Source organism: Natator depressus, chromosome 25 (genome assembly GCF_965152275.1).
Source record: "Natator depressus isolate rNatDep1 chromosome 25, rNatDep2.hap1, whole genome shotgun sequence".
Taxonomy (NCBI): domain Eukaryota; kingdom Metazoa; phylum Chordata; order Testudines; family Cheloniidae; genus Natator; species Natator depressus.
Genome location: NC_134258.1, coordinates 2285981 through 2566984, shown reverse-complemented (window position 1 = coordinate 2566984; position 281004 = coordinate 2285981). Strand labels below are relative to the sequence as shown.

General features: G+C 48.1%; 3 protein-coding genes and 1 long non-coding RNA gene across 8 annotated transcripts; 1 reads left to right on the top strand and 3 right to left on the bottom strand.

The window, feature by feature from the left end:
• The first annotated feature begins 36513 nt into the window (after window positions 1-36513).
• On the top strand, window positions 36514-47543 carry LOC141977949 (uncharacterized). 2 transcript variants are annotated; one of them, XR_012636310.1, is made up of 2 exons: window positions 36514-36670; window positions 44733-47543. It is a non-coding gene; the product is annotated as an uncharacterized LOC141977949 (long non-coding RNA). The 2 variants fall into 2 exon arrangements; XR_012636309.1 differs by lacking the exon at window positions 36514-36670 and adding an exon at window positions 37929-38728.
• Window positions 47544-66770: 19227 nt separating this feature from the next.
• On the bottom strand, window positions 66771-154548 carry MARCHF2 (membrane associated ring-CH-type finger 2). Of its 3 annotated transcripts, none has more exons than XM_074939781.1 (5): window positions 154384-154540; window positions 125857-126086; window positions 112169-112364; window positions 81404-81613; window positions 66771-71090 (listed from the first exon to the last, which is right to left on the bottom strand). In XM_074939781.1, exons 2-5 carry the CDS (start codon window positions 126030-126032, stop codon window positions 70932-70934), a joined length of 741 nt encoding a protein of 246 aa, XP_074795882.1. In that variant the 5' UTR covers window positions 126033-126086; window positions 154384-154540; the 3' UTR covers window positions 66771-70931. The 3 variants fall into 3 exon arrangements, with proteins under 3 accessions (XP_074795882.1, XP_074795883.1, XP_074795884.1); XM_074939782.1 differs by having other exon boundaries at window positions 154359-154534; XM_074939783.1 differs by lacking the exons at window positions 66771-71090; window positions 81404-81613 and adding exons at window positions 95334-95947; window positions 96444-96671 and having other exon boundaries at window positions 154384-154548.
• Window positions 154549-167981: 13433 nt separating this feature from the next.
• On the bottom strand, window positions 167982-199645 carry RAB11B (RAB11B, member RAS oncogene family). Its single transcript, XM_074939621.1, has 5 exons — window positions 199489-199645; window positions 176441-176636; window positions 175143-175336; window positions 173248-173328; window positions 167982-169702 (listed from the first exon to the last, which is right to left on the bottom strand). Exons 1-5 carry the CDS (start codon window positions 199526-199528, stop codon window positions 169557-169559), a joined length of 657 nt encoding a protein of 218 aa, XP_074795722.1. The 5' UTR covers window positions 199529-199645; the 3' UTR covers window positions 167982-169556.
• A 24302-nt stretch (window positions 199646-223947) lies between these two features.
• ANGPTL4 (angiopoietin like 4) lies at window positions 223948-238138 on the bottom strand. Of its 2 annotated transcripts, XR_012636283.1 has the most exons (8): window positions 237636-238138; window positions 237066-237176; window positions 236335-236467; window positions 230305-230418; window positions 230114-230209; window positions 228686-228961; window positions 225747-226653; window positions 223949-224683 (listed from the first exon to the last, which is right to left on the bottom strand). XR_012636283.1 is itself a non-coding variant. In XM_074939451.1 (7 exons), exons 1-7 carry the CDS (start codon window positions 238122-238124, stop codon window positions 226469-226471), a joined length of 1404 nt encoding a protein of 467 aa, XP_074795552.1. In that variant the 5' UTR covers window positions 238125-238138; the 3' UTR covers window positions 223948-226468. The 2 variants fall into 2 exon arrangements, 1 of the variants encoding a protein (XP_074795552.1); XM_074939451.1 differs by having other exon boundaries at window positions 223948-226653.
• Between the last annotated feature and the right edge of the window lie 42866 nt (window positions 238139-281004).

Here is a 281004-nt window from a genome sequence, read left to right as displayed (position 1 = left end):
CCAATACAGCTAAAAAATAGCTTCCAACTACTTTGGGCATAAATATTCAGCATGACCAGGAAATTCTGAAAGCCATTTGTTTAAACAACAGCAGCCAGAGTCCAACCACACTGTGTTTTTACAAGAATGCAAATTTAATTTGACAATTTATGTAGTTTAAAAATGACTGATTCTCAGATAACCTGCAACACAGACAATCCATTTCACAAAAGGCCAAAAGTTAAAGTCACAAGGTTAGAAGTCGGCAGTGACCTAATGCTCCCAGTAGCACTATTGGTCCATTGGAAAGATATTGCTTTGCACTCTAAACTACTTATCAAATCAGCTGCAACTGATACATAAAAATCTACACAAACTCCTCCAAACAAGCTTTTTTCCTTGGTCATTGGCTCAACACAGTCAGAAGCTGATTTAACATTTGTCCCTGTAATCAGCCTAATGGCCTTTAAAGGAAGTTCTGACCTTTGAACCACAAAATTTACTGAAGTCTTCTCTAGTGGCTATTTCATATCTTACAGAGAACCTTAAAGTTTGTACCAATTTTGCTCCGAGCTCTCAGTGTTCAAGTTTTATACATTCACATTTAAAAAGTCATCTGTATCAAAAATTATACTTAAAAAAATCCTATTTGAGCCTCCTTCTAGGAGCAGCCAAATTTCAGAATAGGGACACCATGTGACAAGTGACATGCTAGCCCAACATCCAAGATAGCAAGTCCAGATTACAGAAGAAATCTGAGAGGTGCATTCTGCACTTAGTAAGTCATGTGGTATGGTCCAGGTGACATTCTTAAAGGAGAAACTATGGTTGATATGAGATAGCATAAAAAAATCCAGTTCCTAGAACCTGAAAGGTAAAGAAAAAGGCCCCCTTGGACCCATTCTAGATGCAAAACTAAGCAATATTTTTATTAGCATGAAGTCTGTTTATTAGAAGAGCAGACAGGCATCAGGGATAAAAGAATTACTGGCTAGCAGGCAAGTACCACTTGCAAAGTACACAAGGAGAGTGAGAAGTCAGTCACAGAAGTATTTTTACCACATATCGGCACACCATTTCCTGCTCCAAGAACTATTTCCTTTTCCCTTGTTGGAAGTGGGTGAAGAGAAAAAGGAAAAGCAAAAAAAAATACCATTATAAGGGAAGGAAGGGTCACAATGCTCTCCTGTGCCAGTAGCCAGAAAGTCAGACTGCACTAGGCCACCAACACAGAATGGTACGTGAACCCTGATGTGGAACCCCGCCCTTTCAGCTACTGTACAGAGGCAATGCTATCTGATCAGTGTTTTTCTGCCTGAATGGTAGACTAATATGGAACCTGGCAGAAGTTTGTTTTTTTTAAAAGGTTCTAACAAAGATTAAAATAAAGTTGTTCACATAGGAAAGAACCACTGCATACACAACCACCAAGTTAAGAAATATCATACAGGTACCAGATAAGGATCTGCGAGGGTTACTAAAGCTTAAGGCCTAGCACCAGGGGATAACCACCTACACTTTCAAAAAGGATGAGCTCACTGATCTAACAATCAACATAATATTTCTACTACCCCTCTGTTTGGTACTTGTAAGACTTTACTTGGAGTAAGAGAATCTCTTTTGAATACCATATTTTGAAGAGAAGCTGGGAAGCTCAATGAAAGGAACTAAAGTGTTATGAAAATGCAAAATATCAAAAGTTGGAAGAAAGACTAATTATTACAGCAACTGAAAATACATGCCCCAGGAATTCTGCATTGCAACAAGTTTAGTGAGTATGTGGGTATTTGCTATAGTCATTTTTGGCAGAATTTAATTTTTTATTTGAAGTTAGTTTCCAAACTGCAAAGTTCTTCCATGTAGGAAATTACAAGTTTAGCCTACAGAGAGACTAGCTCAGAGGCATGAACTGATAATCATCTTGGATTCATCTGAAAGGACACGTGATATGAAGTTTAAAAATATTAAAGATGCAAGTTAGGGCACTCTATCCAAGTTTGTTTGTTATGAATTTTCTACATAAAAGTTTGGAAAGGAAGGGAGAAAACCTTATCAAAAATGAAGTAACAGGAGAACTAATAGGTCTGTTCCATCTCCCTGCCAATAAAGGATTATTACCTATTGTACATTTGTGTTTTGTTTGGAAAGAAGTAGTCTGGGGGAGAAGGAAGAGGATGCATAGTCATTTTTATTTTAAAGTCAATAGAAGATTTTATTAAACAAGTGTGTTCATTCATTTGAATTTTGCCGTAGAAGACAGTCATGCCAATTTAAGTTTCCACAAAATTTGGCCCTTCCTACAAGATGATGGCTCAGAAATAACCATTAAGCACAAAGCCTGCTCTGAGCAAAATGGGTGCAGTTCTCTCTTTAAAAAAAAAGGACATTTCAGCTTCCTTTTCCTTTTCAAAAAAATCTGTCCACTATTCTATATAAATCCAAACTGAGAAAATTTAAAGATTTCCTATTATATTTGACTCATAATGAGTCCCATTATAAAAACAACCCTCATCTCACTATGGTTTGATTTAAAATATTTCATTGAAGCTCTTTTTAAACAGATGCCATAAATGGACATTAATTAAGACTTCCAAGATATACATGCACACTACAAAACAGTGATTAATTGGAAATCATAATGCAAACTACATATGGACTTAAAGCAGGGCTAAAAATCATATTATAACTTTATTTACTTACTGATTGAATGCTGTCTCCAGGCTTGGCAATGAATTTTTTTTCTTTGATTTCTGAAGTTTAAAATGGTCACTTTTGTAGAGAAAGCCTTTAAGAAGTGTTGTTTTAAGACACATTTGACTTTTGCAGGGTCTTCCTAACAAGTTTTGCTAGATCTCACCCATTAATTTTTAGACTATTCCAGACATATGCAATATAGTAAGAGCTGAAATAAGGTGTTATTTCTGGAACTGATTACCAAATTTCATGGTCTGAAGCAGGTAGACAAGAGAAGTTAGAATTATATATTCCAGAGGCACTGCTTTTATAAAAGGTTCATATCTAATCCACCCAAGCCCTAACGGTTGTTTAAGCAAACCTGAAAACAAGAACCTTGGTTATACTTGGTTCATTTTTCAGCCATGAAGGTTATAAAGGTTTAGGAAACTTGACATGAAAGCCTAGATCATGGAGCATTCTTTTGATGACAAATATCCTTACCAGAAAATTTGTCAACTATAATCACGACGTTAAGACCAACAATTAAATCAGAGCCCCATTTAATAAACTTCCAAGTAACCAATACCATAGCTTTTGCTACCATCCAGAAGCAAATCAGTTTGACCATATCGGAGATTGTTTACAGAGTTCCAACAGAGAAGTCCAAGTATTGCTCAAGCAGTTGCTAGATGATGCTCAAAGCTTTTCATGCTCCCCCAGTTTCATACAAAAAGCTTTGAGCATCAGATGAAGGAAAGGTGAAATTGTTACCATAAAAAGGATTCACTGATTGAGAATCAGTATTGCCAAAAACATTCAGTAATAAAAATTAGACACTGAAAGCAGCACCCCCAACACATTCATGATGGAAGTACACTAAAACTGGTACTGTGTTGAATTAAACTGTTTCCTTAACTTGTGATTTCCTTGATTTTTAGGGTTTGTGATGAAACACTTATGCAAACTTATGTCTCAAGTTATGAGGGCATTTTATGTCTTTTGAACTGCTTTAAATTCCTGGAGCTAGCTATCCCAAAATTGTATATATTTAATAGTGTAATGAGACTTACTATGGCTACAGGTGTGCTACATGAACCTTTACTGCATGGCAAGCTGGACTATACATCTACAGCGCTCCAGGTTCCACAAATTTACTATCTATGTTGACCCTGCCATTGCACACTACAAGTCCCCTAGCGTACAATGACCACAGTATGTTAAAGGGGTATACAGTATGATGTTACAGCCAAGATGCTGGTTTCCAAGGTTAACTGATGAAAATACATTTTAGAATACTGATTTATTTCAACAAAAGAAGGATTGATAGGAGTTAAAAACAGACTAGAGTTTAAAATTAATAAGTTGTTTTAAATAAAGGAGAGAACAAGACATGGGCCTACCAACCAGACTGGTCTGTTTGCGGTAGGCACTCTATGGCGGAGCTTCCAATAGTGATTAGGGCTTGTGTGTGCTACTGTAATATAAATGTTTAACAGGAAAGGTGAAACCCAGAGTACACAAAATTGAGACCAGTGTACGCAATTCAAGTAGTTAAAAAACCAGACCAAAAGAACACCCACAAAAAAAAAAAACACACACCACCCACAAACCTGGGGCATGAGCTACATCAGTACATACTGAGTCAGCAAAAGAAAAGCCAACAAGAATATCTGAAGAGTTGATGGGGTGAGTAGGGAGACAAATGTTTAAACAATGACGTTTCAGTGTACGTTCACTCTTGGAAATTTATGCATGTTTGCTCATCTACATAGATCTATTGAATATATCTTATCAAGAAACAGTTTTACATATTGCTTCTCTTCCTACCCCAAATACAAATCCAGCGTGTTATTTCTTGCAATTAGGAAAAAGGATGCAGTGAGGGTTACTGCAGATGTAGTCAATGATTCATAACCATTATCCTTTGCAGTCATAAATATGACTTGAGGGTACTTCCAATTACAGCTCTTGCCAGTTTGCTTCTTCAACAGCTAGTTATTTTCTCTTAAGTTCTTATTAACATATTGTGGCTCCATCTCGCAATTGAGGGTACTAGCCAACTACTTCCTCCCAGGGTTAGAAAACTATTAGAAAATTTAGTATTTTAGTAGAATCAGATCAAATACTTCATGTAAAAGTGAGTTAAATATGTTGCATGTCATCACAACCCAGATGAGAAAGTTAGTAACCTGAACTGCTAACAGCTCTGAGCCACTAACTGCTCTGAAATATCAGATGAAAAGGGAAACTACATTAGCTTTTCTCTCCCACTTTTTAATTTGTTTGGTGGACAGGATAGAGAGCTATTTGGCATTCAACCTTTTTCACTTTTAGACTTCACATACATACTAAACTGGCATTTCACTAAAAGCTATACGTAGCCTCACTCATCTGCAGAACCTTTTTACCAATGTACGACACTGACATCGATTTAGTTCAGCACGGTTTGTTAACCAATACAAGGGAGTTTCAAACAAGAACATCTGTGAGCTTTATTAAAAATGGTGATACTGCACACCTGTAATTCTAAGTTTCACCAACAAACAATACACAAATGACTGAACCAAGGCATCACTCTTCAGAGCAATATGCCACCTTTTAAAGATTTCAGATGTACACATCTGAAAACCAATTTGGAGAGATGAGCAGACCTCAAAGCTCGTGTCTCCTAAACCATACTTACTGGCACAAAACAGCTGATTGAGGTGAATTGCTTCTACGTTCAGCAACCTGCTATGCCATTGTTGTGAATAGCTTTAAAATCTTCTACACGATTGCTGAGTGATGGAGCAGTAAAAACGTCACCTACATTTTATCCTTTATGTTCAAAGCTGTTTCACATGCTCCCAAAACATTACATTTGGGCCTGTAATTCTTACACATACAACCCAAGAGTTCTAACAGAATTTTCAAAGCCACATTCCTGGTTCTTGGAACTACTACGCCTTGTATCAAGAAATACCAATTCAGCAAGTTCAAGCACAGCACAAGAACACCAATTTGGGTAAAATCAATGACTAGTTAGAATGGATCCCAACTACACAGCAAATCTAAACTGTTAAATATGTTTGAGCAGTCCCAAAAACCAAGAACAATGCATCTGGATATTTAACATGACAAGCCCTGCAGACAGAATGAAGAGGTTTCACTGATCCCCTAGGAGCATTTGCAGGAATGAGTAGCTGAACAGCAAGGCAGGAAACAATCTCACATCGGACTTTTCCATCCACGTGAACTGGAGAAAAACCACAAGACACTTGGAACGGAATTCAACGTAGTACTTAAAGACATCTACACATAGAGATACTCCTGTTACTCAATGTTTCTTGCACATCCAAGAAAAATTATAATAGAGTTCTAAAACATAGGATCATTCATAATTAATGCAACAATGCTACAGGTGGGCAAAGGCAACTGAAAGGAGAGATAACTAAGATTACAGATAGTTCAGTTGTTAAAGTCAGGTACCACTATTTTATTGTTTCAAGTCAAGACATTTAATTATGAATGTTCCCCATGGCCTACAGTCCATAAGATTTAGTTATATGCATTCAATTCCAGTTTTCCTCCAAAGAAAAAACATTTAAGAACCTTTTGGAAAATTGTGTTCTCTTTCATTTAGGCCACAGCCTGTGAGCACATTACCTAACATTCCTTACCTAGTTTATGCCACATATGTCTTGCAAATTAGTGACCAATCAATTTATGGATCATTCTCTTGCTATGTATTTAAGAAGTGACCTACAAGAGAGAATGACCTGTATGCTTTTACGCATCTTTAAAAAACTGGAGACCTCTAAATCATAAGTAGGGAGCCCCTACTGTACTACATTAGAAATTCAGATCTTGACTCCTCTGCTTTTCCAGGAAGACTGGAAACGAGTAAGTCCAATATCAATAAAAGCAAACAAGTAAAACTTGTTTGAGTGGAAGCATTTTAGAATATTGGCCGAAGTTCCAAGTAATTCTGATTTTTTTTCCACCTTTGAGGAGGTAAGAATGCTGAATCAATGAGAGAATTCCGAAATACACAAATCAGTCCATTCAATATGAAAAAAGCTTTTGGGAGGGGGTGAAAAAGGGGAAGAGTGACATGAACATTTTTTCAAGGCCTCCTTTTAAATGTAACGCAGCAAATGCTGAGGCACAAACAAATTCTTCTTCCTTTGCAGGTCACCCTTAAATACATTTAAGTTCTCCTGAATATTGTACAACAATACGGATATTATCTAAAACACAAGTCAGACTATTAAATTTCGATTCTAGGATACAGCTACATATACTAAATCAGCAGTAGATGGACAACCTACTTTACCCAAAAACATTACATGCTTCAGAGCACGTTATAGTACCTCAAAAACAAGTCCTGATGTAGGAAGTCTGACGTTTTCCATGAGACAATGGCACCTTTCACGCTTTGATGAAGCACTATTAACCACACGCCAACATGCCTACACAGGAACTATCCCGTGTGGAAAGCTGCCTAAGAATAGATATCATGCAACACCAAAAAGGCTTTAATCTAGACCCCTTACAAAACTCATGTCACTAATTCTATCCAGAACAACATCAACTAATAAATTAAAATTTTCGGAACAAAGTCAGCCATGGTTAAGATGACAGGCACCACTCTGCCACCCAAAGCATCCATTACCTTTCTCTTTGACCAGGTCTTTGAGAGATTGCCACTTCACATCAAATGGAATATTTGTAATAAAAGCTCGATATCGTTTAGCAGGGTTGGCATATGGTTCAAAACGATTTCCCCCTCTTTTGACACTTTTCTCTTTTCTTTTTTCATTCTGGCTTGGTCGTTCACCTTCACTGCAAGAAAAATACAAGTATTCAAACATCATATTAGCAATTACAGCATTAGATGAAGTCAGTACATCATACCTTTAAATACATAAGGAAACAGTTCATGCACATACACCACTATGTTGCTTGAGACTATAGCAATTAGTAACTAATATTAACTTCAGTTCATAAGTTTTGGTTTGATGATAAAGTATGACTTGCAGGTTGTCTCATTAACATTAATTACTGAACAGCTGCAGCAGCTCAGATCAGTAGGTCCCAGAAATTGTGAACTGTCTACCTCCTGGCCACACATACCTAACCTAATGGCTTTCTTTTCCCAAGTTCGGGCATAATTAAAGGTGACCCACCCCCCACAAAAAACAAAAACAAAAACAAAAAACACACACACACACACACCCACCCCCACCTGGATTTGCAACCCTTTTATGATGTATTTAGTACAGCTGGGGAGAAATTCTGCCAAAAAAGCTTTTATCAGGACTCCTAAACTACTTGGCAAATTCAGACAGAACTCAAATAGTTTCAGCCAAAAATACTTCATATAGAAACATTTTGACTTTCTTTCAAATCAGCATTTCGTTTTCAAATTTGGTCAATTTTTAAAAACAAAAAGGTGAAAAAACCACCAGAAAATGGCCAAGTTGAAACGAGATTATTTTTGTAACTTCAAAATGAATTTGTGTTTTCTTTGATGAGATTTAAAACAAAAAACAAAAACAAAGCCAAACCACTGTTTTGCTTTGAATCAAACTGGATTTAAAAAAAAAAAAGTTTTGATTCAGCTGCCGAACTGAAAAGTCATTCGTTCAGCTCTAGTTTATAGTGAGCCTGAAAGGAAAAAGAACAGGAGGACTTGTGGCACCTTAGAGACTAACCAATTTATTTGAGCATAAGCTTTTGTGAGATACAGCTCACTTCATCGGATACATTCCTATGAGTTTTTTCATGAAGTTGATAGATTTCCACTCCATACGGCTAAATTCAGTGCCTTACATAATGCATCCGATGAAGTGAGCTGTAGCTCACGAAAGCTTATGCTCAAATAAATTGGTTAGTCTAAGGTGCCACAAGTCCTCTTGTTCTTTTTGTGAATACAGACTAACACGGCTGCTACTCTGAAACCTGAAAGGAAAGTTTCTTAACAGCAGTATTTTAAAAAAAACTGAAAGTTTAATTTTTATCTGTCCTGGAAGAGTTCATGGGCATCTGGAGAGTCAGGTATGAAGAAAGTGATTTTTATTCACTCTTTAAAGCTATTTTTAACATTACTCCTGAGGGAATTCTGCACCACTGCATGTGCCCAGAATTCGTGTCCCCAGCAGATTTCTTTGCTTCCCCTCAGAAAAATGACTTTCTGACAGGGAAGAAAAGGAAAGTTGCAAGAGCAGTCATGCACCAATTCCTAGCAGCGCAGGTACATAATTTCAGGCAGCCAGTGGAGAGGTAAATCATGGTGGGGCTGGAGACACCCCAGCAGCGGCTCCTATCCTGAGCTGGGATCAGCTGCTAGTCGCGGCTGGGCTTGAGGCAGGAGAGGACGGAACTTCCTCTTTCCCTGCAAGGAGTTACTGTGGCTATGTCAGATCCACCCCCAGAAACCACCAGCTGCAAGAAGCTCAGCATCCTCCCCTGGCTTCCTGCCCACATCGCTCCTCAGCTGAGGGTGGGGGGGGAGCAGCACAGACCCAGGCGCAGCACAGCCTGACCCCGGAGCAGCTGGGGCAGTGCGGAGCAGCCCGGACCCAAGCACGGCCGCCCTCCTGCTGGGGGGGAGGCACACCAATGCTGCAGCCCCTGCCCCCCCACAATGGGGGGCGAAGGGGAGACACACCTCTCCCCCCCAGCCCAGGTGCTGCTGCAGAGAATCCTCTCTCCTCACCATAGCCCCAGAGCACCCTCCTGCACCCCAAACCCCTCATCCCCAGCCTCACCCCAGAGCCCACACCCCCAGCCAGAGACCTCACCCCCTGTATCCCAACCCTACCCCAGTTTCAAGCCCCCTCCCACAAACATTTCTCGGCCCCACCTCCACCACATCATTTTGTTATGTGCACCAATATGAAGGTGATGTGTCTCATCACCTCCATATTGATGCACATAACAAAATTCATTCTGCACATGGGTGGGAAAAATTAGAGGGAACACTGCTCCAGACCTCCACCCCCGCAGCCAGACCACCCCCTACTGGAACACACCGCACTCAAACCTGCTACCCTGATGCCTTACCCCCTGCACCACCCTGAGCCTCACATCCAAACCCTCATACCACTGACCACCAACAAGCTGCACCCAACCCCACTCTCAGCATCAGGACCCCCTTTCTCCCCCCCCCCCAGACCCCTCCACCGAGCCCCAACCACCTTCACCTTAGTAGCTTGTTAACTTTTGCACTCCCATTCCCAGGACTACCGCAGAGCAAAGGTTGTGTACTGTAACTCTTCATTTCCTGGTTTTCAGAGGTTTAAGTTTAGCTGCTCTCCTCATTCTACAAGAGCAGGAGGCACCACTGGCCAATCTTAACTGTACTTAAGTTTGGAGGCACTTAAAAAAAAAAAAAACCAGGGAATTAATAAAAGGATTTCTCAGTACACCCCATCCCTACAACATATCATTGCCCTGCTCTCCCCCTCCACTGCCTCTGGCTCCTTGAAACTGATTAACATTCAGCCAGTGCATTTTGTGGCCGTGGTAGTCTCTTTACTGTCTGTGCATCATCTCCTTATCCATTTTTCTGCATGTCCAGCATGTGCTGGTTCCGCCTCTTCCCCAAGCAGTCATTGTCATGAGAACCACAGGTTGAAGAGCAGGACAGAGGATGCAGGACAGTGTAAGGAATAGCATGGAGTTGATGAAGACTTTTTTGAAGGGAGGAAAATAAGTATAATCTGCCTCCAATACCCCCTCCTTTCCACTCCACTTCCCCACACTGCTCCAAAAACCCACTATCAGGAACACCTTGGCCAAGTGACCCTACAACTTGCTTTTCTTTGATTACTTATTTCCATTGCACAGGATGATTATGTTACCCTGATTGCTTACTAGAGTCTTTAGAGAGACAAGGTGGGCGAGGTAATATCTTTTATTGGACCAACTTGTTGGAGAGAGACAAGATTTCAAGCTTACGCAGGGACCTGTAGAAGAGCTCTGTCTAAGCTGGAAAACTTGTCTCTCCCACCAGCAGAGATTACTCCAATAACCTCCGTTATCTGATATTATCTTACCCACCTTGTCTCTCTAATATCCTGCAATCAACATGGTTACAACAACACTGCGTACTAGAGTCTTTAGTCCAATTAATGCGAATTTCCTTGACAATACTACTAAAGTAAAATTGGAGTCTGCATGAAGATTTTAGAGCACTTACACTGGTCCACCTCGAAACAGAAAGTAACACTTAAAACTTAACTACAGCAGAGAAGCAGCTCTGCTCTAATAGATATTACAAAGTAAGCCTGAAGCTGGCATTTTTCTGGTAAACTACGTGAGCATTTAGGCTTAAAATTCACCCTCCATGCTATATTAACATAAGGCCAATTGCCACTGATCACCAAGTGTTAGTTCAAAAAGCCATTTAAGAAAGCCATAGGACTGCAAGTGAAAAGGACATCAATTTAAGAAGTCACTCCAGTGTGAAAATGTGTAGTAATTCTGGATGCAAGTAGGAGGATGAGATATTTTTCCAGTCTATTTTGTGCATTTGACAGCAGCGTTCAAAGAGAAAATGGAAAGAAAGAAAACAAGTTGTGAACAACAGAAAGTGCTAAAAAGCTTCAAACGTGTATCCTCCATAAATTTGAAATTCTAAAATTGAGTAATCTGTCCCTTTAAGCACCCAGAATTGAGGTTTGTACAGGTAATCCTAGCTTTTTCTCCCACAGATGTGAACTTAATGAAGTCTCCAATATATACTATTCTTTCCATAGGACCCTCATTTCATTCGGTGCACAGGTTGGATGTTGTGCAGTGAAATAAACAAGCAATGTCCACAATGAGCAGACCCCTCATTTTCACTACACTCTAGTACTATGCTCTCCAATCCAGTTCTGCTCAGTTTCACTGGTGTATATTAGAAGTAAAATAATTTCGATACATTTCCTCCATTTACAGTTTTAACTGCAAGTGAGGCATAGATCCACAGGACTCCTTTCAATTCCTGCACACCGTCTAGCCTCCGTACCTAATCAGGCAGGAGTACTGTAGAAATGAGGGCTGGAAGAGATTTATTAAACAAAGTGAGTTATGGAAGAAATCTCATTTTCTCTTTAGTGTTGTGCTGGACTAAAAAGCATAGTTTGAGATAGTGTAAAGTATTCTAGAGAAACACAAACAACTTTAGGAGGAGGTGCAGCCTCAGTAAGGATTGCAATTTAGCTTCAAAGTAGTATTCTCCTTTAAAACTTTGGCTAGGGCTCAAAACTTTCTTTTGGACACCACATTCCTACTTTGTATGAAAAGCTTTGAGTGTTCTCCACAAGCTGGAACATCAGTCAGAGTTTTTAAAAACCATGAGTGCTCAATTTTAGATGGCATAGCTATTGCTTCATCAGCTCCTCAGCCACTCCAAATACTAGACCAGGCACCTTTCATTTCCCCCCCATTTCACGCAAGTCCAGTTTATAAATATAAAAACTCAAGTGCTTCAGTTTTACAGCTGCAAGGCTTCATTTGCTAAGACAAATCCCAGTACCTGTGACTGCAAACATTCCTCTTCCCCTCACAGTAAGGGTACGTCTACAGTCTGAGGTATAAACTGCAACTTGATGTATCTGTTAGCCGATGAAGCTAGCTCACTAAAAATATAGGAGCAGCGGCTAGTCCTGCCCACCACGATGGCTACACTGATATTTTTAGTGTGACAGCTTGATCAGAATTAACATATAAATTCCACCTTGAGGAGACATTCCTCTCTCAAGCTCAAAGCTGTAGCCATACCCATAGGCCTTGCCTACACTACAGAGTTTTGATGACAAAACAAAAAAAAAAGAGTCAGCTTTTGTTGACAAAAACAGTGGAGGTGTACACACTACAATGCTCCTTCCATTGACAAAACTCTCCTGCTTTGTGACAAAATAAAACCACCTAGACAAGAGGCATAGAGCTTTTTGCAGCAAAAGTTATATTGACAAAGTGTCAGTGTAGACACCATGCTTGGTTAATGTCACTGTAAATGGTCTCCAGGAGGTCTCCCACAATGCTCATCCTGGCCTCTCTGGTCAACAGTTCAAACTCCACTGCCCTGCACCAAGGTACACAGGCTTCTGCCTCTCCCCCTTTAAAGGCCCAGGAATTTTTGAAATTCCATGTCTGTTTGTTCGACATGGACAGCTCACATCACATCTTCCCAAATGACCATGGCAGCTCCACATAGCAAATACTCTCACACTTGGAACACACTTGTGTTATTGGATCTGCTGTCACAGTGGAGGGAGGAAGCTATGTGGTCCCAGCTACACTCCACCTGTAGGAACTTCAACACGTACAGGCAGATTTCTCGTGGCATGTTGGATACAGGCTACAAATGGGACATACATCAGTGCCGTCTGAAGATAAAGGAGCTGAGGCAAGCATACTAGAAGGCAAGGGAGTCAAACAGTCATTCTGGTGCTGTGCCAAAGACCTGCCACTTCTTTAAGGAGCTGAATGCCATTCTCAGTGGCAACCCCACCTCCACCGTTAAGAGGACCATGGATATTTCAGCAGGGCTGGAGACAGCGAACAGCAGACTCAGTCCCAAGGACAGAGAGGTCGAGTTGAAGGATGATGTGGAGCACGACAGGGTCATCCGGTGGCGCAGCAAGTCAGGACCTCTTATCAACTCTGGAGGGGTCTAGCCAATCCCAGCAGTCAGTCTCTCTCGTGTGCATGATGCATGAGAGAAGAGCCCTGGTAAGTGATCTTTTTAAATTGATTCCGCTTGGTTACATGACATAGAGCTGTCCTTTGCTTTGTATATTCTAGAAGTGGGTGAAGGGATAGAAACGTACAAGACTAGCTGTGTTTGCATGTGCTTCACATTCCCCTGTACAACTAAACAGTGTGTTAATGCACACTGAGATTTCACAGGAATCCTCCAGAGAGATCTCTAGAAAAACTTTCCTGGAGGTACCCATCAATCCTCTGCCAAAGACTCCTTGGCAGAGCTGCTCTGTTCCTGTTGTAGGAAACTTTCCCATGCCAAATCAGCAGTCATTTGTACAGGTACCAAAGTAGAACACAGGTGAGCAGCACAGGGACCTGGTCTGAAGCCACACACATGCAGGAGATGCATCCTTACTTACCCTCAGGAGTGACATATTCGTTTCAATGACCCCTGCCTGTGGCAAATCATGGCAAAATTTACAATATTGTCCCTAGTTGCCTGCAGTGATCTTTAAAAAAAAAGCTCAAAATCCTTTGCCTCCTCTTCAGCGCCTGCTTCCCTCCCACGCCCAAATTCACCACGTTTAGGGTGTTCACCAAGCTGTGTGCTTGCCAAAGGACAGAGAGAAACTGATTATGTTAAAAAAAAGGGGGTGCATTTTACTATAACAATTCAACGTGGTCCGTATACTAACAATCATGATTCAGTTTATTGTTTCTTGTGCTTCTGCAGATGTGGCCTTCAGGGCCTCCCCTACACACCAGTGGAGTGCCTCTGCCAGATAAGGAGGCAGCCAAGGAGGACATGTTTCAAGAGGTGCTCTAATCCTAAGAAGCCGAAAAACAAGAACACAGGGCATGGAGAGAGACTTTAAAAGAAAATTATAAAATAGACAGGCAGAACAGAAAGAAGAGCCAGGAGCAAATTTTAATAGGCCATGAGCGGATGATAAAAGTGATGGAAGAGCAAAAGGAGATGCTGAAGTCCCTAATCATGCTGCAGGCTGAATTCATGTGTGCTCAGCCCCCCTGCAGCCAATACAGAACTGCTTTCCATGCCCTCCCCAAATTCCTCCTACACATTCCTTGCAACTTCCTGGGCTCTCTCAGTACCCCGTTCATTCCACCCCTTCAGACATCTTCCAAAATGATAGCTGGACTTACACACAGCTATAAGAGCCTACACTGCCCTTTGCTGTTATCTCTCTTCCCCAAAGTCATGTGTGTGAGTGTGAGAGAGATGTTACTGACAGAATCTGTAACCGTATAGATCGCTGTTGGAACCACTGGTATATATTTGCAACAAATATTGTACAAAGGCTGTCATGTGAGGTGTCTATCGGAAGGTTATGATTGGCTGGTTATAATTATGCTATCTGTATCATTTTTGTAGTTGAAGTTATGAATACTGGTTCTATACTGTCTGTATTTCAAACTTATGCTATGCTTCTGGGTGACACCCCAGACAAGTTGGTGTCAGCTCTGCCAAGCCTGCTTGATGGCCCACTAAGGACCATCAGCTATACAATTGACCCATTGAGGGAACTGACCATTGAAGGAAGGCAGACACACCTTGTGACTCAGCAAGGCATGTAGGGACCTGCCTATGGACAAAACTCTAAGGTTTTTCTATGTCATGTGCTGGATAGCATGTCCTTGGGACAAAGTAAGCAAAGACCACATGGCAAGAGACTATAAAAGGCCAATGCCTCATCGCCATCTTGTCTTCAATCCTGCTTCTTACCTCTGGAGGGACTTTGCTGCAAATGGAAGCTCTAAACAAAGGACTGATGACCCATCCCAGCTGTGGATGTACTCCAGAGACTTGATTTGAACCTGCAGTTTATTCCATCACTGCTACAAGCCTGAACTAAGAACTTTGCCATTACTGTATGTAATGGATTCCATTTAACCAATTCTTGCTCTCGTCTATATCTTTTTCCTTTTATGAATAAACCTTTCGATTCTAAAGGATTGGCAACAGCATGATTTGTGGGCAAGACCTAATTTGTTTATTGACCTGTGTCTGGGGTTTGGTCCTTTTGGATCAAGATAACCTTTTTTATTTTACTGGGGTATTGGTTTTCATAACCATTCATCCCCATAATGAGTAGCACTGGTGGCGATATTGGGAAACTGGAGTGCAAGGGAATTGCTTGTGTGACTCGTGGTTAGCTAGTGGGGTAAAACCAAAGTCTTCTCTGTTTGGCTGGTTTGGTTTGCCTCAGAGGTGGAAAAACCCTAGCCTTGGGCTGTAACTGCCCTGCTTTAAGCAATTTGTCCTGAATTGGCACTCTCAGTTGAGTCCCACCAGAACAAGCATCGTTACAGTGTGTTTATTTTTATTAAATAAAAATATACTCTGACAGATAACCAATCTTTGTCTCCTACACACAGTGGTTGGTGCTGAAATTAATATACAGTGGCATTTGATCATTTACTAAGTACAAATCACAGTCAGGAATCATCAACATTTTCATGCAAGGTGGCACGTTAAAAGCATTGCAGAGTGCTGTACAGAAAGACATCACTGGAGCTCATTGTCAAAAAGGTGCCTCAAAGCCTCCCTGATTCAAATAGCCCCCAGCTGTCACTCTCTAATAGCCCTGGTATCTGGCTACTCAAAATCAGCTGCCAGGCAAGCTGCCTCTGCGCACCACTCCAGAGCAAACTTAAGAACATAAGAATGGCCCTACTGGGTCAGATCAAAGGTCCATCTAGCCCAGTATCCTGTCTTCCGACAGTGGCCGGTGCCAGGTGCCCCAGAGGGAAAGAACAGAACAGGTAATCAAGTGATCCATCTCCTGTCACTCATTCCCAGCCTCTGGCAAACAGAGCCTAACGTCACTATCCTTGCCCATCCTGGCTAATAGCCATTGATGGACCTATCCTCCATGAATTTATCTAGTTCTTTTTTGAACCCTGTTATGGTCTTGGCCTTCACAACATCCTCTGGCAAGGAGTTCCACAGGTTGACTGTGAGTTGTATGAAGAAATACTTTAATTTAATTTGTTTAAAACCTGCTGCCTATTAATTTCATTTGGTGACCCCTAGTTCTTATGAGTGTTATGAGTAGTAGTAAACACTTCCTTATCTACGTTCTCTACACCAGTCATGATTTTATAGACCTCTATCATATCTCCCCTTAGCCGTCTTTTCCAAGCTGAAAAGTCCCAGTCTTATTAATCTCTCCTCATACGGAAGCCGTTCCATACCCCTCATCATTTTTGTTGCCCTTTTCTGAACCTTTTCCAATTCCTATCTTTTTTGAGATGGGGCAACCACATCTGCACACAGTATTCAAGATGTGGGCGTACCATGGATTTATATAGAGGCAACATGATATTTTTTGTCCTATTATCTATCCCTTTCTTAATTATTCCCAGCATTCTATTCACTTTTTTGATTGCCGCTGCACATTGAATGGATGTTTTCGGAGAATTATCCACAATGACTCCAAGATCTCTTTCTTGAGTGCTAACAGCTAATTTAGACCCCATCATTTTATATGTATAGTTGGGATTATGCCTTCCAGTGTGTATTACTTTGCATTTATCAACATTGAATTTCATCTGCCATTTTGTTGCCCAGTCACCCAGTTTTGAGAGATCCTTTTGTAGCTCTTTGCAGTCTGCCTGGGTCTTAACTATCTTTAGTAATTTTGTATCACCTGCAAATTTTGCAACCTCACTGTTTACCCCTTTTTCCAGATCATTTATGAATATGTTGAATAGGACTGGGCCCAGAACAAACCCCTGGGGGACACCACTATTTACCTCTCTCCATTCTGAAAACTGGCCATGTATACCTACCCTTTGTTTCCTATCTTTTAGGCAGTTACCAAATCCATGACAGCACCTTCCCTCTTATCCTGTGGCAGCTTACTTTGCTTAAGAGCCTTTCGTGAGGGACCTTGTCAAAGGCTTTCTGAAAATTTAAGTACACTAAATCCACTGGATCCCCTTGGTCCACATGCTTGTTGATCCCCTCAAAGAATTCTTTTGACCCTTAGCTTCACAAACATTATGGAACACAGTAGGTTGCTATGACCATGGGAATATTTTCCTCATTTAGGTCTAACCTGCCATAAAGGCAACGCCAGTGTGCTTTTAATCTGCCAAAGGAATATTCTACGATCATTCTGCACCTGTTCAGCCTATTGTCGAAGCGCTTCTTGCGGCTGTCCAGGTTTCCCGTGTAAGGCTTCATGAGACATGGTAGTATAGGGTACGCTAGGTCTCAGGTTCATTATGTTCATTTCAACATCCCCCCATTGGGATCTTCTGGTCTGGAAAGGGAGTCTTTGCTTGGAGCTTTCTGTACAGGCCAGTGTTCCTGAAGATGCGTGCGTCATGCACTTTCCTGGACCACCCCACATTGATGTCACTGAAACCATATATGCAATACCATAGAGAAGTACCCATTTTCTATTGTACTCCATCGCAAGATAGTCTGAGGCGAAAATTGGGATATGCATGCCATCTATCGCCCTGCTGCAGGTAGGAAAACCGACTGCTGCAAAGCCATCCATCATTTCATGGATTTTGCCAAGAGAGTCACAGTCCTTCATAGCAAGATGTGATTTATGGCTCTGCACACTTGAATTAACACAGCCCCAGCAGTCAACTTTCCAACACCAAACTGATTCACAACGGACCAGTAGAAGTCTGGAGTTGCCAGCTTCCACACAGTGATCATCATGCACTTCTCCACCAAGAGGGCAGCTCTCATTTTGGCGTCCTTGCGCCACAGTGCTGGGACAAGCTCCGCACAAAGTTCCAGAAAAGTGGCTCTCTCTGCAGCCACTGCTCGTCATACCAGACCTACATAACACTACGATACCACCACTCAGTCGAAAAGCAACAGTCCATGTGCAGCTGCTCCATGAATACCAAAAGTAATCTGGTGTTTCTTTCCATAGCACACAGCAGATCAGGAACCTCTGATTCCTGTTCAGATTGGGTGCTCATCATATACTGCATGACGAGCCACAATGGGTTCATAACAGTGACCACAACAGTTGAGAGCAGTGCAGGATCCATCCTTTCAGACAGAGTTGGCAGGCGCACAGTAAACAGGGGTTGTTGAAAAATGCCGCAAAATGCATTCAGAAACCCATGGAACGATGGGACAGAAAAAACTGCATCATGGGACATTGAACCCACACCCATGATCCACTGCAATCCATTCCACCTCCCACAACTCGTAGCTGCAGAAGGTGGCAAGTAGCACAGTGGGATAACTACCCACAGTGCACTGCTCTCCATCAATGCTAGAACACCAACTGTCCACACGCTCTGCCAACAGAAGGAGCATTGTATGAACATGCACAAGGGATGTAATTATACTGGTTTTTGATTGTCAGCTTAACTTGTGTTGACAAAACTCTGTAGCGTAGACAATACCTCACTGTGGTTTTTTAGGACAATTGACTATAGGAATCCAAATTCTTTGGGCGAGCGCAATCATGTTACACATGCTCAGCTCTCCTAGAAACCAATGTCTGTTCAGACAACCAATCTCAAGGAAGTGGCTTCAACTACTTTCTTTCAAGTGATTTAGGAATCTTTAACTTGATGCTCTGAAGTAGGGATCATGAGCAGGGATCTATTTGGGCAGTCTAAAAAGGTCAGTAACTATGGTATTTAAGAGTTATTTTCCTTTAAGAACTGTCCCCATGAATCCCCAAATCTTGGAAGAACAAGCCATAGTGGACACCCCGAGGCGAGTTTGAGTACCTCCAACCACCCTGAGACATGACTAATACTGCAAAAAAGCCAGTGAGGTAGGTAAGATGGAAATCCCAATAGCAATCTTCCTCTTTCATCCCAAACAGAAGAGAATCTTTAATATTCTGAGGTACTGTGGCCCAGGTATCAAAGTGGTTAAGGCAGTACACCATGCAGATCCCAAGATGTAGCCTGGCAAATAGTGTCACATGAACACAAGGCTTACCACCTGTAGAAAAAAAAAGCTACAGGTTTACGATGGGAACCTCTCAAAAGACACGGTCTCCCTAATGGTATGAAAAATCCTCTTAAGCAAGCTTTTCAGCTATGGAGCCTCTTAAGGCTCCAGTGAATTCAGCCTTTTGTGGTGGAATGAGAGTGGACTTGTTTAGGCAAACCCTAAGGACTCAGGATGCTTTACACACTTTTCTGAGGGCTTGTCTACACTTGAAATGCTACAGTGGCACAGCTGCAGCGCTGGATCTATGCCATTGTAGCACTTCAGTGTAAACACTTTCCCACACCTCCCCGAGAAGAGGTAACTAGGCAATGGAAGAATTCTTCTGGCAACCTAGCACTATCTACTCCAAGGGTTAGGTTGGCTTAACTATGTCATTCAAGTGTGAGGATTTCTCACACCCCTGAACAACGTAGCTGGGTCAACTTAACTTCTGAGTGTAGACCTGGCTGGCCTGAGGTACATCTTGTAGTGTGTGCGCTAGCTACAGTCAGATACAAATATCCAGACATCCAAGAAAGCCCGTTGCCACAGACAGCTGTTTCATGAAAACCTGGTGGTGAAGACACCAAAGGTTAGAAAGGAGTATTGGTAGAGTCCTTCTCCTGGACAAGGTTGGAGACATATTCAATGACTGTGCCTTTCACATCTTGACTCAACTTTGCTGTATGGAGCTTTATCCAACTGACGACCTGCCCCTAGAGGCAGAGAACCTCCCTCTGGAAAAAAGTTCAGTTTCACATGAAGTCAGGAAGAACTCTGCTTCTCTAACCAAAAAGTAGTAGATGTCCTTATTTATAAAGCAGCATGTCTCACTGAAGGCAGTCATCTTGCCATCGCTGCTCAATAACTGCGAAGTCTCACCTGCGAAGTGGCCAAAAACTAAGCTTACATCCCAAGAGGCTCTAGTCACTATCAGAGCTAAAAAAATCATAAAAGTGAAAATATTCAAATTCGGTCCTTGAGAAAAGCTTGGTGTGCTTGGTTATAAAAGGGAGGGGAGAGTGAGGGAAGAGGAAAGACCCGGGGGGTAGTGAGCCACATGTAAGTGGTCACATCCCCAATTGCTTGTTCTGCAGAATATAAGAAATCTATGGGCTTTTTTTGCTGAATCAGTGAGTTCTAAGTCTAAGGCCTCAGAAAAGCCTCCATATCACCAGAAGGGGAAGCACTAGCTGCTTTTCTGGTGGGGACAAAGATGAAAGAATTGTTTCTCGCTCATCCTCCACATACTCATCTTCCTGTTTTACTGAGCCCCTAAGACTGAGATGACAGCTGTTTACAAACCAAATTTTGGTTGCCATAAATTTATGGTAGGCCAGAAAGCCCGGAGTCAATGGTCAGAGCTCTTCCAGCTCCAAGGCAACAAGACAGTCCCATGATCTTATTTCAACCATAAGAACTCACGGACTCCAAATTCCAAAGGACAGCTGTTCTCCACCAACAGGACAAGGAGTCAAGGATCTGAAAAATTATGTGCTAGACTTGGCTACCATTGTACACTGGCCTCCAAATGGCCTTTCCTCTCTATCACACACACACAGATCTCCTTAGTTTTCTGACACCCTGGACCATATGAAAAGATGGATGAAAACTCAAGAGTCAATGGCAAAAAACACAAGGATCTCTCCCCATTCCTATTCAACATCTGCACGCAGCCACTAGGCAAACTGGTCTCAGACTTTAAGGCCAGAAGGGACCATCATGATCATCTAGTCTCCATTATTAACACTGGTTACTTCTCAGCTGGACTACAGCAATGCAATATAGTTGGGCATGCAGTATTCCACACTTCGAGAACTCCAACTGATAAAGAATGCTGTGGCAATCTCCCTCAGAAACAGTGGCTCCCATTAATACATCACACCTGTCCTCTGCTCCCTACACTGGCTTCTCATAGAATATCAAATCAAATTCAAGGTCTCTGTCCTTATCCTCAAGGAATTTGATGGCCTGGTCCCAGTATATCTAAGAGGTTGCTCTAAAGGTCTAAGATGAAGACTATTCTCAACCACTTCACTCCTCAGGAACAAGTGAATTTTCTACAATAAGGGAAGGTGACCTATTACTCCTGGGGGAATTCTCCATCACTGCACAAGCACAGAATTAATGTCCCATGCAGATAAATTGATTCACATGCACCTTCCAAGCAGCAGTCAGGGGGAGAAGGGGGCACATCTGGTTTGGGCACCAGGAGCAGCTGCGGGAGATGTAAATCACCACCTCAGGAGGCTGTGGGGGAGGGAGAAGAGGAGAGGAGAGACAGTGACAGGACTTCCTCTGCTCCTGGGGTCAGGTCAGACCCACCTCCAGGAACTTACACACACACACACACACACACCTCCCCCCCACTTCCTGACCCCACTGCTCCCAGCCACAGGGGAAGGGGTCACTGTATGGGGGAGCTGCCCCTCATCTGCCCAACCCCCCATGCATCCAGACCCCCCAGCCAAGCGTCATCCCCCCCCCCCAACTGAGCCCCAACCACCTTCACTTGGATCCACACCCCAGGAATTCTCATTCCCCCTGCACCTTCAACAAGCCCTAATACTTCCAGATTCACCTCACACAGAGATCCTCCACCAAGCCACCCACACCAAGACTGCCCCATACAGAATTCATCCCGCACCTCAATCCCCTCCACATTTGGATCCTGCCAGGCTGGGCCTGCTTGCCCGACACCTGGATGAGGGGGGCAGGGCTGGGTATGCATGACTGTCACTATCTCACTGTGGAACCATAGAGATGTGCTAATATACCTAGTAAGGAATCTATTTATCAAAAGACATTTCCTGAATCTTTTTATTGTTTGTATTGTTACAAACATACTTGCTGATGGGTATTTTAAATAATTGAAAATGTGATTATATTGTGTTTTGGTAAATAAAATACAGAGTTCTACAAAATTTTAAAATACTGAGAGCAGTACTTTTAATTTTTTAGCACAGAATTCCCTCAGGAGTAATCTATGCATGAGACAGAACTCAGTGGCTGACCCAAGACTAGAATGAACTCACAGGAATTAAGGACTGTCACATACCTCCGAACCTTCCACTCAAAGTGCAAGGCACATCACTTTAACCATCCCTTGTTTAACAAAAATAGAAATTATGTGTATATACATATTAAAAGAATTCTAAAACAAGACACCACTGCGCACACTTCTCTCCCTCAAGAGAGGATGCGAGAACAAAACACATTGCAGATATTAGTCGTATTGCTAAATGCACTATTGGAAGGTGCTCAGATAGTATGGTGATGAGTTTGGTATAAGAATCTATACAGTTTAAACCCCAGAGGTAAACAGTATTTACTTTGCCTCTGTGTTTAAGAGTAATGACCCTTATTATGGTCTAACTCAATAAAGCTAGGATAATAAGGCCTGACTGATTCAAGGCATAGACAATCCAGGAAGTTTTTGGAAAGCGTAGGGGACAATTTCCTGGTGCAAGTGCTAGACGAGCCAACTGGGGGGGGAGCTTTTCTTGACCTGCTGCTCACAAACAGGGAAGAATTAGTGGGGGAAGCAAAAGTGGACGGGAATCTGGGAGGCAGTGACCATGAGTTGGTTGAGTTCAGGATCCTGACGCAGGGAAGAAAGGTAAGCAGCAGGATACGGACCCTGGACTTCAGGAAAGCAGACTTCGACTCCCTCAGGGAGCGGATGGGTAGGATCCCCTGGGGGACTAACATGAAGGGGAAAGGAGTCCAGGAGAGCTGGCTGTATTTCAAGGAATCCCTGTTGAGGTTACAGGGACAAACCATCCCGATGAGTCGAAAGAATAGTAAATATGGCAGGCGACCAGCTTGGCTTAACGGTGAAATCCTAGCAGGTCTTAAACATAAAAAAGCTTACAAGAAGTGGAAGGTTGGACATATGACCAGGGAAGAGTATAAAAATATTGCTCGGGCATGTAGGAATGAAATCAGGAGGGCCAAATCGAACCTGGAACTGCAGCTAGCAAGAGATGTCAAGAGTAACAAGAAGGGTTTCTTCAGGTATGTTGGCAACAAGAAGAAAGCCAAGGAAAGTGTGGGCCCCTTACTGAATGAGGGAGGCAACCTAGTGACAGAGGATGTGGAAAAAGCTAATGTACTCAATGCTTTTTTTGCCTCTGTCTTCACTAACAAGGTCAGCTCCCAGACTGCTGCGCTGGGCATCATAACATGGGGAGTAGATGGCCAGCCCTCTGTGGAGAAAGAGGTGGTTCGGGACTATTTAGAAAAGCTGGACGAGCACAAGTCCATGGGGCCGGACGAGTTGCATCCGAGAGTGCTAAAGGAATTGGCGGATGTGATTGCAGAGCCATTGGCCATTATCTTTGAAAACTCGTGGCGAACGGGGGAAGTCCCAGATGACTGGAAAAAGGCTAATGTAGTGCCAATCTTTAAAAAAGGGAAGAAGGAGGATCCTGGGAACTACAGGCCAGTCAGCCTCACCTCAGTCCCCGGAAAAATTATGGAGCAGGTCCTCAAGGAATCAATCCTGAAGCACTTACATGAGAGGAAAGTGATCAGGAACAGTCAGCATGGATTCACCAAGGGTAGGTCATGCCTGACTAATCTAATAGCCTTCTATGATGAGATTACTGATTCTGTGGATGAAGGGAAAGCAGTGGATGTATTGTTTCTTGACTTTAGCAAAGCTTTTGACACGGTCTCCCACAGTATTCTTGTCAGCAAGTTAAAGTATGGGCTGGATGAATGCACTATAAGGTGGGTAGAAAGTTGGCTAGATTGTCGGGTTCAAAAGGTAGTGATCAATGGCTCCATGTCTAGTTGGCAGCCGGTGTCAAGTGGAGTGCCCCAGGGGTCGGGCCTGGGGCCGGTTTTGTTCAATATCTTCATAAATGATCTGGAGGATGGTGTGGATTGCACTCTCAGCAAACTTGCGGATGATACTAAACTGGGAGGAGTGGTAGATACCCTGGAGGGCAGGGATAGGATACAGAGGGACCTAGACAAATTGGAGGATTGGGCCAAAAGAAACCTGATGCGGTTCAATAAGGATAAGTGCAGGGTCCTGCACTTAGGACGGAAGAACCCAATGCACAGCTACAGACTAGGGACCGAATGGCTAGGCAGCAGTTCTGCGGAAAAGGACCTAGGGGTGACAGTGGACGAGAAGCTGGATATGAGTCAGCAGTGTGCCCTTGTTGCCAAGAAGGCCAATGGCATTTTGGGATGTATAAGTAGGGGCATAGCGAGCAGATGGAGGGACGTGATCGTTCCCCTCTATTCGACATTGGTGAGGCCTCATCTGGAGTACTGTGTCCAGTTTTGGGCCCCACACTACAAGAAGGATGTGGAGAAATTGGAGAGAGTCCAGCGAAGGGCAACAAAAATGATTAGGGGTCTGGAACACATGACTTATGAGGAGAGGCTGAGGGAACTGGGATTGTTTAGTCTGCGGAAGAGAAGAATGAGGAGGGATTTGATAGCTGCTTTCAACTACCTGAGAGGTGGTTCCAGAGAGGATGGTTCTAGACTATTCTCAGTGGTAGAAGAGGACAGGACAAAGAGTAATGGCCTCAAGTTGCAGTGGGAGAGGTTTAGGTTGGATATTAGGAAAAACTTTTTCACTAGGAGGGTGGTGAAACACTGGAATGTGTTGCCTAGGGAGGTGGTAGAATCTCCTTCCATGGAAGTTTTTAAGGTCAGGCTTGACAAAGCCTTGGCTGGGATGATTTGATTGGGGATTGGTCCTGCTTTGAGCAGGGGGTTGGACTAGATGACCTCCTGAGGTCCCTTCCAACCCTGATATTCTATGATTCTATGAAACCATGGCACAAGCTGCATCTCTAACAGCAATAGGGCCATTCACTGAGAACCAGCATCTCACTTTTCCTGATGCTGAAGCCTACAAAATAACATTCAGTCAAGCCTAGCTGCTACCAATGACATAACTAGTCTTTTTCATATCAATGGAGGCACATGAGTATGCATTCCTCAGTCTTCCTAGTGGAGGAAGAATCAGAGGTTACTAGCAGAGCTTCCACAGTCCCTGATACCAAGACAACACCACAGAAGAAATACTAGCAGTAGACACTGTCACGGAGTCCCCGGGCGATGCTCTGGAACTGCTCCCTACGAAGCCAGTCAGGACTCTGGGGAAGTCTCCTGTCTGTGATCAGACTGTCTACAGGACACACAGCTTCCACCTTCTTTGGTCTGACCTCGGAGCATTCAGCATCCTCTGCCCCTCCGTGTGCTTCTCACAGCAACTCCACCCAGGCAGGGTCCTGGGGAAGCCAGAGGGTCCTGCCCCCCAATTCCACAGTCAGATGTGACTCTCAGCCAGCCAGTAAAACAGAAGGTTTATTAGATGACAGGAACACGGTCTAACACAGAGCCTGTAGGTGCAGAGAACAGGATCCCTCAGCTGGGTCCATTGTGGGGGGCAGTGATCCAGACAACCACGTCTGCACTTCACTCCATGTCCCCAGCCAGCCCCAAACTGACTCCCCCTCCAGCCCCTCCTCCTCCTCTAGGCTTTGTCCCTTTCCTGGGCCAGGAGATCACCGGATTCCTTTGTTCTCCAACCCTGTAGCTCTCACCTTGCAGGGGGGAAGGACCCAGGCCATCAGTTGCCAGGAAACAGGGTGTCGGCCATTCTCTGTGTCCAGACCCCTGCCCTCCAGGGCTCTGCAACGACCATACACCCTTATTCCACCACCTAGATACTTAAGAACTGCCACAGGGGAAACTGAGGCACCCCCACACTATTCAGAGGAAACATTAAGAACAGTCCCGCTTCATCACAGACACCAAGACCTGCACCCTCCTTTACATCAAGATGGGAGCAAGAGAATTTGTCAGCACCATGACTCTTCTGCTTCACCCTCCAGCCAGGGAACAATGTCCAGATGCCAAGAAGCTGATCTGAAGTCCTAAACCTGCTTAGCAGGCTCAATAATGAAGAGTAGGGATTTATTAAGATCCCACCTAATCTTAGAGACCAAAAACATGGGACCCTAATGACATTACTGCACTGCATGAAACACAGGTCTCAATTTAAAATCCCTAGCTGCCTCAGCCATGCCACTTAACCAAAAACAGGCAAAATAGCTATATAATCAAGTAATCTAACAGGACCAGCATCAGGAAAAGGTAACAAGCCTAAGAGGACAGCACCCCAAGTAATGCCCATAAACATTTTTCTTTTTAAATAAAAATGCAGCAAGCTAACCTTGTGAGGAAGGAAAAGCACGCCAACACCATCCAACCCCACCCCCCACTGCACGCATTCAGCCAGACCCCCAGCCTCCCACACCCATGCCATCCTTCCCCACCCTCGTGCCCTTACCCAGCCAAACCCCCCAGCCTCCCGCACCCATGTCATCCTACTCCACCCCCAGGGCCTCACCCAGCCAGACCCCCAGTCTCCCGCACCCATGCCATCCTACCCCACTCCCCAGTACCCACACCCAGCCAGACCCCCAGCCTCCCACACCCACGTCATCCTACACCACCCCCCAGTACCCACACCCAGACCCCCAGCCTCCTACACCCATATAATCCTACCCCAGCCCCCGTGCCCTCAGCATGCCAGACCCCCAGCCTCCTGCACCCATGCCATCCTACCCCACTCCCCGTGCCCTCAGCCAGCCAGACCCCCAGCCTCCCACACCCACGTCATCCTACACCACCCTCCAGTACCCACACCCAGACCCCCAGCCTCCCGCACCCATGCCATCCTACCCCACTCCCCAGCACCCACACCCAGCCAGACCCCCAGCCTCCCACACCCACGTCATCCTACACCACCCCCCAGTACCCACACCCAGACCCCCAGCCTCCTACACCCACATAATCCTACCCCAGCCCCCGTGCCCTCAGCCAGCCAGACCCCCAGCCTCCCGCACCGCCCCTACTCCAGCTCCTACACCCCCATTCCGCCGGGCCCCACGCCGTCCCTCAGCCAGGCCGCCGCTTCCAGCACCGGTTCCTTCCATCCACCGAGCCCCCCGCCCGCAGCCGCGCCGCCCGAGGCCCCGGCCCCCACACGCGGGGACGCGGCCTCCTGCTCCCCCGGCCAGGCAGCCGCCCACAACGCGCCCGGGGCCGAGCCCCGTGGGGACCGGGTTCCGCCGGCGGCGCCTCACCTCTTGGGGGGCCCGTCCCCGGCGCTGCCTGCCCCATTGGCTGCCGCCGTCTCCTCCATTTTGCCGCTGCCCTCAGTCCCCACGGCCGCCATTTCCTCCGCGCAGCCCCTTTGTGCAAGCAGCGGCCGCCCCACGCCGTGCCCCGGAGCACGCCGGGAAACGGGCGGGGCCGCGACCCTGGCGGCAGAGCCCCCCTGTGGCCACGTGGTTCGGGACGCTGACGTCGGGGGGCCGTTCCCGGGCTCGGGGGGGTCGGCGCGAGACCCAGGGCGGCGCTGGGGGTCGGGCCGGAGTCTGCGGGGGGTCGGGCTGGGCGTGCGGGGCTGGGGGGGCCGTGTCCGGGGGTCGGGCCGGTGTCTGCGGGGCTGGGGGGGCCGTGTCCGGGGGTCGGGCCGGTGTCTGCGGGGCTGGGGGGGCCGTGTCCGGGGGTCGGGCCGGTGTCTGCGGGGGGTCGGGCTGGGCGTGCGGGGCTGGGGGGCCGTGTCCGGGGGTCGGGCCGGTGTCTGCGGGGCTGGGGGGGCCGTGTCCGGGGGTCGGGCCGGTGTCTGCGGGGGGTCGGGCCGGTGTCTGCGGGGCTGGGGGGGCCGTGTCCGGGGGTCGGGCCGGTGTCTGCGGGGGGTCGGGCCGGTGTCTGCGGGGCTGGGGGGGCCGTGTCCGGGGGTCGGGCCGGTGTCTGCGGGGGGTCGGGCTGGGCATGGCGCTGAGCCAGGGGCGAGACAAACAGCTGTTCCCCCACCGCACACCTGCCTGCGGGCTCCAGCCCTCTCCACCAGCCCCCGCCAGGATAGCTTCAGGGCTCCCCCGAAGGCAGCTCTCGGTGACTTTAGCTGCTGGGGGGCGCTGGTGCACACTGTCCCCAAGTCGGCCTAAGATCTCGACCGCGGTATGGGGGAGTTCAGCGCTGTAGCGTGTGACGGGACGCTCAGCCGAGCCGCAGCCAGCTCTTTCGTTATTCTGTGGCGAAAGAAAAGCTCAGAGGTTCTAGAGCCCTTACGCAGACCATTCGCTCGCCCTTTCAATTCACCGGGCTTTGGAACCCGTGTCCCCTGCCTAGCAAGCGCTGTTGCGTTGAGGGTGAGTCCCTCCATCAGGGTGGGCCGGGGACAGTTCTGGGGCCTGAGCTCACACGACAAGGATAACAACCCTTTATCACTCCTGCCCCCAGGGGTGGCAAGTTGTATGGACCTGTGGTGCCCAGGCACCAGGGCTGGGGGCCCTGCTCCACCAATGTTTGGAACTGGGTCTCTCCCCCAGCCCTGCCTGGAGCGGCCCCCGGCCCCCACTTGCCTCACCCCATCGCACGCCTCACTGGGCCCCGGAGCATCCCTGCCTGCATGAAAGCAGCATGGCTCTCCCTTGCCTGCCCACTTCCTGGATCCCAATAGGGCTGTTGCTTAAGCCTACAGCACAGCACAAGAGCAGTGCCAGTGGCAGGCTGAGGCAGCTGCTGTTGCTGCACATCGGGAGAGAGCACGCACATGCTGGCAGTCCTCCCTTCCCCTTGCACCCACCCGGAGGAGACGCCGAGGGGGCTTCTGGCGGGAGACATCGGGAGTGGACCTCACTCACCTGAGCAGCTGCTGAGGCTTCGGTGAGTGTTTGGCCCTGTGATTTTCCCCTGCCCGCCCCCCCCCCCCCGCCACAACTCCTGCCCAACACTGGGCAAGGGGCAGCCCCATCCCCCACCCCCAGTGTGGCTATGGTGAGGGGCAGCAGGGGAGGAAGAAAGCCACATGTGATGGCAGTCCCCTTCCTGTAGGCGCCGCACCTCCACCCTTTTCCCACAACCCCCTCCAGCCCCCAAACTCCCTCCCAGAGCCTGCACCCCTCACCCCCTCCTGCACCTCCAGCCCCTACCCCAGCCCAGAGCCTGCACCCAAACTCCATCCCAGAGCCTGTACCCCCACCCCCTTCCCACACACCCCCTCCTGCACCCAAACTCCCTCCTACAACCCCACCCCTTGCCCCAGCCCAGAGCCTACACCCAAACTCCCTCCCAGAGCCTGCACCCCCACCCCTTGCCTCAACCCAGAGCCTACATCCAAACTCCATCCCAGAGCCTGTACCCAGCACCCAGACTCCATCCCAGAGCTCAACCTCTCAACCATCCTACACCCCAGTCCCTGCCCCAGCCCAGGGCCTGCACCTCAGACCTCCTCCCCGCACCCAAACTCCCTCGCAGAGCCTTATGCAGATGGGGGGGGGACGCCCCCCTTTGGGCACCACCAAAATTTCTACAAACCTGCTGACCCAATAACAGGGAGACCGGGGGGAATCCAACACAAACCACAAATGATCATTTGGGCAAGCAATCCCATCATGCTGAGCACCTAGGCAGGGTGGGTGTGTCCATGCAAATGAGATCACCTCCTGAAGTCTTTTTCCACAGCTCACCACTAGATGTCAGAGGAGAGCTCATTCAGACTCTGCTTACATGTAAATCATCTGGGGTTTAGTTACTTGAGTGCACATGAGAAAGGACCTTGATAAAGTCTTCATGTGCAAAAGTCCTTTTGTTTTTTCAGAATCAGCCTAACACAATTTCACTAAGGCTTAAGCTCTATTTAAAAAAAACAATTTAGGCTTCAAACAACCCTCAGAAATGTCAGCACATATTTCAGATTGTATAAATGCCTGAAACTGAGCATTATAATAGAAGATAAAGGGCTGACCTAAAAGGGAAGGCCTTAAAAGCCAGAGGCTAAGCGACCAAGGGGAGCTAGCGAATGGGACCACCACCAGGGGAGTTTGAGAGAGGACGAAGGCGAGATCCCCCTGCTGAACAAATAAGATGCGAGTACTAACCTTGGGGTGAGTGAGTTTGTTTGGCTGTTTGTCTTTTTCTTCCAGGTTATTTCAGTTACGGGGTCAATTGCGATTATTGGTTGGGGACAGTCTGAGCCTTTGTTCCCTTGGTCATCCTTGAGATCATCCTCCCACTGTGTGATTAACGAGGGGGTAGGCCTGACCTAGGAGGGAAGGCCTTAAAAGCCAGCGGCTAAGCGACCAAGGGACCACAAACAGGGGAGTTTGAGAGAGGGCGAAGGAGAGCCCCCTGCTGAACAATGTTGTCTCTTGAATCCCTTTCTATTAATTCATAGTGGTTTTCTCTCTCCCCTCTTGGCTCCCCGGCCAAGAAACTGCACAGAAGGGCTCAGTTCCTAATGGGAGCACTGGGCAGTCCTCCAGAAAGGTACAAGGTGGCATTTCCCACTTGGGCCCAGTGCTGATCTCAGCGTTGACCTCACCATGCTGACAGCGTGGAGTCACAGTGCAGAGCTGGGATTGATCTCTTTCCTTTTTCTCACGTATAGCCAGGAGTACATAGTGTGTCTAGCAATCGCATTAGTTGTCACTGGATCTGCCTCTCCTGCCTGGTTTGAGCAGGTGTCCTATGGCCAGGGACTGAGAATCATGTTAGTACTGGAAATAGCTAGTGATAAAAATCCACATTTTCCCTTGCAGCAGCTGTCCAATTTGCCAGGAACATCATGATATCCCCATTCTGGATCGAAGGATCTAGCCATGCTGCTGGCTTCACATGCTCTTGCAGGGGTAGACTGGCTGGACCAGATTCCTCTTGCAGTGACACTGGTGTCAATTGTTAATAACTTTGTGGAAGTCCATGAGTTTACACTGGTGTAAAATCTGTGGGAAGTAAGAATCAGGCTCATAATGTTTATATTAAAAATCTAGGGTTTTGGGGTAACAGGACTGTTACAAAATCAGACACCTTTGTAAGACAAGGGCACCTTTCTCCATAGGTGCCAACTTTTCCCGGCGCCGGTGGGTGTTCGACCCCTCCCGGCCCTGCCCCGACCTCCATCCAAACCCTTCCCCAAAGTCTCCGCCTCCTCCCTGCCCCTATTGGACTCCTTCCCCAAATCCCTGCCCTGACTCCGCCTCTTCCCCGAGCATGCCGCTTTTCCCCCTCCTCCCCCCTCCTTCCCAGCGCTTGCCGCCACAAAACAGCTGTTTTCTGGCAGGAAGCGCTGGGAGCTAGGGAGAGAACTGGGGACATGGTACGCTCAGGGGAGGAGGCAGAGCAGAGGTGGAGGTGAGCTGGGGCGGGGAGCTTGGCTGCCGGTAGGTGCAGTGCACCCACCAATTTTTCCCTGTTGGTACTCCAGTCCCGGAGCACCGACGGAGTCGGCGCCTATGCCTTTCTCCATTTGTACCTAGTCTGGCAGAAGGAAAATCACCTCTCCCACAGAGGCTGCTGAGATGAGCTTGCAGAGCCTGAATCTTTGGAAAGGGCAAGAGACAGAACAATATCTATTGTCATTAATGACATGCGGAGGTTGAATTTCTAAATCATCCTGTGGAGGAGCAGATGACCCGTCCAACACCAGCAGCCAAGAAGGGATTAAAGAACTCCTGTGGTCAGCTTCAGGCCCCGTCCATCGCATCAGTGAGGCTTGTCAGGCCCGGGGGCTGGCTCTTGTGGGTGACACTCTGTGCAGTTTGCTGGGAAGCAAGCAGAGCTAGGGCCCCTGGCGAGGGCTCTGTGATACTAATGGAAGGGTGACTTGAGAAGCTGGACCCCAGAACTAAACCCCAGCCCAACCTTTAGTAATGCAGAAGAGTGGGTGATGAGATGGCCTGCAGTTTCCCCAACCCTGGCACGAGGAAGGGGTCTGACTCCCTGAGGGCTGTGGAAGTATTTTCGTCTTGTTAGGACTCCTCCATATCTGTGGCAGGGGGTGGACCATTTAGAGATGCAGCTGGAGGGCTGTACCCCATGTCCCAGAATGGGACCCTAGGGCTGCTGCTGCCCAGACAATGACATTCGAGGGAAGCAAGACACCTGCCCTCACCACAAGGGGCCCATCTTGAGACATAACCTTCAACGCTCCCCACATGTGGAATTGAAGCAGGAGAACATGTCTAAGGAAATGAATGAGGCAGGATCCTGTGGAAAAATAGTATGTGATCATGTAATTAAAGGCTGTATCATAACGCACACCCACAACGGGGCCTAATGAAAACACAGGCACCTTAATTCTGGCGTTTCCTAACTTTTGAGGGCTGAGTAAGGAGTTAGACACAATTCTGCCTGTTTTTTCGTTTTTTGAGAAACTTAATTTGTTCTCAAGAGCTCCCAAGCTAAATCAGTCAATCGGTATCAACCTGTCCATTCTTTCATTCTCTTTAGAAACCATTTTCTAGAGAGACATTTGCAATAGCAGTTAATGATTAGGTAACACAAGCCAACCCATCTGGCAGTATCTCTGCACTTTGTCAAACAAAGCCATTTTCAATGAGGACCAAGCTATCAGGAACAGTATCCCCGATAATGTCACGGCAAACCTGGTGGCTGACCTTTGTGATTTTGTCCTCACCCACAACTATTTCACATTTGGGGACAATATATACCTTGAAGACAACGGCACTGCTATGAGTACCCACATGGCCCCAAGGTATGCCAAAATTTTTATGGCTGACTTAGAACAACGCTTCCTCAGCTCTCGTCCCCTAACGCCCCTACTCTACTTGCGCTACTTTGATGACGTCTTCATCATCTGGACCCATGGAAAAGAAGCCCTTGAGGAATTCCACCATGATTTCAACAATTTCCATCCCAACATCAACCTCAGCCTGGACCAGTCCACACAAGCGGTCCATTTCCTAGACACTACTGTGCTAATAAGGACACATAAACACCACCCTATTCCGGAAACCTACTGACCGCTATACTTCCCTACGTGCCTCCAGCTTCCATCCAGGACACACCATGTGATCCATTGTCTACAGCCAAGCTCTAAGATACAACCGCATTTGCTCCAATCCCTCAGAGAGAGACAAACACCTACAAGATCTCTATCAAGTATTCTTACAACTAAAATGCCCACCTACTGAAATGAAGAAACAGATTGACAGAGCCAGAAGAGTACCCAGAAGTCACCTACTGCAGGACAGGCCCAACAAAGAAAATAACAGAACACCACTAGCTGTCACCTTCAGCCCCCAACTAAAACCTCTCCAGCGCATCATCAAGGATCTACAACCTATCCTGAAAAATGATCCCTCGCTCTCACAGATCTTGGGAGACAGACCAGTCCTCGCTTACAGACAGCCCCCCAACCTGAAGCAAATACTCTCCAGCAGCCACACACCACACAACAGAACCACTAACCCAGGAACCTATCCTTGCAACAAAGCCCAATGCCAACTCTGTCCACATATTTATTCAAATGACACCATCATAGGACCTAATTACATTAACCATGCCATCAGGGGCTCGCTCACCTGCACATCTACCAATGTGATAGATGCCATCAAGTGCCAGCAATGCCCCTCTGCCATGTACATTGGCCAAACCAGACAGTCTCTACGCAAAAGAATAATAAATGGACACAAATCTGACATCAGGAATCATAACATTCAAAAACCGGTAGGAGAACACTTCAACCTCTCTGCCTACTCAGTAAAAGATTTAAGGGTGGCAATTTTGCAACAGAAAAGCTTCAAAAACAGACTCCAGCGAGAAACTGCTGAGCTTGAATTAATATGCAAACTAGATACCATTAACTTGGGTTTGAATAGAGACTGGCAGTGGCTGGGTCATTCCACATATTGAATCTATTTCCTTAAGTATCCTCACACCTTCTTGTCAACTGTCTAAATGGGCCAGCTTGATTATCACGACAAAAGTTTTTTTTTCCTCCTGCTGATAATAGCTCATCTTAATTAATTAGCCTCTTACTCCACCTTTTCATGTTCTCTGTGTGTGTATATATCTTCTTACTATATGTTCCATTCTATGCATCCGATGAAGTGGGTTGTAGCCCACAAAAGCTTATGCTCAAATAAATTTGTTAGTCTCTCAGTGCCACAAGTACTCCTGTTCTTTTTGCGGATACAGACTAACACAGCTGCTACTCTGAAACCTAAATTACTTAAGTATATTTTGCTTAATAATTGAATTCTTTTAAAATTACTAAGTAATTCCATTTCTTTTAAGAATGACAGTATTAACAGTACTACAAAATGGACAAATTTTTAGCTAAGTAACCAATAATTGTTATTCATTATAATGGCAACACAACTCATTGTCTATTGCAGAGAAGTAAAAGCTACATTAGAAGAATGCTAAGGTTCCAAAGTTAAACAATAAAAGTTACCTGGCTGCAGAATGGCTCTTTACCTGTGGAACTGGAGGAAGCAGTTAGTCTGAACTGGCCGTAGTGCTCGGAAAACCACTTTGCAATAGCTGTGCAGCCTCCTGTCATGGTTTTATTGTGAGGCTCCTGATCTTTAGTGATTTTCTAAAGCCCCAGCTTCTGGAGTCACACAATTACCCAAGATGCTCCAGCTTTTGCAGAACCGTCAAAGGCTCAAAAACCTGAAGACAAAGACTCCAAAATGATTAATTTGTAAAATCTCATGATTTTGGGTGCCCTGACTCAGGATTTCTGAGCCCTGGAGATTGGTGAGGTTGTGATCGATCAGGCACCCCTAGAGCAGGTATATGGGCTCAGCCTGGGAGTAAACCACTGAGCCAGATTCAGTCATGGTGCAAATGGTGCCCCCCTCCACCTCACTCCCCAGCTGAGTTTAGCCCATCACATTCAATTTCCGAGGAATGAAAAGCATCCCAAAGTGTTGCCTTGGGCTGGGTCGTGCCTCTCCCGGGTGGGACCGCGGGACCCTGGGGGCATCAGTGCACTGACATGAGCAAGCCCTGGTTTAACTGAGATGGGGCTGGAGGCAGGTAGGGTGACCAGAGAGCAAGTGTGAAAAATCAGGACAGGGTGGGGGGTAATAGGCACCCATATAAAAGAGAGCCCCAAATATCGTGACTGTCCCTATAAAATCGGGAGACCTGGTCACCCTAGAGGCAGGACCTGCCCTTGTCTCTGGAATGTGCTTCCTGCTCCGAATCTCCAAACCCCAGTGGGCAGAGGAATGAAAAACAAAATAGAAATAGGGGGAATAAAACTTGCAAATGATTCAGCCTCATCAAGTCGTGTTCCTTCCAAGGTGGAGGATACCTTAACCCGCTTGCCTTGCTTACCCACCCCTGCTCCTGTCTTAAATCAGGGCCTGACCCTGCAGAGACTTAGGGACTCCTCACATGAGTAAAGCAATCTGCATGAGCCTTGCAGAAATGGGCCCTTGGGCTCTAAGGCCAGGAACTGTGGGCTGGATTCAAATGCAGGGACTTGAATCCAGCTCCCAGGTGAGTGCTCCTAGTCACTGGGCGACAGAGCCCGAGCCCAAGAACTGTTTCATTATTCATGCCAAGAGGGACACCTCCAACAGGAGAGACCGAACGAGAGCCAGCCCGGAACAGCAGCCAGGCTGGTTCAATCAGTTCTGCTTGATTTGGAGCCAGGTCCCCCCACACCCCAGGTGCAGGCACTGGCCCCTGGACAGTGGGCCTGGGGCTCTTGGCGGGGGGGGGGGAAGGGTGTGGAGAGAGCGAGAGAGAGATGGGGCTGACTCAGAGAGGGTTTGTGGCTGAGACTCCTGAGCAGACGGAGGTGCTTCTCTCAGGTCCGACTGTCAGCTCCTAAGGCTGTGATCAGTGGGAGTGAGGTGCCTTGGGGGATCTGGGCCCTAAGCCTCCCCCTGTCCTTGGCATTGCCCACTGGCTGGCTCAGGCAGCTCCCGGCGCAGCATGCTGATTATTGAGAATCCCTTTCCTAGGCGCTTACTCTCCCCAGGCATCATAGAGGGAGCCTGGGTGCCCACCTGGGGCTGTAAATCACACTGGGTGGCAGTAGGAGGGAGGTGACTTTAACAGCGCCTAAGTGCCTTTGTGAATCTAGCCCCTGTCTTGCCATGCGTTCATACAGCACCTAGCGCAGTTACTGGGCCTGTGGGCCCTAGGCTAGTAGGATGTCTTCCCCCAGGCTTTACCTGGGAGAGGGATGAGCCGGGGGGAGCAGAGGGAGGGCTCTGGGTGGCTCAGACTGCTGGGTCTCAATCCCCAGTGCAGTGTTGGGATAGTCAGGCCCATTGATACCTGGTGACTGTCCCGGCTGCTCTCCTTGCTCAGCTCTTCCTCCCCCTCCCACACCCAAAACGCCCCACTGTCCTGACTCAGGCAGGAAGGAGACAGGGTTTCCTCTGGCCTTGTTATCTGCTGGGATCAGGTTCCAGCCCTGCCCTGCTTCCTCGCTGGGCGCCTGCTGTCTGTGTTCAGGAGTCACAGAAATCTGCATGGAGCAGATCCCTTCCTGCAGCTCTGGCTCAGGCTGACAGGACAGCAAGGCTTGCCGATGGGAGCGGCGCGTTCCCCAGGACACAGGAACTGGTAATGTGGGGGTTCCAGTTGCTGTCCTGCCACCTGCCTTGGGTCCTCCCTGGGGATTATAACTAGAATCCCGGAGTACTGGGGCCTCCAGGCAGGGACCTTTGGTCTGGGACAGAAGCCTTCTGGGTGCGTGGCCATGTGCTGATGGGGGGATGTGACGGTACATGCCTAGTCCTACCACCCTGGGGACCCATACTACAGGGAAGCCAGTGAATGGGTGGCACACAGGGACGGGGGCATGTGCAGCTGGGTTGGGGCATTGTGCGAGCACTGACAGAGGGTCAGAGCTGGGGTCTGCATGGGGGAAGCTCTCGTCCCCCACCCTGCTTTACCCAGGATTAGCAGTAACTCTGCTGGTGCTGGTGCACGCATGGGCCGTTCTCAGCGTGGATCGGCAAAACCATGGAGCAAACTGCTTCAGTGGGTGTTGAGGTCAGGCAGGGTGAGGACGTCTCTGGTTTTGCTTTTTAGATCTTACGTCCAAAGCAGGACAAGTGGAGAAGAGCCCAGCCATGTCTCACCCTGCCCCTGAGAACGGGACCACCCAGGTGGCCAGGGAGCAGCGGACAGTGAGCATATGGGCACGCAGGGCCACAAGAACCCCCCAAATGCAAAGGAGAGTGAGTGCGAGGCAGAGGCTGGCCACAAGAAAAGGCCTCCTGAGCTACACCAGGCCTTCCAGGGTGCGGGGGGGACAGGAAAGGCTCCCTAACAGTGCACTGGGTAAGATGTAATGAGCAAGGGTGGGGGCTGGGTAAGCCTTGCTGTTGGCCCCAGCACTGGCAGTCTTGTGCCTAGCACCGCTGATCCAGGCCATGTGACGTGTGTGTATGGTGTGTTTAACAGGAGTCAATGTACAGAGACACATGTTGAATCTCAGGCTCGTAAAGCGTCCTCTGCATGGCTGGTCCAGGCACAAGGTGCTGACACCGAAAGGGGCGCAGGTTCTGGCCACCAGTAGCAGGAGGGTGGCATGCTCCATGCACCTGCTGCAAAGCTGGGCCAGAGGGGCCTAGGTGGCCCCTCAGGGGTGGCAAGTGAACAAGACTGGGCCCCAGGGAGATGCTGGCACCTTCCCAGCCCCGGCAGTGCCAGTAGCTATAAAAGCTGCTCAACTGGGCAAAGCGCTGGGGGCCCTGACTCTGAGGAAAGGCTGAAAGCTCTGACAGAGGGGGCTGCAGGGGGAAGGGGAGGGGGTGAGCCACCTAAGAAGATCCCCGGGATTCACAGGAGGATGGATTTGAACTCAGCAGGGAAGAACAATGCATGGATGCCCTGGCAAGGTTTAGAAAGGCAAAGAAGCCTGGCTGGGCTCTGCCCAGGGCTGCCCTGCAGAAGCCAATCCCCAGGTGCGCAAATGTGAGGACAGTGGCATGGGCCCCAGCGGCATCAGGGGCCCCAGCTGGACTTCAGAGGCCTGTGCATGAGTGAGGGGCAGACTGCTCTTCACAGCCAAGCTCCAGAAGGAATTTCCACCCATGACATGGGCAGGGCTGGGGAAGGGTCCCTGGCCTGTGTCCCTGGCACATGGGGCAGTGCAGGGGGAGGGGTCCTGCGATGGGGTGCTGCCTCTCACTGGCAGAAAAGGGGTTAAAAGCAGCTCTAGGGAGGCCACGCTGGAGGCAGCCAATCAGAGAAGGGCTGAAGGGAGCAGCCAATCAGTGTCAAGCAGGCCCATATAAAAAAGGAGCTGCTGGGAGCCTAGAAAGAAAGGTCTGTGTCTCTGGAAGGGGTGGGATGGGACCGGACCAGGGGGAGTGAGAGACAGCTCTTGGCTGGCTGCTGGGGTTTTCAGGCTGAGGCAAGGGCAAAGAGGATGCTGCGGCCATGCCAATTTGCTGCAGTAGCCACTAAAGGAAATGGTTGAACAACGGACTGCAGGTCCCCCTGCAAGAGGGGAGCACAGTGTGTGGCATGGCTGGAGGGCTGTGTTGCTGAAGAGGATGTTGCAGTCCTTGGAGAGATGTGGGTCCTAGAGCAGGAGTGATGGCAGCAAAACACCACCTGAAGAGGGTGCTGAGATAATTTCCTAGACAGCCAGCAGGAGGTGCCACAGTGGTGAGTGAACCCCATTACAGGCCCCGCCTGCTTCCCTGGCATATGGGGCAGTACTGGATGTTTTCAGAGAACTATCCACAGGATCTTTCTTGAGTGGTAACAACTAATTTAGACCCCCTTATTTTATATCTACAGTTGGGATTATGTTTTCCAGTGTGCGTTACTTTACATTTATCAACATTGAATTTCATCTGCCATTTTGTTGACCAGTCACCCAAGTTTTGTATGATCCTTTTGTAACTTTTTGCGGTCTGCTTTGGACTTAACTATCTTGAGTAGCTTTGTATCATCTGCAAATTTTGCCACTTCAGTATTTACCCCTTTTTCCAGATCATTTATGAATAGGGCCCTACTAAATTCACGGCCACGAAAAATGCATCATGGACCAAGAAATCTGGTCTTTTGTGTGCTCTTACCCTATACTATACAGATTTCATGGGGGAGACCAGTGTTTCTCAAATTGGGGGTCCAGACCCAAAAGGGAGTTGGAGGTGGGTCACAAGGTTATTTTACCCTTAGTTCTGCGCTGCCTTTAGAGATGGGCAGCCAGAGAGCGGTGGCTGTTGGCTGGGAACCCAGCTGTGAAGGCAGCACCCCGCCAGCAGCAGCGCAGAAGTAAGGGTAGCAGTTCCGTAACCCTCCTCCCCCCCACAATAACCTTGCAACCACCGCACAACTAAGTTCCCTGTAAGCTGCGCAGCTGCCTATTAAGCCCCGTGCAGGGCTGCCGTGGGGAGAGGAACCCCTCCCCGCCGACCCCAGCACAGACCTGCCGCGGCTGGGGGAGAGGTGCAGCGCCCCTCCCTCGGCCCAGGCCCGCTGGAGCTGCCAGGGAGAGGTGCCCCTCCCTTGGCCTGGCCAAGCCCCACCGGAGCTGCCGTGGCCAGGGAGAGGCACCTCTCTCCCAGCCCTGAGCTGCTGTGGCAAGAGGGGGGTGGGGGGGAGTAATCTCTCCCCACCACAGCCTTGGGGCAGCCTGCACCCCCTCATCCCTGGCCCCACCCCAGAGCCCACACACCCCTGCACCCCAACCCTCCGCTCCAGCTCGAGCCCCCTCAAGCACCCCAAACCTCTCATCCCCACCCCAGAGCATGCTGCACCCCAACCCTCTGCTCCAGCTCGAGCCCCCTCATGCACCCCAAACCTCTCATCCCCACCCCAGAGCATGCTGCACTCCCAGCCAGAGCCCTGATTCCCCCCAGCCTTGAGCCCCTCCCACACTCCGAACCCCTCGCCGCCACCACATGAATTTTATGTGCACCAATATGAAGGTGACGGGTCACACGTCCCCTCTGTATCAGTGCATGTCACCAAATTAATTCCGCACATGTATGTAAAAAATTGGAGGGAACCCTGCCGCACAAGTCCTACAATTACAACACTGTGAAATTTCAGATTTAAATAGCTGAAATCATGAAATTTACAATTTTTAAAATCCTATGACTGAAATTGACCCAAATGGACCATGAATTTAGGAGCGCCGTATTTGTGAATATGTTGAATAGGACTGACCCCTGGGGGACCTCACTATTTACCTCTCTCCACTGTGCAAACTGACCATTTATTCCTCCCCTTTGTTGCCTGTCTTTTTAACCAGTTGCTGATCCATGAGAGCACCGTCCCTCTTATCCCATGACCCTTTACTTTTCTTAAGAGACTTTGGTGAGGGACCTCTGTCCACTGGATCACCCTTGTCCACATGCTTGTTGACACCCTCAGAGAATTCTAGCAGATTGGTGAGGCGTGATTTCCCCTGACACAAACCATGCTGACTCTTCTGCTTCCTCCCCCACCCCTCCTCCAAAAAAAAAAAAAATCACGTTCACCTGTGTGTCTGACAATTCTGTTCTTGACTCAAGTTTCAGCCAGTTTGCCCGGCACTGAAGTCAGGTTTACTGGCCCATCGTTGCCAGAATTGCCTCTGGGGCCTTTTAAAAAAATTGGCGTCACATCAGCTACCTGCCAGTCATCTGGTACAGAAGCTGATTTAAATGAGGCTGTGGTTTGTAGCCTAAGTCAGTCCCAGCCTGCAGCCCCTTCCTGTTGACGATGAACTGGAGTCCCAACCCACAGACCCTTTCTCTTCCTGATACTCCTAGGCTCAACCTGCAGCCCACATCTTCTACTGACTCCCCACAATCCACCTTCAGTGTCTCTCTGCCCCTCACGTGCCTCAATCCCAACACACAGCCCCTCAGTTCTTATGAAGTTACACACCAGCCCTGGCAACTTGACCTTTGCCCTCTTTGAGCAATGTCCCAGCCACCCCCTGCAAGACATCACATCACTTTGTCTGCCCAAATGATATACAGCACTGCAGGGATCTTTGACAATCCCCACCTGCCAGGGCTGCAGGGTGCCGTCCCCAGCAGAACTGGCTGGATTGGAATCATGGCTCTGTGCACAGCAGCTGTGCTATGTCTCCAGCAGGTCTCTTGGTGCTGTCAGAGTTCTGGGACACTGGAAGAGACTCCTCTTGTTAGGTACAGAATAAGTCAAAAAAGTTACCGTGATGGATTGGATCACAGAAACCCCTTGGGGCTGCCAACTGATGTGCCAAGACTAGTTCTCCCCCTGCTTTCCCTGCCCTCCCAGCTTGGGACTTCAGTGCCCTGCCTGGTTTGAGCCAGGCCCGCTAGCCTGCTGCAAACCCAGACCCAGGTCTGAACCACGTCCCCTAACAGCTGTAAACTGAAAGCATCTTAAGACGTGTTCCTGTCTTTAACACGCAGATGCTCAACTCCCAGTGGGGTCCAAACCCCAAATAAATCCGTTTTACCCTGTATAAAGCTTATACAGGGTAAACTCATAAATTGTTCACCCTTTATAACTCTGGTAGAGAGAGAGATGCACAGCAGTTTGCCCCCCAGGTATTAATACATACTCTGGGTTAATTAATAAGTAAAAAGTGATTTTATTAAATATAGAAAGTAGGATTTAAGTGGTTCCAAGTAACAGACAGAACAAAGTGAATTACCAAGCAAAATAAAATAGAACACACAAGTCTGTCTAATTCAGTAAGAAAACTGAGTACAGATAAAAACCTCATCCCCAGAAGAATTCCAGTAATCTTCCTTTTACAGACTAGTCTCCTTCTAGTCTGGGTCCAGCAATCACTCACACCTCCTGTCCTTTGTTCCAGTTTCTTTCAGGTAGCCTCTCCCCCGCCCCCACACACACACCAAGGATATCTCTTGAGCCAGCTGAAGACAAAATGGAGGGCTCTCCCAGGGGTTTAAATAGACTTTCTCTTAAACCTCCCCCTGTGTAGAATCCAGCTACAAAATGGAGTTTTGGAGTCACGTGTCCATGCATGACTCAGTTTTTACAGGCAGCAGCCACTGCCCACATGCTATCCTGAATGTCTCCAGGAAGACTTCTTATTTGGACTGGAGCCTTCCAAGATCTATTGTTCATTAAGTGCTTCTTGACTGTGCAAATTAAGTGCCCAGTCCTTTCTCAAGAAGCTGACCAAATGCCTTACTAAGGCTATTTAAAATCATGTATACAGCCAATATTCATAACTTTGAACACAATAATGACATGCATACAAATAGGATGAAAAAATCAGTAGATCATAACCTTTACGAAGATATGTTACATGGCATATGTAGCATAAACATATTCCAGCTATGGCATATACATTCGTAAGCATATTTCTGTAAAGCCTTATGGAATACACCGTCACAGTTCAGGAACATTTCTACCAGGGCAATTCTCCAGTGAGATCACCAGGGATGAGAGGGTTCTCTGTCATTCGGACTCTTTAAATCAAGACTGGACATATCTCAAAAGATCTTCTCTAGCTCAGCCACAAGATATGGGTTTGGTGCAGGACCCCCTGGGTTAAACTGTATGGCAGCTGGTCAGAGTGGATGGTCATAACAGTCCCTTCTGGCTCTTTGACTCATTGATCTAGGGAAAGGTGCAACACTTCTCCCTGACTCTGCCTTGCCCCTGTTTTACTGGATAAAGTCATCCACGGCTGCCAGTTCTGCATGAACGACCCTGAGCAGCAGCCAGGGAGTGACCCTTCTCTGAGATGCACCAGCTCCCAACAGCGCTTGACTCTGGCTGACAGGCAAAGGGCGGCAGCCAAGCAAGGGGGGCGTGCCATGTCGTGTACACTATTCACACTGTAGCCACAGGGTGAATTGAAACAGAACCCTGGTAATGGGACAAACTGGGGGGGGAAGCCATGTTTCATGCACCCGATTGAAGTGGGGGGTGGAGAGAGGCTTTAGACCAGAAAACTAAAGGCCAAGTCTGAAAGTGGCCCCTGATTTAAAATGCCTCAAGTTCTGGACACCCAGGTGTCATCAAGTCATTGTTTCTAAGCCAGGCAGGACCATTACACCCTGTAGCAGAGGTGAGCAAACTACAGCCCACAGGCCACATCCGGCCTGTGGGACCATCCTGCCCAGCCCCTGAGCTCCCCGCCAGGGAGGCAAGACCCCGACCCCTCCCCCGCTGTCCGCCCTCATGCAGGGAAGCACATCTGGCTCCAGCCGGGCAGTGCGGCATGGTAAGGGGGCCAGGGGGTTGGATATGGGGCAGAGGGTCCGGGGGGGGGGGGCAGTCAGGGGATGGGGAGCAGAGGGCAGTTGGATAGGGCAGATGTTTGGGAGGGCAGGGGACGGGGAACAGGGGGGATTGGATATGGGGTGGTGTCTGGGGGGGGGCCTGTCAGGGGGTGGGGGTGTGGATGGGGGGCGGGGCAGTCAGGGGATGGGGAACGGGGGCGGTTGGATAAGGGGTGGGGTCCCAGGTGGCAGTTAGGGGCGGGGGTCCCGGGAGAGGGTGGTCAGGGGACAAGGAGCAGGGGGCGTTGGATGGGTGGAGGGTTCTCAGGGCGGTGGGAAGTGAGAGGGGTCGGATGGGGGCAGGGGCCAGGCTGTTTGGGGGGCACGACCTTCCCTACCCGGCCCTCCATACAGTTTTGCAACCCGATGTAGCTGTCAGGCCAAAAAGTTTGCCCACCCCTGCTCTGTAGTCTGACCTCTAGCATCACATGGGCCAGAGACATGCCAGCACCAAAGTCACAGGCTTGGCAAATTGTAACTCCAGGAATAAACAACCTCCTGCTTTCCTGTCCTGGGTCGTCTCACTGACTGTTACGGGGGGTGGGTCTGGAACCAGTGGCTGAATGGGGAGGCCTGTCTGCTGAGTAAAAGGCTTTGAGACTGTTTTGCTGAGTGTCCAAAGTTTCTTCACGTCCCTCCATCTGCTCAGCAACATCCCATCACTCCACAGCATCTGAGACCCAGGAGATGGTGACACTGACTTGCCCAAGAGGTGGTTTTCAAGGGCAAGAATAGGAAGAAACTTGAGACTTTCCTTGAAACTAGACATGATTTTCCATCAGCGAAGCAGCTGGAGCCAGAACCCTGTTGCCAGAGAATGTTTTCCTAGCTGAGCTCATAACCAGCCAGGGCTGCTTTTCAGGAAATGCCGGGAGCTGGGGCGGTGACTCACTTGTCCCGTCTATTCAGGGATTCATTAGCTGCACAAGGGGAAAAAATGAAAATATAATGTTCAAATTTCCCAGCTGCAGAGTCGGAAATTTCCCAACCAAACAGCTCTGGGCAGATCTGGCTGTCTGGGCAGATCTGGCTGTCTGGGCAGATCTGGCTGTCTGGGCAGAGGGATTGTGGAAGTATAGGATGTAATGGCACTGCAGAGGTTCTGCGTACCCTCTGGGTCCTCATTAGGGCAGCACAATGCCCAGCACTGCACAGCTCCCAGGGAGGGAGGGGAGCCAGACTGCAATGAGACGGGCAGGCACAGAGGCCTGTGGGGCTCCCGGCTCAGCCTCTCCCCAGACCAGGCTAATGCTTCCTGGAGGAAGGTCGGAAGGCATACAGGAGGGGTGTCCCTGAAGGAGGGACAGGCCATGTCTGTACAATGTAACACCAAGAATGGTGGCATCTGCAGTGTTAGTGACACCCAGCAGGTGTCACTGCAAGGCAGGCACTGGGATTCAATGTCTGTTTTGGGTTGACAGATTGACAGAGCCAGAAGAGTACCCAGAAGTCACCTACTACAGGACAGGCCCAACAAAGAATATAACAGAATGCCACTAGCCATCACCTTCAGCCCCCAACTAAAACCTCTCCAGCGCATCATCAAGGATTACAACCTATCCTGAAGGACCCATCACTCTCACAGATCTTGGGAGACAGGCCAGTCCTTGTTTACAGACAGCCCCCCAACCTGAAGCAAATAGTCACCAGCAACCACACACCAGAACCACTAACCCAGGAACCTATCCTTGCAACAAAGCCCATTGCCAACTGTGCCCACATATCTATTCAGGGGACACCATCATAGGGCCTAATAAGATCAGCCACACTATCAGAGGCTCGTTCACCTGCACATCTACCAAAGTGATATATGCCATCATGTGCCAGCGATGCCCCTTTGCCATGTACATTGGTCAAACTGGACAGTCTCTACGTAAAAGAATAAATAGACACAAATAAGATGTCAAGAATTATAACATTCAAAAACCGGTCGGAGAACACTTCAATCTCTCTGCTCACTCGATTAGAGACCTAAAAGTGACAATTCTTCAACCAAAAAACTTGAAAAACAGACTTCAAGGAGAGACTGCTGAATTGGAATTAATTTGCAAGCTGGATACAATTAACTTAGGCTTGAATAGAGACTGGGAGTGGATGGGTCATTACACAAAGTAAAACTATTTCCCCATGTTTATTTCCCTCCCCCTCCCCCACTGTTCCTCAAACGTTCTTGTTAACTGCTGGAAATGGCCCACCTTCATTATAACTACAAAAGGTTCCCCCCACCCCAGTGCTGGTAATAGCTCACCTTAAGTGATCACTCAGGTTACAGTGTGTGTGGTAACACCCATTGTTTCACATTCTCTATGTATATAAATCTCCCCACTGTCTTTTCCACTGAATGCATCTGATGAAGTGAGCTGTAGCTCATGAAAGCTTATGCTCAAATAAATTGGTTAGTCTCTAAGGTGCCACAAGTCCTCCTTTTCTTTTTGAGGATACAGACTAACACGGCTGCTACTCTGAAACCTGTCATTATGCAAGGCACTGAATTTAGCCATATGGAGTGGAAGTCTATCAACTGCATGAAAAAACTCGTACAGATACAGACATAATCTTCCTTTCCAAATGCAAACGGACATCATACCAAAAGGACTGAAGGTAAAAAATCCATTACAATCTACATACCACACAGACTATGCTGACAGCTTGTGCCACACGCTCTCAAAGAAACTGCGGAATCACCTGATCAACATCCTCTACAGCAAACAGGGAAAGATTAAGAATGAGCTCTCAAAACTGGATACTCTCATAAAAAACCAACCTTCCACACAAACTTCCTCGTGGCTGGACTTTACAAAAACTAGACAAGCCATTTACAACACACACTTTGCTTCTCTACAAAAGAAAAAGGACACTAAACTACTGCATGCCACAAGGGACCACAACAGTGGTTCCCTTAACCCACCCAGCAATATTGTTAATCTATCCAACTATACTCTTAGGACAGATTCTTCTGCTGGGCTATCTCGGGGCCTCTCCTTCTGCCCCTCCACCCCCACGAACATGATACAGTTCTGTGGTGACCTAGAATCCTATTTTCAACATCTCCGACTCAACGAATATTTCCAACACACCTCTGAATAACATACTAACCCACAGAGACCTTCCTACAAGACTACAAAAAGAAGGATTCTGGGTGGACTCCTCCTGAAGGTAGAAACAACAGACTGGACTTCTACATAGAGTGCTTCCGCCGACGTGCACGGACTGAAATTGTGGAAAAGGAGCGTCGTTTGCCCCATAACCTCAGCTGTGCAGAACACAATGCCATCCACAGCCTCAGAAACAACTCTGACATCATAATCAAAAACATGACAAAGGAGGTGCTGTCATCATCATGAATAGGTCGGAATATGAACAAGAGGCTGCTAGGCAGCTCTCCAACACCTTTCTACAAGCCATTACCCTCTGATCCCACTGAGGGTTACCAAAAGAAACTACCCCATTTGCTCAAACGCCCTGGAAACAGCACAAGAACAAATCCGCACAGACACACCCCTGGAATCCCAACCTGGGGTATTCTATCTCCTACCCAAGATCCATAAACCTGGAAATCCTGGAAGCCCCATCTCAGGCATTGGCACCCTGACAGCAGGATTGTCTGGCTATGTAGACTCCCTCCTCAGGCCCTACGCTACCAGCACTCCCAGCTATCTTCGAGACACCACTGACTTCCTGGGGAAACTACAATCCATCGGTGATCTTTCTGAAAACACCATCCTGGCCACTATGGATGTAGAAGCCCTCTACACCAACATTCCACACAAAGATAGACTTCAAGCCGTCAGGAACAGTATCCCCGATAATGTCACGGCAAACCTGGTGGCTGAACTTTGACTTTCTCCTCACCCATAACTATTTCACATTTGGGTACAATGTATACCTTCAAATCAGCAGCATTGCTATGGGTACCCGCATGGCCCCACAGTATGCCAACATTTTTATGGCTGACTTAGAACAAAGCTTCCTCAGCTCTCATCCCCTAATGCCCCTACTCTACTTGTGCTATATTGATGACATCATCATCTGGACCCATGGAAAAGAAGCCCTTGAGGAATTCCACCATGATTTCAACAATTTCCATCCCACCATCAACCTCAGCATGGACCAGTCCACACAAGAGATCCACTTCCTGGACACTATGGTGCTAATAAGCGATGGTCACAAACACCACCCTATTCCGGAAACCTACTGACCGCTATTCCTACCTACATGCCTCCAGCTTTCATCCAGACCACACCACACAATCCATTGTCTACAGCCAAGCTCTGCGATACAACCGCATTTGCTCCAACCCCTCAGACAGAGACAAAACACCTACAAGATCTCTATCAAGCATTCTTACAACTACAATACCCACCTGCAGAAGTGAAGAAACAGATTGATAGAGCCAGAAGAGTACCCAGAAGTCACCTACTACAGGACGGGCCTAACAAAGAAAATAACAGAACGCCACTAGCCATCACCTTCAGCCCCCAACTAAAACCTCTCCAACGCATCATCAAGGATCTACAACCTATCCTGAAGGACGACCCATCGCTCTCATAGATCTTGGGAGACAGGCCAGTCCTTGCTTACAGACAGCTCCCCAACCTGAAGCAAATACTCACCAGCAACCACGCACCAGAACCACTAACCCAGGAACCTATCCTTGCAACAAAGCCCATTGCCAACTGTGTCCACATCTATTCAGGGGACACCATCAAAGGGCCTAATCACATCAGCCACACTATCAGAGGCTCGTTCACCTGCACATCTACCAATGTGATATATGCCATCATGTGCCAGCAAACTGGACAGTCTTTATGTAAAAATACATGGACACAAATCAGACGTCAAGAATTACAACATTCAAAAACCAGTCAGAGAACACTTCAATCTCTTCGGTCACTCAGTTACAGACCTAGAAGTTGCAATTCTTCAACCAAAAAACTTGAAAAACAGACTTCAAGGAGAGACTGCTGAATTGGAATTAATTTGCAAACTGGATACAAGTAACTTAGTTTTACTTTTGTGTAATGACCTATCCACTCCCAGTCTTTATTCAAGCCTATTTCCCTCCCCCCTCCCCCCCCCCACACTGTTCCTCACACGCTCTTGTGAACTGCTGGAAATGGCGCACCTTGATTATCACTACAAAAGGTTTTTTTCCCCCCTGCTCTCATGCTGGTAATAGCTCACCTTAAGTGATCACTCTGGTTACAGTGTGTATGGTAACACCCATTGTTTCATGTTCTCTGTGTATATAAATCTCCCCACTGTATTTTCCACTGCATGCATCCGATGAAGTGAGCTGTAGCTCACAAAAGCTTATGCTCAAATAAATGTTAGTCTCTAAGGTGCCACAAGTCCTCCTTTTTCTTTTTGTGAATATAGACTAACACGGCTGCTACTCTGAAACCTGTTTGGGGTTTGTACCCATGGCCTGTGGCTAGTGGGCACCGATGAGATGCAGCTTCTGAGCCCACTGGGAGAAGGCTGTGTCTGCACTTGACTTCTGTGTAAAACACCACCAGGCTGGACTAGCTCCAGCACAGCTGCAGTTCCAGCTGGGGGGCCTAGTGTAGACAGGCTGCCGGCATCACTGCACCACGGTAGCCGCTGTTACAGGCTGCGCTCGGCCCTCACTCACTCCCACCTCTGGGGCTGTCCTGGCACCGGTGGAACCACAGGCCACGTCCCCAACCTGCCTGAGGCAGCTACGGTCACAGAGGGTACTGCAGGGAGCTCCCAGGGCATTTTGTTACCCAGCTGCCGTCCTGTCAAGAGCCCCATCTCTCTCTAGCTGCATCTGCACCAGCTCAAGCTGCCTGGGGTGTGAGTGAGTGCCCGCAGTGGGGGCAGGAGCTTTGACTGCTGTGTTGTCTGGTCTAGGGGAGACGCACCCCCCCCTGTGCCTGGGCTGGCAAATGATGCCATTACAGCTGCTTGGACAAATCGACCACCACACGCAGCCCTCCTTCCAGCCATCCTAGCCCCAGTGCATACGAATAGGATGGGCCAGTGTAATGGTCCTGTCGGCAGGCTACACCGGCCCTGTGATGTGAAGGGTACCCTGAGGGAGGGTCCCATTCTCATGAGCCTTGCTCTATGCATTGCCTATTACAGCAGGACAGGGTGGGGCACCACTGCGGGCGCTTTGGGGTGGGGAGACAAGGGTGCCACAGATATGTGAGGACCTCCGCCTTTCACATTATAAATGGGGGGGAGAGGTCCCAGCTAGGTCCTGGTGAGTCAGGAGGGGCCTCCAGGGACCCCAGGTGGAAAGCACTGGGTGACAGCGGGATACTCTCAGCATGGAAAGACTGATGAATAGCTCTGAGCCCAGGAGCTGCCCCTCTGGGCAAACACACCAAGAGCTGCCCCAAGCAGCCAGCCTGTCCCTCTGTGTTTGGTGCTCCATCACCAGGTGTGATTGTTACTAGGTGTGACCAGAATGGGATGCTCCACAGAGGTTCTCTGCTCCTCTGTGGGGTCAGCCAGATGCCGCAGGGCTGAAAGGCCCAGTCAGCGGCACCTCACTGCTGCTTGCTCCTGTAACCTCTGCTCTGCCAGCCAAAGGGCAGTTTCTCTCTGTGCCGTAGGTTGCTGGGCCTTGCTGCTGCTTGGATCCACCTGGCACCTCAGTATCTGGCGCCACCAAGAAACTGGCTTTTCTTGTTTTGTTTCTGTGCAAGGTTTTCATGGAGGGTGCTGGATTCCCTGCTGTAAACTCTCAATTGTAGAGAAGAGCCAGCTTTATGGGGTGCGTTCACTCCACTCTGTTCAGCTGCCAAAACAGGATGTTGTGTGCATCACAGGCCGTCCCTACGCTGCCATCATAGAACAGTGTTGCCCAGTGGTTAAAGGAAAGGCCTGGGAGTCAGGAGACCTGTGGGCTAGTCCCCCTCCCTGGGCTGTGGTTTCCTTCTGTGGAAGTGGGGCAATGGCCCATCCCTCCTCATAAAGCCCGTTGAAACCTTGGAGGGAGGGGGGCCGCAAGCATAAAATGTTGCCAAGAACATACCTAGCATCAAAGAGGGTCTGGACATTTAGGTGAAGAACAGGCCCCACCAGTGTTATAATGGGTGACACTAAAACACAGAGCTTGGCAAGAGAGTGTCCAACTCTTGCTTAAGCCAGGCTCTAACTACTAGGGGCCAGATGAGACCCACATCTTCCCCTGGATTGTCTGGTGTCAGCCACACAGACAGGACACTGCACTCGGGGTCTGATCCAGCCTGGCAGCTCCTATGTTCCGAACCAGCACTAGCCCCACAACCATGCTGCTCTCGAAGGTGAGGCGGGTGCTGGTGGGAGCAGGCCCAGTCCTCCTGGCAAGGGACAGAATTGACAAGCATTAGGTGAAATGTACAAGGAGGTCAATTTTCAGCGTAGCAGCCGTATTAGTCTGTATCTGCAAAAAGAACTGGAGGACTTGTGGCACCTTAGAGACTAATTTATTAGAGCATGAGCTTTCGTGGGCTACAGCCCACTTCGTCGGATGCATAGAATGGAACATATAGTAAGAAGATAACATGAAAAGGTGGAGTAAGAGGCTAATTAATTAAGATGAGCTATTATCGGCAGGAGGAAAAAAAAACTTTTGTCGTGATAATCAGGATGGCCCATTTAGACAGTTGACAAGAAGGTGTGAGGATACTTAACATGGGGAAATAGATTCAGTGTGTGTAATGACCCGGCCGCTGCCTGTCTCTATTCAAGCCCAAGTTAATGGTATCTAGTTTGCATATTAATTCAAGCTCAGCAGTTTCTCGCTAGAGTCTGTTTTTGAAGCTTTTCTGTTGCAAAATTGCCACCCTTAAGTCTTTTACTGAGTGGCTGGAGAGGTTGAAGTGTTCTCCTACCAGTTTTTGAATGTTATGATTCCTGATGTCAGATTTGTGTCTGTCTATTCTTTTGAGTAGAGACTGTCCAGTTTGGCCAATGTACATGGCAGAGGGGCATTGCTGGCGCACGATGGCATATATCACATTGGTGGATGTGCAGGTGAACGAGCCTCCGATAGTGTGGCTGATGTGATTAGGCCCTGTGATGGTGTCCCCTGAATAGATATGTGGGCACAGTTGGCAAAGGGGTTTGTTGCAAGGATAGGTTCCTGGGTTAGTGGTTCTGTTGTGTGGTATGTGGTTGCTGGTGAGTATTTGCTTCAGGTTGGGGGGCTGTCTGTAAGCAAGGACTGGCCTGTCTCCCAAGATCTGTGAGAGTGATGGGTCGTCCTTCAGGATAGGTTGTAGATCCTTGATGATGCATTGGAGAGGTTTTAGTTGGGGGCTGAAGGTGACGGCTAGTGGCGTTCTGTTATTTTCTTTGTTGGGCCTGTCCTGTAGTAGGTGACTTCTGGGTACTCTTCTGGCTCTGTCAATCTGTTTCTTCACTTCAGCAGGTAGGTATTATGCTCTAATAAATATGCTCTAAGGTGCCACAAGGACTCCTGTTCTTTTTAAGGATGTCAGTGTTTGCCACAAGGAAGTGGATCAGTTTGGGAGGGAGGAGAGAGGAAACTTGGTCCAGTGGATAGAGCTCAAGACTGGGAATCAGGAGCATAGGTCTATTCCCAGCTCTGCCAGTGACTTGATGGGTGACCCTTCCCCGTCTCTGTGCCTCAGTTTCCCCACTTGGGGATGATGCTACCTCCCCACCTCACAATGCTCTTCGTTCATGTTTGCAAAGGGCTGCAAGGTCCCTGCATGGATGGTCCTGGAGGAGGGCAGACCTTGTAGCTTCTCACTGAGGCCAGCAACAGAAGCTGGTCAGAAAAGGGAACTGAGAAGCAGCAGCATGACAGGGCCTGGTCTCCAGCTGAGCCTCTGCAGTGTGCAAGCTCCCTCCCCTCAGTGCTGACACACACCTGCAGGGGGCAGGACTCGACTGTATCCCCAGGACAAATAGCCACTGCAAACTAATGAAAGCTGCTTGTCCTGACAATGGGCCAAGCGCAGGTAGATCCAGCCAGTGGAGAGCAGAATGAACAGCTTGCAGGGCTCAGATATTCTCCCTGGCTGAGATTCACGTCCCCTGCCCACCAGCTTCTCTGTACTATGTAGGCTCTTACCATAAAGTTGCCACATGGCCAGCTTTTCCCAGGATCACCCCTTGTTTGAGGCAGTTGTCCCAGGAAATCTGTAAGAGGGCTTGACTTTGAAAAAGATTTGGGGGTTGGGGTTGATAACTGGCTAAATGTGTGTGCCCAGTGCAATGCTGTGACCACAAAGGCTAATGTGACCTTTGGATGCAGGTGGGGAGAGGTTCACCACACCCTGGCCCTGAAGGGGCCAATTAATCATAAAGGCTGCACCTGGGGGAGAGCCAGGGCCTGCTAAAGGCTAACTGTTGCCATTGCCCAGCAGGGGCAGCTTGTAGAAAGCCAGGAAGTTTGCAGCAGAAGGGTGTTGCAGGGAGAGGGCTGGTCACAGTGTGGTGGGTAGGAAGAAGGCCAGGAAAACAGCAGCAAGCAAGAGAACTGTGCAGACTTTCTGGCTGCTTGTTAAAGGGCCCCTGGGTTGGAACCCAGTGTAGAGAGTGGGTCTGGGTTTCCCTACCAGCCACTAGGAAGTGGCACAGGATTGTTGGAGACACCACCTGGATAGCTGATCCAGAGAGACTTTGATATCCCATATAGTGCTACCAAAAGAGGAAGACTATACAGTGACTTGCCTGGAAAACTGGGTCATGAATGAGAGAGGGGCCAGAGTGTGAACAGCCAGAAGAGTCACTGGACCAGGTGAGAGCTAATCCTCAGACCCAGCCATGAAGAGGTGCCCTGGTGGTACGTGTGCTCCATTGAAATGCATAAACGGGGGAATCTCCAGCCAGAGTAGAGAGATTATTTTACCTCTAGACTTGGCACTGATGCTACTGCTGCTGGATAGTGTGTCCCGTTCTGGTGCTCACAATTCAAGAAGGATGTTGTTAAATTGGGGAGGGTTCAGAGAAGAGCCATGGGAATGATTGTGTCTATCACTGCAAGGTAGGTTTTTGAACCCTTTAAACAGCTCAATTTATTTAGCTTAACAAAAAGACGGTTCAGGGCTGACTTGATTACACCTACCTGGGGAACAAATATTTAATAATGGGCTCTGCAATCCAGCAGGGAGCGGTCTAACATGATCCAATGGCTGAAAGTTGAAACTAGACAAATTCAGACTGGAAATAAGGTGGAAATGTTTTATTACCCTCACTGTTAACTATCAGAACAATTTACCAAGTGGCATGGTGGATTATCTGTCACTGGCAATTTTAAAATCAAGACGGGATGTTTTTCTAACAGATCTGTGCTCAGGTCTCTGGCCTCTGCTATGCAGGTCAGATTAATGATCACCGTAGTCCCTTCTGGCCTTGGATGCTGTCCACCGAAAGGAAGTGCATGCTGCCAGCTGTCCAGGTTGTGTGGTTTTTGTTTTGGTTTTTTGGTACCTTAACATGGGCGGGTGCCATGTGCACTCGGGTGAGTCTCCCCCTACAGGGACAAGGCTCTCCATGGCAGAGCTGGTTGAGGTTAACTACAGGGCAGTGTGTGTATCACTACTAAAGATAACGAGTCCTGCTCCAGCTGGGGCTAATCCCCTGAGCCCCACTGCCCAGCACCTCACAGTGCCACCCCCTCCAACATTCCTCCGTGCCCCCTTAGGGGGGTGCACCCAACTTTTTTTTTGTAAACTGGGCATTTGTTTGTCTGCTTTTGCCAACTCCTTAATCACCAAGAGCAAACAAGCCAAATGCCCATTTTTGTTAAATGCCGGGATGTCCAGGACAGGGCTTACAAAGGGGATTGTCCTGGCCACAACAGGACATATGGTCACCCTAATAACATACAAAGTATCAAACATGTGTTTCTGATATCTGCGTTAAAGCTGATTCCTCAAGGCTTGGGATTGGGAATATCTTGCTGTATTATCTCCTCATAGTTTGAAACTTAAAATAACTTAAAATATGGCTTTAATGGGTGCTAGTATATTTTTTCCTTCCTTCCTTTATAAAGGAATTAGATACAGTGCTCTGGTGAGCTAATTTCTAAGTTAGCTGCAAAAAACCTGGAGTTTTCAGGTGCCTAACTACCCCCTGGAATCACAACAAAAGTTGCCCTCCCCTGCAGTCTGAAATGGCGCCGCAGCCTGATGGCAGAGGAGCCTTGGGCCTGATTCTCCCACCTGGGGCTGTGAGATGGCGGAGCTGGCCCTGCTGCAGTGTATGATGCTGTTCTACCGCCAGGATGAGCCAGGCTGCAGCTTGGCCCCAGAGGCATCAGGCCTGATTGGGGACAGGCAGGAAACGCACCTGTTTGGCTTTTTACAGTGTCATTTCCTCACCAGCTCTTCCTGGGAGATGCAATGTGGGGGGGCAAGGCTAATCCAGAGCTACAAGCTCCACCTCCCCCAGCCCTGGGCCTGCTCTGGGCTCTTGAGGTAACACGCTCCCAGCTTAAGCCAGATCTATGCAGCTGCTGGTGATTGTGACTCTGCTGCATTTGCCAGGCACAGCTCCAACCTGCTACAGACACAAGGGCAGGCGGATTGGAACAACTGGGCCTACAACGCTGCCCTAGCCATGAGTAGGGCTGTCAACTTTTTCATAGAATCATAGAATATCAGGGTTGGAAGGGACCTCAGGAGGTCATCTAGTCCAACCCCCTGCTCAAAGCAGGACCAATCCCCAATCAAATCATCCCAGCCAGGGCTTTGTCAAGCCTGACCTTAAAAACTTCCAAGGAAGGAGATTCTACCACCTCCCTAGGTAATGCATTCCAGTGTTTCACCACCCTCCTAGTGAAAAAGTTTTTCCTAATATCCAACCTAAACCTCCCCCACTGCAACTTGAGACCATTACTCCTTGTCCTGTCCTCTTCTACCACTGAGAATAGTCTAGAACCATCCTCTCTGGAACCACCTCTCAGGTAGTTGAAAGCAGCTATCAAATCCCCCCTCATTCTTCTCTTCTGTAGACTAAACATTCCCAGTTCCCTCAGCCTCTCCTCATAAGTCATGTGTTCCAGACCCCTAATCATTTTTGTTGCCCTTCGCTGGACTCTCTCTAATTTATCCACATCCTTCTTGTAGTGTGGGGCCCAAAACTGGACACAGTACTCCAGATGAGGCCTCACCAGTGTCGAATAGAGGGGAACGATCACATCCCTCGATCTGCTCGCTATGCCCCTACTTATACATCCCAAAATGCCATTGGCCTTCTTGGCAACAAGGGCACACTGCTGACTCATATCCAGCTTCTCGTCCACTGTCACCCCTGGGTCTTTTTCCGCAGAACTGCTGCCGAGCCATTCGGTCCCTAGTCTGTAGCTGTGCATTGGGTTCTTCCGTCCTAAGTGCAGGACCCTGCACTTATCCTTATTGAACCTCATCAGATTTCTTTTGGCCCAATCCTCCAATTTGTCTAGGTCCCTCTGTATCCTATCCCTGCCCTCCAGCGTATCTACCACTCCTCCCAGTTTAGTATCGTCCGCAAATTTGCTGAGAGTGCAATCCACACCATCCTCCAGATCATTTATGAAGATCTTGACACCGGCTGCCAACTAGACATGGAGCCAATGATCACTACCCGTTGAGCCCGACAATCTAGCCAACTTTCTACCCACCTTATAGTGCATTCATCCAGCCCATACTTCTTTAACTTGCTGGCAAGAATACTGTGGGAGACAGTGTCAAAAGCTTTGCTAAAGTCAAGAAAATACATCCACTGCTTTCCCTTCATCCACAGAACCAGTAATCTCATCATAGAAGGTGATTAGATTAGTCAGGCATGACCTACCCTTGGTGAATCCATGCTGACTGTTCCTGATCACTTTCCTCTCATGTAAGTGCTTCAGGATTGATTCTTTGAGGACCTGCTCCATGATTTTTCCGGGGACTGAGGTGAGGCTGACTGGCCTGTAGTTCCCAGGATCCTCCTCCTTCCCTTTTTTAAAGATTGGCACTACATTAGCCTTTTTCCAGTCATCTGGGACTTCCCCCGTTCGCCACGAGTTTTCAAAAATAATGGCCAATGGCTCTGCAATCACATCCGCCAATTCCTTTAGCACTCTCGGATGCAACTCGTCCGGCCCCATGGACTTGTGCACATCCAGCTCTTCTAAATAGAGTGGGGGCAGTGCATGGCTGGGGCTGGGGGAAGACTTTGGCCCAAGGGGCAAAAGATGGGAGAGCAGAAAAGGGGGTGGCTGGATCAAGAGCCTGGAGGAGGGCGGGTGGGGAAAGCAGGCAGGAAGGTGCAAGGAGGGAGCTGGAAGAAGGGGCAATTGGGTGTGTGGGGAGAATGTGTATTGGGGGGGGGGGGGGATTCAGCTAATGAGGGGCGACTGAGGAACCTGGGCTGTGACTTGGGCAGACCAGGAACTGACAGAGCAAGGGGGAAATCAGTTCTGAGTGGGGGGCCCTGTCCCCAGCTGGAGGGAGAGATTTGTGAGAAGAGCCTGGGGGCAGGAGACTGGGTTATGGGGGGAGGGGCTGATCATTGATACTGATGGTGTGGGCATGGGCAGTGTGGGATGGGTCAGGCTGTTCCCATGCTGGCAGGGAGATGGGACGTGATAGTGAGTCTGCGTGGAGCTGCCAGGGGTGGAGGGCGTGGGGGAGAGGGAGCCTGTGTGAAAAGCACGTGGGCCCCTGCGTTACAGGAGGTTGAAGGGAGCCTAGCACTGCAGCGAGAGGGTTATAAAGCAAACACGTCTCCATTCGCCTTGGACTGAGCTGCCATTAGCTGTGGCAGCTCAGCAGGGCCCCAGGAATGCAGGAAGGGGCGATGGGAATCGGGAGGGGATGCGCAGAGAACAGCAACAATGCCCCTGCAGGATGCTCATGTGCTGTTTTCCAGCCCAGATCCCCATGTAGCCATGAGCAGTTCCAATCACCTACTCCAGCACTGGGGAACAACCCAGTGTCCCACCTGCACTCCCTGGGGAATTTCCTACCTTGAACCTGGGGACTTTCTTTGCTGCTCCGCGTCATAAACTGCTGTGTATTGTTGCTGTGACCTGCAAAACAGCTGCCATGTTCCACCCCAGAGGTAGCTGTACTTCACTGGCAAGCTGCAGCTGGATGGTCTTAATTTTCCCAGTTCCAATCAGGACCCTGTCTTTAGACTTGGACCAACTGGCAGCTCACCCAAGGATTTAGCAGGATAACCGGATGCCAGGGCTAGCTAACACAAGAATGTGCCATTATCCCCAGCTGCGTGATGGCACATGAGGGTGAAGGGGCAGCAAGTGCTGGGCATTAGACACAGTCCCCAGTAAGGGATGACCCCTTACCCCAGGCAGAACTGGCCCAGAAGTGCCACAAAACAAGTAGCACTGGAGGAAGGAGGAGTCCCTGATACAGAGGACTCCCTTTGTAAATACGGAGGCGTGCATTATGGGATCCCAGTCGCTGGGGAACTAGGAATAAGGAGAACATATGAAGTGGTGCAGCTATGATGCTGGTCCCTTCCCCTCCCCCATAGGGCCAATGCAGAGCAGAGTGCACAAGTTCTGTTGGAGCTGTGGTGCAAACAGTGCCACAGGCCCTGTGGCCACTCAGTACAACAAAAGCTTGTCACATGCCTGGGGGTGCATGGACACGAAATAAACGTGTCGCTTGAACAGAGACCAGAGGGTTGCTGTCATGGTTTTAAGCCAAGCGTAGAAACTTCTGAAACCTTTACTGAGGTGTAAAGGTGTAAGCAGAGCTAACAGGGAGAGTCTGGAACAAAAGAGGAAACTGTTCCTGTCAGACAGCTCCTGGCACTGCGCTGAGGAGACTCAGATTTCAAGGCCACAAGGGATCATTGTGATCATCTAGGCTGACCTTGTGTATAGAAGAGGCCAGAGAACTGCCGCAAAATAATTCCTAGAGCAGATCATTTAGAAAAACATCCAGTCTTGATTTAAAAATTGCCCATGATGGATAATCCACTATGCCATTTGGTAAATTGTTCCAGTGGCTAATTGCCCTCACTGTTAAATCTATACCTTATTTCCAGTCTGGATTTGTCTAGCTTCAACTTCCAGCCATTGTGAAGCTAAACAGACTGAGCTCTTTGAGTCTATCGCTATAAGGCAGGTTTTCTAATCCTTTAATCATTCCCATGGCTCTTCTCTGAACCCTCTTCAATTTATCAACGTCCTTCTGGAATTTTGGACGCCGAACCAGGACTCAGTATTCCGTAGGCAGTTGTACCAGTATCAAATACAGAGGTAAAACAACCTCTCTACTCCGACTCAAGTTTCCCATTTATGCATCCCAGGATCACATTAGCTTTTTTGGCCACAGCATTGCATTGGGAGCTCACGTTCAGCTGATTATCCACCATGACCCCCAAATCTTTTTCAGAGTCTCTGCTTCCTAGGACAGAGTCCCCCATCCTGTAAGCATGGTCTACATTCTTTGTTCTTAGATGTTGCCTTGTATATCAAAAATGTATACACTTGGATTGAGGTTGAGATAGAAATAAGAGAAAGACGTGTTGAAAGTATCTGGGTAAGGACAGAAGGGGTAAAAGACAAGGGTGATGTCATAGAAAGGTGTACTACAGACCATTTAACCAGGAAGAAGAGGTGGATCAAGCTTTTTTTAAACAACTAACAAAATCATCCAAACTATAGCATTTGATGGTGAGGGGGGACTACCCACACATCTGTTGGGAAAACAACAGAGAAGGGCACAGATAATCACAGAATATCAGGGTTGGAAGGGACCTCTGGAGGTCATCTAGTCCAACACCCTGCTCAAAGCAGAACCTAATGGCCCCCTCAAGGATTGAACTTTCAACCCTGGGTTTAGCAGGCCAATGCTCAAACCACTGAGCTATCCCTCCCCCCAACCCTATGGTTTGTCAGCAGGATTTGAACCCAGACCCCGCAGAAGCAGAGCGCACACATCTACTGCTTGAGCTAGAGGAGCAGTTCCAACAAGTGACTGGAATGTATTGGAGAGCATTTTTTATTTCAGGTGGAGAAAGCTACTATGGGAGAGGCTGTTCTAGATTTGATTTTCACAAATGGGGAGGAACTGGTTGAGATTTTGAAGGAGGAAGGCAGCTTGGGTGAAAGTGATCATGAAATGGTAGGAGGGAGAACAGCAAAATAAAGATAATGGATTTCAAGGAATCATAGAATCATAGAAGATTAGGGTTGGAAGAGACCTCAGGAGGTCATCTAGTCCAACCCCCTGCTCAAAGAAGGACCAACACCAACTAAATCATCCCGGCCAGGGCTTTGTCAAGCCAGGCCTTAAAAACCTTTAAGGATGGAGATTCCACCACCTCCCTAGGTAACCCATTCCAGTGCTTCACCACCCTCTTAGTGAAATAGTTTTTCCTAATATCCAACCTAGACCTCCCCCACTGCAACTTGAGACCATTACTCCTCGTTCTGTCATCTGCCAGCACTGAGAACAGCCTAGCTCTATCCTCTATGGAACCCCTCTTCGGGTAGTTGAAAGCTGCTATCAAAGCCCCCCTCACACTTCTCTTCTGCAGACTAAATAAGCCCAGTTCCCTCAACCTCACCTCATAAGTCATGTGCTCCAGCCCCCTAATAATTTTTGTTGCACTCCGCTGGACTCTTTCCAACTTTTCCACATCCTTCTTGTAGTGTGGGTGGGGCCCAAAACTGGGTGAAATACTCCAGATGTGGCCTCACCAGTGCCAAATAGAGGGGAATAATCACTTCCCTCGATCTTCTGGCAATGCTCCTACTAATGCAGCCCAATATGTAGTTAGCCTTCTTGGCAACAAGGGCACACCGTTGACTCATATCCAGCTTCTTGTCCACTGTAATCCCTAGGTCCTTTTCTGCAGAACTGCTTAGCCAGTCAGTTCCCACCCTGGAGCATTGCATGGGATTCTTCCATCCTAAGTGCAGGACTCTGCACTTGTCCTTGTTGAACCTCATCAGATTTCTTTTGGACCAATCCTCCAATCAGTCTAGGTCACTCTGGACCCTATCCCTACCCTCCAATGTATCTACCTCTCCCTCCAGCTTAGTGTCATCCACAAACTTGCTGAGGGTGTAATCCATCCCATCATCCAGATCATTAATGAAGATGTTGAACAAAACCAGCCCCAGGACCGACCCTTAGGGCACTCCGCTTGATGTCAGCTGACAACTAGACATCCAGCCCGACAATCTAGCCAGCTTTCTATCCTCCTTATAGTCCATTTATCCAATCCACAGAGCCAGTTATCTTATCATAGAAGGCAATCAGGTTGGTCAGGCATGACTTGCCCTTAGTGAATCCATGTTGACTGTTCCTGATCACCCTCCCCTCCTCCAAGTGCTTCAAAATGGATTCCTTGAGGACCTGCTCCATGATTTTGCCAGGGACTGAGGAGTCTGTAGTTCCCCAGATTCTCCTTCTTCCCTCTTGTAAAGATGGACACTATATTTGCCCTTCTCCAATCATCCAGGACCTCCCCCAATCCCCACAAGTTTTCAAAGATAATGGCCAATGGCTCTGCAATCACATCAGCCAACTCCCTCAGCACCCTCGGATGCATTGCATCTGGCCCCATGGACTAGTGCATGTCCCACTTTTCTAAATAGTCCTTAACCTATTCTTTCACCACTGAGAGCTGCTCACCTCCTCCCCATACTGTGTTGCCCAGTGCAGCAGTCTGGGAGCTGACCTTGTCTGTGAAGACCAAGGCAAAAAAAACAGTTGAGTACTTCAGCTTTTTCCACATCATCTGTCACTAGGTTGCCTCCCCTATTCACTAAGGATCCCACACTTTCCCTGACCACCTTCTTGTTGCTAAAATACCTCTAGAAACCCTTCTTGTTACCCTTCACATCCTTTGCTAGCTGCAACTCCAGTTGTGCCTTGGCCTTCCTGATTACACCCCTGCATGCTCAAGCAATATCTTTATACTCCGCCCTAGTCATCTGACCAAGTTTCCACTTTCTGTAAGCTTCCTTTTTGTGTTTAAGCTCACCACAGATTTCACTGTTAAGCCAAGCTGGTCACCTGCCATATTTGCTATTCTTTCTGCACATTGGGATGGTTTGTTTCTGTACCCTCAGTAAGGCTTCTTTAAAATACAGCCAGCTCTCCTGGACTCCTTGCCCCCTCATATTAGCCTCCCAGGGGATCCTGCCCATAAGTTCCCTGAGGGAATCAAAGCCTGCTCTTCTGAAGTCCAGGGTCTGTATTTTGCTGCTGTCCTTTCTTCCTTTTGTCAGAATCCTGAACTTGACCATCTCATGGTCACTACTGCCCAGGTTGCCACCCACTTCTACTTCCCCTACCAATTCCTCCCTGTTTGTGAGCAGCAGGTCAAGAGGAGCATGGCCCCTAGTTGGTTCTTCCAGCACTTGCACCAGGAAGTTGGCAGACTTTAGCAAACTCAGGGAGTTGGTAGGTAAGATCCCATGGGAAGCAAGTCTAAGGGGAAAAACAGTTCAAGAGAGTTGACCGCTTTTCAAAGAGACATTATTAAGGGCACAAGAGCAAACTATCCCACTGCATAGGAAACATAGGAAGTATGGCAAGAGACCACCCTGGCTTAAGCAGGAGATCTTCAATTATCTGAAACTCAAAAGAGAGTCCTACAAAAAGTGGAAACTAGGTCAAATTACAAAAGATGAATATAAACAAACAACACAAGTATGTAGGGACAGAATTAGAAAGGCCAAGGCACAAAACGAGATTACAAGAAAACATTCTACAAATACATTAGAGGCAAGAGGAAGATAAAGGACAGGGTAGGCCTGTTATTAAGTGGGGGGTGGGGGGGAAACAATAACAGAAAATGTGGAAATGGGAGATGTGCTAAATGACTTTTTTGGTTTGGTTTTCACCACAAAGGTTAGTAGCAATTGGACGTCTAACATTATGAATAGCAGTGAAAATGAGGTAGGATCAGTGGCTAAAATAGGGAAAGAACAAGTTAAAAATAATTTAGACAAGTTAGATGTCTTCAAGTCACCAGGGCCTGATGAAATACATGCTAGAATACTCAAGGAGCGGACTGAGGAGATATCTGAGCCATTACTGATTATCTCTGAAAAGTCATGGAAGATGTGAGAGATTCCAGAAGACTGGAAAAGGGCAAATATAGTGCCTATCTATAAAAAGAGAAATAAGGACAACTTGGGGAATTACAGACCTGTCAGTTTAACTTCTGTACCTGGAAAGATAATGGAGCAAATAATTAAGCAATCAATTTGCAAACACCGAGAAGATAATAAGGTGATAAATAACAGTCAGAATGGATTTGTGAAGAACAAATCCTGTCATACCAACCTACTAGGTTTCTTTGACAGGGTAACAAGCCTTGTGGAAGGGGAGAAGTGGTAGATGTGATATATCTTGACTTTAGTAAGGCTTTTGAAACTGTCTCGCATGACCGTCTCATAAACAACATAGGGAAATACAACCTAGATGGAGCTACTATAAGGTGAGTGCAGAACTGGTTGGAAAACTGTTGCCAGAGAGTACTTATCAGTTGTTCACAGTCAAGCTGGAAGGACATATCGAGTGGGGTCCTCCAGGGATCAGTTCTGGGTCCAGTTCTGTTCAATATCTTCATTAATAATTTAGCGAATGGCACAGAGAGTACACTTATAAAGTATGCGGATGATACCAAGCTGGGAGGGGTTGCAAGTGCTTTGGAGGATAAGATTAAAATTCAAAATGATCTGGACAAACTGGAGAAATGGTCTGCAGTAAATAAGATGAAATAATAATGACAAATGCAAAGTACTCCCCTGAGTAAGGAACAATCAGTTGCATATGTACAGTGTCCAGTTCTGGGCGCCACATTTCAGGAAGGATGTGGACAAATTGGAGAAAGTCCAGAGAAGAGAAACAAAAATTATTAAAGGTCTAGAAAACATGACCTATGAGGGAAGATTGAAAAAATTAGGTTTGTTTAGTCTGGAGAAGACAGAGTGGGGACATGATAACAGTTTTCAAGTACTGTATATAAAAAGTTGTTACAAGGACGATGGAGAAAAATTGTTGTTCTTAACCTCTGAGGATAGGACAAGAAGTAATGGGCTTAAATTGCAGCAAAGGCAGTTTAGGTTGGTCATTCAGAAAAACTTCTTGTCAGGGTAGTTAAGCACTGGAATAAATTTCCTAGGAAGTTGTGGAATCTCTGTCATTAGAGATTTTTAAGAGCAGGTTAGAAAAACACCTGTCAGGGATGGTACTTCCATCCTCCCCTCCTCCACCACCCCACCCGGTGCTTCCCTCCTACGCCACCCCTCCTTGGCAGTTATCCCCCCATTTGTATGACAAATTAATAAAGAATGCATGAATTTGAAACAACAATGACTTTATTGCCTCTGCAAGCGGTGATCAAAGGGGGGAGGGGAGGGCAGGTGGCTTACAGAGAAGTAGAGTGAACCGAGGGGATGGGTTTTCATCAAGGAGAAACAAACAGAACTTTCACACTGTAGCCTGGCCAGTCATGAAACTGGTTTTCAAAGCTTCTCTGATGTGCAGCGCGCCCTCCTGTGCTCTTCTAACCGCCCTGGTGTCTGGCTGCGCGTAATCAGCGGCTAGATGATTTGCCTCAACCTCCCACCCCGCCATAAACGTCTCCCCCTTACTCTCACAGATATTGTGGAGCGCACAGCAAGCAGTAATAACAGTGGGAATATTGGTTTCGCTGAGGTCTCACCGAGTCAGTAAACTACACCAGTGCGCTTTTAAATGTCCAAATGCACATTCTACCACCATTCTGCACTTGCTCAGCCTATAATTGAACAGCTCCTTATTACTGTCCAGGCTGCCTGTGTACGGCTTCATGAGCCATGGCATTAAGGGGTAGGCTGGGTCCCCAAGGATAACTATAGGCATTTCAACATCCCCAGCGGTTATTTTCTGGTCTGGAAAGTAAGTCCCTTGCTGCAGCCGTTCCCACAGACCACAGTTCCTGAAGATGCGAGCGTCATGTACCTTTCCTGGCCATCCCATGTTGATATTGATGAAATGTCCCTCGTGATCCACCGGTGCTTGCAGCACCATTGAAAAGTGCCTCTTGCGGTTTATGTACTGGCTGCCTTGGTGGTCCGGTCCCAAGATAGGGACATGCGTTCTGTCTATCGCCCCACCACAGTTAGGGAATCCCATTGCAGCAAAGCCATCCACTATGACCTGCACATCTCCCAGAGTCGCAGTTCAGTGATCAGCTCAGCAGCTACTTGGATCACAGCAGCCCCCACAGTAGATTTGCCCACTCCAAATTGATTCCCGACTGACCGGTAGCTGTCTGGCGTTGCAGCTTCCAGAGGGCTATTGCCACTCGCTTGTGAACTGTGAGGGCTGCTCTCATCTTGGTATTCTGGTGCTTCAGGGCAGGGGAAAGCAAGTCACAAGGTTCCATGAAAGTGCCCTTACGCATGCGAAAGTTTCGCAGCCACTGGGAATCATCCCAGACCTGCAGCACGATGCGGTCCCACCAGTCTGTGCTTGTTTCCCGAGCCCAGAATCAGTGTTCCACAGCATGAGCCTGCCCCATTGCCACCAGGACAGCCAAATTGCCGGGGCCCGTGCTTTGAGAGAGGGCTGTGTCCATATCCTCATCGCCCTCCTCACCACGCTGCCGTCACCTCCTCGCCTGCTTTTGCAGGTTCTGGTTCTGCATACAGTGCTGGATAATGCGCGTGGTGTTTAGAGTGGTCATAACTGCCGTGGTGATCTGAGTGGGCGCCATGCTTGCCGTGGGATGGCCTGAGCAGGAGAGCAGAGCGGCAGCGGAAGTGACGGGTGGATGATGATGCTGACAGCAATATGGCGCCCGCACGGAAAAAGGCACGAAATTATTGTCAGCCGTTCCTTTCATGGAGGGAGAGGGGAGCAAGGGGGAGGCTGGCAGCAGACGGTGCAATACGACTGTTAGCCGTTGTCGACTCCTGGGTGCTCGTAGTGCTGCTGGCTGGGAGAGCAGCCTGAGGCAGAATGGCCCCCCTCAAGGATTGAGCTCACAGCCCTGGGTTTAGCAGGCCAATGCTCAAACCACTGAGCGATCCCTCTGCCAATATTCCAGGCAGGACTGAATCTCCATTAGACAAAACTTAACGAAGAGAATGACCTGAGTCATTTATGTCCAGGCACCCCGACAGACCTCACTGAGGTCTGCCAGGAGCACCCATATCTGCCCAGGCGCCCCGACAGACCTTACCGAGATCTGTCAGGAGCACCCATGTCTGCCCAGGCACCACGACCAACCTCACCGAGGCCGGCCAAGAGCACCCAGAAGACGACCAGGACAGACACCAGTTGTACTGCACCGTCTGCTGCCACAAGGCAATGAGCTGCTGCTGTGTAGCAATGCAGTCCCACGTCTGCCAGCACCCAGGACACGTACGGTGACGGTGAGCTGAGTGGGCTCCATGCTTGCGGTGGTATGGCGTCTGCACGGGTAACCCAGGAAAAAAGGCGCGAAACGATTGTCTGCCGTTGCTTTCAGGGAGGGAGGAAGGGATGGGGGGCCTGACGACATGTACCCAGAACCACCCGTGACAATGTTTTTTGCCCCATCAGGCATTGGGATCTCAACCCAGAACTCCAATGGGCGGCAGAGACTGTGGGATAGCTACCCACAGTGCAACTGTCCAGAAGTCGACACTAGCCTCAGTACTGTGGACACACTCCACCGACTTAATGGTCTTAAGTGGGGACACACACAATTGACTGTATAAAATCGCTTTCAAAAAAATTGACTTCTATAAATTCGACCTAACTTTGTAGTGTAGACATGCCCTTAGATAATACTTAGTCCTGCCTTAAGTGGAAGGGACTGGACTAGATGACCTCTTGAGGTCCCTTTCAGTCCTACGATTCTACACATTCACATTTAGCCATAGTAAAACCCGTATTATTTGGTTGCACCCAGTTTCCAAGCAATCCAGATCGCTCTGAATCAGTGACTTGCTTGCTATTATTTGCCACTCCCCCAATTTTTGTGTCGTCAGCAAACTTTATCAGTGATGATTTTATTTCCTTCCAGGTCGTTGCTAGTGGCATAGCATACAGCCAAGAACTGATTGCTGCAGGGCTCCACTGGAGAAACAGCCTCTCGATGAGGACTCCTCATTTACAAATACATTTTGAAACCTATCACTTAGCCAGTTTTTAATCCATTTAATATGTGCCATGTTAATTTCATATCACTCTCGTTTTTTAACCAAAATATTGAGCAGCCCCAAATTAAATGCCTTGCAGGAGTCTAAGTATATTATGTCAACACTATTACCTTTATCAACTAAACTTTATAATCTCATAAAAAAAGTATCAAGTTAGTATGACAGGATCTATTTACTATAAACCCATGCTGATTTGCATTAATTACATTAGCCTACTTTACTTCTTTATTAATTGAGTTCCGCATCAGCTGCTCCATTATCCTGCCAGGAATTGACATCAGGTTGAAAGGCCTACACCTACCCAGGTCATCCTGGTTACCCTTTTTAAAACCTGGCACAACGTTAGCTTTCTTCCAGACTTCTGGAACTTCCCCAGTGCTCTAAGACTTACTTAAAATCAACATTAACAATCCAGCGAGCTCCTCTGCCAGCTCTTTTAAAACTCCTGGGTGCAAGTTGTCTAGGCCCGGTGATTTAAAAATATCTAACATCAGTAACTGCTGTTTAACATCCTCCAGAGATACTAGTGCAAGGGAAAGAGTGTTACCACCATATGATGAGACTGTATCATGTCTTTCCCCCAAATACAGAACAGAAATATTTATTGAACATGTCTGCCTTTTCTGCATTATTGATAATTCTACCATTTCCATCTAGTAATAGACCAATATCATTGCCAGGTTTCTTTTTGTTCCTAATATATTTTAAAAACTCCTCCTTATTATCCTTAATTCTGCTGGCCACAGATTTCTCTTTATGTCCCTTTTCAGTCCTAACTTCTGATTTATATTCATTACTATCAACTTCCCCTTTCTTCCATTTGTTACGTCATTTTTTTAGAGCTGCCAACACTTCCCTTCTAAACCAGGTTGGTTTTTTAACCAGTATGGCCTTCTTCCTCCGTTGAGTTGTTCTGGACTCTGAAGCCGAGGAAGGGGCTTGTGTGTGGTGCCTTTAGCCAGAAGGCAGCTTTCAGCTGCAGCCTAGCAGCATAGGTTTTGAAACTCCGGAGCTTTACAGAAGCAGGGCTGCGACAATCTTCACAGTGCTCTAAATCATGGCCTGGTAAGTGAGACTGGAAGGCTGTTTCTTTCCAGCAAGCATTTGTCACTGAGCACATCCTGCCTCTTCCAATAACAACACAACAACCACAAAAGTTGTTTCACTTTTATTTACATAATCACACGGTGTATTTCCTCCGGGACACTAAAACGTGCGAGAGCAGAGACGCTGATTTTCCAGACTCCACAAGAGCTAAATGTCTCCGCTGGGAAGGAGGAGGCCCTAGAGGATTCAAAAGTGGGTATCACCATTTTACAGGGGCACATGCAACAACTCAGATTACTTGGAAAGTACTATAAATACAAGGTTGCAGAGAGAAAATAAAGCTACACTGCCATGGGAGAGGATCAGCCACCCCCATCACCCGAGAGAGGGACTCCCAGGTTTCGCAGTTGCAGATTTGTATCAACGCTGGGTTTCTATTTGAAAGACTGGTTACATTAGAGTCATTACTATTATCATGTTTCAGAGTAACAGCTGTGTTAGTCTGTATTCGCAAAAAGAAAAGGAGTACTTGTGGCACCTTAGAGACTAACCAATTTATTTGCTATTTATTTACTATTATCATGAATGCACATATGACTATGAGCTGAATTTTGAGACTTATGTCTGTGCTAGATGTGTCAAAGGAGCCACCTCCCAGGGGCTGGTTGGATCTGGGGAGGTCAAATAAAAGGGAACACATTTGGAGAAAAATGCACCCAAGACACAGGTGTCTGCACAGTGAATGGCTGTAACCAGATCTCACACCCCGGGGGAGGAATGGAGCAGCATGTGCAACACACTAATGCAGAAAACAGCAAGGAGTGGGAGGCAGCTACTACTTAAGAGCAGTTAAGCCTGGAAGTGTGGCTGTGCTTTTCCAATAACCCAGCAGCCAGTGTCAGTGAGTTCACGTGGCTCTTGGAAAGCACTAGCGAGACCTGGCCAAACCTGCGGAGCAGCCTGCAGCTGCATTTAGGAGCTGCTAGGAGTCTGAATGGGCTCCTCGTGATTTCGCACAAACGCTAACAGGATTTTGATTACTGTTGTGCAGCCACCCACAAGCCCCTCAGATTGCACCTCTGCTGAAGGAGCCTTTCATGTCTCACCAGGGCTGTAAGGAATTCAACAGGGTATGCCAGCCCCCTTGGAGAGTCTAGACTGAAGGATAACCAGCAGAAGGGAAGAGACAAGGGCCTTCCCAGGAAGCTGGGGAGAAAGGCAGCAGTGGGAAGAGGGGAGCAAAGCCTCTGTACTGTGTGGATGTGACAAAGGAGAGAACTATTGTCCCAGGTACCAAGGAGCTATCAGACGAGAGAAGAGACTTTCCCTGAATCAGTGATGGGAACATGCACAAACCCGCACCAAACCCTGGGAGAAAAGAGTGAAAGACGTCCCACAGTAACCTACCACCCAATCACCAATGAATAGTGCAAGGCAGACACAGGAGGGAAGCCAGCCACACAGCAAAGTCCTGGCCACATGGAACCATCGACCCCAGGAGAGAGAGCTGAGCATTTCACATGATCAATTAGGCAAGCATTGCCCACCAAGGATTTTTTTAATTTGATCCAAACCGAAAGCCAGGGAGGGGAGAGGGGCCACTCTGGCAAAAGGATCCAGCTCAGCCAGGCAGGAGAGAGAACGGAAAACAGCAGGTTGGATTTAGAATCCAGCAATTTGGGAACTATGGGACTAAGGCTCAGAACTGTGCTATCCAAGCTAAATTCCACCTCTGAGTTCAGCAACTCGAGTCTCAGAATCATGATGCATGGATGCAAGTACAGCTCGATAACTCAAACCTGCCTACTCTTTGCTATTTCCCTTAATAGTTGCAGTATTTGGATCTCAGAATATTGCTCTCCGAAATAGCTCTCTATAATCAGAGCACTTGCCAGGCTGCATTCGCTTGGACCATGGTTACCGAACACCTGCAGACTGGCACTGTGTACAGTAGAATATTAAATAGAGGAGGGATTGTTTGAGGCTCACAGAAGTGGGAGGTGGAAGAGGATGAGGCAAGGACTGAAGACCAAAGCCAGGAAGAGGAACATTTACACTAGCTATGAACGAAGAGTTGCTGGAAATCCCTTGGCAGATGTTCCACTGCAAGGTGTCAAGGGCTATTTGCTAAGCTTATTGCAGAGGCAACTGGATGCACTGGGTGGCAAGAAGAGGAACCCGTGCCCTGGACTAGAGAGTGACCCGGGAGCCCATTCAGCCCTGAAAACCCATGAAAATACCTGAGTTAGGGCCACTGATTGTCCAGGCAGCAATTCCAGTGACTCTCCAAATAGCAGCCCCAGGGGCTGTGTGCACGGAAGGTCACTACGCAGGGAGTCCTGAGGGTTTCCCTCCCCGCTGCTTGGGATTCAGAACATGAATATGTCCAGTGAGATCCACGCAGGAGCTAATGGTAGTGTATCTCAGACTTCTAGCAGGGCACATGTTGATCTTAGGGAACATGAACAGAATACATTAGCCACTGAGAACCCAACTCGGCTCTTCTGGGGGTGGCGACAGCTCCTCTCTTAGCCTTTAGATGGTTTTAAGCAAATAAGGGTCTCCTGAATGGGCTGTCTCTGGCCCATGCAGTGATTTTTAGGATCATATCGTCTTAGCACCTGGAGTCAGTCACTGTGTTATGTTTAGCAGGAGTAATGGTATACCAACAGCTGAACACAGCAGAGTCCTAGGGATAAAGTGATAATTTCATATTTTATGAGCTCACAGCTTCAAGTGAGAGTTTTCATATTCTGAAACATTGTGAAATTTGCAAGATTACAGTATTTTACAATACAAAATATCTCCATTCAGTATTATGTCATTTTACTCCTTCTGGGATTATAATAATTATTAAAAGCACACACAACCTTGCCAAAAGGACAATACCACCACTACAGAAAACAAAGGAGAAAACCTGCTGCAATGATCTCAAAATCCATTTAGTGCAAAGGAGACAGGAACTTTTAGCAATGTCCAATGAGAAGTGTTCTTTATATGCTCATTTTGAGAAACGGCACAGATTCAACCTCTGAATGAGATCAGGCTGCCAGCTTCTATACTGAAGCTTAGAAAAATGTCTATATCAACACAAAAGGACTGAAACACAATATGCATGGCCATTAAAAATAATATTTATATATAGCTATATAGAGGGATTTTTTTCCACATAATGTATTTAGTTTTAAGAAAGAATTCTGGCAGATAAACACATCTGGCTTTCTGTCTCTGTGGATTCAGAGCCCTTTGGGGCCATCTCACACAGCCAAATGTTTATCATCTGTTTGTTTGCCTCAAACTAAAGTACTTGCTGAGTGCAAAGTCCCTTTGGTTGGGATGATTGTTTTGCCAGGTCGCTGCAGCTGTCACACACCTTGTCCGCAGAAAAAGATTCAATCCGCTTCTATGCCGACATTCCTGCAAAGCCGCTCTCGTCCTCGCCTTGCTCACAGCTGCCCCATTCGGAGGATATCCAGCATGGGATAACTCACACAGTTGTTTCATCTGCATTCTTCTTCATGAGCTTGGTGGAGAGCAGGGAATGCTGGAGAGGATAAGGACTCTTGGAGTCCGGAATCATTAAGCGGACTTTCTGATTGGTCCTTCTCCACTCCGAATACAGCTGGCAATGATAACGGAATGAAACCTGATGGACAACAAAGTTTTGGTCTGATTACTGAGCTGCCTGGGCCTGCCAGGGAATGGATGGGAGCTGAATGTCTGTGCCCAGGAGCGGACAATGCTGGGAACAGCTAGTGAGATATAATGGCAGCAATAGCTGCCTTCCTGAGCCCAGCAAAATGTATTCCTGCACTCTTTCCACAGCCCACTGAAGCCAAGGGAGACAAAGCTGTGCCTGAAGTGGCTGGAAGACATCTCTTCAAGCCTTGAGCTTCAAGCCTTTGCTGAGGAATTTCACTGATTGTTTGCAAACTCAAGACCTTGTTTTTTGTTGTTTTTTTTATTTTAAGAAATTGTTCCTAACTAGTAACACAGACCAGCTGGATTTGCTGAGAGCACACATTCCTGGGCCAGAGTTTGCTTGATTTGGTTTACACCAGTCCCAGTGCCCTCTGGAGAGGATCTATGGATATACCATGGAAGTACAGGGTGTCCCTGTAAGTGACTGCAACAGGAATCTTATTCCTGTGCACGAGTTAACCAGAGTGCCAGATCTGGGGTTAGAATGAATGTCCCACCAGGCATTCTGCGAGGGAACATTCAGCAAGGCAGGTCTATAGCAGGATCAGGAGGGTGAGTGAATCTCATATGGTCAACTCCCTGCAAGTGGCAGGCGGTCGGGGAGCTTGGCCCTATACTCTGTTTTTTGAAGTTCTTGCAGTAACTTGTTTTCCTACCTGCAGTGACTACACTTTGGTTCGTTTCAGCCTTTCCTCATTTCCCTCTGAAGACATTCCTGCTCCCAGAGGGACCCGCATTTCCTCCCACAGCTGAGCCCAGGACTCAGCCTGAACCCAGAAGTGATGCAACTGAAGTTTGCCAGGCCCTATGGCTGGATGGAACAGGAGCCCCAGAAGCAGGCTGGGACGATGGACATGGGACTCCACAAACGGTTTCAAATCAGGATGCTGCAGCGCGATTTGGGCTAAGTTTTCACACCAGACCTGGGGTTCCCAAAGTTGAAGGGGAGGGGAACACACTTGTCATGGCCTGCCCACAGAGTTGTGAACCATCAACTCCTTCTTTGCTCCCCACCTCCAATGTTCTCCCTTCCTGGCCATATGGCAGCAGAGAGAGCGTGTGTGTGTGTTTGGGGAGTGGAAAAGGGCTGGAGAGAGAGAACAAAAACAAAATAAAGAGTCACATTCACAAACCCACAGAGAAACTGAACAGAAAATGGAGTGAGGGGCATAACGCTGAAGAAAGGGGGCAACAATCTATGTGGGGAGGGGAAGGCTCCAACAAAAGAAGGCTGGGAACTATCCCCCAGACTTTGGTCAGTTCTTTGCGTTTCAGAAAGTGGGGGTGGGGGTGGGCACACAGATACAACATGACACGACACTGCCTTTAGATGACAAATTCAGACTGATTTCCCCCTCTCTCAGGCCATGTGCTCCTGACTGACAGATTCAACATGCCCTGGAGGTGGGCAAGTGGGGAGCGCGCAGGAAGAACCTGTTCCCAGTAACAATGCCCTTAGCATCCCATGCACAGCTGGGGCAAAGAGCCCAGAAACAATGTCAGTCACAGATTCCCAGTAGTCTATGGTAACTTGTTAACTCCAAGGCAGTGACAGGCAATTTTAAGGCTGTGTTGCTGGGCTGCTCTGCTACAATAGAGAACTCTGCATACTGTGAGTAAGAAAAAACGGTTACTAACCTTTCGTAACCGTTGTTCTTTGAGATGTGCTGCTCGTATCCATTCCATTGTAGGTGTGTGTGCTCACCACAGGCACTGGTGCCGGTAGTTTTTGCCTCAGTGGTCTCCGTAGGGGACCGGCTCTGGTGCCCTCTGGAGTGACGCGCGTATGCGCTGGTATAAGGGTACTGCCAGCCCCCTCCCTCCCTCAGTTCCTTCTAGCCAGAACTCTGACAGCAGGGAAGTAGGGTGGGTCATGGAATGGCCATGAGCAATACATCTCGAAGAACAGTTACAAAAGATTAGCAACCATTTTTCAAGTGATTGCTCAGGCCCATTCTATTGTAGGTGACTCCCAAGTAGTACCTCTGGAGGCGGTCAGGCTGTGTCAATTTTAACACAGCTTTGCCAAATCCAGCGTCATCTCTGGCCTGCTGGGTAATGGGGTATGCGTGGTGAATGTGTGTACCGAAGACCATGTGGCAACCCTGCAGATGTCCTGGATAGGAACATGTGCCAAGAAGGCAGCTGAAGATGCCTGATCCCTAGGTGAGTGGGCCTTCACTGTCTGTGGAGGTACAGCCTATGCCAACTTGTAACAAGTGCGGATGCAGGTGGTGATCCAGTTTGAAATCCTCTGAAAGGACACTGGAAGACCCTTCATCCTGTCAGCTATTGCAATAAAGAGCTGAGTCGATCTGCAGAAGGACTGGATGCACTCCAAATCTGTCCGCATTGGTCGTGTGAGGCTTGGGAAAGAACACTTGGAGGAAGATATCCTGACTAATGTAGTGCCAATCTTTAAAAAAGGGAAGAAGGAGGATCCTGGGAACTACAGGCCAGTCAGCCTCACCTCAGTCCCTGGAAAAATCATGGAGCAGGTCCTCAAAGAATCAATCCTGAAGCACTTACATGAGAGGAAAGTGATCAGGAACAGTCAGCATGGATTCACCAAGGGAAGGTCATGCCTGACTAATCTAATCGCCTTTTATGATGAGATTACTGGTTCTGTGGATGAAGGGAAAGCAGTGGATGTATTGTTTCTTGACTTTAGCAAAGCTTTTGACACGGTCTCCCACAGTATTCTTGTCAGCAAGTTAAAGAAGTATGGGCTGGATGAATGCACTATAAGGTGGGTAGAAAGTTGGCTAGATTGTCGGGCTCAACGGGTAGTGATCAATGGCTCCATGTCTAGTTGGCAGCCGGTGTCAAGTGGAGTGCCCCAGGGGTCGGTCCTGGGGCCGGTTTTGTTCAATATCTTCATAAATGATCTGGAGGATGGTGTGGATTGCACTCTCAGCAAATTTGCGGATGATACTAAACTGGGAGGAGTGGTAGATACGCTGGAGGGGAGGGATAGGATACAGAAGGACCTAGACAAATTGGAGGATTGGGCCAAAAGAAATCTGATGAGGTTCAATAAGGATAAGTGCAGGGTCCTACACTTAGGATGGAAGAATCCAATGCACCGCTACAGACTAGGGACCGAATGGCTAGGCAGCAGTTCTGCGGAAAAGGACCTAGGGGTGACAGTGGACGAGAAGCTGGATATGAGTCAGCAATGTGCCCTTGTTGCCAAGAAGGCCAATGGCATTTTGGGATATATAAGTAGGAGCATAGCGAGCAGATCGAGGGACGTGATCGTTCCCCTCTATTCGACACTGGTGAGGCCTCATCTGGAGTACTGTGTCCAGTTTTGGGCCCCACACTACAAGAAGGATGTGGATAAATTGGAGAGAGTCCAGCGAAGGGCAACAAAAATGATTAGGGGTCTAGAGCACATGACTTCTGAGGAGAGGCTGAGGGAGCTGGGATTGTTTAGTCTGCAGAAGAGAAGAATGAGGGGGGATTTGATAGCTGCTTTCAACTACCTGAAAGGGGGTTCCAAAGAGGATGGCTCTAGACTGTTCTCAATGGTAGCAGATGACAGAACGAGGAGTAATGGTCTCAAGTTGCAATGGGGGAGGTTTAGATTGGAAATTAGGAAAAACTTTTTCACTAAGAGGGTGGTGAAACACTGGAATGCGTTACCTAGGGAGGTGGTAGAATCTCCTTCCTTAGAGGTTTTTAAGGTCAGGCTTGACAAAGCCCTGGCTGGGATGATTTAACTGGGAATTGGTCCTGCTTCGAGCAGGGGGTTGGACTAGATGACCTTCTGGGGTCCCTTCCAACCCTGATATTCTATGATTCTATGATTCTATGACTGACATGGAAGTGCGACACCACCTTTGGCAGGAAGGCAAGATAGGGCCGCAGCTGCACCTTGTCCTTGTAGAACTGGTAATGTGTCTGACCGACCACAAAACGTAGAAATCTCCTGTGGCCGGGAAATATTGAGATATGAAAGTAAGCTTCTTTTAGGTCGAGGGCAGCATATCAGTCTCCAGGATCCAGGGAGGGGATGATGGAGGCCAGGGAGTCCATGCAGAACTTCAACTTCTCGAGATACTTTTTGAGGTCTTGCAGGTCCAGGATGGCTGTAGCGCCCCTTTGGTCTTCGGAATCAGAAAGTACCAGAAGTAAAAACCTTTTCCAATTCATTCTGCTGGCACTTCCTTCACGGCTCCCAGCCCACAGGAGGGCTTGCACTTTCTGGGCGAGCAATTGCTCGTGAGAAGGGTCCCTGAGGAGAGATGGGGAAGGGTGTAGGAAGGGGGGATAGAACAAAATGGGAGGATATACCACGCTGCCACTGTATTGAGGACCCAGCTGTCTGTAGTTATGGCGGTCCAAGCCGGGAGGAAAGGTAACAAATGGTGGGAAAATAAAGGGTGAGACAGATCCTGGTTGCAGGCTGGGAGGTTGTCCTCGAGCGTCCCCTCAAAATGATGGCTTGTTTTTGGGAGGGGCACGGCTCGAGCCCAAATGAGCCCCCACCACAGGCAATTGGCCTTGGTGACGCCAATATCCCCATCTCTTTCTGCAGTATGGTTCCACTCTGGTCTGGCCCATGAACCTCTGCATTTGCTAAGTTTAAATCTCTTTCTAGCATGGGCTGGAGTGTACAGGCCCAGCGAGCAAAGAGTGGCCTTTGAGTCTTTTAGGCCGTGTAATCTGCTGTCTGTTTGTTCAGAAAACAGGGCCAAGCCGTCGCATGGGAGGTCCTGAATAGACTGTTGGACCTCCACCAACAGACTGGATGATTGAAGACATGATGTCCTTCTCATGGCCACTGCAGAGTCTGCCATGTTTGAGGCAGCCTGGAGGGAGACTCTTGCAATTGCCCTGCCTTCCTCTAGTGTGGCATCGAACTTCCGTTTGGCGTCCTCTGGGAGTGAATCAGCAAACTTGGCTGTGGACTGCGATACATTGAAGTGATACCTGCCGAGCAGAGCCTGGTGGTTTGCGATGTAAAACTGTAGGCTTGCTGTAGAATAAATTTTCCTGCCCTACAGATCAAGTCGTTTGGCATCTTAATTTTTTGGGGGTCGAGCAGGACTGCCCCTGCCTTTCGTGCTAGTTGGCAGCCGCGACCACCAGAGACCCGGGAGAGGGCTATGTATATAAGTACTCAAAACCCTTTGCAGAAACATAGTATTTGCACTCTGCCCACTTAGACATGGGTGGCAGGGATGATGGGGTCTGCCACAGGGCTTTTACAATCTTTACTACCCCATTGTGCATGGGTAGAGCCACCTTTGCCAGGGCTGCTGCCGAAAGACATCAAATAGGGAATCCGTGGGTTCGGACGTCTCCTCCGCCTGCAGTCCCAGGTTGGTTGCCACCCGTTTAAGCAGCTCCTGGTGGGCTCTGACATCATCCTGAGGCACAGTCTGCAACAGGTCAGCTACTGCCTCATCAGGCAATGAGGTGGTGGCGGCCAGCCCAGGAAGAGGGGCGGGTTCTATGTCCCCTGCCTAGGGAACCACGTCCACTGGAGGAAGTAGCTCTTGGGCCCCTTGAACCGACATGATGTCCGAGCCCAGGAGCGGTCGAGATACTAAGGCCGAAGGTTTTTCCAATGCCCCTGAGACTGAGCGCTGAGCCTGAGGTCCCCCAGCCTGGGGAATTGCCCATGGGTTATAGACTTGCCAGAGCCCAGGCCACTGACCCTGCGGCCACATGCCTGCAGCTTGGCTCTGGGAAGAACCTGTTTGCCGTGCAGGTGGCAGTTGATCCCTGGAGGCCATTGACTCCTTGCTCTCAGAGCCCAAGGAGGAACAATCTTCCTCTGGTGACCATGGTGGCGCCACCGTAGGGTAGGCTTCCCCACTATGTCTGGCGGTCTTGTGCCTGCCAATCGGGTAGTGGTATCGGGACCCCGCTGAGCCATGTCGCGTATCCGACAATCAGCGGCGCTGCTCATATGCCCGGTAATAATCTGGAGAATGATGCCACCTGCTTCGGGAACGGTGCGCAGGCTCCGGTGACCGGGAGCATGGAGATTGTCTACAACGCTCCAGCAACCGATGTCTGGATTCCGGTGGCCGGTGACCTGGCTCTGGTGACAGGGCTCCGGTGATTGTCCCCGGGGCTCCGGCAACTGGTGTCGCTCCGAAGAGCGGTGTTGAGAAGCTGGGCGGGGAGCGCCGAGGCTCTGGTGAGCAGCGCCTGTGAACCAGGAAGTGGCAACTTTTGGGTGACGGACCCAGTGACCGATGTGTGGATTGCTAGGAACCTGCTAAGTAGCCGTGGGTCTGCGATTTGGGATGCGGCTTTGGTCCTGGCAAGTGGGCTGGGGTATAGTGCCATGGGGGTGACTTCTGCAGGGGTGCCATTGAGGGCTTTCCCTCAGAAACGGGTGGGCAGGAGGGGTCCTTAAGCCTCTCTTTCCGAGGAGCAGGCGGCACCAGGAGGGAGAAGATGTCTTTTGCCACTTGAAAGGCTTCTAGGGTGGACAGCACCATGAGGTATCACATGCCTCTACCGCTCCCTGGGGTAGGAGGCAGGTCACGGGATGGACTAGGCCCAATAGGTGAGGATGCCACCTGGCTATGCTCCAGTGACAGCGAAATGGCCCGACTCGGTCCAGGCTCCTCTTCTCCCTTATCCTTATGGGACCCTCGGGAGTGTCCCCTCCTGGTGTGCTTCTTGTGCCTTTTGGCTGGTATCAGTGGCAAGGACCGGCATCAGGAGGCAGCCAGTGGTGAGGGCACACTTCTTGTCGATGCCGAAGTACTCGCACCGAGTCCGAATGTGCTGGCTCTGAGGCTGGTGCAAGAGCAGACTTCATGAGGAGAGCGTGGTGCCTGATGTCTCTCTCCTTTCTGGTCCAGGGCTTGAATCCTTTGCAAATATGGCACTTTTCACGAATGTGGGATTCACCCAGACACTTCAAACAGCTAAGATGTGGATCTTTGCTTGGCATGGGTTTCTTACAGTGATTGCACAGCTTGAAACCCGGGGAGCAGGGCATGCCCCGTTCCCGTCCCTGGGCTAAGTCCCTCAGGGGACTATGAATAACTAAATACACTAACACTATAAGGAAACTGATAACTGTCTACAACTATTTACACAATAAAAGTTCAAAGAACACTGAAAGAGAACCACTTGATAGAGCAAGGGGAGCGTTCTACCATTGACACTGGCAGTAAGAAGGAACTGAGGGAGGGATGGGGCTGGCAGTGCCCCTTATAGCAGCACATACGTGCGCCACTCTAGAGGGTGCCAGAGCCGGTCCCCTATGGATACCACTGAGGAAAAAACTTACAGCCCAATATCCAGCCCAATATCTAAACAAATACTTTGCCTCAGTCTTTAATAAGGCTAATGAGGCTCTTAGGGATAATGGTAGCATGACAAATGGGACTGAGGATACGGAGGTAGATATTACCATATCTGAGGTAGAAGCGAAACTCGAACAGTTTAATGGGACTAAATCAGGGGGCCCAGATAATCTTCATCCAAGTATATGAAAGGAATTGGCACACGAAATTGCAAGCCCATTAGCAAGAATTTTTAATGAATCTGTAAACTCAGATGTTGTGCCATATGACTGGAGAATTGCTAACATAGTTCCTATTTTTAAGAAAGGAGAAAAAGGTGATCCGGGTAACTACAGGCCTGTTAGTTTGACATCTGTAGTATGCAAGGTCTTAGAAAAAATTTTGAAGGAGAAAGTAGTTAAGGACATTGAGGTCAATGGTAAATGGGACAAAATACAACATGGTTTTACAAAAAATAGATCGTGCCAAACCAACCTGATCTCCTTCTTTGAGAAAGTAACATTTTTAGACAAAGGAAACGCAGTGGATCTAATTTACCTAGATTTCAGTAAGGCGTTTAATATGGTGCCACATGGAGAATTATTAATTAAATTGGAAAAGATGGGGATCAATATGAAAACTGAAAGGTGGATAAGGAATTGGTTAAAGGGGAGACTACAATGGGTCCTACTGAAAGTTGAACTGTCAGGCTGGAGGGAGGTTACCAGTGGAGTTCCTCAGGCATTGGTTTTGGGACCAATCTTATTTAATCTTTTTATTACTGACCTCGGCACAAAAAGTGGGAGTGTGCTAATAAAGTTTGCGGATGATACAAAGCTGGGAGGTATTGCCAATTTAGAGAAGGACAGGGATATCATACAGGAGGATCTGGATGACCTTGTAAACTGGAGTAATAGTAATAGGACGAAATTTAATAGTGAGAAGTGTAAGGTCATGCATTTAGGGATTAATAACAAGAATTTTAGTTATAAGCTGGGGACGCAGCAATTAGAAGTAACGGAGGAAGAGAAGGACCTTGGCGTATTGGTTGATCACAGGATGACTATGAGCTGCCAACGTGATATGGCCGTGAGAAAAGCTAATGAGGTCTTGGGATGCATCAGGCGAGGTATTTCCAGTTGAGATAAGGAGGTGTTAGTACCGTTATACAAGGCACTGGTGAGACCTCACTTGGAATACTGTGTGCAGTTCTGGTCTCCCATGTTTAAGAACGATGAATTCAAACTGGAACAGGTACAGAGAAGGGCTACTAGGATGATCTGAGGAACGGAAAACCTGTCTTATGAAAGAAGACTCAAGGAGCTTGGCTTGTTTAGCCTAACCAAAAGAAGGCTGAGAGGAGATATGATTGCTCTCTATAAATATATCAGAGGGATAAATACCGGAGAGGGAGAGGAATTATTTAAGCGCAGTACCAATGTGGACACAAGAACAAATGGATATAAACTGGCCATCGGGAAGTTTAGACTTGAAATTAGACGAAGGTTTCTAACCATTGGAGGAGTGAAGTTCTGGAATAGCCTTCCAAGGGAAGCAGTGGGGGCAAAAGACCTATCTGGCTTCAAGATTAAACTCGATAAGTTTATGGAGGAGATGGTAAGATGGGATAACATGATTTTGGCAATTAATTGATCTTTAAATATTCATGGTAAATAGGCCCAATGGCCTGTGATGGGATGTTAGATGGGGTGGGATCTGAGTTACTACAGAGAATTCTTTCCTGGGTATCTGGCTGGTGAATCTTGCTGATCAGTGATCGCCATATTTGGGGTCGGGAAGGAATTTTCCTCCAGGGCAGATTGGACGAGGCCCTGGGGGTTTTTCGCCTTCCTCTGTAGCGTGGGGCACGGGTCACTTGCTGGAGGATTCTTTGCAGCTTGAAGTCTTTAAACCATGATTTGAGGACTTCAATAGCTCAGACATAGGTGAGAGGTTTATCGCAGGAGTGGATGGGTGAGGTTCTGTGGCCTGTGTTGTGCAGGAGGTCAGACTGGATGATCATAATGGTCCCTTCTGACCTTGATATCTATGAATCTATGTGGCGAGCACACACACCTACAACGGAATGGACATGAGCAATCACTCAAAGAAGAAAGGACTGCTCTGCTACAAGAGACTTATAGGTACAATTTCTCAAGTGAAGAAGAGGGCAGGTCTCCTCCAGCTTGGCTGGAGTCTGACTTTTAAACAAACCACTTTGTGGCCCCTGTGCATTTTCTCAGAGCTTTTAAGAAATCCTTTTGGTAGCTTCCTACTGGAATTTCAGTGACCCCAGCTGATCTCCAAAAGGAGTCCCACAAACCATTCTACAGACTAGTGCTCCGTTCCCCTCTTCGCCATGACAGTGCTGCTCTTGGACAGAGCCTGACTATACCTCACTGATATATTTAATAGAGCCTTTGACCAGGCTGACAGGAGTGCAGATTCCTGTCTTATCCACAGTATTGTTTTTACCAGAGTGCCAAGATCCTGGGATTTTTATTTGAAAACAGGAAGACAAAGAACAATTGGGCTTCTTACTCCGCTCCCCATTCTTGCTAACCAAACCGGTCCCCATGCTAATGTCAGGCTTGGTCTGTCCACGTCTACATCCCACACTGCACACACTACACAAAAAGGGCTGTTGCCCTAATGTCCATCTGTGGATGTTCCTGATGATATGCAGTGAGTTAGCATGCACTGGCAGAAACTCATTTTCAAGTGTCATTGACCTCAGCAGGTTACATTTTAAAATTTCATTTATTTGTATTTAATGGGAACAGCCAAAGATTTGCCTCTTGGTATGGACTAAGGGCTGGGCAGCTATGGAGGAACTGCAGACACAGCCATGACTGAGCTCTGGGAACACAAACTATCCTCCTGGGATGCTCTGCTTTCAATTCCCGTAACTGAGAAACCACTTTAAATGTAACAGGGCCCTGGGCTCAGGTACTGGGTGGCACTTGGCAACTGTTACGTTTCACTGTTCACTCACCAGTGTCCAAAGGACGTAGATAGTAAAAAGTGCAATAGTAAGTGCTATCAGTCCGATGGCTTCCAGCCGGCTGTTGAACTGCAAGTGATCCTGGGCACCACGAAGACACAGCCAGCCCGAGATTGCTGCCAGGGGAGTAATGAACAGAAAACACACCATGTCACAGAAGAGGGTCCTCTTCTCATTACGAGGGCCAGGATCCTTCAGCCACTACACGAAGAAGAGGAAAGAGGTGATTAGGCAGTGGCACACAAGAGCTAATACATACGCACGTGTGGGAGCGAAATAGGAGCTATAGTGTGTTTGCTTCTCATTATTTGCATCCTATAAATGCACCTGGTGCTTTATAACAATAACAACGCACAAGGCCTCATAAAAACTGGTTAAAAATGCAGAGCATGTTTTTAAACACTAACCAAGCATACGGGAGGTGTTAACACATCTGCATGTGCAGAGGGGAACAACTGACTAAGAGCACTCAAAGCAGAGTGCTGCTCTCTAAACAGCAGCAAAGGGCAGGCTGCTGCTGGCAGACAAGGCACCTTAGACATTGAGTGCAGATCCTTCTAGGTGATGCTTACTGTAATCTTACAATGCAAATGAGCCAGCATCTTCTTGCCCAACACTTCATGCGGGATTCATTGCTTTAGCAGTGAGGATTCATCTCTTGTATTGAGAGGTTTTGTTTTAGGCCTGCAATCCAATCAAGCTGGCTCTGGGACCTGGGCAGGGAGCTGAGAGGAAGCAGAAGTTCCTGTTCACTTTGCCAGCAGGAGACATTTCTTTCACTGAATTAGAGAGAGCAAACACATCCTCCAAAGATGCTGAATCTGAGTGATATCAAACATGCCACAACAGTCAAAACAGAGTGAGCTGGTTAGAAAATTTCTGACAAAACCACGGACTCAGTTTGATTTTGCTGAAGGTCTGATGGAATTCAGTCAGGGCTCTGATGGAAACCTACCTGGTTTTCTACCAACTTGCCTACCTGGGTCCTCAGCAGCCTGCCTGGTAGGCTGTTGGGGACCCTGGGCTCCCAGGTCCAAAGCCCACCAGGCGGACTGCCTGGAGGTGGGATGCCATTCCCATCTGAAGACTCTAAACATTTTTGGGTTTTGTTCCTAATTAAACCAAATTTTAAAATCCTCCATTAAATGGAATTGCCTTTCTCTGCCAGCTCTAAAATTGAGAGATCTCCATGATTTTGCTTCACCTTGGGCCTCTCCTAGGCCCTGCAGTCCAGTGACTCCGCCGATGCTTACCCAGACCCTTCTGTCTAGGGGATGATTAACTCCAAATAAGATATTCTCGATGCTGTCATCACCTCAGAGGCAGCAAACTTGGGGGGAATAATCCCTGCTGAATTAACTAAGTAGGAAACCAGGTTGAGAAAAAAACCCACCACGCAGGATGTGGACTGAAAGCCTCTTGCCTGAACAGGGCAGGCTGGCTGCTGAGCGTTGGAAAACCAAGTACAGTCAGGGGAAGGCGACTCAAACGCACCTTCTCTTATAGCGCACCCTGGGTCAAAAGCTCTGACTCAGCTGTAAAACGACCCCATGTACTAGGGAAAGCCTCCCATAAGGGACTCAACTGCTCTTTCCCCCATCTCAGCCCAGCCACATTGGCCGGGGAAGGGATTTTGCTATTTCCACAAATAAACTTGTGGGCAAAGGAGCTGAAACCTTTGTTTCACGCTGACAAAGCTCAAAGTCAATGTCATTTCCATTGTGTGAAGAGCCATTGGCAGCCGCATTGCACAACTGTCCCGAAGACACCAGTCAAAGCAAGGGCTCCGGGCCGCGAGACACTCACCAGACAGATGCTCTTTGCCAGGACACTCTCCCTTCTTTACAGACTTGCTCACTTTCTCCCTCTGTGCATTTGGTGATGCAGTGATTTCCATCACAATGAACCCTTGTTCTGTGTTACGAGGGTGAGCCTGTGTAAATGTTCTCTTTCTAGTGTACCAATCAGAAGGTAGGAAGCTGTTTTAGTAAGAACCCAGCTCTTTCTCTCCCTCCAGACAGAGGATACTGATACCTCATTATTTGTTTCTTGCAGAATGGTCTTGATTTAGTAAAAGTGCTGGTTAATTTTTATGCTGGACACCAAGTTTTACAACAGGAGTTGCTCTCCTCTGAGGATTATATTATATTTAGCCTTCCATAAAGAAAAAGAAAAGAAAAGAAGGAAGGAATCTGTAGGTGCTAGCCATACCTAAGGTTTCTATGGTGAGGTGTAATGCAGACCAAGCTTTTGGATTCCCGCTTGGTCTGGTGGATCATATTAAAGAAGTTCTGTATTAGAATCACAAATGAGTTTGATTCCCCATAGTTTAAATTCCAGGGTATTACTAATTAAGAGGTCTCTTGGTTTTTGGTACTGTTTCTCTCCCTCTATGTGTGAAACTTGCAAGCTGCTAATTGTGTTAGTACATTCTAAGACAGAGTCTGTTCTCAAAGCAATTCCTTGTAACAACAACTACTCACACAGAGAGAGACTCAAAGCAATACTCTGTAACAACAGAAACAGCACCCAGAGACTCCCCGCCCTTTTGTTGTATTCATCTCGCTTTAACAATTGTGATTAAAATAGAGATAGAGGATGTATGTGGATGGATGCTTGGTGTGGATAATAACTGAATGATCAGGGAGGTGCCAGCCTAAGAATCCAGTGTCCATCGGCTGAAGAAGGCGTCAAGTGGAAATAACCAGAGGACACCCGGAGGGCAGACTGGAATCCACGCAACAGCCTCAAGAATGGGAGAACCAAAGAACAAGATAACATCTGGCAGCACGGAGCCGTCAGAAACGTGCCATCTGCTGATAGATTCAGCAACAGCATGATGAAGCAATTCCCATAGACTGGCATAGGAAGAAATTCCTATAAAAATGGACTCTAGAAAGTGAGAACTTTGGGGTCTGATTCTGCAAACCAACTTCCAGGAACATCAGAGGAGCATCTAATAAGGCCCTGCTCCCGCCTCATGTCCAGGCCACCTGGCCAGTGGCTTGGCATGAGCAACTCTAAGGCTGGTAACTATGATAACAACCTTGCAGAACCTCTGTGTGTGTGTGTATGAATGAATGTGTGAATAAATATGAAATTGAATGGAATGTTAGAGCTATAACTAACTGCTTACTATGATTCTTTCTGTATTCACAATAAATGTGGCATTTTGCCTTTTCCCCTTTATTAAGATCCTGCTGGTTTTTATTTTATTGGTATAACAGGTCCATGCTCCAGAACTGTTGGGTTTCTTCTCATTCAAAAATTATTGAAACAAACAGCAAAACAAGAGACCAAACCAACCGACAGAGCACCAGAGAGAGAGTCACAGTACCGGGAAGGGAAGACACCCCAAGAGAGCCAGTGGCCATCCAGGCATAAGAACTGTAACAGAGGGGATTGCAGTGGGGTGAGTTCTATGGTAGGGTCACTGGGAATAAGAGAGTCGCAAAAAGCAGTTATGCTGTAGGTGACGCTATAATTAAACATTCAGTGCAGGGTAAGGGCAGTTTAAGCTAACATAACCTCTGTCTCCAGAGGGAGCGCCTTCTGCAATGGATTCCTGGGTACCCACTGCTGCAGAGGCAGACTGCGCTGACAGGGCAGTGGTTAGGCACCCCACGTGTAGAATCATAGAATCATAGAATATCAGGGTTGGAAGGGACCCCAGAAGGTCACCTAGTCCAACCCCCTGCTCGAAGCAGGACCAATTCCCAGTTAAATCATCCCAGCCAGGGCTTTGTCAAGCCTGACCTTAAAAACCTCTAAGGAAGGAGATTCTACCACCTCCCTAGGTAACGCATTCCAGTGTTTCACCACCCTCTTAGTGAAAAAGTTTTTCCTAATATCCAATCTAAACCTCCCCCATTGCAACTTGAGACCATTACTCCTGTACACGTTGAGGACACTGCAAACAGGGCTGGTGATCTGCTAAGAGAAGGGGAAATGAGAGTGGAATAAATACAACAGAGCCACTTAAATCAACAGCTGCTTAGAGAAGTGGTCTGCACTAATCCATTTATGTCTCTCTGTTCTACAGAAGTAGTTTAAGAGGATTATGGCTCAATAGCCCACTTCTCACCCAGTCCATCACCACCACCCTGCAGGCCATCGGACCTCCATGTGCTGCTGTGTTAGGAGCGTGCAGTCTGAGGGTCCTGGCTGGTTGGACGGGTCCTGGCACATCTCTTGGGCACTGGCATCGGTCAGAGTGGGGAGCCCCAGAAGCAGGCCTTTTCTTGCTCTGCCCTCTTGGTGCAGCTGTGCCACTGCTCTGGGCCATGCGATAGCAGTGAGCTGCAGCTCTCTGTCCCCTCCCTCTCGCTGCTGGAGTACTCGGCCTGCAGCAAAGCTACTCCCTCCCCAGTAGGCGGAAATGCCTTCAGCTGGAATTGAAACAAAACTGCAGCCTCCTCTAGTGGAATACCCAGCTCCACATGATAGGAATTGGGCTTGCAGCATTGCTTGGTGCCACTCAGTGAAGAAATGTATTGAAGGAAGCCAGTGGCTGCAGTATGGCCCAGTGAAGCACACTTCAAAGGGGGAGGGCAATGAGCAGGATCCCACCTTCTGTAGCGCGATGAGCAACAAAATACCCCAAGAAGAGGGAAGAGTGAGAGCATCACTGCCGGAGCCTGGCCAAGCAGTGCCGAGGAGCAGGGAGTAGCTTTGCTGCAGGCCGAGTACTCCAGCAGCGAGAGGGAGGGGACAGAGAGCTGCAGCTCACTGCTATCGCATGGCCCAGAGCAGTGGCACAGCTGCACCAAGAGGGCAGAGCAAGAAAAGGCCTGCTTCTGGGGCTCCCCACTCTGACCGATGCCAGTGCCCAAGAGATGTGCCAGGACCCGTCCAACCAGCCAGGACCCTCAGACTGCACGCTCCTAACACAGCAGCACATGGAGGTCCGATGGCCTGCAGGGTGGTGGTGATGGACTGGGTGAGAAGTGGGCTATTGAGCCATAATCCTCTTAAACTACTTCTGTAGAACAGAGAGACATAAATGGATTAGTGCAAACCACTTCTCTAAGCAGCTGTTGATTTAAGTGGCTCTGTTGTATTTATTCCACTCTCATTTCCCCTTCGCTTAGCAAATCACCAGCCCTGTTTGCAATGTCCTCAACCCGTACACGTGGGGTGCCTAACCACTGCCCTGTCGGCTCAGTCTGCCTCTGCAGCAGTGGGTACCCAGGAATCCATTGCAGAAGGAGCTCCCATGGGAAACAGGGGTTACACTAGAGATGATAGGTAGGGTGGGGACAGGCTGTGAAGGGCATTGAATGTGAAGACAAGCAGTTTATGTTTGATGTGATAGAGAAGGGGAAGACAATGGACGGATGCAAAAGGAGGGGAACACAGCCAAAGCAACAGTCTAGGAGAATGATCTTTGCAGCAGCATTCTGAATAGATGTGAATGAGGCAAGATTGCATTTGTCAAGGCCAGAGAAAAAGATGTTGCAATAGTCAAGTTCACAGGACATGTCTATACAGCAGAGAAAAGCCAGCGACTGAGATTCCCTGAGATTTAATCTAAATCTGCTGGGCTGTAGTTTGAACCTGTTGCCTCTTGTCCTGCCCTGTGTGGCAAAAGAGAACATTTCTCCATCTTTTTTATGGCAGCCTGTGACAAAGCGAGACTGTTCTTAATGTTTCCTCTGAATATTGTGGGGGTGCCTCAGTCTCCCCTATGCAGTTCTTAAGTATCTAGGCGGTGGGATAAGGGTGTATGATTGTTGCAGAGCCCTAGAGGGCAGGTGTGTGCAGGGGTCTGGACACAGAGAATGGCCAACATCCTGTTTCCTGGCAACTGATGGCCTGGCCCTTCCCCCCTGCAAGGTGAGAGCTAAAGGGTTGGAGAACAAAGGAATCAGGTGACCTCCTGGCCCGGGAAAGGGACAAAGCCCAGAGTAGGAGGGGCTGGAGAGAGTTTTATTTTGGGGCTGGCTGGGGACATGGAGACGTGGTTGTCTGGCTCACTGCCCCCCAAAATGGACCTGGCTGAGGGATCCTGTTCTCTGCACCTCCAAGCTCTGTTTTAGACCATGTTCCTGTCGTCTAATAAACCTATGTTTTACTGGCTGGCTGAGAGTCACGTCTGACTGCGAAGTTGAGGGGAAGGACCCTCTGGCTTCCCCAGGACCCCACCTGGGTGGAGTTGCTGTGAGAAGCGCACGGAGGAGCAGAGGATGCTGAATGCTCTGAGGTCAGACCCAGGAAGGTGGAAGTTGTGTGAGCTGTGTGTCCTGAAGACAGTCTGCTCACAGAAAGGAGACTTCCCGAGAGTCCTCACTGGCTTCGTAGGGAGCAGTTCCAGAGCGTCGCCCGGGGACTCCATGACACAGCCTTTCAAGTATTTGAAGACTGCTACTATGTCCCCCCTCAGTTTCCTCTTTTCCAAACTAAACGTACCAACTTCCTTCAGCCTTTGCTCGTATGGCTTGCATTCCATCCCTTTGATCATCATTGTTGTTCACCTCTGGATCCTTTCCAATTTCTCCAATTTCTCTCTAATTTTGGTGACCAAAATTAGACACCGTATTCCAGCTGAAGCCTAACCAGCACCAAGTAGAGCAGTACTCTCACTTCCCGTGACTTGCATGCTACGCCTCTGTTAATGCAACCTAAAATTGCATTTGCTTTTTTTTTTTTTTTTTTTTGCAACAGCATCGAACTGCTGATTCATGTTGAGGTTGTGATTCACCACAACTCCCAGATCCTTCTCAACAGTGCTGCTGCCAAGCCAGTTATCCCCCACTCTGTATTTGTGCATTTGGTTTTTCTTCTCTGTGTAGCACCTTATATTTGTTTTTGATGAATTTCATTGTGTTGTCTATAGCCCAGTTCTCCAATTTATCAAGAACCCTCGGTATCTTAGCTCTATCCTCCAAAGTGTTGGCAGCCCCACCCAGATTTGTGTCATCTGCAAACTTGATCAGTCTGCTATCTATTCCTACATCCAGGTCATTAATAAAGATGTTAAATAACACCAGACCCAGAACAGATCCCTGTAGAACCGCACTTCAGACCTCCCTCCAATCTGACATCATTCCATTAATACAGGTTTCAGAGTAGCAGCCGTGTTAGTCTGTATTCGCAAAAAGAAAAGGAGTACTTGTGGCACCTTAGAGACTAACCAATTTATTTGAGCATAAGCATCCGTGAGCTACAGCCCACTTCATCGGATGCACGAAAGCTTATGCTCAAATAAATTGGTTAGTCTCTAAGGTGCCACAAGTCCTCCTTTTCTTATTCCATTAATAGTTACTCTGTTTGCAGTTTTTTAACCAGTTATGTATCCATTTAATGGTAGGTCTGCCAAGCTCGCATTTCTCCAGCTTACTTATCAGAATGTCATGTGGGACTGTGTCAAAAGCCGTGATGAAGTCCGCATTCCCCCATTCTCCAAACTAGTTACCCTGTCAAGGAAGGAAATCAAGCTGGTTTGGCATGATTTGTTCTTGGTAAATCCATACTGGTGCTAATGATTACCCCTTCATCCTCCAGGTATTCGAAAATTGAATGTTTTATACATTGCTCTGGTACAGGGATTCTCAAACTGTGGGTCAGGAACCCAAAGTAGGTCAAGATCCCATTTTAATGGGGTCGCCAAGGCTGGTGTTAGACTTGCTGGGGCCTGGGGCCGAAGCCGAATTGCCTGAGGGCTTCAGCTCTGGGAAGAGGGGCTAAGGTTACATTCCCCCTGCCCAGGGCAGAAGCCTTGGGCTTTAGCTTTGGCCCCTTCCCGCACCCAGGGCGGTGGCAGTGGCTGGGGTGGGGTGGGGCTGGGCTTCAGTCCCCCCTCCTAGACCATGAAAGTTTGGGTCAGAGTTTTAGCTTTGTGGATGGAGGGGAAAGGCCACTGGCACTGGAACAAGGCGGGAGCTGGAAAGGGAGGGGCATGGCCCATCCACTTTTTGCCAGGGTGGAGGTCGCCTCCTTCCCCTCCTCTTCCCCCAAAGGCCACACCCCCCGGCCAGGCCAGCAGCTGGTGGAGGCCAGCCTGGGCAGTTGTGGGAGTCGCGGGGTAGAGTCTAAATCAGCCCCCTGCTCATCCTAGGGCAGGTGGAGGTGGAGGGTCCACACGCCAATTGCCCACAGCTGTGGGGAGCTGTGGCAGACCCTCCACCTGCCTATGGTGCGGGGGGCCTGAGCAGCCCCCCCCAGCCCATGTCCCCACCCCCTGGGTTCCCCACTCTGGGCAGATGGAGGGTCCACACCGCAGCCCTCTATAGCTGCCTGCATGGCTCTTACCATGGCTGGGCTGTGGCTCTGAGGCCAGAGCTGGGTCGGGGTAAGAGCTGCCACAGGGGCAGCTGTGGGGAGCCTGGGTCCTTGCACCTGCCCTGGGCATGGAGCCTGAGGGGTGGGAACAGGGGGCTGCTTTCAGCCCCACCCTGGGCGGGCGCCTCGTCCCCTCTTCGGCTTTCAGCTTGGCCAGGGGCAGGGGTGGGACTTCGGGGGATGATGCCCCTGGTCCCCCTGCTTTTGGGAAGGCTCTGCCGCCCTTGGGAAAGGCTGTATCTTAGAGATGTTATGAAGAAAGAATCAGCAAGGTTTAGATGTAACCTGGATGTGAGGCTCTAGAGAGAGGTCTGAGTTGAAGATGACACCCTGGTTAGAGGTCTGAGTGACAGGCAGGAGTGACAGAAAGGAGATACTGGGGAGTGGTGGGGAGATTAGAAGCTCTGTTCTAGTCATGTTGAGCTTGAATGATGGCTAGACATCCAGGAGATATCAGTGAGACAGACTGAGATTTGAGTTTGGACAGAAGGAGACAGGTCTCATGTACAGAGGTAGATTTGCATGTCATCAGCATAGAGATGGTAACTGAATTTGTATTGGTGGTTGAGATTAGAATCATAGAATAACAGAGTTGGAAGGGACCTCTGGAGGCCATCTAGTCCAACCCCCTGCCCAGAGCAGGACCAATCCCAACTAAATCATCCCAGCCACGGTTTTGTCAAGCCTGACCTTAAAAACTTCTAAGGAAGGGGATTCCACCACCTCCCCAGGTAACGCATTCCAGTGCTTCACCACCCTCCTAGTGAAAAAGTTTTTCCTAATATCCAACCTAAATCTCCCCCACTGCAACTTGAGACCATTACTCCTTGTCCTGTCATCTGCTATCACTGAGAATAGTCTAGATCCATCCTCTTTGGAGCCACCTTTCAGGTAGTTAAAAGCAGCTATCAAATCCGCCCTCGTTCTTCTCTTCCGCAGACTAAACAATCCCAGTTCCCTCAGCCTCTCCTCATAAGTCATGTGTTCCAGACCCCTAATCATTTTTGTTGCCCTTCGCTGGACTCTCTCCAATTTCTCCACATCCTTCTTGTAGTGTGGGGCCCAACACTGGACACAGTACTCCAGATGAGGCCTCACTAATGTCGAATAGAGGGGAACGATCATGTCCCTCGATCTGCTCGCTATGCCCCTACTTATACATCCCAAAATGCCATTGGCCTTCTTGGCAACAAGGGCACACTGTTGACTCCTATCCAGCTTCTCGTCCACTGTCAGCCCTAGGTCCTTCTCTGCAGAACTGCTGCCTAGCCATTCGGTACCTAGGCTGTAGCGGTGCATTGGATTCTTCCCTCCTAAGTGCAGGACTCTGCACTTGTCCTTGTTGAACCTCATCAGATTTCTTTTGGCCCAATCCTCCAATTTGTCTAGGTCCCTCTGTATCCTATCCCTACCCTCCAGCGTATCTACCACTCCTCCCAGTTTAGTGTCATCCGCAAACTTGCTGAGGGTGCAATCCACACCATCCTCCAGATCATTAATGAAGATATTGAACAAAACCGGCCCCAGGACCGACCCTTGGGGCACTCCACTAGATACCGGCTGCCAACTAGACATGGAGCCATTGATCACTACCGTTGAGCCCGACAATCTAGCCAACTTTCTATCCACCATATAGTCCATTCATCCAGCCCATACTTCTTTAACTTGCTGACAAGAATACTGTGGGAGACCATGTCAAAAGCTTTGCTAAAGTCGAGGAATAACACGTCCACTGCTTTCCCTTCATCCACAGAACCAGTTATCTCATCATAGATTGTCCAGAGGTAAGGTGTCGAGAGAAGAGAAGGAGACCAAGGACAGAGCCCCATGGAATCCCCCCACAGAAAATTGTTGTTGATGGTGAGGAGGAGATGAGGAGAGTCACAGATTGCAAGGCCAGAAGGGACCATTATGATCATCTAGTCTAACCTCTTATATAGCACAGGCCAGAGAACTTCCCCAAAATAATCCCTAGAGAAGATCTTTAAGAAAAACATACAATCTTGATTTAAAAACTGGCAGTAATGGAGGATCCACCATGATCTTTGACAGGTTGTTCCAATGGTTAATTACTCTGTTAAAAATCCTTAAAAGGATCTTTCAAAGGACATACCAAAGGAGCAGTGAGAGGCAGGAGAACTAGGAGAGGACAGAGTCACAGAAGCGCTGGATGTGATATATCTTGATTTTAGCAAAACTTTTGATATGGTCTCCCACAGTATTCTTGCCAGCAAGTTAAAGTAGTATGGATTGGATGAATGGACTAAAAAGTGGATAGAAAGCCGGCTAGATTGTCGGGCTCAACGGGTAGTGATCAATGGCTCGATGTCTAGTTGGCAGCTGGTATCAAGCGGAGTGCTCCGGGGTCGGTCCTGGGGCTGGTTTTGTCCAACATCTTTATTAATGATCTGGATGATGGGATTAATTGAACCCTCAGGAAGTCTGCAGATGACATTAAGCTGGGGCTAGAGGTAGATATGCTGGAGAGTAGGGATAAGGTCCACAGTGACCTAGACAAATTGGAGGATTGGGCCAAAAGAAATCTGATGAGGTTCAACAAGGACAAGTAAAGAGTTCTGCACTTAGGAAGGAAGAATCCCACGCACTGCTACAGGCTGGCTAAGCAGTTCTGCAGAAAAGGACCTGGGGATTACAGTGGATGAGAAGCTGGATATGAGTCAGCTGTGTGCCCTTGTTGCCAAGAAGGCAATGGCATATTGGGCTGTATTAGTAGGAGCATTGCCAGCAGATCGAGGGACGTGATTATTCCTCTCTATTCGGCACTGGTGAGGCCACACCTGGAGTATTGCATCCAGGCATGGTCCCCCCAGTACAGAAGGGATGTGGACAAATTGGAGAGAATCCAGCGGAGGGCAACGAAAATTATTAAGGGGCTGGGGCACATGACTTACGGGGAGAGGCTGAGGGAACTGTGGTTATTTAGTCTGCAGAAGAGAAGAGTGAGGGGGGATTGGATAGCAGCCTTCAATTACCTGAAAGGGGGTTGCAAAGGGGATGAAGGTAGGCTGCTCTCAGTGGTGGCAGATGACAGAACAAGTAGTAATGGTCTCAAGTTGCAGTGGGGGAGGTCTAGGTTGGATATTAGGAAACAGTATTTCACTAGGGGTATGTCTACACTACGAAATTAGGTCGAATTTATAGAAGTCGGTTTTGTAGAAAGTATTTTTATGCAGTTGATTGTGTGTGTCCCCACACAAATGCTCTAAGTGCATGTAGTCAGCGGAGTGTGTCCACAATACCGAGGCAACCGTCTACTTCTGGAGGGTTGCACTGTGGGTAGCTATCCCACAGTTCCCGCAGTCTCCGCCGCCCATTTGAATTCTGGGTAGAAATCCCAGTGCCTGATGGGGCTAAAACATTGTCGCGGGTGGTTCTGGGTACATATCGTCAGGCCCCTGTTCCCTCCCTCCATCCGTGAAAGCAAGGGCAGACAATCGTTTTGCGCCTTTTTTCTTGAGTTACTGTGCAGATGCCATACCACGGCAAGCACGGAGCCCGCTCAGCTCACCGTCACCGTATGTCTCCTAGGTGCTGGCAGGCGCGGTACTGCATTGCTACACAGCAGCAGTTTATTGCCTTTTGGCAGCAGACAGTGCAGTATGACTGGTAGCTGTCGTCGCCGTAGTCCTGGGTGCTCTTTTAACCGACCTCAGTGAGGTCAGGGGCACCTGGGCAGACATGGGAGTGACTCAGCCAGGTCATTTCCCTTTTAAGTTTCGTCTCATGGTGATTGAGTCCTACCGGCAGTGCACTGTCTTTTAATCAGCAGACAGCAGAAGATGATGGCCAGCAGTCATACTGCACCGTCTTCTGCCGAGCACCCAGGAGAGGACGATGGCTAGCGGTCGTGCTGCACAGTCTGCTGCCAGCAAGATGTACAAAGATAGATGAAGTGGCTCAAAACAAGAAATAGACCAGATTTGTTTTGTATTCATTTTCTCCTCCCTCCCTCCGTGAAATCAACGGCCTGCTAAACCCAGTTTTGAGTTCTATCCTTGAGGGGGCCATTCAGTTTCTCGCAAAGCCACCTGCTTTGTTGATTTTAATTCCCTGTAAGCCAACCCTGTAAGCCATGTCGTTAGTCGCCCCTCCCTCCATCAGGGTAATGGGGGACAATTGTTCCGCGCCTTTTTTCTGTGCAGGCGCCATACCACGGCAAGCATGGAGCCCGCTCAGATCACTTTGCCAATTAGGAGCACATTAAAACACCACACGCATTATCCAGCAGTATATGCAGTACCAGAACCTGGCAAAGCGAAACCGGGCGAGTAGGTGACGTCAGCGCGGTGACGAGAGTGATGAGGACATGGACACAGACTTCTCTCAAAGCACGGGCCCTGGCAATGTGGGCATCATGGTGCTAATGGGGCAGGTTCACGTGGTGGAAAGCCAATTCTGGGCTTGGGAAACAAGCACAGACTGGTGGGACCGCATAGTGTTGCGGGTCTGGGACGATGCCCAGTGGCTGCGAAACTTTCGCATGCATAAGGGCACTTTCATGGAACTTTGTGACTTGCTTTCCCCTGCCCTGAGGCGCAATACCACCAAGATGAGAGCAGCCCTCACAGTTTAGAAGCGAGTGGCAATAGCCCTGTGGAAGCTTGTAACGCCAGACAGCTACCTGTCAGTTGGGAATCAATTTGGAGTGGGCAAATCTACTGTGGGGGCTGCTGTGATGCCAATGCAATCAAAGATCTGCTGATATCAAGGGTAGTGACCCTGGGAAATGTGCAGGTCATAGTGGATGGCTTTGCTGCAATGGGATTCCCTAACTGTGGTGGGGCCATAGACGGAACCCATATCCCTATCTTGGCACCGGAGCACCAAGCCAGCGAGTACATAAACTGCAAGGGGCACTTTTCAATAGTGCTGCAAGCACTGGTGGATCACAAGGGACGTTTCACCAACATCAACGTGGGATGGCCGGGAAAGGTACATGAAGCTCGCATTTTCAGGAACTGTGGTCTGTTTCAAAAGCTGCAGCAAAGGACTTTATTCCCAGACCAGAAAATAATCGTTGGGGATGATGAAATGCCTATATGTATCCCTGAGGACCCAGCCTACCCCTTAATGTCATGGCTCATGAAGCCGTACACAGGCAGCCTGGACAGTAGTCAGGAGCTGTTCAACTACAGGCTGAGCAAGTGCAGAATGGTGGTAGAATGTGCATTTGGACGTTTAAAAGCGCACTGGCGCAGTTTACTGACTCAGTTAGACCTCAGCAAAACCAATATTCCCACTGTTATTACTGCTTGCTGTGCACTCCACAATATCTGTGAGAGTAAGGGGGAGACGTTTATGGCGGGGTGGGAGGTTGAGGCAAATCGCCTGGCTGCTGGTTACGCACAGCCAGACACCACGGCGGTTAGAAGAGCACAGGAGGGCGCACTGCGCATCAGAGAAGCTTTGAAAACCAGTTTCATGACTGGCCAGGCTACAGTGTGAAAGTTCTGTTTGTTTCTCCTTGATGAAACCCCCCGCCCCTTGGTTCACTCTACTTCCCTGTAAGCTAACCACCCTCTCCTCCTCCCTTTGATCACCGCTTGCAGAGGCAAGAAAGTCATTGTTGCTTCACATTCATGCATTCTTTATTAATTCATCACACAAATAGGGGGATAACTATTAAGGTAGCCCAGGAGGGGTGGTGGAGGAGAGAAGCACCAGGAGGGGTGGTGGAGGAGGGAAGGACAAGGCCACACAGCACTTTAAAAGTTTAAAACTTATTGAATGCCAGCCTTCTGTTGCTTGGGCAATCCTCTAGGGTGGAGTGACTGGGTGGCCGGAGGCCCCCCCACCGCGTTCTTGGGCGTCTGGGTGAGGCAGCTATGGAACTTGGGGAGGAGGGCGGTTGGTTACACAGGGGCTGTAGCAGCGGTCTGTGCTCCTACTGCCTTTCCTGCAGCTCAACCATACGCTGGAGCATATTAGTTTGATCTTCCAGCAGCCTCAGCATTGAATCCTGCCTCCTCTCATCATGCTGCCGCCATCTTTCAGCTTCAGCCCTCTCTTCAGCCCGCCACTTACTCTCTTCAGCCCGCTGCCTCTCCTCCCGGTCATTTTGTGCTTTCCTGCACTCTGACATTGTCTCCCTCCACGCATTCGTCTGTGCTCTGTCAGTGTGGGAGGACAGCATGAGCTCAGAGAACATTTCATCGTGAGTGCATTTTTTTTGCCTTCTAATCTTCACTAGCCTCTGGGAAGGAGAAGATCCTGTGATCCTTGAAACACATGCAGCTGGTGGAGAGAAAAAAAGGGACAGTGGTATTTAAAAAGACATTTTATAGAACAATGGGTACACTCTTTCACGGTAAACCTTACTGTTAACATTACATACATAGCACATGTGCTTTCGTTCCAAGATTGCATTTTGCCTCCCCCAAGCACGTGGCTAGCCCCTCCAAGTGGCTAACAGCGGGGAACATTTCTGTTCAACCACAGGCAAACAGCCCAGCAGGAACGGGCATCTCTGAATGTCCCCTTAAGAAAAGCACCCTATTTCAACCAGGTGACCATGAATGATATCACTCTCCTGAGGAGAGCACAGAGAGATAAAGAGAGGATGTTGTTTGAACGCCAGCAAACATACACTGCAATGCTTTGTTCTACAATGATTCCCGAGTACATGCTACTGACCTGGAGTGGTAAAGTGGAGCCGCGAATGCCATGGCAAATTAATCATTAAACATGCTTGCTTTTAAACCATGTATAATATTTTAAAAGGTACACTCACCAGAGATCCCTTCTCCGCCTGGCGGGTCCGGAAGGCAGCCTTGGGTGGGTTTGGGGGGTACTGGCTCCAGGTCCAGGGTGAGAAACAGTTCCTGGCTGTCAGGAAAACCGGTTTCTCCGCTTGCTTGCTGTGAGCTATCTTCCTCATCCTCAAAATCTGCTTCTGTGTTGCCTTCATCTCCATTGAAGGAGTCAAACAACATGGTTGGGGTAGTGGTGGCTGAACCCCCTAAAATGGCATGCAGCTCATCATAGAGCATGGATTCCTGTCCCCATACAGCAATCAGATCCCGTACCTCCCATTCGGTCCATGCTGGAGCTCTTTTACGATTCTGGGACTCCATCATGGTCACCTCTGCTGATGAGCTCTGCACTCACCTGCAGCTCACCACACTGGCCAAACAGGAAATGAAATTCAAAAGTTCGCAGGCCTTTTCCTGTCTACCTGGCCAGTGCATCTGACTTGAGAGCGCTGTCCAGAGCGGTCACAATGGAGCACTCTGGAATAGCTCCCGGAGGCCAATACTGTCTAATTGCATCCACAGTACCCCAAATTCAACCCAGCAAGGCTGATTTCAGCGCTAATCCCCTTGTCGGGGGTGGAGTACGGAAATCGATTTTAAGAGCCCTTTAAGTCGAAAAAAAGGGCTTCGTCGTGTGGACGGGTGCAGGGTTAAATCGATTTAACGCTGCTAAATTCGACCTCAACTCCTAGTGTAGACCAGGGCTAGGAGCGTAGTGAAGCACTGGAATGGGTTACCTAGGGAGGTGGTGGAATCTCCACCCTTAGAGGTTTTTAAGGCCCGACTTGACAAAGCCTTGGCTGTTGAGATATAGTTAGTGTTGGTCCTGCTTTGAGCAGGAGATTGGACTAGATGACCTCCTGAGGTCTCTTCCAACCCTAATATTCTATGATTCTAAGCCATGTGAAAACAAGATTTCAAGAAGAGTAGCATGGCTGATGGTGTCATAGTCAGCAGCCAGGTCATGGAAGATGAGGATGAAGTACTGATTCTGAACTTTAGCTTGGAATTGATCATCAGAGACTTTGGTAAGAGCAATTTGGTGAAATAAATTGGAGAAGAAGTGGAAAAGAGGAACACCAGGCAACAATTATCAAGTGTGTTCAAAGGGCTTAGAGATGAAAGGGAGAAGGAAGATGGAGAGGCAAGTAGGGTCAAGGGAGAGATTTTTGTTTTGTTTTTTGGGAGAGACTAAAGCGTGCTTGTACTGTGAGGGGAAAGAGGCAGAGGAGAGAGAGGAGAGTAAGGGAATGGATGAGAATAGGTGCAAGGGTGATCAGGATGGGATGGGAGAGGTCTCTGGGGCAAGTGGAGGGGCTAGAGGAGGACAGCAGACAAGAAACTTCGGCATCTGTGGAGGATGACAGAGTTGTAGGACGGGAAGGTCACATTGTATTTTGTTAATTTTCTCTTGGAAGAAGTCAGCAAGAACTGGAAAGGAACATGGCAGAGAACCAGAGGAGGAGGCTGCAGTGTTTCCAAACCTGACTGGATGCTACTGACATTAAAAAGAAAATAAGAGAATGTAAAATCCTCTACCTGTTACAGTTCCAGTACAGCGCTCCCACTTGGCCGTAACCCAAACTGGTGTGAGGGGATTTAGCTGCTGGATCCCTGGGCATTTTAAGCTTTCAGAGTCTCAGCAGAGTCCAGGTACTGCCCCTTCTTGAGGTCCCTACGCACAATCAGGGTGCAGAACCTCTAGCACCCCCTCCTGAGAAATGTGCCAAGTGGTTCATTGCCCAGCCCCAGCGCCAGAGTTGAGCCTTCAGATCCCCCCATATAGTTTAAACACACCGTCTTCCAGAATTTCAGCCATGTCGGTATTCTGGGCAGACAGTTCATGGTAGGTGTAATGCATCAAATGCACAGCCACTCTGCACAGGATTCTAATACTGTCCTTTAATTACATGAGAAGTACACTGATCTGTAGAAAAATAAACTGCACGCATTTGTCCGCCTCCTTTTCCTCGCCACTCCAGAACATTCGTTGGGCTGGGGTCAGAGTCATCTGGGGCATCCAGGATCCTCTGCAGCAGTGCATGGCTTGTGTTGTCAAACATGGAGCCTTCTCTCCCCACCCCATCTTCTCTGACCTTGGCTGATCTGTCCCCTTCCTCTCTCCTGCCCAAAACTCCCTGTGTGGCTCTGTCTTCCCTCTGTGATTCCTTTATAAGCCCCTGCTTTGTCACCTCTGTCTGCTTTGTTTGGGAGCTGACCACAGATGTCAGCCCCCAGCAGACAAGCAGCAGGAAGTGACTTCTCCCTGAATAGGAGGCTGCTGGGTTCTAAGGACCTACCACTGTGCCTGGTAGGAGGTCAGACTGCTGAAAGCAGGGGTGGGCAAACTACGGCCTGAGGACCGCATCTGGCCCTTCAGATATTTTAATCTGGCCCTCAAGCTCCTGCCAGGGAGCAGGGTCGGGGGCTTGCTCCATGCGGCTCCCAGAAGCAGCGGCACGTCCCTCCTCCAGCTCCTACGTGAAGGGGCAGCCAGGGGGCTCCGCACGCCCCAAGTGCCGCCCCCGCAGCTCCTACTGGCCAGCAAACGGGGCCAATGGGAGCTGCAGGGGTGGTGCCTGTGGATGGGGCAGCGTGCAGAGCCACCTGGTCAGGGCCGCCCGGGGAGGTGGGGGCCAAGTGGGGCAATTTGCCCCAGGCCCCACAGACAGGGCGGGGGCAATTCTGGCGGCAATTTGGCAGCAGGTCTTTCAATCCCTCCTCTTCCTCATCAGCGGCAGCTCAATCGCTCTGCTTCAGTCTTCTGTGGCAATTCGGCAGCGGGTCCTCCTGTCCTCTTCTTTCTTCAGCAGCATGACTTGGGTTTTTATTTTTATTTTTCTTCGCCGCTTGGGGCAGCAAAACTAATTTTTTTTTAATGGAAGGGGCCCCCGAAATTGCTTTGCCCCGGGCATCCTGAATCCTCTGGGCGGCACTGCACCTGGCCGCAGCTCCACGTAGAAGGTGGAGTGGGGACATGCCACTGCTTCCGGGAGCTGCTTGAGGTAAGTGCCGCCCAGAGTCTGTACCCCTGACCCCCTCCTACCATCCAACCCCTTGCCCCAGCCCTGATCCCCCCCTCCCGGCCCTCTGAACCTCTCGGTCCCACCCTGCTCCACTCCAGAGCCTGCACCCACAGCTGGAGCCCTCACCCCCCCACACACCGCCCAACCCCCTGCCCCAGCCCAGAGCCCCCTCCTGTACTCTGGACCTCATTTCTGGCTCAACCCCAGAGCCCGCACACACAGCTGGAGCCCTCACATCCTCCCGCATGCCAAACCCCAATTTCGTGAGCATTCATGGCCCACCATACAACTTCCATATCCAGATTTGCCCCTTGAGCCATAAAGTTTGCCCATCCCTGGCTTAAAGCCTTGTCAGCAGTGGAGGACACACAGAAAGAGGCGCTCCACGATACAGCAATTTCATAACAACTCCACAACACTGAACAGAATTAATTAGTTGTAGAGATTCCCCAAATTACCACCATTGGCAGGCCCATGCAACACACTGCAACTGGAGCAGAAAGGGGAATGAAACCGCAAGACAAACTCATTTAAAAACTTCAAAAATACTGAGATTCATGCAAGACAAAAACCACTGACCTTCATAAAATAACTAAATTAGGTGAATCTGATCAGTTAACAGACTAATTAGAGACTGAATTATTTGTAGTATAACTGATAAGCAGGTCAAAGCAAGGTTATTTCAAAGTTAAGTAAATTTCTTGCAAAGTACAGCAGATAATTGCAGGGTGTGTGAAAACTGTGCTTCCTAACTGTTTACATGCAGTAAAAAAAATCTGACTGCATTTAATTTAAAATGGATGCTATGGCATAAAGACAGAATGGAAGGGTACACAAACTGCAAACCCAGATGTGTATGAAACAAACATGGAAGCAATTCCAACATGGTGCAAAGTGACCAGTCAAAAGGTTACAGTGTCATGAATGGTTTCAGAGTAGCAGTAAACACAATTATTTTGCAGTGAAATACAAGAACATACAATAATAGACATACAGCTGGAGGACAAAACGGATGATGATGATGATACAGAAACAGAGCTCTTTGTTGGGTCGCTTCATACATTTCAAAGCAAGGATTTACAAGAGATCAGTTGGCAATGTTGTAAATACGTGAACAAGGTATGAATGTCAAAATATTTATGGGCCCAAGGGTGACTGGCAAGAGAAAAACTTTTTGGAATTTAAAATGGTTACTGAAACACACATACTGAAATATTTGGATTTAACAAAGACCCTAAGACCTTAGTTGGTCTGGGGATAGACCAGTGATGGTTCAGGGTGGATTTTATTACCCAAACATGATACCTTTAAGTAGTTGTTTTCAGTAAAGTTATGGCCCTTCAGCACGAGTCACAAAAGTATGTGCCCATTCTCTCACTGGCCCTGACCTTCACAGGATTTCTCTCTCTAGGTTCTTAGATAAAGTGTGCTCCTCTTTCAGTTGGACCGATCTGTCATTGGGCTTGTTAACAGCTGTTGCTGTGAAGTCAACAGTGCATCTGCCTAACCCAGGAACGAGAGTAGGAAATCAGTTCAGACACCTATTTTGTTCCCCCGGAAACCTTGATTACTCAGTGCACGTCAGCATTACGAGGAGCATGAGCTTCCCAATGACAGGAGTGAGTTATTATATTTAGGCAGCACTTGTAACTGCTGGGAGCTTCTGGAGCTGCAGCTTGTAGCAAAGGAGACTGGCAATCATCCATTCCTGGATCAGGATGCTGGCAGCCAATGGCAGTCTCTCACTGACTCAGGTATGGACTGGGTGGCATGTCCTATTAATAGCAGGTAGCTAGGCAAAGTTTCTAGTTAGCCCATTTACAACACTGCAGCAGGGGACAGGAAATGGTTAAAATGATTTTAAATGTTTAAATTAATAGTTAAAATAAAGAGGAGCGAATTAGCACTATAAATAGCCTCCAACAGGAAACCAGCAAAGGGCTCCAAACTAGGGATGTAAATATTATTTTAAAAAGTTAGCCGTTTATATAATTTTAATCCTTTAGTTTAACTGGTGAACTGCTGGGGCTGGGGCTGCTCTGGCCGGCCTGGGTTTAACCGTTAGGGCAGGTTAATTGGCAAGACTAATGCTTACCAGTTAACTGGTTAACCATTTACTATTTTACATGCCTACTCCAAACACAAGAGAAATCACAGACAGTTACGCACTCACTGACAATCTGAGAGACAGGAAGGGCAAACGGGCAAGGCTCAGGCACAAATGGGGAAAATAGATAAAGCTTAAAACCATTTACAAAAAAAGAAACATAGGTATCAAAGTATTTTGGTGGATCCTTTCCCCCTTGTCCCCCCCTCTCCCCAGCCAGGGAAGGGGAGAGACACATAGGGAGGAGTGAATGCAGAGGGAAGTACCAAAGCCTTTAACAGACCACTCAGTGCTTCGGCAGTAAGCAGCAGCCAGAGAGATTAATGAAGTCCATGCAGAACAGTGATATTTTCCCAGAAAAGGCTGCCCATGTCAATATAAACAAAGACCCAGCAGCATCTTGAAGAATGGCCCCTAGGGAGAAAGGAGGCATAGACTCAGCAAAGAATGACTCAACTCACATAGTTCTGCCTGAAGGCCTAAAAGAGAGAGCTTATACAGTTGTTACAGTGCATCCCATAAGAGCAAATGGACTCCACGGGCAGCAGATATACAAACAGACTAACTGATGTACTGGGCTACTACAATTGATCAGACCAAAGACTTCTTTTGTTCATAAGCAGCAAACCTCTGGAATGAAGGAGTTTCCTAGTTATTGCAAAACCTCTCTGAACACCTGAAATACAAGATGTGTTTTCTAAGATGAACCCTATAGAGTAATTATTAGAGTAATCGCCTCCTCAGACGTTCTTGTTAAACCCTGGATTTGTGCTGGAAATGGCCCACCTTGATTATCATACACAATGTAAGGAGAGTGATCACTTTAGATAAGCTATTACCAACAGGAGAGTGGGTTTGTGGGGGTGGGGGTGGGGGTGGGGAGAAAACCTGGATTTCTGCTGGAAATGGCCCAACTTGATTATCATACACATTGTAAGGAGAGTGATCACTTTAGATAAGCTATTACTAGCAGGAGAGTGGGGTGGGGGGAAGAGAAAACCTTTTGTAGTGGTAAACACCCATTTTTTCATGGTTTGTGTGTATAAAAAGATCTTCTGTACTTTCCACAGTATGCATCCGATGAAGTGAGCTGTAGCTCACGAAAGCTTATGCTCAAATAAATTGGTTAGTCTCTAAGGTGCCACAAGTCCTCCTGTTCTTTTTATAGAGTAATTATGCCTTTTGTTTGCACTTGACCTGGTTTTACTAAAGTAGAAACATCTGGTTCAAAGCAATTCTACGCACTCCGAGTTCCTATAGTCCGGGGTCTATTCTTAACGGCTTTAAAGACTAAAAGAGCTAGAACAACACTGGCTGGAAACCAGTGTGCTCAGATCACAACTACAGTCAGACCAAAACGGTGTTTAAAGATCATCCATGTAGCAGTGGCAAGCAAACATTAGGAAATGCCAGAATTAAGATTGCCCCCTACAACCTTAATTCACTCCCGCATTAAGATACAGTGTGTGATCATATAATTCAAATCTTTCTTCCACAGAACCCCTGCCTCATTTAGGGCATAGGCCAGATGGCACTCCCTTAATGAGAAGGTATTCAATATTTTGTATTGTTTTATCATCATTGTTCAGTGTGAGACTCCAGGGCGTCTATCTGTACACTATTCAAATCCTGCTCTGAACAGAGAATTATTAATTTCCTCACGAGCTTTTTCATGGTGCTCATCACTACAGTATCTGAGGGATTCACAAATATAAATCTAGTTACCTTCACAACACTCCTGGGAGATGACTGGATATTATCTCCATTTTACAGATGAACTGAGGCACAGAGAGATGAAAAGTTTTGGGGTCCAATTTGAGATGCTTAGAACCCAATTCTTCATAGTTCCTAGCATCATACAGCACTGTATATGCCAACAAGTTAAAGAAGTATGGGCTGGATGAATGGTCTATAAGGTGAATAGAAAGCTGGCTAGATTGCCGGGCTCAACAGGTAGTGATCAATGGCTCGATGTCTAGTTGGCAGCTGGTATCAAGCGGAGTGCCCCAAGGGTCGGTCCAGGGGCCAGTTTTTTTCCAATAGCTTCATTAATGATCTCAAGGATGGCGTGGATTGCACCCTCAGCAAGTTTGTAGATGACACTAAACTGGGAGGAGTGGTAGATATGCTGGAGGGTAGGAATAGGATACAGAGGGACCTAGACAAATGAGAGGATTGGGCCAAAAGATATCTGATGAGGTTCAACAAGGACAAGTGCAGAGTCCTGCACTTAGGATGGAAGAATCCCATGCACTGCTACAGACTAGGGACCGAGTGGCTCGGCAGCAGTTCTGCAGAAAAGGACCTTGGGATTACAGTGGATATGAGTCAACAGCGTGCCCTTGTTGCCAAGAAGGCCAATGGCATTTTGCGCTGTATAAGTAGGAGCACTGCCAGCAGATCGAGGGACGTGATCGTTCCCCTCTATTCGGCATTGGTGAGGCCTCATCTGGAGTACTGTGTCCAGTTTTGGGCTCCACACTACAAGAAGGATGTGGAAAGAGTCCAGCGGAGGGCAACAAAAATGATTAGGAGGCTGGAGCACATGACATATGAGGAGAGGCTGAGGGAACTGGGATTATTTAGTCTGCAGAAGAGAAGAATGAGGGGGGATTTGATAGCTGCTTTCAACTACCTGAAAGGGGGTTCCAAAGAGGATGGATCTAGATTGTTCTCAGTGGTACCAGATGACAGAACAAGGAGTAATGGTCTCAAGTTGCAGTGGGGGAGGTTTAGGTTGGATATTAGAAAAAGCTTTTTCACTAGGAGGGTGGTGAAGCACTGGAATGGGTTACCTAGGGAGGTGGTAGAATTGCCTTCGTTAGAGGTTTTTAAGGTCAGGCTTGACAAAGCCCTGGCTGGGATGATTTAGTTGGGGATTGGTCCTGCTTTGAGCAGGGGATTGGACTAGATGACCTCCTGAGGTCCCTTCCAACCCTGATATTCTGCGATTCTATGAAAGCCCAGCTCCCATTGATTTCAGTTGCAGCTGTGAGCACTCAGCATTTCAGCAAATCAGACTACAGGGTTCCAAGTCAGGCACCCAGAAAATGAGGAACACACAATTCGTGATCCAGTTGCGAAAAATCTGATTGAAATGACTTGCCCAGCATCACACAGGAACTCTGTGACAGAGGCAGGGATAGAATCCAATTCTCCAGGGCAGCATTCGACTGTGTAAATCACGAGACCATCTTTTCTCTTCCTCTGCCTCATTCACTGCACACCTTCCAATACTCAGCTGTGGCCTGGGCTTAGTAGTTCCTCCCTCTTTGAGGGGTAGGCTTTTAGTTTTGGGCAGGTCTCCTGCCTGTCCCACTTCTGCAAATAGCAACATCTTCCAACTTCTGCAACAAATAAACAAGGTAGAGGGACTTATACAAAGACAACAGACTCCTTCGCTGTCCAACCCTGATTCACTCAGCAGAGCAAGTCCTTCCTGTGCACTCAGTGAGATGGGGCATGTGGAAAAAAACAGTCTGTGATCATGTAATTAAAGACTAAATCATAATGGTAAGAGGGAAAACAGCACAATGAAGATTATGGATTTCAAGGGGGCAGACTTTAGCAAACTCAGGGAGCTGGTAGGTAATATCCCATGGGAAGCAAGGGGAAAAACAGTAGAAGCGAGTTGGCAGTTTTTCAAAGAGACATTATTAAGGGCACAAGAGCAAACTATCCCACTGCACAGGAAAGATGGGAAGTATGGCAAGAGACCACCCTGGTTTAACCAGATCTTCAATGATCTGAAACTCAGAAAAAGAGTCCTACAAAAAAAGTGAAAACTAGGTCAAATGACAAAGGATGAATATAAACAAATACCACAAGTATTTAGGGATGAAATTAGAAAGGCCAAGGCACAAAACAAGATTAAACTAGCTAGAGACATAAAGGGTAACAAGCAAACATTCTACAAATAAGTTAGAAGCAAGAGGAAGACCACGGATAGGATAGGCCCATTACTCAGTGGGGTGGGGGGGGGGAGGTGGACAATAACAGAAAATGTGGAAATGGTAGTGCTAAATGACCTTTTTGTTTTGGTTTTCACCAAAAAGGTTAGTAGTGATTAGATATCTCATCGTGAATGCCAGTGAAAATGAGGTAGGATCAGAGGCTAAAATAGGGAAAGAACAAGTTAAAAATTATTTAGACAAGTTGGAAGTCTTCAGGTCACCAGGGCCTGATGAAATGCATCCTAGAATATTCAAGGAGCTAACCAAGGAGATATCTGAGCCATTAGCGATTATCTTTGAAAAGTCATGGAAGACAGGAGAGATTCCAGAGGACTGGAAAAGGGCAAATATAGTGCCAATCTATAAAAAGGAAAATAAGGACAACCTGGGGAATTACAGACCAGTCAGTTTAACTTCTGTACCCATAACGATAATGGAGCAAATAATCAATCAATTTGCAGACACCTAGAAGATAATAAGGTGATAAGTAACAGCATGGATTTGTCAAGAACAAATCACGTCAAACCAACCTACTAGCTTTCTTTGACAGGGCAACAAGCTGAGTGTCACATCTAGAATAAAAGAGGACTTCTTCACCTCCTGGTGACCACAACTGACATTTGTGTCTCATTTGGATTTGACCATTTTTAGTTGTAACCTCAAAACTTTGTTTTCTTTCAGTGCACTGCCTCTGTGTTTTTAGAATGTATCCATACTATGTCATCATGGCTGCAGAATCCATTTGGGCGGAGTATTCCTTGAAGCCATCAATAGGACTTTAAAGTTTATCATCTTTGGCCGTTAATTCGTCCACCTTGGAATTTAAACTAATCATCTTTCACGTGCTCTGGCCTCTTATCAATGGCCATTAGAAGTGCGTGCATGGTCAAGCAATGGCTCTGTTGAGATCCACCCCCAAATGCAGGCCTCTCCCAATGTTGACTTGAATAAATATCAAAATTGGCAATGAGTTTCCACACCATTAGATTTTACAAAGCTATTTTATGTCTCCCCAGAACCTGTACCAATCACAAACCTGAAAGTGTCACTAAAGATAGATGGCTCTCAGACAGAAGGTGCCTAAACAGGATGTCCAAATGCTGCACTTAGCTCACATCAACACATATGTTTCCGTTTTATGCATTGGATGCTTTTACTAGCACTTAAGTGCAGGATTTGGATGTCCTATTTAGGTACCTGATATGGAAAATTAGGCATTGTGTAAGGTTAAATAACCCAAGTGCTGCTGGGCATATCAGTAGTATGTATCTTCACAGCTGAGATACAGGCCCTGCCCTAGTAAATGTTATAGAGTATAAGATCTTGTGAGCTCTAAACCACCAGGCTATGTAGCAGAATCCTTAGGACAAATACATTTTATTTATCGCAGCTCACGAAAGCTTATGCTCAAATAAATTTGTTAGTCTCTAAGGTGCCACAAGTCCTCCTGCTCTTTTTACATCTTTACTATATCCCATTCTATAGCCCTGCCTGGGTGGAGCAAGATCACAATGAAATTGCCTGATGGGAATGGGAGCACACACAAGGGGGAGGATTATGGGAACTGTGGGCACCTGAACTAGGTTTCCTAATTCTTCTATTATGGAATTTTCCTTCTGGCAGAGTAGTCACCAACAGATCTGGGGGAACCCCCAAGGGGAGACTTTATTAAGTTTACAAAAACAAAAGACAATAAGAAAGTAAACCTCCAAGCCAGCTGCACAAATAGTCTTGATAAAGGCCCCATCCAATCCTTCTCCAAGCTGCCCAACCTGAATATGAAGTGAATAGTGGGGGGAGAAGTTTACAAGGAATTTCCGTAGGTGATGGGATAGAAGAGTAGCTGGATCAGTGAGATCCACTAAAGGTGAGTGTTCAGCAGACTCTTTTAAAGGACTCTCAGCCAATGGCTCTCCAAGCTAAGCAACGTCTTGTCTGGTGATTTGGCAATATGACATTTCTTTGTTGTTGCCATCAAAACTAGTAACAACAGGCATTATCAGACTACCACCTAGTCATGTACTGATTTGACTGTGTGTGTGTGTGTGTGTTTGAAAAGTGTGAATTGGGAGTGCTTTGCTCCAGGTAGGCCTTGAGTGATTGATTGAAGTGTGAACCAGGAGAGGCTTTGAGCTGGGGTAGCTGCTTCAAGCCAGCAGTCTTATAAAAAGAAAAGGAGGACGTGTGGCACCTTAGAGACTAACCAATTTATTTGAGCATAAGCTTTCGTGAGCTACAGATCACTTCATCGGATGTATTCAGTGGAAAATACAGTGAGGAGATTTATATACACACAGAACATGAAAAAATGGGTGTTTATCACGCACAGTGTAAGGAGAGTGATCACTTAAGATGAGCTATTACCAGCGGGGGGGGGAGGGAAAAAACCTTTTGTAGTCTTATAAAAAGGCAGCCAGCTGCGAACCTAGCAATTAGTGAACGGAGGAGAAGCAAACAGAGGGAGTTTGCCTGGGAACCATCTGAGAGGAGCTACAGTGAGCGCTCTTGAGGTAGGTGCTGTATTGGGGGGCTGTGTTGTGAGCTGGTGGGGTGAATATCTGAGTATCTGTCTGCTGTGACCGTTTGTTTGACTAGTGTTTGACAAGTCCACCAAATCAGGAAGAGGAAGTGGCTGAGTCATTCTACAAGCAGGTAACACACATGAGCAAGTATTAATGGGGGATTTTAACTTCCCTTACATCTGTTGGAAAACTATTACAGCAAAACTGCAAGTTCTGAACATGTGTAGGTGACAACTTTCAAAACAAGTAGAGGGTCATCCAGTTTGGATCTGGTTTTGACGAACAGGGAGGAATTAGTTGAAAATGTGAAGGTGGTCAGGAACTTGGGAAGAAGTGATCATGCTCTGATGAATTCAAGATCCTATGGAAAGGAGGACATGAGAACAGCAAAACAAGGACACTGGACTTCAGAAACATGGATTTCAACCATTTCAGAGAAATAGTAAGCACCATCTCATGGAAAGACCAATTAGGAAGAAAAGGAGCCAAAGGGAGCTGGCAGTTCCTAAAAGATGTAATACTAGAGGCTCAACATCAAGCTATTCCAGCGTGAGAAAAGGTAAGACGACCCAGAGGAGGCCAACATGGCTGCACAAGGAGCTTTTTAACAATCTAAAAACCAAAATGGATACATACAGGAAATGGAAGGACAGGCATTTCACCCAGGAAGCATACATGGGAATAGTACGAGCGTGTAGGGACAAAAATCAGAAAAGCCCAGGCAAACAATGAGTTACAGCTGGCAAGGAATGTTAGAGATAACAAGAAGGGGTTCTTCAAAAGTCAGAAAAAAAAAGAAAGATCCAGGATGGTGTGGATCTGCTGCTAATGGAGAAGGTGAGCTGGTAATGGAAGATGATAGGAAGGCAGAGCTGCTCAATGCTTACTTAGCTTCAGTCTTCTCACAGAAAATAACATGTGACCGGACGACTAGTGAAGTTACCATAGACAATAAAGGGGAAGGGATGAAGATCAGATAAGCAAAGAACACGTCAGAGATCTTCAGACCAATCTGAATGAATTCAGATCTGTGGGGCCAGAAGCTATTCACCCGAGGGTACTGAAAGAATTAGCTGAAGAAATCTCGGAGCTACTGGCAATAATATTTGCAAATGCATGGACGACAATAGAGGTCCCAGAAGACTGGAGAAGGGCTAATGTAGTGCCCATTTTTAAAAGGGGGGAAAGGAGGAGCCAAGGAACTACAGACCAGTCAGCCTAACTTTTGATACCTGGGAAGCTACTACAGCAATATATAAAACATTCAATTTGCGAATACCTGGACAATGAAGGGGGTAACATTAGCAGTCAGCATGGATTCACCAAGAACAAATCATGCCAAACCAGCTTGATTTACTTTTCTGACGGGATAACTGGGTTGGTGGATAAGGGGAATGCAGTGGACATAATATATCTGGACTTCAGCACGGCTTTTGACACAGTCCCACATGACATTCTGATAGGTAAGCTGGAGAAACAAGAGCTTGGCAGAACTACCATTAAGTGGATACATAACTGGTTAAAAAACTGCAAACAAAGAGTAACCACTAATGGAATTATGTCAGATTGGAGGGAGGTTTCAAGTGGGGTTTCACAGGAGTCTGTTCTGGTTCCGGTGCTGTTTAAAGTCTGTATTAATGACCTGGATGAAGGAACAGAGAGCACACTGATCAGATTTGCAGATGACACAAAGATAGGGGAGCTGCCAACACTTCGGAGGATAGAGCTAAGATACAGATGGATCTTGATTAATTGGAGAACTGGGCTAAAGACAACACAATGAAATTCAACAAAGACAAATGTAAGGTGCTACACAGAGAAGAAAAAACAAATGCACAAATACAAAGTGGGGGATAACTGGCTTGGCAGCAGCACTGTTGAGAAGAATCTGGGAATTGTGGTGGATCACAGCCTCAACATGAGAGTCAGAATGAGATGCTGTTGCAAAAAAAAAAACAAAACAAATGCAATTTTAGGTTGCACTAACAGAGGCATAGCATGCAAGTCACGGGAAGTGAGAGTACTGCTCTACTCGGTGCTGGTTAGGCTTCAGCTGGAGTATGTGCATCATTGCATCCCCCAATGTGTAGAAAGCATGTGGAGAAATTGGAAAGGATCCAGAGGTGAGCAACAAAGATGATCAAAGGGATGGAATGCAAGCTATATGAGCAAAGGCTGAAGGAAGTGGATATGTTTAGTTTGGAAAAGAAGAGATTGAGGGGGGACAATCTCCCTTCTTCAAATACTTGAAAGGCTGCCATAAAAAAGATGGAGCAAAGTTGTTCTCTCTTGTCACAGAGGGCAGGACAAGAGGCACTGGATTCAAACTTCAGCATAGCAGATTTAGATTAAATCTCAGGAAAAACTTCCTAACTGTTAGGACAATGAAACAGACTGCCTAGGGACATTGTGGAAGGTGTTTTGCTGGAGGTTTTCAAAAGGAGGCTGGATAGCCATCTGTCTGGGATGGTTTAGACACAACAAATCCTGCATCTTGACAGGGGGTTAGACGAGATGACCCTTGTGGTCTCTTCCACCACTATGATTCTAACAAGTTTCGAATCTATTTAGCTTTGAAACCTTATCAGGCCTATTTAGTAAAATCATGTTTTCTGACTAACTCAGCTGCTGCCCCCTTGCACTGTAACTCACAATTTATTTATTCATCCCAGGGGAAACACATCTGCAAGCTCAGTGATGTTTTAGATATGCTCACCCTGAGCAGGAGTCAGTCCCAAGCTCTTCAGCAGGTATAGTATAGTAGCTGCACAGTAATTTGATAAGTCTGAAAGATCAATTGGTCTAAGATATCTTCCTCTCCTGTATGGAATGACCCCTACAATGAGCAGGAGATGTGACACTACAACCAGCCAGAGCAAACCTACCTAAAGAGGGGAAGGAACCGAACTTTCTGACCTACAAACCAAATGCTTTCATGTATGTCAGGGTCACTCACTAAGGACTGGTCCATGACATACAACATCAAAAGTGTACCATGCATCATATTTATGGACAAGATACACCAAGGAAATTAAATGCAAGAGAACTACGTTAATGCAACATTGAGATATTAGATGCCAAAATATTGAGGAGGATAGGGAACGAAAAATGACTTCTCAAAGCCATTAACATGAATATTAAGTTAATAAAGGGGACACCACATAGAAGAAGACAGAATTCTACCTATGTATGGACAACAGGGCAAATGAAAACAACAATTCTGCATTTCCACAGTGTTTTTGTTTGCAGTCTCAATCATAAAGGCAAATTTATAGTTCTCTGGCCTCCTCATTCACCCAATTGTGTCTGCCTATAAGGAGGCTAAACAACAAATATCCTAACCTCACCCCCATTCTCCAACCCTCCTCTAGGGCATACACCTGTCTCTCAGCCAACTCCCAGTCAGACTAAAGGCATGAACTCTGCTCTTCCACAGATTTCTTACAGCTCAAGTTACTATGTCAGGCCATTTTTATAATGTGTCATATATTCCCCTCACATTATATTAGTTTTATTAAAATTGAGGAAAAATGACTATTTCTCAGTAATTTTTTTAATCAATGCTGGTTATAGTGCATTAAAAGGACATGATCAAATTGTCTATGTCCAAAACAAACCTCTGGTTGAGAATGATCCACCATGTGACTGGGAGACTGTTTCATCTATATGTAGGGCCTACACTAAGTTATGCAACTTTTAAAAATAAACTATGCAGGTTCGATTTTTAAAAAACACTGAAGGAAGGAGATGATTCATGTTTTGCTAAATACACAGAATCATAGAATCTCAGGGTTGGAAGGGACCTCAGGAGGTCAGCTAGTCCAACCCCCTGCTCAAAAGCAGGACCAATCCCCAATTTTTGCCCCATATCCCTAAATGGCCCCCTCAAGGATTGAACTCACAACCCCGGGTTTAGCAGGCCAAAGCTCAAACCACTGAGCTATCCTTCCCCACAGCTTAACAGACAGGCTGAATCTAGGGCCCAAGGGACCTGACGGTACCCAGAGTACTGAATTAAATACTGTTAAATCAGTCATTTTCCTTCAAAGGTAAAGAAAATAACATATGAAAAGCCAAGCAGGAGGAAAGTGGTACCTCTGTGAGGGGCCTTGGTCTTCTCTCTACGACAAACTCAGTATGGCAGAGCTCACAGTAACTAGTGTTGGAGGAGGAGAGCCATTTTTCCAGGCAGCTCTTGTGCACGGTCCCCAGTGTTCCTGTGCAGTCGCAGGGAGAAAGCAGCCCCTCCCCATTTCCACCTTCATGGCAGATTCGACAGATGGGACCATCACTAAAGAAAGAGGCAAATAATGGGATGAAATTGCTGTCAGACTGGGCAGAATGGCACAGCCATGCCCAGGGAACATTGAGACATCCCGCCATTCCCTGCAAGGGCATGCTATAATGCTAGACAAGGTGCTGCATTGTGCTGGAGATTGGGGGAATCTTCAAAGCAAACTGCTGTGGCAGCAGCAGAAATAGCGTCAAAAAGATACACAGTAAATGACAGCATGTGGACCATGTCAGTAACTGCAAGAGCATTACTAAAAGTTACATCTTAGCCTATGTTAGTACGTAATGAGGGAGCAAAAATTACAGTGGACCAGGGTCCACAATGGCTACCTGTACTGCTGGGGAGGCTTCTGAAAAGCACCAGATTAAGATGCTATGGACCGATTCAGAGTCTTCATTTTCAAGCATACGCTGTAAACAGAAATATCTCCCTAAAGAGCTTAGGGTCTCAGCTCTACAGCATACACAGCAATCATGAATATCCAAGTCATGAAATCACAATGTTAAAAATCAGATAATTGAGACTATCACTTGCTTTCCCCCTCCCACCTACTCACATTTTGGCAGCTGCTGTCTCAAAACCAGCAAGAACTAAAGACCAAGGTTGCATCTGAAATAAAAACAGATCAGGAGCCATGCTCTCAAAAGGCATACCATGTGCTAATAAATAAAAGACCACCCAGCAAAATTAGTGGCATACTAAGCTTCTCTGTCCACCACACTGCAACCAACTCCACCATCCATTTGTACACTGTCCATATATAGTATCAGCTCTGCAGGGTTAGGAGGCTATTTCTTCCTACATATCTACAGAGGCCAGGCCTAGCACACAGACTGCACTTTAGTAATAATACAATGCATTAATCATTCCCCTTGTGGTTTGAAATATCACCAAAGACAGACATATTGGAATCAAGTGAGGAGGAAGCCAACACAGTAATCAGAGAGATTTGATTTTAAAGGTCAAGTATCTTCTGACCTGCCAGGACTAGAAAAGCTTTGGAAGACTAGTGCAAATACTTTCAGGGCCTTTTAAGTTTTCCAAGCAATGGTCCTGGGTTGTTGATCGAAATGAAAATAGTTCAGTTTGTCCATATAGTCCTGAGGGTACCTTTCCCTGGGTCTTTCTTGAATTCTGTTATTGTGCACTGTTAGCACAGTCCAAAGCTGCTCACCACAGGAGCATTGTCCAAGTAGCTCATAAGAGCATTTACAATTACAGAAAGAAAGAAAGGGACAGAGAAGCACAAAGGAATGGGTTGAAACAACAAAATCTACAGAGAACTCTGGCAAAATGAGGGAGAATTTCTGCCTCATAGATTCATATTGGTTTAGGTGGAATTTGCATTTTCAGTGATGAATCAATGCAACACATAAAATTAAATTGCATGGAAGTGAAATGAATGCAAATAATCTGTCTTCAAGGAGTCTGGCCTGGTCATGCTGACTTCCTGGCTACATTGCTCTCTCTCGTGGATCTGGTCTTACATTTCATTGTTAATTGTTACATTGCCGAGGGTTTAAATTTAATGTAAATATAAGAAGCGTTTTAGAGATCACAGGATGCCAGAAACAGAAAAAGTCGTCTTGGAATCCCCCCAGGCGCCTCTCCACAGCATCAGGAAAACACTGCAGTGAAACTGCAACAGAAAGGTCATGTTGGAGGAAGTGCCAAGGAGCAGAAGGCAGGGCAATATGCCAGGAAACTCCCATTCAGGAAAATGCTCTTTTTGGAAAGAAGGGGAGGTAATCTGAGACACAATCCCACAAAACTGTTCCCAATTCCAGCTGGGTGCTTAGTAAATTTCATATAAATGGCCCAAATTAATAACTCCTTTATGGGGGGCGTGGGGGTGGGAGGGTCGTAAACCACGTTTTAGCCTGTTGTTCTGCTGTGAAGGCTCTTAGCCCTCTGCTGCTGTATGATTTCTTGGCAGTGCTCCAACACAGTCTGTACATAGAAGGCCTTGTGCCTGGCCAATAACTTTCTTTGTCTGCTTGTTCCAAGGCTAAGTTTGGGTTTAATGACCTCCTCTCACCTCCTGTTGGAGTCAGCATTTGGGAGGTATGTGAGGACAGGGAGTGGGGAGAGCAGGAAGCAGCAGGTGTCACCTGCACCCAGCTTCTCTGCTAGAGAGAAGGTAGGTCAGGGTCTTTGGTTGACACTTGCAGGGATTGGGGAGAGTCAGCACCCCTCTCCCACTGCTGCCAGTGGGTAGAACTAAGGAGGTGCAGCTCTGTCCTACCCAGTCTGTGCTAGCACTGAAGGACGTCTTCCTTCCCCCATACTGCTAAACCTGGCTCATGCCACAGTTCACTCACTGGGACTTCCATCAACTGCTCCTCTCGGGCCTCGATGACTATCCAGCCTTCACGACAAGCAACAGTCATGTGCAATGCCCCGGGGAGTTCTGAACTCAATGTGGAAAGTGGCAGGGGACTGATGAAGTGATATCAGGGTGGGGTGACATGGTCAAAGCGCTTTCCTGCTACTCTGACCATGTTGCCACACCTTGGCATCACTTCACCAACCTGTCACCTTCCATGTCAAGTTCAGAGCTCGCCAGGGCACTGAACATTCCATAATATACACATCCCCCATTGTATTCTGCCCATTCTCCTTGCTCCATCTACTCCCACCTTCTTCTGCCTCCGGCTCCTGGAACCCTCTGCCAGCGTGCCACAAGCCCTCGCTTGCTTTCAAATCCCACTTGACACTGCTTGACTCCATTCCTGGGCCTCCTACTCCTCTCTGCTTGCCCTAGCCAGGACTTGGATGAAAAAAACAAAACACTATAGCTTAGAAGCCTCATGCAAAACATAAAAGTATCTTGGCTCTCCCTACTTCTGCCTCTTTCTTTTGATCCACAGTGCAATTCTTCAGGGCATGGGGCAGCGTCTTATTTCAGTCAAGCACCAAATCCAGTTATGGTGCTATATAAATATGGCTCAGATAATGTATAAGCAGCATTAACAACTCAGGTAGTTTATAATAAAAACAACAAAACAAAACAAACAAAACAACCACCCCAAATCTCAAATACTCTCATGCTTTTGTGTTATTTGCTAAGAACTGCATCTGAGAGATATTTTATCTACTCTCTTCCTGTTTGAGAAATCTCAGATTTCCAGTGTCCTAATATAACCTTGGCTACCAATAAGCAATCCAGTGGATAACATCTGAAATGCTTTCAAAATAAAAAGGCAAAATTTTGCTGGCACTACAAAGGAAATATTTCAAAAGTGACTCCATTTTGTGGAGAGATTGCAACCCTGACCTAGCTCTGTCTCTCTCTCTCACGGTTTTAAGATCAGTCACGCTGTTCCTGGCATTGTTTGGTTTCATGAGATCTTGAGGTCAGTTACTGTGGCAGGACAGAGTTTACATTATCAGTTGTGTGGTTCCTTCCATCTCTTCCTATTTTGCTTTCAACAGCTCTTCCATTTCACATACTTACTGAGCCAAATAAATGCAGCAGCAGCACTCAGTACAGTAGAACCTCAGAGTTACGGACACCTCGGGAACGGAGGTTGTTCATAACTCTGAACAAGCTGTTATGGGACGCTCCTCAGGGTGGACTGCTCAGAGCAAGGGCTCAGAGTTCTGCAGTGGCTGCCTGGTGAGTGGGGGTGAGGACTGGTTCTAGCCCCCGGCTGCAAAGTTAATGAGAGAGGCACTCTGGGAGACTGCAGTGTCAGTGGGCAAACAGTGCAGGCTGTGGTCCTTTAAAACAGAGCTGCTCCTCCAGAGTGCAGCATGCAGGCATGAGTTCTGGCTCCAGCAGCTTCCACTCCATGACACATTTCAGTAGCAGCTCAGAAAATCTCTTTCCCGGACTCTGAGCTTGCAAGCTTGTTCCCCTCCAGCCAGGGGGGGAGGGAAAAGGGAAAACAGCATTCACCACCTCCTACCTGTAAGTGGCTGCCCCAACCCATGGTTAGTAGGGAGTGGGGACGGGGACAGGCAGTTCAGATGTGCCTACCTTTAAGATGCAATACAGGCATGGTATAGTACTGTATTTGCTGGTTTATTTGTGGGGTTTGGGGAGGGGGAGGGGTTTGGTCTCCGTTGCTGCCTGATAGCTTACTTCCGGTTCCCCATGGTGTCCACTTGACCTGTCGGTCTGTAACTCTGATGTTGGTATCTTTGAGGTTCTACTGTATTTCACTTTGTTCTGCAGTTACTTAGCTCTTGGTTTGGCCATGTTCACAATCAGATTCAGCCACATGGCTCTGTTTGACTTCACCAACACCTTAAATAGTTGTGAAAATGCAGAGATTTGAAACAGCAATGGCTGAGTAGGATTCCATTACAGCCATATAGACACCCGCACACCAGGAGCCCTAAAAGCAGCACAATTTACAGATACGATTGCATTTTTATGCTCTGGAATTCCAGACAGAGTTTGCTTAACTGATCCTCATTCCCCCACCTAATTTAAAGGCATGAGCTGTTTCCCACCCAGTGGAATGTCCCAAGTCTTGAATCCAGGATTGGGAGTCCCCAGACAGCTGCCACATCCTGGCCTCCACCCAATGGCTACTGAAACTGGATGGGCTCAGAAGCTAGGGCTATAGCCCCAGCCAAGGCACTAGCCACGAGAGCTCTGATTGGAGGATTGACTAGCTTCACCAATTGGTCCAGCTACGCTATTTAAACCAGAAGGAGGAACACAAAGTTTGTCCCAGCAACAAGGTGGTTTCCTGTTGTGGCTGTATTGGACCCTGCTTGTGCCTGCTTCCTGCACCCAACCCTATTCCTGCTCTGCTCCTGGCTCCTGTCTTACCCCCACCTTCGCTCCTGTTCCCACTGTGCTCCTGCTCTGTGCTTGATCCTTGCCTCTCCTCCTGCCCTTATGTCTCACCTCCAATCCAGTCCTGGCTCCAGCCTGGCCTCCAACTTCTGACCCTGACTCCCATCCTGTTTGACCCTTGGCTCTGGCACTTAGCATCTGACCTCTGCTCTGACCTTCAGCTTCGATTCCTGGTTCTGATTCTGGCTTGACTCCTGGCTCTAGTAACTTGCAGTTGACTCTGGTGCTGCTTAGCTTCCTGCCCCACCCTGTATGTCTGCTCCATCCATTGGATCTGACTCCTGCTCTACTAGGCACACTGCCTGAATCCCAGTCCATAACAGCTTGCTCATACTGCTTCTTAGGGAGGGTTCAGCAAAATGGAATCAGCAAGGCTCACTCTTTCTTCACAAAGGGAACTAGAGAACTGAGTGGGTACCCCACCTCCAGGCAGACTACCAGGCAACACAGGCCCATCTTTCTCAGTTTACTGAGGAGAATCAGGCACTACACCAACAGGCTCTTCAACTCCATGCCAAGAACACTGACCTCTGGGTCAATGTTCCCTCTAATTTTTGACAGGCCGTGTGCGCAAAAAATTTCTTCTATGCAATTTGTGCTTCTGTGCAAATTTTTGTGCACACGGTGTTTCGCTGTGTGCGTGGGGTTTAGGATCCATGTGCACGCGCACAGCTTAGAGGGAACAGTGCTCTGGGTCCCACTTGCTGTGGCACCCCTCGCACAAGGGCCTGTGACTCCATTGCCAGAACATTTCAATAGGCACCATGGAAAGTTCCGAGGGTTTATAAATCAGTGTCGCCTCCAGTTCTGACGTTAGCCGCAAATGTACTCCTCCAACCAGGCCAAGGTAGGCCTGGTAGTCAGCCTGCTAACGGGGGAGGCACTAGACTGGACTCCCCACTATTAGAGGGCATTCATCCAGTACTAACCAGTTCAGACACCTTCCTACAGGCACTGTTGACCCCCACCATGCTCTAATGGCTGAGGCTGCCCAGCAGAGGCAGGGTACTTCTGCCGCATATGCAGCCCACTTTTGCCGACTGGCACCGGACACAGAGTGGAATGAGGTGGCCCACCTATTCCACTTCCAATGGGGTCTGAGTGAGGAGCTCAAGGATGCTCCGGCCCCAGTGGAAACCCCAGCGGGCCTGGACACCTTTATAGAGCTGACTATACAACTTGACAACCAGTTGTGGGAAAGGCGTGAGAAGAATCATAGAATAACAGGGTTGGAAGGGACCTCGGGAGCTCATCTAGTCCAACCCCCTGCTCAAAGCAAGACCAATCCCCAATTAAATCATCCCAGCCAGGGCTTTGTCAAGCCTGACCTTAAAAACCTATAAGGAAAGAGATTCCACCACCTCCCTAGGTAACACATTCCAGTGCTTCACCAGCCTCTTAGTGAAAAAGTTTTTTCTAATATTCAACCTAGGCCTCCCCCACTGCAACTTGAAACCATCACTCCTTGTTCTATCATTTGCTACCACTGAGAACAGTCTAGATCCATCCTCTTTGGAACCCCCTTTCAGGTAGTTGAAAGCAGCTTTCTCTTCTGCAGACTAAATAATCCCAGTTCCCTCAGCCTCTTCTCATAAGTCATGCGTTCCAGTCCCCTAATCATTTTTGTTGCCCTCTGCTGGACATTTTCCAATTTTTTCACATCCTTCTTGTAGTGTGGGGCCCAAAACTGGACTCAGTACTCCAGATGAGGCCTTACCAATGCCTAATAAAGGGGAATGATCACATCTCTTGATCTGCTGGCAATGCTCTTACTTATACAGCCCAAAATGCCATTAGCTTTTTTGGCAACAAGGGCACACTATTGACTCATATCCAGCTTCTCATCTACTGTAACCCCTAGTTTCTTTTCTGCAGAACTGCTGCCTAGCCACTCGGTCCCTAGTCCGTAGCAGTGCATGGGATTCTTCCACCCTAAGTGCAGGACTCTGCACTTGTCCTTGCTGAACCTCATCAGATTTCTTTTGGCCCAATCCTCTAAGTTGTCTAGGTCCCTCTGTATCCTATCCCTACCCTTCAGCGTATCTACCACTCCTCCCAGTTTAGTGTCATCTACAAACTTGCTGAGGGTGCAATCCACGCCATCCTCCAGATCATTAATGAAGATACTGAACAAAACTGGCCCCAGGACCGATGCTTGGGGCACTCCGCTGGATACCAGCTGCCAATTAGACATGGAGCCATCGATCACTCTCTGTTGAGCCTGGGTAGAGAGAAGAGAAGTGAGAGTTTCCACTTCCCATGCATGCGCCTGCCACAACCACCACACTATTTGGCATGCCAAGCAGATGCAGATGGATTATGCACGCTGGCAACTTAACCCTGAAGAAACCTCCAGGCTTGGGAGTCCCCAGACAGCTACCACAACCTGGCCTCCACCCAGTGGCCAACTCCTTAATCTGTGCTTCTATTATAGCCAGCCAGGCCACTTCGTCTCCACCTGCCTGGCCCGAAAGCTGACACAAAAGGGTCTGGAGAACAAGCCAACCCAGTCCTGGACTGAGCTGGGCACATAGGCAAGATATAACCCCAATCCCAAGGCTGAGTTCTGACAGGATCATGAACTGAATCCCACCAGGTGGGGCCACAACTCTAAGGGCCTGATAGGCTAAGAATCTTGCGCCAGCCTTGGCAACTCCCTGTGCATAAGGCCCTCATCAATTCAGGCACTGCAGAAAACTTTATGGATGAGACAACAGACCAGACCCTTATAGTTCAAGTCTGTCCAGGACCTAATAGAAACCATTGATGGTTCCTCAATATCCTCAATATCCTCAGGGCCTGTAGTCACTAAAACCATCCCCCTGGAGGTCACAATCTGGGGGCAGCAAGAGATGCTGCAATTTAACATAATACGCTTCCCACATTTCCCCCTGATTCTGGGTATCTCCTGGCTAACCCGTCACAATCCCCTCATTCACTTGCAGGAGTCATGAGTCTCCTTTTCCTCAAAGTTCTGTCAACAGCACTGCTGGGATCTGATGGATGGCAAACACCCAGAAGACACCCAGGCCCCAGGGGAAGTAGTTATTGGCCTAACAGATAATGGGAGGTGGAATCCTCAATTAACTCCCCACCAAATACAGTGATTTTGCTGATGTATACGGACTCCCTACCTCCCCATTGGGACTACAATTGTCCTATAAACTTACAGCCTGGAGCAACAGTCCCATTCAGCCAGCTTTATGACATGTCTGAACCTGAGCTAGCTACCTTATATGCATACCTTCAGGAGAAATTGGCCACGGGTTTCATCTGTAAATCCGCCTCATCTGCTGGGGTACCTTTTCTCTTCATGAAGCCTCCATTTCTGTGTAGACTACCAGGCCTTGAACCAGATAACAGTGAGAAATCGGTACCTGCTGCCCCTAATCCCAGAGCTGTTGGACAAAGTAGGGGCTGCTCGAATTTTCACAAAACTAGACCTTTGGGGCGCATATATCCTTGCGTGCATTAGGCATGGAGATTACTATCTTTTGGATCCGCTGTGGCCATTTTGAATATTTGGTGATGCCATTCGGGCTGACAAATGCCCCCACTACATTCCAATACTGTACTTCATGAATGATGTATTCTGGGACATCCTAGATCAATACGTAGTAATGTACCTTGATGATATACTTATTTTTTCAGACCGCTCCAAACAACATACAACTCATATTCACACTGTCTTGGAGAGGCTTTGCCAACATGGATTGATTGTATGCCAAGTTGGAAAAATGTGCCTTCAACTGTGTTTCTACTGACTTCTTGGGATTCATCCTGTCCCTGGAAGTAATTAAAATGGATCCAAAAAAGGTAAAGGCGGTCTGAAATTGGGCAGTACCTGGGAACATCCACAAAGCTCAGCGTTTCCTGGACTTCATGAATTTCTACCGCTGGTTCATCTTGAAATTCTCAGAGCAGATTGCCCCTCTGACCGCTTTACGCCATAAGAACATCCAGTTCAGTTGGACTCTGGAGGCCCAATGTGCCTTCGAGCAGATTGCCCCTCTGACAGTTTTACTACATAAAACTTGCATTTACTAGCCCGCCCTGATATTACACGAGCCTTCATTGTGGAAGGAGACTCCTCTAACGTAGCAACTGGAGCAGTGTTTTCCCAGAGGCATGGGTGCCAGCAAGTGATGCATCCGCATGCCGTTTAGTCTAGAAAGCTCACTCCTGCCAAGCAAAATTATGAAATGAACTCATGGCTATCAAGCCAGCCTTCAAGGAGTGGCAGCACTACCTTAAAGGGGCCCAACAGCCGGTCCAAGTATACACAGACTATAAGCGTTTGGAATATTTATAGAAAGTCAAAGCCCTCAATCACAGACAGCTCCGATGGGTCCTGTTCTTCTCCCATTTTAATTTTACAATCTCCTTTCATGCAAGTGGTAGGAATGGCAAAGCAGATGCCCTGACCCGAAATGTGGAGTATTATGCTGACCAGAAGAAACCCAACCAAGAGATCTCCTACATCCTAAAGTCCAATAATTTCCTCACTGTGTCAATGCTCCTGGACCAGTTTGTCCTAATCTGCTCAGCCTCTGCCAAGGGGACTTCCCTCGACAATCAAGAAGCCATCGACCAGGAAGTGCATGAGACCCAAGACAGACTGACCTTTGTGAAGGGATGCATATATGTTCCCCCTGGCAGCCCCCATGTTGCAGCCCTGCGGATGTGCCATGATTCCCCCGTTTGGGGCATTTTGGCTGTTCCAAAACCTAGCACCTGGCCTCCTATTTCTTTTGGTAGCCTCACAGGTATATGTAGCCTCCTGTGACTTGCGTGTCTGCACTAAGGTGCCACATAACAAACCTTGTGGGCTTGCCCAACCCTCGACCATCTCACTAGACTTAATCATGGAGCTACCTGAGTTCAATAGGTATATAGCCATCTTAACTATTCTCAGTCACCTTGTCAAGGCTGATTCCCCACTCTGGCACTTCGAGTGCAGAAGGTGGGAGCCGCAAGAATTCTAAAAAGTAATACTGGCCACTCCAGGCTTGTATTAAACTTTTAAAGTTACAGCTTTTCTCTGATCTTGGATCGGTAGATGCTGCCTCCACCCAACTGCAAAACCCCTTTGAGAACCCAGGAAGGCACCCTTGGGAATTCCTTCCTGTGGGGTACCCTCAAGCCCTTTCACCCCCACCTCCGGGGAAGAGCTGAGGAAAAAAAAAACAACAAAGGAAATGAGCTGTTGCCACCAGCTCATTAAAAACAAAGAAACAAACAAACAAACAAAAACTACATGTGCACAAACCTCTTAAGACACAGAACTCCAATCCTGTTCTTAAAGGAAGAAAGAAAATACATTGGAAAACTCAGGCTACTGCTAGATTTAAAAAGAGCAAATACAAGAATTAAGCATCAAGAATAGCTTTCCTGAGGTGCAGCTTAAAGGTTACAAGCAAAACAAAAGCACCTGGGGTTAGCACAGAGGAATCCACAAGCGAAAAAGAAATAAAAAAGATAAACCTAATCGCATCTTCCTAGACATTTCCTGATCTACTTACATATCTGGGGTTTTAAATACATTGTTTTTAGGTATGATACAAATGATTTTTCATACCTGGCCCAAAGCTTCTTTCAGCATTGCTGCTCTGTCCCCTTCTCCCCAGGAGAACAACCACAGACAAAGGGGAAGTTTTTTCTCAATTTTAAAAAGTTCTAGCCTTCCCATTGGCTCTTTTAGTCAGGTGCCCACTCACTTCCTTTTACTTATGCATAGCAGTAAGACTTTTTAACCCTTTACAGGTAAAGCAAGTAGAGAACAGCTATTAAGAGGGATTTTATAGCTAACTGGCTGGCTGGATGTCCATAACAGGGAGGTAACTCCCCCCACCCCCCTTCATTTATCACACACCTCAGGAAGATGGCCCACTTTGTTCCCTGCACCCAGTTACCTTCCTTCGAGGAGACTGCCCAGCTACAGGGAAACCAGATCATCTGCCTTCCTGGACTCCCTGAGCGCATTATTTCTGACCATGGTGCTCAGTTCATTGCTTGCTTCCAGCGGGAGGTCCTCCAATTGGTCGGAGTACACGCTTGTCTTTCTTCATCTTATCACCCGTAAATGAATAGCCAGACAGAAAGGGTGAACCAAATCCTGGAGCAGTATCTCCAGAGCTACAGCAATCACCATCAGAATGACTGGTCCTCACCGCTATCCTATGCGGAGTTCACATATAACAACACTGAACACGCCTACACAGGACAAAGCTCTTTTATTGCAAACTACGTGTTCCATCCCCAATTCCATCCTTAACTACCCCCAACCTCCCCTACTCCAGCCACTTCAGATTGGGCACAACTGATCCATCGTACCCATGGGGAGCTAAAAACCCAGCTGAGGAAGCCAAACAGGACTACATGCGATATGAGGACCAATGGCAACAAAAAGGCCTCGATTTCACTGTAGGCCATAAAGTATGGCACTCAGCAGAGCTCCTCCATAGCAACAAACCATCCCATAAATTCAATCACCAATTCCTTGGCCCGTATTGAATCCACTAACAGGGTTGATACCTTGTCACCTTCAAACTCTACCTGCCTCGTTCCTTCAAAATCCACCCAGCATTTCATGCATCCCTATTGAAGCCATATGTGGCTAACCCTTTTCCCCACCAGACCCAGCCATCCCCCTTTCCAACGTGGGTACAGGACCATGAAGAGTATATCGGCCATGAAGTGCTCGATTCTAAAACCAAGTAGGGTAAGCTGTGGCATTTGATTGATTGGGAGGGTTACAGGCCTGAGGGGCATTCCTGGGAGCCTGCTGAAAATGTCCATGCCCCCAAATTTGTAAAAATATTCCACAAGAACCATCTTGAAAAGCCCATCCTATTGCTGCGATAGGAAGGGAGGTGATGTGATCTCCCAGATCTTGAACCCAGGCCTGGGAGTCCCCAGACAACTGTCACATCCTGGCCTCCACCCAATAGCCAGTGAAACTAGGTGGGTTGAGAAGCTACTAGGGCGATAGCCCCAGTCAAGGCACCACCCATGGGAGCTCTGATTGAAAGACTGCCTGGCTCCACTGATTGATCCAATTACGCTATTAAAACCAGGAGGAGGAACACGAAGTTTGTCCAACCAACAAAGAGGTTTCCTGTTGTAGTTGCACTGAACCCTGCTTGTCCCTGCTTCTTGTACCCAATCCTATTCCTGCTCTGCTCCTGCTTTACCCAACCTTCGCTCCTGTTCCCACTGTGCTCCTGCTCCACACTTGATTCTCACCTCTCTTCCTGTTCCTGGCTCCTCCCTGCCTCACCTCCAATCCTCATTGACCAGTCCTGGCTCCAACTCCAGCTTGACCCTTGGGTCTGGCATTTGGCAGCTGACCTTGGCTCTGATCCTCACCTTCAATTCCTGATTCTGGCTTGACCCATGACTCTGGTAACTGGCAGTTAAAACTGATGTTGACCTTTGACTTCCTTCCCCACCCTGGATGCCTGCTTTGCTCACTAGAGCTTATTCCTTCTCTGACTACTAGGCCAGACTTCCTACATCCCGGCCCATAAAACCCAGACGGTCTGTTTGCAGAGAGGAACGTGAACTCCCATTGCAATCCCCAAGAAAAGAAGTTCAAGTCTCACTTCCACCATTCTCCTCCAGGTTTGTTAGACAAAGCATTCAGTTTTGCCTTTGTCAATGTCTGCGTCGAGCTTTTCCTTCCACATTTTCATAGAGTCACCATTTTCCACACTTCATCAATTCTTTATTTGTAGTTTATGGAGAGATTTGAAATGGAATAGAATAACTGACACTCAGGTAGGATTTGAAACTAAGATCTCTGACCAACTCACTAGCTGAGTTGAATGTGAGGTCTGTGTTCTCTGCAGAGGGAGACTGCCCAGCTTATCTGCGCTTTTTTTAACCAAAAAAGTTTCAGCACATTTCGCTGCCATTTGCTTGTTGAATCAACAATCCCGGAGGCCTACTAAGACACAGTCTGGTCTGCAGAGGACAAAACTGGAAGTCAGATGTGGAAAAAAAATTGGCAAATGCTCTATAAAGATACAGCTTTAAATTTTATTAGCTTGGTTAGATTCTATCAGACACACATCACCCTCTATGACTCCCAGGCACATCATACAGACCCTCTGTTCTGTCTGCCCATTTTTGTGAGTAGCTGGGATATTCAAATATACAAGAATCCCACACTAGTTACATTTGGACATCATGATTTCTTCAGATATAAGTGCCCTGCTGTTCCAGTATGCTGGGGAGAAAGGGCATTGTACAGTCTGCATGTGCACTTTTTACATCACAAGCTTGTTGGAGCAAGGATTGCATTTTGTCTTAAGTCTTTGGTGCTTAAATAATCATGACAGTAAGCCTAGTCCCTGGCGTTTTTAGTGATGGATGTCTCACCTTCGCTGCAGCCCCAGCTGATGCCAGTAGTAGCAGACAGGGCCCAGGCTTGGTCAGTGCTAGGTAGTCTGGTTAGGATGCAATGGACATTTGAGAGCCTAATTAACTGTATGTATTTGCTTAGTATTAGGTTCCATTTTAGGGTCTATTTCCCTGGACAGGTCTGGCTAAACAGATATCATCCCCAATATTAGTTTACCATGAAGCTCCTGGGCAAATGGGCTGGGATATAGTAATAGCTAAGAGCAAAAGGCTAATGCAGCCTAGCGCAAGCAGTGAGCAACGTTCCTTTACCTTTGTGCTCCCAGTGCTTTGATCACTGTCGAGAGCAGCCGGCCATCTTTTGCAGTCACTTGGGTGACATACTGTGGTCGCCCGATGTCGGAGTCCTCCACTGACTTAGACAAAGCAGCACTTCCTGGACAGTCACACAGAGAGCCAGGTAGGTGGCAGCAGTCGCCTGTCGTCATGGCAACAAAGAGCACCTACTCCTTCAGAGACTGAATCTCACAGTCATGATAGGCCTGGAACAAAACGAGACAAAGCCAATGAAGAGGTTTCTAAGCCATTTCACTCCTCCTTCAAGCTCCAGCTAGCTTCTCTCACAACCAGCCTCTCCTGCTTCTACTGAGGCACACAGCACCCATGCCATCAGACTCGCCTTCCCCCAGTGTGCTGTTTCTTACACTGCTCTGCAAGTCTGTCACACAGAATCAGCTACCTGCAGTCAGTGGGCAACGGGAGAGGGGAAGCTTGACTCCAAGTCATTTAGGATCCTGCTCTGGCCTCAACATCACTAATTGTGCTATTGTTACCTTGTCCTCCTACATACATGGGAACTGGAACCCTAAACAAAGCCTTGCACACTTGTCCTTACTGGCCTAGGCACAAAACTGACTTGTCCACCCTTGTGATAAAGAAAAGCCATTAATGATATTTTACCAGGCTGTACTTGTCCTTGAAATGTAGATGTAGAATTTTGTGAGGCTGCCTTGACATAAAATTGAGGTTCCAAATGAAGTGGCCTTTTCATCCATTTTGGGGAGGATGTTATGTATTTTGCTCCTCCAGAGAGAGTTCACAGTACCCGCAACTAGAATAGCCATCCTAGCTTGTAAAACTGAGCACACCGAATGTGGAAATGATGGGACATTAACCAGAGAGCCCCATGGGGCCATTTTGGCCTTGTCTAGACTAAGATTTAAAGGTGTGATGCTAGAATGTGTTAGCTAACATATTTGAAAAGTCTAATGTAGACAAGGCACACTAAGATACATTATTGTCTAATTAAAGCTCCCCCTCCCAATCTACCCCCAGGCTTTAAGTGGACCAGGTTAGAACATTTAAAGGCAGCATGGCTGGTCTACACTTGCCTTTTGAATCATGTTAGCTAACACCACACCTTTACATTTGAGTCTAAACAAACCTTTAAAGAGTCAATTTCCAGTGAGGAACCACACCTTTCCCCTCTGCTAATTTTCTCTCTGTGAACTCAGAGGAGAATCACACAACTTTTGCAGGTGAAAGTTCCACTTACATTCTCCCCATTTAGTTCCAGTCCTGAAGTGCAAAGAGTTTCCAAGTCTCTGCCCTTCTCCCATCGTCCCATAAAGTGTTTTAAGATCTTCACTCCTAACCCTTTTTAAACAGGCTTTTCCCGAGTCTGTGCCAGCTTTTCCAAACTCTGCATACACAGAGCTTTGTGACTTTTACCCATAGTTTTTGTCCTAAATCCTAGGGGATTCTTCTTTCAGCCACTCTGTACAGGTCCTGGACAAATAAGGTTTCAGAGTAACAGCCGTGTTAGTCTGTATTCGCAAAAAGAAAAGGAGTACTTGTGGCACCTTAGAGACTAACCAATTTATTTGAGCATAAGCTTTTGTGAGCTTCATCTGATGAAGTGAGCTGTAGCTCACAAAAGCTTATGCTCAAATAAATTGGTTAGTCTCTAAGGTGCCACAAGTACTCCTTTTCTTTTTGGACAAATAAGGTGACCCAACAAGTCTTTTCCCACTCTAATTTCTGTTTCCATTTCTTTGTGTCCATACACTTAACTTCATTGTCCCAGTGACCTGTCTCAACAGTACATAGGTCATTATTATTGATGACTCAAATGGTGCTATAAATATACCCAGCGCTTCATAGACAAAATAAGTCTGTGGCTAGCTTGCAGAGCTTTTCTTGAGAAGCTTGGTGGGTTAAAACATGGTGTAATCATTGAAACTCCCTTTAATAACCACCCTAGGATCAGACCCCTGAATTTCATGAGATTTTGTTCACTGTTTCCTCAAATTCTTCTCCTGCTCTCACTATACCAGCTTTGCTGCTTAAAAACCAAGCTAAACATAGCTTCTTTGGGCTTGGCTACACTTGCGAGTTACAGCGCATTAAAGGAGCCTCAGGCGCACTATATCACTACCCGTCCACACTGGCAAGGCATGTAGAGCGCCTTGTCTCCGCAGCTACAGCGCTGCTGGTCTCCACCTCGGCGAGTGGAATAACGTTTGCTGCGCCCCCACTAGAGCGCCGCGGCACCAGTGTGGATGCCCTGGTCCTATAGTGCGCTGTGATCGGCCTCCAGAAGTGTCCCACAATGCCTGTGCTAGCCACGCTGGTCATCACTTTGAGCTCTACTGCCCTGCCCTCAGGCGACCAACCATCAGACCCACCCTTTAAATTCTCTGGGGATTTTGAAAATCCCCTTCCTGTTTGCTCAGCCAGGCGTGGAGTGCTCTCAGCGCATCTTCCCAGGTGACCATGCCTCCACGGGCCAGGCGAACCCCAGTATGGAGCAACGGCGAGGTGCTGGACCTCATCAGTGTTTGTGGGGAGGAAGCTGTCCAGTCCCAGCTGCGCTCCAGCCATAGGAATTACGATACCTTCGGGTAGATATCAAGGGCCATGCTGGAAAGGGGCCATGACCAGGACGCACTGCAGTGCAGGGATAAAGTGAAGGAGCTGCGGAATGCCTACTGCAAAGCCCGACAGGCAAACCGTTGCTCTGGTGCTGCCCCTGTGACCTGCTGTTTTTACAAAGAGCTGGACGCAATACTTGGGGGCGACCCCACCTCCATGCCGAGTACCACCATGGACACCTCAAAGGCCAATGCAACAAGGCAGGAGGAGGAGGAGCAGCAGCAGCAAAGCGGGAGCGAGGGTGCTCCAGTGGAGGAAGACACCCCAGCATCCCTAGATGCATGCAGCCAGGAGCTGTTCTCAAGCCAGGAAGAGGGTAGCCAGTCGCAGCGGCCGGTGCTTGGGGAAGGACAAACACCAGAGGAGGTTCCCAGTAAGCGGCTTTTGTTTTGGGAAGGAAGTTATTCGGTGTGGGCTCTTGGGGCAAGGAGGGTTAGGGCTGCATGCATGCCTAGATGCGGAATAGGGCGTTGATGTGCTCTCTCACATAGCGGTAATCGGCCTCAGTGATTTCTTCAAAGGTCTCAGCCACAACTTGGGCAATGCACTTGCTCAGGTTTTTTGGGAGAGCCACTGTTGTCCTCGTCCCAGTCAGGCTAACTTGTCCGTGCCACTGTGCCATGAGGGGCGGGGGGACCATTGCTGCACACAGGCAAGCTGCATATGGGCCAGGGCGGAAGCCGCATTATAACAGAAAACCCTCCCTTGCTTCCCAGGTCACCCTCAGCAGCGAGATCTCTTCCAGGACGAACTCCTGTGGAAAATGTGGGGACAGTGTTCAGTATAGGGGCCCCCTGCGGCTGTTGGCTTTCCCCAAGGCACATGCTCAGGGTTTAGCTGATCGCCATATTTGGGGTCGGGAAGGAATTTTCCCCCAGGGCAGACTGGAAGAGGCCCTGGGGGTTTTTCGCCTTCCTCTGCAGCATAGGGCACAGGTCACTTGCTGGAGGATTCTCTGCACCTTGAAGTCTTTAAACGATGAGTTGAGGACTTCAGTAGCTCAGACATAAGTTAGGGGTTTGTTACAGGATTTAGTGGGTGAGATTCCATGGCCTGCGTTGTGCAGGAGGTCAGACTAGACGATCATAATGGTCCCTTCTGACCTTAAAGTCTATGATTCTATGAAACCCAGAGGGCATTACAGCCGTGAAACTATCAGTCACGCTTGACCCTGTGCTTACTCACCATTTTGGGGCTCCTGTGGGTTATGTGCGCTCACTTTGGGACGGGCAAATTATGCTATTGCGTAGACTGTGCTTGCCCTTGAGTACGGGGCAATAATTGCTCTCTCTGGTGTGAACAATGCTGCCTCTGTTAAGTGTTGCATTTTGCCTTTACAGATGCACCCTTGAGATCTCAGCCGTCCGTGTAATCAATGGCCAAGAGGCTGCAAAGAATCAGGAAGAGGCCAAGTAGAACCAAAGAGGACATGCTGCATAAAAATCACACAGCATTCAACTAATGAAAATAAAAAAGTGCAGGAGTGGCGGGAGAGTGAAAGGAGGGTCCACCAGCAGAATGCGGATCGCTGGCACCAAAGCACAGAGTGGCTGACAAGCATCATGAAATGCCAAGCGGACTTGATCCAGGCGCTCGTAGCCATGCAGGCGGAGCACTACTGTACCCGCCTCCTCTGCCCCCGCAGCCCTTGTCCCAAAACTCTTTCCCTTGTGCCCCCATGTCACCTCCAAACCACTTTCCCCAACATCCAGGTTCTTGCCACCACCCGCTACCTCCAACACCTTTACCACCCAGCCCTGAAAACTACGACCCTAACCCACTGCACTCAGCCCCCATCACCGTGCAGTGTAGCCATCCTGAAGCGCAGCATGCATTGCACAGCACTCCAGACATTACATATGCAAATCTGTGATTGTACCGTTCCCCACCCCATCCCACCTCCTTGCCCTTTGTGTTTCCCAAGCAGTTGTGTTGTGTTTCTTTTCAATACATGGATTTTTTGGCTTTGAAAACATTCTTTATTATTGCAGAACATAAAAGAAACCGTAGCCCAGGAAACCAACAGGCACTGCAAGTCAGCGTATCATACGTAGCAAACACAGATTCCTACCGCACTTCACTCCCGTGCAGGGCACCACACCAGACGCTACAGTTGGCTTTCAGCCTCAAATTGCTCCCTCAAGGCATCCCTAATCCTTGCAGCCCCACGTTGGGCCCCTCTAATAGCCCTGCTCTCTGGCTGTTCAAATTCAGCCTTCAGGTGTTGAACCTCTGAGTTCCATGCCTGAGTGAATCTTTCACCTTTCCCTTCACAAATGTTATGGAGGGTACAGCATGCGGATATAACCACGGGGATGCTGTTATCAGCCAGGTCCAGCTTCCCATACAGAGAGAGCCAGTAACCCTTTAAACGGCAAAAGCACACTCCACAGTCATTCTGCACCAGCTCAGCCTGTTGATGAACTGCTCCTAGCTGCTGTCAAGGCTCCCCGTGTAGGGTTTCATGAGCCACGGCATCAAAGGGTAAGCAGGGTCTCCAAGGATCACAATGTGCATTTTGACTTCCCCTACGGTGATCTTCTGGTCTGGAAAAAAAACTCCCAGCTTGCAGCTTCCTGAAAAGGCCAGTGTTACGAAAGACGCGTGCGTCATGCACCTTTCTGGGCCAGCCTGCATTAATGTCAATGAAACGCCCACGGTGATCCACAAGTGCCTGGAGAACCATAGAGAAGGCCCTTCCGGTTAACATACTCGGAGGCTAGGTGGGTTGGTGCCAGAATTGGAATATGCGTCCCATCTATCACCCCTCCACAGTTAGGGAAACCCATTTGTGCAAAGCCAGCCACGTCATGCACGTTATCCGGAGTCACGGTTCTGAGCAGGATGTGATTAATGGCCCTGCAAACTTGCATCAACACGATTCCAACGGTCGACTTCCCCACTCCAAACTTGTTAGCAGCCGACCGATAGCTGTCTGGAGTTGCCAGCTTCCAGATTGCAATAGCCACCCGCTTCTCCACCGTCGGGGCAGCTCTCAATCTCCTCACAGAGTCCCATGAAAGTGGTTTTTCTCATCCGAAAGTTCTGCAGCCACTGCTCATCATCCCAGACTTGCATGACGATGTGATCCCACCACTCAGTGCTGGTTTCCTGAGCCCAAAAGCGGCATTCCACGGTGGTGAGCATGTCCATGAATGCCACAAGCAAACTTGTGTCGTTTGCGTTACTCCAGTCAATATCATTGTCAGAGTCCTCACTGTCACTTTGGATCTTAAGGAATAACTTGACTGCCAAACGTGATGCGCTGGCGAGACTCGTCAGCATATTCCTCAGCAGTTTGGGCTCCATTCCCGCAGAGCAAAAGGGAAGACAGGGCACGCAGTACAAAAAATGTTGAAAGATGGCACCAAATGTGGACGGAAACAAAGGGAATGCTGGGATGTGAACCGATGCATCACAGGGCATTGGGAGAGGACCCAGAATGCCCTGCACTCCCCATCCCCTTCCCACAAGCCACAGTGCCAGAATGGGAAGAGGTGCTCTGTGGGATAGCTGCCCACAATGCACTGCTCCCAATACCGCTGCAACTGCTGCAAAAGTGGCCACGCCAGTGCGCTTGCAGCTGTCAGTGTGGACAGATTGCTGCGCTTTCCCTACCGCGCTGTACGAAGGCGGGTTTAACTCACAGCGCTCTACATCTGCAAGTGTAGCCATGCCCTCTCTCTCCCTTATGTAGGGTGAGAAAACCTGGATTTGTGCTGGAAATGGCCCAACTTGATGATCACTTTAGATAAGCTATTACCAGCAGGAGAGTGGGGTGGGAGGAGGTATTGTTTCATGGTCTCTGTGTGTATATAATGTCTTCTGCAGCTTCCACAGTATGCATCCGATGAAGTGAGCTGTAGCTCACGAAAGCTTATGCTCAAATAAATTGGTTAGTCTCTAAGGTGCCACAAGTACTCCTTTTCTTTTTGTGAATCAAATAGTTCACTCTACTGCTCATCTACAGTCTGATTCAGTACCTCCAGCCACTCTGCCAAGCATTCTTCTTGGGCATTGACTTGATGGAAATTTAGAGGGAACAGGATCCCCTACTGAATCACCAAAACTTCAAGTATCAGGGGGTAGCTGTGTTAGTCTGTATCCACAAAAAACAACAAGGAGTCCAGTGGCACCTTAAAGATTAACAGATTTATTTGGGCATAAGCTTTCGTGGGTAAAAAACCCACTTCTTCAGATGCATCCCACGAAATTTTTTACCCACAAAAGCTTATGCCCAAATAAATCTGTTAGTCAATACCACTTCCTGCAGCACCTAGGTGGTTCCTGAGAGATCTCCCACCTAAGCACTTGCCCAGCGTGATTTGACCCTGTTTAGCTTGAGAGATCTGATATGATCACAGTAAACTGGCTTTCAACAGATGGTGCAGCGCTGGGTATGTCCCCCCCATTCATTCTAAGGCAGTCTTCCAGACTTCTGGTGCCACTTGACCAAAATCATCATTTAATGGTGACCTGCCCAACTGTGGCCTGTGTTCATGTGCTCCTTGTCATCTCTGTGGTATTCAGTCTTCCCACAAAGAGAGCATGAGAAATGAAAAGTGGAAATAAAGAGAGGCAAGGCTTTTAGAAACAGCCTCAATGACAACACGGGAAATTGTGCAGAAGAACATCGGTGACTTCAATCACTAGCTTATTATATTAACTAAATATCATTCTCACAGACCAAGGGGGATTTTTCCTGGCTGGAGAAGAAACAGCAGCTCATCCAAAGTTGACAGACAAAAATGAACAACAATTCCAAAACAAGCTGCTCTTGAATGGCTGTTTAGAAGAAATAAAATGCTTGGTAGAGTTACATTAACCCCTTTCCTGAGAGCCTGCAAAGAGGCTGTCTGAAGGTACTGCCAACCCCAATCATTCCGTCAAGGATCCAGGCACCAAAATTAATGATTCATATCCACCCATATTTTTTTCCAGTTTTGCCTTCTGGTTTGGTCCTTTGGTCCACCTGTGCTGCAGCTCCTCCCCCCACCCCCTCAGTGTGTGAGTGTGTGAACATTTCAGGGTCAAAACTCAAGGTGACATACATGGGCAAAAACATGTTACCCCTCTGGCTTCTTAGAGGGCACTCCTTCGCCTCTGCTAATCCCTGAAAAGGGGGAGCTGCCATTCTATCACTCTCCCTATCTCTCCTTTATCACTATTCCATCCCCCTTCCTGCCTTCCTCTCCAGCCCACCCAGTCTCCTCCTTTACTCATATCCGACTCCGGGCTCCCTGACAGTGTCCCGCCTCCAGTCTAGATTTACCTGCCCCCACATTGTCACTCCCGTTCCCTTTACAATATTGCATCTCTCACATTTTCCATCTGTCACCCCTCCTCCTCTGCACCTCCTAAGTCGTATTCTGCTCCTTTTCAGTCTGCCTTCCACACACATCCCTGGATCTCCACACCCCTGCACTCCTTCAGTTTCCTCCATAGCTGTCATAGAATCATAGAATATCAGGGTTGGAAGGGACCCCAGAAGGTCATCTAGTCCAACCCCCTGCTCGAAGCAGGACCAATTCCCAGTTAAATCATCCCAGCCAGGGCTTTGTCAAGCCTGACCTTAAAAACTTCTAAGGAAGGAGATTCTACCACCTCCCTAGGTAACGCATTCCAGTGTTTCACCACCCTCTTAGTGAAAAAGTTTTTCCTAATATCCAATCTAAACCACCCCCATTGCAACTTGAGACCATTACTCCTCGTTCTGTCATCTGCTACCATTGAGAACAGTCTAGAGCCATCCTCTTTGGAACCCCCTTTCAGGTAGTTGAAAGCAGCTATCAAATCCCCCCTCATTCTTCTCTTCTGCAGACTAAACAATCCCAGCTCCCTCAGCCTCTCCTCAGAAGTCATGTGCTCTAGACCCCTAATCATTTTTGTTGCCCTTCGCTGGACTCTCTCCAATTTATCCACATCCTTCTTGTAGTGTGGGGCCCAAAACTGGACACAGTACTCCAGATGAGGCCTCACCAGTGTCGAATAGAGGGGAACGATCACGTCCCTCGATCTGCTCGCTATGCCCCTACTTATACATCCCAAAATGCCATTGGCCTTCTTGGCAACAAGGGCACACTGCTGACTCATATCCAGCTTCTCATCCACTGTCACCCCTAGGTCCTTTTCCGCAGAACTGCTGCCTAGCCATTCGGTCCCTAGTCTGTAGCGGTGCATTGGATTGTTCCATCCTAAGTGTAGGACCCTGCACTTATCCTTATTGAACCTCATCAGATTTCTTTTGGCCCAATCCTCCAATTTGTCTAGGTCCTTCTGTATCCTATCCCTCCCCTCCAGCGTATCTACCACTCCTCCCAGTTTAGTATCATCCGCAAATTTGCTGAGAGTGCAATCCACACCATCCTCCAGATCATTTATGAAGATATTGAACAAAACCGGCCCCAGGACTGACCCCTGGGGCACTCCACTTGACACCGGCTGCCAACTAGACATGGAGCCATTGATCACTACCCGTTCAAGTTTTGTTCTGCTCCATGTGTGTCATTGTATGCAGATTAATAAACTAATTTCCATACATGCAAATAAATTACTTATAACCATAAGCTTTCGGTCAATAAACCCTGCCCCAAGCACTGGCAGGTTAGGACACAGAATAGCACGGAATGTGTCAGGCATGGCTGGTGTAGATGAGAGCTTACTCAAAGGGGTGGGTGGGTGGTTGCTGGGACAAGTCAGTGTTTGGCAGCTGACTAGCATACCCAGAAAGGGCTCTGGACCTATGGGAGATCCTGAAATAACCGATTACACTGAAGTGAAATTGTTTTGTTTTCAAATCTCTGCACTATGGAAGTCAGCCATGACCATGAACCAGCACAGTTTATCAGTCATAGGTGGGCCTAAATCAGGCTAAAACAGACAAAGAAAACAACAGAAAGGCTGTTCCCTGGTTACATGCTTGGCTGGACATGCAGAGAAAAGATGACAGCACGACTATTAAGGAGATTCTAAGAAGACTTATTCAGAAGATTAAAAATAGAAGAACTTGTTTGGATGAACTTTCCTTTTCAGGAATTTACAACAACTTTAGTGAGTCCTGCACAGTGGAAAACTGCATCTTTCAGAATGGCTCTGTTGCCTTTGAATAGATCCAGGAGCGAATCCGCATCTCTACCTGACTTCCCTTTGGTAGGCAACAACCTTTAGCAAAGGGCTCCCTCAATTCACAGAAAGTCTTATGTGCTAATCATATTCTGAATAATTTATAAATAATTCATTTACTCACTGTACCCCCTGTCCCCATAAACACACACACCTCTGGTTTACTGATTACTCCACAAGAATCTCATTTGAGCGTTACTGGAAAATGTCGGACACTAAAGGCCCTCAATAGGGAACTCATGAACAGTTTTCTAATGTTTCTGATTTGAATTGTTTAGCAAAACTATTTTTGGACAGCTATCTAGAGACCTTTCCTCCACATCCTCACAGGAATCTTCCCGACCCACTGCCCAAACCAGTTCCCACTGAATTCAACAGGAGCCTTTTCATTGACTTTAATGTGAACTGGATTTGGCTATTTGGCTTTGACTCAACTCACCTCTACCTCTTGGCTGACTGTGTCTGGGACTAGAAGTACATGTTTGTAACATTCTCTCTCTCTCTTTTTTCCTTTTAAAAGAGAGACACAGGATCTCCCAGAGTCTAAAGAAGCAAAAAGGAAATCCCATCATAGATAATGTCATTTGCATGATTATCAAACTAGCTATTTTGCAAATAATAAAAATGCACTCTTAAGTTTTTAAAATCTATTTTACCTAAATGGGTGAAAAATATATGCTCTTACTGGAAAGGTCAGTTAGAGCTGCTCAGCCAAAACATTTCTTTCTTAGTTTCAAATCAGGAGAAAAATGCCCCTTTGTGCATTTGCACAAGACCCTTTACTCCCTCCTCACATCCTGAGGATATTTAACACTGCATTTCTTCATGTCCTGCATCTTGCTGAAATACATGCAGCACAGAATCTTCCCCACCTCTCTGCCTCTATTCAGTGCTGCAGGGGAATTGACACATATTACAGTCTGCCAGCAAATGAGTGGTCTGTCACAAATTATTTGGGATTTTCTCAGCATGGTCATGGCAGGGTGTAGTGTGAAGTCACTGCTTTAATATGTATCTGACGAATGCCATCCAATAAATGAAAAAGGAAAAGCAGTTAGTATTTCACAGTTACAGTTAGTGGGGAAATAACTGAAATCCAAAGATAACATCTCCAGTGCACTCCAATTCCAATTCCAAACCCAGGTGAACAAGTTGCATGCAAAGCCAAGTTTATCCCTTTCCTGACTTCCTCAGGATCTCAACCTCCTCTACACACTCACTCGCCTCAAGAATTTCCACAGCTCATCATACCCAAACCCAGTCCTATCACGGGAACACCACAAGGAGCAAGAGCCAGGAGTGAGTGACAAGTGCTGTTTTCAAAAACACACCCTTCTTTTCAGTCACCCATAGCTTTCTCTAACAGCCCTTTGCAGCTGAAATTTTCCATGCTCAATGTCTGCCCAGAGATTTTTTTTTAAGTTTACAAAATAAGATCACCTCAGCACTTTGAGTTCTGTGAGGGTGAATAAAGGTCTCCACAATGTTACAGATGGGAGTTTCGCATACTCAACACCTAAACAGATCTGCAGCAAAAATGACTTGGTTTGTAGAGCTCCCTCAGATTTTAAAAGGGCTAAACCACGTGTGTTAGAAATTCAGCTCAGCAGTGCGAGTTACGTCTAGGATTTCAGAATTCTCACACACATACAGCGAGATTAGGTGGTTCTCAGATAAGCACTTTTTGTTTATTCATTTTATTGTAAAGCTGTTTGGGGCAGGGACTGAGCTTCCCTTTGTACATCACCCAGCACACAGTAAGAGCCACTGTGAATAAACCACAAGTAATACTTCTCCCCCTATCCCCACCCCAATATAAATCTTCAGTTGCTGGAGTCAGAACAATGGATCTGGTTCCCACTTTGTGACTGACCTGGGGCAGTGGGAGGAGTGGTTACAAACAGCCAAGCTCTGTGACTGAATGTCTATGGCAGGGGTGGCCAAACTGTGGCTCATGAGCCACAAGTGGCTCTTTTACTGTTTAAGTGTAGCTCGTGGAACCCCCAGGTCTCCCACCATTCTCCATCTACCAGAAAGGGGGCGGGAGGAGCTCTGGACCTCTGCCTTGCAGCAGGGTGGTGAGATGGGGTTTCTGAGCAGTGGGAAGGGGCGGGGGGGGGGGGGAGATGTCTCAGGGCTTCAGCCCTGCGCAGTGCACCTGCTGGGCTCGGGGCTTCAGCAGGAGCAGGGCTGAAGCCCCAAGCCCTGGCAGGTGTGCCCCGGCTCTCGAACTTCTGAAGCTTGTTGTATGCGGCTCAGAGGGTCAGTAAGTTTGGTCACCCCTGGTCTATGGATTGGACAAGCCAGGCAAATCTTTCAAAGACTACTGTTCCCTCCACCAGAAGGCTCCATGACCTACACAGGAGGGAGCAGAGGGCAAGGAGCCAAGACATCCTGAGTTCTATTCCCATCACTGACTAGCCTTAATATTTGCATGGGAACTTTTAGGCTTTACAAGAGCCTTATGAAGTAGACAGTTATTACACCTAAATGGTGAAATTGCAGAACAGAGGATAAGTGACCTGCTCAAAGTCACAGAAAGCAAAGCCAGAACGAGGATTAGAAGAGTCAGGAAATGAAGTGCTAAGGCTGGAAGCATCTTCCAGCAATGAGGAATTCTTTAGGTACATGAGAAGGGAGATTGGTGTGGACACGCTGTGCAGTACACAAACAGAGATATCTGGCACATCTACACTATGGCAGATGCACTGGAGCGATATAGTATAGCACTTTATTGGTGTAGGTTACTCCAGTTTCAAAGCGGGATAAATTGCACTGTTTCCAACCCATTTTACCTGGATGAAGTTCTTCTGTATTTTGGGAGTGGAGAAGGGGGTTGCTACCTTAGTGTATCAATACCAGAAACAAACTTTACGTTCAGGCAATGTTACAGTGGTGATTAGCGGCCAAATCCCCCTTGCCTTACTCACTTGAGCAGTCCCATTTGTGTGAATAAAGTGAGCAAGATTTGACACCTGAATACAATAAAGTCGGGAAATGTTTACGTTCCAGTAACATTAACTCACCCACGTTGCATACGTGCAGTACAGCGTTTCTGTGTGCAACGTAAAATACATTAAGAAAAGGAATACCAGTGGCACCTTTTCTTTTTGCGAATACAGACTAACAGGGCTGCTACTCTGAAACCTGTCATATACATTGTGTGCAGCATGTCCAAGTTAACATTGCCACTAGAACCTTCACTTGAAATTTGACTTTTTTTAATCCAAATTACAATTGACACCAGGGATGGGGGTGGGGTGGTGTCAAATGGTTCCAAAAATCAGTTTATTCTAACTTGAGACTGCAGACACTAAGTGCCTTAATCATAATCATGTAGTTACTGCATGGTATCACTATAGAGCAGAGTCAAGTACCTTAATTGTGCACTTCCCTACCTCAACATGCTTGGATTGCTTTTAAGTTAAACCATAACTGGGTTTCCTGATGCTTGTTTTTTGGAATAATTACAACTAACCTGTGATTTTTTTTTTTTACCCTAAAATACTGGTAATTTCATAAATCTCTGCTCTCAACCTTAAACTCCATCTTAACATGGTTTTATTCAAGAATACACTAGAAAGGGCTGCATTCTTTGCTGCAATGTAACAGTAAGAGTACTACATACATACACACAGAGGCTACAGAAGATAAAAATCAGACCCTGGCGAAAGTCAAATTCTGGAGAGTCTTCCACAGATCCCTGTGCCTTTCGGTTTCTGAAGAGGGGAAGGCTGTTTTGAAATGGTCATCACCACCTCCCACCCTGTGCAACTGATGGAGCTGGGGTAGGTCCAGACAGGTTCTCACAAAACCATGTTTCTGCAGATTCCTATAGCGCCCTGTTGCCATGTGCATTCTGGGGTGAGGAGGTTTTGGTTCATTCCTCCCCCTTATTCCAGCATGTGCACATGTGTGTGTTTCCAGACAGTCCTATGGTCACAAAGCTTCAGAACTGGTTTAACCCAACTACAAACACTGGTCCCAAACTGCTGCAGAGAGTTTTGTGGCTGTGATTAATGATTCAGGGGCATAGCTTCAAAAAACTGTTCATCAACATGACTCATCTGGCTTAGCCCACCACGTCATACTCTGAAAGCATTTGAAGAGATAGCTGGCCGGGCCCCACATACATTTATACATAAATAATTTTAATACATCTTTTAAACGCTGTTACAAACATGTACTCAGTAACACACACAAAGGAGGGATCACCATCAGGAGATTACTACAGTGAAACAAAAATGGAAGTTGCAGGAAAATACACCAGGAATTTTCAGGTCTCCAGATACTGGTTAGCTCAAACTTGTAAGTCATAAGAATAGTATGGACCCGGAATGAGCGTGCAATTGAGGAGAGCCCTTTCAGTATGAAGATAATAGTTCTATAGTGCTTTATGACATCAATCAAGTCATTAAAGCTCAGGACAATAGCTTACATTTATACAGCAAGCTCTCAGCCTGAAGGATCTCAAAGTATTTTTCAAGTACTGCAGAGCACATCCATGGTGTAATCACTCACCAGGCCACTTCTGGATTTCCTGGCTTGTGTTTATTTAATGCAACATTAAGGTTGAGAATCTAATTGCACAAGAATCAAGACCTTCACAAAGTTAAGATTCCCATCATTAACTCACTTCTTCAGGCACTGCTTCATAGCAGTAAATCACAGAAGGATAGAGCTGATCCAAAGCTCACAGAAGCCAAGAGAATAAGTGTCCCACTGACTCAGTACACTTTTTATCAAGCCTTAGCGAAGGAAGAGGCTGTGCCAGCACTTCTTGCAGGCTCCAGAGGCAGACTTAATGCCATAAGCTACTATATTTTTTCAGCAAGGGCTATTTGCCTCACTCATGGAGTGAAATTTCAAATAGTCATAACAAATTACTCCAAAATCAGCTTCATGACCTTCTGAAGAGATAGCAAGCACTTTAGGGCAGGAACTGTCACTTTCTAAGTGTGTGTATATCGCCTAGCAATCTGGTCTGGCTGGCTTCTAAGAGCTGCCCCAGTGTTAGTGTTCAATAGTAATAAAATTAGGCCTGCCTATCTTGCAGTGGGGACAGACGACTACAACCTGTAGTTCCTAGAGAGGCCACTGTAGAGATATGTTCCAGAGAATGTTTGAAGACTTGGTTTATTTAAATTCTGGTCAGGCTTCAAATGAGCTTGTTTTCCAAACACAGATGAAGACAGTCTTCCAAAGAGAGTACACTCTTAAAAAGATTTGAAAAACTAACTTGTCAAGCTCAAGGCTTGGCAGGATTTGATTTGCATTGTATTTCAGTTTTTATGGGCAATACTGATCATTTATAATCAATACATTTTGTTACCAAACAGTTTGAAACCTACATTTAGAGATTTTTTCCAAATTACTTTATTTCAGTCTATTTCATTTACTTGATTTCAATTGTCTTTGTTTCTGGAAACTAGCAGCTGCCTGCAGGTTGCAGGGTATTTTACCACTGCCCTGTCACAGAGCTTGTAGTGCATATTTACACACAGCACTCTCTTTTGCTCTTCAGTTTGGAGCCTACTGGGTATTCACACAGTGTACGCTTATTCCATAGAGGGAAGAGATTTTCTTGAAATCACCTTATATTTATATTGGTGGCTATAGCACAACCCTCTCCCTGGATCAGTTTTTTGGGGTGCAGTCCAAATTGATAAATACTTACATTTACTAATTAAAACTGCACCAAATGGAAACTGTCTCGCTAGAAGAACTATGCAGACATTACTATGGTTCCATAATAATTTCAAAACAGTTACAGTTAACTAAGTATTTTAAGTGAACCAGACCTATTGTCTTCTCTTTGCATAACACTATTTAGATGCCGATAGGCCTTCATCTTCATAAAACATGAGCAGAGTACTGTTCAGTTGTCCAATCACGTTCACACACCTGTAGTTAATATGTTTACAATTTCCCAACATAGCAACACACATTCATCTATTACTGTTCCTAGCTAGATATACAGAATGTTAGGAACCATTAGCAAAGGGACAGATAAGAAGACAGAAAATATCATAACGCCTCCATATAAATCCATGGTATGCCCACATCTTGAATACTGAGTGCAGATCTGGTCACCACATCTCAAAAAAGATATATTAGAATTGGAAAAGGTACAGAGAAGGGCAACAAACATTATTAGGGGTATGGAACAGCTTCTGTATGAGGCGAGATTAAAAAGTTTGGGACTGTTCAGCTTGGAAAAGAGATGACTCAGGGCATGTCTACATTTACCTCCAGAGGGATCAATCCAGCGGGGGTCGATTTATTGCATCTAGTGAAGACGCAATAAATCGACAGCCGAGCACTCTCCCGTCGACTCCAGTACTCCACCTGAGCGAGAAGCGTAGGCGGAGTCCCCGGGGAGCATCAGCAATCTACCTATCGCAGTGAAGACACTGCGGTAAGTAGATCTAAGTATGTCGACTTCAGCTACGTTATTCACGTAGCTGAAGTTGCTTAACTTATATCGATCCCCCCTAGTGCAGACCAGGCCGAAGAGGGGATATGATAGAGACCTATAAAATCACAACAGGTGTGGAGAAAGTTAATAAGGAAATGTTATTTACTCCTTCGCATAACACAAGAACTAGGGGTCATACAATGAAATTAAAAGGCAGCAGGTTTAAAATAAACAAAAGGAAGTACTTCTTCACACAATGCACATTCAGCCTGTGGAAACTCATTGCCAGGGGATCTTGTGAAGGCCAAAACTATAACAGGGTTCCAAAAAGAACTAGATAAGCTCATGGAGAATAGGTCCATCAATGGCAATTAGCCAGGATGGTCAGGAATGCAACACCAGGCTCCGAATGTCCCTAGCCTCTGTTTCTCAGAAACTGGGAGTGGATGACAGGGGATGGATCACTTGATTGACAGTTCTGTTCATTCCCTCTGAAACACCTGGCATTGGCCACTGGTGGAAGACAAGATATTGGGCTAGACGGACCATTGGTCTGACCCAGTATGGATGTTCTTCTCTAGTTGTACCTATGCCAACAGATCTATACCAGCAGAGGGCTTATTCCCCTTCACCTAGCAACATAACTATGCTGAGAAGATGGAGGATTTTATAGTAGGACACAAAATTAAGCCAGGCTGTGCCAGCAGATTGCAAGTTTTGACAGTAGAACTTTCTAGTGTAGGCCAGGCCTAACTTCCCCTCAACTTCCTCTTTCTATCATACAATCTCCTTAATGGACTGCTAGGGATCATGGGATATGTAGTTTGCTGCTGCTGTGCACTCACAGGTTTCAGAGTAACAGCCGTGTTAGTCTGTATTCACAAAAAGAAAAGGAGGACTTGTGGCACCTTAGAGACTAACCAATTTATTTGAGCATAAGCTTTCGTGAGCTACAGCTCACTTCATCGGATGCATACTGTGCAAAGTGTAGAAGATCTTTTACACTTTGTGTGTATATTATCTGTGTTGCAGTAGAACCAGGAGCACCAGTCTTGGACCAGGGCCCAGAGTGCTAAGCTCTGTACAAACACAGAACAAAACGTGGTGGCATCTTCCCCCAGATAACAGAACTGCTTTGATCCAAGTGAGGATAGAGGGGGAGAGGTAAGTGATGCAGAATCACGGAACCCAACTTTGAGCTCCATTACCATGTGCCAATATGTGTACAATCAATTGCACAATGCATCAAGTGGCGTGACTGCCACTGCTTCCGGGGGGTGCTTTCAGAGCTCCTGCATGACTTTCCAAGGCCACACAGACCTTGATGCCTACCCCTGTCTATGAGTCAAAGCCAGTTTTCCTGATTATCTGCCGCCTACTTCCTAACTCCCACACCAAATCGCCCTCCCTTCAGGTTTTTAAAGGGGCCACAGGAACTGCTCTGGATCTTACAATATCCATATTTGATTGTGTGTGCTGCACTAATGTCTACAGCAGGTCCAGTGATCTTCAGAAAGTCCACAGGGATTCAAAGCTGAGAGGTGGAGTTGGAATCATGGTGTGAAACTTTGGGAGCAGGGTAGTAGCAGGAAGCCAACTTGTGGCAGATTTTTTGGGAGCCAGTAGGGCCATGTGGAGCTCCTTAATGGAAATTCACTCATTACTCCAAGAGTAAGTGCTACGAGCTTGGAATGGTTATACGTATTTTTCACACATAAAGAAGTTGAATCACTGATATTAAATGCAAAAAACTTAGTTCAACCTTATCTTTATAATGTAACTATACATCCACACACACTCTAACCCTGTAACCTTAACAGTGCATAACAAATTTATGTCTTAAAGAGTCAATATTAAGGCTGTCCATACAAACCTTACCTCAGTTCCACTTTGTGCATGTATCACGATACAAACTGCATGATCACATATTAGTTCTCAGATTCAATATTTTCTTTAAATACACTTGTATAGCATCTTGTACTACCCATCTATGCCAGATTGACTGAAAGTAATTTAAAATGATGAGTACACAGAAAAACATAAGTCATGCTTCATCTGCTGTATAAGAAGCAGCAAAAAGTATTAAGTGTTAGCATACACAGGAAATTACCATTGACTTACAATATTAACACTTTTCATAAGCCATGTACCAATCATCTTTCATTAACACATCTGTCTTTATACAACTACTATTTAATACAGTAACCAAAGGAAAACAATTTTATGTCAAAACTTTTTTGGAAAGAATTTAGTTTTCAATTTATTTACATCTGTCCTCTTAAGAACATGCCAATGACTTTTAAATCAGTAGCCAGTGGACCATATTCTACAGTACAAGGTCCCTTTGCCAGGGTACCCCCAGGGCTGTGCACCAGCATTCTGCTCTCGGGCTATGTGGCTGTCCCTGTACACCTGCCCAGTCTCAAGAGGCTCAGGCGGAGGCCTGAGCCCCAGATAGTCCAGCCCTTCCAGGGGTTGTCACTAAACACAAACCAATTGCCTCTCAGATGTGGTAAAGTTCTCTTCTGGAAAGCTGGGGGCCCAACTAGGCTCATTGGCTAGTGTAAAGGCATCACAAGTGGATCCACAACAGGTCCGCTCTTCCTCCCTCCTGGGAGGGGTCACCAGGCAGTGATCAACTGAGCAGTTTTTAATCTTTAGTCAGCCCTTGCTCCAGGAGCTGAATACTGGAGACCTTCTCTTCTCAGAAGTGTGCCACTGACTGGACTGGGCTTTTAAGCTCTTCCTTCAAATTCTGACATTTCTCACAGGTGTGCTGACAGGGCAGGGCACCCTTAGCCATGGACAGTGCATGAGCCCCTGCTTCGGGGAGGCTAGCCATGAGGCCTCGCCCCTTCCACCCGAGCCAGATTCCACCCCGCTCCCCTCCCCCCCCCAATGCCTGCCAGAGCCCTGAGCGCACAGCTGGAGGAGCCACGGCCGAACAGCCCTGGTCTGCTCGCTGGCCCCAGCACCAGGCCGCTCGCTGGCCCCAGCCACCTGCTGGCATATGGCTGGAGCTGAGCTGGCACCAGCTTTGGGAACAGGGCGCAGTGTGGGTAGGGCCAGGGCTTGGCTTAGGAGAGGCTTAGCCTCCCCTGGCCTATTATTCCTCCTGCCTATGCCCTGAGCTCACATTAGCTTGTTAACTCTGTGTTGCCCAGTGTGGGGTTTGTACACCCCACCACAGCTAGCAATGAGATCACCTATTGGGACTGACCAGGTGGTCACCTGACAAAGGGCCTGGAAGGTTAAAAAAGGACAGGACCTCTTTGCTCCTTCAGCTTTAGCTGGTGAAAATGGCTGAAGAGAGGAGCTGCATGTAGGGCCCAAAGGGGAAGCCTGCTCCTCTGAATAAAGAGAACCTCCAAGGACTCCAAGGGAAGGGTGAGCTAGCCAGGGGCACTGCATTTAGGATGTTTGAAGTTTTCTAAATGATCTGTACTCTCTTATGCTTTATTTGTTAACTAAAGAACAATGCTGTTAGACTCTTTTATACAGAATTCTGTGCGTGTTAAGTGTTACTCCTACCACCAGCCCCCCCGAAGAGGAGAGACAGAAGGCTCACACCTTGGGTGGTGTTCTGTGAGAGACTGTGTTTAAGCTACAGGAGAAGTTTAAGGCATCAGCACTGGTTCCAGGGACTGGGCAGAGGAACCACATGGTCTAAACTCTCAGAATGGGGGGGGGGGGCTAGACAGGGGCTCTGCATCCCAAGTGTGTGCCCCGAGACCCAAGACAGGGACAGTGCCTGGGCTCTGTTCAGAGTCCAGATGCTAAAGGCAGATGGGTATTCAATGGTGGATCCCTTCACAGCAATCTGGAGGGCTGCCAGCAAGGGGAACCCGATTTGATCTGTGGCATCTTTTCTACAAACTTAGACACACATGTATGATACTATAAAGATAGAACATGAGATCATGCAACTGAAGATTGTTACAACGCACATGTGCAACAGAGAGCTACAGTTTCGTGTTCAACCTTAACATTAGCACTTCCTGAAATAAGTTCTGAACTGTGCAACACTAGTGTTCACTAAAAGGTTTGTTTTGCATTTAATTAATCTGAGGGTGCTCCCGTGAACTGGATAACAGCCAACCTCATTCTCTGAGCTTGTTCAGCCAAGAAGCGTACTGATACCTTACAAAAAAGGAAAGCCCCTCAAGTATACTTCTTTTTTAAAAAAAAGCTTAGCCACACAGACAGTTACCCAAGCATGCATGCTGTGAAGTCTGGATTAGGATACACATACATGGTATGTATCCTAAAGATGGCTTAGCCATCTCCTGCACTTACAGGAATCACAGACTCCTTTCATCATTTGTACCTGCTGTGGCTCCCTTCGACATCCACAACCCCATCTCTCCTGTGTTATTCCAGTTCAGTCCACTGTGTCCAATGGACCCAAGATCAGAGGAGTCTGGGGGAGAAGATTCCATCACATCTCTACTATGGTTCTATACTGTAGAACAGGGGTCGGCAACCTATGGCACGCGTGCCAATTTTTAATGGCACTCTGCTGTCTGCCGGGGACAGCAGCATGCAAATAAAAATCCTGCCCGGCCCACTCTTCTCCGCCCACTGTTCTCTCCTTGCAGGGCAGGCAAGCTTCCCCCTCCCCCCACCTCTTCCCCCAGCGTGGGGGGTTCCTGCCCCTCCTTTTCTCCCTCCCTGCGGCTGATCAGCTGACGGCCCTTGCTACCGAGGGGGAGAGGGAAAAACGGAGCCGCAGTGCGCTCTCTGCTCCGAGGACCTTGGGGAAGGGGGTGGAATTGGCATATCCCCTCCAGACCCCTGCCATGAGCCGCTCAGGGCAGGGGGCTGGGAGCACCCCCACGACCCCAGCCCACACCCCCCAGCCCTCTGCCCTGACCCCTGAACCCTCCTCACACACACCCAGCCCTCTGCCCTGACCCCTGAACTCTCCTCACACACACCCAGCCCTCTGCCCTGACCCCTCCTCACACACACCCAGCCCCGTGCCCTGACCCCTGCACCCCCCCACAACCCCAGCCCTGACTCCGGCATCCCCCACACATACCCAGCCCCCCCCAGCCCCCTGCCCTGACTCCTGCACCCCCCACATCCCCACCCCCACCCCTCGCACCAAACAGGAGCTCCTGCACGCGCGCGCGCACACACACACACACACACACACACACATATATTCCCACCTGCATCCCTCACACCAAATGGGAGCTGCCCAGGTAAGCACTACACACCCAAACCTCCTGCCCGAACCCTAAGCCCCCTCCCTCATTCTAGCTCCTGGCCAGACCCTGCACCCCAACCCCCAGCCTGCTCCTTCACCCCCAGCCCTGTTCTCAGTGCACTCCCACCCTCATCTCAGTGCAGAGAGAGGAAGAGAATGGGCCAGAACCAGGGAGAAAGTAGGTACCTACTCTATGTGGACAGGGCTGAGACCCCAGACCGGCAGCGGGCTGAGCAGGGCCGGCAGCTGGGACCCTGGCTGGCAGGGGCCAGCGGATGGAACCCCAGCCCGGCAGTGGGCTGAGCCGCTCAGCGACCTGCTGGTCTGGGGTCCCGGCCGCTGGCCCCGCTCAGCCCGCTGCCGGCCCGGGGTCCCGGCCACAGGCCCCACTCAGCCCGCTGCCAGCCTAGGTGAATGGAACCCCAGGCCGGCAGTGGGCTGAGCGGGCCGGCGGTGTAAGATCAGCATTTAAATTTAATTTTAAATGAAGCTTCTTAAACATTTTGAAAACCTTGTTTACATATGACAATAGTTTAGTTATAATAATATATAGACAGAGAGAGACCTTCCAAAAAATGTTAAAATGTAGCATTGGCACGCAAAACCTTAAATTAAAGTGAATAAATGAAGACTCGGCACACCACTTCTGAAAGGTTGCTGACCCCTGCTGTAGAGTCTGCATGTCACGTGTGTCTGAATTAATAAAATCCTGGTAAAGTGGTCTTCTGCTCTAGTAGTCATTAGAAAGTCCATAACCCGTAAGTGTATAATAAGAGTTGTTGGAGAGCTGTTCAGATTAACAGGCCTCAAAAAAGTGTTGCCCTCTTATGTCACAGTCTCCCCACCCAATAACCGTGTTCATATGACACCATCAACTGTCCTGTGAGGAAGAAGTGCCTCTAATGTCACAAACCCACCATCCAGCCATAAGTTTGTCATTGAAGCAAGGGACACAGAAGAGGAGAGGGAGCAGAGGACAGTGGTGATGGGGAGCAATACTAAACAAGTTCTCTTGGGATGGCGTACCTGCTAATCTTACAACATGGATTTACAGATTCCGAGAGTATGAACGATCAGCTGTATAAAGGGAAGACTTAACTATTCTTGATTGTGCTGGTTCTGAGCTAGGGCTGTTATGAACTTGTGACCACAGAAAAAGCCCTTTGCAGGAGCTTGTAATAGGATTGTCAGTCGGTTGGGAGGCCTAGTGGTTAGCATCCACTCAGTTGTGGGGCAGTGGTAGGGGAGCCCAGGCCCACCCACTCCACTGGACTCCAAACCAGGGCCCTAGGAGGGTCGGCAGCATTCGACCTCCGGGAATACCCTCTAAGTTACCCTCCCTGAGTAGCTTCCTACCACTGCTTCTCTCCGCTTCTGGTCGCAGATAGGGAAAAAGAAAAATGAAGAGGAAACCAAACAGTCAGCCCCAGCCAGGCTCAGCTTACAGTCCTGGTACTAGTTGGGGGATAATCTCTGGTAAATTTATGGACATCTGTGTAGGTTCTTTTATTGTTTTTAGTAGGTTTTCACTGTAATGCTTTCATCTTAAGAATAAATGTGCTTGCTTAGAAAGAGCTGTGTGGTAACTTGTGATGCTGGTGGCTACAGCTGATCATAGCCTTCAGATAGAAAGCAAGGCACAGATGCTGGGCTGTTTAAGCAGTCTGGCTTGCTGGGGAAATTACAGTCTAGGCAGGGAACTGTGCAGCCTGGAAACACTTTAGTCAGGAGAGAAAGAGAGATATGTCTCTGCCCAAGAGAGGTGATGGCCGAGAAGCTGGGAGCCCTTAAGGGACCACAGGAGGGGGAACATAGGTGCAACTGTACTCAGACTTTAAGGTCAGAAGGGACCATCGTGATCATCTAGTCTGACCTCCTGCACATTGCAAGGCACAGAACCTCACCCACCCACTCCTGTAATAGACCCATAACCTCTGGCTGAGTTACTAAAGTCCTCAAATCATGGTTTAAAGATTTCAAGCTACAGAAAATCTGCCATTTACACTGGTCTAAACCTGCAAGTGATCTGTGTCCTATGTTGCAGAGGAAGGTGAAACTGAGCCATGACAGGTAGTTCTACAAACAAGCACCTGTGTTTCTGTACTTTCGTAAGCTTGACCAATTATGCCAGACAATTCTTTGTATGCCAACAGCAACACAGTCTGACAAATGAGATTCAGTATGAGTACACAAAGACAGGAGGATACAACAGGCATACAAAACCAATTATAAGAAAAATCCTTTCAAATACAAACATAATATTTCATAGAATCATAGAATATCAGGGTTGGAAGGGACCCCAGAAGGTCATCTAGTCCAACCCCCTGCTCGAAGCAGGACCAATTCCCAGTTAAATCATCCCAGCCAGGGCTTTGTCAAGCCTGACCTTAAAAACCTCTAAGGAAGGAGATTCTACCACCTCCCTAGGTAACGCATTCCAGTGTTTCACCACCCTCTTAGTGAAAAAGTTTTTCCTAATATCCAATCTAAACCTCCCCCATTGCAACTTGAGACCATTACTCCTCGTTCTGTCATCTGCTACCATTGAGAACAGTCTAGAGCCATCCTCTTTGGAACCCCCTTTCAGGTAGTTGAAAGCAGCTATCAAATCCCCCCTCATTCTTCTCTTCTGCAGACTAAACAATCCCAGCTCCCTCAGCCTCTCTTCATAAGTCATGTGCTCTAGACCCCTAATCATTTTTGTTGCCCTTCGCTGGACTCTCTCCAATTTATCCACATCCTTCTTGTAGTGTGGGGCCCAAAACTGGACACAGTACTCCAGATGAGGCCTCACCAGTGTCGAATAGAGGGGAACGATCACGTCCCTCGATCTGCTCGCTATGCCCCTACTTATACATCCCAAAATGCCATTGGCCTTCTTGGCAACAAGGGCACACTGTTGACTCATATCCAGCTTCTCGTCCACTGTCACCCCTAGATCCTTTTCTGCAGATGTTTTATGTCTGCATAAATTAAAGAACAAAGTACGAGTTTCCAAGTTCTTTCTTTGTTCAAGAAATGAGTATGATGCAGTGACACCAGACTGAAAGAGAAGAGGAGGATGTTATATTATCTTCCAAAACCTTTGTTACATATAGTATCAACATTAAATCATTAAGAGCCTACTTGTGTAATGTGCTGAAAGCCTCCTGGAAAGAGATGAGCACCCTCAACTCCCATTGACTTTAATGGGAGTTGAAGATTCTCAACACTTTTAAGGATTAGGCCCTAGATCTGCTTAAAAATATAGTGTAGGATAAAAAATGTTTGATTCTTGTTTTCAAAAATTAAGCTAATTAACCGGGTGTTAAACATGGCGTGTATGATGGCCCACATTTTACGAGTTCATACTCTGCTGAAGAAGTGTAACATAAAACTTCCTGGGAGGGGCTAGAAATTGTTAGAATTATGTTAATTCTGGGAAAGCTACATTTTGAACAAAAATATGTAATCTCCATTTCCCTAAAAGAGGCTATCAGCATTAGGTCATAAGTGCCTCTTTCTGAAAGTTTCAGAGTAGCAGCCGTATGCATCCAATGAAGTGAGCTGTAGCTCATGAAAGCTTATGCTCAAATAAATTTGTTAGTCTCTAAGGTGCCACAAGTCCTCCTTTTCTTTTTGCGGATTCAGACTAACACGGCTGCTACTCTGAAACCTTTCTGAAGGATGTTTACATGAAAGATTTGGGGCGGAAAAGAGTCCACTTGATTCATTGTTAAAGCTCTGAGGTTGCCTGACTACACAGTTATACTAACAGTAGTAGATTATTATCAGTCACAATACTTTGCACTTGTATCACTTTTCTGAAGACCACAAACATTAAGTCTCTGAACAGCCCAAGAGGCAGATGACCCTTTTATGCAGATGAGAAGACTGAGCCACAGTGGGCTAAATCAGTGACAGAACCCCACGATTTCCAGCTCTCTGTTCAGATTGCTAGACTACACACCACTACAGGCTCAACTGTCTTTTCTAGCAGATAAGTCTTCTAGCACGTGGTCTACAACATAAGAGGTCCCAATGTTTCTTTTCAGTAAAATGCTCATTACAACAAGCATAGAATCATAGAAGTGTAGGACTGGAAGGGACCTCAACCAATCATCTAATCCAGTCCCCTACACTCAAGGCAGAACTAAGTAATAACTAGACCATTCCTGACAGGAGTTCATCTAACCTGATCTTAAAAGCCTCCCATGATGGAGATTCCACAACGTCCCTCGACCATTTGTTCCAGTGCTTAACTACCCTGACAGTTGAGAAGTTTTTCCTACCATCCAACTTAAACCACCCTTGCTGCAATTTAAGACCACTGCTTCCTGTCCTATCCTCAGAGGTTAAGGGGAAATTTTTTTCACCCTCCTCCTTGTAACAACCTTTTATATACTTGACAACAGTTATGCCCCCCCCAATATTAAATTGTCCTCCAGAATCTCAGATTTTATTTTAGAAAAGGGGTGGGCTACACTGAAAAGTTACAATGGCTTAGCTTTGTCTCTCAGGGGAGTAAGAATTCTACACCCCTGAGCAAGATAAGTTAAAGTGTGGCAGTCTTCTTCCAAGCTCTGCCCATGTGAGATCCCAGAATAAGACACCACTCAGTATAAAGTGAGCAAATACTAAAATATGACTGTGCTGCTCTCTGAGCTCCCCTGGACTCCTTAAGCTGGGTTCTTCTTTGGTCAGGCTTCAACACGCCCATGCACTTTGCTGGCCCCTTTGATTTAGTTCCTTTTTGATTGGGGGTGGAAAAGTAGGATGGTATCTTCTAAATGCCACCCCCTTGTGGCACAAGGGCTAGTTCTAAACTGGAAACTTGCTGTCCACACCAGCGTTTTTGTCGGTCAGGGATGTGTTTTTTCACACCCTTAACCGACAAAAGTTTTGCTGACAGAAGTGCTAGTGTAGACAAAGTCTTAACTACATCATTCAGGGGTTTGGATTTTTAAAATCTGAACTTTTGGAGGACAAGATAAGAAGATCGGACCAGAATAGAGAGCAATATCCATCCTGACAACTCTGAATGAACTCAGTACCACCACACATATACACACCTTAGATTGCTCTGAAACACATCTGGACACTACTTCTGAAACAGATCCTTGCCTATTCTAAGTAGGCAAAGCCAGTGAACAACAATAGAGCCATACAATGGAAATTACAACTCTTTCAGAGAAGGCAACCTACCAGGCCCCTGGAGAATGCAACAGTCTACCAGGTCTTAAAAAGCCAATCCTTGGTACCAACACACACTTCCTACTAGTGCCCTGTCTCCAGCCTTCCCCATTTAGCCATGCTGACATGGACTCTCCACAGTCAGGTTTCAATCCATGACTGGGGGGAGGGACAGCTCAGTGGTTTGAGCATTGGCCTGCTAAACCCAGAGTTGTGAGTTCAATCCTTGAGGGGACCATTTAGGGATCTGGGGCAAAAATTGGGGATTGGTCCTGCTTTGAGCAGGGGGTTGGACTAGATGACCTCCTGAGGTCCCTTCTCAACCATGATATTCTATGATTTTATGTGACACAGAGACAAGCCCTAAAAGCTAGTCAACTACCTCTTTATGGCAACTGAAAGAGAACAAACCTCAGCACTGATACTATTCAGTCTCTTTGCAATGTTCAAGGCAGTCAATTACAAGGTGCTACTGACCTTACAAGACCTATCCTGAGTGGATGGTGCAGCATTGTCATTGCTGCAATAATTTCTCCTGAACTGGCCCCAGAGCGTAGCTGCTCCCCATCCCCAAGAGCATTCACATGCACAGATCTGCAGAAATCACTGCTGCCCCTGCCTCTTTTCCCTTCAATATGAGAACTCACGGATAAGTTGCAAGATAACGTAGGCTCAATTGCCAAAAACATACCAACACCACCTAGCCTTGTATCTCCTCAGCAAACTTTATTGACTGGACACCACCAGGTGTCACACTGCCTATGTGAAATCAAACACCTGGACAAAGAGAGGCTTGCTCACACTGACCCCAGGCTAGAGCTGAAGAGCAGAGTCCACTATGGAGAACTCAAGATGAATCTTGCTGTATTTGGTGACAGAACCCCAGAGAAGTTTGAGAGAGCACTCAATTGAATTCTGACTATGCTGGAGTTTGCAGAGTGCTAAGAAAACAAGGTCCTACCCCCAGAAGTGTCCTACAATAAAAAAGCAATAACAACAGAAAGACAACACAATACTGGATACCAGAGCCCTAATCTAAATGTGAAGCTTGGAGAAACCTATGGCTTTTACTTCCCTACCTCACAGGAGTATTGGGAGAAGCAATACGTTAAGGACTGTGAAATGCTTTGAGAGCTAATGAAAAAAGGAAATGTAAGAGCTAAGCATTATTATATTACATATTTTAATCATGGAACAAAATATACTTAAGACATCACACTATTTACTTTGTAGATGCTTGGAAGAGGAGAGGTGTGAAAGCTTATCCAGCATGGCAAAGGTGGGCATGTTAAAATTCAGACCAAGTACCATTGCCAGCATTAAAGACGAAAGACCAGAACCTGAAATGGACAGGGGAACAACTACAGCTGGAAAGCAACAGTTAAACACTCCAACAGGCAGATAGGAATCCCAAATTTCCCTGGGCAACTAGGCAGACTGACAGCCTAGTAGCCTCAGGGAAATGCTGGCACAACCAGCTCTTGTCCCTTGCCCCAGAGAACCTGCCTCAGCCTCGGGGAGTTCAGGGCAGGAAGTATCTAGCTTCGACGCGAACTGACTTGACGCTGCCCCTGCCAGCTGCCCTGGGCCAGCGCAGCACCTCAGGCGGTGTGGGGAATGGGAGCAGCTTCTCCAGCACCAGTGTGGGGCTCCAGAGCCCCCCAGACCAGCCCTCCTCCAGCTAGCCCTTGCCCCCAGCATTCCCCAACTACGCAGGGAAGACGGTCCCAAGCAGAGGCAAGCCCCCGCCCCATGAGGGCAGCTGTTATCTCCCTAAACCCCCAACCCTCACATCCCCCAGTTCTCCCCAGGAGGACTCCGCCCTCGCTGCCCTCAGAGCCCTGTCACTCCTTCCCCTGCCCCCAGAGTGCCCTCCCCGCAGGGTCCCCTCCGCTCCCCACCAACGCCGGTCCCTGCTGCAGCGCCAGCCGCCCCCGACCCATCACAGTCACGCACCCGCCGCCTGTAGGGTCCCCCTCACCGTCCCAGTAGCACCCAGGGCCTATCGCACGACGCCCGTCGGGCACGACCACCGGCCGGTCCCGGTGCCCCGGGCGGAGTCTCAGCGGGGCCTGGTCCGCCCCATACCCCGGCTCCAGCGGCCGCCGGACGCCGCCTACTGCCTCCCTCCTGCTGTCACGGCGGCCGAGAATAGCCCCGCCCACACCCATACAGCCAATCAGCGCACGGGACTACACAGAAGGATAGACATCTCGCCCAATCGTCTGCCAGACCTGACTCTAGACGTCATGGCATTACCTGGACGGCTCGAGCTACGAGCAGTCTGGGGAAGAGCGTAATCCAGCCGCGGCCCGGGATGCCGAGGGGCGGGGCGGGGCCTCCACGCCTCCTTCTCCCCCCGCCCCTCAGCGTGGGGGAGGGGCTGCCTCCGGGGGCCGTCGCGGGGCGCGCGCGAGGGGCCAGGGCGCGGCCGGCCGGAGCGGGGCCCTCCCAGGGCCTGGGGCCTGGCTCGGCCCGCGCCTGGGCCCTCGGGTTGCAGCCGGGCCGGGCTCGAGGCCCAGGCAAGGCGGTCCGGCTGTGGCTGAGCTGTCGCCTCCTCCGCGGCCCCCAGACCCAGACCCGTGGGCGCTTTGGGGTCGCAAAGCTTCCCCACAGCGGAAGCCTTCCGGCCGGACAGGAGAAAGCGCCGCATGTTTGACTCGGTGCCCGAGCGCCCCGGGGAGCCGCGTTGGGCTGGTTGAGGGGGCCGGGCTGGGCTGACGGAGAAGCGCCGCCACACGGAGGCGAAGGACCCCCAGCTACTGCGCTGGTTTTGGCCGTTAGGGCGCTGCGAGGTTGCCGCTCGCCGCTCCTTGCCTCGGCCTGAGCACAGGTTTGGAGAGCAGAGGCCTCGGCGGGTAGGCATCGAGCGGGCCGGGGTGTTGGCAGAAGGTCTCCCGGGGAGCGGCTGCCACTCCTCTCTCGGAGCAGAGAACTGGCTGAATGTCAGCGGAACCGCCGAACCGTTCCTCACGGGCTGATGTTGCCTAGAGTCTGTCTGTGTGAGGCCCGGGTTTGGTCGATGCTCTGGAAGACAGTCACCGAACTCCCACTCGTGGGCCTGATGGAAACATGGAGGATGTGAGAATGGGCTGCCACACAAACCTTCAGTGGGTCTTTCCACCCCCGAGAGAGTCTAGTACCAGCTGAGGCTCTGTGATTAGTTTGGAACGACCCTGTCTATTTGGGGTCTACATAGTTCTTACTCCAGCCTGAAGACATCTGAAGTGCAGTCTCACCTGCAGTGTAACAAATATGGATGACAACGTGTGGCCCAGGAGTTGTAGGCAGGCCCTTGCAGTTGTTTGAGGGCTGTGCTTTAGAGTAGAGATCAGGCTGGTCATAGTGAAGAAGCTTTCCTTGGGGAAATAAGCCTGGTGGATGGGGAGTCTAGTGTGGCTCTGATGAAGTCTGTCCACTGGATTGGGGTTAGTGTAGACTTCCTTAGATTGATGCGAAAGCCCAGGAACTAAAATAGGGCTAGGGCCTTGGTGGTTGCTGACTGAGTCTCTTGGGTGGTGCAGCCCTGTAGGAGTGAGTCATCCAGATATGGAAAGACTGCAGTGCCCCACTGATGCAAGTGAGCCACTACTCCTGAGAGGACCTTCATGAAAACCCTCACCACAGAGAGCCCAAAGGGGAGGACACGATATCGGTAATACTCTGAGCCTATGACAAAGCATAGAAAGTGCTCATGGGAGAGGAAACTAGCAGTATGGAAGTCGATGTCTTGGAGGTCAAAGGAGACAAACCAGTCCCCTGGATCTAGGGATGACATTATGGTGGCTAGCGTTACCATCCTGAAGTGCTGCAGTAGGACATAGGTGTTCACGTTTCTGAGATCAAAAATCAGCCTTCAGTTGCTCTTTCTTTTGTGAATCAGGAAGCATTTGGAATAGAACCCTCTTTGGACAAATTTTGGGGGAACCAGCTCCATCACCCCAAAATCCAGGAAGGACTAGACTTCCTGCTTTAGGAGATCCTCATGAGAGGAGTTCCTGATGAGGGACGGTTTGGGAGTGGGGAATATAGTGGAAATGAATGGAGTATCCCCTAGCAACCACCTCCAGGATCCACTTGTCTGAGGTGATATACTCCTAGGTAGGTGGGACAGGCGGTCTCCAAAAGGGGGGAAGATGGAAGAGTTGTGCAGTAGAGGTTGTTTGAGGCTCTTGATGAGATTGTCAAAATGGTCTCTTAGAGCAGTAGCTCTGAGCCTTTCCAGACTACCGTACCTCTTTCAGGTTTGAGACCTGCTGAAATTTCTCTTTGTTGCAAGCACATATATTCCCAGGAACCACAATGGGAGCCCTTGAAACTTTAAGGGAGTGGGGCAAGGAGTCCATGGCACTGCTGAAGAACTTGGGCCCTTCAAAGGAGTGTTTTGCACCTCCTTCAGGAGGCCAGAACTCTAGAGCCAGCATGCTCACAGCATAACCACTGTGGTGGCTAAGGACAAGAAACTATGTTGGTGGCATTGAGAGCGACCTGTAGGGTAGTTTTGGTGATTAAGGGACCCTCCAAAATGAGGGGTTGAAAATATTTCCTTTGGTCTTCTGGCAAATGTTCAATAAAATAAGTGAACGATGAACAGCTGTTAAAATCATATTTTGCTATCAAGGCCTGGTAATTTACGACTCAAAATTGAAGAGCCAACAACACATAGCTCTTCCTACCCAGGAGATCTAGGCATCTGGACTCCCTGTTGGATGGAGAGGATCTGGAGCATGCTTGATGATTCCTTTCATTGATTGTGTCCATAACCAGGTAGTTGGGGCTGGGATAGGACAAGTAGTACTCCATTCCCTTGGCTGGAATGTAACAATTTTTTTTTTGCCCACTTACAAGTGGGCGAAATAGTGGCAGTCAGTTACCATGAAGTGCATGCAGGCGATAATGGTGCCTTATTAATGGGTAGGATGGTCTTGTCTTGGGAGGTGGTGTGTAAAATGTCCACCACGGTGTGACCCTGCACCCCATATTCTTCATAGTGATATGATATGATTATGACATAATTACGATGTATTTTATGCAAGATAATTCATATGAGGTGTCATTGGAAAGGTTATCATTTGCTGAATATGATTATCCTATTTGTATGCATGTACATATCTGAAGTTATGAATATTGACTATGTCTTTGCATTTCAAATGCAGAGGGTAACACCTGGGTAACAACCACTAGACAAGATGCTTTCAGACTGGATAGTTGGTGGGGAAGGGCCTATTCAGGGTAATGGGCCATTTGGAAAAAACAATAGGCCTTAGAAGAAGCTTATCTCCCACCTGGGGAGCGTTCCTGTGAATGCTCCAAATAGCCTGTAAGTAATGGCTGATATGATTCTAGAAGGACATTTGATCAGACTACATGTCAGGATTTTTCCCCAACTGGTCTGGGAACCAAACGTCCCGCCATATGCAAAAATTTATATAAGGGAGAGAGTGACATTATCTGTGGTTCTTCACTCCCCCCATAAGAAGACTCTGGGAAACACCTGAGGAGCAAAGACTGAACTGGGGGAAGTGCTGGACCCAGGCTAATGGGATTTCTAGTGTGTGAATGAGATACCTGGGGATTCCAAGCTGTAAAGCAAGTGCAGCCTGCCCCTTAAGAATCTGCAGCCTGCTTGTATCATCTCTTAGGGTAATAATCTGCTTTTCATATCCCATCTATTTAGTATATTAAGTACAGTGCAGTACAGTGTGAGAGGGAGCCCAGGCCAGTGGGTCAGGGGCTGTGTTCCCTGTAAGCTGCATGCTTGTGTGGCTGCCCAGGGGAGATTCAAATGCTGCCCAGCTGGCCAGCAGCATGTGTTCAAGTGCCCCTCCCCCCACATTGCTTCATCCTGCAGCTGCTCCTGGGACCCTTCTGCTGGCTGTGCAGAGTGGGGGAGCGGGAGGGGGGGTGCTGATGTCAGGATGGCCCCCTGCACCCCATCTCCACAGAGCAAGGGAGCGGGGATACAGCCTGTGTCAAGACTTGGAGCTGCTGTGGTGAAGGATGAGTGACTGCCTTTCTTAAAGAGACAGTGCACTGTTTCTGAGATTTCCCAAGCAGCCAGCTCACATAGTCTCTGTCTGACACTCTCTCTCTCTCTCTCTCTCTTTCACACTCACCTCCCAACACATACTTGTGGTGTTGTTGTTGGTACTTCCTGCAATGTACATACATTCTCTGTAATTTTATTCTTTCAAAGTGTGTTGTTTTAGTATTTTGACTGGTCTGTGCATTTCATAATTTTTATTTCTCTTACACTTAAATTTAATTCTTTGAGTAGTGACTTCTAAAATGCCTAAACGGTCCTGGCTGGAGTAATATCCCTATGGTAACTTTTAAAAAAATATATATAGGTTTTTTGTTTTTACTGGTGGCACAAATCCGCACATACCTTGATGCACATAACAAAATTTATTCCACAAATGGATGGAAAAAATTAGAGGGAACATTGGTCAGGGGACTCAGTGGTACCCCAGTTCCAGGTGGCACCCTGGGGGGAACCTGTGACACAGGGAATCTTGAGGCTCTGGATCTCCTCTAAAGGAATCTGGAGAGATTTCACTAGATGGTTCATTAAGTCCTGAAAGGCCCCAAAATCTTCAGTGTGGGTGGACGGTGGCAGTATTACTGCCTCTTCAGGGAATGAGAAGGATTTGTCCAAAGGGGGCAGGCAGGCCTTCATTTGGTGGCTCCTGTTCCTCTTGCATCTCATCGGATAGCAAGGGGACACATGGTACTGCAGGTGATCTTGCTGTGCCTCTGAGTGTTGTGGTCCTGACTGATTGTATTTCCTCTGGGGTAATGCTCTATAAAATTGGTCTCTGTAACATGCCCAGGGGTTCCAGTAAACCCACTGAGGAGGTGGTTAGGGGAAGGGTCCCCAATAGTACTAGTGTACAAGGGACCGAGGACATCTGATGGGCTCTGGGAAGTGTAGATTCCTAGAGGAATATGGTTATATGATGCCAAAACAGAGCCCTGTATGGAGACCTTAGAGTCTGAAGATGTCATCACTGAGTTGAAAAGGGGGATGGGGAAGGTGATGTGATATAGGAGGGTTCTGTTGTCAGATGCCAAGGTGGAACTGGGAAAGGAGCCCTTGTGGTGCTCCTTAGAAGAAAGGACTCTGGTTCCTACAAGATGAGGCTATCCTCAGGGGAAAAGAATCTGAAGGGTGCTGGAGGACTGTCGTAGCTTACAGTTCTAGCCTGAGTTGGTAAAGGAACCTGGAATGGGGATCAGTGCAGAGCTGCAAATGCTGCATGTGGTACTGGAGATGCTGATGAGACTAAGTCTCTGAGCTTGGAGAATTGATGCTCCGAAGATGGTACTGGGGAGGGAGCCAAGTGCCAGTCTTGGTGGTCTCCAGTTTTAGATGCATCTTGGTGCCAAAAGATGTGAGATGCTACTGAGATAAGGGCTTCTTGGCGCTGCTTAGCTGAAGGCTTCTCTGGTTAGGACTTCTTAGGTGGTACAAAAGCTTCGGTACTGGCATCAGCTGGAGCCTCAGTGGGACACATTATGGGATCTGAGGTCTCCCAAGAGTCAGCTTGATGAGGTGACCTAGCCCTCTTTCTAGAGTCTCTGGTCTTCTTACTTTTAGAGGTCTTCATCTCTGGAACCACCTCTGAGGCTCCAGAAGTCAGCAGAGTGGCCTCAATCTCTCAGGCTAATGTTCAGGGGTGCAAGTGAGTGGACCCCACTGAACTAGGGAGTGTTCCACTAAGAGGACCTTCAACCTAACCTCTCTATCTTTACGAGACCTGCCTTTAAACCCCACAGAGACTTTACACTTCAACGGGACGTGAGTGTTTCAGACAATGGAGTCAACTAGAGTGCATGTGACAGGGCTTGAACCTTGTAGTTTTAGGCATAACCCAAGGAAGTGCCAAAGCACTCAAGCAAGAAGTTTGTAGGGGGAGATACACACCCCAAGCACAATTTGTGTTTAAAACTGGGGAAAAACTAAATATGTACAGAACCAAACAATAACAAAAAGGCAGTGCAGCTGTAACACTTTGGTGTTCAGGCCAGGCCAGTAAGGGGTTGTGTCACTGCCTGCCCTGCAATTCTGAGTGCCTTAAATGCTGTGCTGGTGTTGCGCACAGTCGTGACACCAACAACTAGCATACAAGCATGCAGGGCGTACCCTGGCTTCCACTGCTGAATTACATCATGCAAGGTGACCCTAACACATCTCTGTGATGCTCTGTACCTTGGGGGAACACCCAGTACCCCCATGTTCATCCTTGTAAAATGATTGTGTGGTACCCAATGCAAAGTTTGTCATGTTGGGTGTCTTCAGAAGGCTTATGATGCACTGAACATTGTTGTTATGTTATAGTAATTATTACATGAAATTATAACCTATAACATTACTGTATCTAGTTACGAGGCTGAAAATGAATCCTTGTGGCTTAAAATAAGCCCAGGCAAAAACTCTCTAAGAGCAGAGAGGCAGTTCACACCTCATCAGGGCAGGTATGAGACAAACCCAGCCCAGCCTCACAGGAACAAAGGTCGCTGGCCTAGGCAGCAACAAAAGGATCTGTTAGTGAGTCACCCCCCTTCCTTTGGTCAGTTTGCAACTGTGATGAGGTAATGCTCACCTGACTCTGAAGGGGGCGGCAAACCCAGGAGGGAAGAAAGGACATAATAAAAGGGAGGGACGTTTGCCATGCTCTTCCTCTCTCTTCCACCTACATCTATAGACCTCACACCAAGCGACTGAAGGGAAAATCAAAGGGGAGAGCCTGGCTGAAGAGCAACCAGCCAGCCTGTGGTGAGAAGCATCTAAGTTTGTAAGGACATTGAAACTGTTAAGATCGGCTTAGAATGTGTTTTGCTTTTATTTCATTTGATCAAATCTGACTTTTGTGCTTTGACTTATAATCACTTAAAATCTATCTTTGTAGTTAATAAATTCGTTTATTCCACCTGAAGCAATGTGTTTGGTTTGAAGTGTGTCAGAGACTCCCCTTGGGATAACAAGCCTGGTACATACCAATTTCTTTGTTAAGTTGATGAACTCATATAAGCTTGCAGCATCCAGCAGGCATAACTGGACACTGCAAGATGGAGGTTTCTAGGGTTGTGTCTGGGACGGGAGACATTTGCTAGCATCATTCGCTTGCAAGTAGCTGGGAGCAGCTTACATGCCAGAGGCTGTGTGTAAACAGCCCAGGAGTGGGGGTTCTCACAGCAGAGCAGGGTCAGGCTGGCTCCCAGAGTCAAGGATTGGAGTTACCTCGCAGATCACCGGTCCCGATAACACCAGAGGGGAATGTTGCAACCTCCCAGTCCCAAATTTCCCCCAAATCATCTGCCCAGTAGTGTCCAGCTCTCTTGCTGAACGCTTACAGAAGTTATTCATTTGTTGTTCCCTTAAAGAGACAGTACCTAGCAGCTTATTACCTTAAGTGGCATTAACACACATTCTTTTAATCAAAGCACTGAATTTAGATGTAAAACAAGTTTATTAAACAAAAAGTGAGAGGGTTAAGTGATACCAGGTATAAGGAATGAAGATAGAAAGGGTGACAAAAGTAAAAATACACCACTAAGACTAAACCCTGATATAACAAACTCATCTCTTGTTCAAAGATGTTTTTTACCAAGTCTCTTTTCCAGCCCAGCTGACTAAACTCTGGCCCTGACTCTCCACAGAGCTCAGAGTGATTGGTGCCTTTGTCTCCTCTGGTGGAAGCTAAAATTATTTTTTTTCTCTCCTTGTATCTTTCCAAAATCATTGACTCTGCTTCAAGGGGCAGGAGGGCTTCCTGGGGGTGGAGTTTCCATCCCACAGTGAGATCGTTAAGTGGTCATCTTTCCCCACTTGCTCTCCTGATGACTGTGTCTCTTGTATGTAAATGTGCTTTTCTTTGGTCACACCTTTCTTAATTTATATCAGAAACACATTCAAGCAGGTGGAATGACACTCATTTGTCAGGAACAGGCATGGCCTGGGGGCTGCTTGCCAAATACATTTTGATAACATTTTCCAGCATATATTTATGTCCTTTGAGTTTACCATATTTACACCATGAGAGAACATTAGTTATCAGTGAGTTATTAGTTTTCCAGTGATATATACCCAAAAGGTGGCATGTAATAGCATGACAACTGTGTGCCAACTGGTATTGGGGTGCTTTGGGGGGGTCACAGCAGCAGACAATGCAATTGCTCCATCTTGAGCCACAACTGGTTGAGAAGGAACTGGAGGGGCAGCAGCTCCATGCTTCTTATATGTTCTTGTGTGGGAGCATAAGGTGCTGCTCTACAGCAGCATGGATGCTGCTGTTTACAGTCTCCAGTTGAGAGCACAGCAGCACACATGCAGCCTATGGTGGAGCACCTGTAGGCACATCTACTTGAAGGAGGGGACTGTTACAATTGCATGATTTTACTTTTCTCCTTTAAAAGAAGGGTGAGATGAGGAGGAGAGAAGTAGGAAATTACATATGTTTTGCCCCTGTGTGTATATCATTGTGATACAGTCCTTCACTTACATGATCACATACTTCCCTCCCCCCAACCCCTGTACCCCACTGCTTCATTCAGGGCATAGGATGGATGCATAAGGGGGCATTTATAGTACAGGACAAGGGGCAAGGCAGGGATTTATAGACTTATACTATTATAGATTTATAGACTTGTTCAAATCAGTTGGAACTGAATATAGCTTTAGCTCTACACCCATTACAATTTAGAACAGTCCAGGGCAGCTCAGGTGCTATGGCTGATTGTCGCTACATTAGCTAGCCATGCAACTCCGATCAGGAGCTGTGGAAGCTCCCTAAAAGTGGGGAGGTAACCAGTGCCTGAACCATGGCCCTGTCCCCCTGCACCACCCCCCACCCCTGAGGCCCTGCCTCCACACTGGCTCTGGCCCTACTTGCTCCTCTCCATTGCTCTCCCTTACAGCTGGTAAAAAGTGATGGGACCATGGCTCCCTGGTCCCCCCCCTTTTCCTGTGACCCTGACTAAGATCCTACTATACTAATCCTACTGCTAATCTCTCTTCTGCCCCAGACCTTTAGCTTTCAAATTACACATTCATTAATACAAGATTTCACTTAAAAATTGTGGTCATTCTGCATATGGTTAAGAAATTTCAGTCTGTCTTGTGCTTCAAAGAGCTCCAGCCCTTCATGCAAATTTCAGACTTGCCCAGGGGGAAACCACCTCTGATAGGCTGGCTCCCTACTTTCAGAGGAAGAGCAGCCAATGACAGCTACTGCCTGAGCTAATAGAGCACACCCACCTCAGGGGCCCACAGAAATTTTGTATAGGGGAGGAGAAAGCACAGCCAAAGCCACTTTCAGAAAGAGGAAGCAGCAACCGCTAGAAGCTAGCGGCTCCCTTCCTTCATTGTGTGTGACCAGGCCTGGGAGGCTGAAGACGCAACCCCGTTAAAGCTGACCACCATCTCAGATCTGGGAGATGTGCACAAAGAACCTGGAAAGTGCCCCCATCCTCCCAGAGGGGTGAAGGATTTTCACAGCTGCTGGAAGCATACAGGTGTGCTGGAGAGCAACAGGTTAGATAGCAGGGATGTAGATGCACACACAGTTGACATGGGAGTGGGTGGGTACCCTTGATGATGGTCTGGGGCAAATGAGAAGACTGGAAGGACAAAGCTAATTGATATGGAGTTTGTGGTGCATAACAACTACTAGGGAATTAGGATGGATAGAGGGCAGGAGCAGAGAATTCATTAACTAGCATTGAGGAAAAACAGGGAGCCCTCCACTACATCAGGCAGCACTTCGTAAAGAGCTACCCAAATTTATATAAGCTAAAAGGTCTGTTTTTGGCTACAAGAGGTTGAGACATACGGATTTTGGAGAAGCAAAGTACTAGGATCAATGTGTGTGAGACAATACGCTCACTCAAAACGAGCCAAAAAAGGCTCCAAGCTTTCAGGCCCTCTTTATCCATTTAAAAAAAAAAAAAAATTAAAAAAAAAAAAAAAAAGTTACCTTGCTAGTTCCAAAAGCAACAGATTCCCATCTTATTCTAAGAATGTTCAGAACAAAATAAATTTACACATGCAATTTGGTTTGGCAATCTTTATATCCACAATACATAATCATGCACAAAAATCAAGTGATGCATATATATATTTACAAAGTGAATTGCACTTAACTGAACACATTAACCATGAGTAAAAGTAAGTGAAAGGAACCTCTTCTCAGTTGCATAAAGGTCCAGTGTTACAGCCCACAAAGCCGGATCGACTACACTCTACCAAAAAGAAGAGGATAGTGTAAATAACTGTAATGAAGCAGCCTTGGAGATCACAATATTTTTCTAGAAATACCCCACTGCTCAACATTCTGAACTACAAAATTCTACATTACAGTCCTGTTAAGGATCTCTTCTAGAAACCATGAGAGTCCAAGCTCAGCCCTAACGGGCTGTAGATCAGTTCAGGACAATTTCAGCCTTCACTCCAAATTGCCTCTGTAAAAAAGAGCAGGTCCTTAGTGTAGGTTCCTTTATTGTTAGGAAGGGGGGAAAAAGGCCTCAGTAGGTGCCTATGAAACACTGAATTAGGTCTGTATTTTTCTACAGAGATCAGAATGTCTAAGGAAAGTATTCTTCCTTTATGCTCGGAATGGAGACTCTCCTATCACAGAGAACAGACGGATACACTTTCACACCACTGACCGATCAAAGCCATGACAGCATTCTGTGCCCACAGGGCTAGCCCACAAATCAAAATATTACCGGCCAAACAGAGAAGCAGATTCTCAAAGCAAGTTGGCTTCTTTCAATGAGTGACCTGTTCAAATAGCAAAGGCACAGACCTGTCCTCAAAATCAAGATGGCAGCCTAACAATTCCAGTTGAAAGGGCAGTTGTCTTGCAGTGTGAAGATCTCTCTTGATTCATATGCATTTCCCACTTTGATCTTTTTTAAAATGGAAATGGACAAATATACTCGGTCTTTTCCCACAGGCTGGGGGTTCTGTAGAGGGAGCTGACTATACATGGTGCCCCTGATATAGCTCTGATGAGCTGTGGGGGGGAGGAAAGAGGAAATCATATTCCTTTCCCCCTTTGCAAACACTTCTACAGCAGACACACAGAGTCCTTTTAACAAAGGGATTCAACAATTACAGCAGACAGCCATTGTGAAGTTTTGCAATAACAATTTTAGTGATTTAAACTTTCCACTGGACCACACTTGCTTGCTTTGCACATCAGAGGTGAACTCCAGAAAGACAGGCTGAATATCTTTCACTGAACTCAGTCATGTAGGCAGTTACTGAGACTTCCCCATCTGAGACAGAAACGACTGAGATTTAACAATAGAGACCCCTGCTCAGAATAGGATGAGCCAATGTAATGAGGTTCTGCTGTGCATGTGTTCAGTAACGAACACCCAATGTGTGTCAGTTTTGGTCTTTTGCCTCCTCTCCAAAACAGCTTCAATAGACAGTGATTAGCTAGTTATTTAACTAGTAAAAGATGCTGCTATCATGGCCCCATCCAAGGCCAAAATAAATTTAAAGTCAGCAGGGAGCTTCAAAATGGAGACAACGACCAGACCATCCACACTAGATGGTGGAAGACATTTTTAAAGTTAGCTTTAACTAACTTTAGAAAGCTAACACTGTTCGCAGTGTCTGGGTGAAGCAGGGGCTTGGGGAACAAGCTTTGTGAAGATTTAACTTTAACTCCCACAGAACCGGTTTGCTTCCTTGAGCAGACAGCTTTCTGTAAAAAAAAAGTTTTAATTTAGGAGACAAATTTTGCTTTCAGTGACATGCAAATGCCCCCATTGGAGACAAGTGACTAAGGGCAGAAGTGTACCCCTTCTTGTTTTTCCTTGCACTACAACTTTGGGATATGGAGCTAATGAGGTTATGCCAGGGACTCCTATGAAATTATGCTGCAGCTAAGATGAGCTCAATTTTTTCATGTCAAGAAAGTGCACACTACTGCACAGCTTATTGGAAGGTTTGTTCTAGCTACTCCAGGTCTGACTATCAGAAAGCTTCCTTTGAATTCCTTTGTCCAGCTCCCCTCTGCGTGGACTCCAACAGCAGGCACCTGTAGTGCTTTCTCATCACACTACATTTCAGAAGCGTATGGGATTGGCATGGGGGAAGAATCAAGGTATTTTAGATTACAAGGTAACCCCATTAAGGTTTCCTATCTGTGCATGGAAAGACATTTAAGAGTGAATAAGACTTAAGACTACAGTAAGTGCCCTTTCTCTAGTGCTAATGGCCTCTGGTATACCTTAGGCAAAATCATCTCATCCTCACAGGAGGGGGAAGAGTTTTGTGCTCTGCTGACTTTGCAAACAATTGCAGAACAGGCTCTGGGAAACAGTCCAGACCTAGTCTAACGAAGCAACCAACCACTGCAGACAAAAACTTCATGTCACGTATGGGCTGGAGTGCAACCAGAAAACTAAGGGTAGGTCTACACTGCCCATGTTACAGCGTGGCCGCGGCAGCGCTGTGACGTGGGCAGTGTAGTCCCACTTTATCACCAGGGGAGAGCACAACTAAGCAGCTCATTATGCCAGGACCTCTTAGGGCAGGTGGAAGTAGCACAGGATCTCTTCAGTAAGCAAGACAGTCGGTTGTACTTGAGCCCTGGACAAGGATGGTTTATTAGGGCTTTGAGCCAAATCCTAGAGCTCTGCACGAATCCCAGGAGTAAAAATGTTTCTATTCCAGAGCCTAGGAATTTAACCAATTATGACACCTACTGCTTCTCTCAACTCTTCTCAAACTAGCCAGAAAAACCCTCACCAGCTAACAAGAGGAGAGGAAGGTGAAGTTCATCTTTAGAAACAAAGGCTTTGCAGGGTAATCACAGTATTAGTAGATTACCCCGAACTAAGGCCTCTTAACAGCACAATTCTTCCTCATGCCATTGAAAGTTCTCAGGGACTGCTCCCTACTCCTTTACATAAAGTGTTCTGTTGATAGAGCTCTTAAAAAAAAAAAAAAAAAAAAAAAAAAAGAGAGAGAGAGAATCCAGCTCCAAGAGCGGTTGCCTGGAATATTTTCAAACCTTTGTGAGAATATTTAAATATATTATGCATGATGTGCTTCCCCCGCCAGCCTCCAGATACTAACTGCAAGTCACACAATGGCTCAGACACACCAGAAGGGTTCCAGTTCAGGCTTGCTAGGAGTCCTGTTCTCAGAAGGTTATTAGTGATAGTGTCATGTGCTGAGAGTGCTTCCAGCACTGGGAGTTTGCTGGGACAGCACCATCAATTCGCAGGAGGGATAAATACCTTCACCATGAGATGGAGATCGTTCACCTAGAGCATAATCCCACAGCCTGAAATGAACCCTAGCCAATGACCGCAGTGAATGTGCTAGAAAACAGGTTAAGTTTAAAGAATTTATGTTAAACTATAAAGTACTGAGACCATGTGACTGCTTAGCTTAAAACTCTGGCCTTCTATTTGTAAAATTCAATGCATTTGGCTGGACATCTTATAAAGAAAAGCCATCAGAGTTAACTGCCCTTAATTTTATTACATAACCAGATACAAAACAGTTGAGACTGGAATGTCAACTCTCCCCCCCCCCCCCCCCCAAGCCCCAAGCACACAATGTAGTTTCAGATTTACTTTGTAACATTAAAAACTCAACAACTCACTGACATGCAAGGTAGGATTTGTCAAGTGAGGCATGGACTCAGAATTTGGAAGCAAGTTGCTTTAGCTAGCCTCCCAAGAACAGCTGGTGCTCCCAACGCCTCATTTTGATCATTTCACCTGGGATTCTCTTTCAACACAACACTGGTTACTGCAAAGACGTAACAGTATCAGAGCTGGTGATGCTGAACCCTTCCCCACCGAGGATTTTCACAAGCTTGCAAGCGACTGACAAGTTTTGATAAAATTATTCCCATTCAACAAGTTTTAGAGTTGTTAGCCCTGCTGATGACAGATAATCAGTCATAGGATGTGAGTTACAGTCATTTGGAAGTTACAACCTGCAATTCAGAAAACAGGCTAAGAGTGAAGAAGCAGGACTGTGTGTATTATGTGGAATTTTATACAGTTTAGTAGAGGTCAAGAAAAAAAAATTAAGCACAAGGTCAACAGTGACAGATAATGGAAAGAAAATCCAAGATGCTACGGTTCTGCATAAGTTTTACAAAATGTATAAAGTATTGTGTTTCTCTACAACAACCAAAAAACCTTACAAGTGCAGGTATGTACATGACATGAAAATATTGCTTTACTCTCACTCAAATGGATTTAAGGATAGACCTAGTGAGAAAGCAGCATGCAAAAAAATTCTGGGACTAGAGAGGATTTCTCCTCCAGACACTGATCTACAGTATAAAATGAACCTAGTTCTACAGCTTGCAAAAAGATCTTAAAATTAATATGCTGGCACTTACTGTACATTAATGTTAATTAACAAAGCCAAGAATAAATATTAAGCCACTCCATACTGCCTGCACAGAGCTGAACAGGCATCCATCATGGCAAATAATGCACTGCAGACATACTTCGTTGATCCCAAATAAAACAAATTAAGAGAAGAGAAGATTTCCCAGGCAGGAAACAGTAAACTGCACAGCCAGACTAACTCTGCATTCAGGGGAATTACATAATAAGTAAGGTTTTTTTCAACACCACTTGTGTGTGCAGCCCCTAAAAACCTCACTGAGATGCTTCATCTGGACAGAAACAGAATGTTTGGTAGAATAGATATATTGTTTTAATTTCTCCCCCATATTTACAGAAACATATGGGGCTCTGAAAAAGTCTGACTACGAGATAAAATGAAAACCTAAATGTAGTTATTTCTTCAGCCGTTCTAATCAAGTCCCCATGCCTCCTCTCCCACACAAAAATAAAAATATACATTTGAGGAGAGTGCTTCACAAGATAACATCCAGCAGCAGATGTTCCACAACAAATATGTCTACCAGATCAGTGCCTACATTTCAAGCCCAAAAGTCATCACATTCAAAAGGGAATTTCAGAGGCAGGAGAATGTTAGCCCTATAATTAAAGCTCTAAGATGAAAGACGGGGAGGGGAGGGGTGTGGAGAAGAGGAACACAGGGAGTCATTGAATCACAAGAATATTTGAAAGAAGCCCACACAAGTTTCTAACTGAAGCACAGATGATGTGAGGGGCACAGACAGCATCTACAGGTCACAGGTTCTGACAGCACTGGAGTTTGTTGGATTTCTGTCCATCGGTGGTTGGCGGGACACTGATATCAACTACATTGTTGCCAGGAGACTCATCGTGTGCAGACCGATCTGCAATCTGCTTCTGTGAGACGATGCGGTAGATTTCTGTAGATGAGAACAGACTCATTAGTGAGAGCCTGACTTAAAAACACATTTGCTCCAACAAGGTATTTGCACATTCCACAGAAAAGACACTGTAGAATGTAGTACTGAAGAGTTTCAAGGGTAATCTAGAAAAAAGAAAAGGAGTACTTGTGGCACCTTAGAGACTAACCAGTTTATTTGAGCATGAGCTTTCGTGAGCTACAGCTCACTTCATCGGATGCATAGCATATTGTGGAAACTGCAGAAGACATTATATACACACAGAGAATGGTCTCTGTGTGTATATAATGTCTTCTGCAGTTTCCACAATATGCTATGCATCCGATGAAGTGAGCTGTAGCTCACGAAAGCTCATGCTCAAATAAACTGGTTAGTCTCTAAGGTGCCACAAGTACTCCTTTTCTTTTTTCTTTTTACGAATACAGACTAACACGGCTGTTACTCTGAAAAGGGTAATCTAGTTTGACCAGCCCTGGTGCTTACCCACAGCAGACCCTTTTGGCTCAAAAGGAGGCTGTTTGCCTTGCCATAACAAGGTTTATACAGTGTTATCTAGCTAATCCCAAATCTCTTCTAGTTTAGTTAAATTCTGGTTTTGCTTAATCCAATGCAGGGCAGAATATTAATACCCACTGACACCTCTGAAAGCCATTATTTTTGAAGAGTACTTTGCAGTTGTCCTTATTGAATTTCATGCTATGTAGTTCAGACCATTTCTCCAGATCATTTTGAATTATAATCCTATCCTCCAAAGCACTTGCAAGCCCTCCCACCTTGGTATCGTTCACAAACTTTATATATGTACTCTCTAAGCCAGAGGTTCTCGAACCGTGGTCTGCAGGCCACCAGTGGTCCACGAGCTCCATTCAGGTGGTCCGCGGATAGTTCCCTTTAAGGTCCGTGCCTGTTAATTAAGGGGTTTTTTTATATAGCGCTTTTATCCAAAAAGCTTTACAAATAGTTCGCTAACGGTTCAAAGTGCATTTGGAAAGATCATTAAGTGGTCCGCTGGTTTTGTTCAATATCTTCATAAATGATCTGGAGGATGGTGTGGACTGCACTCTTAGCAAATTTGCGGATGATACTAAACTGGGAAGAGTGGTAGATACGTTGGAGGGCAGAGATAGGATACAGAGGGACCTGGACAAATTGGAGGATTGGGCCAAAAGAAACCTGATGAGGTTCAATAAGGATAAATGCAGGGTCCTGCACTTAGGACGGAAGAACCCAATGCACCGCTACAGACTAGGGACCGAATGGCTAGGCAGCAGTTCTGCGGAAAAGGACCTAGGGGTTACAGTGGACGAGAAGCTGGATATGAGTCAGCAGTGTGCCCTTGTTGCCAAGAAGGCCAATGGCATTTTGGGATGTATAAGTAGGGGCATAGCGAGCAGATCGAGGGACGTGATCGTTCCCCTCTATTCGACATTGGTGAGGCCTCATCTGGAGTACTGTGTCCAGTTTTGGGCCCCACACTACAAGAAGGATGTGGATAAATTGGAGAGAGTCCAGCGAAGGGCAACAAAAATGATTAGGGGTCTGGAACACCTGACTTATGAGGAGAGGCTGAGGGAACTGGGATTGTTTAGTCTGCGGAAGAGAAGAATGAGGGGGGATTTGATAGCTGCTTTCAACTACCTGAGAGGTGGTTCCAAAGAGGATGGTTCTAGACTATTCTCAGTGGTAGAAGATGACAGGACAAGGAGTAATGGTCTCAAGTTGCAGTTGGGGAGATTTCGGTTGGATATTAGGAAAAACTTTTTCACTAGGAGGGTGGTGAAACACTGGAATGCGTTACCCAGGGAGGTGGTAGAATCTCCTTCCTTAGAAGTTTTTAAGGTCAGGCTTGACAAAGCCCTGGCTGGGATGATTTAATTGGGGATTGGTCCTGCTTTGAGCAGGGGGTTGGACTAGATGACCTCCTGAGGTCCCTTCCAACCCTGATATTCTATGATTCTATGATTCAGCAATTTCAAGTGGTCCGTGGAGAAAAAAAAAAAAAGTTTGAGAACCATTGCTCTATGCAGTTATCTAAATCACTGAAAAGATATAGAACAGAACCAGACCCAGAACTGATCCCTGTGTTGTAACAAATCATTCAAGTAAAAAGGCCTTTTAAAATCAAATTTCATTTCACTCCTTGTGCCAGTCGCCTACCATGGTGGGCAGACAAAGCGGTGTCTGCTTGGAAGTCAGTGTTCACTGCCCACCATTCTGTTCAGAGGGCCTCTGGCTGCTTTCTCTGTGCTGGCTGCTGTTGTCGCCATCTGCAACCCACTCTCACTCCACCTGGGCAGCAGACAGCACCCTGAGCAGTGGGATTCAGGCAGCAGCAGCCGTTTGGACCACGCAGCCAGAGTCAGCAGTGATCACGGCCCAGCCACAGGGACAGCAGTGCTGACTGGAGATGCAAAAGAGGACAGAGCTGGGAGAACAAGAGCAAAGGGTTGGGGGAAGCCAAGCAGAGGGTCTGGGAGCAGGGCAGCAGGAGTGTTCTCACCTTGATGCAGAGGAAGACTGGCATTGTGTGCCCTCCTCCTTGCTGGGAGGGGATCCACGTTTGGTGTCTGTTTCAGATGGGTCCCCCAAACATAAAAGGATCTTGAGAGGCTAATTCTCTCCCAGGAGAAGGACAGCCTGCAGGATGTTTTGTGTGTTCCTTTGTTTTGTTGTATGTAGCCTATCCTCCACTCCCCCATAAAGAAAGCAGCGATGACCTAAAACTACAGGGAGCTCACGCCCTAATAGATAGTTCCCTATCCACAAGAGAGGGCAGGGCTGAGACAGCAAGAGCAAGGGGGCTGGGAGAAGCTGAGCAGGGGCAAGGCTAAGCTGGAGGCTGCCCCACTCCTCCTTTTAAATGGGGCTTCGCAGCCCTGTATGACAGCATGTACAGTGCTAGTGTGGATAGATTTTCTTTTTTCTTTCATGTTTGAATTAAAAAACATTGAAAAATTCAATTAAATTCAGATTAAATTTAAAGACAGTGGTGTGTGTATGCACTGGCACACTCAGTGTCTCTCTATCATATATAAAATGGTGAGCCCAAGAAAACATCACATGCCTGAGTTCAAGCAAAATCCAAATCCAGCCCTTAGTGTCCCAATTTAAAGTAAAATAATAAAAAACAACAAGAACCTCTCTGTTCATCGGTATCCATCAGCAGCAACTGCAAGGGCACAAATCCCTTCCAGGTCATCTTGGCATTACAAACCAGCAAAAAGGCTTCAGAAGTTAACGGTCTGTCTCCACTGTACCCATCATCACGTAAGACTCAAGTCTTGTATCCAGCTGGTAGGTGCCTTTCCTATCAAGCAAAACCAGCAAGGAGTACTTGTGGCACCTTATAGACACACATTTATTTGCCCAAATAAATTTGTTAGTCTCTAAGGTGCCACAAGCACTCGTTGTTGTTTTTGCCGATACAGACTAACATGGCTACCACCTTGAAACCTTTCCTACAGAGGTTCTCATTAGCTTTTCCCCATGTAAAACCCTTTAGTGTGTCGTACTGCAGACATGCAAGCCAAAAAGCAAAGCCATACCTGTGAGGATGTTCTTGAAGGCTTCTTCTACATTTGTGGAATCCAGGGCAGAAGTTTCAATAAAAGATAAGTTATTTTTTTCTGTAAAAAAGGAACAGATCATTCAGTTAAAGACTTTAGCAGCACTTTTGAATTACAGCCCTTAGCTTCGACAACTTGGTTTAGACGGCCCGGACCCCAGTCTTGTTTTCTGTGAGAGAGGGGAGACTCCACTACTTGCTCAAATGGACTTGGCACCTCGTTTTATTTAGCTATAGTCCTATGAGCAGTAGCAATCCGCCAAGTCGGAGCACATCTCCCTCCTTTCTATCCCTCTTCTGCCAAGCAACAGGGTCCCCTGCCCTGCCCTGCCCGCTATTATTCCTCTGCAGTCGCCAACAGCCATTTGACACAGCCAGTGTGATGCAGCTCCCAGCAACACAGAAGTGCCTCTGAGCAATAGCACAGGCACAGGTCATGTAGATGAGTAACTGCAGGATTCACCCTCCCTCCACTCCCAGAGGGACTGACTTGGAAAAAGCAGGACTTCTGTGATCCCACATCCAATAATTCCCTGGAGACAGCACACTAGAAGGGGCAGGAAACAATGAAACAAGAGTGCCCAGGGATGGCAGGTTTGTATAATTTTTGGTAGTACCCAGAATGGGTCCAAGTGCCCCCCCCCCACCTGCCTAAGGCTCTGGGAGGGAGTTTGGGTGTGGGAAGGGTGTAGGAGGGGGTTTAGGGTGCAGGCTCTGGGCTGGGACAGAGGGTTGGGGTGCAGGGCTGCAGATGAGTTTGGGGTACAGCAGGCAGGCTGCCCCCGGGCTGGGAGGGCCAGAGAGGACTCACCTGCAGGGGGAAAAGGGGGGCTGCCATGTGCCTCCTCCTCCTGCAGGCGCAGCAGCCGCCTGAGCCTGCCTCCGGCGCCGCTCCCTTGTAGCTGGCAGCGGCAGGTGAGGGAGCACAGCACGGAGTGGCAGGGCAGCTGCCTGCTGCCCAGGGCGGGCAGGTACGCTTGGGGATGCATGTAGGGGCAGCAGGCGGGGCTGGGGGAGAGACCCGGCTCCTAACATTGGTAGAGCCGGCCCCTGAATTTGTTGGAGCCCAGGCACCACGGACCCACACAACTCGCCACCCCTGGGACTGCCTTCCCTCCACAGAGGTCATGTACTACTGCCACCATCAATGTTTAAATGCTGCACATACGATGTTACAGTACTGCCTGCCAAAATGTGAAACCTTCGATTGGAAGTCTGCATTGCAGACCCCACCCCATCATTAACTATGATCGAATAGCTGAGGTAGAAGCTGCAGCCTCTCATTCCATATGGCTTTCAGTAGCACATGCAGGGGAAAGACCCATTTTGTCTCTTGAGATTTGTGACTTGTTCAGTTACATTGTGTTAGCCAACACCAAGGCAGGGAGGGTTTTAAACCATTTCCACAGCCAAAGGTAAAGCTCTGTTCAACCCAAATGTTTCACTCTTTAGTGAATGTAATACTCAGAGAAAGTTTACTTTTTTCGTGTTTTATGTTCTTCTTTATTCATCCCCCAAGATCCTTTGACACTGGTTTTTACATCAGCAACATTTTTCATCCTGATCTTTGTTACTCTTCCCAGATGGACAAGAGTCTTCAGATATCAGGCAGCCCAGGGACAGGATCATCACTGGTTTGCAAGACATCTTCCTAGCTCTGGGTCTCAAAAGAGTTTAATCAAACACTGTTGTTCAACCTTTAAGAGCACTTTTTCCATTGGCTTTTTTTTTTTTTAAAAATCACATCACCCCTTAAGTCAGAACTTCCAAATGGAAGGCTGCCCCTTGTCAGAGATGGAGTACTTGAGTCTGCTACACACCATGTGCTGAAGTTAAAACACTGCTTAACAGATAAAACACACACAGTCCACAAACCTGCAAAAGCCCGGGCCTCATCGGTGGGCACAGCTCTCAGATGGCGCAGGTCACTTTTATTTCCCACCAGCATGATGACAATGTTGTTGTCTGCATGATCCCGGAGCTCCTTTAACCAGCGCTCGACATTCTCGTAGGTGAGATGTTTGGCAATGTCATAGACAAGGAGGGCCCCAACAGCACCACGGTAATAGCTGAAACCATAAAGAATACACTGCGTTAGATGGAATTCAGCTCAGGGATCTACAGAGAAACATTTCACAGTTAGTTTTTCTATTTTAATGTTTATTTTCAAAAAAGGGCACTAAGGGTTTGTTTTCTTCTTTAAAAAGAGAAAAGCGAGTTTCAACTTTAAAAATGGGATTTTCAGAAAACTGAAATGTATTTAACAAAACGCTGAAGATCTGGAGACTGTTTTAAGCAGGACATATTAGCAGCATAAAGGGAAACTCACTATCGTTTCAAAGAATAAGAAAAACAGGAGACTTCTGTTCAAAAAAGTTTTGCTGAGTTTATGTAATAGATCTTTCCACATACATACAGAGAAGGTGGAAGTTGCCATACAAACTGTAAGAGGCTAATTAATTAATATGAGCTATTATCCACAGGAGAAATTAGCCTCTTACAGTTTGTATGGCAACTTCCACCTTCTCTGTATGTATATATCTTCTTACTATATGTTCCATTCTATGCATCCGATGAAGTGAGCTGTAGCCCACAAAAACTTATGCTCTAATAAATTTGTTAGTCTCTAAGGTGCCACAAGTACTCTTGTTCTTTTTGCGGATACAGATGAACACGGCTGCTATTCTGAAACCATTCTTTTTATAGTGTGTTTGTACTCTGAAAAGCGACTTAAAAGTAGCATTGTAGTGGTTCTCTACTGCAGTGGTTTTCAGCCAGGGACATGCATACCTCTCATCTAGATATTTGCATGGTTTTACAACAGGCTACATAAAAAGCATTAGCGAAGTCAGTACAAATTAAAATTTCATACACAAACAAAATGAGAAAGTAGCAATTTTTCAATAAGTATGCTGTGACACTTTTGTATTTTTAGGTCTGATTCTGTAAGCAAGTAGTTTTTAAGAGAGATGAAACTTGGAGTATGCAAGACGAATCAGACTCCTGAAAGGGGTACAGTAGTCTGGAAAGGTTGAGAACCACTGCTCTATTGAACCTCACTGAATGCAGATTAATTCTGGGAGTAGAAAATAAAACTGGTTTCTTTCCTTCTCATGCATCTCCACCAACAGCAGAAGTGGAGCAGAAGAGAGCTGGTGCTAGGCAATACTCACGCTGAGGTTATGGCACGATATCGTTCCTGCCCTGCAGTGTCCCAGATCTGGGCTTTTATCGTCTTCCCATCCACTTGGATGCTCCTGGTGGCAAATTCCACCCCAATGGTGCTCTTACTCTCAAGATTGAACTCATTGCGAGTGAAGCGTGACAGAAGATTACTCTTCCCTACCCCAGAGTCTCCAATCAACACAACTGGAAGAAATCAAAATTAATCCTTTATCTTGAGATTTGTAGAAGGAATTAATGATAATATTTTATGACTTGGGAAATTTGAACTCATTGCATATGAAATGTGACAGAAGATTACTCTTCCCTACTCCAGAGTCCCCAATCAACAAAATTTTATCAGGCCACTCACTGCCTGCCCACATGCGGAGTACAAAACCCCTAAAAACAAACAATTATTTGCAGTCCCTTCGGTACAGGTTTCATTCTAAGAAGTTTTTGATCTGTAGGCATAAGCAAGAGCTTCACATAAAGTTAGGCAGAAAGAAAACAGATAGTCAGTCACTTACCACTATGAGCAAGATCTGAAAGAAACCCACATTTCATAGTGTAAAACTTGTAATTCAACCAACAGCCAGTTTCTGGTAGGTTACATCATTGTTGGTAAATGACCATTTGAAAGTCTCTACCTGAACATGGCAAGGTTCCAACTAAACCTTGTAGAGAAATGGTATAAACCAGTGGTTCTCAACCTGTGGCCCAATCAGCACACAGCTGCGGTCCATGGGACAACCTCAGGGCCATACAGGTCATATTGGCTATGGCCCACATAAAACAAAACACTTACCACAGTGGTAAATACGTAGTGAACCACTGGTAGAAACAGCACTGATGAGATCTTGACTACAAACAGCCTTATCAATTTTACAAAAATACTTGCAATTAGATGAAAATTAAATGAATGCCAGATCCTAATGCCATTTCCTAAATCTGGGACCAGCCACACTTAACATTCATTACATGTATTTGGATATAAACCCAGTCCTGGCTTGCACCTGTGCTCACACTCTAAGGAGATAAACAGGTTGCTCCTTTACTCTTTGGTCAGTTGCTGAGCTCCCAATACAATCCCCTCTCCCCCAAAACCAACAACAACTTATTTTTTCAGCCAGATCTGTCAAACATTACAGGGACTTAGACATTTTAGGCAATTGCCTACAATCTCTTTGAGAGATCTTACCATATTAAGTTTATGTATCATTATGGGACAGGGATTATACAGAATTCCATGGGGAAGGGTAACCACATCCCTTTAGGAACTATGAACAGCAGGAGGTAATTAGGCAAATTCCCTCACGTTTTAACACCTCCAGAGTGAGGTACCATGCCCTGGGGAGGCTCCCTTTTATTAGTTCAAACTGGATTCTCCAGAGGACAACAGACAAAGGAAGGACTAAAGAGCCTGAGTTTAAACTGACTCAGTCTTTGTTCTGATCCAGCAAAATGAACAGGATCAGACTTGTCCAAGGGGAAGGCCCCAATCCTTAGGGTATGGTTGAAAGGACTGACACCAGCTGGAGCTCTTGGGGAGATTATCTCTGTTAAGCTTATTGGTATCCATGTAAGCGTGTTTATTTTTTTAAATGTTCTAATGCTTTTACCTTAAGAATAAATGTACTTGCTTAGAAAGAGCTGTGTGGTAACTTTACTGTGGCAATTACACTATTTATAGCCTGAGGAGGTAGCAAAGTGCAGAAACAGGCCTGTTTAGGCAGTCTGCCTTCTGGAGCAACTCAGTGCGGGGAAGGAACTATGAAGCCTGGAAAAACCCTGGTCAGGAGGGACAAAGACAAAAGTCTCCATCCAAGAGAGGTAATGACTGAGGAGCCTAGAGTTGAGCTCTTGTGGGACCATGAGGGGGAATTATGGGTACCAGGACTACTATTTTTTTTTTTTAAATCCCTACATTAGGGAGTGCACAAGTTAGCAAGCAATAAATAAATGGAAACTCATGGTCAAAAACAACAAAAACCACCCTCACCAATCACAGCAAAAAATATGAGCATCATGCATCCCTTTTCCAAAAAAGAGGTTACTGAAGTTGAAGGTTCAAAAAGACACAGACGGTATGTGGCACATCCCGTTATTGCAATAACAAGAGTGAATTATAGTGGGTGGGTCCTAGGTTGCCTCACAGACTTCCTCTTCACTAAATGTGGTACTTCTGCCTGATAGCCAGGAGCATACACCATTTCCACACACATTTAAGCAATTATATTGCTTAACATACATTTAAGATTTCTAACAATACAAAAATGGAAAAATTAGGAAATGGGATTTTTTATTTATTAGATTAATTTCTCTACTCATGATCTGTTCATGCTGCATTTAGATGGTAATTTAAATTCAATTAAAAATGCACAAGACATTTAAAAACCTTTTCATTAGTTAAGTAAATATTTCTGGATACATAAGAAGTTTGAGAACATATTTTGTATTTAATTTATTAAAGGACGTATTATCTGTAGTCAGTGAATTGAACTGATTGTTTCTGGTCCCTGTACCCTTGAAGATTTTAGAACTAAAAATTTAAAGAGGTCTAAGACGATGAAATTAATTCAGAGATTGGAGGTGGAAAATAAGCTTTCCTGCTTTTACAGCTTTGAATGAACTAGCTGAATGAACTGAAATAAAGAAAATATTCTTCTGTATGTGCAAACAGAGGCTACTGCTGTGAAAAACAGGTTTACCACTTCAAACTCTAGTCCCAGGTGCTTAACTGTGACTTCCACCAGTTCGGGGATTTGACTTCCTTTACAAATTCAAGCAGTACATGTTTACTGCTGAAGTTATTTCTTACTTAACATATACTATAGGAGGTTTAAGACTTAGCACAGACTGTTATTTCAAGTTTAAAATTAAACAGATTTTTAAAAAGAAAAAAAATTTAAATAAATCCAATTTAAACAAATCTAGTTTATTTAAATCAGATTTTAAGCCACCCTAGATAACAGACCCTCCACAAGGAGGGGTGGTTCAGATATTTCTAAGGCCTGATCTACACAAGAGAGAGTTAGTCGACATAAGGCAGCTTACGTTGATCTAGCTCTAATTGTCTACACTACAATGGCGCTCCTGCCAATGCAAGTCGCCCACTACATCAACTTAACTCCACATCCATGCACTTAGGTTGATGTAGTTAGGATGACGCAGTGTCAGCATAGACACTGCGTTACTTACGTTCATAGAATATCAGGGTTGGAAGGGACCTCAGGAGGTCATCTAGTCCAAACCCCTGCTCAAAGCAGGACCGATCCCCAATTAAATCATCCCAGCCAGGGCTCTGTCAAGCCTGACCTTAAAAACTTCTAAGGAAGGAGATTCCACCACCTTCCTAGGTAACGCGTTCCAGTGTTTCACCACCATCCTTGTGAAAAAGCTTTTCCCAATATCCAACCTAAATCTCCCCCACTGCAACTTGAGACCATTACTCCTTGTTCTGTCATCAGCTACAACTGAGAACAGTCTAGATCCATCCTCTTTGGAACCCCCTTTCAGGTAGTTGAAAGCAGCTAACAAATCCCCCCTCATTCTTCTCTTCCGTAGACTAAACATCCCCAGTTCCCTCAGCCTCTCCTCATAACTCATGTGTTCCAGTCCCCTAATCATTTTTGTTGCCCTCCGCTGGACTCTTTCCAATTTTTCCACATCCTTCTTGTAGTGTGGGGCCCAAAACTGGACACAGTACTCCAGATGAGGCCTCACCAGTGTCGAATAGAGGGGAATGATCACGTCCCTCGATCTGCTGGCAGTGCCCCTACTTATACATCCCAAAATGCCATTGGCCTTCTTGGCAACAAGGGCACGCTGTTGACTCATATCCAGCTTCTCGTCCACTGTAACCCCTAGGTCCTTTTCTGCAGAACTGCTGCCGAGCCATTCGGTCCATAGTCTGTAGCGGTGCATTGGATTCTTCCATCCTAAGTGCAGGACTCTGCACTTGTCCTTGTTGAACCTCATCAGATTTCTTTTGGCCCAATCCTCCAATTTGTCTAGGTCCCTCTGTATCCTATCCCTACCCTCCAGCGTATTTACTTCTCCTCCCAGTTTAGTGTCATCTGCAAACTTGCTGAGGGTGCAATCCACACCATCCTCCAGATCATTTATGAAGATATTGAACAAAACCGGCCCCAGGACTGACCCTTGGGGCACTCCACTTGATACCAGCTGCCAACTAGACATGGAGCCATTGATCACTATGCCCATTGGCTGACATTGGCATATGGCATATACATTGCCCATTGGCTGACAGCCTGGAGCCCCCTGCCGTCTCCCAACAGCCCAGAGTCCTGCTGCCACCTCCTGATGAGGAACTGGGGAGGAATTGGCAGGGAGGAGCGCCCAGGTGATGGCCAGGCTTGGGCTCTCCTTCCCCCAATCCCTTACTGGGAGGTGGGCAGGCTTGTGCTCTTCCCCTCCTGCTTTCCACTCTGGACCATCAGCCCCAGCGTCGGGGCTCCAGGCTGTCATTGCTCCACATGGTCAGTTTCCTCAGTAGAAGCACTCCTGAGGACGACGTGCACCACCAACAGAAGGAGCTAGTGTGGCTCTGAAAAACTGCAGTAATTACTGCAGTGGCTGTACGTTGACTTAACTTAGGTTGATTTAATTTTGCAGTGTAGACAAAGCCTAAAGTGGGAAGGACAGGAGCACGAATGCTTTTCCACTTACCTGGACAAAAAGCTACTGGTCTTTGCTCTTACACCAAGAAAGGATCAAGCTAGCAAGAAGTGCCCTCTCCATCCTCTAGAGAAGGCCTATCCCACCAGTAGTCTGGTAAAGAAGTTTGTTGATCCTAAGAGCCTCTTACAAATTTTCTTCATAACCCTGCTATGCACCGCAGAAGCCAAAAAATGAAAAACGTATTCCAAGATGATATATGTGTATTTAACGTTGTAATACTAGAGGTATTTGTCATTTGAGAAATAGAATGTGATCATATAATTATGATGGTCTTTACACATGCAAAAAGGGGCAGAGTTAAGACTGTGTCCAATCTTAGCTTTGGCATCTCCTAATCCAAGTGCTCAATTGTGACACTAACATTCTATTAGTGTATGTGTGGAATTACAGTTAAGTTTGTGACTAGTTCTTCACTGCAAGTTATTAGGGGCAATACAGGAGTAACTGGGTGAAATTATATGATCTATGTTATATGTGAGATCAGACTATGAAATGATCTAATGGTCTCTTGCCTTAAAATTTAAACAAATCAGTGACTGAAAAACCCTATTTTGAACCCCTTTCCCTGGTTCCTATCCCACAAAAAACACTGCCAAAACTCAGCACTAATCCACTTGACATTTGCCAAGTACTCCTCTGCCAACTGAGATATTGGAAATTTTAAGGGGGAAGGAGGGAAACAAGACTATACATATACATTTTTAGAATGCCACTTAAAAGTGGTTTTTGCCTAAAAATTCCAAGTTTTATTTAGTTGACGTGAACAAGAACGGATATACTGACTATTTTTTGAAAGCCTGGATAAAAAAACAAAACCAAAAAACCCATAAAGAAAGTTGCACTAATCAGTTTCAAAACAATTTAAGTGACTTTGTGTATGTAATATCCCCAATAGCTGGGATGCAGAGTAAGAACCAAGGGGTGAGGGAAGACTTGATAAAGTTATAAAAGCTTTTAAAATGTGTTTAGTTGTGATTATTTTTACTTCATAAACCACAGTAGTCAGACACTGAGTCAGCTTCATGGAGCCCTTGAAGTTTAGTAACTACACAATGGCCAACCTCCCACTGATTCCAAGGGGAGTTACACTCCGGACTGTGGGGGGTAAGCAGTCTTAAGTTTCCACAGACCATAAATGGAATTTGCCCTATCCCTAGAATGAGATTAACACCCTGATCTAGACATACATTTCAACATTTTTGGTTATCAGATTCATAGACAAATGGAGAAGGGGGTGGGGGAGGAAGGGTTCATTGCATGCAACCCACGACAAGCGAATTCAGGGACCTCCTAAAATCTTAAGTAGTTCCCTAGTCTTGCCATAAATCCTGCTAAGGGGGAGTGGCATTTCACCTGTATCAGGATATTGTGTGTTTTGAATGACATTTTGGTTAGAAATTTGCAGATATCAAGTTTGTTTCTCCAGTCATTACACCCAATTAAATTAAAAATGTTAGTAAGTATTAGTTAGTATTTATAAAACTTTTCATCCAAAGGTCTCCAAGTACTTTACAAACATCAATCCTCATAATAACCTTGTGAGTTAAGCAAGAGGAAGCAGAAGACAAAGGTTGAAGTGACTTGCTCAAAGGTCACACAACATGTCAGTCAGACATGAGTTTAGAATTCAAGAGGTTCCTAGCATCAGGAACAATTCGGTAGACAATCAGCAGAGCTTCCTGGTGGAGTTAAATGAAAAAAATGGTTTTGGATGTGGTGTGAAGCTCTTTTTTTTTTTTTTTTAATAAATGAACATGAAATAAATAGGGCAAAACTCAGATTGTAAAAACTCTTTAGAGTAGGGACAGTCCGTCCTGTGTTTCTACAGGGCCTCGCACAATGGGAACCTAATCTATGACTGGAGTTCTAGGTGTTGCAATAAATAAAATTATACATCACTTTCAAATGCTCCTATGCTGGAACATACCAAACCACAACAACATTAATGGGCTCTAAAGGTACTAAAAAAGTTGCACTGATCTAACTAGATAGATTTTTAATTTAGTTAAACCAGTGCAAATCCCTAATGTAAGTGCACTTAAAATCAGTTTAACCCATGCTTAAGTCAACCAAGCTTGCATCTTCAACTACACTGCTGCTTACCTCTTTCCTGTACTTCCTTTTCTCTAACTACACTGTGCCATCAGTTTATTTTGTGTGTTTACATAGCACCAACTACTACAAGTACCAGACATAGTACAGTAAGTGGGCAAAAGAAAGAAGGGGGACAAATGGTAAACTAGTCGCTGAAATAGTCTGTTCCCAGGTCATTAAAGGCATAAAAAAAAAAAAAAAAAAAAAAATCTAGGAAGACAACCCTGAATTGGACAGAGTTGAGGGTGTAGAAGTGATGTACTTTTCCCCTCTCTCTCTCACACACTCACACACCGCAGCTCATCCCACCCAGAAGGCAAGCTGCTGTGTGCTGGACAAGTTGGAACTTCAGACTGGCCTTTAAGTGCATAGCGTAGAGGGAACTGTTGTGCGTTAGTCTAGAAGTAATGAATTAACGTATTATTGTTGCTAGGTCCTCATCCCAGAGAAATGGTTGAAGTCTTCTGCCTCTCTGGAGGCACAACATACATTATTAACACTACCTAGTTCACAAACAGAGTCAAGTCTCATACTCAATTCCAGATAACTGAAGCACCAATGGCAAAGTTCAGCCAGTAAGAACCAAAAATAAGCAGACATCCTGACTTTAAAAATACACATCTCCTAGCAGAGCTAGAGCAGTAAAGATGGAAGACCAGATTAAAAAAAATTGAGCACAAAGACAAAGTTGATTTTCTTACAGTTGTGCAGCTTAAATTGACACTAGTTGACATTAAAAATTGACACTTATGACATGGTCATGGAATATCTCTCAGATAGTAGAGGACTTCAGGAAACTCAGAAGCATGTTGAAGACAAGCATCCAAGCAATCTTCTCTGAGATCCTTCCTGTCCCATGAACAAGACAGACAGAAGACTGAGGAAGTGAACCACTGGATAGGTAAGTTGTGTATGATGGAGGGTTTTGGTTTTGCGGAACATTGGTCCACCTTCTATGGGGAGAAGGGACTATACAGTCTGGATGACCTCTGCCTCAGTAGAAAGGGGATCAATCTTCTTGGGGACAAGCTGGCTTGAGTAGTCAGGAGGGGGTTAAGCTAATAAAAGGGAAGGATAAAGAGAGGGAAGATATGAGCACTCAGCAAAAAAAATCAATCAAGGAACCAAAAGGGCATGGAGACATTCACTAGCCTTGAATTGCCTATGCAATGCTAGGTGTCTGGGTAACAAGAACTGGAATTGCTCATTTATGCACATAAATTCAATTTAGTTGGTATTACTGAAGCCCAGTGGAATGATTTGCACAATGGAACATTAACATCAATTATTATAACCTAGTCAGGAAGGATCAAGTGGGCAAAAGGGGAGAGGGAGGGGCACTGTCAAAAATGGCATTACCTGTTTCAGAGTCACTGATAACTCAGAAGAAAATGATCCTTAATGCTTACAGATCAGTGTCTTTATAGATTAAGCACAAGATGGGCTATTAGTTGGTGTCTTGTACAGACCATCACATCACACTAGGGAACATGATGACTACCTCCTTATGTAGCTATCTATAATGTGCAGAAAAAAGTGCTGTGTGATCATGGGGGGGGACTTCAATTGCAGTGACATATGCTGGAGGTCTCGTGCTGCCAGTATTATATCATCCTTGGAATTTGTACAAATTATAGATGACAGTCTCCTAACTCAAGAAGTGTTGCAACCAATTAGAAGAACGTGTATGATAATTGGGAATCATTTAAGAGCAGCTTACTAGATGCCCAAAAAGCCACAATTGAAGAAGGCGGCTCTGCTGGTTAGAGGGGAAGTGAAGGCATATATATATTATATATATATATATGGAAGAAAGGGGCGGTTGATAGTAATGAACATAAATCAGAAGTTAGGAATTGTAGAAAATTAATAAGGGATGCAAAGGAGCACAAGGGGAAATCTCTGGCCAGCAGAGTTAAGGACAATAAGGAGGAGTTTTCTAAATATACGAGGAACAAAAAAAAAAGATACCGATGTGAGGATCTGGTCCATTACCAGAATGAAATGGTGGAATCATCAGAAATAATGCAGAAAAAGTTCAATATTTCAGTTCTGTATTTGGAGAAAATACAGATTAACACTTTTTATTCCACTGAAGTGTAAAACAAACAGCAGCTACTAAAGTTAAACTTATCAGCAGGTCAAAATAGTCAGCTCTTTTAAAACTCTTTGATGCAAATTGAGGAGCACGCTGGACCATTAATGCTGATTTTCAGTAAGTCTTAGAACACTGGGGAAGTTCCAGTAGATGGAAGAAAACTAATGTTGTGTCAATTTTTTTTTTTTTTTTAAAAAGGTAACAGGATGACCAGGGCAATTATAGGCTGGTCAGATGACCAATCCCAGGCAATATAATGGAGCAGCTGACATGGGAAGTATTAAGGAGATAATTAATTAATGCAAATCAACAGGGATTTATGGAAAATAATCCTGTCACACTAACTTGCTATATTAAAATGAGATTACAAGTTTGGTTGAGCTAAGTATATTATGTGAAGACAATTACTTTTACTTCTGTAAGGCATTTGACTTGGTACCACAAGACATTTTGATTTAATTCATTCTAGTTTTTCAAATTAATATGGCACACATTAAATGGATTAAAAACTGGCTAACTGATAGATCTCAAAGTGACAAGGAATACTTGTGGCACATTAAAGGCTAACAAATTTATTTGAGCATAAGCTTTCGTGAGCTACAGCTCACTTCATCGGATGCAGCTGATGAAGTGAGGTGTAGCTCACGAAAGCTTATGCTCAAATAAATTTGTTAGTCTCTATGGTGCCACAAGTCCTCCTTTTCTTTTTGCGAATACAGACTAACACGGCTGCTACTCTGAAAAAAGATCTCAAAGTGTAATTGAGAATCATCATCAAGAGGGTATGTTTCCAGTGGGGACAAACAGGGAGTGGTTCTTGGCCCTGCGCTAGTTAACATTTGTAGTATTAACCTGGAAGAAAACAAAACCATCACTCAAATCTGCAGATGACAAAATTGGGGGGGGGAGGGGGAGTAGTACATAAAGAAGACTGGTCACTGATTCAGAGTGAACTAGGCTGCTTGGCAACCTAGGCACAAGCAAACAAAATGCATTTTAACGAAGACTGTTAAATAATTGCAGTTAACTCATGCGATGAACTCAAATTAATCACAATTAATCACAATTTTAATCGCACTGTTAAACAGTAGAATACCAACTGAAATTTAAATATTTTGGATGTTTTTCTACATTGTCATAAATATATTGTATTCTGTGTTGTAATTGAAATCAAAGTGTATACTATTTTTGATTAAACATTTGCACTGTAAAAATGATAAACAAAAGACAGTATTTTTCAATTCACCTCATACAAGTACCATAGTGCAATCTTTGTCACGAAAGTGCAACTTACAGATGTAGATTTTTTTTTGGTTACATAACTGCACTCAAAAAACAAACCAAAAAAATGTAGAACTTCAGTGCCTATAAGTCCACTCAGTCCTACATCTTGTTCAGCCAATCGCTAAGACAAACAAGTTTGTTTACATTTACGGGAGATAATACTACCTGCTGCATATTTATAATGTCATGTGAAAGTGGGAACAGGTGTTCACATGGCACTTTTGTAGCCATCATTGCAAGGTATTTATGTGCCAGATATGCTAAACATTCATATGCTCCTTCATGCTTCAATGACCATTCTAGAGGACATGCTTCCATGCTGATGACGCTCGTTAAAAAAATAATGTGTTAATTAAATTTGAGACTGAACTCCTTGGGGGAGAATTGTATGTCTCCTGCTCTGTGTTTTACCCACATTCTGCCATATATTTCATGTTATAGCAGACTCGGATGATGACCCAGCACATGTTGTTTGCTTTAAGAACACTTTCACTGCAGATCATAGAATCATAGAATATCAGGGTTGGAAGGGACCCCAGAAGGTCATCTAGTCCAACCCCCTGCTCGAAGCAGGACCAATTCCCAGTTAAATCATCCCAGCCAGGGCTTTGTCAAGCCTGACCTTAAAAACCTCTAAGGAAGGAGATTCTACCACCTCCCTAGGTAACGCATTCCAGTGTTTCACCACCCTCTTAGTGAAAAAGTTTTTCCTAATATCCAATCTAAACCTCCCCCATTGCAACTTGAGACCATTACTCCTCGTTCTGTCATCTGCTACCATTGAGAACAGTCTAGAGCCATCCTCTTTGGAACCCCCTTTCAGGTAGTTGAAAGCAGCTATCAAATCCCCCCTCATTCTTCTCTTCCGCAGACTAAACAATCCCAGCTCCCTCAGCCTCTCCTCAGAAGTCATGTGCTCTAGACCCCTAATCATTTTTGTTGCCCTCCGCTGGACTCTCTCCAATTTATCCACATCCTTCTTGTAGTGTGGGGCCCAAAACTGGACACAGTACTCCAAATGAGGCCTCACCAGTGTCGAATAGAGGGGAACGATCACATCCCTCGATCTGCTCACTATGCCCCTACTTATACATCCCAAAATGCTATTGGCCTTCTTGGCAACAAGGGCACACTGTTGACTCATATCCAGCTTCTCGTCCACTGTCACCCCTAGGTCCTTTTCCGCAGAACTGCTGCCTAGCCATTCGGTCCCTAGTCTGTAGCGGTGCATTGGATTCTTCCATCCTAAGTGCAGGACCCTGCACTTATCCTTATTGAACCTCATCAGATTTCTTTTGGCCCAATCCTCCAATTTGTCTAGGTCCTTCTGTATCCTATCCCTCCCCTCCAGCGTATCTACCACTCCTCCCAGTTTAGTATCATCTGCAAATTTGCTGAGAGTGCAATCCACACCATCCTCCAGATCATTTATGAAGATATTGAACAAAACCGGCCCCAGGACCGACCCCTGGGGCACTCCACTTGACACCGGCTGCCAACTAGACATGGAGCCATTGATCACTACCCGTTGAGCCCGACAATCTAGCCAGCTTTCTACCCACCTTATACTTCCTTAACTTGCTGACAAGAATACTGTGGGAGACCGTGTCAAAAGCTTTGCTAAAGTCAAGAAACAATACATCCACTGCTTTCCCTTCATCCACAGAACCAGTAATCTCATCATAAAAGGCGATTAGATTAGTCAGGCATGACCTTCCCTTGGTGAATCCATGCTGACTGTTCCTGATCACTTTCCTCTCATGTAAGTGCTTCAGGATTGATTCTTTGAGGACCTGCTCCATGATTTTTCCAGGGACTGAGGTGAGGCTGACTGGCCTGTAGTTCCCAGGATCCTCCTTCTTCCCTTTTTTAAAGATTGGCACTACATTAGCCTTTTTCCAGTCATCCGGGACTTCCCCCGTTCGCCACGAGTTTTCAAAGATAATGGCCAAGGGCTCTGCAATCACAGCCGCCAATTCCTTCAGCACTCTCGGATGTAACTCGTCCGGCCCCATGGACTTGTGCACGTCCAGCTTTTCTAAATAGTCCCTAACCACCTCTATCTCCACAGAGGGCTGGCCATCTCTTCCCCATTCTGTGATGCCCAGCGCAGCAGTCTGGGAGCTGACCTTGTTAGTGAAAACAGAGGCAAAAAAAGCATTGAGTACATTAGCTTTTTCCACATCCTCTGTCACTAGGTTGCCTCCCTCATTCAGTAAGGGGCCCACACTTTCCTTGGCTTTCTTCTTGTTGCCAACATACCTGAAGAAACCCTTCTTGTTACTCTTGACATCTCTTGCTAGCTGCAGCTCCAGGTGCGATTTGGCCCTCCTGATATCTTTCCTACATGCCCGAGCAATATTTTTATACTCTTCCCTGGTCATATGTCCAACCTTCCACTTCTTGTAAGCTTCTTTTTTATGTTTAAGATCCGCTAGGATTTCACCATTAAGCCAAGCTGGTCGCTTGCCATGTTTACTATTCTTTCGACTCATCGGGATGGTTTGTCCCTGTAACCTCAACAGGGATTCCTTGAAATACAGCCAGCTCTCCTGGACTCCCTTCCCCTTCATGATAGTCCCCCAGGGGATCCTGGCCATCTGTTCCCTGAGGGAGTCGAAGTCTGCTTTCCTGAAGTCCAGGGTCCGTATCCTGCTGCTTACCTTTCTTCCCTGCGTCAGGATCCTGAACTCAACCAACTCATGGTCACTGCCTCCCAGATTCCCATCCACTTTTGCTTCCCCCACTAATTCTACCCGGTTTGTGAGCAGCAGGTCAAGAAAAGCACCCCCCCTAGTTGGCTCCCCTAGCACTTGCGCCAGGAAATTGTCCCCTACGCTTTCCAAAAAACTTCCTGGATTGTCTATGCACCGCTGTATTGCTCTCCCAGCAGATATCAGGAAAATTAAAGTCACCCATGAGAATCAGGGCATGCGATCTAGTAGCTTCCGTAAGTTGCCGGAAGAAAGCCTCATCCATCCTGGTGGATGTCACCAGATGTGACAAAATGCAAAGAAGGTACCAATGCGATATTTCTAAAGATAGCTACAGCACTCAAGGTTTAAGAATCTGAAGTGCCTTCCAAAAATCTGAGAGGAACGAAGCGTGGAGCATGTTTTCAGAAGTCTTAAAAGAGCAACACTCCGAAGCAGAAACTACAGAACCCAAACCACCAAAAAAGAAAATCAACCTTCTGCTGGTGGCATCTGACTCAGATAATGAAAATAAGCATGCAGCAGTCCACACTGCTTTGCATCATTATCGAGCAGAACTGTCAACAGCATGGACACATGACCTTCTGGAATGGGGGCTGAAGCATGAAGGGACATATGAATCTTTAGTGCATCTAGCATGTAAATATCTTGCGAGGCTGCCATGGGAATGCCTGTTCTCACTTTCAGGTGACATTGTAAACAAGAAGCAGGCATCATTATCTCCTGCAAATGTGAACAAACTTGGTTTGTCTGAGCCGGGGTTGGCAACCTTTCAAAGAAGAGCCATTTTTTTGTTTTTGTCTTTGACCAAAATATTTCAAGAGCCGACAAAGGGGTATTCACTCACGAAAGCTTATGCTCCAATACGTCTGTTAGTCTATAAGGTGCCACAGACTCTTTGCCGCGATCACACCCAAAGCTACTTGTAAAGTTAGAATTTATCAACTAATAATAATTGAATATATTGAAGTTATTACTACTTGCCAATACTTTTAATGCAACTAGAATCTAGGTCAAGGATCGGCAACCTTTGGCACGCAGCCTGCCAGGGTAAGCCCCTGGTGGGCCAGGCCGGTTTGTTTACCTGCCACGTCTGCAGGTTTGGCAGATCACGGCTCCCACAGGCCACGGATCACCGCTCCAAGCCAACAGGGGCTGTAGGAAGCAGTGCGGGATGTGCTGGCTGCCCCCATTGGCCTGGAACAGCCAGTGGGAGCCACAGTCGGCCGAACCTGCGGATGCAGCAGGTAAACAAACCGGCCTGACCCGCCAGGGGCTTACCCTGGCAGGCCACGTGCCAAAGGTTGCCGATCCCCAATCTAGGGGCTTCAGCGAGGACTGTACCAGACTGCCCACAGCCTGCGTATGTAGCCACAGTGTTAAACCATGCTGGATCCATGCTGTTGCATCTTTACTGATATCTTTAGCCAGGGTAGCTAGAGTAAAGCTAGCAGAGCTGCAATGATGCTTCTGATTGCAATGCAGGCACACCCCCTGCATTTGCACAGCACCTAGCACAAAGACCTGATCTCAGTTGGGGCCTACTGATGTTCATGACATACAAATAAGTTTGAACCCATCGCTCCTGCAAATACTTGCATTCAGATTTGGGTTTGTTCAAATACATTTGCTACAGGGCCTGAAGCGACCTGGCAGTCCCTCAAATGAGGCTCTGAATAAGGTCAGTATCCTGGCAGGGTGTCACAGTAATGCGATGTCACTGTACCATGTGTGTGCTCCCTGAGGGCTGAGTGGTCTCTGCCCTTCTGAATCATGGGGTGCCAGGAGCATTGCGTACCTGAGACAGCACAATAACTACATCCGTGCTGCAGTGCTTATGTGAACCTCACCCTGGCTTTGTATCAGACTCCGAATCCCCTGCATGCAAAACTCCCACCTCTTCTGCTGGGTGCCAGTCTTCCTGGATTACAAAGCAGGGGATTGGGGTGCAGGGGGTGTGGGGGAACCAGCCAATGGGAGCTGCAGGGGTGTTGCCTGCAGGCACGTTGCCTGCAGGCACGGGCAGTGCATGGAGACCCGCTGCCCCCATTCCCACCAAGGGGTGCTCAGAGATGTGCCAGCAGCCAGCTACTTCCGGGAGCAGCATGGGGTCAGGGCAGGCAGGCAGCCTGCCAAGCCCTGCTGCACCGCCAGATGGGAGCCACCTGTGGTAAACACCTCCAGGCCAGACCCCCCACCTCACACGCACTCAAAAAAATGGGTGCCCACAAGGGGGCAGCCAAAGAGCCGCATACAGCTCCGGAGCCATAAGTTGACGACCCCTGGTCTGAGCAATTGACTGTACAAGAAGTAGGAGTGAGGGACTTGTAGTCTCTGAAGTTTTTTACTGTTTTATTTTTGAGTGCAGGTTTTTTTTGGTACATAACTCTACATTTGTAAGTTCAACTTTAATGATAAAAAGATTCCATTACAGTACTTTTATTAGCTGAATTAACATACTATTTCTTCTCTCTTTTTTACGGTGCAAATATTTGTAATAAAAAATATAAAGTGAGCACTGTACACTTTGTACTCTGTGTTGTAACTGAAATCAATATTTGAAATAGTAGAAAACATCCAAAAATACTTAATAAATGGCATTCTATTATTATTTAACAGCACAATTAATTGCTATTAATTTTTTTAATAGCTTGACAGCCGTAGTTTTAAAATGGTTAAATGTCAGTTATATATTCAGGAACAAAGAACGTAGGCCATCCTTACAGGATGGGGGACTATCTGGGAAGCAGTGATTCTGAGAAAGATTTGGGGTGGGCTTCCAGTGTGATGCTGTGACCAAAACAACTAATGCAATCCTGGGATGCATAAACAGGGGAATCCAGAGATGTTATTTTACCTCTATAGCTGGCACTGGTGAGACCACTACTGGAATACTGAGTTCAGTTCTGGTGCACACAATTCAAGGAGGATGTTGATAAACTGGAGCAGGTTCAGAGAAGAGCCACAAGAATGAGTAAAGGATTTGAGACCAAGCCTCATAGTGACAAACTAAATAGACTGAGCTTTTTGAGGCTAACCAATCATTGGCCATGAGAAGGTCCATTTTGGTCAATTTCACAGTCACAGGATTTAGTAATTTTAGAATAGTAATTTTCATGATTTCAACTATTTAAATCTGAAATTTCACAGTGTGTAATTGTAGGGGTCCTGACCCAAAAAGGAGTTGTGGGGTACAAGTTTAGAGAGGGGGGGTGTCGCAGTACCGCTACCCTTACTTCTGCGCTGCTGCTGGTGGCGGCACTGCCTTCAGAGCTGGGCAGCTGGAGAGCAGTGGATGCTGGCCGGGAGCCCAGTTTTGAAGGCAGCACCACGGTCCAGCAGGAGCACAGAAATAAGGATGGCACAGTATGGTATTGTCACCCTTACTTCTGTGCTTCTGCCTGCAGAGCTGGGCCCTCAGTCAGCAGCTGCCACTCTCCAGCCGCCCAGCTCTGAAGGCAGAAGCGCAAAAGTAAGGACGGCATAGTAGGGTATTGCCACCCTTATTTCTTCAGAGCTGGGTGGCTGGAGAGCAATGGCTGTTGGCCATGCCCAACTCTGAAGGCAGCACCCTACCATCAGCAGCGCAGAAGTAAGGGTGGCAATACCACGACCCCCCCTAAAAATAACCTTATGACCCTCCTGCAACTCCCTTTTGGGACAGGGCCCCCAATTTGAGAAACACCGATCTCCCCCATGAAATCTATATAGTATAGGGTAAAAGCACACAGAAGACCAGATTTCAGAATGGGAAACCAGATTTCATGGTCCGTGACATGTTTTTCATGGCCATGAATTTGATAGGGCCCTAGTAATCATAGAATAGAATATCAAGGGTTGCAAGGGACCTCAGGTGGTCAGTCCAAACCCTTGCTCAAAGCAGGACAAACACCAACTAAATCATCCCAGCCAGGGCTTTGTCAAGCCTGACCTTAAAAACCTCCAAGGAAGGAAATTCCACCACCTCCCTAAGTAACCCATTCCAGTGCTTCACCACACTCCTAGTGAAAAAGGTTTTCCTAATATTCAACCTAAACCTCCCCCACAGCAACTTGAGACCATTACTCCTTGTTCTGTCATCTGCTACAACTGAGAACAGTCTAGATCCATCCTCTTTGGAACCCCCTTTCAGGTAGTTGAGAGCAGCTATCAAATCTCCCCTCATTCTTCTCTTCTGCAGACTAAATAATTCCAGTTCCCTCAGCTTCTCCTCCTAAGTCATGTGCTCCAGCCCCCTAATCATTTTTGTTGACCTCCGCTGGACTCTCTCCAATTTGTCCACATCCTTTCTGTGTGTGTGTGGGGGGGGGGGGGGGGGCGCGGAGAGAACGACCAGTACTCCAGATGAGGCCTCACCAATGCCGAATGGAGGGAAATGATCACATCCCTCGATCTGCTGGCAATGCTCCTATTTATACAGCCCAAAATGCCTTCTTGGCAACAAGGGCACACTGTTGACTCATTCAGCTTCTCGTCCACCATAACCCCTAGGTCCTTTTCTGAAGAACTGCTGCCTAGCCACTTGGTCCCTAGTCTGTAGCGGTGCATGGGATTCTTCAGTCCTAAGTGCAGGACTCTGCACTTGTCCTTCTTGAACCTCAGATTTCTTTTGGCCCAATCCTCTCATTTGTCTAGGTCCCTCTGTATCCTATCCCTACCCTCCAGCGTATCTACCTCTCCTCCCAGTTTAGTGTCACCTGCAAGATAATACAGAAATTCAGACTAGACGATCACAGTGATCCCTTCTGGCTTTGGAATCCATCAATAAATTTTGTTAGCATCTTTTAATTTTTTGCCCATGATATTTTGAACACGCTAAACAATATCAGAGCACATTTCCCATTAGGGCTTGCAGAAATAAGGCTTGTTACAAATAATTTAACATATAGGGATGCCAAATCTTTGTGCATTATTTAAAGTGGTTTATTATGAATAAACCTACCTTTACTACTACTGCTCCTACTACTAAAGCTTCAGTTATACTGGTCGTAATTCCAAAAAAGCTACAGGCAAAGATTTCTCTACCTCTAGATACCGTTTCTTAACAAAGGTCAGCAATTTTTCCTTCCTGCAGCCTGCAACATTTTTATTTAAAAGTGAACTTTTCTGTAACAATTGATTTTCTTGTTAGAAGACAACTGATAGAGTTTGCAGTTTTCAGGTACAGTGAATCACCTCAAAGACCATTTAGGGGATATTATGAAACACTGAAGGACAACTATTAATGTATTTGACTCTAAACAGACCAATGAACCCACCTGCTATATCTTCCATTTATAACTCAAAGCAAAAGGTTTCTGCTTTTTAAAAAGCCCACACTGCAAGCTAATTTGCTAACAGAAAAATCCAAACTGTTTCAGCTTTGTGTATTATTCACCAACAAGAGACTTATTTCAAAGTCCTTCACTGGCAATTTTAATTCTGTTCTGCCACATGCAGACATCAGCTTGTTCTTCCCCAGCTAGAGCATAACAGACAAAGCTAGAGCAGTGCTGACAGTGGACAAAGTTTCATTTTGATCAATAAAAAAAACAGATTTGACCAAAGATGCACAACATGACATTAAAGTTTATTATACAGATATACTCTAAGAAAGTCTAGTCCTCCAGAGCAGCTCTCTGACCATAACCACACTTTCACCCTCCAAAGTACAAAAACAACAAATTACCTGAGGACAGATTTCAGCCATCTCTTTCCATATCTACTACAGTCATATTAAAAACAGCCACGCCCACATACACAAGATGGCCAATTCTTTTGTGTGAGGGAACACCAAAACAGTGAGCTGGCTGTAGCAACAGTTCATGCTCAAGTTTCTCAGCCATTTTCAAATTCTGAACAGTTGGTTTATGCAGTAATTTCACATAAAACATTGCTGTTTTTCTCTTGGCCACTAGAGAGATCATCAGGGTGGTGAAGAGAGAAAAGCCCAATTTAAAATTCTTCCACTGGCTCATGATTTTTCTTAAAGCTGCCGAATATCATTTTTGCTAACAGAAAAAGCTACTGAAGTCAAGATTTTACAAAAGGAAGTTCTAGAGCAGTAAATATTTTAACAGTTCAAGAGTGAGATTCCGAAGTTTAAAGAAAAAAAAAAGGAGTCCTTGTGGCACATTAGAAACTAAAATTTATTTGGACATAAGCTTTCGTGGGCTAGAACCCACTTCACTGGATGCATGGCTTGAAAAATACAGTACACAGGTATAAATATACAGCATATGAAAAGATGGGAGTTGTCTTACCAGGTGGGGGGTCAGGGCTAACGAGACCAATTCAGTTAGGGTGGATGTGGCCCATTTCCAACAGTTGACAAGAAGTGGTGAATATCAACAGAGGGGAAATTATTTTTTGTAGTGACCCAGCCACACCATCAGGGGCTTGTTCACCTGCACATCTACCAATGTGATATGTGCCAGCAATGCCCCTCTGCCGTGTATATTGGCCAAACTGGACAGTCTCTACACAAAAGAATAAATGGACACAAATCAGACGTCAAGAATTGTAACATTCAAAAACCAGTTGAAGAACACTTCAATCTCCCTGGACACTCAATAACAGACTTAAGAAAAACTTCAAAAACAGACTTCAACAAGAAACTGCAGAATTAGTTTGCAAACTTGACACGATCAAATTAGGCCTGAATCAGGACTAGGAAAATAATTTCCCCTCTGTTGATATTCACCCCTTCTTGTTGACTGTTGGGAATGGGCCACATCTACCCTAACTGAATTGGTCTCGTTAGCACTGACCTCTCAACTTGGTAAGACAACTCTCATCTTTTCATATGCTGTATATTTATACCTGCGTAGTGTATTTTTCATATCATGCGTCTGATTAAGTGGTTTATAGCCCACGAAAGCTTATGCCCAAATAAATTTGTTAGTCCCTAAGGTGCCACAAGGACTCCTCGTTGTTTTTGCTGATACAGACTAACACAGCTACCCCACTGAAACCTGAGGTTTTTGAGCCTCATTAGGTCTACTAAGAGCCACTCCAATATGTGAGTTGGCAGGATTATTAGTACGTATCTTTCGTTAGCAAATTGTACCTGTAAAACTAAAATTAGAGTTAAATTATACCCTAAAGATGCACCAGGAGATAAATACCAGGTCCCTTTCAGAGAAAGTGGTGAGCATATTCTCTCTCCTTGACAGAGAGTAAAATGAAAAAATCCTTCCTGAAATGCAATCATCTCCTTCCTGCTCAGACCACCGAATATATGGCTGCTGGAACAGTAGTAGAAAAACTCAAAAAGCCAGTGCACAGATAAAAATAAGGGCAGGTCAGAAGACCAGTAAAAAATTCACTCAAACACCAATAATTTCTTCAGTGCCTGCACAACACCTGATATATAGTTCCACAAGCGAGTGGAGATTGAAGTTGGTCTTACCCACTGTCTTATTACTTTTGGGGACACAGCTTGGGCAGCAGCCCCATCTCTTTCCAGGTCAGAATCATGAGCCACTATAGGATTCCTTCTCTGGTATCAATGATCCCATAGCTAGAAGGGGAACAGCACAACAGATTTTTTTACTGCTGGGCCAAGAGATAAATTAATAATAAAAAAATATCTAAGCAACATCAGTGCGTTTCCAGCACCATATGGCACATAGAAGACATGGTCCCCCCCAAGGAATTCAGACGCTCAGCCACATAGAAGAGGGTTCCCCCTCACTAAACAGTGTTAGAAAGTACTTTACAATAGAAATACAAAAGCACAGTCCCTCCCTGAAAATTTAAAGTCTAATTTAAGTTCAGATATTTCTAAACTATGTAGATTTTTTTTAAACAAGATCCATATAATGTTGTGTACTTTCATCTACTTAATCGAATTATTATTGAGGGGGAAAAGAATAAGACGGCTGTCAAGCTTTAAAGTCTTAGGATACTGAGCCATTTGGAAAGCTGATGAGATTTAGTACCAGACATGGCAGCTTAGCATAATTCGGAAGTCAATCAATTGTGCTTTAAAGGAGGCAGGGAAGAAGAAAGTTTTTCCAACTATTTGGCAGCTCTTAAAATGAGTGGGTCATATAGTGCAATATATATTAACTTTAATGTAAAGTAAGAGACACAGTAAACTGCTGCTAATGGAAAAAACTCATTTTTTCCCCGGCAAGCCAAATATACATGCATGGCCACCAATGAAAAGAACAAGTGCTTGTCTATATAGCAAGTTCCAGCATGGCAAGCCCGTGTGTGAATCTACAGCACACTAGCTTGCTGCACACTAACTCACTGTGAGGACACTTTTCAGAGTAGCAGCCGTGTTAGTCTGTATTCGCAAAAAAGGAGTACTTGTGGCACCTTAGAGACTAACCAATTTATTTGAGCATAAGCTTTCGTGACCTACAGATCACTTCATCTGTAGCTCATGAAAGCTTATGCTCAAATAAATTGGTTAGTCTCTAAAGGTGTCACAAGTACTCCTTTTCTTTTTGTGAGGACACTGTTACAGCATAGAGAGAGTCCTGGATTACCACTAGGAGTACTGCTATTTGCAACTGTCCTACAATACACATCAACTTCAAATCCTCAGGAAGATTTTCACCAGAGAAAACACACACATCCTACTCCAGTTCCAAAATCAACTACACACCTAGATGTCATCAACCCTCAGCTTCTGCTCCTAGAATATCACACTGTTCCAACTCAACTGGTGGAAGCAATAGTGAAAGTGCTATTGTTGCCAGTGTCACAGACCAGCTCGGAGCTGGGGCCAGCAGTCAGTCTGCACTAGTGCAATCATCATTGCTACTGCCAGCGAAGATGTGACAATGACATATTTGTGTTAGCAGACACACACCCTTAAAACTCCAGAGCATCCACCACCAATATTTTTGGATGAGAGCACAAAGCCATTTCAGCTCTCTAAAGAGAAATCCCTAATCCTAAAAACTTCTGCAGATGTTCAGCAACCAGCTTCAAAGAATTTTATGAAGTTAATTTATTAATTTCATGATGGGATTAAATATCTACTGAGCAATCCCAGTTTAAAGCTGTCCAGTAGTTAGAAAGTTGTAGTTCTATTGGGATAGCAATAGAGTAATTTCTGCTTATTATAGCAACTCTCGAGTTAAGGTGGAGAAGAGTTTTCTATTCTAACCCCCATTTTCACTTAGCAATTTTTGAGCAACATTTGAGCTGAAGTTTCTTGTGCTTGGTCTCAACCCAAAGCTAGTTTTTTGGAAAAATTAAACTTATGCTAACCTGTTGTTTCTGAGGCTACGTCTACACTGGCAATTGAAAGACAAAAGTTTTGTTGTTCAGAGGTGTTAGCGCCTCCCACCCCCCGGAAAGACAAGCGCCAGTGTGAACAGTGCAAAGTTGGCACAAGCACTCCTTGGGGGCGGAAGTTTTTTGTTGGCAGGAGAGCCGACAAACAGCGGCTACACTGCCCAACTTTTAGCGGCACGGATGCAGCAAGCAACGTAGCCATGTCGCTAAAAGCTGTGTAGTGTAGACGGAGCCTTACGTAGCCAAGCATTACACTCACATTTTTAAGTGCTTAAAAACCGAGAGACAGACAGAGGCTAAGAACAGAAAAATTTGCGTTCACACCTTTTTCTCTACTTCCAAACGCTCAGCTAGGAGCATGGTCTTCACCACATTAAAAAAACTGGGTTTTCGAAGGTGCTTGGAAAACCCTTCGGGAGGGACACAGGCGCGCTGTGCATCAAGCCCGGGCCGCCACCAGCCCCGCGACTATTGCAAGCCAAAGCGGACACGCTCTGGCCACCCCCGGCAGCGGGGGAGGAAGAGATGGGCCGCGGGGCAGGGGATGGACAAGCGCTCGACAGACCCATTCGACCTGCGCCGAGCGCCCAGCCCGGCTTGCAGCGCCCACGGCCTGCGGCAGATCCCACACGCGCCCCCCGCCCGCCAAACCCGGTGGGCTCCGGCTCTCGGCCCGGGATACGCCGCCCCTGGAGCGCCGCAGGCCCCGCTGCCCGCCCTCCTCAGAACATGCCCCGCGGCCCCGACCCGCTGCCCGGCGGCCATCGCGGGCAGCGAGCCCAGGCAGCGGGCGGAAGAGGGGCCGCTCCCGGGCCTGCCGCCAGGCCGAGGGCGAGGGCGAGGGCGAGGGCGAGGACGGGAGCGGCGCGGAGGGGGGCCCAAGGCGGGGGCGGCCGCGGCACGGGACATGGCCCCCCGCCCGCGGTACCTTTGAAGAGATAGTCGTACTCGTCGTCCCGGGTGCCCATGGCGATGGCGGCGGGGCCGGTCCTCTGGCTGCCAGGCACCGACTCGGTGCGGTGGGGGTGGGGAGAACCGCTCCCGCCGCCGCCTATCAGCGGCCGCCAAGGACGCCGGAGGGCGGGCACAGCGCGAGCTCCGCAGATACCACCCAATGGGAGACTGCGTCCTGAGGACTGACAGGCCGCCGAACCAATCATTTCAGGACGGGGCGGAGCCTAGCTGAGCAGCGCAAGAGCGCTGTGATGTGAGGGGAGCCCTACATCGGCTCTGTTGTAGTCGCCGCCCCGAGCCGGCAGCGGCCCCCGCGCCACCGGGACACGGCCTGTGGCCACTGTCCGCTGAGGGCCGGGCCGGGCCGGGCCGGGCCGGGCCATTACGGAGGGATCGCTCGTTGCCTTACGTCATGTGCTGACCCCGCAGGAGCGCTCCAGCGGGGCCCTCGCAGCCGGCACCGACCGCCCAGCCCACCCCGCGCAGGCCCCGAGGGCACCCGGCTGGTCCCCCCCGCCCCCGGGCAGCGCTGAGAGGACACGCGGCCCCAGCCCCCACCCCGGGCAGGCCCCGAGGGCACCCGGCTGGTCCCCCCCGCCCCCGGGCAGCGCTGAGAGGACACGCGGCCCCAGCCCCCACCCCGGGCAGGCCCCGAGGGCACCCGGCTGGTCCCCCCCCGCCCCCGGGCAGCGCTGAGAGGACACGCGGCCCCAGCCCCCACCCCGGGCAGGCCCCGAGGGCACCCGGCTGGTCCCCCCCCCGCCCCCGGGCAGTGCTGAGAGGACACGCGGCCCCAGCCCCCACCCCGGGCAGGCCCCGAGGGCACCCGGCTGGTCCCCCCCCGCCCCCGGGCAGCGCTGAGAGGACACGCGGCCCCAGCCCCCACCCCGGGCAGGCCCCGAGGGCACCCGGCTGGTCCCCCCCCGCCCCCGGGCAGCGCTGAGAGGACACGCGGCCCCAACCTCCACCCCGGACAGGCCCCGAGGGCACCCGGCTGGTCCCCCCCCGCCCCCGGGCAGCGCTGAGAGGACACGCGGCCCCAACCTCCACCCCGGGCAGGCCCCGAGGGCACCCGGCTGGTCCCCCCCCCGCCCCCGGGCAGTGCTGAGAGGACACGCGGCCCCAGCCCCCACCCCGGGCAGGCCCCGAGGGCACCCGGCTGGTATCAATTCTGCCCAACCCCACCCTGGCCAGGCCCTGCTTGGCTCCGAACTCCGGGAAGAAGAGAGTGGGTGCTCAGCACCCACCAGCAGCCCCCGATCAGCTCCTCCTCCCCCACCCCCGCCAGCGCCTCCCACACACCTGCGATCAGCTGTTCAGCAGGGTGCAGGAGGTGCTGGGGAGGAGGCGGGAAGAGGCGGGGGGAGCTCGGAGGAGGGGGGGAGTGGGGGTCAAACACTCCCCAGCAGCTTAGGAAGACTGCATCTCTGGCATGAGCATGGGTTCACTGACTCATGGGGCTCCCTTTTCAGCTTTAGTGACTAAGCCCAATAAAAGACTGTCAGAGTTCCCTTATGGCTCAGGGAGTTCCAGGGGCAGATTCCCTACAAAGAGCTAATCCAAAAGGAGATCTCCCCCAAAGCATTCTTCCACCGAGATTTTGTGGCCCAGTGTGGTTCCCACCAAAGCTCCTTTGGCACCAAAGTGGCACACAGGAACCATCACAATTGTCACTGATGAAGCTGCCTTCGCTCAGGGGCTCTTCCTTCTTGATGTCACATTTGGCATCGCCAAAAGCTTTTATGGTACTGCTACATTAGGCACTGCAACCCCAGCAGTTTGGGAGGACACTACTCGAAGAGACCATAGCACCATGTAGACTGTCTACTCCACAGCACCAGATGGCATCAGAGTTTTACAGTACTGTCAGATATGCTTATATTGGAGGAGCCTGAATCACCTCTGTTGTCTACATCAGTTTCTCTGCTGGTGCCAAAACATTCAGCAACCATAGCACTGCCTACCTCAGTGACTCTACTTACCACACCAAGATCGTAAGTGGTGTTGTCAGAGCTGACATACTCTTCCTCAGTGGCCTGAGATGACAGTCACAACTCGGAGAGGTTGCAGCACATGTACTTCCCTAGAACTTCTCCTGCCTCCTCTTCAGTGCCTTACAGATGGTCTAGAGACTTTTCTGGAGACAGGCACTGGGACACCCATCAATCAGGTCACGGAATGTGGATCCCAATACCTTGGCCACTGGTCCATAACTCTCAATGCCAGTGTGGCTGTACTGGGGACCCTGGTCAGCAAAAAAGAGGAATAATTAACCTCAGACCCTGTGTACCTAAGACACTTCCATACACAGTCTTGGCCACCCTGGCTGCTCTGGAACCTTCACCAAATCAGCCTTCACCTGTTCCTGAGGAGGTACCAGAAGAGGTTGCACCTATTGCTGCGGACATTAACCTCATTCTCCCCTGACCAGGCCATTGTCCTTCCAGCACTCCCCAAATTCAAGGGGATGACTTAAAGGGGTTCAGGACCTACTTAGGAGAATCACAACAGCATTACAGATCCCCATAGAAGAGATCCAGGAGGCCAATCCACAAATTAATGGACATTCTACATGGACCCAGCAAACACCACCCACAGCAGCACTAACTTCCTGCAAGGTGAACAAAAAATACCAAGTCCTCCCTAATGGAGCTGAATTCTTCTATACAAACCTTATGCCATCTTTACTGGTCATGACGTCTACACACGAGAAGTCACAGCAAAACCAAGACACACCAAAAGTCTGAGTAGCAATATGAATTGTTTTATTTGACCATAAGTCGTATTCCTCAGCAAGACTATAATTTTGGGTACAAACTATCATGTTCTAATGGCCAGATATGACTTCCAAGTCTTCAAAAAGTTGGCAGCCTTTACAGACAGACTTCCACCAGAAGCCAGAGAAGAGTTCTTCTCTTTAGTCAACAAAGACCAATTCATGGCAAAGTCCAGTCTCCAGACTTCTCTGGATGCTGCAGACAGTGCCTCCTGATCAGTGGCCATAGTGGTGGTCATGAGGACACCTCATAGTTGAAAGGCTCTGACTTCCCTTGGGATTTACAATCCACCATTGAGGACATACCATTCAAAGGTGCAGAGTTCTTTAGTTCAAGAAGATATGAGGCTCTTCACACTTGCAGAGGAGGATCTCTGTGATTTCTGTCTACACTTTGGTCCCTAAAATGAAGCATTTTAGACAGCAATCTCATGCTCTGCCACCCTTCTTCCACTAGAGGTCTACAGAGCCTCCTAAAAGGGACATTTTCATTGACACAGGCAGCCACACTCAGCAACCCACCCATCACTACCAGCATCGCAGAAACATTAATTTTAGTGGGACTGTTGAGAGATATGAGCCCACCTCTTCAGATCTAGAACCGATCCTATCTTTTGGGAATCATCTAACCCTCTTCAGGGACATGTGGTCCTCTGTCAACACAGACCAGGGGTTTATGGACATGATATCAGGCTACACCACCTGGTTTCTCACTGCGCTTACCTCCAAAGCCCCTTACCCTTCCTTTTCCAGGGACTCTTCTCACAAGGATCTTTTATAACAGGAGGTCCTCTCACTCCTCTCTTTTGGAACGATAGAAAAGGTCCCACCTCAATACTGGGGGAAAGGGTTCTACAGCAAATACTTATCCCAAATAAGAAAGGGGGATGGTAACCCATCTTGGACTTAAGAAAGCTGAACTCAATCATACACAACTTGAAGTTCAGAACGGTCACCCTCACTGTGGCACTGCACCACATATTCTTCACAGTGATATTATTAGGATATAATTATGATGCATTTTGTACAAGATGGGGCATGTAAGATGTGTGACAAAGTTCCTGCTCTACCTTGGTGAGTCTTGTGCTTATTGGCGGATTTGCTCGCCTTGGAGCTTCACGGCAGCCCTCAGCTTGGCCGTTTTTCTGAACCCACAGTCCAGGTCGACGACTCCTGTGTCTGACCAGGAGTTGGGGCGGAACCCGGACCCGCCCTGTACTCCAGGTTCCAGCCCAGGGCCCTGTGGAGTACAGCTGTCTAGAGTGCCTCCTGGAACAGCTGTGCAACAGCTACAACTCCCTGGGCTACTTCCCCATGGCCTCCTCCCAACACCTTTATCCTCACCATAGGACCTTCCTCCTGGTGTCTGATAATGCTTGTACACCTCAGTCCTCCAACAGTCCGCGTTCTCACTCCCAGCTCCTCACACGCACACCACAAACTGAAGTGAGCTCCTTTTTAAAACCCAGGTGCCCTGATTAGCCTGAGCTGTAGCTCACGAAAGCTCATGCTCAAATAAAATTGGTTAGTCTCTAAGGTGTCACAAGTACTCCTTTTCTTTTTGCGAATACAGACTAACACGGCTGTTACTCTGAAACCCGTTAATTGATTCTAGCAGCTTCTTGATTGGCTGCAAGTGTTCTAATCAGCCTGTCTTAATTGTCTCCAGAAGGTTCCTGATTGTTCTGGAACCTTCCCTGTTACCTTACCCAGGGAAAAGGGACCTACTTAGCCTCCTCTCCTGCTGCTGCTCTCTGGCCTGGGCTTTCCTTGCCTTTTGCCCCTGCTTTCAGCTTCCCCCCCGACCGGGCCAGACGCTCTCCCCCCCCCTTTCTTTTCCTTTTGTTGTTTTTTTTCTTTCTCCGCTGTTGCTAGAGTGCTGGCCGGCTGCCGGCTGGCTGTTAGCCCCCCCCCAGCCCACCTGCCCTTGGAAGCTGCTGCCGCTCCAGCTGAATCCCCCCCCGAGAGGGGGAGGGCCTGCCGGCCCACTTCCCCAGAGGGGGGGAGTGGAAGGATCCAGCCCCCAGACCCAGCCGCTTGCTGTTTGTTTGCGGACCCGTCTCTGGTTGAAAGGAATCTTATCACTTGCTCCGGCATTTCTGGAATGCAAAAAGGAAAACCCGGAACAGACAGAGAAACAGCCGTCTATCAGAGGAACACCGCCCGGGGAACTTACAAATCGCTGTGGAGGGGGCCCAAGACTGAGTAACTTTCAGACTGTGGTCTCGTGTGGGGGGAGGCCTTGACTGTGTCGTGACTGTGTTTGTAGGGACGCAGAGGGTGTGGCACGGAGCTGCCCCCCCGATCCATCTGTATCCTCCCAACCCCCACACTACCATCTTCACAACTGCCTCCTCCACCGTCATTGCTGGCTGTTTAACATCTACCTCTGGACTTAGCTGCTCGCCCTGATTCCACCATGTGGGCCAGAAGCACCAGCCAACCAAACAGGACTCTCTGGACAAGCGTACGGTGGTTCATGTGCCCCCCCCCGAACTGCCCATCCCACAGCCTGTCCCTTTTTACCTGACCCCAACTCTTGTTAACCACCTGCCACCGCCCCCGCTGGGGCATCGGCAATGCCTCCTCCGCTGCCATGCTCACCGGCTCCCCAGACTCTAGGGGAGCCCCCCAGCCGGCGGGAAAGGCCAGGGCAAGAAGAAGGGGAAGGGCCCCACTAAAACCACCAGGCCCTCCGTGGCAGGGGCCACCCCCACTGCTGCGGCCCCATCACCGACCACGGCGTCCCTCCCCGCTGCCCCCTTCACCAGCTCTGTGGGTGTCCCTCCCTCACCCCCCAGGATGTATGCCCGAGCGGCGGCAGCCCCCCCGCCTGCCGCCTCGTCATCTATCCCGCCCACCACCTCTGCCACCATCAACAGCGGCCGGGGTCCCTTCCCCACCATGACAAGGAAGCACGGTGTCCGATGCCTCCTGGTGCCCACCTCGCCCCATGTGGAGACCTACGTGTGAGGGTGGTGGGGCCCTCGGCCATTGTGGCGGCCTCCAAATGTATGGGAAGGTCGTCTTCTTCTTAGCATCGAAGGCTGCCGCCCAGGAGGCGGTGGAGAGGGGCCTGGCGGTGGGGGGGGTGTTTGTCCCCCTAGAGCCGCTAGAGGACCTGGACGTCCGCCTAGTCCTGACCTTTGTCCCTCCTTTTCTCCCCAGTGCTGCCCTGTTACCCGCCCTTTCCACCCTGGGGAAACCTGTTTCTGTCATCAGCCCTCTCCCGTTGGGCTGCAAGGACCCCACCCTCCATCACATCTTTTCCTTCTGCCGGCAAGTGCAGCTTCTACTGCTGTCGGCGGTGCGTGACGGAGAGGTGCTCGAGGGGTCCTTCCTAGTCCCACACCGGGGGGCCTGTTACCGGGTGCTACCTCTGCCAGGCGTCAGGGCATGTCCAGAGGGACTGCCCCTTAGCCCGGCAAGGAGGGGCATCTGGGATCCCTGAGACCCGGCAGGACATCGGCCCTGTCATTGCCAATGCCCCTGGCTGCCCGATACCCGAACCCGCCCCCCCTCCTCTTCGGACCACCACTTCTCCCGTTCAGGCCCAAGGGGCACCTCCCCTACGACACCCAGATGAGCGGGAGAGCCCCGCCTTCGCTGCTGACAATCTGGCAGGGCCTATGGAGGAGGGTGTGGCAGAGATACCACCAGGCATGGGAGAGAGCCTGCCCCAGGGAGAATCCTCCCTCCCTTATGCCACCCCACCGTCCCTCCCCCAAGTCCCTGAGCCGTCGTCTTTACCTCCTGACACGACCCCTGCTAACCAGCCCCCAGATGATGCCATGGAGGGCTGGGCCCTTGTCCAGGGGAAGCCAGGCAAGCGGAAGGCTCGAGCTCCGCCTCATCTACCCGAGGCGGAGGCCCCCTGGAAGACCAGGAAGGGGGGCACCGATGCCAAACCTTCCGCTTTGCCCACGAGTGCATCCCATCCACCGGTGTCAGCCGGGAAAGACGTGGTAGCACCGGAAGGTAGTATCTCCCCTGCACGGGAGACCCTCCCCTCCGAGACCCTCGAGGAAGCCCCTTCTGTCCTGACACTACCCGAAGTCCCCGTGAACCCCGAGGCAACCGTCGAGGTGGGTGCCAGCGGGGAGAACCCTGGGGCGATGGAAAGTGTCCTCTCCTCCATGTTCAAGGAGATCGAGGCCCTAGATCTGACCCCGGTCGCCCAGGGGGAGGATGACCTTTTGCCAGCAAACCTCGATTTGGGCGACCTCACTCCACCCCTCTTTTCCCCATGCTCCCTCCCCCTAACTGCTGCTTCTGCTCCCACCTCCGAGGAGCCCCTGGACTCCTCCACCGACCCAGCCACTGATGGCACCCCGCTGACGACTACCAAGCCTGCTCAGGTGACAGCCGGCACCACGCAGCCAGGACACGAGTCACCGGGGCACCCCCCGTTGGTGTGGAGCAATCGATTTCCTTCCTGGGCGGGGGCCCAACAGAAGATAATCCATCTCCTGATGCTGTGGCCGCTAAATCCACCATAGAGCCCGCGCCCGGTATCACTGAGAGCTCCCTCCCCACCCCCTTAGCCCTTGAGTCTGATCGGGAGGTGCCACCATCCAGCTGCTTGCCTCCCGAAACCCAGAACCTCACCTCTGCCCCTGCCCCTGCCCCTACCCCTATCCGGTTTACCTCCTGCCATGTCATTGCTGCCCCCGGGGCTGTCTCCTTCCCTTTCCCAACTGATGACCCCCAGGGAGCGGCCTTTGTGTTCTCCTGCCCTGTCCCATTAGGAGCTGCTATCTTTCCTCCACTGCCCCCTATCGCCCCAGAGCTTGAGGCGGGCCTAGAAGCTCCAGCCCATCAGGCACCCTGTCGGGGGTCCGCACCCTGCTTGTCCGTTTTAGTGGACCACGGGGCTGCACCAAGGGCCTCGCTGGGGAACAACCGGGAAACCATAACCCCACCCCCCCATGAGCTGCGAGGAGAGCTGCGGAAGTTTTTAGAGAATGTCCGTGGCTCCCGCAACAAGGTACAGCTTGCTCTCCAGCGATGGGGGGATTTTTTTCAAATCCTCCGGGCCACAAGGGCCCTCATGGGGGAAGGTAAAGGGACAGGGAAGCAGGATGCCGCGGCCTACTGGCGGGTCTGCGTCTTCCGCGACCAATTACTCACCTACGGGATGGGTCAAGGACTGTTGCACGGCCCACTGCGGGATGCGAGCGTCCCCGCCAGTGAGGATCCCCCTTGGCCCCCCCCATGACACCTCTCACCATCGCAACGTTGAACACCCGGGGTTGTTCCTGTCTCGCTCCTCAGCACGGACTACAAAATCGTAGTGAAAGCAATCTCGCTGCGGCTAGGGTCTGTGCTGGCAGACGTGATCCACCCAGACCAGACCTACACTGTCCCGGACCGCAGTATCTTTGATAACCTATTTCTGGTTTGGAACCTTTTGGAACTCGGGCATAGAGATGGTCTGTCGTTCGTCCTCCTGTCCCTAGATCAGGAGAAGGTGTTCGATAGGGTGGACCACGGGTACCTCCTGAGCACTCTGCAGGCATTTGGCTTCAGACCCCAGTTTGTGGGTTTTCTCCAGGTGCTGTACACTTCCGCAGAGTGTCTGGTTAAGCTCAGCTGGACCCTGACTGAACCGGTCAGCTTCGGGCGAGGAGTACAGCAGGGGTGCCCCCTCTTGGGCCAACTGTACGCTCTGGCGATCAAATCCTTCCTCTGTCTCCTCCACAGGAGGTTGACAGGGTTGGTGCTGCGGGAGCCGGAGCTGCAGCTGGTCCTGTCGGCGTACACTGATGACGTGCTCCTCGTGATCCAGGACCCCAGCGACTTGGCACGGGTGGAGGCTTGCCAGGCCATCTATTCGGCAGCCTCCTCCGCCCGGGTCAACTGGGTCAAGAGCTCTGGCTTGGCGGTAGGAGACTGGCGGCAGGTGAGCTCCCTCCCACCCGCGCTTCAGACCATCCGGTGGAGCACGGGTCCGCTGCTCTAACTCGGCGTTTACCTTTCTGCCACGCATCCCTCTCTGCTGGAAAACTGGGAAAATGTAGAGGGTGGGATGATAGAGCGGCTCCGGAAATGGACGGGCCTACTCCGATGTCTCTCTATCTGAGGGAGAGCGCTGGTGCTTAATCAACTAGTCCTGTCCATGCTCTGGTACCGGCTCAACACCCTGGTCCCGGCCCTAGGTTTCCTGACCAACCTCCAGACATCGATTCTAGAGTTCTTTTGGTCAGGAACGCACTGGGCCCCTGTAGGGGTTCTTCATCTACCCCTGAAGGAAGGAGGACAGGGCCTGAAGTGTCTGCACACTCAGGTCCGTGTCTTCCGCCTCCAGGCCCTACAGAGGCTCGTCTATGGTGCAGGCAGTTCGGCGTGGAGCACACTGGCGCACGCCATCCTGCGCCGCATCCGAGGGCTCCGATATGACTGGCAGCTCTTTTATCTCCATCCGGGAGGTCTTCCGCGAGACCTCTCGGGGCTGCCGGTCTTCTACCAGGACCTCCTCCAGACTTGGAAACTGTTTTTAACGACCAGGTCCGTGGCAGCCACCGAGGGGGTAGATCTCCTCGCGGAGCCCCTGCTACACAACCCCCAGCTCCGTGTGCAGGTGGCGGAGTCCCGCTTGGTGCGCCAGAGCTTGATCCTGGCAGAAGTCACGAGAATCGGAGACCTCCTGGACTATGACCGGGGAGACTGGCTGGATCCCCTGACGCTCGCCCGGCGCATGGGGCTCTCCAGACCTCGCACCCCCCCGGCGCGTACTTCAGGAGGCGAAGGCCGCTTTGCCGCCTGCTGCTCGAGCTTACCTTGACCGAGTCTTGCTCAAGGGCACGCCCCGCCCACCCTCTACCCCAGGCCCGCTGGACCTTTTAATTGGACCCCTGCCCCGCAGACCCAATCGACCCCCTCACCCATTCACTGTGAGCCGGCTGCATGAACTGCAGCCGGTATGCTTCCAAACCGCGCCAAGGAAACATCTATACACGCTTGTGCTCCACACCCTTCACGCCCTCACCCTAGTGTCCCGCCCCGATACAAAGTGGCGAGACCTTCTGCCACCTTTGGAGGGTGAGCAGCCCCAGTGGGTCAGCCTATATTCCACCTTGGTTTCGAGGCCCGTCGGAGACATCGGCTGGCGGCTCCTTCATGGAGCTGTGAGCATGGGCACGTACTTGGCGCGGTTCACCCCCGTCCCAGATACTTGTCCCTTTTGTGGTGTGAGGGAAACCCTGGTGCACGTATATTTGGAGTGTGCCAGGCTGCAGCCCCTGTTCCAGCTCCTCACAAATCTCCTATTATGTTTTTGGTTGCATTTTTCCCCTCACCTTTTTATTTATGCACTCCCCATCCGTAGCCTCACAAAGTCACGGGATCTCCTAGTTAACCTCCTCCTGGCCCTGGCTAAAACGGCCATCTATAAAACCAGAGAGAGGAGGTTGGCCGATGGAGTTTCCTGTGACGGTGGGGCCGTTTTCCGATCCTCAGTCCGTTCATGTATCCGGGCAGAGTTCCTCTGGGCGGCGTCCACCAACTCCCTTGATGCTTTTGAGGAGCGGTGGGCACTGTCCGAGGTTCTCTGCTCGGTGTCCCCGTCCGGGTCCCTTTGTCTGACCCTTTGATTGGGGGAGAGAGTAAGGGACCCCAGCCCCAGCCATTGCTGCTGTGGACACCACCATCTTAGAGGGGTCCTTTCACATGTGGGTGCACGTCCCCCCCCCCGGATTGTCCACCCCACAGCCTGCCCCTCTTGTTGGGTGCTTTCAGAGGAGGGAATTGTTGGTGACACTCGGGCGTGGCGCCAGGTAACTCGAAGGGGTGGAAGACTCGAAGGTGGCGCCAGGTAACTCGAAGGGGTGAGTCGATGAAGCCCCCTCGCTCTGGGCCACCAGGTAACTCGGAAGGGTGGAAGACCACGAGAGTCAAGGAAGCCCCCCGCTCTGGGCCCAGGCAAGCTTGAACACTTCCCTCCCCTGAAGCTAATGAGAAAACAGTTGTGATTGGTTGTTGTGTTACACATTGCATATGCTGCTGTTTTTACTTTGTAAGTGTGTTATGCAAATAAAAAAACATCTTTTGCTTCAAACAAAAAAAAAATTACTCTCCTATAGCCATCTGGCCCGACCCTGTCACAGATGTCATCAGAAAAGTTATGATTTGCTGAATATTATTATCCTATTTGTATGCATGTATCATTTTTGTATCTAAAGTTATAAATATTAACTATGTATCTGTATTTAAAATGTGGTTACTCTGGGTGAAACCCACAAGTAGCCTTTCAGGTACAACAGTGAAGAGGCCAAATAGTGCTGTTGGCCCATCAGCAAAGACACTGGATCCTGGAAGAACTTAACCTTCCTGTAAACATTCCAGACAGCCGGTAAATAATGGCTGCTATGACTCAGCAAGGTATGCAAAGGCACGTGACCAGGCCACATGACTCTGGACTCTATTTTGGGGTGTCTATATTTTTCCACACACTGGTCTGGGAGCTGGTTTTGGAACAAAGGGCTCCTGCCATATGCTAAAGCTATATAAGGTAGGGAGTGACATCATCTGTTGTTCTTCACTCCCCACACAAGAAAACTCCTGGAAACACCTGAGGAACACAGATCGAACTGGGGGAAGTGCTGGATCCAGGCTAAAGGGATTTCTAGCCTGTGTATGAAAACCTGGGGATCCCAAGCTGCAAAGCAAATGCAGCTTGTCTCTTAAGAATCTACAAGCCTGCTTGTACCATCTCTCAGGGTGAGAAACTGCTAATTCATATCCAATCTGTCTGGTACGTTAAGCTTAGTTTGCATTTTTGTTTATTTGCTGGGTAATCTGCTTTGATCTGTTTGCTATCCTTTATAATCACCTAAAATCTATCTTTTATAGTTAATAAAGTTGTTTTATGTTTTAATTTAAACCCAGTGTGCCTTTAAGTGAAGTGTCTGGGGGAAAATCTCAACTTGGTTTAACACAGGCTTGTTGCATTTCCACTCCACATTGAGAGGGAGGTGAACTGGATAATAAATTCATACTGGTTGGAGTTTGGACCAGGGCAGGATGGTACTAAGGTTCTGGGGTCCTTGGCTGGGAAGCTGATGGTTATTTTGGCTGTAGCCTCTCTATTGTTGGTTTATGCCGTGGGTGATCAGAGAGCCTGCATGTAACTGCAGCTGGGTGTGTCCCTACCCATGTGAATGCTGGAGGAAGTGTAGGACCTGGAGTGAGTCTACAGCTTGTCACAGCTACACAGTGTGAGAGGGAATCCAGGCTAGTGTGTCAGAGGGCTCAGTGGTACTCCAGTTCCAGGTGGCACCCTCGGGGGAACCCATTACACTCACCTCCATAATTCCTACTCTGCATCCAGGGGATTGGTTCACATCTCTTGATATTCAGGAGGTGTGCTTCCGCATAGCAATAATACTATCACACAGGAAGTACATGAGATTCACAATAGGACACAAATACTACCAATATTGATTAAAAAAAGCAAAAGAGGCAAAAAGGCATCCTTTAAAAAGTGGAATTTAAATCCTAGTGAGGAAAATAGAAAGGAGCATAAAGACGGACAAATGAAGTGTAAAATACAATTAGGAAGGCTAAAAAAGAATTTGAGGAAAGACTCAAAAAGTAATAGCAAGTTTTTTTAAAAGTACATCAGAAGCAGGAAGCCTGCTAAACAACCAGTGGGGCCATTGGGTGATAGAGATGCTAAAGGAGCACTCAAGGACGATAAGGCCATTGCGGAGAAACTAAATGAATTATTTGCATCGGTCTTCATGGCTGAGGATGTGAGGGAGATTCCCAAACCTGAGCCATCTTTTTAGGTGACAGATCTGAGGAACTGGCCCAGATTGAGGTATCATTAGAGGAGGTTTTGGAACAAATTGATAAATTAAACAGCAATAAGGCACCAGGACCAGATGATATTCACCCAAGAGTTCTGAAGGAACTCAAATGTGAAATTGCAGAACTACTAACTGTAGTAGCATTTATATCAGCTCCTGTACCTGATGACTGGAGGATGGCTAATGTGACACCAATTTTTAAAAAGGGCTCCAGAGGTGATCCCGGCAATTACAGGCCTGTAAGCCTGACTTCAGCACCGTGCAAACTGGTTGAAACTATAATAAAGAACAATATTGTCATATAGTTGAACATAATTTGTTGAGGAAGAGTCAACATGGTTTTAGTAAAGGGAAATCATACCTCACTAATCTACTAGAATTCTCTGAGGGGGTCAACAAGCATGTGGACCAAGGGGATCCAGTGGATATCATGTACTTAGATTTTTAGAAAGCCTTTGACAAGGTCCCTCACCAAAGGCTCTTACTCAAAATAAGCTGCCACGGGATAAGAGGGAAGGTGCACTCATGGATTGGTAACTGGTTAAAAGATAGGAAACAGAGGGTAGGTATAAACGGTCAGTTTTCAGAATGGAGAGAGGTAAATAGTGGTGTCCCCCAGGGGTCTGTTCTGGGACCAGTCCTATTCAACATATTCATAAATGATCTGGAAAAAGGGGTAAACAGTGAGGTGACAAAATTTGCAGATGATACAAAATTACTAAAGATCGTTAAGACCCAGGCAGACTGCAAAGAGCTACAGAAGGATCTCTCAAACCTGGGTGACTGGGCAACAAAATGGCAGATGAAATTTAATGTTGATAAATGCAAAGTAATGCACATTGGAAAGCATAATCCCAACTATACATATAAAATGATGGGGTCTAAATTAGCTGTTACCACTCAAGAAAGAGATCTTGAAGTCATTGTGGATAGTTCTCTGAAAACATCCACTCAATGTGCAGCGGCAGTCAACACGTGAACAGAATGCTGGGTATAATTAAGCAAGGGATAGATAATAGGACAGAAAATATCATGTTTCAGAGTAGCAGCCGTGTTAGTCTGTATTTGCAAAAAGAAAAGGAGTACTTGTGGCACCTTAGAGACTAACAAATTTATTTGAGCATAAGCTTTCGTGAGCTACAGCTCACTTCATCGGATGCTGTAGCTCACGAAAGCGTATGCTCAAATAAATTTGTTAATCTCTAAGGTGCCACAAGTACTCCTTTTTTTAGAAAATATCATGTTGCCTCTATATAAATCCATGATACACCCACATCTTGAATACTGTGTGCAGATGTGGACACCCCATCTCAAAAAAGATAGATTGGAATTGGGAAAGGTTCAGAAAAGGGCAACAAAAATTATTAGGGATATGGAACGGCTTCCGTATGAGGAGAGATTAATAAAACTGGGATTTTTCAGCTTGGAAAAGAGACGGCTAAGGGGAGATATGATTGAGGTCTATAAAATCATGAGTGGTACAGAGAAAGTAGATAAGGAAGTGTTTACTACTTCTCATAACACAAGAACTTGGGATCACCAAATGAAATTAATCGGCTGCAGGTTTAAAACCAAAGGAAGTATTTCTTCACACAACTCACAGTCAACCTGTGGAACTCCTTGCCAGAGAATGTTGTGAAGGTCAAGACCATAACAGGATTAAAAAAAGAACTAGATAAATTCATGGAGGAAAGGTCCATCAATGGCTATTAGCCAGGATGGGCAGGAATGGTGTCCATAACCTCTGTTTTCCAGAAGCTGGGAATGAGCGACAGGGGATGGATCACTTGGTGATTACCTGTTCTGTTCATTCTCTCTGGGGCACCTGGCATTGGCCACTGTCGGAAGACAGGATACTGGGCTAGATGGATCTTTGGTCTGACCCAGTAGGTCCATTCTTATGTTCATATGAGTGTTACCCTTTGGTCTATTGAACACACCAAGAGTATTTACCACAGTGCTAGCAGTCATGGCAGCACATTTAAGAAGGAGGAATATTTTAGTGTATCCTTACCTGGATGTTTGGCTGGTACAGAGACAATCTCCTCAACACGTCTCAGAAGCCATTAGTTACACACTCAACTTATTCCAGAACCTGCATCTGAAAGTCAGTGTTCAAAAGCCCATCTGACTCCCATCCAGAGAATCAAATTCATCGGAGCAATTTTAGATTCAAACAAGTCCATGATTTGACTTCCTCATTTTTGTGTAGTTCCCCTTTTTTAAGTTAAATGCCACTGTGGTGGGTTTCTTTGGTATTTTCCCCCCTACGGGGATGTTAAATTTAATTACATTAAGGTTGCTATTACTGAGTGGTTTCGCTATATTCACCTCTTGGACCAGATCCTGTGCGCCACTTAGGACTAAATCAAGAATTGCCTAGTTCCAGGACCAACTGCTCCAAGAAACAGCCATTAATTGTGTCTAGAAATTTAATCTCTGCATCCCATCCTGAGATGACATGTATCAGGTCAACATGGGGATAGTTGAAATCCTGTTATTATTTGGTTTTCTGTTTTTGTAGCCTCTTTAATCTCCCTAAGCATTTCACAACTGCTGGTCATCATCCCGGTTAGTTGGTTAGTAGTATATTCCTACGGCTATATTCCTATTATTCAAGCATCCAGACACCACAGTGTCTTCACTCATTTCAGACACATGGCTTTGTGTAGCTTAAAGACGTCTCATGGCAGACTATGACTCCAATGCATGCAAGTCTGGCTGAGATTGGTATACACCCATCAAATATCATCTGGATATGGCCCTCGGTATGCCTTCACTAGTTCTGTCAACCTGAAATGGTGGAAGGACCCTACAAAGCCTGCAGAGAAGTTCCCTTTACACCTCTCCTCCCATTCAAAATTAAGAAGACAGATGCCTCACTTTTGGGATGGAGAGCACAAATAGATGGTATGCAGGTGCAGGCCTGTGGATGCCTTGAGAAGCACAAATGCACTTCAGCCTCTTAGACTTCAGAACAGTCCACAAAGCTTGTGGGTCAGTCTGGTCAGTCTGTACAGATAATGACAGACAATACAATGACCATATTTTACATTAACAAGTGTGTCATAACCATACAGCTAAGGGTAGCCTAGAATTCCTCTTTACCTGTAAGGGGTTAAGAAGCTCAAATGACCTGGGTGGCACCTGACCAAAAGGACCAATGGGGAAAGAAGATACTTTCAAATCTTGGGGGAAGGGGAGGAGGGGAAGGCTTTGTTCTGTGTTTTCTCTTGGGAAGCAGAGAAGCATGAGGTCAGAAAACTCCTTCTCCTATAAAAGCCAGGCAAGGTGTGTTAGATTATCTTTTGTTCTGCTTGTGAATTTTTCCTTTGCTGGAGGGAGGGACTTTGAAACTAAGCCTAGAGGAAGTTCTGCTGTGTTTTTGAATCTTTGTTACCCTGTAAAGTTATTTTCCATCCTGATTTTACAGAGGTGATTTTTACTTTTTTTTTTTTAATAAAATCCTTCTTTTAAGAACCTGACTGATTTCTCTAAGACCCAGGGGTTTGGGTCTGTGATCACTTTGTAATCAATTGGTTAGGATATTATTCTCAAGCCTCCCCAGGAAAGGGGATGTAAGGGCTTGGGGGGATATTTTTGGGGAATAGGAGCTCCAAGTGGTCCTTTCCCTGATTCTTTGTTAAATCACTTGTTGGTGGCAGCGTACCCTCCAAGGGCAAAGAATTTGTGCCTTGGGGAAGTTTTAACCTAAGCTGGTAGAAATAAGTTTAGGGGGTCTTTCATGTAGGTCCCCACATCTGTATCCTAGAGTTCAGAGTGGGGAGGGAACCCTGACAAAGTGGATGGGCAAAATCCTCCCCTTTCTGTCAAGAAGCAGTCAGGCTCTGGATCTGGTGCATCAAGCACCAGATCTCACTCTCTGCGGTACTCTTACCTGGTCTGCAAAACAGCATAGCAGACCATTTGAGCAGACACTTTTCTTCAGACCACAAGTGGGAAATCAAAGACTCCATCCTCCAGAACATCTTTTTGGACGGAGGTTATTCTTGAGTGGACCTGTTTGCAACACAAAACAACAAGATCTTCTGTTCTGGGGGGCATGAGCCCAGGTGCCCTGTCTGATGCCTTCCTAATCTTGTAGACATGGGGTCTACTGTACATCTATCCACAGGTCCCTTTGCTTCCCAGAGAGCTCTGCAAAATCAGACAGGATGCATTTTGATAGCTTCAGTGAGGCTGAAACAATGGGGAGTCCTTGTGGCATCTTAGAGACTTACACATTTATTTGGGCATACGCTTTCGTGGGCTAAAACCCACTTCATCAGATGCATGGAGTGAAAAATACAGTAGCCAGGTATAAATACACAGCACATGAAAAGATGGGAGTTTCCTTACCAAGTGCAAGGGTCAGGGCTAAAGAGGACAATTCAATTAGGGTGGATGTGGCCCATTTCCAACAGTTGACCAGAAGGGGTGAATATAGCGGGGAAATTACTTTTTGTAGTGCTAATGAGGCCAATTCAATCATTGTAGATGTGGCCCATTCTCAACAGTTGACAAGAAAGTGTGAGTATCAACAGAGGAAAAATTATTTTTTGTAGTGACCCAGCCATTCCCAGTCTTTATTCAGGCCTAATTTGATGGTGTCAAGTTTGCAAATTAATTCCAGTTCTGCAGTTTCTTGTTGAAGGCTGTTTTTGAAGTTTTTCTTTTTGTTGAAGAATGTCCACTTTTAAGTCTGTTATTGAGTGTCCAGGGAGACTGAAGTGCTCTCCTATTGTTTTTTGAATGTTACAATTCCTGATGTCAGATTTGTGTCCATTTATTGTTTTGCGTAGAGACTGTCCAGTTTGGCCAATGTACATGGCAGAGGGGCATTGCTGGCGCATGATGGCAGAGATCACATTGGTAGATGTGCAGGTGAATGAGCCCCTGATGGTGTGGCTGAACATGTTTTCTCTTATCTTCTACAGTTTCCTACCCCTCACATTTTCCCACTCTGCTAACCTCTATTCCCTGGACACTTGTGCCAGTGGCAGCGTACAGCAGTCTACTGCATGGTAGTGTGCTGGGGTGTTCACCCCACACTAGCCTAGGGAAGTGTTAAGGAGGCTGAGAAGGGGCCAATTAAATGGATAGGCCACACCTGAGGGGAGTTAGGTGGCCTAAGTAACCCCAGCTGAGAAGGAACAGGCATGAACCTGATGAGGTTCAATAAGGATAAGTGCAGGGTCCTGCACTTAGGACGGAAGAACCCAATGCACAGCTACAGACTAGGGACCGAATGGCTAGGCAGCAGTTCTGCAGAAAAGGACCTAGGGGTGACAGTGGACGAGAAGCTGGATATGAGTCAGCAGTGTGCCCTTGTTGCCAAGAAGGCCAATGGCATTTTGGGATGTATAAGTAGGGGCATAGCGAGCAGATCGAGGGACGTGATCGTTCCCCTCTATTCGACACTGGTGAGGCCTCATCTGGAGTACTGTGTCCAGTTTTGGGCCCCACACTACAAGAAGGATGTGGATAAATTGGAGAGAGTCCAGCGAAGGGCAACAAAAATGATTAGGGGTATGGTACACATGACTTATTAGGAGAGGCTGAGGGAACTGGGATTGTTTAGTCTGCAGAAGAGAAGAATGAGGGGGGATTTGATAGCTGCTTTCAACTACCTGAGAGGTGGTTCCAAAGAGGATGGTTCTAGACTATTCTCAGTGGTAGAAGATGACAGGACAAGGAGTAATGGTCTCAAGTTGCAGTGGGGGAGGTTTAGGTTGGATATTAGGAAAAACTTTTTCACTAGGAGGGTGGTGAAACACTGGAATGCGTTACCTAGGGAGGTGGTAGAATCTCCTTCCTTAGAAGTTTTTAAGATCAGGCTTGACAAAGCCCTGGTTGGGATGATTTAATTGGGGATTGGTCCTGCTTTGAGCAGGGGGTTGGACTAGATGACCTCCTGAGGTCCCTTCCAACCCTGATATTCTATGATTCTATGATTCTATGGCTGGTATAAAGCCAGGAAGTTGGAAGCAGAAAAGGCTGCAGTGAGGGAGCCTGCATCCACTCTTAGGATGTTAAAGAGGGGAGGAAGGAAACCCAGTGTGAGAGCAGAAACCCCCAGGGAACCCGGGCCCTAGGGAAGGGTTTATCCAGAAGGGTGGGAAAAGGCTCAGTGAAATGGCATCACTGCAGACCTTGGCTGCTGATTAGAGGGTCCCTGAGCTGGAACCTGGAGAAGAGACAGGCCCAGATTTCCCTACCAGCCACTGGGGAAGTGACACAGTCTAGACAGTCAGGAAGAAGACTGCCATTTTGGATGGAGAGACTTTGATAACCCCCAGAAGGGGAAAGCACACAGTCTCCTGGCCAGAGGGCCAAGTCACGAAGAGAGAGCACCCTGAGTCACAGAGAGAGAGAGAGAGATGGGTGGCAGTGCACATGAACGAGTGACAGAAGGGGGCATAGGACCTGGAAGGAACTAATCCCCAGAGCAGCCAGGAGGTGCCCTAGCAGTGAGTGAACTCCGTGACAGGTAGTACCAGGCTATTGTCCATGCTTTGACTGGGAAAACTAAGCAGCCATGGACTGGGGTCCCTAATGAGCATAGAGGATGTGGCTCAGTCACAGGATGGTGCAGAAGAGGTCGGGTATCTGTAGAGGAAGAGCCGTCTGAGGATGACTCATGGCAGGGAGTTCTTCTTTTCTGGGAGAGATGCTGCTGCTAACATGATGCAGTCACTCCTGTGCAGAAAGATGGCCATGAAGGTCATGGGAGGGGAGCCCAGGAAATGGAAGAGAAAGATAATAGGAGGGACTCAGCATTAACAATATAGATGTACTCCAGGGATTGTCTTCTTCTCAGAGAACACATGCTGCCTTTTTCCAGAATAATATTTTCCTGATGACCCTTTGACTTTAGTAATTGATAAGCTGGGGGGCCTTAGGCAGAGAACGTGGGAATACAAGCCTCAGTATTTGGTGATTGGCCAACAGCATAGAACACAGCCCACCAATGGTGCCACGGAGCATGTCACCATCTGATCAAGGAGGAGTGATGTACAAAGAGGCGTGGTGCTTAGGGAGGGGGACGTATGGCTTTTGCCTCCCTCTTACACTTCAACAAGGCTCTCTCCGTTCCAGTGAGTTACCCTCCTTCAGGAATCCCTTCTCCTTCCTGCAGAGATCTCCTCAGATGTGGTCAGAGGAGCAGTCTCACAGGAGTTCCAGGAAGGAGAGCAGCCATTGCTGCTTCACACAGATAGGTGGGGATGGCTCCTTGAATAAATGCTTTGCTGTCAAGATGGACACTACTCTGCTCTTGGAAAACCAGTAAGTGGTGCACGCTTTGTCCAGCTGTGTACATGACCTGATTCTGCTCTTGGAAAACCAGTAAGTGGTGCACAAAGGTAATGGACCACATAGTCAGCTGCAGCTGAGGAGCAGGCAACACAGCTCTGGAGCGGGGGATACAAAGGGGGTTGTGATCGAGGCTGGTTCCTTGGTGTAAGTTAGAGCTGTCTGAAGGTTACTTTGATTTGTGCCAGCTGCCAATGTCTTCAAAGAGATCACATGGCAACCAGGGATCAGCAGAGTGTAGAGGTATCCTGGCCACAGAGCCTTTGCTCTGGCTACATGTTCTCAGGGCCAGAGACAGATTAAAGTTTCATGGGGCCCTGGGCCAGAGCAAATGGGGCCCCCTCCCCACCTGTTCCAACTGCGGCCCTGCCCTGGTTCGGCCTCTTCTGCCTGTGGCCCTGCCCACAGCCCCACCCCTTTCTGCCCTTTCCTCAGGGATATTGCCCCTGTTCCACCCAGGGTCCCCTCCATTTGGTTCCCCCCCCCCGCAGCCCCCAGGACCAGAGACGCTCTGTCCCCATGCCACAGCCCCAGGTCCATAGCAGGGCACGAGAGCTCCTCCAGTCCCAGGGCTGCAGCAGGGGTCCAGCTCCTGGGCTCCCCTCACCATTCCCCGTGCTTCTGTGGGGGACCAGGGTTGGGGCACTGGGGCTTCTCTCGCCCTGCCCCCCCCCCCGCACTTCTGCTGGGGTTGGGGGGGGGAGGAAGCTGGAGGGGGGTTTCCCCCATCCTGTGACTTCTGCCAGAGGCGGGGTTGGGGCATGGGGGCTTCCCACAACATGTCCCCCCCGGTGTTGCTGCCGCGGAGGGCTTCCCCTGCCCACCCACCCGGCGGCCAGGGCTCCAGGCTTCTGCTGCTGGCGGCAGACTTTTTCCAGAGCCCTGCGGTTGGCCGGGGCCCCTGGACACAGGCCCCATCGGCCCAGTGGCTCTGCCACTGCTCGGGGCTACACTTGAGTGGTTTTCCTGTGGCTGACCATGCTGGCTTTGGGGACATATTGCATCACTGGCGTCGTGTAAAACAGCCACAGAACAGCACAGGATCTGGGCTGCTCTACAGCTCAGGGAGTTCTGGATTCACAGAAAGAACAGGAGGACTTGTGGCACCTTAGAGACTAACACATTTATTTGAGCATAAGCTTTCGTGGGCTACAGCTCACTTCATCGGATGCATAGAATGGAACATATAGTAAGATGTATGTGTATATATATACATACAGATAACATGAAAAGGTGGAGTAAGACCCTAATTAAGATGAGCTATTGTCAGCAGGAGAAAAAAGCTTTTGTAGTGACAATCAAGATGGCCCATTTAGACAGTTGACAAGAAGGTGTGAGGGTACTTAACATGGGGAAATAGATTCAATATGTCTAATAACCCAGCCATTGAATCAAGTACTCCTGCTCTTTTTGCAGATACAGACTAACACCTGGATTCACAGGTAGCTCACAATTTTATTGTGGGGATGTAGGGTCTGCAGCTGTGTGTGTTCTTTGCCCAGTGTCCTGCAAGCTTTTTCTTAACCATTGCCAGTGCAGGGTGGAAGGAAACAAGAGAGAAGAGACCGGGGGGATTTGCTGTGGGTGAAGAACAGGTATTGAGGAAATGCCAACTTCCAAGAACAACTCTGATGGGGACTCAAAAATCCTAAAGTCAGGCTTGCTAGCCAGGAATATCACCACCTGCTTGTTAATCTTCTCACTGTGGACCTCCGTACAACCTGTGTCAGCACTAGCCCCGGGGAAGGGCTGCCGTGTGAAGGAAGCGACAGTTCCGTAAACAACAAATGACTGTTTGGTGTGAAGGTGAAGCCAATGGGAGGAAGTGTCTGGCACCTCCATCCCAGGGACTCAGAAGCTGCAACGTGAGGAGGCGTTTTGTTAATGGGAGATGTAAAAGTAGTCAGCTGGATTGAGACACAAGTGGGGTACCATTTAAGAGGGAAATAAGGAACCACAATGATGAATTCACCCATTTGCTGTACATCTGCCTCCCCTCCCCAAGGACCAAGCAAACATAGCCCCTAACAGCACTTCTTCCCTCTCAGATCCTGTCTAAACTGGGAGAAGAAACCTCCTGCCCTCAAACATGATTTTTGAGGATGGATCTAGCAGTTTAGTTCCTGTCATAGTTTCAGGGTAACTGCACCTGTATTTCGCTCTCTGTGGAGCCTCAAGGGCACCTACCTAAGGTTTCTGGCCCCCAGCTGTTATTTCTCTTGGGTGGAGACCTGTGTGTCTCTCTCTCCCTTCTGATCAGTGTTTTAAGGCTGCCCAGCTTCCTGCCTTACACTGTGATACCCCCAGCAAGCCAGCATGCCTAAAGGTAGCACCTGCGCTTTGCTCTCTCTCCAAAGGCAATGAACAGTGTATTGCCAGCAGGTACAAGGTACCTCCCAGCTCTGTCTGAGCAAGCACATTGAGTCCTAAGGTAAAAGCATTGCAAAGGAAACATAAAAACAATAGAACCATTGAAGATCCGGGTTGGAAGAGACCTCAGGAGGTCATCTAGTCCAAGCCCCTGCTCAAAGCAGGACCAAAACCAACTAAATCATCCCAGCCTGGGCTTTGTCAAGTCAGGCCTTAAAAATCTCTAAGGATGGAGATTCCACCACCTCCCTCGATAACCCATTCCAGTGCTTCACCACCCTCCCAGTGAAAAAGTTTTTCCTAATCTCCAAACTAAACCTCCCCCACTGCAACTTGAGACCATTACTCCTTCTTCTGTCATCTGCTACCACTGAGAACAGTCTAGATCCATCCTCTTTGGAACCCCCTTTCAGGTAGTTGAAAGTTCTTATATGCATGCTTAGAGCTTACCAGAAGTCACCCATCATGACCCATCACTGGGCCCTGGTAGGCCAAAATCTTATGGGGCCCCCTTCGGCAGAAGATCCTGTCTGTTAGCTGTACTAGAAAGAAGACCCTGAATCAGTTTAAATGCCATTTATTTAAGCCTAAAGCCCTTTCTTTGTTTTCCTAGTGTCTGGAAGCCTAGTTTGAACTAGTATATGGAAACCTCTGCAGTGGGCGATACTGCTCTGGAGGGGCTTAAAACATGAGTGATTCACCACGCCAGTGTCACACTTGATCTGTCTGTGACCACTGCCTCCAGGCCAGCCTATTGACTCCAGACAGCCTTGACTCTGAGGGCCACAGAGTTCTTGGCCTGCACAGTTTGTATTATTAGCCCCACATCACTCCCATCTACCCACCTCTCACTGCACCCCTCAGGACTCATTGAGGCTTCTGTCCCTGAGGACGCTGTATGGTCACCTCCCCTTGTGACATGCTCCACCTCTCTAGCATAGAACAGCCCATGCACTGCTCTACAACCAGGGGATATGTAGGCACCTGAACCAACTCATGGCAGGTGAGTGAAGGAGAACTGATTTTCAGCTACACCCTATTACTCATTTTAAAGCCTGGACCTAGATTCTGTTACCACTTTTAAATTCTTGTGGGGTTTTGAAGCATAGCTGTCAGTCAGATAAACACTTCTCTATCCAAGGCAGAGAACCTATTCTAAGGGAAGAGTAGTTTGTTCACAGGTGGGGGGGGGGGTGAGAAAACAAGCAACTCTTTCCAGCAAGGCTGCAGAGCTTTGTGCCCCACTGGGGAGCTGCTCACTAGAATTCAGAACTCTTGTGCTGCACGACTTGCGCTGCAGTCCTTAGATGGAAGCTGCTACATAAATGCTTTCTTAAATTAATTTTTATAAGGCCACAGCATCAGATACCAACTTGGTGCTGGCCTGTTTCCTGGGAAGGGGGCATTTCATATCCATGGTTGTGAATATTTGGAATATCAGGAATATTTGAAACGGCCCTTTCCTCAGTAGCACTGCAAGCAGTGTCACTTCTCTCATCACCAGAGGGAGCCCTCATCTTTCATTTGGACTTGAAGATCAAACTAAAATCAGAATTCAAAGTGTGCATTGGAAAATAGATGAGGAGAGATTCAGAAGGAATTCCAGTTAAGAGTCCAGGTACTTCCCCTTCCTTGTTAATGTATGTCACAATAGTGGAATTTCCCAGAGAAAGATCTGCACCTGGCTGGGAAGGCCCAGTAACGTACTTAATTTGTGATTGGTCTCTGCCTTGGGGGGGGGGGGGTCTCATCCCTCACAGCGAGAAGTGGAATTGCACCATAGGGTAGATCAGGACCAAGGAATAAGTGAGAACAGCAGGGATAGTTCTCCAGCTGGTCAGGGTCAGCTCTTTTAGCTAGCTTGCAAGCGTCCCAGTGCTAGTCTTTTGTGAAAGGTTGGACTGTCTGCTAGCTTTGCTCTTTTGGCTGGAGTCTTGCAGAAAGCCAGTTTCTGCACATTAGGTCCCGTGCCAGGCAGTAGCTCACAACAGGAACGATTTCTGGCTGGTGCTGGAAATAAAGATTGAATATCATTGGAGAGTAAAGCTGGAAGATTTATTCCAACTGCCACAGAATGAAAATCCAGAAATGAACAGATAAGGGTGCAGCCATTTCACTGCTCTTTATTCGTAGGAGCATCTTACTTCAGTGAACATAGCACAGAGGGTCTCCAACGTCTTCACACACCCTGGGACTAATTTAGTTTTGAATGAAACCAACACCATTCCCCCCCCATATCTATCCACCAACGTATTATTTCAGAACACAAGGGGGCGTGGATACATTGCATGGTTTGTATGAGCACTTCCAGGCTAGTAGAGAACTTCACGCAGCAATTCCGGTGCAGAGTCCAAGCATTTGTTGACTTAAGAGAGTTTATCCTTTTAACTAGAGATTGGATGCCTGAGACACCAAGTGACGGAGAATCCAACACAGCTCTTGAAAAGGTGCTCCACTGGAAGCAACGTTCAAGTTTGACCATTTCAATTTGTCTAGCTTCAGCTTCTGGCCATTTGATCTTATTTTTCCATTGCCTGCTAGAAGAAACAGCCCTCTGATATGAGAGATCTCCTCCCTGCATAGGTGATTATGGGGGATTGCATTGGCACTTCATGTTCTCTCCAATAAGCTAAACACATTGAGCTTCCTTAGTTTTACTGTAAGGCCTGTTTTCCAGACCTTGTCATTCTTGTAGATTTTCTGAGCCCTCCCCAGTTTTGCCAGACATCCTTTAACATGTGAACACCAGAACTGACCTAGCATAGTTGGGACCAAGAGGTGAGTCCCTTACATAGCAGTGCACCAGGTGGCCTCCCCCACCTCCTTAGTAGTCCTAGAGCAGAACTCTGAACACATGTGCGAGATTGATCAGGTTGGTGGATTTTATTAAACGACAACATCTGCAGAAAGTCAGATTTTAGTATAAAAAGGTTAAGAGCTGAAAACAGACAGAAACTACTCATTTTTTTCAAACCCAACATTTATAAATTAGACCACACTGTTATTAATGCTGCATTTAAATACAGAAGCAAATTAAACAGCAAATTCATTAAAAAGATCCAGCATTCTACAAATGATTATTTACAGTATTCAGCAGCTAAGAGCTCTAGCAAGTCAGTCAATATGACTCAAATAGGGCAGGATACTTGGGAACACCCAAGAGGGAAACTTGGCCTGTAACAGTTTTTCAGTGATCACCACTTTACCCAGGGTCTCCCCAAAGATCAGATGCACTCCAGCACACCTGCTCCCCGCCTCTAAGATACTCTGGGAAATCCTCAAATCCAGTTGCTGAAGATATCAGAATAATCTGTGCAGTATTTAGGGGCAGACACCATGTGCAATTGATGCTGCTCCCAGCATCTTGGGGGAACCCTACTGGACCTCACCTTTCAGAGAGAGTGTTTCAATTTCAGGTCACAGCCAGGGGACAGGGTCTAGTCCACACTGGGATTTTGGAATCTTTCAAGAAACTAAACCTCCAGGATAACGTGAAGGAAGAGATGCACAGCCCTCGCTGGGAATTCAGGGTGGAGAGGCAGGGTTGGGCCCATGCCCAAGGGCAGACTGTCCCTCATGCCACTCTAGGGGCTGTTCTAGCTGACTGGAGCAGCACTGGTAGGCTCTCTCTGACGCTCAGGATTCAGAGAGCCAAAACAGACATCTATGATTAGTCTGGTCTCCTGGTAACAGGCAATTGGAGGAATTACTGGGTGAAATCCTGAAACTGTTCTTCCCAGGTGGAGAGGCCAGGAAGGAGGAGTTGCATGTAATCTTTGAGGATGAAGAAAGCTAGATGGGCCTCAGTCCCCGCTCCTCAAGAGGGGCCCCCAGAACCTTCCCCTTGGAGGAAAACAGTCAAATGGGGTTTAAGTAACTGAGGAGAGAGGGGGGCAGCTGGGCAGAGGTCATGAGAAACAAGCTGTCAGACATGAGTTATATTTGCTGCTGCGTGTAACTGACCTGCCATGGCTGGAGGTGGGGCAGAAGAGGAGGGTCTCTAGTCAGCTGTTCTGGGGGGAATGGGATGGATTTTTGGCAGCAGCACTTGACCACGGCTCCAAACCTCAGAACCCAGCAGGGAGCTATCCTAGAAGAAAAGCCTGACAGTATCAGCAGCCTCTTGGCTCATGGGGGCTTTGTGAACCTCCTCCAGTTGGGAATCCCTGTGAGAGGAGAGGAGTAAGGTGGCACATGGGCCCAGGGTGCAGCTGTTCTATCTAGGTTATAAGAGGACCCTATTCACCTCACCTCTCTCCACCTTCAGTGCTGGGACCAAGCGAGCCCCTTGAAAACACAGTGGCTTTAACAGCAAAGGTAACTGATCAACTAAGACTTAGGACAAAGCTTTGTACATCATTGACTTGGACAGCAGCAGCACTGGTCTGTGACTGCTCCCCCAGCTTGTGCATGCCACAGTAACCCTTCTCCCTGTTCAGGGCTACTCGCCCATTCTGGGAGCTCCCATCCTTTGAGTTCATTGGACCCCGGTAACACTAAGTGGTTATACCTACAGGAAGAGCCTGTTGCTGCTTTGCTCCAGGCTAGACTCTGCCAGCTAAAGAGCTGCTAATGTGAGGAAAGGTTCCTCTCTGAACTGTCACTGAGGGTTGCATTTCTGGTTTCTGTAAACACCAAGTTACAGAGCTGCAAATCTGCACTCCTTTTAGTCTTTCAAGTGGCAGCTAGGTTAGGATTGTTTCCAGCTCTGTGGGTTGGATTTTCAGGGTGGTAGATTTCAGTGGGTAATACCTCCCTTTCCATGTCTTCCAGAAGATGCCCTGTTTCCGCTCATGCCTCTGGCGGGGGATGGAGCGGAAGTACTTTCCGTTGAGGTTAGCATGGCCACAGGTGCTGAACCACCAGCCTCCTAGAACGAAGGAAGAAAGGAAGAGGCAGATTTCAGCCAATGGGAATTCTCACAGCTGAAAAGTCCCATAACAGGATAAGAAAATCACCCCAGATTCAGAGCTATTGCTTCACGCTCCCTTCGAAGCAGTCTGCCCCCGCTGAGCTTTGGAAAGTTAAACGACCTGAAGTGTGTACATGACAGGTGTTTCAAAGGGTCCCATGCTCCAGGGAACTCCAACACTACTTCCAGGTCTGAAGGAGATCAAGCCATGCAGGCAGCTAGGCCTGCATGGCTATCAAAGAGGCCAGATTAATGCAAATACTTTATAGCCCCATACCGGTCATACGGAGCCCTAGGTGGTAGGGCAGATCCATTGATGCAACAGGACACATTATTAGTTCTGTTTTGCAGTTAGGGAATGGAGGCTGAATTGCAGCAACTTGCCCAGTGTCACCCAGCATGGAGGTGGGGGGGGGGGGGCGGCGTGTGTGCAGGCAGGGCCGATCCTAGGATTTTTGCAGCCCCAAGCAAAAAAATGTTTGGCCGCCCCAGCTTTTCTTTTGTGCCCACCCGCCCCTGGCTCCGCCCCTTCCCCAAATCCCTGGCCCTGCCTCCTCCCCTGGGCGTGCCGCATTCCCTCCCCTCCCACAACCCCCTGCCCTAGCTCACCTCCGCTCCGCCCGCTCCCCTGAACATGCCGCAGCTCCGCTTCTCCCCCCTCCCTCTCAGGCGAGGGAGAGGCAGCGCGTTCAGGGGAACAGGCGGAACGGAGGTGAGCGAGGGTTGGGGTGGGAGTGTAGGAAGTAACCGGGGTGGGGGGGGCTCCCCGTCCCAGCTCACCTCCGCTCCACCACCGCCGCCTCCTCTGAGCGTACCGCCGCTCGGCTTCTCCTCCCTCCCCGACTTGCCGTGCGAAACGGCTATTTCGCGCACGACAAGCCTGGGAGGGAGGGGGGAGAAGCGGTGCACTCAGGGGAGCAGGCGGGGGCACGTTTCTAGGGGCGGCATGGCTGGGGCCGGAATGCTGCTCCTAGAAATGTGCTGCGCCAAGCACCTGTTTGTTTTGCTGGTGCCTAGAGCTGGCCCTGTGTGCACGTGCACTCAGAAATGACACCAGACGTCCCCATTCACTGCTGTGGCTCAAGACTATTCCACTCCCATCTGAGAGCCCACGCCCCATGTGTGCAATCTCTGGCCACTAGGAGGTGAAAAAGCTGAACTGTTAGAGCAGCTGAGAGCCATGGGTGGCCCCAGGAGACAGGAGCAGACTCCTGGATGGATAGGGTAGGTGCGTTACACTGCTAGCAGAGCTAGCCTTGTGGGAAATGCCACCGTTTTGGTTCACACGGGTCGTCTGTTTCATCTGTATTCAGGTTACAGTTCAAACAAGCCAAACATTCAGACATAGGTGAATTCGCGTGTTAAGTCCATGAACTGGCCTCCTCCTTTGCTTGGATAGTTTGAGTCACGGGGAACAAGCTGGGCCAAGTTATGACTTTATAACAGAACCTGGAACCATGAGAACGTCACCTGATTTCAGGTTTGATTAGAGTCGCTCGCACAGCTCCCTCTGTGGATCTCATGGTCCCATCCCCGTGGAGAAGGAGGAGGGCGAAGCAGGCGACAAGGTCAGAGTCAAAATACCCAAACGGCTGTTTTTCACCAGTGCCATCTGCCCCAAGCTGTCGAAAGCAGAGTTCAGTTCGCATTGTGTGGAAACAAGGAAGGTCTTACACTGGAAAAGGAGAGCTAGGCTTCAAGCAGCTTGGGGCAGATGGAGGAAGACCTACCCACCAAGAGAAAGAATCATAGAATATCAGGGTTGGAAGGGACCTCAGGAGGTCATCTAGTCCAACCCCCTGCTCAAAGCAGGGCCAGACCAAGTACTGTCCCCCCCCCTCCTTTTTTGGCCCCAGATCCCTAAATGGCCCCCTCAAGGATTGAACTCACAACCCTGACTTTAACAGGCCACTGCTCAAACCACTGAGCTATCCCCCCCACAACAGACTCTTGCTTAGGAACATAGCACCTTGCCTTTGCCAGTACTAACCTGACAGGTGCTTGGCACAGTTAGTGTCAGCTTTGAAATCGTTGTCCTGATCTCGAGTGGAGAAGGGCAGCTGTCTGAAGTCCCCAAGAGCATTTTCCAGCTCTCCTGACACAGGTCCAAGGAGACTGAGTGTGTAGGCGGTGTTCTCTCCACCCAGGCTGAACAGGAACTGAATAAGCTGAGAGTTTCCTTCCCAGTCTTGCAGCTCAATTGAAAGATTGTACCTTCCCTCTTGGACAATGTGGTATATTTTCTCCAGGCCCAACCAGAAATCACCTGAAACAAGGAACTTTGCATGAGTTGGCATCACACACAAGCGCTATGCAAATCAAGGAAGATGTTAGCATGCAGTGCTAGGATCACTCCAGATTCTCTGGTGTGCACAATGTGCCTAGGGAGGTCAGTGGGTGCATGCACCCTTGTGTGGTGAACTTCACAGAATCATAGAATATCAGGGTTGGAAGGCACCTCAGGAGGTCATCTAGTCCAACCCCCTGCTCAAAGCAGGACCAATCCCCAATTAAATCATCCCAGCCAGGGCTTTGTCAAGCCTGACCTTAAAAACTTCTAAGGAAGGAGATTCCACCACCTCCCTAGGTAACCCATTCCAGTGTTTCACCACCCTCCTAGTGAAAAAGTTTTTCCTAATATCCAACCTAAATCTCCCCCACTGCAACTTGAGACCATTACTCCTTGTTCTGTCATCTGCTACCACTGAGAACAGTCTAGATCCATCCTCTTTGGAACCCCCTTTCAGGTAGTTGAAAGCAGCTATCAAATCCCCCCTCATTCTTCTCTTCTGTAGACTAAACAATCCCAGTTCCCTCAGCCTCTCCTCTAACTCATGTGTTCCAGTCCCCTAATCATTTTTGTTGCCCTCCGCTGGACTCTTTCCAATTTTTCCACATCCTTCTTGTAGTGTGGGGTCCAAAACTGGACAGTACTCCAGATGAGGCCTCATCAATGTCGAATAGAGGGGAACGATCACATCCCTCGATGTGCTGGCAATGCCCCTACTTATACATCCCAAAATGCCATTGGCCTTCTTGGCAACAAGGGCACACTGACTCATATCCAGCTTCTCGTCCACTGTAACCCCTAGGTCCTTTTCTGCAGAACTAGCCATTCTGCAGAACTAGCCATTCGGTCCCTAGTCTGTAGCTGTGCATTGGATTCTTCCGTCCTAAGTGCAGGACTCTGCACTTTCCTTGTTGAACCTCAGATTTCTTTTGGCCCAGTCCTCCAATTTTGGCCCAACTTCCTCAATCCCTTCTCAGCCAGCTGTGCCCACTCGTCCACCTGGGTGTTCTGCTGGGTGAAGATCTTTGGTCCATCTCTGGGAGGGCGGGGTAGCGTGGGCATGGAATTTGCTTGCCGATCTGGAAAAGCTAGAATAAAAAGAATAAAAGTCTTCCATCATCTGCTTACCACTAAGGTCTCCAAAGCCATTCCTGTAGGCTTCCCAAAGCTGGTCGAAGTCCATGGAGCCATCCAGACGCCTCTGAATCACCGTCCAGCCACCTTCTGCGGGTGGAAGAGATTGTTCAGTTATTTCAGTTCTGTTATTTCCAAGAACAGTTTGCAGAACTCAGAATGGCCCAGGTGCTCCCCTCACTTACCAGCAGTCATGTCACAGTAGACTTTGAAAGGCTGAGATCCAAAGGGCTGGATCTGAAACACACCACTTCTTCTCTCCCCTGCCAGGAAGAGCTGCTGGCAGTCCAGCGGGAGCTCTGCAAAAAGACAGGGGGGCAATTTAGAAGAAGCTGTCTCAGCATGCTGCTCTCAAACAGTTTTGTTCACACCACAATCCTAGCAGCTACACACTTCTACAAATGAGCCCAGCTTAATCACCACTTTGAATGCTACAGCTAGAGATTGTTTGTACAGCACCTAGCACAATGGGGTCTGGTCCATGATTAGGGCTTTTAGGTACTACGGCAATACAAAGAAGTAATAAAAAATAAAGCCCTAAAATTTTCCAAGGCATTTATCTCCAGGCCCTTGGGCTTGTTTCATTTTGTACAGAAGTTACTACAGGACTCAAAGAGCCCGGGTAAATAGACAGCTACAGCCAACCAGAGAACGGGGCCAAGTGTGTAAGCCAGGAGGAGGAGCTGGTGAGACAGGTCACATGAGCTATGCAGAGTCTGCACACCAGGGGCAAACAGGTAGCGGCATGGTGCGGCTTCCGGACATTATCTCCGATGAGGGCAGATGGTAGGAAGGGGTAATGCTCCTTTCCCCCCCACCCCACCCTTGCAGAGGGCAATAGCTGCAGAATATTGTTCTAACTCACCCAGACTACCACTAATGCACAAACTGCTTGCAAGTTCCATCTAGCTCTCAGATGGGACTGTAGTCATGCCAGCTACGCACAGCATTAGGAAGACGTGCTGCCGGATGGCCTGGTGCATGGCTTGCTGACTGACACAACAGGAGGTGCAGAGAAGAGACCATGAGCATACGGTGACCCTTTTGCCCAGAGCCCCTCATAAGACCAATGCCCCCATAAGCAATGAATAGGGGGAAGCGTGGGACCAGGCACAACCCTGGTGGGACTCCCAGCTGCAGGCCAGGATTGGCTCAGACACAGAGGGCTGCCCTGCCAGGGCCCGTGGGAAGTCACCAACCCACAGCTGCCACTAAGGCCACTGGCCAGAGGCTCTGACTGTTCCCTGCAAAGCAACAGCAAGACTAATTGTAAAGCAAAGAGAAGTTCTGCTCCTCCTCTCCCCAGATGCCTGGACTTTGGCCTCGGCTTTACTGTAACTGCCAGCAAATCACCATTTCAACAGAACTGGTAAAAGTCCATTGGGAGCAATCAACAGGCCCAAGAAGAATCCAGTTATAAAACCTGAGTCGAAAGGACAGGAAGGTGTCAGGACATGCAGGGACTTTACCCAGCTTTGCAGAGCATCAAGGAACAGCCACAAAATCAAACAGCTCTTTGTCTGCCTACAACAGGTGGCAAGAGCCCCTTTCCTAGCACCTCCCCAAACAAAGCGAGGTCTGTTCCTAACGTAGCTGCCTGGGGGAAGCTGGGACAGTGCCCTTTGCATTCAGCTTTGAAACATATTGTCTTTGTTCCCTTGAGCTGCAGGGACAAAAAAAATATGTCTAAATGAAGACAGCCCCCTCCTTTGGGTTTGGCGAACTGGAGCTTGGATTCTTGTGCAGCTGCCATAAGCACGAGTTCAAGAGGAACTGCAGGGATGCGAGTGTAAACATGAACTTTCCCCCACTTCCTTTGCCTTGTTCCTCCACTGGGGAGCGCAGGAACTTCGTTCTCAGCACTGAGCTCCCAGGCCTGGAGGGGTTTTACTGTAAAGCAATGTACAGTATGTCTTGCATCATACTTGCACCCCCCCCCCCCCGAGTGTCCATTTGCTCCCTGTGCTGGCCCTGAGCCCATGGCTCTTGCTGTCAGAGCTCAAGCTGAATGCTACAAAGAGTATTGCTAAGGCCTCTCCCACCTTAGTGTCTGGGCAGCAGGCCCAATGGGAAGCGCAAGGAGCAGCACTTGGTGCCAGCCACTCTCCATGTGCCCAGGCCAGCAGACAAAAGAGCCCCTCCCAACCTCCACCGAGCACCCCACCCAGTGGGGTCACACTGTGGGGTTGTTGTTTTTAATATAAAGCAAGTGACACCAAGATGCTACAGGGATGGAAACCCCTGTCCAGGCTTTAAATACCGCTCTGCTGGGACAAGGGCTCCCTGCAGCCTCCTTGCACCCGCCCCCCTGCTCTGACATCAGCATCTGAGTCTGAAGTAGGGGAAAGGTTAGCCCAGCCTGGGAACGTGCTGGGGGAGGGGTTTCTTCCCAAAACAATGAAGCAAGCCTGCTCTGGGGAAGGGGGAGGGATGGTTAGAAAGGACTGTTAACTTTCACCCAATTTCCTTCCAGCCAATCACCGTGCTGCCTTTCTGATCAGCCATGCTCCCCCCTCCCCCAACCCGCGTGGGTCGCACCCGACTGCCATAATAGCTATTTTCTTGCTAAGGTCTGAACTTTCACCTAGTTGACTCTTTGGGCAGGTTACTCCTCCCTCCCCCATAACACCATGAAACCAGATGCCCCGAGCAGAGGCGAGGTGGTGGGTTGGCAGCTGAAATCACCATTCACCAAGGAGGCGCAGCAGGGTAACTGCTCCCCACGCAAGCCCGCACAGACGCCAGGGTTCGAACAGGCGGCCGTCATGCACTGGCCTCTTGGATTAGCATCAGCAGTGGGGCTCGGCCATCAGTGCCGGGCCCCACCAAGTCATTCATAGACAAGACTAGGCTGAACCAGGCCAGTTTAGGAGCGAGCTACCAGATGGGGTGACCAGATGTCCTGATTTTATAGGGACAGTCCCGATTTTTGGGTCTTTTTCCTATATAGGCTCCTATTTCCCCCCACCCCCGTCCTGGTTTTTTCATACTTCCTGTCTGGTCACCCTGCTACCAGAGGGGCCGTTTAGTCATGTCAGGGTTGTGACAAATAGCACCAAACTACAAAACTCACTCATCTAACCTTCATCCCAGATCCTGCCCCAACTCACTCTGCTGGGCCAAGCAAACAGGATCTGGAGAGAGGGCTGAGGAAGGGGCTGGGGTTCTTAGTCTTATCCATTACTTTAGTTTGTCATGGGGCTGGATGCAGGCACTGACTGACTCACATTGCTCTGCAATGTGACAGTCATCCTAAAGCTTCTGACCAGCAGAGTGGTGGATGCGTGTCTCACACAGGGCCAAACACAGGTGAGTCAGCAGGAATTACGGCAGGGTGGGCTTGCTTCCCAGTCTAGGGCATAGACCCAGGGGCCAGAAGAAATCACATGCCGCATTTTCTCAGGACTACTCACTGCTTCCTTCTCTAATCTGACCTAACTATCTGCAGAAATGATGCCTGGATCTCTTGCCAATCCATAAGTCAGGCAGATCACACCACGCTGCCCCAGAGAGATTGTTGTTTGCTGGGGCCAAGAATCTTTGAGCAGCTCCTGTTGAACAGTTACCTTCTTGCTGGGCTTTGCCAGATATACCACTCTGCTCAGCTGCTGCTTTGGTCCCCTACTGCAGCAGCTACATTCCTAACTGAGTGAGGTGCAGCTGGCTCCATAACCTCAGCTCATTTTGCTTTAGAAATAGTAGTTCTGACTTCAGTTTTTAGTGTTGTTAGTTGTGAAGCTTTAAATCCCCAGTGGAAGAGCCTGAGCCCACAGGCTCGTAAAAATGAAGAGTGAAGTGTTTATTTAAAAAAAATAAACCCATAAAGGAACGTTAAAACAACAAAGCCCAGCAGAATTACTCCTTGGATGGCCATGTATTTATGGAACGCGTCAAGCGGAGAGTAAACACTGTTCCTGGAACATAGGATTGCATTCCAGGCTCAGTTGTTCAAGTGTTTCTTTTACTCCCAGTAGGAACTGTTTGCTTTGCTTTCCCCACCCCGCCTTCCCCAACCAAATTATTTTGGAATCCCAGCACTGTTGGGAGACTAGGGTTTAACTTTTGCCTACTTGGCGAGCTGCCAGGGAGGAGAGCGTACGCAGCGCCTGAAGACATGATCCGTCTTCTGCAAGTGATTAAACCTCTTGCTCTCGAGGTTGTTTCAAACTTTCAACTTTTGCACACTTGACCGAGTGCCATGCGGAGTCTGTTAACTTGTGTTCACTGGATGTAAATAAAAGGGCCATTCTGAAGTTGCTTAGGGGGCTCATTGCCCACACGACCCCCAGTGCAGCACTTGGGGGACGGGCTCTCTATACACAGGGAGCAGTTCTGGGAACCAACCTTCGGAGTGATGGCTGCTAGGAATGCAGGGAACCAACAGCCCAGGGAGGACACTGGGGCCAGCACTTGCCAGAAGGCTTTCTCCTTGCTGATCAGGGCGAAAATTTAATTGCAGTTTCCAGTCAACAAAAGTGATCAGGCAAATGAAGAGGAGCTCAAGGTTTGGCCTAAAAGGTGAACCTTGTCCTGAGTGGAACCACCACTGCCATCGACAGAATAAGCATGGCCTGCTTCACAGTGAAAGAGACCCAAGGTTCTGTCACTCTTGGTCCTGCTGACCAGTCTTTGCCACAGCCTGTAATAGTCAGTATGCCCCAGCGTAGAGACAGGGTTAGGGGAGATGCTGCCCTCATAAGAGCATACAAACGGCCGTACTGAGTCAGACCAAAGGTCAATCCAGCCCAGCATCCTGTCTTCCGACAGTGGCCAATGCCAGGTATGAACAGAACAGTCAATCAAATGATCCATCCCGTCACCCATTCCAAGCTTCTGGCAAACAGAGGATAGGGACACCATCCCTGCCCAGTCTCATGCCAGCCATGTAAGGCAAGGGCAGAGGGGAACTTGGGAAAGGTTTTTAGGAATGTGGTGCTCTAGTTTGCTCCTCATTGTCCTAATATAGAGGACTTTGGTTCCAAGAACCCAGTGTGACCAATGGCTAACCCAACTCAACTGAAAGCTGGCTGGAAGTTCCCCACATGCAGCATGCTATATTTTGGGCTCTCCCTGTCTGCATTCGTCTCTTATGCTCTTTGTTCTCTGCCTAGCCCCGGCTCTGTGTTTTGCTCTTTCAGGGGCAGCAGCAACCAGGTAATAACACTTTCTGCTTTCAGTCTTCCCACATGCTAACTAACTAGCCCCCCTCTGCAGCCTTTCTGCCTGGAGACCCTCCTGTGCTTGACACAGAGGAAACCCACTTGCCTTCTAGATCGTTCTTATTTGGATCAGACCCTTTACACAGCCAGCCGGAGAGCCTAGTCATTTCCCTAGTCTGCACAGAACTCCCATCCGGGGAACAGCCTGCAGTGCATGGCCCAACAAGCCACTAAGCCACTCACCCTGGTCCTGCTTCCACTGAATTCAGCAGGAGCATGCAGTGTGATGGAAGCAGAGCCAGGCTCTTTGTGTGGCCTGAAGGAGGTTGCTCGAAAGGTCACAGGCCCAATGAACGTGCGCGCGCTGGGAATTGTCCAGCAGTCCAGGGCACTAACCTGGGACTGGGATTCAAAACCCTGCTCAGCCACTGGCTTCCCAGGTAAGCCTCCAGCTCCCTGCACCTCACTCCCCCTCTGTGCAGTGGAGAGGGCCTCAGTACTTCCCTGTTCATGGGGGTGTTGGATGGTGAGGTGCTCAGACCCCAGAGTGACACAGGTAGATAGACCCACAGCTTCCCATCTATTTCCTGTCCTTTGCTAGTGGCAGATGAACCCCACCCCCACACCGAGGGATACAGGATATGGGAAGACTCCCCAGTTGCATTTCAACCCCCAGATAGAACAAGATACCTCTGCACAAACCCAATGACCAAGTGCTACCACCCTGGCCTGCCAGCCTCATTCAGCCACTTCATCCATTTAACTACATGCCTTCAGGCAGAATTAATCTGCCTCCCATGGGCATTCTCCATCTGAGGCTGAAAGACTCCTGTAAAATCCTTAAATCCCTGCCCAACTAGATCCTTGGATCCCTGCTAGATCCTGGATGCCAGACCCTGACCACACAGCAGATCCTTCCAGTTCCACTCAACTCCCGTGAAAGCCAATTTCACATCCTGAATCAGGACAATTGAACCTTTTGTTTCTGGGCTGTAGCTGGAACTGCTGTCAGGCCGACTCTGCTCACAGGGTGGGAGGGAGGTGACAGATACTCACTCTGGGGCTGTGCAGGTTCCACGCTGGTGTTTTGGCTCTGGTTGGTGGGTCTGACGCTTTTCTTCAGGTCTATCCTCCACTTTAGACTCTGAGTTTTGTTGTCCTTAAGATGCAGAGGGATCAACAGATTGACCTGTTCCAAAAGCATGGACAAGTTAGCGACTTTTATGGAGCAGACTTGAAACACTGATCCATAAGTGAGCTGGTCTGCAACCCAGAGCAGTTAGTGGTGACACTGCCTGCCTGCTCCAGGGTCAGCCCCGAGCGATGGCTGACCTCACCTGGGCAGATTATACAACCGGTCTGGGGCTCGGCGTGCCTGTGGTTTTGTACAGCCGTGTCAGCCAAGAGTTTATTTTGCAAACAAAGTAAGAGGTAGCAGAGCAGAGCACCTCAGGTCTAGGCGGTCCAATCTATCTGAACCCCCTCCCCCATTTCAGAGGGTGAGGGGGCTTGGATAAAAGGTTCCCACTTCTAGCCTTTGATCCTCTGGGTCAGACACACACAGAACTTTGTGCCAACACAGCTGGCACTTTTAAAGCCCTGTGAAGCTAAACGATTCCTTCTACCGTCAAAGGATGGCGATGAAGCCCCTGGGCTGGGTCCTGAATTATTAAGTTAGATTAGGCTCTCAAGAGGCTCCCAGCCTGAGGCCAGCGTTTGCTGGTGTCCTTCTCTGCTCCCTAGTTGACCCGCTACTAACATGCAGGAAAAGTCCCTGCGGAACTTACTTTGCTCTGCAGGCTTTTAATCTGCAGGTTCTGCTTGTCCAGCTTGTACTGCTGCTGTTTGACCTTCTGCAAAAGCGCCTCGATTCTCCTGTTCTGAGCATCCATTAGGGACTAAAATACAAAGAAAACGATGAGCTGGCAAACCCCTGTCCCCGCTGCCGGGCGAGGGTCGCTCTGGGGGCGGGCGGGCCCGGCTCTGCCCCACGTTTGCCCAGCTCCGAGATCAAGGCTGGGAATCCCCCAGGCTACTTTTGGTTTTTCCTGCCTCTGGCGGCTCGTCCGGCACGTAGCGCATGAAGCGCTCAGTTGACAGCGCAGCCCGCCGGGGCCTCCCCTTCCCGGCAGCAGCCCCCAGGAGAGGTCAAGGCGTCGGCGAGAAGGGAGCGGCAGCCAGCCTCGCCGGGTCGGGGGCTCACCCAGACCGCTGTCCCTGGGAGAGCGGCGAGCGGCCCGGCACGTGTGCGCACCTCCGGGGTGACGAGGGGGATGCTTGAACGGACGCACCACTCCAAAGAGACCCCCGGGCAGGGGAAGGGAGCGCGGGGGACCCCCGGGCAGGGGCGCACTCACCTGCAGCGTGCCCAGCTCCGTGGCGCTCTGGTTCTCCGAGGGCCGCCCCTGCAGCACCTGCCGGATCTTGCCCTCGAGCAGCTCCAGCCGGCCCTGGATCTCCGCCTTGTCCCCGGCCATTTGCTGCAGCTTCTCGCGCAGCGCCTCGGAGAGGCTGAAGAGCTCCTGGTCCTTGCCCTGCAGCTCCCGCACGGCGGCCCGCAGCTGCCCGCCCTGCTCCTGCGCCTCGCGGGTCTGGCGCAGCAGCAGCCCCAGCGAGCCGTTATGGGCACTCAGCCGGCCGCCCAGCTCCCGCAGCTGCCCCTTCGTCTTGTCCACGTGCTCCTTGAGCCCGTGGCCCAGCTGCAGCAGCCCGTGCGCGATCACGTTCACCTCGTCCCAGGAGGCGAACTGCACCTTCCTCTCCTTGCTGCCGGCCGGGAAGCCGCCCGCCCGGGGGCCCAGCCACGCCGCCGCGCACAGCATCAAGGCTGCCCCCGCCAGCCGCATGGTGCCCGGCGCGTGGGAGCGCAGCGCAGCCGGCCCGGTGCAGAGCGCAGCCCGGGTGCCCGGCGCGTGGGAGCGCAGCGCAGCCGGCCCGGTGCAGAGCGCAGCCCGGGTGCCCGGCGCGTGGGAGCGCAGCGCAGCCGGCCCGGTGCAGAGCGCAGCCCGGGTGCCCGGCGCGTGGGAGCGCAGCGCAGCCGGCCCGGTGCAGCAACCGGCTCAGCCTAAGCGGAGTAAACACCCAGACCCGGCCGCTCCCCTTTTATAGCCTCCCAGCGCACCTCGCCGCTCTGCTTTGCATAATGACGGGGGAGTGCCCTGGGGAGCGGCCAGGGAGCGTCTCCGGTTTCTCCTCCTGCCTCCCCGCGCAGCGCAGCCTGGCACGGGGAGGGGGAGCTGAGCCCAGCTCCAGACGTGCAGGCCCCTTGCCAGCGTGTCTCCCTCCAGGCTGGAGCTGCGGTCTCCCGGGCATGCGGGAGCTCTTGGGCCCGGGCCCTGCTTGGCGTGTGAAGTTGGAAAAGGCCGGGAGCCCCCAGTCCCTACCCGGCGGGAGGGGATGAGCTGCTTCCAAAGGCGGTTCTGGGTGTTCCCTGCTGGGGGGCTGCCGCCCCAGCCGCCACTGCCCTCCCAGCCCCGGCGCTGCTCCCCAGGAGCCTGCTAAGAACCGGACCAGGCGTCACCCAGGGGCGCCGCTGTGGGTTTCCTCCCGAGAAGGGAGTACCCCCGAGCGAGCCTCCCAGACACAACCCAGGGAACCGCGCCTTTGCCTGCACTAACCGCCACAAAAACACCTCGTGCCCTGGCTGAGTCCCAGCCCCCTTAGAGCAAACCACCAGCAAGACCCCTGGGCCTGGTGGGGAGCCTGGCTCGGCTGCTCCAAGCCAGCCCATGGGGCACACCTGCGTGCCACTGACAATGTCACCTCACCCCTGTGAAGGAAAAGCCCCATCAGCTGCAGGCCTGAACCTACCCTGAGGAGGGGGCTGCCCTAGGGTTCAATCTGGATGCTTTGTGCAGGGATAAGGCCTTGTGCCCTTCTCAGTCTCCTTTCCCTGCTAGATTTCAGCTGCATGTTCTCCCCTTTTGGCCCAGGGACTGGCTGGGGTGGGCATGCTGGGGGCAGTGCTGACTGGGGGCACTCCATGGATGGGCATAGTACTGCCCGGGAGGGCAGCATGTGGCACTGCCCAGCCAGCTCTCTGTTTTAGTGAGTTTGGGTGCCCACCCTCTGCCTTGGTACCAGTGGGTTTAGATGGTTCTGTCTCATTCTTGGGGGTGTGAGTGTGTTTGCCCTGTTTTCTGGTGGTTTGGGTGGTTCATGGAGTTTATGGCCAGAAGTTTATGACCATTAGATCATCTTGTCTGACTTCCTGTACATCACAGGCCATTTCACATTGCCCAGTTACCCCTGGATTGAGCTGATAATTTGTGTTTGGCTAAAGCATCTTCCAGAAAGGCACCAGTCTGCATTTGAAAACCTCAGGAGATGGAGAATCCACACTTCCCTTGGTAGTTTGTTCCAATGGTTGATCACCCTCCCTGTTAAAAATTTGTGCCCAATTTCTAATGTGAATTTGCCTGGCTTCAGCTTTCAGCCACTTGATCTTATTCTGCCTTTCTCTGCTAGATTAAAGAATCCTTAGTACCTGCTGTTTTCTACCAGAGAAGATAGTTATATACTGTAATCAAGCCATCGCCCAGTGATTTTTTGGATAAACTAAATAGACTGAGCTCTTTAAGTCTCTCACTGTCTGGCATTTTCTCCAGTCCTCAAATAATGTTTGTGTCTCCTTTGTGCACCTTCTCCAATTTTTCAACATCCTTTTAAAAATGTGGACCCCAGACCTGGATGCAGTATTGCTGTATTGTCGCACAATGCTGTATACAGAGGTAAAATGGTCTCCCTGCACCTACTCTCTACTCTCCCACTTATACGTTGCAGGATTGCATTAGCCCTTTTTGCTACAGCATCACAGTGCGAGCTACTTTTGAGTTGCTTGTCTACTATGACCCCTAAATCCTTTGGAGTCCCTGCTTTCCAGGAGACAGAGACCCATTCTGTGGCTGTGGCCGACACTCCTTGTTCTTAGTTGTATAATTGTGCATTTGGCTGTATTGGAAAACATTTTGTTGGAATAGGCCTCAGCTTCCCAGATCACTCTGACTGACTGCCCTGTCCTCAGCAGTAGTTACCACTCCGCCAACCCTTGTGTCATTGGCAAACGTTATGAGTAGCGATTTTACATTTACTTCCAGATCACTGATAAAAACATTGAATAGTATCTAGTCCTGGTCCAGGCAGAACCCCACTAGAATCGCCTCTGTTCGATGATTCCCCAACTGTAGATGACAACCACGTTTTTGAGATCTGTCAGTCAGCTGGTTCTTAAGTCATGTAATGTGTGCGCTCGTGATGTGCTATAGAGCTAGGTTTTTAATTGAAATGTTGTGCAGTATTAAGCTAAATGCCGGATGTGAGTCTAAGTATATTGCATCTACGCAATTCGCTTCATCAATCAAACTTGTGTTCAGGTAGCCCAGTGGTTTTCAAACTGGGGAGTGGCCCCTAGGCTCTGCCCTAGAGGGGCATGGAGGAACCTTGGGGGGGGGGTGAGCGGCGATGCCAGGCAGCTTGGACCAGCTCTGCGCAATGGGGCTCAGGGAGGGAGCTCTGCCACCTCCACCCCAACTCCCCTCAGCAGGCCGGCCTGTGGATCAGTGTCGACATCCACTCCCAGCAGCCCCTGTGCCCAGCACTGGCTCCACCCCCAGAGACCATTGCCTTCCCCCACCCAGAAAACCCGAGGTGGGAGGAGCAGGTATTGTGTCCATTTTTGTCTGGTTGCAGGGGAGAGACCAAAAATTCTAACTCAAAGAGGACGGGGTGGAGGGGCTAAGTTCAAAAAGTTTGAAAACCGCTAAGTTAGCCAGTGTTGAGGGCATTGCTTGGTTCTTTCTGTTAGGAGAAGTTGATGAGTCAGGCGTTGCTTTGGTGTGGTCCTATTTGTTTACAAAGGGTGTCCACACAGTCCTGTTTCCCTGACCACAGTAGGAACTAACAAGCAGTAGCAGTTTCCATGGTTACTGTTGGCCTCTGCAGTGACAAAGCCCTGGCTGGGGTGATTTAGTTGGTGTTGGTCCTGCTTTGAGCAGGGGGTTGGACTAGATGACCTCCTGAGGTCTCTTCCAACCCTAATCTTCTATGATTCTATGATTCCTGTGCCCCAAAGAAGGTCTTTCGTACTCTGCTTCCTCCAAGGCCACACTCACATCTGCTTCTCTTGCTTTCCTTTGTCTGTTTCACACACGCAGACATACACAGCTGCAACCAGTACATTCCCTATGCCTGCATTTTGCTGGCAGCCCAGGAAACCTTTCTTATTCTTGCTGGGTTAATTCTAGCTCAGTCATTGCCATGTGGCCCAGTGCCTTGGGTGGTGGCTTTTATTGTTTCAGCTATCACCAGGTAAAAGGGGACTAATTGTTCCTTCCACTTAGCCTGAATGAAGTGATGGTTACCACACCTATCGCTTAAACCAGGGGTCTCAAACTCAATTTACCTTAGGACCAGTGCCAGTCCTCAAATCCTCCCAGCGGGCCAATGTCACTCATGCCTCCCACAACTCTGCCCCCCACCTGCCTAAGGCTCTGGGAGGGAGTTTGGGTGGGGGAGGAGGTCTAGGGTAGGGAATTGGGGTGCAGGCTCTGGGAGGGAGTTTGGGTGCAGAAGGGGTGAGAGCTTGGGCTCTGGGAGGGAGTTTGGGTGGGGGAGGGGGTCTGGGGTGCAGGTTCTGGGAGGGAGATTGGGGGCTGGAGGGTTTGTGGGGAGGCACCACCCCCACAGGGTCCCATTGGCTGCAGAGGCACTCGGGGCGGAGGCAGAGCGTGAAGGCACAGCCCTGCCCCACCCCGAGGTCACAGGGAGGGGCCGGCAACCACTGGAGCGAGCAGGCAGATGCCACTCAGCTCCATTGCGCTGCCGGGGCCCCTGGTGGGGGGGAAAGCACCCGGGGGGCCCCAGGTGGGGCCAAGGGAGAGACCCAAAACTGCTGGAGCCCTGTGGGCCACATTGGGGAGGCTCGTGAGATGCAGATGGCCTGCGGGCCGGGCGTTTGAGACCCCTGGCTTCAACCATGTCTGGGATTGATAGGGCTATTAACACCTTCCAGCCTAATGCTTGTAATTTTATGAAATAATGAAATCAGGTCGGTTTGACAAAACCTGTTTTCCATGTTTCCTTGTATTAATTATATTCCCATCCTTTAATTCCTTATCAATTGAATCCCATATCAGCCTTCCTGTTATTTTGCCTTGGATTGATGTCGGGCTAATAGGCCTATAGTTACCCAGGTCACCCCACTTACTCTCTTTGAATATTGGAACAACATTAGCACTCTTCAGTCTTCTGAATTTTCCCTGGCATTCCAAGGTTTATTAAAAATGAACCTATGCAGGCCAGAGATCTCCTTAGCCGGTTCTGTAAGGACTGTTATCGGGCCTACTGATTTAAAAAGGTTTCTCTCTCAAGTAGATGTTGTTTAACACACTTCTTAGTTACTAATGGATTAGAAAGTACTTCATCATCGTCAGGATATACACGTATCATCCTGCTTCTTTCTAAACACAGAACAGAAATATTTATTGAACACTTTTTCCCTATTCTTAAGGGCTTGGGTGAGTCTGCCTCATTCCTGATATGCTGTGGTAGTTATGTCCCATTATCAGTGGGTTTGGTGGTTTTATCCCATTCTTGGGGGGGATTGGGTGGTTCTGTCCCATTCTTTATAGGTCTTGGAGATTGTGGCCTGTTCTTGTGTGTGTGTATGGGGTTGGGTGGGTCTGTTCCATCTTGATGGGTTTGGTGGTTCTGCATTGTTCCCAGAGGGTGTTGACTGGTTCTGCCCTATTCTCTGGTCAGGGGTTGGTTGGTTGGTTCTGTATCAGTATAGTACATCCAGGTGCCGGTGATTGTTGGTGAGAACAGAAGTTGGGGGCGATGAGAAATTATTGTTGCTGGGGAAGCTGCTGGTGCTGAGTTTAACTGAAGGCCATTGTTTTCCCCCAATGAACATGTGGGCCTGGGCCATAGTGTCTCTGCTGTAGGTTATCTTCTGCCATCAGAAATCAGGGCACAGGCAGGACCCATCAGCACAATGTCCCACAAAGGGAAGGCTTCACCAATCTCTCCCCTCCATCCTGGGCTTGCAGGGTGCTAGTGCCAGTCAGATTTTGCAATGGGGGAAGTGGTTATTCACAAATATACAAATGAGAGCGGGATGTAAATTATCTGGGTTTTATAGAAGGCTGCACATTACACGATCTCTAATGGTTGCTCAGCAATAATCTCCCACATCCCTTGTGTTGGCCTAATTCCTATTTTCTATCAGGTCGTTAGTGCCTCAGGTCAGCTCTTGATCAATAAATGCCAAAGCCCATCCATTCAAACAATGCTCAGCCAGTGACAGGTCAATGGTTCGAGGTAATGCTGGGAAAAGCATCCTTGGCAGCTGAGGTCTCAGGCTGAGTGGCCGTACAGGATGGCTCTGGTGTCCAAGCTGAGGAGGTGAGTGGATGTGAGCCCCATTTCTACCCCCAGCTGGGGTCACAACTCCCCATGGCAAATGGAGGGGCCTAACCCACTGTCTTTCTGTTGTAAAAAGGGGTTATGGGCTGGAATAGGCAGAAAGCTGCTGCTCTAGCCTTCCCTTCCCTGCTGCTTCCCTTGGTCTGCGTTCTTCATCATCTCCCAGGCCTTCTCTCCTCCTGTGCCGTTTTTCCATCCCTCTTTCTTGGGTCTGTCTGGTCCACCACCACCCCCCAACAACCCCCTGGAGCCTGCTCCCTTCTGGATCCTTGCTCTGTGCCTGCCCCATCTCTGCATGGAGGAGGAGCAGGTGCTGGGCACAGAGCCCAGGGGTCATTTTATCAACAGGGATTTGTGAAAAAATTTTCAAATATATATTGTTTAACCTCTGGGACGGTTTGATTTCCCAGAGGCATCTCCCAAAAGAGTGGCTGCTCCCTTCTCTCTCCAGTCCCCGGCTCTTGGGTATGTCCATGGGGTGGCTGCCTTGAAATCCTCCGCCCCCATGTCCTCAACTGAGTTCTGGGAGGGCCATTATGCAGTGAGGTGAGGGGAGAGGTACCTCAAGTTGCTCTGGCCTGGTCTGCACTAGATTTTTCCCTCCCCAGATTTCCCCATGAAGACGAGGAGCCTCCTGTCTCCTGCCAGGCTCATTCTATATCCTGGGGGTTGTAGTCTGGGGGAGTCACATTCACTGACATGCTCCAAAGCACAATTTCCCAAGGTCGAGGCTGTCAGGTCAGTCATGTCAGCAGACTGCACCCTACCCAAGTGTGTGTGCCAACAGGATAAGGTCTGTAATGTAGCCAGCCCTCAGAGCCCGAGGGCGGCTGGGAGCAGGGGCAGAAACCTGTCTCTCCAGATCTCTGGAAAAGTCCGAGGAGAGAGGAGGGGTGGGCAGGGGACAAAGGGAGAAGGTGGAAAAAGAGAGGAGACAGCAGAAGGAAAAGAGCAAGAAACAAATGACCCAGAACCACCTTGTCTGCCCCCCGCCACTGCCAACACCCAACCACATGCAATTCCCCCCCCCCCCCATGGAAATTGTTCTTCCTTTTTATCCTTTCCCCAGTTTTCCAGTGTTCTTGAGAAAGGGCACCAGGCATGAAAAAGTGTGCTCCTTTTGAGTGTGCAATCAAACAGAGGAATTTGAGGTTCAAATGCATTTAAGTGAGAGTCTCAACAACCTCTCAATAGCTCACGAAAATAGGAATCAGAGAACACTTGTGGGTCATTGGGACAAACAAAGAAACTCTCTTTAAAGTATCTTATTTGTCTAGGTCAAAGACATCAAGGCAAATGAATCCCTGGTGTAACTCCATTGACCTCACCGGAGGATGAATGGATGAATTTGGTCCATATATTTATTCACACTAACTTTTCCCCTGCAGTTTTTTTCTGTATTTTTAGTGCTTGAACTGAAATAAGGGAGATATAATGGAACATGCAAAACACTGTTTAGAAAGCACAAAAGTTCTGCATTTTACTTTGTGTGTATTTTACTATTGAAAAGTCTCTGATATGCCAAGAAAAATATTAATTTTTAACAAACAAAAATGGAATATCCCCCAAGGCTCTGAGTTACTTAGTGCTATAAACCAATCTCAGTAAAGTCAGATACACTTAGCGGGACTCGTCAGAACCTGTTCTATTTTTCAGTGTATTTCTCTAGGATTCTAGGTTTCACTTCTGCCCTTTTGTAGAGAAATGTGCATAACTCTACAAATCTCTGAGCTCCAGTGAAAATGCCTGCCAGATTCTGCCCTTTGGTTATGGTTCTGCCCACGATCTGAGTGGGAATTAAATTTCTGACTCTGAGCTTTGGGTAACATAGCTCCTTATTTTGATCAGCTGTGGGTCTCTGCTTACATATGGTTTTCTGCTATGTGCTTTAACCTGGCTGTCCAGTCCAGCGGTCGTTTCTTATCCATTCTTTCACCATCACTGGCTAAGTCACTGTGATTAGCTTTGGCAGACGAATAAACAGTCACAACTGAAATTGCAGGGCTCAACCTGCCTTGCAGCCACCTGAGCTGTGATCCTCCAAGATCTCGCTACCTGGCAAGGAGCTCCCCGGGAAGCACTCAGATACTGAAAGAAAGAATGTACTTGGGAGTCTTCTTCCACGCCTGTACTGAATAACTGCACCAGTGTGTGGCTCTGCAGCTGCCCTTCAGAGGAGCTGTAAAATGGAGGTCCTGACCCCTGGGGGGTCATTAAAGCGCCCATGGTGCTTTCAGTGTTAGCCCCAGAGTCCTGGCCAAACTCTAGCCCTGGCAGCTGGGGTCTGCCTCTAAATTCACTCTGCTGTTAGAAATGGGTGGATTTGTCTTCACTTCCTCTGGAGCTTAAGCAACCGATGTCTGTGAATGCTCTGAGATCCCCAGCTCAAAGGCGCACCAGAAGCACACAGTGTGTCATTGCTCAGCAGGCAGGGTGTGTGGTTACGATATACTGAGCAATGCCCCCCAGTGCTCACCCCCAACCCTGACAGCGACCGTCACAAAATAGGGACAGGAAAGCCCAGCAGAAAAGGTACCTGAGTGATGTGTCCGGGATGGGTCTGTTCCCATGTGTGTCCCTTCTCACCCAGCAGATGAAGGATATTCCAAGCGTATCAATATGTTATTGAGTTATTGAGTATGTTATACGGGGATCACTTAGAGCTGCACTGTGCTGGGTCCAGCACCAGTGGGAGCTGTGGGGCCCTGCTGTCCCACATCTCCTAGAGCAGGGGTGGGCAAATTACGGCCTGCGGGCTGGATCCAGCCCACCAGCCATTTTAAGCCGGCCCTTGAGGTCCTGCTGGGGAGCGGAGTCTGGGGCTTGCCCCGCTCCAGCCAGGGAGCAGGGTCAGGAGCCGCTCCACACGGCTCCCAGAGGCAGCGCCATGGCCCCGCTCTGGCTCCTACATGTAGGGCAGCCAGGAGGCTCTGCTTCGCACACTGCCCCCGCTCCAAGCGCTGCCCTCGCAGCTCTCATTGGCTGGGAACTGCAGCCAATGGGAGTGGACAGGGCAGCGTGCAGAGCCACCTGGCCATGGTTCCGCATAGGAGAAGGAGTGGGGACATGCCGCTGCTTCTGGGAGCTGCTTGAGGTAAGTGCTGCCTGGAGCCTGCACCCTTGAGCCCCTCCTGTGCCCCAACTCTCTGCCCCAGCCCTGATTCCCCCTCCCGCCCTCTGAACCCCTCAGTCCCAGCCCGGAGCACTCTCCTATACCCCAAACTCTTCATCCCCAGCCCCACCCCAGAGCCTGCATCCCCAGGCGGAGCCCTCACGCGACCACCTGCACCCTACTCCTCAGCCTGGAGCCCCCTCCTGCACCTTGCATTCCTCATTTCTGGCCCCACCCTGGAGCCTGCACCCCCAACCTGAGGCCTCACCCCCTCCCACATCCCAACCCCAACTTTCTGAGCATTCATGTCCCGCCGTACAATTTCTATTCCCAGATGTGGCTCTCGGTCCAAAAAGTTTGCCCACCCCTGTCCTAGAGCTTTCCAGGACTCAGGGACGCATCCCCATTCCCAAACCCCCACACCTCTCTGGAGGACGCTGGCTGGTCCTGCCCCAAAAGCTGTGGCCTTGCTTCTGCCTCCCCCAGCAACTTCCCCACTTTGGCTGCTCATCATGTGCTCCTGGAGGAGTTGTGCCAGAACAGACCCTGCTGCTGTTCTGCCTGGCCTGGGCCGTGGAAGCCTCTGGTATCCACCCCCCTTGCTGACTGACATGCGGGGGGGGGGGGGGGGCTGCCCAGCGCTGCCCCAAAAGAACAGGGAATTGTGGCTAGGACACCGCTGCTGACAGAGGGTGCCCCCTCACTCACACAGAGCTACCCCTGGAGTCGGGTTCTGCTCAGTGCTAGATGGGGGGAAGGATCCTGGGGCCTGACCCTCCAGTCCCTGGGGGAGGAGATCACCAGCAAGGTTCTCCCCGATCCCACTGTCCTGGCTTGGCCTTGTGGTGGAGGCCAAGAGCCCTGCCCCAAACCCTAGCAGGCCCCCCGAGAGTTCTCAGGCAGCCAGCACTACCCTGGCAGCGGCCAAGTGCCTCTGCATTGGTGCTGGTCCCTGGCACCATCTCTTGGAGTTCCCTGACTCCAAGAAGGCCAAGAATCCCATCCCCTCACCACAGGCCAGAGACTCCGGTCTGTGATACTTTCTGCTGACAATGTTCTGCAGCCTGGGTCTTGATGGGGAAGGGGATTCAGGGGAATAATGACGTGCAACCCTGGCCATGCCCCTGACCTGCCCACTCCTCCCCTGTACCTGCCCTGTCTCCTCTCGGCTTCTGCACCTGCCCTGGGCCACGCAGAGCCCCCTGTCCAGCATGCGGTGATGACAGGAGGCAGTGGCTCACCGCCTCCTTCTGCGAGGAGAGGGGCAGATCGGCGCATAAGGGTCTGCTCCACATGTGGCACTAAGGGGCTGATTGGCTCATAATGATTAAACTTCAAAAAGTCAAAAGAGAAACCAGCCTGAGGACTGCAGGGCAGGCCAAGGATGGGCCAAGTTCTGCCTTTCGCCCTGCGTGTGGAACTGCTGACACATCCCCATTCAGCTTCCCCAAGCCGCCTGGGAGGCTGGTTTTTTCTGCCCCGTATTGCTTTGCCAGCGTTTCCCTGAATTTCCCCTGCTGGCTCATCAGGGTCTGCATTGTCTCTGTTGCAGGACCTGGCAGGAATGGAACATTTCTTGCCCCTCGTTTTCTGGCTGGGGATTCACATTTACTTCTTCTGACATGGTCTTGTCAGATGAGTTCTGCAGGGCAGGGCTGTCCCTCCTACAGGCTCAGCCAGCACCTAACACAGTGTGAGTGCTGCTAGAGTATAACTAACAGCCAGGGATAGCCAGCCCATTTTACACAACATTGGCACCCTCTTGTGCACATGGCTATCTTGTAGTAGGTTTCCCTCTGAAGAGCTGGGTTCTGGCGGTGCTGAGCGGAGGGCAGGAGGAGTGGTCTGTGGTTATTGTCTTTGTTCTGATCTTTTCTCCATACTGTTCCTTCCCATGCTGACCCTGGAGGTTATTGTGTAAAAGTTCAGCATGATCTGAACTTGAATGAATGCCTGCAGCTGCTGAGCCTGGTGACGGTTACTAACGTCACTGAGTAAGATGGGAAACTTGCTGATTTACAGGAAGGCTGATCAAAAGACTGCTTTATTGTTAGCAACAGGCATGCCACCGCATAACAGAGAAGATTGAAGTAAAGGGGGAAACAGGGCATTTTAGGTTTGGAAAATAAATTCGGATCTTCCCCAAGAACCAATATTCCTGAGGTAGTGAAGTTATGTCAGCCTGGAACACAGGCTCCTGATAACTGCCCTGAACTGGGTCTTGGGGATGGTTCCAAACCGCCATCAAGGCCAGCCCCACTAGGAACTCAAGCAGGGGCTGACTGAGCTTGAGGCATGCTCTACACACAGATTTTTTTGCTTAGGGGTGTAATTTTTCTCCACTCTAACTACACTGGTACAAACGCTGGGATGGACACGCAGGGCTGGCCTTAGGAAAATTGCAGCCTGAGCACCCCCTTCCCCATCATCCCTGGCCTGCACAGATCCTTGGGACCCCCCCACCGCATCACCTCTAGGTCCCGTTGCCTCCCAGCGTGTTTAATTTGTGCTGAAAGAGATGCCAGAGCTCAGCCGTAGCTCAAATTAGGCATTGGCAGGGCGGCCTGACGCTGGCGGGTGCTGGCCAGGCACCCAGCTCTGAAGGCAATGCCATGGCCAGCAGTAGCGCAGAAGTAAGGGTGGCTCTCCAGGATGATACAGTTCCTGTTGTTCCTTTATTCTTTTGAGTTGGAGCTTAAGTCTGTCCACTTCTGCCTTAACTTCCAGTTCCTGCAATCGAATATATGCCATTCTCTGTTCATGTTCAAAGCACAGGCGTTCTCTTTCAGCATCTTCTCCTTCCATATCAGCTACTTTTTGCTTTTGTTCAAGTTCCAGCCGCTGGTTTCTAACCGCAAACATTTTAGCTGCGTCTGCTTCCTTATCACTGGCAATTAATAGATTTTTCAGTTCCTGCTCTGGAGCCTTTTGCTTAAAAGACCACCCTCTCTGTAAGCAAAAGTCTTACAGGCTTTTTCTATCAGGATCTTGATCATGGGTCACTCACTGTAACTGATTTTTAACCCTTAAACTCTCCAATATCAAAATAAAATTTTGACAAGCGTGTGGTTCTGATCCAAAAACCCAATTAACCTGCGATAATGTGTATCCAAGCACGACTATGCCACTGTGACCGGGGTCCTAGTGGGGGCCAGCTGTGGTCACTCACTTAGGGTGAACTGCAAAGAATGGGGCAGCCAAACCCTAAAAAGCTGGTGGATATTCCAATACTTAGATTTACCAAACCAGCACAAAACAGCTTCTTTATTATTTTCCACTGAATGCATCCGATGAAGTGGGCTGTAGCTCACGAAAGCTTATGCTCAAATAAATTGGTTAGTCTCTAAGGTGCCACGAGTCCTCCTTTTCTTTTTGCGAATACAGACTAACACGGCTGATACTCTGAAACCTTCTTTATTACCTCACTGGTTACTCAGAAGACCAAACACAGTTCCCTTAAAGTGATCCAACCTCAGGCCTCCATCCAGGTACCCATATCAAACATGATGATTTCTGAAAATCTTATTTCATCGTATAAAAGAAAAGGTTTTACCAACCCCAGAGGATCGGGCACATCACCTCCCAGGTTAATGAATGTTTCAGATCTTACCCAAATACACATTACAGCCAATTCTTATTGACTCAACTAAAATTTATTAAAAAACAAAAAAGAGAGGGTATGGTTAAAAGATCAATTTACATACAGACATGAGTTCAGTCCATTGAGGTTCAGATTCATAGCAGAGATGGTGAACTTTGTAGTTGCAGAGAGCTCTTTCAGAAATAGTTCAGAGTTTATAGTCCGATGTCCAAATCTCATATTCAGGGCGTAACAGCATAACTGGGACCTCAGTCTTGTGTCTCAAACTTCCCCTGATGAAGCCTAAGCAGATCTGAGATGACAGAATCAGGACCCAAGGGTCTTTTTATACAATGTTCTGGCATCCACTTGACCACACAGTCCTGATTAAACAAAAGGGGTTTGATGTAACCTTTTGCTTTGTAAACACCACCAGTAATTAGTTACACAAATTAACTTAGGGCAATTTATCCATTAGGCAGTGTATTACAAACTTCAAAGAAACGTATAGACAATGACATTATTTTACCCAAGATTCATCCAAATGTTAATATTCCCTTTTGATCTCTGAATCAATAGTTATCGGGACAGACAGGAACTGTCTGTTTACAGGTAGCACCTAAGATACACACAATTAGTATTACTTCTAACAACATAGCTTTGCATTTCAAAGTTCTAGCCTATTTAGCATGAATGGCCCTAATTATCATTCGCATACCTTCCTTGCATGTCTTTAAAGGTGGGCTTTGGGTCATTCAGCTGTTTAACCCTTTCTAGCCATGCATCACACACACATTTGATACCTTAAGCTTATGCTCAAATAAATTGGTTAGTCTCTAAGGTGCCACAAGTCCTCCTGTTCTTTTTGCGAATACAGACTAACACGGCTGCTACTCTGAAACCTGACATTTGATACCTTGTACACTATCTTTAGTAAAGATAAATAAACATTAATAAATACTGCTTACGTTCTCTAACAGACACATTGTGTTACTGCCATTAGCGCCTCTATTTTAGTCAGTTGTTTTTCACTTAAAACATAATTTTAACAGATGCGATTAAGGTTTTTCTTTCTATTTTATTAAGAAAGGGAATTAATTTTTCCAATTATTTTGGCATTTACGTTTACCGATCACAATCCCTTATGTGACTCACTGACATTGGACTCCATCATTGCTATTGGTATCAGAGCTGGAACTGCGTTTATTTTCATGCAAATTTTAAGTTATTTTACAGATATAACTAAAAATACAATTTGAAAATAAGCGACCTTCATCTGCCCAGTGTCTATAGTTCTGTGTTTAGCTAATTTTTTTTAAACGGGCACTGCTAAGGTTAGTACAAGCTAAAGTTACATTCTAGGAGGATACTATTATTGGATTGTACCACTTTAAATAATGACTGACAAAGCACAATATGATAATAACAGTAATAATGATAATTACTCCAGCCAGGACAGGTTAGGCATTTTAGACCTCACTACTCAAAGAATTCAATGAAAGCATAAAGAGAAGAAATAAAATGATGAAATGCACAGACCAGTCAAAACATTAAAATAACAGCACTTTGAAAGAATAAAATGACAGAGAATATATGTGCATTGCAGGAAGTACCAACAAGTAACAACAACAAGATAAGTATGTGTTGGGGGGCGATGAGTGTGAGAGAAACAGCGTGTGTGAGCTGGGGGAGTGTGTGGGAGACCTTTAAGAGAGCGGCACTCACCAGTCTGAAGGTTCCTTCAGACACAGCAGCAGCTGCCAGCAGCTCCGTCCCTCTCTTGATGAGCCCTGTCCCCGCCCCCCATCACCCGCTCTGCAGAGATGGGGTACCTGGGCAGGGGGGACACCCCTGACATCAGAGCCCCTCCCCTGCTCTGGAGGCGCCCGTTTGTAGCGGGGCCATGGGCTTTCTCCCCGCTCACCCCTGCCTAAGGCCAGCCCTGTTGACACAGTTAAACTGGAACAAAGGTACCTTATACTGAGATTGTTTATTCTCCTACGCTGATATAAGCACCTTTATACCAGTATAACTGCGTCCACACTAGGGAATTATACCACTTTAGCCCAGCGGTGTTAAAATGGTGCAACTTTTGTGTGTGGACAAACCTCTCAGGCCGTGGTTCAAATCTGGCCCAGGTTAGCAGTGATTGGAAGCTGTTGCCATCTGATCCCTCTTTGGGGCCTCCTGCATGAACTGGGTTGAGAGAGAGTCTCCATAGCACATACCCCTTAGCAACCCAGCCAAGAGACCCCTGACTGAACCAAGATCCGAGAGTTGGCTGTCTCCTCCAGCTCCAGAAGAAAGACGTCAGCAATGAGTGTGGGGACCCAAGGGGGAAGGAGCCCCCAGGAACGAGCACCTATCCCAAACCTCAACACTAGAGCAGGCAGGAAACAGGGTTCCCACCCTGTAAAAGTTTTCAAGGTTTCACATTGTTTCCCTTTCCTGATTTGGGACCCCTCTCCCCCTCCAAACAAAAAACAAAACAAAAAAACCCTTAGAAATATTTGCAAACCAAAAAAATCCCCCCAAAACAAAAAACCCGAATGATTTGGGTGAAAGAAAATGTTTTGTTTCAACGTCAAGAGAACAAACCACATGGGACAGATGTTGCTTAATGCTCTTCTGGGAAGTGCTCAGCCCCTCTGGTGGAGGGCAGGAGAAGAAGCTCTATAAAACAGACTAGAAAGTGTCCCTAGTCTGCAGAGCAGCAAAGGATTTCAGATGTCTGCAGGGCTGGGAGTCAGACACCAAGCAACAGCAATATGGAAAGAGATCAAACCGCCTTGAGCTGTTGTTTGTGGGCAAGTGTGTAGGGGCAGAACCTGTATAAACAGGGGGTCAAACAAGATTCTAAACAGTGTAGGTGACTCCATGGCCCACATCTGACTGCGTCCAACACGGTAAAGAACAGATTCTCATTTCCACTTCACACCGCTCTGGCGTACTCCCACTTCAAAACTTCTTTACACAGGCGGGGGGCCTAAAATGAGCATAATGCCAAGGTTTTCTCACCGTGCCTGGACTGTTATTTCAATAATAAGGGCTGATATTTTGCTATTTTCCTTTGCAAACTATTCATAAACCTAGAGCAGAGGAAGGAAATTTCATTAGTTGGCTACTCGACTTAATTAGCTGCTGATTCTTGGTGGAGTCAGCTCTGTTTTGCTTTGCAGCTGCTTAACTCCAAGTTCCCACCCCTAGTCTGCTGCCCTGATTTGCACAGGCACTGCGGTAGAGGGCCATTTCTATCTATCGGGTTTGGTACCATTACTGTAATGTCTGAGCCCCTCCTCTCCCTCCTCCACCCCACCCACCCACAGCAGGGAAGTGCTATGACCCCCACTGGACAAAAGGGAACTGAAGCACAGAGAGACTAAGGATAAAATTTTCAAAAGCACAGAACTAACTTAGGAGCCAAGTCCCATTGTCAGAAGGGATTTAGGCACTTCAGAGCCTAGATGCCAGTGATTTTCAATGAAACAGCTCCTAAATGATTTAAGTGCTTTTGAAATTTGACCCTCACTGACTAGACCTAAGTCGCACAGGAAGCCTATGGTGGAGCAGGAATTGGAGCCAGGTTTCTGTGCATCCTAACCACTAGACCATCCTTCCCCCTTGCCTGTTAAACTGGGCACTTACTGGGCTGATTTCTCTCCTGCCAGGGTTAAAAGCTGTCACTAACCTGTCCAAGCTGGACTGATTGGGAAGGGCTGGCTCCTTCACAGCTTTCCCATCTCTGCTGAATAGCCGGCACATGCAGGCCAGATGATAAATTCACAAGGACCTGATTCTCATTTACATTGAGGTTCCTTTACACCACTCTGGCAGTGTACCGGGGTCTATAAGTGGCCATATGCCAGAGAGGCATAAAAGAGCCTCAGGGTAAGTGAGAATCAGGCCCTCAAGTATTGTGCTACTTAGAGGTACCCCACCCATCAAGCAAAACTCTTTGTCATTACAGTGTATGCTTTGTGCCTACTGTACCTGCTGGGTTATCAGATATCAGTTCCCAGGGCCATGCAACTGCACCTTTGCATAATCCAGACACTGCTTTTCTCCTCGGGCCAGGGGAGGATAGATGTGGAGAACACACACTTTGCCAGGCAGCAACATATTGACAAGACATTCTTCTAGCAACACATAAGTTCTATTGACAATAACCTGAAACAAGAGTCCTAGTTTACGTAGCAAAAGCTGAGAGCCAACATAAAAGGTTATAGAGAAATGCCATTTACCCAACTCACCCTTATTTCCTTGGTTGGACTGAATGGAAGTTATGCAGTTCTTTGCTACCCTTTATTCTTCCTGCCCTCTCTTCTTTGGACTTACTTTGGGACTCTAAGGTTACTGTGTAAAAGGTCATGTTTAGCCGGAAGACAGAAAAACGGAGGTCTTCAGTGAACGTGGGAGGTTTGGCAGCTTGAGAATGTAGTCCCTTATTTTTACAATCATCTTTCAATTTAAACAACATGCGTTTCAAATTACTGGCTCCTGCTGAGCTGGAGACCACAGTTCATTGATGGAGAGATCTCAAGGCCTCCCAAGGAGGAAGTTCCACATCATAATCTCCAGCCCTCAGTTTATTTTGGAGACTCTATGTAAGTGGGGGAATAGTCTGCACTACCCCGGTGAAGTGGGCTAGCGAAAGGATCTGAGTCCTCACTCCCACTTCCTTTACCCAGTGGCCTCCCTGCCCTTGAGGACTCCCCTTCCTCTCTCCTGTCTGGCAGAGTCCTTGTAACCCCAACATGGCTGGGCCCAGGATTCCTGGGGGGCTCGACCCCCAACCCTGCTGTGGTCACCTAGGACAGGGGCTAGGGTGTCCCCACTCCAGGGTACTCTCTCTGCAATGGGCACTTCTCTGACCCACTGACCATTACATACAAGTTAAAGCAAATGCAAGTTATTTAATCAACAATTAATTTTAAAAAGAATAAGGAATAATGGGAACTGTTAAAGGGAACACATCATCCCGCTCTGTGGCAGGGAACATCACAAACAGTGTCTCTGGAATGTCAGGGCAGTTCACAGTCTGTTCCTTGTAAGTCCCAGGCCTTCTTCTCCGGCCCTGGCTGTGCTGCAGGGATGCTGTGGGTTGGACACTTGCTCTGGTGGTGGCCTCACGCTCTCAGGCTCTAAGTGGTAGGACCCTTCTTCCCAGTGTCGCCCCCACCCTGTCGGGGTTACGATCCAAGCCTGGCCTGTAGAGCCTCTTGGCTGAGGCATCTCCCAATGCGGGGCCCGCTGCCCAGGGTCCCCCTTGCTCTCCCCAGCTGTTCACGGCACCCAGCTCCAGACTGCTCCAGCCCCAGCTGCACCACTCGGTCTCTGCACCGCTGCTGCTCTGCCTTCAGCTCCCTGAGCTGCTTCTTTGGCCCCTCTGGCTCTGGTTACTGCAGCTCTGCTCCCAGGACAGGTCTGCTCTGCAGGCTGCTTCTGAGACTCTGCTCCCAGCACTGACCTGCTTCCTGGGCTGCTTTTCTGGCCCCTCTGGCTCGGGTCGCTGCAGCTCTGCTCCCAGGGCAGGGTCTGCTCTCTCTGGGCTGTGCCTCTGGCTTTGGGGCTGCAGCTCTGCTCCCAGGACAGGGTCTGCTCTCTCTGCATCTGGCCCAGCTCTGCTCCCCAGCTCAGCTCGGGCCCCTGCTTTCTCCTTAGGTCGGCCCCACTCTGTTTGACCCAGGCAAAACCAGCTCACAGGGAGGACGGGACCTCCCTGGCCTCCTGACTCCCTGATTAGCCTGCCTGTCATTCAGGCTGACCTGGAGCATTCGCCTCTCCCCATTGTTCCTGGGGACTGTCAGTCTCAGGGTCCTGATTTCCCATAGACCCTTCCCCTTTTAGTACTGGGGGCTAGCCAACCAAAACACCCCCACTGACTGTTAGTAAGGGGGCAACAGTCCCCTTACATTCCCCCTTGCTAAAATTCTGCCACAGCCACAATATTCACACCAGTACATCCGGGCCCCATAGTAACACCATATACCCACATCGTATCATATCAAAAACCCATTAACGATGATCAAAAGAACATTTGACATATTTAACATTTCACATCTACTTCTTCATACTCTACATAACAATATTCATTAAAACACTTCATAGAACCAATAACATAATCATCTCTAAGTCTAAGAGGAAGTACACCCTTATTAGCCCTCTGGCACCTTCTTAAAACTGGTGGTTCGTTACGCGTATTTTCCAATTCCCTGTTCTCGGGTAAAACTGGGTGAGTTTGAGGGATCCGGCCATTCCTGTTAGGGTTTGGGTTTACCCCATTGGTTTTAGTCTCCTCTGGAAATGCTGCTCTATGCCTCCTACGAGCCCTGGTAAGACTAAAAGTCCAATGCTTTAGCTGGTCCCTATGTACTACTCTCTCAGGACCTCCTTGTTCAGGCTGGATAGCGTACACTGGCAGTTCGGGATTGTTGTGGGTGACCACAGTGTGGGGATTTGGCTCCCATCTGTCCTGTATTTTATTACGTCTCTGGTGTTTGTGGCTACCAACTGGTACATTGTCATCAGGTCTGATGAGAGCCCCATTGGACTTGCGATCGATCATAAGTCCTTTCCCTACTTTGGGCTGTGTCTTTAGTTGTACTGAGAGCAACTTCGCTGGCTGTCTTTGGCCTGCCATGGACACCTTTGACCCAGTCATCAAAATTGGTCACCTCATCCTTTGAAAAGGCTTCTTGATGCTTCTCTGGCAACACCCCTAAGTTAGCCTCCTGTGCAGGAATCAGCCCTTGGCACGCCGCTTGAACTGGAACTGGCAGTCCCCCACCACATCTCTCCTGAGGAAAGGTAACTTGTTCTCCCCTCTCCCCAGATGTTACCTTCACCTGAGGGATCATCTCCTCAGGCTGTAACGCCATAGCCTTCGCGCTTGAGTGTAGAAGACTCACTGGTACTCTTCCTTTGATGGCACTAGTCAGTACATTGGCTGACTGAAGTCCATTAGGTAAGTTTACCCCAGATGTAGGCTCTACAAGAGCTCGATATCGATTGGTATTTTCCAATACACAGCAGTGTTTGTCAAGGATCTTCCCTCTCCGAGGAGGAATAACAGTCTTCTGTTTTCTGCCCACTTTAACATTTCCAATCTGCCCTGCAGGGCCCAATGAAGGGTTTTGTCTCTGTGCTCGAGCCAGTACTCTACTCAGCACAGCATTCTTCTTAGCGTGCCCATGATCGTTCATCCTCCTGGTTCCTTCTTCTGGCAACGGTAGCTCCTTCAGTTCACTAATGATGTTCATCCCTAGAATCCCGGGACTCCTTCTCCCATATGGCTCCCTTCAGAGTCTTTGTCTTTCAGGATGAAGATGCATTTCCCTGGCAGTGTCTGGCCCATGTAGTCTGTGTCTGCTTTGAGGCATCCCATCACTGGGATTGCCAGCCCATTAACTGCTGTTAGATGTACAAACTGTGTGCTGTGCACGGTCAGCTCCTTGTCTTTCAAATATTTTTGAAAATGCGACTCAGTAACGGGGGTGACTTCTGAGCCAGTATCTAACAAACATCTGGTCTTCACCCCTGCTATACATACTTCAGCAGCTAGACAGTTTCCAAATGCTCGCTTACAGAAGTCATTAGATATGCTGGCATTACCCACACGGACCCTGGACTTTAGAAAAGCAGAATTTGACTCCCTCAGGGAACTGATGGGCAGGATCCCCTGGGAGAATAACATGAGGGGGAAAGGAGTCCAGGAAAGCTGGCTGTATTTTAAAGAATCCTTATTGAGGTTACAGGGACAAACCATCCCGATGTGTAGAAAGAATAGTAAACATGGCAGGCGACCAGCTTGGCTTAACAGTGAATTCCTTGCTGATCTTAAACAAAAAAAGGAAGCTTACAAGAAGTAGAAGATTGGACAAATGACTAGGGAAGAGTATAAAAATATTGCTTGGGGATGCAGGAGTGAAATCAGGAAGGCCAAATCACACCTGGAGTTGCAGCTAGCAAGAGATGTTAAGAGTAACAAGAAGGGTTTCTTCAGGTATGTTAGCAACAAGAAGAAAGTCAAGGAAAGTGTGGGCCCCTTACTGAATGAGGGAGGCAACCTAGTGACAGAGGATGTGGAAAAAGCTAATGTACTCAATGCTTTTTTTGCCTCTGTCTTCACGAACAAGGTCAGCTCCCAGACGGCTGCACTGGGCAGCACAGCATGGGGAGGAGGTGACCAGCCCTCTGTGGAGAAAGAAGTGGTTCGGGACTATTTAGAAAAGCTGGACGAGCACAAGTCCATGGGGCTGGATGTGCTGCATCCGAGAGTGCTAAAGGAGTTGGCAGATGTGATTGCAGAGCCATTGGCCATTATCTTTGAAAACTCATGGCGATCCGGGGAAGTCCCGGACGACTGGAAAAAGGCTAATGTAGTGCCCATCTTTAAAAAAGGGAAGAAGGAGGATCCGGGGAACTACAGGCCAGTCAGCCTCACCTCAGTCCCTGGAAAAATCATGGAGCAGGTCCTCAAGAAATCAATTCTGAAGCACTTAGAGGAGAGGAAAGTGATCAGGAACAGTCAGCATGGATTCAACAAAGGCAAGTCATGCCCGACTAATCTAATTGCCTTCTATGATGAGATAACTGGCTCTGTGGATGAGGGGAAAGTGGTGGACATGTTGTTCCTTGACTTTAGCAAAGCTTTTGAAACAGTCTCCCACAGTATTCTTGCCAGCAAGTTAAAGAAGTATGGGCTGGATGAATGGACTATAAGGTGGATAGAAAGTTGGCTAGATTGTTGGGCTCAACGGGTAGTGATCAACCGCTCCATGTCTAGTTGGCAGCCGGTATCAAGTGGAGTGCTCCAAGGGTTGGTCCTCAGGCCGGTTTTGTTCAATATCTTCATAAATGATCTGGAGGATGGTGTGGATTGCACCCTCAGCAAGTTTGCAGATGACACTAAACTAGGAGGAGAGGTAGATACGCTGGAGGGTAGGGATAGGATACAGAGGGCCCTAGACAAATGAGAGGATTGGGCCAAAAGAAATCTGATGAGGTTCGATAAGGACAAGTGCAAAGTCCTGCACTTAGGAGGGAAGAATCCCATGCACCGCTACAGACTATGGACCGAATGGCTCGGCAGCAGTTCTGCAAAAAAGGACCTAGGGGTTCCAGTGGACGAGAAGCTGGATATGAGTCAACAGTGTGGCTTTGTTGCCAAGAAGGCCAATGGCATTTTGGGATGTATATGTAGGGGCGTTGCCAGCAGATTGAGGGACGTGATCGTTCCCATCTATTTGACATTGGTGAGGCCTCATCTGGAGTACTGTGTCCAGTTTTGGGCCCCACACTACAAGAAGGATATGGAAAAATTGGAAAGAGTCCAGCGAAGGGCAACAAAAATGATTAGGGGACTGGAACACATGACTTATGAGGAGAGGCTGAGGGAACTGGGATTGTTTAGTCTGCAGAAGAGAAGAATGAGGGGGGATTTGATAGCTGCTTTCAACTACCTGAAAGGGTTCAGAGTAACAGCCGTGTTAGTCTGTATTCGCAAAAAGAAAAGGAGTACTTGTGGCACCTTAGAGACTAACCAATTTATCTGAGCATAAGCTTTCGTCCGATGAAGTGAGCTGTAGCTCACGAAAGCTTATGCTCAAATAAATTGGTTAGTCTCTAAGGTGCCACAAGTACTGCTTTTCTTTTTACCTGAAAGGGGGTTCCAAAGAGGATGGATCTAGACTGTTCTCAATGGTAACTGATGACAGAACAAGGAGTAATGGTCTCAAGTTGCAGTGGAGGAGGTTTAGGTTGGATATTAGGAAAAACTTTTTCACTAGGAGAGTGGTGAAATACGGGAATGCGTTACCTAGGGAGGTGGTGGAATCTCCTTCCTTAGATATTTTTAAGGTCAGGCTTGACAAAGCCCTGGCTGGGATGATTTAGTTGGGGATTGGTCCTGCTTTGAGCAGGGGGTTGGACTAGATGACCTCCTGAGGTCCCTTCCAACCCTGATATTCTATGATTCTATGATTCCTTTCAACACTGTATGCAGAGTAATTTTCCACCAAGGAGAGGCCTAGGAATCCTTCTGCCACTGCTTGGCCTTCTACTGTAGATGGACCACTTGCTCCTGGTGCCCCATTGGTTTTCAGTGCTTGGGACTCTGTTCTCCTTCTCAGTGGACATTCCTGGCTAGTATGCCCTGGCTTTTCACAAGTGTAACAGATGTACCTTCCCAGCTCATCCTTTAGTGGGGCTCTTCGGGATCCCGGTGCCCTTGGATACTTTGACAGAATTAGATGCCACTCTATGCTCTGTTTGTTGGCTGATTTTTGAAAGGAAACAATTGTATTCTGCAAGCATTGGCAAGTGCCACCCTAAAAGTGCATGGTCAGCCCTTCCATAACCTTGACTTCTTCTCCACCAAGTATGTTGTTGCAACTGAGAAGGACTTGGAATAAATTCCATGCAGAACAGAGGGGAAAGAGAAAGTTCTGTACTTCTGGGTTAAACATGATTGCAGGAGCCAGACAGACCCGTTACCTTTCTGAGTGAATATTTCTTTTAAAGAAATGCTTTTCCCAAACTGCTTCCCTGTTGGAAATTCTGTAGAACTTTAGAGTAGTTTGGGTTTACACCACTTCAGTCTGTATCACACCTCCATACACGATATGTCCCCCAAACCATTCCTAGAGCTCAGATAGATGCTCGGACAGGATGCTCTGCACTTTGCATTTGGTCTGGCTTGGAGAGTGGGTGGTTGGTGATCCAAGTGTCATGCTGGGGCTATCATTTTTCCAGGCTCAGGTCAGGGCTCAGTTGTGCTTTGCCCCTAGAGAAAGATGGACTCAGATGGGTCTCAGATTTCTCTAGAGGAGAATATTGCAGAGCAAGTTGTCTGCTCTGCTCATATATGACCATCTTTTGTCCCTGACAAGTGATACAGTGTCTCCTAAATGTCCCTTTGCTCCCTTGAATTCGTAGTCAGTCTCCCTGGAATGATTGCTGCCTGCATGGAAGGGAAGTGTCCTTCCAAGGAGCACTTCTGGGCCCATGCTCAGGAATCCAACCCTTAATGCTGACAGTCTTGCCCAGTCGCCTCTTAGCCTCTGACTTGCCTTTTTCAGGGTCGGTGCCTGAGAGAGTCATAGCAAAAGAGCCCTGGTGTCCTTGGTCCCTTTCACTCTGGTGTTTGCTACAGCTATGGAGCTGGGTCTGTTGGTCAGTGAGCACCTCTGAGAATGGATAAAGGTCTCCTGACCATGCTAATATTTACAAATCTCCCAGCAGCCTTCACCCCTGCATGTCAGGCGGGTTCTGCACACACCTGTGCACTCAGGGAAGGGGGCTGGAGCTGCACTTCAGGGACTCTGCTTTTGCTTCTCTGACAGATTCCAGGGCCTGTCATGGACAACTGCTCATTTGCTGTCCAGGCTGTCCCATGCTGGGCATCACCCCTCTGGTGGCTGTGAGGTTGCAGGCCTGTCAGTGTGGCTGGGGAACCTCACTTCCAGGTGTCATGACAGGGGCTTGGGTGGTCAGGCCTAGTGGTCGGAGAGGCCAGAGCAGAGCCGGAGTCAAAAATCAGGAGTCAGAGCCAAGGGTCAGAGTGGGGTCAGGAGGCCAGGAGCGATCCACGAGGCAGGTCTGTTACGACAGCTGGCGGGGGAGTCCCCCTTATTGCACAGACACTTCCTGGAACTCCCTGGGCTAGGGCACCTGGACCAAAGGGGCCAGGAGGGAAACTGTCAGGCTGGCCTTGTGAGTTTTTGTGGAGTTTATCTCCACAGGGCCTATGTGACCATATGTACAGCCTGTGCTGAGTAGCTGCATGGAGGTGTCACCGACCCCACAGAACCTCACACTAGGTCCCTGTTTCATTGCGTATGAGCATTATAGTCCCTTTGCTTTGCCAGTGCCGGGCCACCCTAGGGGCATGCAGGAGAGTGAGTTGCCCTGTTTGTGTCTCCTGCTGAGTGGTGAGTCTGCCCTGGGCCCGTCAGGCTGGTGCTAGGAGGCCCCTGTGAGATTCCTAACTGCGTCCAGGGAGCAATAGAAGTTTTTTCCAGCCAGCGCTGGCTAGGGGGGCGTGACCTTTCCTGTGGGATACAGGATCTCGTTACAGCTGGCCAGGACTCGCTCACCTCCAGAAGGGATATTAAAACATGATTTGCATGAGCCACCCTTAGGGACTGCTTGGTAGCTCCAACTAGTGCAGAATGCATCTGTGCCCCAAAGGCCTGATCTGACCCCCTCTTGCTTGCACTGAGTCGGACCTTACTCTGCACGTAGACCCACTGAAAACTACTGAGGTCTGGTCTGCATGACAGACCTACTTCAGCATCAGTGCCTCGCTCTGGGGGGACGTTGTTATACCCCCACGTGGGAGAACTTCTCTCACCGACATAGCTATCGCTTCTCGGGGAGGTGGATTAGCTCCACCAATAGGAGAGAGCTCTCCTGTCTCCATTAACGTGCTCCAGCTGCACCGATGCAGCGTTTGAAGTGTAGAGGTGCCTGCCCTTGGAACTGGGGGGAGATTCCAGCTCAAGGAGACTTGCCCGCACTAGCTCTGATGGGGTTAGGGTTCAGCCGTGGCAAGGCAGGCAAGGCGTGGGGCTAGCCGCCCCATGCATGCAACTAGTCTGTCAGACGGGATTGACTCATGGCTCCACAGCTCCACTCTATTGTCAGTGCTCCAGCTCAAGCAGAGCTAGTGTGGGCAGGTCTCCTCGAGCTGGTGCAGACAGACCTTTCTTGGGTCCTGTGCGTGGGGCATGTTACGCTCCTGCTCCATAGCTCAAATTTCAGAAGCAGAGACAGCCAGGCTCCATCATGCTGTGGCATCTGCCAACATCCTGGGTTCTTTGCAGTCACAGGGGCTGCCCCCCTAGCACTCCAGGCTGATCTCCTCACGGCCATGTCTCCACGTTCCTGTGAACTGACCTCTCTGCAGCTGTCAAAACTGTCAGCCATAAGAGCTGCTAACATGCCTACATGCTATAGCTGGAATAGCTGGGGCTGTGCTCCGATCGTTCCTTTCCAGCAGGACCCAGAGCACTGTGCCCCCACCCCGCCCCTCACAGGGCCCTCACCTGGGGAGCTCTGCAAGACTTGTTCTCTTCAGTATCCACACGAAATCGCTAGGGGAGACGGGAAGGTGACAGGCTTCTCAGCCAGCAATCTTCCTCTGAGCCCTGCTGGGTGTCTCACTTCCCACAGATGCAGCCAATGCCACCACCAGGTTGTCCCAAGGCCAGGGGGAGTCCAGCGATGGGGCAGATTCACGGTGATGCTGGTGGGAGGGGGGAGCTGTTTGAAAAACTAGCTGAGGCACTGACCTCCCGTCCCAGCAAAGCCATCTGCCTCCACCCCTCGCAGATTCTGGGTCCAGCTGGACTCCTCGCTAACCTTGAGTGAACCATGCCAACCCAGCGCAGCTCAGCCTGGCTCTTTGTCCCCACTGAGTGGCTAAACTACATGGAGAGGTTGATGAATCTGAAACACTTTGGCTTAGGAGGCCAGGAAATGCCGTTGTGAGCAGGAGGGCTGTGCTTGGTTGAGTGGAGGGAGAGCTTGTGAAGGAGACAGAGCTTTTGTGGGGCTGGGCCGAGTCTGTCCGTGGAATGAACTTGCCTGGGAGCTAAGGATTGTCCCAAACCTTTTGCCTTCTGCTCCAAGTGTGCTCCTCTGACTGGCCTTGCATCACCGAGCAGCCTGGAGGTATTTAAACACAACCCTACCAAAACAAAACACTGCACTTCACACTGTTCACCCTGGAGGAGAGACAATGAGAGAGGAAACAAACCACACAACAGCTGTTAGTCATGGCCTCCGTGGAAGGTGCTGAGCTGGTGCTGGGACGAGAGTGAGATAAGAACCTGAGCAGAATGGAATCAAATCGTTTTGTGGGAGCTGCAGTAGTGGCCCTGACAATGGTGCTGAGCTGGCCCTGGAAATGTGTCCATTTCTGGATTACTTATCGAGCAGACTGGACAGACATTCCTGCCTTTGTTTTCCCTCCCTTCCTTTATCAGTTACTGATTTTAGAATGGTTTCAGAGTAACAGCCGTGTTAGTCTGTATTCGCAAAAAGAAAAGGAGTACTTGTGGCACCTTAGAAACTAACCAATTTTTTTGAGCATAAGCTTTCGTGAGCTACAGCTCACTTCATCGGATGCATTCAGTGGATGTTTCAGCCTGTGACATCATCTCCTGTAGGCTGGGCAAATGGTCTCTGAACCAGGTTTGTGGCATAGCTTGGTATAAACACTGAAACCAATGTTATATCTGAATTTCATTAACGTCCTTTCCATTGGAGTGAGTTCACAAACTCCCAGTCGCCCAGGGCTCTGGCATAATATGGAAGTACCCAGTCTGAGGGAGTCACAGCGCTTATAGTTTCTCTCCTGAGTGGATAAACCTCCTCTTAAAGTTGCACCCTCTGCCCATCTCTCTCGACTTTTTCCATTGGCAAATGTTGATTTCCCCTATTCTACTTCTCAGGCACTAGCAGTCAACATGGTCCCATTTTGTATCTTCTTTGACTGTACCCCACCCATGTCGTCAGACAACAGTTTAGACTGCAAGTCCTCCAGGGCATGGACTGACTTGTTCTAGCTTGTACAGCACCTAGCACAATATGCCCTCAATCCTGAGTGGAGCCCTTGTGCGCTACTTTCCCTCAAATACTTGTTAATAAAGGAGTGTGCCCAGCTGAGATGTTGGTTGTTACTCTACGGCACAGCTGAGAGAGGTAGCCCAAGGTAATAAAGCTGCACTCGTTGGACATGCTCTAAAGAATAGAAGCTTTTTGTTTATTTTACATTTCTTGGAAAAAGAATTGCATTGCTGTTTTTAATTGTAAATAGATTTTTCAGTCTGTGGGACTTTGCCTGGCGGCAGATTGTAATGATGGGAAAGTAGATTAAAGCCTGGGGTAATCCCCTTCAAGCCCTGACCCTGCCAGCCGCTGAATCTGTGTCTTGGAGCTTGTCAGGGTTCCCTCCCCACTCTGAACTCTGGGGTACAGATGTGGGGACCTGCATAAAAGATCCCCTAAGCTTATTTCTACCAGCTTAGGTTAAAAACTTCCCCAAGGCACAAATCCTTCCCTGTCGTTGAATGAGTACTGCTGCCACCACCCAGTGAGTTAGACAAAGATTCAGGAAAAGGACCACTAGGAGTTCCTGTTTCCCCAAAATATTCCCCGAAGCCCCTTCACCCCCCTTTCCTTGGGAGGCTTGAGAATAATCTACTAACCAGAGAGGTAAACAAGGTAAGCACAGGCCAGACCCTTGGGTTTTTAGGACACTAAAAACCAATCAGATTCTTAAAAAACAGAACTTTATTATAAAGAAAAAAAGGTAAAAGAAACATCTCTATAAAATCAGGATGGAAGGTAATTTTACAGGGTAATAAGATCTAAAACATAGAGGATTCCCCTCTAGGCAAAACTTCAAAGTTACAAAAAACAGGGATAAACCTCCCTCTTAGCACAGGGAAAATTCACAAGCTAAAACAAAAGATAATCTAATGCATTTTCTTCCTATTACTTACAATTTGTAATCTTAGATGCTTAGTTCAGATATGGCTTTAGGAGATGTATTTTCCCTGCCCTGCTTCCTCACTGACCCAGAGAGAACACAAAGAAACACACACAAAAACCTTCCCCCACACATTTGAAAGTATCTTCTCCCCTTATTGGTCCTTTTGGTCAGGTGCCAACCAGGTTATCTGAGCTTCTTATCACTTTACAGGTAAAGGGGGGATTTTATGCTACCCTTAGCTGTATGTTTATGACAGAGCTGCTCCACGTTTTTGTGATATATTCATCTTCACTGACATATTAAGGAAGAAACCATTAACACTTAGGCTCCAGGCCTGCAATCAGACCCATGACGGCCCAAGTACCCACCCGGAGACGTCAGTGGGGCTCTGGGCAGTCATGAAGGTCCATCCATGCAGATCCCATTGCAGGGTTGGGGCCTTGGCATGGTTACACAAATGGTTACCAGGCACACAAATGGCAGAAGAATAATGTGTGGGCTGAATAAGTTGGTGCACAGTGGGCCTGCCCCTTTTTCAGCACTGCCAGCTCCTGTACTTTCATTGCAACTCTATTGATTTTGGGGTAATTTTTGATCTGTCTCATGAAAACATGACAAAAGGCACCAACTTCTAAATTATCCCCTATGCAAAATTGGTGCCTCTCCTATTCCTGTCAATGGGGCTGAAGTCGGCACGGTGCCCTACAGTCTGTCTGCATGTGGGAGTGAGTTGGTCTTTAATAAAGTTGGCTACCGCCTCCCATTGTAGCAATATCAGTCAGTGGCATGGGCGCTTGGCCCATGTTTGCTCTCTGTCTGTGCTCACAGACACACAAAGTGTTACCCAAGTGCTGGAAGTTTAAACGCAGGTAATCTGGGGGGACTGTACATTGGGAGTCCCTTGTTCAGATTGCAGTGCAATGTCCTTGCTGGCCATTGACCTGGCAAAACGGCCTTCGAGCTCAGCTGACTGTGTACGTGGAATTCAGCAAGGAGCCAAAACTGAGCTCTAACAAGAAACCATTCTGCTGCCTTAACTGTGCCGCATCCCACACGTTCTGTCTGTGGCCATGCAAGGGGTGCAGACAGGTCGATGGCCAGGACTCAGTGTGAATTACTGAGCGTGAAGCTGCTTGGGTAGCGGAAGGTGCGAGGTGTTTGTGGCTGGGAGGCAGAGTGGCTAGTGCATTATGGCTTTTGTAGAGCTCCAGGAACTGGAGATAGACAAGTCCTGTGAGGTCACTTCTGGTGCAGTGCACCGGAGGCCAGTGAGGCAGCCTCTCCAGCAGCTTTTTGCTAACACGCCCCGGCACACAGGAGTTGACAGCCGGGTAATGCCTGACCACACAGGTGCTCGTTCCCGACACGGGTGGGAATGAGTGCACGTCTTGGATGGGAGGCTGTGAACATGCTCACATCCTCTGAGGCTGACTCACAGCCTAGCACTCCACTTCCATATGCAGCCTGGCATGAGGGTCGCAATGCTGAGCAAGGCTTTGGAGACATGTGCGAGGACAGAGCTCAGGTCAGGGCAAGGCCAGAGTCCACTTGCCCCGGCCCACCCCTCCCACATGAAGGAGCACGTTCTAGTGCAGCAAGAACAGGAGCTGTTCATACAGGCTTATTAATGTTAATGGCAGTCGCACACGCTAGACTATAGAAATCACATCCCCAGGGCTCTGCTCCTGAATATCTCACCTAGGCAGGTGTCTTCAGTGTCACATACGCCTTCCACTTGGCAGGGCCCATACCCATGTCCAGGCCATTTGGGCCACATGCACAAAAAGGATCAAGCAAGGGCAGTGGGAACCAGCCCTGTTGAAAGGAACTGCCTAAGTTGAAATCACAGTCCTGTCTGCAACCACTTAGCAGGGCCGTCCCTACCCATACACAAAGTACACAGTTGCGTAGGGCATCAGGAAATTTGGGGCACCACATTTCCTGGTGCCCTACGCAGCTGCGTGCTGCTCCAGCCCCTGCTCCGCCTCTTCCCCATGGCCCCGCCTCTGCTCCACCCCCATCCCGCCCCCACTCCCCTGAAGACTGCAGCAGGGCTGGGCCTGCACTCACTGGCGGCGGGAAGTACAGTGACCCAGCCCCAGCTGCACTGCTGATGAGTGCTGGGGGGACAGTTCCCCCCTGCCCCCCAAGCAAGCCCCGCCAATGAAGGTCTGCCCCCCCCGAGGGGGGGCTGCATAGGGCCCCAGAATGGCGAGGGACAGCCCTGCCACTTACCTCTGAAAGATGACTTCAGTAGGATTTCTTTTAGGCTAACCCAACTAAGCGCCATTAATCAAGGCTCAGCACCAGCGCAATTTTGTGCCGAAGGGGAGCTGTTGCTCATCTCTTGAGGGAAGCGCTCCAGAAGGGAAGGACTCTACCCAGAAGGGAGTGTTAAGTGTCATGCCCAAGAAATGCAAAATCCCAAACCAGTCTCAAGTGTGGTTCATGTCCGATCTGCCAGGTAAAGCACGTGCCCTTTTTGCTGACGAAGAGCCGACAAAGTGCCAGTCACCACTGTGCAGTTGCTCATGTGCAGAAAACAGCTCAATAAAAACTCATCACCTAAGGAAAGGAGGAGATTGGATGATTTTAGCATCAGGAAGACATAAAAATAAAAACCCGTAACAAAACAATCTTGCTCGCTCTCTCCCTCACCAGGCATTTGTATGGCTCTCAGCACCTTCGTAGCTGCGTTTCATACTAAGTGTACCCATTTCCTTAATCAAATAATAGACACTGAGCTATCTGACCAAAGTAGGCATTGTTTTTAAAGATTAGGAAAAAGTACAACAAAACTGCCAGTTGGTGAATCCTTTTCTTTTCAGAGCAGTCATGGAGAGGGTGGGTAAATCACTCTAACAATGTCTGGCAGATATTCCCTGTGATTAAGGCTGGATTTACTTTACCTGTGTTCATAGTCCTGTCTCATTCCCTTTCCATGAATACCATACCAACCCTAACAAAACTAATCAATTAAGGTGGGCTATTATCAGCAGGAGAAAAAAAACTTTTGTAGTGATAATCAGGATGGCCCATTTCAAACAGTTGATAAGAAGCTGTGAGTAACAGTAGGGGAAAAATTAGCATGGGGAAATAGTTTTACTTTGTGTAATGACTCATCCACTCCCAGTCTTTATTCAAGCCTAATGTAATGGTGTCTAGTTTTCAAATTAATTCCCATTCTGCAGTTTCTCATTGGAGTCTGTTTTTGAAGTTTTTTTGTTGAAGAATTGCGACTTTTAGGTCTGTAATTGAGTGTCCAGGGAGGTGGAAGTGTTCTCCGATTGGTTTTTGAATGTTATAATTCTTGACGTCTGATTTGTGTCCAGGATAGGCAGGTGAAGTCTGACATTCAAAACATGAGTATTTACACCAGAAATGGTTCACCGAGTTTTGCTGAGACTAGACAGGGTGTTTGGAGGTTGCATCGCCCAGAGCTGCCCCTTGGATGCCTTACGAGATAAGTGGCTTTGCGATCAAATGTGCTGCTGAAAAGCCCTTTTTTTTTTTGCTATTTAGCAAATTCAAATCTTCCTTGAGCTCTCAAGCGAAAGCTGCAGGAAGAGAGTGCAGGAAACGCTCCAACCCATAATAAATATTAGACGAGAGCTGCTCTTTGCAGACCTGATACACAGCATGTCCATTAGGGCCTAGACCAGCACTTCCTGTAGAAACTGCCCCAGGACACGCACCCAGGAGATCTGTATGGTAGCACTGCCCTGTTGGCCTGAGTGGTTAGCAATATCCTTGCAGGGTTGTTGCCATTAGGAAGGGAAGATAGTTGTGACGTTGCACTCTATATGTTTTATGGAAATATGCTTATAAGTGTGAATATGATGTAACTGGAATATGCTTTATGCAAAAGGTCTCTTGTAAGATATCATTACAAAGTTTATAATCTACTAAATATATTCCTCCTATTTGTTTGTATGTATCATTCTTGTATTTGAAGCTAGAAATATGAAGAATAACTCTGAGGTGCCATTGTAATTATGCATTAATAGTGGTTTGGAAGCTTGATGGCTCCCATTGACTAGGACAGTTGGTTGTAAATGGTCTGTTTACTTGCAAAACTTCCTGGCTGCGTGCGGCCAGCCCTGGAAGAATGGAGGCTGGGGTCTCACAGGACATGTGAACATGTCACCTGATACTGGAATCCATCTTAAACCTGGTGCTTTTCCATTTAGAAGGAGTGGTGGGGACCCAGAGAGACAAAAGATTCCCACCTTGTGCCAAAGATATAAAAGGGGGTGGAAGAGAACAAAGGGGGTGGCCAGTCATGAGAACACCCCTAGTTTCCACCTAAGATGTCTGCTGGAACTAACAAGAACTGTACCAGGGGAAAGGTTTGGGCCCAGACTAGGAAGGGATCTAGTTTGTGAAAGAAGCTTATTGGAACATCTCTGAGGGTGAGATTTTACCTGTAAACAGTTTCTTAATGTATTAAGCTTAGACTTGCATGGTTTTGCTTTATTTTGCTTGGTGACTTACTTTGTTCTATCTGTTATAACTTGAAACCTCTTAAATCCTACTTTGTATTCTTAATAAAATCACTTTTGTTTATTAACCCAGAGTAAGTGATTAATACCTGGGGGATTAATAGAAGCAAACAGCTGTGCTTCTATATCAGTGATATAGAAGGTGAACAATTTATGAGTTTACCCTGTATAACCTTTATACAGAGTAAAACGGATTTATTTGGGGTTTGGATCCCATTGGGAACTGGGTGTCTGGGTGTCGGAGTCAGGTAACCTGCTGAGCAGTTTTTGGTTAAAGTCTGCAGCTTTGGGGGCATGGACCAGACCTGGGTCTGTGTTGCAGCAGGCTGGCATGTCTGGCTCAACAAGGTAGGGTTCTGGAGTCCCAAGCTAGCAGGGAAAACAGGCTCAGAGGTAATTCCAGTATGTCAGGTGACAGTCCCAAGGGGGTCTCCGTGACCGAACCCTTCGCAATAGTGACCCGCGTCAGGTATTTCTGTGGTGCACAAGGCCCTGCTTTCCTGAACACAGTGGGAACAAACAGAAACGGGAAGTTCCCTTGCCCAGAAATCCCCTTCCAGGCAGCTCTGTGCCCAGAAAGCTCTGGCCTCAGCCGTAGCATTAGTGCAGCTCCCACTGCATCCCCATGACCATGTTACTCTGCCCTGCTCAGGGCAGGTCTTGATCAGGGTTCTCAGCCGGTGGGGCACCAGAATGTTTCAGTGGGTCACATGGCAGCTCCGGTCCCATGGGGCTGGCTGGGTTCGCCTCCCTGGTGCAAGCACTGCAACCTCTGATGTCCCAAGTTGTCATGACGATGGGAGCCCGGGCAGGCCAAATCTCAGTGAATGGCACTGCCACCCCGTGAGCAAGGGCACAGCTCCACTCACAGCAGTTTGGCCCAGTCACAGGGGTGGGGCCAAACCTGAGCGGCACAGCCACCCTGGGGGTTGCAACACCCGGAGCCAAGCCCAGCCAGCCCCACAGCACAGGGGCTGCAGAAGCCACCACTGTGGGGTAAGTGTCGGGCAGGACCTGACCCAAACCATCCCAGGGCCTCCACCCCCAGACTATTTACTGTGTGGCGACAGGCCATAACCAGTTACAGGTGGGTCCTGAGCCCACCAAGGTTGAGATCTACTGGTCTAGGGGACCCAGGGAGATGCCTGCTACTGCTGTGAGATCGCTCCTGGCCTGCCCTTGCTAACACGACAGGAACTGCGTTGGTGTGAGGCCACTGGTGTGAGCTGCAGAACCTCAGTTCAGAACAAGCAGGGAGTGGTCCCAAGTGTCTGGTGCACGGAGGGACCCCCACGCTGTGCCCAAAAGGGGCTGGAAGCACCTGCCGCTCTGTGTTGTTCAGATCCCTAGCAGCGGGTCACTCCCTGCGAGGTGCCTGGTGAAGCCGCAGGACGCCAGCTGGAAGCGGAATCATAACCCCGGGGCTGGAATGTTGCCTTTCCAGAGACAGCGGCAGTGGTGCAAGTGGCCTTCTCTCACCCTGCATAAATCTGCACTGACAGCTCATCCCTCCACCCACCCGTCCACACACGAGTTGCTCTTCTCAGCAATGATTTTTTCAGCTGAACCAGCTAAGAGACCAAGAGAAAATTCTTTGCAGCCATTAACTTAAAGCCAATCAGTCAGAAGCACAGAAAGGAATGCAGCAAAATCCTCCCCCACCCAGGCCCTAGTTTAAGATGTGACATGTCTTTCCAAGAGGTCTTGAACTCATTTGCTCAACTAGATTTCCTGACTTTTCCTGTAACACTAGTTACAACTGCCCTGCCCGATCCCCATTAACTCAGTTATGTTCCCAACAGGCTCTGGTTCCACAGAGTCAATTCTGTGTCCTCCACTGGGTTTAGGCAGAAAGTGTTCCCTGTATCAGGATAAGGAAACCAAGTCTCACTTTCTTGGAGACAGAAACTCAGCTTCAGCAATTGAGCAGGGCAAGGAAGATTAAGTTGTGATGATCAAAGTCTGTAAGTAGCGACATGAAGAGCAAATATTTATTCATGGGCTCTTCAATCTAGCAGGGAAAGGTCTAACACAAGCCAATGGCTGGAAGTGGAAGCTAGACAAATTCAGACTGGAAATAAGGTGTAGATTTTTGATGTTGAGAGAAATTAACCATTGGGACAATTGACCAAGGGGCGTGGGGGATTCTCCATCACTGACCATTTAAAAAGCAAGATTGGAGGTTTTTTCTAAGAGATCGGCTCCAGTGCAAACAAAAATTACTTAATGGGAGTTCTCTGGCCCGTGTTCTGCAGGAGGTCAGCCTAGAGCTCACAGTGCTCCCTTCTGGCCTTGCAGTCGCTCAAGCATCCTTCTGTTCTGTGGCTGCACAGTGCCTAGTGCGATGTGGTCCTGGAGGCTGGGTTGGGCTGCTAGACCCTGCTGCAGTACAAATAAATAATAATTCATTGAGAGGTGGTCTCTGGTCGCAGGGACAGTGCTAGGGCGGTAGGGGGAGGCCAGCCCCTGTGCTGACAGGATGAATCACTGCCTACTTAGTGTTTACTCTTTAAATGCCAGCAACATGCTCAGCCCTGAATGAATCACAAAGTCAGGCCACACAGCAGCCAAGTGGGCCCTGGCTTTGGGGACCCTGACTCTTTCTCTCAGATCTTCCCGGCCTGAAGCCGGGGTGGAAACGTTGACCCATCCCCTGGGGGATGGCAACCGAGGGTTAGTTAACCTGTTTAAACAGCAACATAAGTGCTAAGGGCAACATTTGCAAAGTTCCCAAGCCTAGGCCCTCCAAGGTGTGTCAGCTGAGCTCAGGGGAGGTAGGGGCCTAACTACCTTGGAAGAGCTGAGCTTCAGTGACTGAAGCCACCACTGAAAATCAGAGGGGCTAAGGTGCTGGTTACAAAGTTACCCTAGAACTCCCCAGGCTGCACAAAACTCCTCCCAGCAGCCCCCAGCCTCAGCCTGTGGGAACAACTTACTCCTCATGAAACAGTTCAGAGGTGGGATTTTTGCAGCACCCTTTGGGATCTGGGCACATGGGCTAAAATCATGGCTCCAGGGAATCAGTGGGAGTCATGTAATTGTCTTAAAGGCCCCAGGATTTCGCCCATTCCTTTTAATGGGCATTGAATGTATATCCCCTAGATGCTGGAATGTCAGTGAGCAAGCACCCCCAGGGCAAGCAGCTGAGCTCCGCTCATGTGTCCAGAGGCTGGGGTGACCCCCCGGCCTCCCCGCAACCTGTTCATACACATCCATGGTGAGTGCAGACTGGGGCTGCCCCGAAGTATCCCTGCCCCCACTGCAAGCCAACATGGGGCTGAGTGCAGAGAGCCTGTTGAGGAGGAGTGAAGCGTAGGGAAACCCTTCTTCCATGGGGCTGGCCAAGACTGGCCGAACTGGCATGGCCCAGGGGAAAGCGCCAGCCTAGAAGAGCTGTATGAACCCCCTGACACATGGGAAATGCGGGGTTCAAAGGACTGGGAAGTGCAGGGTGTGGGGGAGCAGGAGCAAGACTGGTGCAGGAGGCTGGGAGGGAGATGGAGGGGTGGCACAAAGCTAGGGTGCACGGCTCAAAATGCCAGGTGTGTACATGGAGAATGGACTGTAGAGCAATGCTCCGTGATACCAGAGATGCGGTGAGGTGTGGTTTGGGGGGCAGAATAATGGTGCACAGAGAGGGGCGTGTCCGATAACAGAGGCTGCAGGGGATCAGGTGGCACGTGAGACCAGGCCATACAGCCAGACATGTGGGGCAGGAGGCATGAAGCCAGCAGTGACTGCTCTGTCCAGGTTTATATATATAATAAAAACAAAGTCCCTGGCCACTACCATCATCAAGTAGCCTCCAGTTCCACATTACAACCAGCTGAGTATTAACCGGTCTGGACAGGACATTCAGCAGGTGGCAATCATCAAACACTTGGGCAGCATCCTAGACGGAGCTGGGGGATGTTCAAAAGATGTGGATACTCACACAGCAGCAGCCGTGCCATGTTCCGGGCCCTTCAGTCACCTCAATGGAGATGTCAGGACATGAAGCTTGCACGAAGGCGCAGATCTAGAGAACCATGCGATAACAGCTTTGTTCTGTGGCAGTGAAACCTGGGCACCGAGGAAGGGTGAAGAACAACAGATTGACATTTCTTATGCTCATCAGACTCATCAGCTGCTTTCTAGTAAGTAACAGGACAAGATCCGCAATGAGGACATTCAAAGCCTCCATCAGCACTGGTTTGGTGCCAATGGCTTTCTTGGTATGGACATGTTATTAAGATGGAAGATCAATGAATTACAAAGCTTGTTGGCCAAGGAATGCCGCTTCACGGGGGGCAATCAGCTGGGTGCCAAAAGCAACAGTGGCACAACAAGATTGCCCATAATGGACATAGACTGAGCATCCAGCCAGACCATCTTAAGGGCCTGGCTAGAGATTGATCCAAGTAGCACATAAAAATATTGCTCGGGGATGCAGGAGTGAAATCAGGAAGGCCAAATCACACCTGGAGTTGCAGCTAGCAAGAGATGTTAAGAGTAACAAGAAGGGTTTCTACAGGTATGTTAGCAACAAGAAGAAAGTGAAGGAAAGTGTAGGCCCCTTACTGAATGAGGGAGGCAACCTAGTGACAGAGGATGTGGAAAAAGCTAATGTACTCAATGCTTTTTTTGCCTCTGTCTTCACGAATAAGGTCAGCTCCCAGACGGCTGCACTGGGCAGCACAGCATGGGGAGGAGGTGACCAGCCCTCTGTGGAGAAAGAAGTGGTTCGGGACTATTTAGAAAAGCTGGACGAGCACAAGTCCATGGGGCCGGATGCGTTGCATCCGAGAGTGCTAAAGGAGTTGGCAGATGTGATTGCAGAGCCAGTGGCCATTATCTTTGAAAACTCATGGCGATCCGGGGAAGTCCCGGACGACTGGAAAAAGGCTAATGTAGTGCCCATCTTTAAAAAAGGGAAAAAGGAGGATCCTGGGAACTACAGGCCAGTCAGCCTCACCTCAGTCCCTGGAAAAATCATGGAGCAGGTCCTCAAGGAATCAATTCTGAAGCACTTAGAGGAGAGGAAAGTGATCAGGAACAGTCAGCATGGATTCACCAAGGGCAAGTCATGCCTGACTAATCTAATTGCCTTCTATGACAAGATAACTGGCTCTGTGGATGAGGGGAAAGTGGTGGACATGTTGTTCCTTGACTTTAGCAAAGCTTTTGACACGGTGTCCCACAGTATTCTTGCCAGCAAGTTAAAAGAAGTATGGGCTGGATGAATGGACTATAAGGTGGATAGAAAGTTGGCTAGATTGTCGGGCTCAACGGGTAGTGATCAACCGCTCCATGTCTAGTTGACAGCTGGTATCAAGTGGAGTGCTCCAAGGGTCGGTTCTCGGGCCGGTTTTGTTCAATATCTTCATAAATGATCTGGAGGATGGTGTGGATTGCACCCTCAGCAAGTTTGCAGATGACACTAAACTGGGAGGAGAGGTAGATACGCTGGAGGGTAGGGATAGGATACAGAGGGCACTAGACAAATGAGAGGATTGGGCCAAAAGAAATCTGATGAGGTTCAACAAGGACAAGTGCAGAGTCCTGCACTTAGGAGGGAAGAATCCCATGCACTGCTACAGACTAGGGACCGAATGGCTCGGCAGCAGTTCTGCAAAAAAGGTCCTAGGGGTTCCAGTGGACGAGAAGCTGGATATGAGTCAACAGTGTGGCCTTGTTGCCAAGAAGGCCAATGGCATTTTGGGATGTATAAGTAGGGGCATTGCCAGCAGATCGAGGGACGTGATCGTTCCCCTGTATTCGACATTGGTGAGGCCTCATCTGGAGTACTGTGTTCAGTTTTGGGCCCCACACTACAAGAAGGATGTGGAAAAATTGGAAAGAGTCCAGCGGAGGGCAACAAAAATGATTAGGGGACTGGAACACATGACTTATGAGGAGAGGCTGAGGGAACTGGGATTGTTTAGTCTGCAGAAGAGAAGAATGAGGGGGGATTTGATTGCTGCTTTCAACTACCTGAAAGGGGGTTCCAAAGAGGATGGATCTAGACTATTCTCAGTGATAGCAGATGACAGAACAAGGAGTAATGGTCTCAAGTTGCAGTGGGGGAGATTTAGGTTGGATATTAGGAAAATCTTTTTCACTAGGAGGGTGGTGAAACACTGGAATGCGTTACCTAGGGAGGTGGTGGAATCTCCTTCCTTAGGTATTTTTAAGGTCAGGCTTGACAAAGCCCTGGCTAGGATGATTTAGTTGGGGATTGGTCCTGCTTTGAGCAGGGGGTTGGACTAGATGACCTCCTGAGGTTCCTTCCTACCCTGATATTCTATGATTCTATCATTCTATGATCTGCAAGAAGGCTACACCCCTTTGCAATTTGCCTTGCAGTGATGATGAAATATGGACTGCATATAACATTTCAGTACATATAGACTGGGCCCAAGACGTGTCTCCGAATCACCTTTCCCAAAGCTGGTCCCTGCACCTCCCTCCCCAGCTATGCCCACTTCCTCCCCTGCACCCTCTCTCTTTTGCCCCTTCCCCCATGCCCGCCTTTCTCTGCACCTGGCCTAGGTGTAAATGTTTAACCATTTTAACACAGGATCCTTATACATTTTTTAAACCTCAGAAATTCCCACCCAAATGCTTTGTTAACTCCTAGATCAGACTGCTAAGTGCAATTCAAAATGAGATGGTCTGTCCCACATCAGAGCAGTAAAAATTAATAAACATAAAATTCTGACAGCAACCAACACCCAATTCATGTTTAAATGGTCCCTCCTCCCCTCCAGCAAACAGAAACATTCTCACTGACCTCCATCCAGACAACCTGAACTCTGCACCTGTAGTTCTGTACACCTTTTATATGTCTTTTGGATAGAAGTACCACACTGGATCCATGATTAAGCTCACACTGAAAATTTGCACTTTTAAGTAGGGATTAAACATCTCTTTATTTGTAAGATCCAGAATAAGATCCCCAGCTTTATACTAAGTGTTACTCTCAGAGCACAGATTTAATTCTCTGTGAATCTGCAATAAATCTGGTCATTAGTTTATGAATTAGAAGTATTTATAACTGTCCCCCCCCCAACCTCCTTGTCTTTAGCTTGGACATTCTGCTTACCTTCTCCAGACCTGAAGAAGACCTCTGTAAGCTGAAAAGCTGGTTCCTTCCACCAACGTTGTCCCTTCCACCAACACATTGATCCAATAAAAGATATTACCCCACTCAACTTGACCCTTTTTGGAATCTGATGAATGAATCATATAATTTTCAGATTGCACTAGCTAACTAATGACTGAATTTGAGATTTAAAAATTGGCTCACTGGTAGATTTTAAGTAAATCAAAGACATAGGTTACTTTGTTAATGTAATAACCTGTATATAGTTAATTTATTTACATTATTGATTGCAACCATTTTAGTTTACACCACAACAGCTATAACATAAAAAACCGTTCATCAATAGATGACAAGTAAAATATTCCACATGAGTTGTCAACATTTATTATTTTTGACAGTGGGAATGCTGATGCCTGAAACTCTTCATAGATTCATAGAGTTTAAGGCCAGAGGTTGTGGAATCTCCACCATTGGGGATTTTTAAGAGCAGGTTGGACAAACACCTGTCAGGGATGGTCTAGATAATACTTAGTCCTGTCTTGAGTGCAGGGGACTGGACTAGATGACCTCTTAAGGTCCCCTCCAGTTCTATGATTCTATGAATTAGGTCATCCCATTTGACCTCCTGTATATCACAGGCCATTACACTTCATCCAGTTACCGCTGGCTTGAGCCCAATAATTGGTGTTTGCCTAAAGCATCTTCTGGAAAGGCCTTGATCTGAAGATATCAAGAGATGGAGAATCCACCATTTCCCTTGGGAGTTTGTTCCAATGGTTAATCACCTGCACTATTAATAATGTACTTTATTATTGGAGTTGAAGTTTGTCTGGCCTATTCCAGACATTCGTTCTTGTTTTTGTTACGGAGCCTTTTAGTGCCCAGGGTTTTCTCCCCATGAAGACACTTAAAACATGGATAGTCAATTCTTTTTTATCAAGATCCAAATTTCTTGGTCAAGATATAGTCAAGGTCCAGACTCCGGAGAAACACCACAAGTGCTTCTGTTCAATGAACACATACAATGCTGTGAAATATACCCAGGGCCTATATTGCTTATATTTTTACTGCATTAAATGAAAAATAAAATAAAATCACTCGATAACTTCAAAATAACCTCCAAGAAATATGTAATTTTTCTGAGACTTTGAGAAAGTACTTAGATAAAATGTCAAACAGATGCAAATATTAGCATTAAAAACACTTTCAGACAACTGTTTCAAGTTTGAGTGAGTTTTGTCAAATATAATTATTGTAATGTAGACATCTACATATAGATAAACATATTCAAAACTTTTCAGCCTTTATCTGGTTTATTTAACATAAGTGTCAGAGTTTGAAAGAAAATAACGCTTAGTACACATGAACTCTTTATCTTTTATGGTTCAAGTCTTTCCATTAACAAGTACACACCCACCTACATGTTTATTAAGCAAAAGAATCATGAACTACTGTGAAATACCTGTTAAAACCGTAGCATCTCTACTGAAAATGTCATTCTATACAGCAACACAAATGTAAAATGAAAGAGGTGTGATAACGTGTAACGACTCTAGTGCTCGCCATCAGTGGGAAAAGTGACAGGTCCTCTGCTGGACAAGGGCCTTGATGTTTGGAGTGAGTTCAGTCAAGGCAAGACGGAGGTGATTGCACAGATGATTATCAGTCAGAATGGAGCAATTACGTGATTTAATGTTGTTCATTGTTGAGAATGCTGACTCACACACACACACGTCAAGCCAAACATAGTCAAAACAGTAAATGCCACCTTCCTCAAGTGTGGATATGTGGAGTCCAGAAAGTTTCAGATGTAGTTTCAGTGTGCTGCAGTTTAAGCACATCATCCACTTGTAAATCAGAAAGCTCCAGCTGTAGTTTTGCTTTTTCAACATCTGGAAAGGATGCTTTTGCTTGATCACACCAAATACCGTTTGCTTGTACCACGAATGGGTTCCTTACAAACAGGACAATATCTTTGACATTTTCAAATTCTTGGAACCTCTGCTGGAAGTTTTGAAGAAGTCCGTCCAGAGATGATGCCATCTGATTCACATCTGCAGTGTCCCGGCAGCTTAGCAACATTGGGAAATGCAGCTTTTCCCCAGTTGTCTGAGAGTGGAAGTTGTCTGAAGGCGACAACGTCTTTCTTCTCTGTAAAAAGGGTTTCAGCTGTAGTAACCATACACTGCTTAATAATGTCTGCATCTGTAAAAGGTTTCCTGTGTTTTGCCATTACCCACGCACACCTCAATAAAGAGGTTTTTCCAAGACAGACAGGAAATGTGCAGCCTCAGACATTTTAATTGCAGGGTCTGTAACCCCGGGGCGCCATTTTAGATTTTGATTGGGGCGGTGGGTAGCATTCCAGGGCCTGCTTGGCTTTCAGTCCCAGGCAGCCAGGCTCACACTGTCAGGGCTTAAATTCAGGTGCACCAGTTTGGAGCTGGATAAATGTTTGGGAACCCCCCTGTGTCTCCTGCTGGGCTCAAGCACTAGTCCCCGAGAGCCTCTAGTGGGGCTGAAGCCTTGAGTCCCAGCGGGCCTCAGGCAGGACTGAAGCCTGGAGTCCCACTTGCTTCTGGTAGGGCTGCCCCCAGTCACAGCATGCTTCAGGCAGGGCTGAAGTCCTAGTGTGTTTCCCAGTGTGGCTGAAGCCCCAAATCCCTGCATGCCTCAGGAGGGCTGAAAGCCCCAAATCCCAGCGCTGCCTCCAGCAAGGGACCAAAGGCCTGAGTTCTGGTGGGGCTGAAGCCCCAAGTCCCTAAGTGCATCAGGCAGGGTTGAAGCCCCAAGTCTCAGCTCTCCTGCAAGGGGCTTCAGCCCCAAGTCCCAATGCACCTCCGGTGGGGCTTCAGCCCCAAGTCCCAGTGCACCTCCGGTGGGGCTTCAGCCCCGCGGGAAGCACGCCTGGACTTGAGGCTTCAGCCCCACCAGGAATCAGAGCTTCAGCCCCACGGGAGGCATGCCGGGACTGAAACATACCCCCTGTGGGGCTGAAGCCTAGAGCCCCAGCGTGTCTCTGGTTGTGCTGAAGCTCCGAGTCCTGGCACACCTCCGGTGGGGCGTCAGCCCAGCAGGAAGCATGTCCAGACTCAGGGCTTCAGCCCTGCCAGGAATCGGAGCTTCAGCCCCGTGGGAGGCACACTGGGACTGAAGCACGCCCTGCGAGCCTGAAGCCCTGTGTCCTGGTGGGGCTGAAGCTCTGAGTCCTAGTGCACCTCCGGTGGGGCTTCAGCCCCACGGGAAGTGTGCCTGGACTCGGGGCTTCAGCCGCCAGGAATCCGAGCTTCAGCCCCGTGGGAAGCACCTCGGGACTGAAGCACCTTCCTGAGCCTCATGAGCTCTGCGGTCCGCAGAAAAGGCTCTTGCGGTCCAGATTTGGACTGCGGCTGCCTGTTGACTACCCCCGACTTAGACACTGTAATCAAGTCACCTCTTAATGTTTTTGATCAGCTAAACAGACTGAGCTCTGTCAGTCTGTCACAGTCAGGCATTTTCTTTGGCCCCCAAATAATTTTTGTGCCT

Coding starts and splice junctions, on each gene's coding strand:
- RAB11B (XM_074939621.1), bottom strand. CDS start 199,528: ATGGGCACCCGGGACGACGAGTACGACTATCTCTTCAAAG. Junction 173,329..175,142: donor TGAGGCCCGGGCTTTTGCAG/GTTTGTGGACTG, acceptor CCTTTTTTACAG/AAAAAAATAACTTATCTTTT. Junction 169,703..173,247: donor CTTCAAGAACATCCTCACAG/GTATGGCTTTGC, acceptor TCTCATCTACAG/AAATCTACCGCATCGTCTCA.
- MARCHF2 (XM_074939781.1), bottom strand. CDS start 126,032: ATGACGACAGGCGACTGCTGCCACCTACCTGGCTCTCTGTGTGACTGT. Junction 112,365..125,856: donor AAAGCACTGGGAGCACAAAG/GTAAAGGAACGT, acceptor CTCTTTCTTTAG/TGATGGTCCCATCTGTCGAA. Junction 71,091..81,403: donor TCTACGTCCTTTGGACACTG/GTGAGTGAACAG, acceptor GTTGTCCATCAG/GTTTCATTCCGTTATCATTG.
- ANGPTL4 (XM_074939451.1), bottom strand. CDS start 238,124: ATGCGGCTGGCGGGGGCAGCCTTGATGCTGTGCGCGGCGGCGTGGCTG. Junction 237,177..237,635: donor CGGAGCTGGGCACGCTGCAG/GTGAGTGCGCCC, acceptor TTTGTATTTTAG/TCCCTAATGGATGCTCAGAA. Junction 230,419..236,334: donor GGAACCTGCACAGCCCCAGA/GTGAGTATCTGT, acceptor GTCTTTTTGCAG/AGCTCCCGCTGGACTGCCAG.